General features: G+C 52.9%; 8 protein-coding genes across 18 annotated transcripts; 1 reads left to right on the top strand and 7 right to left on the bottom strand.

The window, feature by feature from the left end:
- Positions 1-54,021: 54,021 nt before the first annotated feature.
- On the bottom strand, positions 54,022-55,316 carry TCIM (transcriptional and immune response regulator). The gene has a single exon (XM_056321733.1). It carries the CDS (start codon positions 55,248-55,250, stop codon positions 54,930-54,932), a length of 321 nt encoding a protein of 106 aa, XP_056177708.1. The 5' UTR covers positions 55,251-55,316; the 3' UTR covers positions 54,022-54,929.
- An 18,253-nt stretch (positions 55,317-73,569) lies between these two features.
- On the bottom strand, positions 73,570-81,717 carry LOC130141025 (indoleamine 2,3-dioxygenase 2-like). 3 transcript variants are annotated; one of them, XM_056321643.1, is made up of 11 exons: positions 81,478-81,717; positions 79,918-80,013; positions 79,194-79,313; positions 78,879-78,997; positions 78,518-78,532; positions 77,963-78,062; positions 77,635-77,752; positions 77,111-77,162; positions 75,115-75,263; positions 74,562-74,609; positions 73,570-74,432 (listed from the first exon to the last, which is right to left on the bottom strand). In XM_056321643.1, exons 1-11 carry the CDS (start codon positions 81,574-81,576, stop codon positions 74,062-74,064), a joined length of 1,287 nt encoding a protein of 428 aa, XP_056177618.1. In that variant the 5' UTR covers positions 81,577-81,717; the 3' UTR covers positions 73,570-74,061. The 3 variants fall into 3 exon arrangements, with proteins under 3 accessions (XP_056177618.1, XP_056177619.1, XP_056177620.1); XM_056321644.1 differs by lacking the exon at positions 74,562-74,609; XM_056321645.1 differs by lacking the exon at positions 81,478-81,717 and having other exon boundaries at positions 79,194-79,327; positions 79,918-80,014.
- A 4,830-nt stretch (positions 81,718-86,547) lies between these two features.
- LOC130160540 (disintegrin and metalloproteinase domain-containing protein 32-like) lies at positions 86,548-95,023 on the bottom strand. The gene is made up of 18 exons (XM_056363144.1): positions 94,777-95,023; positions 94,305-94,383; positions 94,080-94,156; positions 93,717-93,909; positions 93,269-93,334; positions 92,934-93,005; positions 92,526-92,692; positions 91,977-92,058; positions 91,679-91,815; positions 90,959-91,145; positions 90,569-90,658; positions 90,037-90,235; positions 89,127-89,235; positions 88,624-88,807; positions 88,216-88,296; positions 87,419-87,536; positions 87,184-87,310; positions 86,548-86,802 (listed from the first exon to the last, which is right to left on the bottom strand). Exons 1-18 carry the CDS (start codon positions 94,845-94,847, stop codon positions 86,565-86,567), a joined length of 2,277 nt encoding a protein of 758 aa, XP_056219119.1. The 5' UTR covers positions 94,848-95,023; the 3' UTR covers positions 86,548-86,564.
- Positions 95,024-95,383: 360 nt separating this feature from the next.
- LOC130160456 (disintegrin and metalloproteinase domain-containing protein 9-like) lies at positions 95,384-125,551 on the bottom strand. Its single transcript, XM_056362919.1, has 22 exons — positions 125,220-125,551; positions 115,433-115,530; positions 113,957-114,021; positions 112,761-112,839; positions 110,746-110,822; positions 109,956-110,145; positions 108,920-108,985; positions 108,428-108,499; positions 107,505-107,674; positions 106,196-106,277; positions 105,304-105,437; positions 104,910-105,081; positions 104,696-104,788; positions 104,269-104,464; positions 103,682-103,787; positions 102,745-102,928; positions 101,991-102,071; positions 100,932-101,037; positions 99,636-99,768; positions 99,049-99,151; positions 98,312-98,439; positions 95,384-97,543 (listed from the first exon to the last, which is right to left on the bottom strand). The coding sequence occupies exons 1-22, from the start codon at positions 125,317-125,319 to the stop codon at positions 97,432-97,434; spliced, it is 2,547 nt and encodes an 848-aa protein (XP_056218894.1). The 5' UTR covers positions 125,320-125,551; the 3' UTR covers positions 95,384-97,431.
- A 5,160-nt stretch (positions 125,552-130,711) lies between these two features.
- Positions 130,712-132,087, top strand: TM2D2 (TM2 domain containing 2). Its single transcript, XM_056362920.1, has 4 exons — positions 130,712-130,958; positions 131,064-131,151; positions 131,250-131,365; positions 131,551-132,087. Exons 1-4 carry the CDS (start codon positions 130,759-130,761, stop codon positions 131,762-131,764), a joined length of 618 nt encoding a protein of 205 aa, XP_056218895.1. The 5' UTR covers positions 130,712-130,758; the 3' UTR covers positions 131,765-132,087.
- Positions 132,088-134,008: 1,921 nt separating this feature from the next.
- PLEKHA2 (pleckstrin homology domain containing A2) lies at positions 134,009-158,124 on the bottom strand. Of its 5 annotated transcripts, none has more exons than XM_056363040.1 (13): positions 156,245-156,395; positions 155,457-155,576; positions 151,503-151,666; positions 150,504-150,560; positions 148,385-148,433; positions 147,244-147,341; positions 143,435-143,581; positions 140,278-140,424; positions 140,084-140,152; positions 139,863-139,933; positions 138,830-138,893; positions 137,880-137,957; positions 134,009-137,451 (listed from the first exon to the last, which is right to left on the bottom strand). In XM_056363040.1, exons 3-13 carry the CDS (start codon positions 151,641-151,643, stop codon positions 137,107-137,109), a joined length of 1,266 nt encoding a protein of 421 aa, XP_056219015.1. In that variant the 5' UTR covers positions 151,644-151,666; positions 155,457-155,576; positions 156,245-156,395; the 3' UTR covers positions 134,009-137,106. The 5 variants fall into 5 exon arrangements, with proteins under 5 accessions (XP_056219015.1, XP_056219016.1, XP_056219019.1 ...); XM_056363041.1 differs by lacking the exon at positions 156,245-156,395 and adding an exon at positions 155,855-156,131; XM_056363044.1 differs by lacking the exons at positions 155,457-155,576; positions 156,245-156,395 and adding an exon at positions 157,919-158,124.
- Positions 158,125-162,075: 3,951 nt separating this feature from the next.
- LOC130160404 (CD59 glycoprotein-like) lies at positions 162,076-165,129 on the bottom strand. The gene is made up of 3 exons (XM_056362790.1): positions 164,998-165,129; positions 163,150-163,263; positions 162,076-162,432 (listed from the first exon to the last, which is right to left on the bottom strand). The coding sequence occupies exons 1-3, from the start codon at positions 165,053-165,055 to the stop codon at positions 162,230-162,232; spliced, it is 375 nt and encodes a 124-aa protein (XP_056218765.1). The 5' UTR covers positions 165,056-165,129; the 3' UTR covers positions 162,076-162,229.
- An 839-nt stretch (positions 165,130-165,968) lies between these two features.
- TACC1 (transforming acidic coiled-coil containing protein 1) lies at positions 165,969-201,864 on the bottom strand. Of its 5 annotated transcripts, XM_056362893.1 has the most exons (14): positions 191,896-192,109; positions 191,124-191,239; positions 182,536-183,613; positions 180,908-180,943; positions 177,986-178,046; positions 177,229-177,427; positions 175,564-175,619; positions 173,197-173,331; positions 172,909-172,985; positions 172,452-172,495; positions 172,190-172,350; positions 171,525-171,631; positions 170,805-170,925; positions 165,969-170,186 (listed from the first exon to the last, which is right to left on the bottom strand). In XM_056362893.1, the coding sequence occupies exons 1-14, from the start codon at positions 192,039-192,041 to the stop codon at positions 170,118-170,120; spliced, it is 2,406 nt and encodes an 801-aa protein (XP_056218868.1). In that variant the 5' UTR covers positions 192,042-192,109; the 3' UTR covers positions 165,969-170,117. The 5 variants fall into 5 exon arrangements, with proteins under 5 accessions (XP_056218868.1, XP_056218866.1, XP_056218870.1 ...); XM_056362891.1 differs by lacking the exons at positions 191,124-191,239; positions 191,896-192,109 and adding an exon at positions 201,474-201,864; XM_056362895.1 differs by lacking the exon at positions 180,908-180,943 and having other exon boundaries at positions 191,896-192,107.
- Between the last annotated feature and the right edge of the window lie 309 nt (positions 201,865-202,173).

Genomic DNA, 202,173 nt, shown 5'->3' with positions numbered 1-202,173 from the left:
TGCAAAGGGAGGAAAAGCAAAGAGGAAAGAGTCCCTGTTAGGACAGTAAAGCTGAAAAGAGACACGGAGCAAAAGGGCAAGGCTTTAGAACAAAAAAAGCCTGGGGGGTGGGAAGGGCTCTGCACGATCCCAGTGCAGCAGGCACAAATGCAGGAGCTGCTGAGTGCAGCACCAGGACAGCAGCAGCCAGAAGGAAAAGCGAGGGGGGCAAGGGGGATGAGGGGCATGTGGGGGGTGGGGGGGTGGGGTGCCATCTGGCACCTACCCCGGGCAGAGCAGGGACTGAGCCCTGGATTTTGTTGAGAGGTAGCAGCAACCCTGCATCTGAGGCACACCCAGGTCAGCTAGGCTTTTTCACGTCAAAACCACCTGGCTGAAATTTTTGCAAGGGTTGAAGAGGGTGGCTACGCTTCTCAGCACAAGCCAAGGCTCCTCTGCAGCTGTCGGAGCTCTTGCACTCTGGGGCCGTGAGCTTTTGCTGGCTGCCCCGTGAACTGACTGCCTTGCAACACGGTGCTGCCTCCCCATGCTCCCTGTGCGCTGCGAGGGGCTGCCCCGGGGCAGGAACACCAGCCAGGTCCGGGCCCCAGCCACTCCAGCGGCTGGTGTCCTGCCTGTGGCCTTTCCACCCAGCCCGGCTGTCCCGGCACCACTGGGACCATCGGCTGCAAGAAACGGGTGGCTAGATGGGAAAAAACCACGCGGTTTCAGCATCCGGTTTTCTACAACATCACCTTAAAATGTGAGGGGCTGGTGGGGCTGTGGGAAGCCATCAGGCAGCGCTGCTTGCGGGTGGAGAAGATGCCGACCTCCCTGAGGCAGCAGGGCTGGCTGCTGAGCCTGCACGCTGCACGCCTTGCCATGCACGTTGCCACGCAACTCGCCGTGCACGCTGCCACACACCGCGCCATGCACCTCGCTGTGTGCCATCTCAGATGCACCAGCTCCCATTGCTTTTATTTTCGATGTTGTTTGATCATTGGCAATATCCACAGCTGGAACAGTGCAGTGGAAATAGTTTTCCAAGGTGTATTGCCACATCTTCACAGCATTTGTGCTGTTGCAAGGCAAGGTATGATGGATCTCAGCTCTCATGTACACTGCTTGTTTTCAGAAACAGCTTTGACAGCAGCCAAAGAGCTGGTACAGAGAATGACCCGAGACTTAAGTCATTTGGCCTCTTTGGAAAGATTTATTCCTGTGACAGAGTGCACATGATGGACCTCGGTCTGTGTCATGGACAAAACCCCAAACCCTGGCATGACATCTCTGTGGGCTGGACGTGCTATTATTTCTGATGCTGTTTCAGACAGTCAGTCTGGGCCATTAAATATCTCCTGGCTCTTCTTCCCTAAAACTTCACCTCATTTTTCTTGGCCAGGTAATTCCTTCTGCAGTATCTGTCTTTCCTTTCTTGTTTCCTCACAGAGCAGCAAATGGCCACACATCAGAATCTGCTGCAAACCCCGGCAGGCAGGGGAGGTGGCTTTGTAATGAAAGGCTCTGTGGAAATTCAGTGTATTGTTGCTAGTGCTTTCACATAGGAAACATGGATGCTGGAGGTCACAGTCCCTGAAACTTCAGGGCAGAATAGCACCACACAAGGTACCAATGAATGTGCCTGGCTAATGGGATGGCTCTTTGCTAGATCTGCTGCAGAACTGTTTAACTCATTGCTAGCCTGCAGTGTTGCAGTCATTGCTCTTGCTTCTCCTCAGCAATATGTACCCAGTGTGTCCTTGGCTATTGCAAAACCATTTGTTAATCAGTAAAGCAAAATTAGTTCTTTTATGCTCCCTACATGTTAGCTTGAGTGACTTCTCGAAAAAAAAACAACCATTGGCCATAAAAAGAATCCACAGCGCAAAAAGTGCTGTTTTTTACTGTTTGTCTGTGCTAGTGTTTATCCATGCCTCAACCAAAAATAGCAGACTTTGTAGATGTTTAGTATTTTCTTCTTCAACAGCTGGTAACATTAATGTTCCTGGCTGTCTAGCAGAGATTGATCTGCAGAACAGTTTCTACTCCCCTTGGCAGCTGTGCTTAGTTTTCATTTTGCACGATGATGACTGCATGTTGTTGCTCACAAGCAAAACCTGGCTTCTGCTTGTTAGGTGGTCCCTGAGGAGGGATTGCCCACACCTTTGAGCTCAGCTGGCCCCTGATGAGCCAGGCTCAGTACCACCAGTGCTGAGCATCCCATAAAGCTGCTGGGCAGGCACCTACTACTCAGGGCTGGCTGGCGGGGGCTCTGGCTGCCGGCAGGGCTGTTTGCAGGAGGGGAGCCTGGCGGCAGTGCGGTAGGTAATGCAGAGTGGCTTGGCAGCGTGCAGGGGCAGCAGTGACGTGCTGTGGGCACAGTCCTGGCACCAGCAGAGCCAGCTGCCCCGGAGCATCAGGAGCTTTGCCTTGGGCTCCTCTGCTGGGAGGATGCATCCAGCCCTGGGGCTGCCAAGAGCAACTGGTGCCTTCCTGGGAGGAGAGCTGTGTGTAGCTGGGGTGGGTGAGCAAGACCCTGCAGAAAGGACGGTCAGAGCCTGTGATGCAAGGAGGTGTGACAGACTGTGCTTGGAGCCACCAAGCATGGAGAGTCCTAAAGCTGTGGCCTTGGCAGCTCCTTCCTGCCTGCAGCTCTGGGGTATAGCGCTCTGGGAAGAGCGGGTGACCAACAAGCTCTGCCTCCAGAGCTTGCTAAGCCTGAGTGGAGCGTGCCCCTGGGAGGAGGCAGTGGCTAAAGACCCCCTCCTACAGAGATGGGACCCCTGCCTGGGGAGCTGGCAGAGGGACCATGTAGTCGAGCCCTGCGGCAGCCCCTGGCTTCTCACCCTTGTGAGCACCAGCCATGCTGCTGGGGGACCTGGCTCACGCCAAGGGAGACCCCAGGGCTCTGGGTGAGGATGCCAGCCAAGAACGCCCAGGTAGTGTTTGATCTGCTGGGACTGGGGAGACTGCTGGGCAGAAGAGGACCCAGACAGACTATTTTCTTAAAAGTATGTTTGCCCTCGCCGCTGTCAGTGTGGGCAGATGGTACCACGGGACCCCATGGGGCACTGGCCCAGGTCCAGTTCACGCTGCTGCACCTTATGGGATGGATGCACTGTTTCTGTCAGCATGGACTGTTGAGCTGCCAGCGGTGGCCTTGGCGCTGAGCTAAACAAGCTGGCATTGCCATTTTAGGGGTTTATTAATAAGCCAGAGGTACGTAACTTTGTTGTGAGACCTGCAATCATTGCACACTCGGTACAAGTTGAGCTCTAAATAGCTCCGAGTGGTGACTCCTGGGTCTGTGTATTAAATTCCAGGTGCTGCAAGCCAAATGCTTTTAGGGCTGGAAGCATTGCTTAACCTGGACCTGAGCAACTGGGGCTGTGTGTTGCTATGGCTTGGCATGTACCTGACCGGAATGTGCTGGTGGAGCTGGAGATGGGACCGGTGCATCAGTGAGGTGGGTGGTGAGAGGCACTGGAGACCTGCTGGGGAGACCAGGGGGACAGAACCCTGGAGGTCCTGGGCAGATACAGACATGAGGTCTGTGACTGTACTTGAGCAGATGAGGCCTGGTGAGTTATTGAAAAGTGGGGTTTTTTTCCCCTGTTGCTGTTTCTGTTGTTCTTCAACAACAAGTTGAAGTTAACGTCCACAAACAACTTGTGCTTGAGCTGGCTTACTCACAATTCAGGATTTCTCAGCAATGTTCACTATTAAGTTTATTCAGGGGCTTGCTGTGCAAAAGTTGCTGTTGTTTGCTCTGTGCTGTTAGGATTTTAGCAGTGAGACAGCAGAATATTTTGTATCCTTCAGAACAAGGTATTTGCTGGAGGGGCAAGTGCTGGGCAGGGCATAAGGTAGCTCTGCAGGGCATCAGGTGAGAGCGGCTGCAAGTGCTGGCCAGTCCAGGGCTGCGGGAAGCACTGGCCATGTCAAGTAGCATCCTCCTTGTCTGGTAACTTCAGTGTAGTGATGCTGAAATAAAAACCATGTGTGAGGAAAGCTGGTGCTGGTTGCAGACAGGACATGGTGAGGGTGGTGGCCTTGGCTCTGTAGTGTGGATGGGACACTAGGTCATGTGAAGAAAAAAGCAAACAAAAATGCCTGAAGGCCTGGGGAGGTGCTATGGGTGCTTGCCCAGGTGCCTGGGCAGCCTTTGGTTTGTGTGTTGGTGCCTGGGGTAGATGTACAGGCAGAACAGAGGTCCTCTGTGTTCCTCAAGAGGGGCTTTTCCTGGTCCTTGTGTGTCCTGGTTTCAGCTGGGAAAGAGTTAATTTTCTTCTCGGTAGCTGGTGCGGTGCTGCGCTTTGGGTTTGGTGTGAGCGCAACGCTGAGAGCACACTGATGGGTTTGGTCCTTGCTGGGCGATGTCAATACTAAGTCAAGGGCTTTCTAGTTTCTTGGACCCCGTCAGTGAGAGGGCTGGAGGGACATGGGGAATCGGGAGGGGACACGGCTGGGACAGCTGACCTGAACTAGCCAAAGGGATATTCCATACCACAGACCCTCACGCTCAGCGTATAAAGTGGGAGAAGAAGGAAGAGGGGATGTTGGGTGTTACACTGTTTGTCTTCCCAAGTCACTGTTACGTGGGATAGAGCCCTGCTTTACCTGGAGATGGCCGAACACCTGCCTGCCGATGGGAAGTAGTAAATGAATTCCTTGTTTTGCTTTGCTTGTGTGCGTGGCTTTTGCTTTACCTATTAAACTGTCTTTATTTCAGCCCATGAGTTTTCTAGCTTTTACCCTTCTGATTCTCTGTCCCATCCCACCACGAGGGAGTGAGTGAGCGGCTGTGGGGCTTAGTCACCAGCCAGAGTTAAACCACAGCAGTGTGCTAGCTTGCTGTACCATTTCTGTGACCACTGTAGATTGCCCAAGATTCAGCCAGTGTCATTGCAAAGAATGAACCAGGCAGGCACATGCTTTCCAAGCTGCAAGCCACCTCAGAAGCTTTTGCTTTAAAACTGTAAAAAATTGTTTTGCATGTTTAACACTGCTATAATAGTTGCAATGGTGTTTACAATCCCAATCAGCCAAAATCTTTGCCAGAAATGTTGTAAGTAGCAGCTTTATAAAGTCAGTTTCTGATTTCATTACAGAAGAGAGAAATACAGGGTTCACAAGGGATTGCTGCAATGGTCATAGCTGTGAGAAGAAATGCTCATTAACTTGCTTATCTCCTGTGAGTGTGCAGAACAGATTGTCTGCCAGGCGCTTGTAGGCACTAGTTGGCACAGGCAATTCTGCTGGGCTTTGGCTGGAAAGACACAGAATAAGCCCTTTGGAAACTCCTGTATGGAGCATTTATTAATTTGTCTGTCTTCACCATCAGTAAATGTGCTGCAGAACCTCAGACAGGCACAACGACTCAGTCAGGAGAGTGCAGTTGATGGCACCATGAGTTAATTAAGGAAGAATTAACAGAATGGCTAGGGAAATCCTATTGCAAGTGGCAGAATACCTTATTACTCCTCCCCTCTCCCAGCTCCTGCAGGTTAGTCTCTTCAGTGGGTGGCTCCTGCTGTAGCCTGTGTAGTGAGCTGGGCTGCTGGGCTCCTGCTCTTTACTGGGAGCAATGCCTGCCTGATCGCTACACCGCAGTAACGCACTTGAGCCTCCTGATGCCTGCAATTGCCTCTCAAGAGGGAGTGTGTCAAGGTGGAGTGAGCTTGCACTGAAGGTTGGAAAAACTGGACTCTCTTCTCTGCATCTGACCAGCTTAGTGTGTAGGTGATGTGAGAAGTAGAAAGGAGTTTCACGTGTGCAGTTGGTGTGAGAGGAGATGGTGCAGATGGCTGAGCTGAAATTGCAAAGTCCTTGGAGTGGAAACAGGGTGTTTGGCCTCAGGCAGGCAGCAGGACAAGCAGAGATCCCATCTCAGCAAGCACAGGTAGAGAAATGCCTGGGAGCAACAGGAAAATTACACCAGAGCGGCTTAGCCTGATTATCCTGCCCTAGGGTGCAGCTTATCCCTCCCTGTAACAACTGGGAATAATGTCTATGTGGTAGAACTGATGTCTTGGAAATACTCCAGGTTTCTGTCCCACAGTCTGAAGCAGCGACCTTGCAACAGCTTTAGCCTTGGCCAAATAAAATCAAATACCTCTTTTGATTGAGAGATACAGGACTGCTTAGCTGGAGCTATCTGTGCTGCCTGGCAGCCAGGTTCCCCAGTATTAATGACTTCCTGCAATAATTTAAACCGGTGGTATTTGTGTAACAAGTCAGGTGAGAGCAATGCAGCAAGTTGATAAAGGCTGCAGTGGCAGCCCTGGGAGGTTCAGGCAGGCACAGGGATGCAGCGGGGCTGTGCGGAGCTCTGGGCATGGCTGTCCTGCAGTGGGGACGTGGGGCAGAGGTGTGGGGCAGCACCATGCTGGGCAGGCATGATCTGAAAGGCTGGGGCTTGCAGGGCTGCAGGGTCATCAAGTAAGTGTCCCTTAATGCATGTTATCTGAAATACCCTTAAATTTATAGTAACAGAAAGTACTCAACCTTTCCAAGGAGCCTGTTACATGGCTGCTTTGTTCTTTCCCTTAAAATACTGTTTTCCCTGTGTCTAACCTGTGCTGTCTTTGCTGCAAATGGAACCTGTACTCTCTCAAAGGTGCATGCGGAGGGTGGGTGGTTTTTTTGCTTCAGCCCTTTTATGTATTTGAGTATTTAGCATGTCTCTCTCTTGTGTCTTCCCTTCTCCAGACTGAAGTTGCCATGCAGTACAAGACAACCTGTGTAATCAGATGGGTGCAGGTCCACGGGGTGGGACTCCGTCAGTCTGAATGTATTGCTCTGCTCCCTGGGGTGACAGGCAGGTGATATGATGAGCTGAAAAGGTCCAGTGCTGCATCCCTCTGATGTGTCTGCACATGCAGTTTGCAGGGAAAATAAGTGTCTGAAATGGTAAGCGTGCAGGTTTCAGATATCCTCCCTGCAGTTAGTTTTCTGTGCCTGTGTTGTCTTCTGGCCTCTCCTCTGTAATCACATGTGCTTTGCTGACATCTTTAATGTTTGCTAAATTACCTTGTTTGTTTTCCTTCTGAAATGGATGTGTTTGCTAACACACACTGCGCTCTTGGTTTTCATACATTTTTTCCAATGATGCTTGGGGTTTTTATACAAATGGATTTCTCGCAGTATTTCCTGCATATGTATAGTGCCTCCGATGCTGTATGAACTCAGAATGTGTATTCGATTAGATGCATGAACTGAAAGTTGCTGGCTGCTTTTTCATTTGGGCTGAGCTGGGGTGTGAGAAAACTATGTTAATACTTGCTGCTTTCTAGGCATCAAAGTTTGCAAATCTACTGTCTAAAACTTGTCCATGCAGCAAAATGAGTTTCTGCAGCCCAGTTTGGTCGGTGCCCATGCAATCCATTAAAACTAATGCTCCCGGCCTGCCCCCACCCCTGAACTTCCAAATGTGTTTGTCCTGCTGTGCAGAAAGCTGCTGCCTTTTGTTTTACTCTTTCCAAGCCTGGTGCCTCCTTTACAGACAAGTGGTCTGAAACTAAGCCCATCTGGGTGCTGGCAGCGAAGCTGCCCCCCTGGGCAGGGAGGCTGGGGTGGAGGAAAAGTGTGTGTTTAACAAATGCTTCACATCACAACCAGGAATAGAATGAGTTTGTCTTAAGAAGCTCCTTGTGGCTTAAGCACGTATTAATGGTAGCAAAAAAAACCCCCTCAACCAACCCTGAGATCTCGGTTACAGGAGTGCAAGTCCCAGTGATGCTTCCCAGGGTGCCTGTGCTGCAGTGCCTGCTGTGCCCCCACCTTCCCAGCCCCCTAGGAGCTCCTGGGCTGCTGAGCCCCCCAGCCTGGTCCACCACCAGAGCCCCAGCCTGGGGGCCGTGCCAGCATCGCACACTGTCCCCAGCAGGGAAACAGCTGCCGAATGCAGACAGCTGCCTTTGGAGAAGGAGCAAAGGACAAACGCAGAGTTTGAGGAAAAGAGAGGGATGTTATTGTATTAGGGAATTGTAAGAATATGGGGAAGCAGCAAGAGAAGGGGAGAGGCAGCATGGAAAGCTAATGGCGATAAACTGAATAATGGGCCATATACGATTTATTTAAAGAAAGGTGTGCTCGTGTTTATCTGAGGAGACCCTTATTGTTGACTTGAGGATGTACTAAATCCTTAAATGGGTGACATAGGGAGTGTGCTAATTGTCCAGGCACAAGATATATTCAAGTTGTTAACTTGAAGGTATACTAGGCCCTTGAATGGGAATGTGGTAGTTGTCCAGGTGTGAGATATGTTAATGAGAAAGTTAATGAATAGACATTATTAGACTGATTCTTTAAATCAAACCACTTCTGGTGAAATGTAATAATAACACTTTGCAGTTATCTGGTGTCTTTCACCTCAGGCTCTCAGAGCTCCTTAGAAATATTGGCTAATTAAACCTCCTTTGTTAATGATTTAAAGAATCAGTCACCAATATTCAAGTGAGTGGAGGTTATCTTTATTCGGCAGCGCTGGGTGCGTGGGGGATCGCTCCACCGAAGTCATGCACACCGAGGGGATTTTTCAGTCCCCTCTTTATACAAGTCACTCAGACCTATTCATTAACTTTCTAGGAAATCGTTTACATATTCATTACAATTCCAGGAACTCACTTACATATCTCCCTAAACTAGTGACCATGATTTAAGTCCTTGTCTTTGCCACGCTGTATAAACAACAGGAACTTGGGACCAGATAGCCTTTTTAAAGATGACAAATCCAAGGACTTGGCAATTAGTACATCCATCATGTTAGCAATAAGGGCCCTTGGACGTTTCCCAACTTTTAGATAAACATAAGTACATCATCCTATAGATAAGTGGTACATCATTCATCATTTATTAATTAACCACACTTTGCTAGATGAGAACCCAGTTTGGAGAGCAGCTGTCTGTTCTCCAGTCATTGCCGATGTCCTCATCGTGCTTTCTTGCTGCGAGGAAGACCCGGATGGGAGGATGTGGCCATATCCTGGTGCAGTGATGCAGTGATGCCTCCTGTTCCCACCTCGCAAGCACCAGGGCAGTGGTGCTGGGGCTTGGTTGCCTGGTCAGCCTCTTTCTGTCTGGATGGAGCAGATCCCGAACTGCCTATCTGCATTTCCTGGGTTCCTCCTGTCTGGCCCCTCTGCAGCTCTGTTAATGCAGGGAAAACATGAAAAATAGGCAAAGGACATGTTCAGCATGAGCTTGTTGACAGCAGTATAAATTGAAAGTGGAGCAGATCCCTGAAGGCTGGGGTGGAGCTGGGATAGTGTCTGGCTCTGGGCGGTGGAGATGAGCTGCAGAGCCGGTGGTGTGGCACTGCGGGGGAAAACCTCAAGGACAAATCAAGGGTGACAGAAGGAAGCAGCTGTTTAAGGAATGCTGGTGCTGCCTCCAGAGGGGTCCCTGCCCCTTATGCCCCCATCCCACAGTCCTTATTCTGGGAGGTTTGGGACCTCTGAGCCTTTCCTTTGCTGTTGACACCTTGTCCTGGAGAATCCAGGGGCATCCCATTTGGCTCAGCCCAGGGGGAGCCTGAGAAGAGCTCTGTGGTCAGATGGGAGCATCCCTCCAGGGGATTGCTTCATGGGGGTGGAGAAGTCCCAGGTTTGTGCTCTTGAAGGTACTTAATGAGAACACAACTGGATACAGAGCAAGGGACTGGAGAGGGTGATTAGAAGGTCATTTGTTTGAAAGTATTCTGAATCTGTGTGCTGTGACTTAATTCTCTCTGCAAGGTCTAGGTTTGAGATGATATATATTATTCATATAGTGAGAATGGGTGTCTTTCCTCCTGGTTTTCTTATGAAAATATCTTCTATTCGTAGCTCTGCAGAAAGCCTGATATAATTTATCTGAAGGTACAATCAGAATGTTTTAAATATTCCAGAGCTGTAGCAAGTGTGGACTGTGGTGGTTAATATTCAGGGCCACAAGCCTCCCAGATTTTGGGTCACAATCATTTCTTCAAGTGTGAGGCAAGAGCCATAGCCCTGACAAGGGTACCTGGACACGCAGGCAGAGCTCGCTGCCATCACTCAGGGCAGCCAGCCTGGCTGGAAGGTGTCCTTCGGCCCTGGCTTCCTGATGGAGAGGTGATGGGATTTCACCAGAAGCCTCTTCGTACTCTGCCAGGAACTGCTGCCTTGCAAAGTGTGTGGGAAAAGGGCTGTTTATTTATGCGGGGTGTGCCCAGGACAGCAGCAGGAAGACATGGGAAAAGCAAATGCTGCTCATCAGAAATCAATCTCTCGCCAAGCAAGGCAGTAGGAAGTAACTGGAGACAACCTGGAGTAAGAAGTATTTGGTGTTTTACATTAGAGCTCTCTCTAGGTTTATTTTTCTACTGTAGAAATTTGAGGCAAGAATGAGAGGCAAAGATCCCTTGAGAAATATCAGGTTATTTATTCAAAGTTGGTATTTGTTAATTATCTGTCATGAAAGGTGTTCACTTCTGTAGCCTGGAAATCTACTCCTTTCTCTTGGCCACTAATGAACTCCAGTAGGTACCTGTGGCTTCCTACCCAACCGGGATGTGTGGTGCTGCTATGCATGTTCTTGCAACAGCCAGTGAAGGCTGCTTGCTGTGCTGCTAGAGCTGCAGAACCCCTTGGCAGGCACAAGCTTGCTCATCGCAGCTGCTCTCTGCAGAGCCTTCCTCACACCTCCTCTTCCTGGAGACTGGGGAGGCGCAGGGGTGAACATCTCCTTGCTGCCCCTCAGACCCCCATGCGTGGAGCCCCGCGATGCTCAGCTCACTCCAAGGGCCCAGGGCTGAGCAGCAGCCAGGAGAAGCTGCTCCGGGGGGGCTTCCCTTCTCCAGTATCACTGCAGTCATGGAGCAGGATTCCAGGGCCAGTACCCTAAAATCATTAATGTGAATTCTTCCCAGCTCATGGTTTTCACCACTGCATCTCAATTTCAGGTAACAAAGCGATCCATGCGCTCTGCAATGATCTACAGTTTTCATTTTGCCTCCAGTGATGGCACGACCTCATTTTGAAAGGTCTGAATAACGTTTGGCCCTTGGATATGACACAGAATGATACTCCTTTCCTTTTTATTACATCTTTGGCAATAATTATTCTTCCTCTCCAAACAGCATTTTCTTTATGAGAATTTCTTCTCATTCCATTCTGAAAGTGCTGTTTTCTATTTTATTTTTAATTGAAAGGCTGGAGGGCAAATGCAATTAAACTGTGGTGCATGAACTGTAACTTGTAATGTGTTTTTTAAAAAACAAAATCACCTTGCCATTCACAAATGACTTGCTTTCTAATCTGGACTTGATCGTAAATCCAAGTTTCAGTTCTCGTGATCGGGCCAAATGAGACTCAGTCACAGAGGATGGGAAGGTGGGGTGGAGGGGATGGGTGGACTGGGTGTATTTGCATTATTGAAGGGAAATGAAGCTCTGTGGTGCAGCGATACAGCTCAGATCTGCAGGTTGTGGCAGTGGTGTGATGCTCCTGGGATAGGTGCCTGCAGGAGCATCCAGGTGGGTCCCTGCCCAGCCTGGGCTCTGCAGGGCTGAAATGTGCTGCGACTGCAACTGGGGCCAGGTCCTGCATGTGGCAGAGCTGCTTGGGGCAGGGGGAGGGAGCTCTGGGCTCCGGTTTAACCAGTAAGGCAGCATTCCTCTTCACAGTGTGTTTTGAGAGGGGAGCCCAGCTGTGCGTGAGCATGGGACTGCTCCTCTTGCATGTGGCACCAGGGGTTATAAAGATGAATGTACTATCGCCACCTCTGCTAAGGGCCTGTGCTCTGTGCTGTTGCCTAAGTGCATTGATTAAGTGTTCTAGAAGTTACTCTGAGTAACTTACATTGGTTTTGAAATGGTAAAAGGATTTCAATGAAAGTTGAGAGACCTTGGAGGTTCCCCCACTGGGCCAGCTCTGGCAGCTTCCACATTAATTATCAAATCATTATAATTATAGATTTGGAAGATATTTAACCCTTGAGCCCCAGCTGCAGGGACCAAGACCCTTTGGCTGATGCTGTCCCCTGTCCTGGTTGGTCTGGGGAGAAATCGCTCCTGACCAGCAGTGAGAAACCTGTTGGAGTAATGCTCTGCGTACAAAAAGTGATGGCAGTGGTCTGCTTGGAGTCAGCCTGTGCAGCCACTCTTTGTGCCTTCTTGCAACAGGGGAAGGCCCATTGCTTCTCAGAGGGAGTCACAAGCCACCTTAAATGTCCACACTGGCCACAGGTGAGGCCCTTGGAATGAACCTCTCCGAGGCCGCCTGTCCTCTGCTGCGCAGACAGTGCACGCTCGTGCAGTGGGAGAGGGAGGCAGCTGGGGAGGATGGAGTGACCTGCTGCTATTGCTAATAGATAGGATCAATAATATGAAACGCATCATCCTTCTTCATTTTCTCATCATGTTGAAATCAATACCCTGCCTTGTGCAGAGGCCGCTGCTGAAGGCTGAGCTCGTTTGTTATTGCACACCTCCTAGATTAACACCAAATGTTACATTTTTCTCATGTGAAAAACGGGCTGCATGTCAGTGTTGCTGATAGCATCTTGGGCTTGGTAACCTCGGAGCAATGGCACCAAAATTATTCTATAAGAGCATCTGCATGCATTAGTGATTTATCCAAGAAATTGCATGCTCTCCTGTGATGACTCAGTCTGGTTGTCACTGCAGAAAGTGAGAAAAGTAGGGCTGCTTCACTGAAATCGTGCATTTCCATGAAAAAACTGTGAAAGGGGGAGACACATTTAAATGATGGTTACTGAGGAATAAAAGTTCAGTAAGGGCTGGGGTAAGTGTATCCATTTAAGTTATTGCACCAAAGTCTTGCTCCGCAGAATACGAGATCTAGCGGGGAAGCCTCTCATGGGAATTGGGGCTGTGTGTATCTGCATCTGTCAGGGGCTAAAATGAGAGATCCCACTTGCTTAGCATCTTATCTGGCGTTACAGAGGCTCATCAGTAAGGTGCAAGACTTGAAAACGGGCAAAGTCTGGGCACATACAGAATGGAAAGTATAAATCAGCTGTGCCCTTTCCATAGTACCTTCGAGCTTTGTGGGAATACTCTCCTGGCGTCCTTGCGGCTGCCTGAGCCCTCATCACCTTCCGTTTAACTGAATTTAGCCTCTTCATAGGTTACTAATGGGAAAAGTGTATTTGTTAAAGTCGATATACTTTAAAGCAGGAAAGCAAATTTGTCCTTTTAAATGAAGAGAATGAAAACTGCTTGTCACTTGGCTGGATCATTATGGGACTTGTGTCACTGGAAGCTTTAGCTCTTTTATTAGCAGCAACTTTTCCCACTGCTTTAATTACTCTCCAGATGCAATGCTTCTGCAGGAGCAGACTCCTGCATTCCTGTCTGTCTTCCCATCGCTCTCTCATCTGCTTGCAAATGAGTTTATTCCCTGGATGGATGTCTCTGGGCTATGGATGAGGCACAAAACAGGGAGACAAAGAAATGTCTTGTCCATCACTTGTCTGTCCTGCTCGTGCTTTGTGTGAGAGGAGGCAGAGACGTGCATTTCCAATGAGCACATCCCAGGGCTGATCTCAGGAGGGTTCATTCTGAATGGTTCCCAGAGTCTCCTGTGTGTAAAGGTGCAGTGCTGGCTGGTCAAGTTGTGACACGTTTAGACAAAGTTAATTACCAGTTCTATAAAACTGTCCACATCAAAGGTTTAAGCATTGTACTTATTTGATAAGGAGTCACTTGTAATACCTTGTTACTTTCCCAGTTCTAATTATGCTTATCGGTCCATACTGATAATTAGCATTGTGTGCAAGGCGAGCACTGGTGTGGTGCCCAGTGAGCAGATGGAAATCTCTCACTATTAAGGCTGGAGAGACATGCCAGAGACAGCATGGTGACAGCCAGGTGATAGCACAGGCACATGCTGGAGATGCTTTCCAGCCTGTCCCCATCACGGTCTTGCAGGACGATTGCTGGGGTAGGTCACACTTCTACCCAGAGCCCCGAGGCAGTGCGGAGGTGCAGCCTCACCAGCACGCTGCATCTGCTCCGTGTCCGAGGTCCCTGGCAGGCAGGCATGGGGCGAGCTGCCCATTGGCCTGTTAATTGTGCAGAAGGAGCAGTCGTCCAAGGGCTCGTTACTGCTCAAAGCTAAATGTCAGTCTCTCACATTAACACAGCCTTTTTCTAGTTCCATTAAGCTACGAAAAGGTTTAAGGCAAGCTCTCAAGAGCTGTTATAGCAATAAGATCTTGAAGACCGTTCAAGCCATCATCCAGTGTAACTGCTTATAAGGGTGTCCCCCTTTCTCCTGGGGGGATGCTCAAGAGAACATCTGTACGTGCAGGTATAGGAGATCTTACGCTACGGCAGATGTGCTGCTTTGCTGCAGTCTGCAGAAGGGCGGTGCAGGTGAAAGGCAAAATTGCAGGAAGCTCATAAACTGCACCATTTACCAACCTATTAAACATATTTTTAAAGCATGACTGGGCTACCCAACCAGCAGAAAACAAGGTACAAGGAAATACAGCCTGAAATAACTGCCCTACGGCCATTCTAGGTATATCTATTATAAAGCTGAGGTGCTATTAATTGCCAGTCTATGGTTTTTTCTTCCTGGGAATATGCTTTTTGCAAGTTTTTCTAATTTTTATTAGATGTCCTTTTTTTACTCAGTTCACAGCGCTTAAAAAGTTTTTAAGTCGATTAAAAATAACACCAAATGCCACCTGTCTCCAGGCTGTGGGAAAGACTTCAGTTAAGAGGAAAACTTCCCTGTCCATCTTGCTGATGCCAGACTTTCCTCCTGCTGTAGTTCATGCCATTTTGGGGTTTTTTTAATTAATGGCTTATTGAAATTGAAATACTGTGTTTGCATGCGCTATTGCTATCAGTTTAGTGGCTCACCTTTCAGAATTCTAGTTCTCCATGGGGCAAACAGAAGTAAATTTCAAATAATAGGTGTATGAAAAGGACACTCTTGCAACTCTATACAGAATTCCTTCCAAGAAAACTGCTTTAGAGGTAAAAGCTTTTAAGAAGTCATCTAGGAAAACCAGGGTAGCTCCCCAGGGCAGTTTACATTTGTGTGGTAAATTATAATCTCAAAAGAGATGTTTTTAAAATTGGAAGAACACATTCTTCCCTGTGGTAGTTTCTTTAGTATTTGAAAGAAAACCTTAAAAGTCTACATGGAGACCTACAGTTAGCCTGCAAAGTAGTGATAGAAAAGATACATATTCATTTAACAGGCAGTGTAGTTTCTCCTGTCATTTCTAATAAATGACTTCTCATTTTGGGCTACCAGTCTGTTGTTTGGCATTAGGAAAATATGTATATATTCTATATTCATAGCGTTTATTGTGCTGTCCTCCTAAACACACAAAAGGGGTTGTTAAAAATAAATGCTTCCAGCTTTGTGCTCTACAGCATCCTTACATTACTGACAAAGCACGTGGTGTTACCAGCAGGGTTTGTATCTGTTTTAAGTAGGGAAGTTATTACAAAAAACCTTAAACAGAAAAGCCAGTCAGAGGCAAAGAACTCTTTGGAGTATTATCCTATTATGTCTAATACCAGAAAAGATCAAAATTTCCCAGCAAGGAGGAGTACAGTGATCTGCTGTAACTCATGTTTTCTCTTGCAAGTGCAGTCTCAGCTCTGGCTCCCCCCACTTGGCTGTGCTCCAGAGGGTCACTTTTTGGGTGGGAGTGGGATGCTGGGTGCCACGGGCTGCGGGAGGGGGCTTGCAGGGGCTAGGGGCATGCAAGGCTTGGGAAGCAAAGAGCCTTTTCTGCAGAAGCGAACCCCAGCTGCTAAAACGCTGCTGGGGCTAGAGGTGTGCCTGGCAGCACTGGATCCGCATCCAGCTCCCCACAAAGGCAGCTCCTTCTGTGTCCATGCTCCTGTGCACCAGAAGCAGCATGCTCGGAGCAGCTTCTGTGCCAAAACCCCAGCATCAGTCAAAGAACATCCTCCTTCCCAGCCCTGCCTGGCTTGGGCTGCTGCGGAGCCTCCCTCTGTGCCCAGGGTTGGTGCTGGATGCTGGCGCTGGGCTTGGCAGAGCCCAGGCCTTGTGGTGTCAGCACAAGTTTTAGCAGAAAATAAATAGAAAGCATTGTGTTGAGATGGTCTGCACGTGGCAGATGTGTCCTGGTGTAGGAACTGGGGATTAGTCATTCCTAATTGTGAATTGGTATCCCTACTACTTCATCATTTATATGCAATTGATGGGGTTTCATGCTGCAAAATTACTCCAAGTATACCAGCACCTGTGCTTTGTTAGCTGTGAAATACTGCTTTATATTTCTGGATGGCATCTACTTATTCAAGTTTGTATTCAATAAATGCCTGACACATACGTGAAGGGAAACAAAACATTAATAACGCTCTGGTTTGTCCTTACAGAAATGAATTATGTGAATACTTATTGTTAACAAACTACAGGAAAATGATAGGTGTGTGAGCCAGGGAGAGGCAAATTGTACAAGCAGAACTGTGTTCACTTGCATTCGATAGATGTCTCCAGCATTGTTGTCACGGGGCCTGACCAGAATATAAATTGACGAATGAGCCGCTGCTCTAAATTCAGTTTTAAGCTGCATGGCGTACCGTACCTTTGAGGCTGTTTTTGGATGGGTGGGTGCTTGCCGCTGGGAGCCCCAGGCACAGCATGTGCGGCTGCCTCGGCGCTCCTGCCCTTGTATGCATACTCAGTTGTTCATAGCACAAACCTAAAAATAAGAATCAGCCAGTGGCTGAAAGGATGGAGAATTTCTCCTGGGTCTCCAGAGCATGGCTGGAGCAATCCCCTACCTGGCCCGGCTCATGCTGTGGCCACCAAGCCCAGCAGCTCCTGAGCGCCTGGGTTGTGCTCTCTGAACACCTCCGTACCGCAGGTTTTATATGATTCACAACAAACAACAGGGGTCCTTAGGATGGACCATCCACCCTGCTGCCCATGGCTCCTGAGAATATGCTAATTTGTCACTTTATATCTGTGAATGCTAATGCACCCTAACCAGCCAGGCTCCTGCTTCTGTCATAGCAGTCAAGTTCAGCACAGAGGCAAAAATAAAGTGATCTACCAGCTGCGTCTCAAGAGAACTGCTGTAGTAAATTCAGTTACACTTTCTTGTCCAGATTAAATGCAAATAACCTTCCTAGTGCTGCAGATCTCGATTATAAACTTCTCTTGCAACGCCTTTTGGTTGAACTGTGTTTTACTGCCCCCAAATCTGGAATGTAGCACTTTTTTTCCAAACCTCTTGCTGCTGTGTTTACATCAGTAACATCACCCTTACAGAGCTAAGTGCTAGATGCTGAAGGTAACAGATTTTGATTATCGCCACCAAAGATTTTAACAGCCTCAGCTTGTTATATATGCAGCTCTGCAGCTAGACGTAAACTGGGAAGAACCTGTTGAGACCCAAATGATTTTTAAATGCGTTACTGGGTTAAGTGCCTGTTTGTTTCTGCCAGGACGTGACACCTTGTTGCAGAACTGAGTAGCACAAGAGTGCAAATGTCAGGTCTTTGGCTTCCTGGGTGACAGAGCACTACACACGCTTGGGGTGCAGTTGCTGTGTCCTGCATTCTGGAGACCCCCGCTAGCAATGTGCCAAGGAGGGGGTTAATTAGCAAAGTGATGGGCACAGAATGACAAGTGAGATGGGGAAAGGAGATCCTTTTCCAGGCTCAGCATCTCTGCAGAGTCTTGTGGGGCAAAGCCAGCTGATCTCTGGTTGATCCCGCCCTGGGTTTGGTCTGGCTTTGCAGGCAGTGTGTGTGCGCTTTGCTGGCATTGTGTTGCTGGTGTGTGGTGGTGTCACTGGTGTTGCCGCTACGGCTGTAGAGGCTGCTGTGCTTGGTGCGTTGCGGTGCCTCTGCTGTGCCCTGTGTGGTGCCCCGTGAGTGGCCCTGGTTGCTGTTGCCAAACTGGTGCGGCAAGTAGCACATGGATGATCGGTTGTCTTTTTCACTGCTAAACTTTTGCCTCTGATATCCTGACCATTTTGGAAACTGCTTGTTGATGACTACACAGCAAAGGCTAGCTGCCACAGGAAAGCATTGCATCCCAGCTTATTGCACGGTTTTCAAGTGCGTGGCTTTCCAGAGGTATTGAAGCTTTTTACTGTGTTGCTGGCACTAGGACATTATACCCCTTCCAGTTAACCTGCAAGCATTGTGGTTTCAAAAAAGCAGCTTTCAAAAACCTCAGCTGAAAAAAAAAAATTCCCACTGCAATGGTGGCAACTAAGCATAAAAGGAGAAGCAGAGACAATGGAATCCAGACTGTAAAGACTCCGTGATGCTTCATCGCAGAGTTGCTGAGTGGAGTAGGAAATGGGCTGAAATAAATATGTGGAAGATGGAAGAGTTATAAAATGCAAGTAAGAGAGGAGCTGTGCACCACCTGGGCTCCTGCCAGAGCACAGGAAGCAAGTATGAGCTGCATGAGCTCAGTACCCACAAACGCAGCCAAGCTCCTGAGTTCGCCAGGCTCCTACTCGCAGTCAGTGACTCGGCAGAGCAGAGATCAGCTGGGCCGAGGGCTCTGGCAAAGGCGGGCACTCGCTCTCCCTTGGGCACCTTGTGTGGTGCCTGTCAGCAGCCCTGCTCTGCTCCGCGTCGCCGTCCTGCCCCTTGAGGCCGGGCAGCGCTGGTAGCGACGGGGCTGCCAGCGCAGGTGCCTGGGTACTGCAGCATGGGCCAGCCCCAGGATCCCTCCCCACCCCTGCGGCCCTTGCTGTCGCTGCATGCACTGGAGCCATGTCGGTGCTGCTCGCTTGATGCTGCCCCTGGCTGGGGACCAGCAGAGTCCCTGGGGACAGGAGCTGTGTGCTGTCCCATGCCCTGAGCAAGCAGCTGGGAACTAAACTCATTTATTCCTGAATAAAGGCCATTTCTGGCGGAGCCAAATGTCTATGGAGGGGAGTACTGCTGACCTAGTGCATGGTGCTAATTTTTGAGCCAATTCAGTCTCGTTAATATATTTCTTCCCTTGTTATTAGCCTTTCCTGTTGTGACTCAGGGCAGATGCACTATCAACAAACAGCGAATCCCCTGTAGTGCCTGTGGGCTGAAAGCGGTGTTTTCCCGCTGGCAATGCAGCTCTGCTGCAGCAGGGTCTGCGGGGCGGGGGGGTCTCCTCGGGGTCGGGAGCTGCCTGAGCTCAGCTGCAGCTGTCGGGGAGCAGGGCTTGGAGGGAAGGATGTACTGGAAAGCAACTCACACTGTCAGGTTTGGAGTCAAACAGAATAAAACTGATAGCTTTTAAAAATTCATGGTTGTGTTAACACACTCAGTCAAGTGTAATTAAATGTAGAGAGACTCAACAGTTTCATATAAATACTTTGTAGGAGCCTGTCAATCTTCCAGGGAAACGAACGCACACACAACCACACCCCCCAACAAACGAACAAATCTTTAAAATCTTCAGCTTTGCCTCTTTCAAGAGCAGAGATGGAGGCTGTGGAGAAGCACCTGGGGGTCTGTTTGCACCTGCCACAGAGGTATTTCCAGACGAGACGCGCGTTAGCTATTGCTGCAGATGGCTGAGGGAAAACTTTACATCTTCTGTCATACGTACCTTTGTGCTACAGCACAGACTGGCAGATTAGGGGCTGTAAAAAGCAGAATTAATGATCTGAGCATGTCCTGGGCTTCAAACGCCGGCAGATGCTGTACCTGGAAGTCTGCTTCACCCACCAAGAATTTCTCCTGCACCTGCTTTGTCCTTCAGGTGCTGCTGGAGGTACAGGACCAGGAGAGCTGCTGGCTTGTGCTTCACTGTGCCTGGACCTCTCTGCTCCAGGGTCCATTGTCTATCTAAATAGAGGCTGCCTAAGTGAAAACAGTTGTCCCAGTTTTAAAATCTGGAGAAAAAACCCAAAACCAAAACCAAAAAAGCTGCACGCACAACTAAATGACGGATGGCTGTGTCTTGAAAAATGAGTATCTTTGCCACGGACGTTTTCTCCTACAAATTGCACTGAATTACTAGTAAGTAGTGGAAACCAGGTGTGAGCAAAGGGTACTGAGATCCAGAGGAACCCCTCCTGAGGCCCTGGCCTGCTGCCCGCGCTGTGGTGTGGGTCAGGCAGTGTTTGGTTTCTGGCAGCTCATGGGGGCAGGACGCTGCCCTGTCCGCCCTGTGTCTCTGTACCGTGCATGCCAAGGGTTCGGTCCATCCTCATGTTCCTGCAGATTGGCTCGGACGTCTTGAGGTGTTCACTCAACAGATGTGTTTCTGTGGAAAATCAGTCCAGGACCAGAAGGATGCCACCCTGAGCGCCTTCATGTGGCTCTGTCCCCAGCAGCATGCTTCTGAAGGGATTTCTCCTAAGTTTCTTCCTAGGAGCTCTTTGGTGGTCAGCAGCAGAATTGGGAAAACCATCTAAAGCAGAGCCAGAAAGGGAGAATCAGACAGTACTGGTATCTGATAGAGCTCATTTTTTTTTTTCCCATTTGTGGTCTTCTCTTTCATTTGCTCAATTGAATTCTAACCTTCTCAGAACAGGTGTTGAATATCACTGTAAACTTAATTCATTCCTTTTGTGAAGTTGAAGTAAATATGACTGAAAGGAAAATTCACGCTGTACTTGATGTAAAACTAATGACATGTCCCCCAATTAGCTTCAGTAGTGATATAGCTATAATCAAATTTAGAGAGCAGCTGTGTTGCTCAGTGCCGTTGACAAGGATGCAGTGAATTAGAATTTATGCCTGCCTTTTACATTAATTTAGCAACAGTCCGCTGGCCCCAGCAGTGCTGTGCTCACACCGCCTCAGCACAAGGCTCATTAACACTTCTGAAGCAGCATCAGGCACTGCCAGAACCTGCTCTGCCCCTCACCTTGGAAATGTCCAGTTGTTAATCCTTTGCCCCTGGTGCTGCTGCTCCCAGTTGGTCCTGTAAATTCCTAAAAGTGGTGGCAAGTGGGACCTTCCCTTGCTGAGCCGTCATGTTCCACCTGGGGGAGATGTCTGTGCCTGACAGCTCCTGGGAAGCAGAGAAGTTCTTATGTCAGTCTTCAAAGCCGGTAAAGCACCTGCGGTTGTTTTTATTTTTTGGTCTTTTTTAACTTCAGCACAGATGGGTGTTTGTGCTTCAGGTGTCAGTTTTCTCAAAAAAATTCTCACCACCTTCCCGTTGTCCTGGCTTCAGCAGGACTCAGACCGATGTGACACGCTGCAGCAGGGAGATGTTATTCAGGAACAGTGAGGGAACCTGGTATTTCGATATGGCTGGTACCTTATGTGATGCTATTGGGTTTTCACAGTCAATCTAATAGCAGCATTCAAAATAATTGCTATAGAGGAAAAATGTGCTTTATCACAAAGAGCAACACTTCAACAACGAAAGTGTTTTAGAGCATATTTTTAGGACTGAAAAAAAATTGATCTAAATCTTACACTTTTTTCATCATATGCCTTGAGCAGTGAAAGAGGGGAAAAGGGATCAGCGTTTTTGTGGTACTTCTCCATCACCAACCAGTCTTTAGCAGGGAAACGAACTCAGCGGACAGCCAGATTTGGTGGGCTCCCCCTAAAACAAAAGGCAGGTCCTGCATTGAAAAATAGCTGCAGGCATCTGCAGCCCGTTCGGGCTGGCCATCGGGTGAGGTTCACCATGCTGGGAAAAACAGGAGACATGGATGTGCAGCCTCGTGTTTCAGGCACAGTTCTACTCGTTACTAGCAAAAAGTTGGTCAGCCTGTACTTAACGACCTGCCTACCTCTTCTGCCTCCCCTTAGCTCAAAAGAGGGATTGTTAATGCTTTAAAAAGTTGATCAGATGGCAGCGAGGTCCATGTGCTCCCTGAGTGCTGCTGTGATGCGGCACAGCAGAGTTTTGCCTCTCCTTGGTGCCTGTTTGGGAAAGTCAGACATGTATCACCTAAAAGAAAAGACATTCTGCTAGTGTGAGCTATTTGGTAATAAAACGCAGAAAGGCACTGCAGCCAATAAAAGTAAATTAATAACTAGAGACAACAAAACTCTGCTTCACTGACTGGCATAAAGCAATCCTTTGCTGAAGGAGGGAAAATGTGACAGTTTGAGGAGACAGGTCAAGTCTGAGAGGAACAGGCCACAGCATTCTGTGGGATATTTGTGACCACGATCTCTTTTCCCTGTGTGGTTTATTCCCTCTGTGCCGCAGGCAGAGCTGTAGAGCAGCATCCTGCTGCAACAGGGCACACCAGGACTAGGAAAAGGGACTTTGGAGGCTGTCGATCCAAGCTTTGGGAGACAGTCCTTAGGATTTGCAGCCCGGTATGCCCCTGCTTCTCCCCTGAGCACTGATGTCTCTCAGAGCGTGAGAAACCACCCCAAGATGCTGATCTGGAGCTGCTCGGGCGATGCTGACGGTGCCCGCGGTCCTGCTGCCCATGGCGCGGTGCCCGTGCTGGGTGCAGGGGTCCATGCCAGGAGCTGCCCTTGTCTCTGGCCAAACCCTTGGTGCACGCCAAGCAGCAGCACCGCAGAGCGGAGGGAGAGCTGCCGTGAGCAGTGCCAAAGCCCGTGGCAGGAGGGAGCACCTCGGTGTGGTCCGGTGCCTCCTGCCCGCTGCCCGCACGGGGCTGGCTCACACCTGCCCCTTCAGTTGTGCTGCTCGTGTAGCACAGATTAGGAGGCTTAATTATTTCAATAGAGGTTAATTACATCAGTAACTGCAGCAAATCTCCAGGTCACGCCATACTTTCTACTTCATTTAATTCATTACTCCCTATGAAATTCAGTAGATTTCTGCATAGAATTGCTCATTTATGTCACATATGTCCCTTCCAACAGCAGTCCTCCACACCTGCACCTTCGCTTTCTTTTCTGTTTGTTTCTGTTCCTCTAAGTGTTCATGGCCAGCAGTGACAAAGCAGTTTGGTGGGAGCAGGCCAGAGCAGCCTGGGACACCCTCTGCTCCCCATTAAGGCGGGGGGTAACACAGGGCTGAACCCCACTTGCCCACAGACTCCTGCCCGCCGGCGCCATAGGGACCAGGGCTTGCAGGCAGGTGCCCTCTCCCTGCTTGCGAGGCGAGGGGGGCCGTGCCCGCAGGTCCTCCTCCACGAGCCTGCTCTCTCCTGACTCCGTCATCTACAAGAAGGCAGTCCATCATGGGAAAAATTAGTCAGTTGTGTACCCCTTGTAATGATTCTTAAAGAGCTGTTCCTCACAGTTTAATGTATTTCTGTAATATTAATAAATGGTAGTGCTAAAGCTCTTGGATGTTATTTAATTAGTATTACTGTGCCTTGTGCCTTCCGTACTTGCCAGAGATATATCTTAATAGCTGAAGGATTAATACAAAAGCACGCTTTAAATGGAAATTCAAACTCAAAATAATACAGGACAACAAAGATCTGAAAATAAACATATTTAAAAAATAGCCCAGATGAAATTGCAGTGCAACAGGCATGCAGTGCTCCTGTTAAAAGTAAGCTGATGAATTGCTGCCGTTGGCCAGAAGCCTCATTTCTGACCTGGCTAGTGCTGGATTGCACCTCTAACCTTCTGCAGACACACTGACTTTGGGAAGGGTATTTGCCAAGCTGCACCAAAGGCTCAAAATGTCTGTGCAATGCTTATCCCTGAATTATTGTCAAATTGGTGCACACTATCATTTATTCAAGCATATTTATCATACCCTGTGCTGAGCACAGATTGTAATATTTTACCAGTGTCAGAGTGCTCATAACAAACCTATTTTGGATGTATGAAAAAAAGGAAAGTGAAAAGGGCACTGGAAAAGGCATGTTTGCCTTTGGAAGGGTTGCCAAAATCCAGGGAACAGAAGCTCTCTGTGTTACAGCCTGGCTCTTTTTCTCCTATTTCTTTTTTGTTTTTAACCTTAGTTCATTCCTTTATCATTGCACCTGGGCGAGGTTCATCATTCCTGTGTCTCCAGATCCTCCAGCATCCCTGCACGCAGCATGTCAATGGCAGTCCTGCCAAACACGGCCACGCACAGGTTTCCTTGCAAGAATGGCTGCGTCAGGCAGGGCTCCTGGTAATGCTGCAAACACCAGACAACTGAACCCCTTCGTACAGCAATCAGTCCTGCCAAGGGGTGGGAATAATTGGGCAGGAGCAGCTACTTTCTGCTGGGTTGCCTGTGTGTGTCCACGCAGCCAGTGCTCCAGTGGGGGGCTATAAGAGCTCATGAATAAATGCTCTTTCTAACTCCCCATCTTGTACAGGAGAGGGAAATCAGCTCAGAGCTGGGATGAGACCCCCATTATCATCCCCGAATCTCAAGTCCAGAAAAAGGACATGGTGACTTCCACTCCCCTGGAGGGAGGTTGGGAATCTGGGAAACAGGTCCCTGCCCTGGGAATGCCCACTGCGGGAAGGGCAGCAGCATCCCCCATAGTCTGTCAGCTGAAGCTGCATTTTACCTCCCTCCTCTAACAGGACTGTTAACAGACTGGAACACTGAAACCCAACGCGGTTCATTACTGCTACGTTCTATCCTTCAGCATTGATCTACCTTATTTGTTTGTCTCTTCAGTTGTTAGCACGGATGGTTGTTTGCATAACTATGCAAAACGATGTCTGTTCTTTCAAGAAGCCACAAGAGTGAAATGCAATTGCCTGCACTAGCAGCATCATCAGACCCACGTAGTCTAGGACTGCCTCTGCTTCCCGGCCGGTGGAAGCTGTCAGCCTGGATGCTAGAGCGGTGGCTGGGTGAGATTCTTCAGCAATTCCAGCTCTGAAGGACCGGAGGGAAGAGGTGCAGGGTCTGTCCTGCAGTGTTTTGCCTCTTGCTTGCTTGTGCACAGCCCTGCTTCAGCAGCGCAGCTGCGAGCACCTCCTGGCCTGAGCAGCGGTGACGTCCCCGGTGGGCAGGGAAGCTGCCTGCGTTGGGCTGTGCATCTGCTGCTCCTCAGGTACACGGGGGAGTTACGGTCAGGTGTGGGAATGAAACACCAGGCTCCTGAGGAGCTCCTGGGGACAGTAATTATTCTTCTGAGCCCCAGTGGCCTCTCTCTGTTTCAATCTGATGCCACCCAATAGTTGGACATGAATGATGTTGTTGTTGCTAATTATTGACAGGGGGAGGTTTATGCAGTCATGTAACCCAAGTGTCCAAATCAAGTCTGCTGACATGTGCAAGGGGGAGGTGAGACATTTTCCACCTGTTCATCTATTTTGCAGCCTGGTGGGATATTCCCTATTTTTAACTGCAGCTGCAGTTAAAGGAATAAACTTGTAAAGTCAAACATAAGGTAACAACCAAAGGAAGTACTTTTTAGATGCCGATCTGTCTGACTTTGATTTAGTACGTGGTGAAGATTTTCTTCAGCATAATGATACTTCTTAGGGTGCATGATAAAAACCTGTACTAATGGACAGACGCTTCTCAGTTATCAGTCTCATCATTAGCATTTTGCTAACATTAACCTTCACAGGATAAATTGCCTACTTATAAAAAAGAGATTTCTTTGCTGGGCATTAGCAGGTCTAGTTCTGGATAGGGATGTGGAAATCGATCCACAGAGTCTTGCAGACATGAACATGAACTATGTGTGGTTCTGAGACTGGCAGTCAGGCCAGTGTAAACTGGGGAAATTGTTCCAGATTTTGATCTGAATTGGGGTTAGGGATTTAAAGACACACACAGGTGTTCACTTCGGCTGGGAAACAATCAACCTCATCATCTACAGGTGGAGGGACTACTCCATGAGCCTGACCCACAGTCATTGCAACCAGAGGCTCCTATCAGCTGCTGTGAGGGTGGGAAGAAACTCCTGCTGTTTGCAGGTAAGGGTCTGACCTCTCTCCTCTCCTTTCTTGCATTTTAACACTTTTCCTCTGGCCAGGGCTTTAGAGATGCTGCTTGTGCATGTTTTGTCCATGCCTGCATCTGCTGCTGCTACAGATGTCTTGCTTGACTGGTGCAGGAGCTCAGTGGGGGTGCTTGCCGGGATCCCAGCCTTGGCTGGGAGCACTGGAGGGGCACACAAAACACTTCAGCTGCCAGAAAATGAGATATGCATTTATTTGGGAATCTGTAGTACACAAAGCACTTTAATAAGCATGTTCATCTAAAGGCTGCATCAGTAGAAATAGTACTGCCTGTTCCCTGTTGAATGCCAGTTAGTGGGGAATGCTGTTATTAACATTTAGCAGGAGCTCCAGGTCACCTTGATATAATCGAGCTAACACACATTTTAATGGCTGTTTAATTAGATTTACCATAGGGAAGACGCCATGTAAGAGGGCTGCATTTCTGCTTTCAACACTTGAGATGGTGGCTGGATTAAATAAAAATGCAGATAAAAGACTGCAAGTAATAGACAAAGGTGAGCTTGTTTTTCCCCTGTTCAGTGTAATTTTTCAGTCTGGTTTGAGTGGATGTGTCTGCTGCTGCCCTGCACGAGTGCGGCCCCTCCTCGCTGGGCTGGAAAGCTGCTCACACTCCCACGGGACAATGCTGTTTTCTGACTGCAACAAAATCTAGGGTACTCCTCAAGGGGCGATTTGCTTTTAGGCGACCTGATCTTTTAGCACCTTGCTGTGAGGCTCTTATTAAATCACTCATCGGGAGCCTGCCCCTGTGCTATAAACGGGATTGAAGCAGAAGGGAAGGAATCCATCTCGTTTCCAGCGGCAATTTCCAAACGTTATGGCAAACTGGTCCCTGCATTAGAGAACAAATAGCTCATGTCCATCTCCCATCAATTTTGATACCTTTGTAAGGCCATGGGAGACTCCGAGGAGCATTTTGTAAAACTGTCAGTTGCTCCTTCATAGAAAATAAAACACTGAAACATATTGCTGTGAAAGATATGATACTTCTCTCAATGGATTTATTAAGAAAACCCCTAGAGCAGAGGGTTATAAAATGTGATCAAGTCAGCAGTTCCAGCTGTGTAATTGATATCCATTATTTCCTATTGACTGCTGTGCAGGACTTCATTTTCTGTAGCATCAACAAATTCCTCTTCTGCCTACTACAGAACTACCAGGGGGTTCAGCAGAAAACAAAGCTGATCAGCAAATGCAAAGCACAAATCCCAGGAGAGCACCAAGGCAGTTTTCCTCAATTGCTTCCCATAAATACACACCTTTATCCTAATCTGCACTGTTTCACAAATTATTCCATTTGCATAGGGCAGTTTTACAGGTATGTTGTGGCTTTGCTGAAGAGCAGAGACTGGGCGACGGTTCCGTTTCCCAGATGACACAATTACTTCTCATCTGCTTCATTTTATGGCAATTTTATATGTTTTACCAAAGTAGGATTATTATAGCAGCAATTTTACTGAAAGAAAACAGGCAGAAAAAGGCTGTCCCCGCAAAATGCCACTCGTCGGTTTGGTTTTGTACCAATTCTCATGCCAGCAGCACTGGGTTTATCGTACGTCGGGTTTATCATACGTCAGGGCAGCCCCGGGTCGTTACGGGGCTGCGGCACATCCCTGTGCCCGTCTGTCTGCAGCGCTTCTCTGTCACCTGGCAGGGCAAGGAGGGCAGATCACCTCGCAACGCTTTCACAGGTGATTTAGGTATTTGATTTCTTTTTGGTGGATGTTAGAGCAATGGAAAATAACTGAGAGACTGATAGTAACTGTCCTAACATTGTCAAATATTTGTAATAAGTAGCTGCATATTCCAGGTCTAAAAGCATATTTGTCTTCCCTCCTCAGCCGAGCAGGATTTGTTGCTGGTAATTGCTCATCTCGTGGGAGAGAGCAAGATAAAATAGTATGGGAAGAAGAGAAACAGCATTCTCTGTGTGGTCTGGAGTCATTAAGACACAGAGACTGGGGTGTAGCTACCACTGCAGGGCGCGCTGCTGGCAGCCCAAGCTTTCCGGGGGGCTGGGGTCCTGGCGGTGTTGGCTGTCCTGGGGGGCTGGTGCCCGCTGCTGGCTTCTTCCCTGCTGGCATGGCTCCTGGGGGGCTGAATGCAAGGAGGGTCTTGCAGACTGTTCCGGCACGGGGGTCTTTGGGCCATTTGTTGCTCAATCCGTTCGCGTGAAGTGGCAGCATGACAGGGCCCTGAGTCGCAGGGTGCAGCTTATCCTGCCTTTCCAAGTCCTGTTCCTCGGTAGGAAGGAGATTTGTGGCACGGGACAGAAATGCCACCAGTGGGGAGCAGGGGTGTGCACTGCCCCGCGTGGCTCAGGGACCCCGACAGTGGCCCTCCTCCGCATGCCCGTGCCGCCCCTCCTGCCTTCTCCCCTTTGCAGGACAGTGTTAGACAAATCAGTCATTTGTCTCTCTCATTATTTAAAGCTTTTCTATGCCATTGACCTCCTGCCCCTTCCTCCTGCAAATCATTTGCTTTTCCAGATGCTTCAGTATTAACTTGTACCGTTTTGTTACTTTTTTTTTTTTTTCTCCTCCTTATCTCACCTCAAGAAGGAGAGGGATTACCTCATTCCCACCGCCTGAGAAATAAATCCTCATTACGGATTTGTACCTGGAGAGGAAGAAACTGATTTCCACTCCCAGCCAGTTCTGAACAGATATTTGAAGGTAATTGTTCAGTCCAGGGACATTTCACTTGTCTAATAGCCATAAAGAGCGCTTTTATTAGCGCTGTGTTTGAGGTTGGGACTATTTAGAAGATATTTATGGGGAAGATATTATTGCAGAAAACTCGAACATGGACATCAGATTAATGTTTTTACATTGAGGTGGAGCAAAGGGGAAGAACCTAACATCCATTACATGTTTGAGTGCTGGTATGGGGCTCATCCCCGGTTTGGGCAAGCGCGGTGGTGGGCACTGCTGCTGGCTCGCAGGGCTCACTGATGCTCCTGTGCCCTCGGCGAGGTGTGCTGGGGCTCGGCAGCGTGGCTCCTGCCATGGAGCTGGAGGGGGCCCAGGGGGGGATTCTGCTATTTGGGAGCAGGAGACAGCACAGGACAGGGGGTCTCTGTTCATGTTCACATGGAGGATCTAATAACAGGCAGTAAAAAGCCTGGAAGTGGGAAATTCCAGTTTTGTTAGCTGTCTTCTGGGATGCAGGCTCAAATCAGGATCAGAAGCAATTGCTCGTTCTGCAGTGGGCTTAGCGCAGTAGAGTGCTCGTGTACTGTCAGGACAGCTTGATCCCTTGTACAAAACCCTTCTGCATATCCTCCCCCTCCCAGCGCATGCACGTTTTTGGGATTGCCTCGGATTTGTCAAAAGTCATCTCCTGAGATGACTAAAACCCAGCAGGGATGAGTAGCTGTTATCTCATGCTGTAGTTGTGAAAACTGATGTGTGCTAGCAGACATTAATAGCGTTTTTATTTGGGATCCAGAAAGCACCTACCTCTAGGTTCTGTCTCCCTAAACATGCTGGAATAGATAAGGCTGAAATGATGGTGTGATGAAGCCCTTTTTTTTTTCTTGGCTAATTGCTGCAGGATGAAATAAGGGCCAGAATAAATTGTGGTCATCTGCTAAATGGCTGCTGTGCCTGACTGTAGGACTCTTTACTGCAGCTGACAATATATTGACTGTCATGGCTTTTGAATCTCCAGCTTGGGTGAAAATCGTGCAGTGACTTCTCTGGGCTTTTACAGACCTGGATCAAAGCTTGTCTCGCATAGCTGGCAGTGGTTGACTACACGGAAATAAATAAAGAACAACCAATGTGAACTTTCTAGAAGAGCAAGTGGTCCAGTTTTGCAAATGTACCCTGAGATACATCCAGGTGTTTTCACTTCTGCAGACGAGCAGAGATGCTCGACAGAAGTCAGCAAGTACTGAGGCTCTGGGACATGGGGACTCCTGAGCCTGTGCCTTTTTCTTTCTGTTTGTGCCATGTTCTGCTTTTCTGCCAGCTTTGGGAGGTAGCAAGGTGCCCTCGCCCACCTGTTTAGTATCCAGCTCCTGGTAAGCTTTTTAGGAAAAGTCCTTAATTTTTCATGAAAAATGGCATCTCTGTTATACAGCTCATCTCATGGATGGACTACAATCGTTTAGTACTTGATACTCCAGGGTAATAATGTTTCTTCTCATGCTCTGAGCCTTCTTCCCAGCACTCTGATCTCACCCGTAGAAGAAGATGGGGGGATTTGTTTGTGCAGATTGCCATACAGACAAGTCCAGAGGCATCCAGCTGAGCGGATGCTCCTGGCTCAAACCTGACTAACCCAGAGGTACCCTAGACTCCCTTGGGAGACGGCATTCGGGGTGGATGTGGGGAGCTCTGGCACCCCAGCTCACTTTCCAAAGGGCTGGTGGTCAGCAGCCATCTCCTGTGCTGGTCTGTCCTACCCAGCCAGGATTTAATGCTCCTCCCTGCCCACCCTCTGTGCTCGCAGCCATCCCACTCACAGGAGGATGCAGCAGCTCTCTAACGCAGCCTGGCTGCATTTAGGATCCTCGCTGTTAATCCTGGGGGTGGAGATGTAGCAGCCAGTTTACGTTACATGGGTCTCCCGTGATCCTAGTGAAACTGGGAAAATGTGAATCAGAATAAAGTGCCAAAAACGAACACGGCAGAGGAGCGTGGGCAGTGCTGGAAGCCCACAGCAGCCTGTTGACTCAGGTGCTCGAGCCACTGAAAAACTCTTTCCGTGTCTGCAACCCCTGGGGACTTGGGAGCCGGGATTGAGAAGTGCACCGTATGCTTGTGTGGTAATTAGCTGCTCCGTCTCACATGGATTGATTTCAGGAGCTCGCATCTTGTGCAACCAGTCTTGTTGAACATTTTCTGTTGCTGCCTGATACGCTCCTCGAACGGGCCCTGGGCAGGGAGGGTGATTAAATGAATGTTGCAGCTGTCGGTGAGATATGCATTTCTGCTGCTCTCACAGGTGGATCTCCGGACACCACGTGTGTCCTGGGGCTGATCATTAAAGGTGAACATCAGTCCACTGCTGAACTGGGGCAAAGGAGCTGGAGCCACGGGAAGAGCATTCCCCATTTAATGTCTTAACTCTAAAGCTCCTTGACTGCATCCACACCATGCATGTCTGCAACACTTGGCCAATGCTGGGCTCGGCTGTCCTTCATCAGTGTTCACCCTGAGAAAGCTCAGGACCCTCGTTGGTCCACTTGAGCCATTTCTGTAAGTGGCAGGCAGGGCTGCCCTGTCCTGTGCTGTGCCAGCCTCGGGATGGGGCTGCCAGGGTCTTCCAGCGGGACCAGCACAGGGATGTGACAGTCACATCCCTCAGTGCCCCAGTGCTGAATCTAAGGCAAGGAGGCACTCTGCTCACCCTATGATTTCGGCAGGCTTTACAAAACGCCAGTGCAGCAAACGCATTCTCCCATCAGCTCCTGTCACTGGCAGGCAGGATGATGAAAGCAGTCTCTGCTCACAGCTTCCAGTGCAGCACGCATGGTCCACAGAGACGCATCTGCAGGAGAGCAGCAGCTCAGACATCAGCTGCACTTCAGCCCTGAGCCACAGCCTCCGGTAAGTCCACGGGCTGCCTGAGACAGAGCAGGAAAGGTAATAAAGAGAAGCAGTTACCGTCAGTATGTTTAATTCCCTGGACCTATTTTAGAAGGTCCAGAAATGGAAAAAGAGTAGAGAAGCACTGCCCCACAGGTCCAATACAGTCCATGTGCTGCAGCGATGGCACTGTGGATTGGGCTCTTAAAAGCCTGTGCAGTCGTCTCTGGACCTAAACAGTTGTGACTTTGTGTTGTCCAAAGTCTGTATAACTTTGTCATTTTCTACTAGCCTGTGCATAAGAAAAGCAAGCACTAGAAATCTGTAAAGCTGGATGTTTTAAAGGTAAACTGAGTCCCTATCATGGTTTCCTTCCCATGGAGCAGTTTTGGATATAAGAAGATGATAGATTAAATTATGTTTGACTGACAGATTTAAATTGGGACTTCTTTCTGCAGCCTCTACATCCATGATCTAAATAGCAGGCTTGGGATTAGGCCATTAAATTAGTTTATTGGAAAAATAAAATATCAGGAACAGATGAAGATGAAAAGAGAGGGAAATCCAAACTGAAAGAGTGTTAAAAAATGATTAAGGTAAGGTAGCAAATGAAACAGAATAGTACTAAAACCAGATGACACATAAGAAATTCTCTCAAAGTGGCAGTGCCGAGGAGTCACTTAGCCTGTTAAAATACAGAGCTGTGAAGTTAAAGACAGATGAGCTTGATATTGCCAAGAGCCTGAAATAGTTTTCCAGCCACCGGGGGTGCTGAAGGTCAATGCCCTGGGGCAGGGTGCAATTTAAAAAAGGGAGAAACAAACTGCTTTGGAGCATTAGAAGTGTCACAAGTTACATAGCTTTTACAAATGCAGAGCACAAAGAGACGCCTTGCAAGGCAGCTGCAGAAGCAGCCCGCCTTGCTGGGTGGCTGTCCATCAGGAGAGCCTGCTGCAGCATCGTCCGCGTAGCCCGGCTGCCTCCGGTCACTACAGGCAGACTTGTTTCACTGCTGATGAACGTGCCTTCAAGAAGGAACTAAAAAGTGTTTTGAAAATTATCTTAATGCCAGGGTAGTTATACCAGAAGGATGCTGCAGGACTAGGTCCATTCCACTTCACTTCCTGACGACCCCTTGGTGGTCTTGTCTGTGGGATGCTCTGGGCATCAGCGCTCTTCTGAGGAGGGTCTCTGTGCCAGGGCTGCAGCTTGCTGGAGCGTTGCACGCTGCTTCACGCACACACGCTCCCCGCGCCAGACCAGCCCTCTGCCAGTGGGAGGGTTGCAGGACGGGCTGTGGATGGAGTTGAACCTCTGGCCGTCGTCATTGCAGTTTGAAGGCAGTAATTGCTCCTTCTTTCTAGATCCGTGCACCAATCCAGGGAATGTGCCCCCAGCAACTGGAGTTTGCAAGGTTGTTGTTACTGGCCCTGGTCCTGCCTCCTTGCTTAGCAGTTCCTTCACGCCTCCCCCAAATCCAAGCAGAGGTAGGTTTCCGTCTGCTGCCTTTGAATAACTTCTTTTAACCTGTCTGAGTCTTTGCATCTGTATTGCCTCCCACACTCTCCAGTAATTACATACAAGGCCATGGAAAGAGATCAAATTCTGCCGTCTCCTTTGAATCCTGGAAACTGCCTCTTATGGTACCCTCGAGTGTCTTTAAAGGAAACAAATTAAAGTGCTGCAGCCCAGATGATTGCAGGTAAAGCTGTACACCAGAGGACCTTGCGTTTTCCAGATAGCCCTCTGTATGGCTAGTGAAACATTTCCAGGAGATTGATTTCATATCGGGTCTGGGGAAATTCCACAGCTCCACAGATAATCTATCACTGCCTGCCCACAGAGGAGTGATAAATTCTTCATCTTCCTCTCCAGCATCCGTCGTGATTGCAGGAGCAGCAGCAGTGCAAACTGTTTTCCCTGCAATTGAAAAAAACCTAGACTTGGGTCAAAGGAGCAGCTTTCAGGCTCTCCTTTCCTCCTGTCATTGTTCATTTGAGTCAGGCGGCTGCCCCATCAGCTACTTTCCCATTGCACGCTTACAGCTGCGATGTTGGCAGAAATTATTGCTTGTTTTCTTTTCAGCCTTTGCTTTAGATTCATTGTTATGATGGGTTGTTAATTCTATAGAATAGCAGCATGTGTCCACTTGAATGATACTTTATGTCCTTGCTGACACATGCAGCTTGACTTGATGAACATCACTGTCCTCATAAGCAAAATGTCTTTGGGTAACCCAAAGGCTTGTGCATCCTCCCAGGGTGATGCTTCCCAGGGTAGATGCCCTCCTCCTCCTCCTCCTCCCAGCAGGGCAGGCATCCAGGAGGGGCAGGGACTCTGCAAGGTGCAAGGTGGCACTTTTAGGGAGCAGGTAAGTGCCACGAGATGACAGCATTGGTCTGCAGGTGTGTGGCAGAGAGACAGCTCCTCTGCCTGAGGAGGTGCAGGATGCAGGTCCAGCCTTTGGACTTGGTTTAAAGTCGTTTGATGAAATCTCGGCGCAAAGGGGAGAGTTTGGATAAATGGTGTAAGAGAACATATTCTCTTATGTTACATCACCACCCTGGGTCCTGTTGCCATTGGCAGCCTGAGGGTATTTTGCATAGATGCTAAAACACATTGTAAATTAGGAAAACAAAACAGAAACCAAACCAAAACACCATATTGCGCTAAAATCATTTCTCTTGATACCAGAAAAGCTTCCCAGAATGAACCACCTCATTCGTGTTTACCCTTGTTGTTGTTGGGTTTTTTTTTACTCTGAAGAAATGACCTAATTTCTGCTTTTCTATAAATATAGTTATTGTCATTAATATAATCTTTGCAGTCTTTCCTTGCTGCCTGCAGAGGTCAGTCGTCCCAGGCAGAGCCCTGGCAGGATGTAGACAGCCCTGCCTCCGGGAGAAGATGCTGGTCCCAGGCGAGGAAGAGCAGAAAGCACCGAGCTGGGGTGGGTGAGCCATGCTGAGGCTGTGGGGAGTGGGCAGCGCACTGGCCCACGCAGGTTTGACTTGCTCAGACCTCCCTGCCAGTGAAACCATGGGCGGGGAAGGTGCATCTTCTGTGTGCCCAGACATCACCAGAGATGCGCAAGGGCCTCCTGATGGGACACTGGGATGCATCCCGCACCCGGGCTCCTCACCCGGGCTCTCCCGCCAGGGCCGAGCAGGCTGCAGCAGTGGAGCATGGCTTGGAGGAGCCTCCTGAGCTGCCACACACAGCTCCCGCTTGTGTTACAGTTCAGCACCAGCACCAACGTCACGGCTAAGCACCGTGTTCGGTGCCAGAGCAGAAGCAGGCAGGGAGGGCATGAGCAGGTCTAGTGGGTGGCGTAGAAGAACCCAGCAGTGAGCAGCCACGGCAGCATCCCACCAAGAAGAGCTGTCTAATACTGAAGGTTATTGATCCTTTTGCCAGGTTTCAGAGCAGCTTTTCAGTCTCAGTTAGTGCAGGTGTTCCAGTAATTGTGGCAAACTGGCAAAGAAAAGAAACACCATTTCTTGATCCTTACACCTGTTAAATTCCTAACTTGAAAAGGCTCGCACAGAAACCTCAGCAACCCAGGGTAAGTTTTTTTTCTGCCAGCTTTATTATTTCTCTACAGAGAAAGCAAGCTTCAGGAGGGATGAATCCAGTCCATAACTACTTAATTCCAGTCCATAATTACTTAAGTAAACTGCAACAGTTACCTAGAGAGAGCATTCTGGCTTGCGCTAGAAGGAGAAAATTGCAGTGTTTTGCCCTTTTTGATCTGTTATGTGAGTATAGAGGGGCCTGAAAAAGAGCAGGCGAGGGCTCGCTGCAGCGGCTGCCTGGGCTGGAGGGTGGCAGCAACCAGAGGTTTGGTGTCATGGTGCTGTCACCAAGGAGTGCAGGAGCTGGGTCCCACACGGGACAGATTTGTTCAGCAGCTAGTGCTAAAATGGCTCTAACTTCAGAGACTACTGCTGCTGGGAAAGGAAGCCCTCCCTGACTGTTCAGCACCTTCACAGTTCCAATATTTTTTTGCTGTTTTTAATGCAACTGGTCTAAAGTTTCCAAAAGACCTGTAGGAAAGACAGGGGAGATCAGATGTGCCATTCTGGACTTCTTATATGAAAAGCAAGGGGTGGAGGGAATAGATGGAAATAAAGGATGACAGAGGCTTCTGCTTATACTGCACACATTTAAAGGAGAATAAACAGGCACAAAATCACATGCAGGTCAGTTTTATACAAAACATCAGGGAGGAGCGCCTGCTCACAGAGATTGCTGGCACACGGGAGCAGCAGCCTGGGAGTGATTTCCAGGTGCAGCCACCCAGAGAGCCCAACAAAACTACTGGGGGTCTTTGTATGAGGAGTGTCCGCTTGCTCACGCACGAGTAAGAAACCCATGCAGTGTCAGGGGAGCAGCTCTGATCTCTGGGAGCCATTGTTGTAGCAGTGGGAACCCACCAGGCAGCCCCCAGGCTCTGCCTGGCCGCAGCGTGGGCAGCACAAGCCATTGTGAGCCCCGTATGTGACAAATACTGAGCTCCTGTAGCTAGCAACTATAAGCCTTTGTAATGGCCTGGTCACAAGCCTGATGGACGTGTGCCACAAGAGGCAACTGTTTTGTAAAATAATACAAAAGTAAAATAATAAACCTTTCGTACTGCTAAATCTCTGAAATTTTCCTAATTTCAGGCTGGGTTTTAGGGTGAACCACAGAAAAATCCAACCATGAGGCAAACCAGGGACTTGAGTCTGGCTTCCCACATGGTAAGTGAATTATTTTGTACCAAGGCACTGTTATGCTGAAGTGTGGTTCATGACCACACTCATTTTTTTGAATGAAGAACAATAAAGGGTCTGATTTTCCCTGTCACAGAGAACAAAACCAACTCCTGAAGTGCTCAAACTTGCCTAATTTTCCTACTAGCCCTATTCCATAAGTATGTGAAGGTTTTACTTTTATTTTTCTTATACTAATTTTTATTATTATGTGTATTTTTCCTGATTTTTTGGGGAGGAAGATGGTTAAAATTTAACTGAGAGGAGAGACGTTAATGCAATGGATGTTTCCTTCACGGTTTCTTTCTTTCAGAAGTTCTCACTAGGGTGTAATACCAGTCCAGCCTTGAAGTCCCTATGTAGTCGGCTCCATCTGGGGGCAGATTGGCAAAAGGCTCAGGTGTCCTCCAGCTGCACGCGTGGCCGGAGCTCGGAGAGGGATGCTGCGGGCAGCCCGGGGTTGGGGCTGGGGTGTGCAGGGGGCTGAGCAGGCTTGCTGTCCGTAACGATGCGCTCAGAGTTTTACTCTTTGTGAAAAAACCAGGCTGGCTGCAGAGGAGGCTTCTCGTACGCTGAGATTGCTGCCGAGGCTGAGCAGGAGGACTTGCAGGTACGTGTCTGCCGGAGGCACCCCAGCGTGATCTCGCTTTGTTCTGCTGGGAGACATCTCCAGCTGCTTTGCTGACGGTAGTCTCCTGCCCTGGGCGTGGGTGGCAGCCCACCAGCACGGGACCCGGCTGCAATGGTGGGTGCCGCAGGAAGGGAAGGACCAACCAAAACACACATAGGCATCACAGCCCACCTGTGGGTCCCTGGCCACCGCTCTCCGTGGCCGCGCCAGCAGCTCTGCAGTTAAAGGCCACCTCCTGCTGAGAGCTTCTTAATGGTGGATGGTTGAGGTAAATTATAAAATTAAAAGAACTAGGGTGAGCATACAGTTAAAAGCAGTGTCTCTGAACTGGAACCACTTTGCCATGAATTGAACATGCCTAAACCTAGTCATGGTTGAGTGGAGCTATTCCACTCAGCATTGGATTAACTCATCAGCAGAGAGCCCAGAATCTGATTTAATTTGAAAGACTACAAAATTATATTTCTCTGCTGATTTTCCAGGTGGCAGGATTAGATGTGGAGCTTTTAGTTTTCTGCTATTTCCTTTTAACTTAATTTGACAGAAATGGCTTTCAGTACAAGACAATGTTTGATGGGTACTACATAGGGGATAATGAAAACGTCAGACAAATGGCAAAGTGTAATTGGGGGAGCTTGTTTTCCTCTATCTGGAAATGTGCTGGATTTGATAAACCACAAAGAATGAGTTTCTTGGAAGAGCATAAACCAGGGAAATTCGCAGCTTTCATGGGGCAGTTAGTGCTCCACCGGAGCAGCACCTCTTTCTGGGGAAAAAAGGGAGGCCAAGAGCTGCAGCAGCGCCTGGCAGGTTTGGTGTGTGCCGGCCCTCGTCGGGGCATGGGGAAGGTTTTTTACATGGTTGGCACAGGTACGGTCACAGGCACCGCGGCTGCAGGGGAAGGAAGGGTGGTGGCCCGGGAGAGGGGTGGCCGCAGGGACACCCTGCCGCGGCATGTGGGAACGGGAGCTGCCCTTCCTCCCCGCTTTGCTGATGAAGGAGCTCCTTTTTTTGGCAGTTTGAGGTGGAACTAAAATATTGCTGGGAGGGAGACCCGGGGGCAGGCAAACAGCTTGTTCCCAGCTGGCTCAGCACTTTCCTGTTTGCAATTCCACCTACCAGAGCTCAAAACAGGCTCTCCCGAAGGCGGCCGGCTGTGGGGCTGGCAGCCTCCGACGGCCCCGACACCCCCTCCGCCGGAGCGGTGAGGGTGGGCAGCGGGGGGGAGGCAGGAGAAGGCTGCGCCCGGGCTGATTTGGAAGCAGTTGTCTGAGCACTGAAGCAAATGGGCTTTTTTAGCAAATTGCTTTCCCTTCTCTGTTTTGTTCTCTGTGGTATTTTAAGCACCTGCGTGTGCAGAGGGGAATGCTAATGCAATACACGCTCTGTGCAGGTATTCACAGTAAACCTGGTCAGGGGATGGAAACGAGCCACCAGCCCTGTTTTCTTACCTCCAGACAGCTCTTACCTTGCCTCCAGAACGCAACGTGCAGGCAGAGTAAAAGGCAATGCTTGTGGCATCTACTCTCTTTTAGGAAGCCGTTCCTCCTGTCCCTTCCAAGCCTTTCCCAAAGGCATAGGTCTCACAGGGATGCACAGCCCCAGCAAAGGCATCTGCAAATGCTCACGTGCTGCGGCATGAGCACTGCTGTGCGGACTCGAAGTTGTGCCCATCAGGGGACTGATGCCGACGCCAGCAGGTGCAGGCAGTGATGGAGGGCCAGGATCCATCTGGGGCTCCAGAACCCAGCAAGGCCAGTCATGCTTTGACTCTCTCTACGAGCCCGTTGAGAGCTCCAGGATTTGGATGAAGCCCTACAGGGACTTTCAGGCAACCTATTTGAATAGGACTCTGCCCTGTTCACTGTAGAGCTGATTTCCCAAAGCCCTTTGGAAGGGAGGTTGTCCCTGCATAGGGACAAGGTGCCTGCAGGAGCCAGGGGCTGCCCAGCACTTGCCGTGCAGAGATGGTTTGTGATACAGCTTGCAGACAGTGGGGACGCAAGGTACCAGAGCCCCCCCAGCACAGCCTGAACCAACCCAGCCTTTTCCAGAGCTGCCAGTCCCTCCGGGAGGGGACAGGGGTGTGGATTAAGGGTGTCACTGCAGGGCTCTCTACCTGCTGGGGTGGAAGAAAGGCTGGGAGCGGGTTGTTGGAGACCAACTCCTTGCAAGACACCAGCTTCCCGCAAGGAGCAGGAGGCTCTTGCCCTTTGTAAGGGGGAAGCTGGAGCAGTAAAAGGTTTGGCAGAGTCTTGGAAGAAGCGAGGAGGTGAGGGAGCTCTGGAGCTCTCTTCTGTCCCTAAAACATCTGGGGTTGCTTTGGTCCCTTTGGGTAGAGGCTGCCTGGCTCAGAGCCCATGTTGTTCTGGCTGGGTGCTTATGGGGTCCTGGAGGCTTCCAGGGCTTCTTCCCTTCTCTGGGGAAGAAAGGGGATTTTCAACCTGACCTCCAAGCTACAGGAGCCTGGGGGAAGTGTCTGCCGCAGAGGAGGACCAGGGCCATGCTAGATGGTTTAAAGGCCAAGTTATTTGACTGCTCTTGTTAGCCTTCTTCCCAAGTCATGCACCCCTCTGACTGCTGGAATGATGAAGCTCCTCTTTGCTCTGGAAGAAGAAGGGACAGACCCAGGTGAATTGACCCCTGTGCACAGCTCCCATTGCTCTCCTCTTGGTCTTTGCTGCCAGGCCCAAGCGAAACGGTTTGGCTGGGAAATGATCTGTAAATTTGCAAGCAATGTGCTTATGAGAGGCAGGTTTTTAATGACTCCGAACACCAAGATTTTCTCCCTGTAAATGCAACTAGGTCTCAGTGTCCCTGATTAGCTTCTTGTGATAAATTCCATCTGCCTGCCTGGGATCAACAAAAACCTAAAAAAACTGAGCACCAGACATGCAGCCTACTGTTTTCATGCTGAGCTTTGTTCATTATAGGAAATCAGTTACAAAACAGGAAGCTCTTCCTTGTTCCACTCAATTTCTTGGGCTTACTTGCCATGAAATGTCACCTTCTCAGATAAAAGGATGGGATTTATCACCATTAAAGGAGGCTTTGACGTGTCCCTTTAAGTGAATCAAGGGTGCTTTTAATTCTGAATCTGTGCAGGATTTTGTTGATGCAACATGAGTCCCTGGCAATTTATAATACTCATAAAACATGCACATTCTTGGGGAGTGGTTGCATAATTTTTGTTGCTTCCAGCAGTGCTCACTGCAGAGAGTCAGCTAGCCTTCAGCCTGTGGAAGCTAATGAAGCATGTTTACGATGAGTGACTGTGCACATGCTGATGGAGCGCTGCACGGGGTTGGTTGCTGGGTATCAGTGTGGCATAATTGCTGGAAAGGCTCCGCAATAAACCAGGGCAATCACAGACAAACAAGTGCCTGACGGGGTAAGTGCTGAATGAGTTAACCTCTGCTGCAGAGAATAAAGTGTGTTGCAATGTGCAAGGTAGCTGGGTGGTCCCTGTTCCTCTGTGGTGCTCCCAGAGAAACCCCAGTGCAGGTTAGCTTGCTGCTCCCTGTGCAGCACCCACCCCTGACACCCCCGAGACACCCCCAATGCATGAGCCCTGACAGCGGCGTGCTACTGCGAAACCAGTCCCCAAAAATGTTCCAGGCTGGGGAGTGCGACCGAGCAAAGAGCCCACTGAGGACCTCAGGGAGACATTCTCTACTGAGGGGGGCTTTAGCTGAATGCTACCACAGGTTTTACTGCTGCTTGCTGTCATTTGATGTGTGCACCCGAGGGAGAAGATGGAGGTGGGAGAAACTGGTGTTGGTTGAGCAGGGAAAGCTGAGGAAGAGGTTAATAAAAGCGCTGGCGTCACTTTTAAAAAATAACTAGGGTTACAGCTGGCTGGGGGGGCTATATGGCCAGCATTGCAGGCAGCAGTGGGGGTGCTGGTGGGCTCCACCTGCCCAGGGCAGGGCTGGGCTCCCGGGGTAGTGCTGGCACTGCTGGCCGTTGGGTCATCATCGCTCTCCTTGGCTCATGCCAAGTGCTGTGGTAGCTCACGTGCTTATGACTTGCTTCCCAGTCTTTGTGCTAGCTGTTCTGGTAGATGTTGTTTCTCAAAGTGTAACTCCCTTGAACCACTGGGGAGAGCACCGTTGGGAGCCAGCACTGTGAAGCACCCAGGGCTTGGCTCCGCGTTCCCTCTCGCACTCTGCATCAGGAAACAAACCTCGGTTGTGCTGCACCTTGGCAAGGATGTGGTGGGTGAAGCTGTCGAAAGGGCATAGGGATGCATTCCTGGGCTGTCGGCTGCCTTTAGATATGTGTTGTTGGTTTATAGTTGCATTGATATAGTATGCATTTTGGAAAAAATCAAAAGGGTTATTAGGAAAGAAAAGGTGTGTGTCTCCTTCCTTAGGAATGCAATGAGAGAACTCCTGGGCTGGGTTGTTGATTGATTGAGCATTTTCCTGTATATTTTGGTGTTTTACATTCACAATGTACAAACCACCGCATCTGTACCACCGGCCTCATCAGTCACCCGCTTTGCCAGAGAGCTTTCGTGGGCTGTTAGTGAGAGGCAGAGGAGGTGAATCTGTGAAACACAGGTTCTGCTCCCAGGACACTGATGTCAGCAATTGCAGTGCTTAGGGCAGGCAGTGGAGCAGGGCTCCCATGTTCCATGTCCGCGCAGCCCTCTCCCTGCCCATGACCAGTGTGGCTTGCTCACCAGCTCTGCCCCTCGCCTCTGGCAGGTCTCCTGTGGCCGAGAGCTGCCTCACCGGTGCCACAGCCCTGGATCAATGTCCAAGGTGTGGCAGCACCATTTGTACCGGCATCTTGCCAGCTTCTTTGGAAAATGTTTGCTGTGGCTATACGTTATTCCACAACCCTGTCTGGAGCTGTGTGGGTGGCTGCCTCTCGCTGGGGTGCTGGCTGTGGTGCTTTTTCTAAGGCGTGCCTGGACTCTGGCAACTTGAGTTGCTTCAGCAAAAGCTTAGTGTATGAAACACCCTACAAAAATGTGTTGCATTTGCTGTTGCCATAGCACAAGTAGGAAACCCAGAAGGTGTTGTGGAAGCTGGTGAGTCACTGGGGTGAAACATTTGTCCCAGATCCCCCTCTCCTGCAAACCTTTTGGCATGTATGAACTTTATAGAGCCAGTAGCTCTTGGTGGGAGTTTGTGGGACCAGTAAGCATGTGCAGGGTAGTCATGCCCACCTCACTGTGGTGTCATCTAGCCTGAAGTAATTTGGAAATCATCAGCGCTACTAGCAGATACGTTTTTTGACAAAGTCAGTGTAACAGCCTGCGATTAATGGTGGACCAGATGCTCGCTTGCTGCTGAGCCTGGCTGGGTCCGCCACCTCGCCAGGTGAAGGGCTCCGCAGCAGCAGGTTTTAATGAACTGACAGTAACTGCTTCTACTCAGCTCTGGAGGCAAACTGTTACTCCAGCACTGAGTACAGATATCTCAGAGCTTTCCTCCTGAGGACATGGCTGTGTTCTTCAAATATTGGCTGCAACTGCAGCCAGTGCCTTTGAAGGCAGACGCTCTGCAGCAGGGAGCAGAGGAGTTTCGCTCGCCCCTCTATCTGCCCACGCCTCTGGTGCAAGCCCCGATGGTCGGAGGAGGGTTTCCCTGTGGGGAGATGCTCCTCCAGGCTGTGCATATATGTGGAGAGCTGAGGGAGTGGGGAGGGTGCTCAGCCCTGCCTGGTACATAGTGCACAATAAGGAGACCAGCATCTGCTGCATCCAGCCCTGCAAACCCCTGCTGTGTCCCCAGAAGGGACCTGGAGGCAGTCACTGGGGTGCGGAGTGAGGAGTACAGGGCAGTGCTGGGAGCACAGCTGTGCAGCTTGTCTCCAGGTTTTCCTTTACATAAGTTATATGATTTATATTTTCTTCCATCCTGGCCAGCAAATGAGCTGCGTCTGTGCTTGGGTTGCTAGTGTTCCTTGCAAGTCTTCAGGCACCTCCCCGGTGGGTGAGCCACCCCGCCTGGCAGCACAGCGCCGGGCTCGGCCACGAGGTTTTGCTGGGACCCCTCCGCTGGGACCCCCGTTCGGTGGGACACGGCGGGCAGCGCCTGTGCGAGGCTGAGACCTTGCACTTGGCAGCGCAACGGCCACAGTCTGAATCGAACGCCACCTGGCAAAACGCTGTTCGCAGGACTTTGTAAATTAAGGTTTGTTTCTACTCGAGCATAAATTCTACTGTGGTAGTAAATACAGAAGCACAGCAGCGAGCAGAACCCCCGGGATGGGGAGTGTCGGCAGCAGAGCAGCGCATCCCAGCAGCGTACCCTTTCCAGCCTCTGCAGCAGCATCACGATGCTGAGCTAAAAGATAATGATAACTGAGGATAAAACCCCATCGGCTTGTAAGCTGCTTTCTCACATTACTGCTGAGTTGCTCTGGCTTCAGATGCCAAGCTGAAGTATTTAGCGTTGCCAGACCAAAGGGAAGGCCGTTAACTGTAGGGTTTAGTTACTTGGTTATGTTACATCAGATTTTTAAGCTGTTTTTATTCCAACTCGAGCAATTTTCAAGCCACAGGAGGGCGGCACCGCCGCAAGCTGTAAAAATGCTATTTCCAGCTTGGTTTTGATAGAAAATCCAACTGCTTAACGGAAGGAAAGGAGGAGTCCTCAAACACCATCCACAGTCCTCAGGATATACATGTGGGGTGCTGTACACAGGTCCCACTCGTGCAAACCATTGCCCAGCCCAGCTTGTGCCTTTTGGCCCCACTCCCCAGCTTTTTGCTGCCGCATTTGGGGTGTGTCCGGAGAGTTTCACAGCACTGGCATGAGCCACTGAGCCCAGTGCCATTGCCAGGCAGGCAGCGGAGAGGACGGAATTAACCGGTTCTTAAATGAACCGAACATGCTCAGCTGCCTTTGGGCTAAGGAAAGTGGCCAGGTGCAGCTCCTGCAGAGGGGCACGCCAGAGCCGGGGTGTTGGCGTGCCGGCAGCATGCAGGAGGTTGTGCAAGGGCTGCAGTGCAGGGCACACTGCTGTGCTGGGACCGGTCCCCCCGACCCCCCAAGCTGCAGGGCACCCTGCTGCAGCCCTCCAGAGCTGCTGCAGGGGCTGTGGGTGTCACAGTACCCAGAGGCTGGCCCCACTGGGCCAGATGCCACACAGGTGTTTGGAGGCGAATGCCTTCACGCTCCCTCCTGTCCTGCCCATGGGAGTCTGCTGCACGCAGAGCATTAGCTACCTCCCTTGGCCTTGCTTCCAGGGACGCAGGGCTCCCTCCAGTCTTATGAAGGAATGTGGGACTAGTCATGCTCAAGGATTAAAATCTGAAATTGCTATTATTAGGAATTTTTTATGGAAGGACCAGCACAAACTCATGGTCCTGGATTTAGATTTGGTCCCGTGCCCAAAACTCAAGCTACAAACTCAAGCGGGAGGGTACGAGGCAGGTAGAGCTGTAGATGTTCCCCCAAAGTGCAATGGAGGGGACCTCTGAAAAATCCAAGCATCCACTTCGGGCAGCCCCAAAAGCACGTGCCCTGTGGGACAGCGATGGCATTCACGGACTGATAATAAGTGTGTGAACAGCAAGTTGCCTGTATTAGCCCCTATGGCTTGTAACAGCAGAGCATCCACAGCTCAGGAGGTTGCTCTCCTGTTACAATATTAAAATTTCCCTGCAGGGCCTCTGGGAAGCAGTGATAAGCCCGATGCAGAGGTTTACTGGAGCATCCCAAGGTGACTTAAGTTTACTGGGGGAGCAGTCCCCAGCAGCAAGCCAGGAGATGCTTGCAGCCTTTCCCCTCTTCAGCAGGCTGCCCTGGGCTGTGTTAGAAGTATGAATGCAGGGGAAAATGTTAATTAGTTTTCAAACCAAGATTTATCCCACTGAATCGGTTTTTGAGTACCAAAGGAAGGTCAAAACCCCATGAGGTGATCTAGCAGAAGAAAGAGCTGTTTCCTCTGAAGGCTGAAGGGGCTGGAAAGCCAATGGGATTTAGGGGCAGCTATTTCTGGGACCTTTCCATGATCAAAGTTTGCTGCAGGGAACGTGGGACACAGACTTAATGCACTATTCATATGCAAAAAGTATTTTCAGTTTTAAATATCTCTTGTGGAGGGGGAAAGATTTAAATTGCTGGCTGTTTTGGTTGTGTGTTTATAGCAGCTTGAAAAATAATTGGAAGAGAAAACTAGTGCAGTGTGGGTGTGGAGATCCTGGGGGTCTGAGAAGCTCAGACTTGCTCCCTGACAGTGGATTGCTGCGTGGTGCAGCTGTCGTGGTGGTGGCAGGGGCTCAAGGATGCCCCAGCAGCAGCAGAGGAGCCCGCAGGGATGGGCTTAAAGGCATTCATGCGCTTGCTTTATGTAAATAGTGTAAACGATATGAAAATGTGGAATTGCTGGGCAGGTGCTGTCGTGCTCTGTAGCTCAGTACTCGGCTGATGTTTAACCTGAATTCCTGCTCGGGTTAATGGGACTTTGCCTGTGCAAGGGGTGTGTAGGGGTAGGTCCAGGCCAGTACAGATTCAGTGATGTTTTTCTCAGCTAAAGATAATTTTGGTTTGCTTAGTCAAAGCTCAGTCAGCAACAGAGCAAAGGCATTATCTTCCAGGAAAGCTTGTTTGGTTAATTTAAATGAGATTTTTTTTTCTGAGAAAGATCCCTGCAACAGCTCAGTCACGAGGGCTACAGCGGGGAGGTGGGTGCCCGTGCCCGTGGAAGCGTGGCTGGTGCGGGAGGAAAGCAGCAGAGCTCCAGCTGCCAGCCCTGCCTCTCCTGGGGTCTGGGGCTCACCTGGGGACAGCCAGGAGAGGGGGGGGCGTCTGCGGGGCACAGGGGCTCCAGCCCATCCCCCTCCGCCCTCCAGAGCAACGGTTCAAGCTTTAACTAAGAATTGGCATAAAGCAACAAGGGGGCAGCATCTGGAACTCAATAAACCAAACTAGCTGAACCCTGAAAAAACAAGTACAAAATGGGAATTAACTCATTAGCTTCCCCCTGACATCGATACCCGGGGACTTTTATCTGGAGCTGCGTGGGAAGAGAGCACGCTGCAAATGTAATTCCCATAGGATGGGGCTTTGAGCAGCCAGTTTAGAGGGCTGTGTTTGAACTGTTTCTGAAGCAGGACCCAAACATGCCGATTACACAATGGATTGCAGAGAACAGTGTTGCGACAGAGATTAACATAGTTAGAGAACGGACAGGGGCACTTGAGCTAAAATAGTACACAAAAGGATGAAATTTTTAATTTTGTAGGCACAAAACCAGCTATCCACAGCTGAAAGCAGAAGGGAGGTTAAACCTAGCCTGTCAGCCGGCCTTCACAGGTATGCAACGTGGTTCAGCACTGGCAAGCTACTAAAATACATCAGGACGCTGTTTCAAGTTCAAGTACTTGACCTAGCTTTAATATCTTACAAAAACCAGTTCGCATTATTCAAAACGAAAGGGTCTCAAAAGTAGTGGCAAAGCTAATTTCAGTCTGTAACAGCTGACCTCAGACTGTCCCTGGGTTTTGTGCCAAAACAGCCCAGGGTTTCTGCGAGGGGACTCCGGACTCTGCCCTGTGGCGGGGTGGGTGCATGTGGCTCTGTGCATTAATTACAGGCAAAGAGCAATAATTCCCTCCTTAAATTCCCCCCAGGAAGAGTGACTCTCTCGTCCCCCACACAAGGGGGCTGGGATCTGGAGGTGGTGGGTTTTCCAAGCCGGTTCTGCTGCATGCTGCCTGCCACAGCCAGCACCGGAGCTGCTCCGCAGTGTCGGGAATTAATGGGGCTCTTCATTTAGCTCAATTACTGGGCATCCACCTGAGAAGCTGTAAAGAATAGAACAGTAAATCTTACAATCAAATATTAAATTATACCTAATTTATTTACTTATGGCAAACTGTAAGCCCTGCAATCAAGCATGTAGAGGTTTATAACACAAGCACTCCTGGGAGCGAGGGGACGTGCCTGGCAGCACGCTGGGAGGGGGGTTACTGTGGCTTGGTCCGAGGGGGGGCACAGGCAGAGATACAGACAGGGATCAACCGCTGTGAATCTGGGGTCTCCCAGCTGCAGAGACCGAAAGGGCGCAGCTGCCCCTCCGTGCAGCCTGGCAGATGAGCAGCGGGCAGCTCCTGCGTGCTGCAGAGTCCTGCTACCTTAGGCTTGCCTGCTCCTGCCTGTGGGGGGGGGGGGAGGGAGGGGGGGGAAGGTGCTGGTCAAGCCTGCCCTCAGCCCTCCGCAGCCGTCCCCATGCTCGTGCCTGGCTGCTAGTGGCCTGCTGAAAAGTGGGAGGCAGTGGCTGTCTCCGATGGGTGACTGGTGGCCAGTGACACCGGTGGTGAACACCAGGAGCCGAGCGCAGGGCTGCGTGGTGCGTGCCCACGCGGTGCCCGGCTGCAGGCATGGCCTCTCTCAAGCCGAACAGACTGCATCCCACCGCGCGGGCTGTCACGGCTGCGCTGCGGCTGCCGAGCACCTGAAGGGCAGCGTGGTCTGGAGTTCTGCTTCATGGGTGCTTGCTCTTCTTCATTGCCTACGTGGCTTTGCAGGGCATGTCATCTGGCTGAGTACATGGCTGATAGGAATTGCTGTGAGAAAAATATAGTGGGGGGAAATGTAAAAGGCTTAGCTTTAATGGACAGGAAATACCCATTTATCAGTTCATGCAGGCAGACAGAAACCAGCTGTTATAATGTCCCGATCTCAGTGTTCATTGCTTAGATAGATGTTGCTTCGTGAGGACACTCTTTCCAGCAGGGATCAAGCTAGCAGTGACTCTTGCTGTGAGCAAACATGCTTGGGAAGGGCTCTGGATGGGTGGTACGCTGCAAAAAATAGGAACAGGGAGGGGGCCTGCAATGCTGCAATGAGCAGAAATGGACGTTGTGGTTTTGCCTGCAAGGATGATGCGGGAGTTAGTTCAAGGTAACACCAGTCCTTCCTTTCTACCTCACCTTCCCTGCAGATAATTAATTTCAGAAGAATTTAAAAAACTTTCCTAAAAAAAAATTTAAAAAAAAAATTATTTTTTGGCCAGTTGAGCAGGGAAAACCTGGTCCTTGACTTTGATAAATGTCTCTCCACCATCATAATGCATTTTTGCATACTTTTTATTGCAGCTAAACCAATCCATATGTAGGAAGAGGCTTATTGTTTGAATTGGGGCAAAACCAGCACGTTTGGCAGCACTTTCTGCAGAATATATTCAAGGTTTTTACTTCTGCCCAAAATCCTTCAAGTTGCCTGGATTTTTTCCATGGACTTCACTCGGGTCAAGATTTCAATATGTCTTTGAATTGTAGTTTTGTCCTTGAACTCTCTGGCAGCCCTGTGCAGTCATTCTGCAAATGGGCTCAGAAAATGACACTCAGGCGAGGGTGGCTGGATGTACATCAGAGCCTCCCAAAAAGTTTGGCAGAGGCAAAGGGTCTGACGGCTCACGAGCATATTTGCAAAATGATTAATTGTGTCTTGTACTTTACAGTTCAGAGAGAGGGAGAGAAAAAACTGTGCCTGGATTAGAACTTTTTTTTGCCATTCAGGATGGCAGGTGAATTTTAAATAGAAACCCAGTTGGAGAATACGTCCAATCTGGGAAGCATAATTTGACAATTTTCTCATTCCTTTTAATTATGCAATGTCAAAGCAGAAACAGTAGCAGGTGGAGAAAGTACCTTGAGCTGTGTCAAGGTTCTGTGAGATGTTTGTATGCTGGTTTTTGCCTGCTTCCTTGAGGCGTGAAAGCACCTTTACTTTGCAAAGACAGTGGAAACGCACTTTCTTTTGCATGGGCGTTTAAAAAAGGGAATCGTTCTCTGGTGTTGTTGGAGAGCAGCAGGAACGGAGCAGGATGGTGTAGCCACCTGGTTGGGTCATTTCCCAGGAGGGTGCCATGCACCACGGGTGGCTGGAGCCTTGCCCAGCCCCTGGTGCCGTGAATGCCGGCCCGTGAGCCGCAGTGCCGGGACCTGCTCCTGCTTAGGGCTGGTGCTGCAAAAGGGACATCGAGAGGCAGGTGCACCTCTGTTGCCCCAGGCATGTGGGACATCTGGCTGCTGGGATCAGGGCCAATGGGTCAGTGTGGGCTGGGGCAGCCGAGAGACCCCAAGCACTGCTGAACCCCCACCCTCGGGCAGCTCCTGAGGAGGGCTCTGCCTTGGGGTTGGCACCTAGGGCGCCTTTCAGGCCCCACATTCCCTCTGAAAAGCTTCACTGCTGCATCCTCTCAGCCCGTTCTGAGCGCTCACATAGCTTCTTGATATTGTGGGGAACATCTTCCCCCGTGGAGCGCCGGGGTCCTGGCAGCTCCCCGTGGGAGGGCGGCAGGGCTCAGCTGGACCAGCACAGCTGCCTGTTGTGCAGGCAGCTCCAAGGAACTGCTCCCCGTTGTTTCCACACGGGGTGTTTTGGGAGCCAGTTGCTTTAGCATGAGTCAGCAAGCCCCCCTGCACCCCCCCCCCCCCCCAGCCCTGGGCCTGTGCTCGGTCATTCAGAGGGAGCGGGTTTTCCACGGGGGAGGATGCGGTGCTGAGTCCCAACTGTTGCTCGGTTACTGGAGCCTCCACTTACAGGGATGATGTGCCCTGTGCGTGGGCGCCCAGAGGGGCTGGACTCCAGGAGGTGAAGGCTGGATGGCTCAGCTCTGATTCACTGCTCAGACCTCCCGGGGGAGGCAGCATGACAGAAACCTCCTGGCATGTGAGGGAGCCCACGGGCTACCACTGTGCCAGCCCTCCTGGCTTTGAGCCCCTCTGTGCCCTCCTGGAGAGGCCTCATGAGCCCTCTGTGCAGAGCAGAAGTGCAGATAAACAGCGTGAAGTGGCTAATCCTGTAAGAGATGGCATTTAGGTGCTGATGTGTTAGAAACATCTCAGTACCTTGACATCCCTTGTAAGCGGTGGCTTCTGAGGTGCTGCCTGTTGGATGGGGATGACTTCACTGCTTACCACAGCAGAGAGCATCCTCGTGCCATGCCATGTGCACCAACTTGGTGTACAGCTCCACGGAAATGTGGGGTTTTTTTTAAGGGCCATGTATTAAGATGCTTATCATAGCCTGAGTTTTATTTTTTAGCAAAGATATATGACAACTGTGCCATCTCCTGTTGGCTGTGGTATTTTGGAGGCTTTTCCTCTCATAAATAGCCTTGTCTATCACTTCAAAGCGACGCTGTGGCATCATCTTGCTGCATGTGAGGCATTTGCACTTTGAAACTCCAGACCAGCTCTTTTCTGTGATAACCATACTAACCCAATTGTAAATCTCACCACTTTGTAGGTCTTCACTCACGTTTAACACGCTTTATAGCAGATATTTTCCTTTTACAGTCACAGATGAAATATGCTTCATCTGTGCCTCTGTTTTACAGGCGCTTGGCACTGCCCCACGCTGGTGCTGAGCTGGATGTGCCTGCCTGGGCACCGCTGCGCTCCCACTCCGTGCCTGGGGGAGGCTGGAGGGGGCCACCTTCATCCCAGCTGCTGTCTATCCCTGTGCCTTTCCAGGCTCCTGTGGGAGCGAGGGGTTTCCCCGAGCGCTCCCTGGGCAGGCAGTGTGCTGTTGTACTGTGCCAAAGCCGGTTGGGTCTGGCCCCGGCTACGTGTTGCTCCTGATGAAGATAATCCGTGCAAGGTGAAAAGTCTTTTTGTCCTCCTGGTCCCCGCCAGTTGCTCCAGAGCGGAGCTGCTGCCAGCCGATGGTTTCTCCCCTTGTGCTGCCCAGGGTGGGGTGGGGGTGGCTTTGCCTTGCCCTGGGGTGCCTGCCCGTGAGTGCCAGCTGTCCGCAGGGTGCTGAACCTCCCGTTCGCAAAGGAGAGCGTCTGCATGCGGGCAAAACAGATGTGCGGTTCAGCTGAACAGTCAATTTTTAACTTCCCCATTGCTCAATGACATGGAAGGGAAACTTGTCTGGGAGGTGTTGCTGTTGTCAAACACTGCCATGTGAGGACTGGCCCAGCTCTGATTTGGACTCTGATCGTGTTGTGTGTATTTGATTTCACCAGAAATTAAAAGGTCACGGTACTGGATGTTCAGATGCTGGGGAACATCCCCATATCACTCTGAACACAGTGGACCGGCTGAGTTGGGCTGTTGACTTGTTCCAGCCCCATCTTCTCGTCATCAGGATGGTTGCAAGAGCAGTTTTTTGGAGAGATGGGGATGGGTGTTTCATGGGGGGACATATTGTGGGGTCTCTGTGCTGCCTGCTGTAACTGACCCCCTCCCTTTGCTCTGGCCTGTTTCTTTCTGACACACTCCAGGCTGTCCCCCGCCTTCCCCAGCCTGCAAAACAAGCCAGAGCTTGCTTCTTCCAGCTGCCTGTGGTGGGGAGCCCACCGGCACACTCCTGGGCACAGCCACTGGAGCTGGGGAGGCACAGCCACCCCCTCCACTGTGCGCCTCTCTATGACAGAGCATTAGAAAAGCTAGATAAAATTAGCTATTCAGACGCATGTTCCTCAGGATGCCGGGACAGAGGGACACCCAGTACAGCCAGTTTGACTCAGGGAGAAGAATAAATGGAAACGCCCGGCTCCTGGAGGCAGGAAATGCCTTGCACAGCCTTTTCCTCTGTTTGTTGCGTGGGGAGGCTGACAATGGGCTGCGCGTCTGGCTGGGGCGCTGCAGGGCTGCCCCGTGAATGCAGCGTGTGCGCACCGACAGACACCGCGTCTGCAGCACCGGGCGCACAGGAAGGGCCTGGCACAGCCGGGTGACCTGCCTCCTGCACCCTGTATGCACGGATCATGTCTGGACGTGAAACAAAGCACAGTGTGGGCACCACTACCAGCGGTGCTTTGCTCGACTGTGCCCCTGCGAGCGCACAGGCTGCCCGGTGCCGGATCACGGGGGTTGGGTCTGGGTGCTCTGAGCCGTCACCTGCAGCCCTGGGGAGCGGCAGCAGAAAGGGCAGTGCCGTGAGTGTGAGGGGACTGCAACAGCTGCATGTTTGCCCCTCAAATTCTCATTGACAAATGTTTCATAACAACTAATTGCAATTTTTCCTGAGCTCACTGTGAGATGCGCTGCTGTTCAGGAAGCGCAAACCTGCCAAAATGGCATGCAGGCTGTGACCAAGGAGAATTGCCTTTTTCTACTGTAAAAATCCTATAAATGCATAACTTCTTTTATAAGCAGCCTTTGTTTATCAGGAATGCTACTTGGGCCAATAACTTAAATGTAATGAGACAAGAGCGACCATAAAGTCCCAAAGTCACAGGATCTTATCGATCATCTTATACAAAAGTTTGTGAGCAGGAATGTCTGGGCAACGGCAGGATGTGCCTGCAGCAGCTGCTGCAATCTGTGTTGCCTTCAGTTTGCTGCAATTGTGACTTCCTTCAGATTTGCTTCCTACAAGGAAAGAAAGTTGGCAGGTGATGCATTGGGCTCCCCTGAGTGTTGGTAGCATTGGGCTGGATGTAGCTGTTGGCAGTCGGAGGGTCTGCAGCACGAGTCCGGGTGCTGCTGGCCAGGCACAGGGGCATCTCCATCCAGGGGAAACAGGCAGCTGCAGCCCTGAGCAAGACCATCATCCCTGGTAGAGCTGTGCCTCAGGTGGGCAGGTTCTGGATGCGTGCTTTAATTGTGCTTGTGTGTGATGGGTCCATTCGGAGCTGTGGTTTGGTATTGGGGGCCAAGATGTGGCGAAGCTATGACAAACCCACAGCTGGCCCTGGCACAGGAGGTGTGTTGTGAAAAGCCTGTCGATGGTCTGAGGCAAGGCAGGGGGTGAGCAGAGCCCCAGCAGCAGAGCCTGGGAAGTGGAAGGCAGTAGGACAGCACAAAGCTCATTTGGTACCCAGGGGCAGCAGGGAGGTCCCTGAGAGCATCCTCTTTCCACAGGGTTTTCGCTGGGGTCCCATTGTATAGCACACCACAGAGGCAGATGGATTGGATGGCTGCATCGCCCCGCTGGTTTCTGGTTTAAACGTTTGTCACACAAGAAATGGATCTGATGGGAAAACCTATTGGAGCGGGAGGAAAGACGCTGTGTCCCAACTGCCTGGAGTGGCTGGCGCAGGCAGCGGGAGGGGCGGCACGGTGTGTGCGGGGCTGTGGATGGCCTCTGCATGGCTCCGTTTGGCCTTTCTTGGGAACAGCCTGTTTGAGGCAGTTTGTGTCACTGGGGATGGCGTGTGGGGATGTGTCAGGAGTGGGTGAGACAGCTGTGTCTGAGTGTGGGACGCTGCACTGGAACAGGTTGAATGCTGGAAAACTGGCAACTGCTTCTGGAGCAAACCCCACTCTGAGGCAGGTTTTTCTGGGCAAGGGCAGCTCTGGAAAGCCTTTGGAGGCTCTTTCAAAAAGGTCCATCCCAAACCAGGTGTGACCCCAGCTCTCTCTAGTCTTCCCAGGCAGAGGGACCACCATGTGTCACCCCTCCCCTGCCCCAGTGAGGATGCAGAGCGCGGGGGGCAGCAATGCTTGGCTGCGTGCTCCTGCTGCGGTCCCTGCCTTTCGCCCTCCAGGCTGCAGTGAAGGCTGCGGCACTTCTTCTGCCTCCTACTTTTGGGAGGCTGGTGCTGTGCCGCGTGGCCCTGGGGATGCTCAGGGGAGCCAGTGCTGCTCTGCACACTGCACGCTGCGGTCCCCAACCCGGTGCTCTCAGGGAATGCTTGGACATGCTTCACCATGCTATAAATAATTACAATTATCCATTCTATTAAGTAATTTAAAGGATTATATCTAGTCTCCCTGACTTAAAGGCAATTTGGAGTTTACTGCAGGCAAAAAACCTAGTTGGTCTTTCATTCTTCTGAATTGTTTTATCTTTGTTGCTCTAAGCAGAGTCATGGGAATGTTTTTTTCCTAAACCAGCAGGTTATTAGAGGACATACTTATAAATAACTAGTCTTGTCTATTTTTAAGTATTTTCAGCAAAGTCTATCATGATAGCATGGCATAACCTGCAAAAAGCTGAGTCCGATTCCACTGCCAAAGTGTTTATAACTCACTTCTGTTTCTTTGGATGCTGGGGAGCCAAGTGTGGGTTCTCAGTCTGCTTTGAGGAATGCCAAGAGCCTGAAGAACCGCCCTGCTCACTGTGGCTCAGAACCGGTCATTTTCTAAACCAATTTTTTTGTTATGCTATTGCAAATGATGTAATTCTCCCTTATTACATAGGGGAAACTAGCAGCTGAGTTTGATTTACAGCTAAATTTGGTGAGGTCTTTCTGGAAATGCTGGAGTCACCACAGCAACCATGGGTCGAACTGGTGCTGCTGGAGTGTGTGGCAGGACTGCAGGGAAGCCAAGGGCTGCTGCAGGCTCTGAGAACAGGCTGCCAAATCAACATTTGGGGAATTAAGGAGAGTTGCAGGTAGTCTGCACTTAGAACAGAATCTATATGAAATGACCAAAAAAGCATAACCCCACTTCTCCAGGAGAACTGAGCATTTCAGACAAGAGAATTTATATTTACTTCATAATTTATTAATTTTCAGATTGTCATATGCAATAAATTATAGTTGATATTATAATATTGTCATAAAATATTGCCATGAAGTACTCATCTAATAGCTATTGTAATCTATACAAATAAGAAATATAGTTATGATATTTAGATTTTTAGTGTTAATGGGAAGTGAACAAAATATTAGGGGTTTTCACAGTAAATTCAGGGAAATACATCATTATTATTGCTTCTGTGCAAACAATTTATACTGCACACATACAGCTCGAGAAAGAAAAGGCGCAGTGTGTCTCTAGAGCAAATGCATTCCCTGCAGGATGAACTTACTGCACCCATACGGTGCGCTTACATGCATTTTAACAAATGCAAAGTGATCCATGATCAGTAGCTGATCAGTCTCTAGAACCTCCCTCCTGGCCCTAGACAGCGAGGCTCAGCAGGGGCACAGACTTTAAGGAAAATGTTTGGAAAGGCAACACACACAGGTGAAGTCAGTGAACCCCTAGTCCATCAGAAGGTCTCAGGTCGCTCCCAGGCGTGCGGCTTCCCCCACGGCTCAGTCCCACGGCCGCCCAGAGGAGCCTGGCTGCCTCCTGCGGGGGTCTGCCCTCCCTCTGGGAGCCTCTGGCCGCTGCGCTGCTGGCCGTGCCGATGCTGCCGTGTGCACCAATGCTGCCAGCTGCGCCGATGCTGCCATCCATGCCGATGCTGCTGTTTGCACCGACACTGCTGTCCACGCGGATGCTGCCATCGGCGCTGCAGTTTGCTGCGTGCATGGTGGGGCTGAAGCCCTGCGGGAGGTCCAACAAGACCCTCGCCAGGCCCTGGAGCGCGCCGTGTGTGGCAAGAGGTCACAAACAGTCCCATCCTGAAATGTTCTCCTCCATTTCTGCTCCTTCCATCAGTTCAGTGAACTTTAATGGAGTATTTCCGAAATGTCAGGAACTGAAGCAGCTTGTCTTTTCTCCTCTGCTTTAGTGCCATTAGCGCTCTCGTTTTCTCCTCCAAGTCCTGATCGGTGGCGAGGATTATCTTGGCTCTTTCCTCTGCCTTCTTGTCTCCGGAGTTTTTGAAGAGTTTCTGTAGGGACTCTTCATTGATGCTTTCGAAGATGTTGGCCACGGCTTTCTTGCGCAGGGCTGTGTCGAAGCGGTAGCCGTGGACCGAGGGGCTCACTCGCAGGGATGTGGACATGGCTGGAATTTTGTAGCTTCTCTTTGCTTTCATCTACTTGGGGTGCTGCCGGGTGCGCCCTGGGTGCAAGTAGAGGGCTGGGTGCTGCGCTGGCTCCCAGGGCTGGTATTTAAAGGCAGCCTGGAGAAAAAGCCGGAGGGCTCCGGTTACAGCGATGAGATCACGCTGATGTCAACACTGAATAGTCATAAGCGAGTTTAACAGTTAAGTTGCCAACTTTCCTCTGTTGTGCAGCAGAGGCGAAAAGATTTCTGTGTTTCTGCGGTGGGGGTGGGTTTTCTTTCACCCGCTGCAGGACAGGTTTCACACAACTTCAAACATCACTGTGGGACTTCGAGCTAGTACGGCTCAAACTTTGTTCAGGATATATAATGCATATAATAAGCAGTTAAAACTCCAGGTGAGAAGTATTGTATTACTCGTAGGAGGTGTTAGGTGCGAGCCTGTGCATGCGAGTGAGCCCTTGTCTGTGTCTTGGTCAGACAGAAGTACAGCAACCCAGCACAACCTGCTCAGGTCTGGGCATGGGAGGCTTCCTGCTGCTCCCCGGATGAGCAGCTCACATTTAGCGCTCCTGAAGCTGTATGTTCTACTTGGCAAGTGCTTTACCAAAGGCAGATGATCCGTAGTGTCCTCTGGGGTAACTTCCCCAGGACGTCACACCCCATGGCTGCACGTGGCAGTGCTCCCACCGGGGCAGCAGGTAAAATCTCTCTGCCCCACCATGCACGCTGCACTGCAGCAAAGCACCGAGTGGTTTGCTGCCCTGCTTCTGCCTCAAGCATTCTTTTTCTTGAATTTTCAGCTCACCAGTGCAGTTCCTCTGCTCCAAAAGTCTGTGCTGTCCCCACCACCCTTGGCCAGTGCCAAGCCCTTGGGCTGGGAGGACTTGCTCTTAGTCATAGGAATTGGTTTTAGGTAGTCCTATGAGGAGCAGGGAGTTGGAATTGATGATCCTTATGGGTCCCTTCCAGCCCAAGATATTCTGTGGTTCTGAGACTCCCTCTCACTGAGGACGTGGACTGGGCACGGCTGCCTGCAAGGGGCTGGCTCTGACCACTGGAGTTCCTGCTGGGCTTAGAAATGTGGTATTACTGAGCACAACTAAATCTGGCCCAGAATGGCAGTGGGCTTAAAGTCATTTGAGGCCAGGAAGCCAGAGATAAGTGTATTTTGGTTAATGGCTTAAAAGTGGCCGGATGCTGCGGAGGCACTGTTTGGAAAATTAGCTGCTTGTTTACTGGTTTTGTTGATGACCCCTGTTACTCATACTTACTGAAAAACTCCAGAAACAGCCTCTGTCCCCATGATGGTTTGACCAACGGCCCCAGGGGTTTCCCTTATTTACTGGAGAGATGTGGAGGTGGATCTCTGACCACCGTGATGAGCAGATCCAAAGTCACATGGCCCACTCACTCGCTGGTCATTCCACATTCCCTTTAAAATTTCTGTTCCTTTGGAACAGAGAGAGGGGATGTGCCTGAGCACAATCCTGGCAACCCCCCTGTCCCGTGGCCAGCGGCAGCCACGGGGGAGGTAAAGAGCCCCTGAAGCCCACATGGCAGGCGCTTGCACTGGCACAGGGCAGAGAACAGGGTGAATGGTGAGCGGGGCAGGTTGCTACCTGGCCCCCAGAATGGCTGCAGTCCCACCTCCGTCCAGGCTCCCAGGAGCATCCAGCCAGCCAGGGTTTGCCAGGGTTTGGTCTTTAGGAGAGGGAGTGGGCTGCGTTTCAGTGTTTGACCACTTTCCCACCTGGGACTTAGGGACTGATCCATAGGTGCTGGGTACGTCCTGGCAGACAGCCCTGTGCCCTGCATTCACCCGCGTTCTGCCAGAGGATGGGCTTTCCCTGCAGCTGCCAGGACTTTGCTCCATGCCGTCGTTACTGGCACAAGCTCCCCCTGCACATGCCTGCCATTTTTTCCGCCGGTTCTGCATCGCTGTCATTGTGCGGGTTACTTTTTACAAGTTTGTCTGAATTTCTTTGGTATGTGCTAGCTGTTATGTGCTTTAGCGTATAAACAACTACTTTGCAAAACCCTGTGATTCTCCTTCTGCCAGAAAGACTTAAAAGCCTCTCGCCTTGCTGTAGTCTTGCTGAATTTGTGAGAATTACACATCAGCCACTGTTTGCTCAACATTTGCAGGGCTGGTAAATCAAACCTGAAAATAGGATCTTTTTGATGTGGTTGGCCTCTGGGTCTCTGCCTGTGGAAAAGCCTCATGTTTTATAGGCTCCTGTTAACATGGCATGCGAGGGGGGAGCAGCAGAAAGCAGGGCCACGCTCATTGCAGGTCCCCTCCCGCTTGGATGCAAGGTGCTGCCTGGGGCACTGTGTGAGGAGAAAACTCACCTGTAAAAAGTGTCTGGCTGAAATGCTAAATGAGCGTTGCTTCACTGGGTGGATAGTACAGTTTCAGAGTACTTAGGGCAAAAAGTAGTGCCAGAAGATCGGCCATGATCTTGTGGCTGTAGAAAATGAGCCTTTCTTTTGTTTCCTCTGGTCAAAAACAGGAGCTGAGGCATGTTAACATATGCCTGGTTTTCACCACTCTTACTGCACGTGGAATCATTCTGCAGGTATTTCCAGAGACATGGCTGAGAGAATAAATTAGCAATATTTGTGGAAGATACAAGCTCAGAAAAGTATCTGCCATGGAAACCGAGAATAAAGCTGATGCCTGAGGAGTAAGACATCACAAAGCTGCCATAATGAAGCATGCGTTTTCGTGTAAGCTCATCTTGCACTGAGCAGTAACAAATGTCTTTGCCCCTTCAAGCTTCTCTGCCCACTTTGTATAAATTTAGTTGTGTTCAACTCTGACTGAGAGATGAAGCATGCCTCATCTGTTTTTTCCGGTAATTTTTGTTTATATCAGTCTTTTAATACTGCTTTCCCAGTAATGCCTAGGAAGAATTACTCATGTGTTGGATTGGAGCTAAACTTCAGACAAGATGTGATTTCTACCGTGGCTCTCCTGCTATTATTGTATAATTGCTTTGTGAAACGCAAATGCTCCATTTCACACGTTAATGGGAGGATTCATTCCTATCCCCACCATCTCTGTGGAGCAGCTCAGCCACATCCCTAATCGCACTCTGCTTCTCATGGCATGATGGGCTCAGAGCACTCCAGCCGCGGGGGCTTCTCTGTTGGGGGGTCGGGCAGGTCTGTGCTGAGCTTTAGGGCGTGGGGGCCCTTCAGGGGCATCTGGCAGCGCCACTTGCCGAGCACCCACAGGCACCTCATCCCAGGTCGTGTCCGGGAAGGTTTTGAAGCTGAATTGCTAATTATTTATTGTAGGCTAAAGCGAGCCTCTGGGTCTCGCAGTCAGAGCGAGCAGTTGCCGGAGGGAAAGGTTCAGGAAGGATGGTGAGTCAGCGGCCAGCTCTGTGCTCCGCTGGCCATGCAAAGCCTGTTCAAACAGACCCAGAGGCATCTCCAGCTCAGAGCCAGAGGATCCTGCCTGCCCCGGCTGCACTGTTGTAGGAGAGGCAGGTAAAGCAGGGTGCCCACCGGGTCAAAAGCCACTGTAGGGGCTTCTGGAAAGCCCCCAGTCCCTGCAAGGAGCCGGCAGCCCTGCGCGCAGCAGGTGGAGGGAAGGCCAGGGCTGCCCTGGGCAGCAGGAGCAGCCAGTGCCTTTCCTGCAAACTCGTGCAGAAAACCTAGTCTGCATTTATGTAGCCATCCAAAATCACTCCAAAGAAGGTCATCTGGGATGCCTTTGCATTTTGCTAGGGCATGTTTTGCATAGCTTTCCTTCACTAGCCTGCCTAAGCCTGCACATAAGCTTGTAATACCACATTGGCACTGAAAGATGCAGCAGTCCCCTCGGAGAGCATCCGTGCTGCAGAGACTCAGAAACTGAGTCTCAGGCAGGCATCTAGAAGGCTTTGGAACAGGAGAGAAAAGTTAAATGATTGTCTTAAAATACATATACGTGCTTTGTCTTTAGCTCATTCAGTGGAAAACCTAAGAATCTGGAGTGCCCAGGAGCCTCAAGCCATCTCTTCTCTTCCCACCCTTCCCTCGCACAAGAGCTCGCTCGGGCTCGCTCACAGCCTTCGCTCCCGCCGCTGCCCGTGCAGGCTGGAGAACCCCTGCCCTTCTCAGAGGCCAGAAATGCTGCTCCTGGTGTTTGCTCGCTGCTGGGAAGCAAATCGGAGATGGAGGGCTCTGCAGCAGTCACAGCTGCGGGATGGCTGTCAGGTCACAGAGGAACTGGTTCATCGTGTTCCTCAAGGAATCCAGATTCCTGGGAATTTGTCAGACATCCAGGTCGTGCAAATGGCAGGGCCTTCGCTGGCTCTCCAGCCTGCCTACAGCTACTCACCGTGGCTCCTGTGCCTCTTTCTCTACAGCACAGAGTCCACTTTTGTGTTTGTTTGGGTTGGGTTTTCCTGTGGTTGCTGGTTTTTTTAATAGAGCATCTGGGAACACTTGTCCCACGTCTCACACAGGACACCATGCCCTTTGCTTACAAAGCCTGAGAACTTAACTTTGCCATGTGTGTTCCCTGTGACTTTTCCTGTGATCCCCAATCCAGATGTGCGGTGCAGTGAGGTGTATTTTAAGGGCATCTCTGCTGCAGCTCAGTTGCTGGAAAGTAAAAGCATTTCTTAGACAATCCTGCTCATGCAGCTACCTGCCTAAAAAACAGAAAAAAAGCTGTTGGTTTTCAGACAACAGAAGAGACCATTAAACTGGTTAAATTGCATCGGAAAAACTTTCAATAGGGAAAAAAATTTGCACTGCATCTATTTAATACTTTTCTTTATCCTAGCTATGAAAAATAAATTAGATGCTGGCTTCTGGGCTGCTAAGACAGGTGGTGGCGTTGTGTCAGGTGTAGCCTGCATGGCATTAATTCTGTGCTCCAGCCTCCTGCAACCAAGGTGAGCAAGATTTAGTATTAGTATAATTAATTTTTTATTAGTGGTGGCTCTTGGCATCTCCCCACAGGGCTCCCTCGGCCCCGTGGCTCGTCTCCTTCACCAGCAACCCCTGCGCCATCCTGCTGCCACATGGCAGAGCCAGCAGCGGCCAGTCGGACCCGAAGCTGGTGTGATGCGGGTGTCTGCTGCGCTGTCCCTGTTTTAAGGGCAGCACAGGCTGCTGAGAAGTTGGAGAAAATAACAGATTTTCATGGCGTTGATGCAGTAAGAGGAGTTGTCGGGAGTGCAGAGTGAGAACATAGTCCTGCCCCTCACTGGTCCTTCTGCGGCTTTCTGGCAACGGTGTCCCTGCAGGCAGGTCCGTCCCGGGACGGTGGCACCGAGGCTGCAGGTCAGACTGGCTTGAGCGAGGGGGACCGTGGTCCTGGAGCTTTGCAGCACATCCCCGTCCTGCCCAGGCGCAAGGAACGCGCTGACGCTGCCAGGCTGTGTGAACACGGCTGCAAGGAGCCGAGCAGTGCGCTGTGCAGGGAGACCATATAAGAGTAAAGTTTGTGGTATTACTGGTAATGAATGTCTCCTCATTTCTCATAAATTCTCTGCTAAATGTGCGATCACCGAGTTAATAATGCAGTGCAGGACATAATGAATAGCCAGTTACAGTAAGTAAATCATGCCTGTTAAGAAACAGAACAGAAACAGAAACTTCTGGCACTTTTAAAAAGCAAAACCCTTTTGAAAAACAAGCCCTGTGTTCAGCAAAGCTGAGCTGAGGACACATCGACTTCTGGCATGAAATGCTGACTGGCACAGGGGGCTGGAGAGGCTGGGGATGGGGGGGAGGTTGGCTGCTTAAAGAAGCCATGGGTGGCTTCTGTTGCTTGAGGCTTCCCAAAGTCATCTTGCAGAGGGGAACTCTAGCTGTGGGTGCTCCCCACTTGCAGTGGCAGATAATTACTAGAGAGTCTGGTGGCAGATTGCCAGCCAGAGCATGTGGTACGGCTGAAAGCCTTGTTAAGAAAAGCCGTGTCTAGAGGGGATGCAGGCAGTAGCAGGCGAACGATGCATTCAGAGCATGCGGGCAGGGTAGAAGTTAGTGGGTTTGCCGAGGAGCCCCGCATCTGGGCAGCTTCTGTGGTGGGCAGCTGGGCTGCTCTGTCAGGTGGGTGCCATACGCTGCTGGACCAGCACCCTGCAGTGGCACCTACCCACCGTGTTTGCAGACCGGCTCAGCATGTCCTGCTGTTTCCACTGCAGCCAGGGAAAGTATTTTAATGTCCTGACTTCAGCACCTTCCTCTTGGGTCAGCAAGAAATGGTACGGCAATGAAAGTTTAGACTTTCAAGCACGAACAACCTTTTTCTTTCTCTGCTGAGTTTCCTGTTTGATCTTCCTGAAGGTCCCCGAGTACCCCTCGCTAGAGAAGGGTGAAGGCAGAGCTGTCTCCAGTTGTCAGACGGCTCATTGTCTGGTGCCGTGGGGATGGGCTCACGGGAAATCCTGCCTTGGGGCTGGGACGCGCGGCTGGCTCGGGTTATTGTCACAGCCCAGCCCACGGGCGACAGTACCAGACACACGTACCGGCGCTCAAGTGTCCCCCTCATCAGGGCTCTAATCTCTGCCGAGCCGCTTCCTCTGCTGGAAAATGGGTGACAGACAGGATGCGTGCCTTTGTGCTGCTCTGGCTCGTGGGGGCCCCCGGTGCCCCACATCGCTCCCGGAGCCTTGGTGGCTGCAGCCCAGGGCTGTGTACAGGGGTCGGCGCTGGATCGGGAACCAGATGTGCAAAATGGCATGGCACGGCTTCCCGCGGGGCTGGTGGGGCGGGATGCTGCAGCGGTCGGGGTGAAGGCAGAGCAGCGGCAATGCGCAGCAATGAGGCAATGTAGGGGACTAGGGGGGCAGTAAGCTGCTGGTCTGTGGTACCTGGTAAGGGCAGTGATGGTGCAGAGGAGATTCTGGCCTTGGCAGTGGATCACCAAAGGCTCAGGGCTGGTGGGTCTGCCTGGGACCACGACACAGGGGAAAACCTGGGTGACGTCTGTGCAATGCTGTGACTCTGCGAGTGGTACAGTCTGGTGGGGAAACAAACAGCAGGACCGTGCCAGGGTGCAAGAGAGTTAGTTAAAATGGCAAGCTCAGCCTGGAATCTGGTTTTGATCTGCGTCTGCTGCTTATTTGCCTACTTTGAGTGAGTTGCTGGGCAGCAATAAGGCTATTGCCCAGCTCTGGGGCTTTTGAGGCAATTTTTGTTCTGACAGACAGTTCTGATTTGCAAAATGCTTTGCTGGTTTGTGATCCATCCAGAAGCAAACTAAAGAGCATGTCCCCTGGTGAGGAAAGATGCACCTGCTTTGTGCAGAGGAAGCTGAGCCAGGTCCTGGTCCAAAGGGACAGGCTTTGCTAGCAAAAAACCTGCAGATTTAGTTTTCAGTTCCTTAATCTTGTGGCAAAGCAAACAGGCACGTGGCAGGGGTAGCTCCTGTCCTGGCAGTGCTCTGGGGAAGAGCAGCGTGCCTTCGGCAGCAGCGTGCAGTTGAGGCTTGGGGACGTGTAGCTGGGTAACTCCGGGAGGAGAAAACTGATAATCAGAGCTGAGGGAAACACCTAGCCTGCGCCTACAGAGATCTATCAGGAAATCAACCAATATCTAAATTGTGTGGGATGAGCTTGAAATTGTGGTGTTATCAGCCTTGTACTTCATTTCTCCAGTAACAAAAGGGTTCCTTGGAGACAACAGATGGTGTTTGCCTCCCATCACCCTCTCTCATGGCCCAACAGCTTTTGCTTTGTAGCTGCTAGAAAAGCAATTTCTGTGATCCTCCTCCTGTCACCACTGCCGTCACCGGGGCGGCACTGGAGCCCGAACCCCCTGCAGGGCCCTGCCTTCAATCTGCCTACAGCAGCAGCAGTGGCAGCCGAGTCGCAGGGGCTGGTGGTTGCATATGTTTTTTGGGGGTGTTTTTTGCATGCTGAGGCCCTGCTGCAGATCCCCTCAGCGTGCAGCTGGCCGTGCCCTGGCCGCTTTTGGGGGGTGGGAGCTGTGCTGCACAGGTGTCGCATTGTATGTATGGCTGTTGTATGGGTTTGCATGGCTGAGCACTGGGCAGCTGCCAGGGCCAGGCTCGGGCTGTTCCCCAGCTGTTCGTGGGGTTACAGCAGGTTACTGAACCTCTCCCGTGGTTGTTTTCCCCAGAAAGCTGCAACAGGCAGCGCGCGTCAGCTCCGGCTCCGAAGAGCAATAGCAGGGCTGTAAAGCCTGTCTCCAGGACAGGGGTGAGGCAGTTGCGGGTGCCGTGCCAGCATCACCTGCCCCAGCTGGGGTCTGTGCCGGGCAGAGCCAGGGCCAGCGAGCCTCCCGCCGACCCTGAATCATCGAGTGCAACGGGGCACAGACCTGCTCCACACAGCCAGGGTGGGAACCCCCCCAAGGCTTTACGAGCAGCAGCCCGCTGCCAGCCCCTGCTCTCGGGCTTGTTTAGCTCTTGCAGTGATGCTTTCTAGATGTTTCCCAACAATCATGTTGCCTAATTGTTATAATCTAAGTGACTGATGCCTTGTTTACAAGTGAGCCTTGTCTTTGTTCTTGAGATCTGCCCTTGAATCCCTGTCAAGTGTCAGCGCTGGTTTATGGGTATTTCAGTCTGTCTGCGTTGGGCTATTTATGCAAGCATTTCAAACAAAAAGGAAGATTTCTAGAACTGCAAGTTTATTTCAGCTCTGTGTAGGAGGGGAGGAAAGGGGAGAGAGATGATGCTGTGTGGATGTGTACAGGTAAAAAGTGCTTTGCAGCTCCTCTGACAGAGACCTGGCTGATCAGCTAACTGCTAATTGAGAGTATGAGCTGTGGCTGCTCCCGCTGCAGCTCTGATCTGTCAGAGGTTCGGTGGCAAACTAGAAACCAGCCCAGTTTGCAGTTTGTGCTCTGAAGTTGTCGGCATCTGCCTGGGAGAAATAAATCAGATTTGTCTTAATGCCTGCCTTCGGGAGAGAAATGTGTCCATCACGAGGGTCTGTCCGAGACTCGTGGAGCAAAGCGGGAGCTGGCATGAGAAGACGTCTGGGGAGAGAAAGGTCTCCAGGCTGTGTATTGGATCTTACAAGCCTGACCGCTTAGCTACAAATCTTCATGTAGGTTGTGCTCTATATTTAATAGATGACGTTGTACATACACTGCAGGGTCCTTACTGCAGGTCATGGGGCTGCCCAAATCACGCAGACAAGCGTGGCGACAGGTTCCTTGCTGGGGCCGCTTGTGCGACGGTGCGGGGCTCAGCCGGGGGCTGTTAACTGCTCTTGCGTTCAGTCGCTGCTTTGTGGCCTCGGCGTGGGCCGGATCAGCACGCTGAGCAGGCTGCTCGGTACACAAGGTGTTCTGGAGGCAGGTGGGAGAGCCCCGATGCTGCTTCCAGCCGTGTCTTTTCTTTCTTACATAAAAAACCCTGGAAGCCATCAGAACAGGGCCGGAGCAGGCATTGTCAATCTTGCTGATATCTTGCCTGGTGTGACGTCAGAGCTGTGTGTGACATGACCTTCCATGGCCCCTGCCACAGCAGCCGATGGCTGCAGCCGTGTAATTCATGTGCTGAAACGCCAGCCCAGAGCCGCGTGCTTTTTCCATAATACATGAAAGAGCCATTTAGATGGAGAACACTGGGTAGAACAGCTCTCATGTGGGTTTTCTGCTGCTGATCTGAATGCACTTGAGTTGCCTGGATTGCTCCGAGCAGCTTGCTTTTGCTCTGCGAAAGCATCAAGGAGCAAAAGCTGAGCAATGCCCTGTGTTCTCAGGAGCAGCCCAGGTGAAGGCTGGAAGGACAGTGCAGGTTCTGTCCCTGCAGTGGGCAGGGAAAAAGGGAAAGGGAAATGCAAAGTTTCAAGGTCTGGGTATAGTCACGTGTGGGGGTGGTCGCTGGTGCTCCCTAAATGACAAGTTGCTGTTGGAATGGTGCCTGCTGCCCCACAAGCAGCCGTGCTTTAGGCAGGATTGTGCAGTAGAGATGTGCTGGGGGAGCCGGGGATGCTGTGGGGCTGGCGGGGATGCATCGGGAGCACAAATGAAAATAAGATATGTTACCGACGAGTAAACAGTGTTGAGCATGATGTCAAGTTAGCGAGGCCGGTGAGCTCGCCTTCAGAACCCTCTCCGAGCAGAAAGCTGAGTCAGTTCCGGCCATGATGAGGTTCATGGAAAGTGTTTCCCAACACTGTTTAGGGAAACCTTATGGAGAAAGTAAACAAAATCCAACAGATATCTGACCCCAAAACCCTGCCCCTCCACAGACCTCTCTCATGTTGGCAGAGGATGCTGGCGTGGCAGAGGGGATGGCGCTTGCCCCCATCGCAGGCAGGGCTGCACCCACAAACCTCGGGGCAGCCACATGCGGGGGACGGGGTGGGACAGGTGGGATCCAAGGAAGGATGCTCGGGGGGAGGCCTGTGCTCTTGCCTTCATGCACATCACTGCCCCTCACCCATGGGCCACTGTCCACCCTCCCGGAGCTCCTGGCTTGCGTCCCCTTGAGCAAATGCACCCAGCCCCGGCATTGCCGCTGCCTGCACACGGCAGCAATGGCCTCGAGATGCTCTCAGTGCAAACACTGCAGGTTTGCACTGCCAGCACACAGGTAAACACCAAGTCTCTTGTTCAGCAAATTAATTGGGAAGAAAAAGGATTAATAGCCTTGCTAACCGCTCCTGGCCTTGCAGCGATCGTGTCCTGACTCGCCCAGTCTGTTTGCAGGGCATCCCACTGTGAGCGAGCTGTGCCCTGCGTCTTCTCAGTGAAATAGTTTCCTCTGGGAATTCTTCTCCCCCCAGGGCCATGGGGCCTCCTTTCTGTTGAGGAAATGTCTTTGATCAGTAGAAATTAAACCAGGAAAATATTTTCCATTTCTGTCAGGATAAAAATGGCTCAAGCCAGGCATGATTGATTGCTGAAAAAAATCAGAGCAACCCCGGTGCCATTTCAGAAGGCTTCCTACTGTTCTTGCATACAGTAAACACAGAATATATTTAGCAGCGGAGCCCAGCATGAGACAGCCTCTTACTGCAATAATAGCAGTGCCTTGTCTTTTTTTCCATTTTTTTATTTTCTCTAAGAAATCGGTTTGACAAGCTCTTGGGAAGCTGGGTAGGGATTGCCTCATGGGCTCACCGTGCCTGCCTGGAACGCCAGTGTCTTTGTTTGCCCTTGTTTACCGGGTCTAGCAACCACGGGCTGCAGTGACTAACTCTGCAAATAGGCGTTGAGGCAGACACGGCGCTTCCTCCGCGTGGCACCGGCGACATGCCACCACGCAGGCACTGGTTAAAGCCTGGCTCCTGGTGTGAACCGCCACTCCAAGCATTAGAGAAATTGTTCCCAGCCGTTCACCCGCTTTCCTCTTGTTAGACCGAGCACGCATCCTGTGGCTGGGGCTCAGGTCAGACCCTTGGGGGTGGCACCTCTGCACCCTGGGTCCGTGTGGCAAATGTGGCACAGCTTTGCAGGCAAGGAAGGGCTTGCAGAAATGGGGTCTGCCCCAACAGCATCAACCCCCCGAGTCCTAAAATGCAAACCCAGTGGAGCTGGAGTAAGAGGTGAGCTAAAGGGGGATGTTGGGTTATTGCAGATCTTGTCAGACACTCCAGCCAGCACCAGCTGTCCCAGATACACTCTCTTGGTATTATACATGCAAATAATGGCCATGACTTATTTATTGGAAAACCCCATATTTCATAATAATGCACTTTCTTCATGGTATTTATTATTCAAATTACTCTAATGCAGCATCATAAACCAGGAACCTGCTGTGCTCGTCTCTGAGTAAATACAGAAAAAGGCAGCCCCAGCCTCAGATAGCTTACACTCAAAACCTAGGGGTTTTATCACCTCCCCTCTTGGCTGTACCCAGCCTGGAGCTGCTCCAGCAGCGGGTGTGTGCCGCCAGGATGGGGGAGCCGGGGAGCCCTCCGGGGAGCCCCTTGCTGCCCCAGGGTGCGTGGGGAAACCCTCCCCTGCTTCGCTGCAGGTGAAAGGATGCCCCGAAGGGGAATTAAAGGAAATTCTGGTTTCTTGTCCCCAAACACACAAGACATTTCCAGGCCATAGTCATGATGTATTTTTAATGCTCCCCCAGTCTGTGGAGGAGGGGAAGGTGCATGGCATACCCCTCTCATCCAGGGGCCTAAAGATGAGCCTGCTCACCCAGGCCCTCACCCTGCCGCGCACTCGATTTCTGCTGTACGTTTTATGAACAGGGAGGTGGTGTTTGCTGTGTCCCAGAAAACCATAAACCCCCGGCTGCTGGCTGAGGCACCCCAGCTGCTAGCGGAGAGCTCGGTGCGGGGCTGCGGGCGAGGGGGGTGCAGCAGCATGCATTTACTGCAATGCTCGTCATCCTGAAAGGAGGTCAAGGACCTTGGCCAGGGCCTGTCTTTGGCTTGTTTCCAAGCTGTGTTTGCCCCATGCGAAGTTATTTTTGTTCTAATTGTAACATTTTGGTCTCTGGTTCCTTTTCTTTCCAAATGGCATTAACAGTGCAATGGTTTATAAGTACTGGTCATACACTGAGGACTTTAGGGCTTGAAGCAAAACCCTTTCCCAAAGGGCCCTCTGGGTACCCTTCCACCTAGTGACTTGCTTTACACCAATGCCATTTTCCAGCACTGACCATCTATGGGAAAACATGGCCAGCGTTTGTCTGACACTGGCCGTGCCGTCCTTTTGGCTTCCCAGCGGGCACAAGCTTAAGGTGCTGGGAGCTGCAGCCGAGCAAGCGTGCGGCTGTGTACGCATCCCTTGTCACTTCATCCCAGCGCCACTGCGGTGCTGACACTGCGTCTGTACAGATCACAGCCTGCAGTGACGAGCGAGCAAAAAAGAGGAAAGCATTAGGCTTCAGCAAGTGGAGGCAGCTACGGGAGGTGATGGAGAGTGTGAATCCGCCGCACGGGCAGAGCGTATCAGGAGAGGGATCCTCACGCCATTAGCAGAAGGAGTAGAGACTCTTGCCCACCTAGGGAGGCTGGGAAGCTAAAGCCCAGCAGAAACCCAGAGATTTACTGGAGGTCACAGAGGGAGCAAAACCAAACCCGTTCCTTTCCTTCCCTGGCAGAGGGTTTCTCCCAGGCTTGTTCACTGGCTGCTGTTGGGCTTGGGGTGGCAGGTCGCAGGGACGCTTGGGCAAAGAGCGTGCCAGGTAGAACAGGATGATGCAAACTGCAGAACAAAAACAAGAGGTTGGCAAGAGGTCTGTGGCTGCCTTGGGGCACCGTGTCTGGCATGTCCCCAGCACGGCAGTGTCATTCATCACCTCTCTAGTGATGGCTTTTCAATCTGTTCCTAACTCCCCTTCCATATTAGGTATAATTTAGCAGCTCTTCTCTCCTCCTCCTTCTGTGCCATAATTAGTACTTTTTGGCTTGAGTCATGTCCTTTAATCATATCTAGACTGCATTCACTCCTGCCAAGGTGAGTAATCCCCCAGGCAGAGATAAAGCCCTCTGCGTTTTTTGTGCCTTTGCCAGGTTGAGAGGCATCAGAGGGATACAGTGCTCGGGGCATGCACCCGATGCAACATCAGGTCTCAGGCAAGCAGCAGCGTCAGAAAGAAGGTGAAGGCAATTATTTTCTGCGCCGTCCCAGCCCTCCCAAGGGGGAATTGCAAAGCAAACTTGGTTGTTACTAATAAATTGCTTTGAGACCTGTGGCTGAGCTGTGCAGGAGAGGAGAGCCCGACTAGGAGACGAGTACTTGTCTATAGAGATGTTGTCACCCGTGGGTATGCATCCATGCCAGGCGTGCTACCAGGGCACGTGCACTGCTTGCCCTACCCAGCGTGCCGTAATGTCCATGCCCAGAGCAACGTGCTGAGCTGGGACAGTCAGTGGCTGCTGCCACAGAGACCTGCTGGTGGGCTCTGGGTGGTTTGAGCTTGGGCATGAGGGGCAGCATCACTGGCCGCCCCAGCCAGTCTTCCCAGAAGAGCCCCAGGACAGCCCCTGACTGTGGTGCGGGGACAGCCAGCACTGCAGGTGTGACAGCTTTGGGGGCTCGCTGTTTTTCCAGGGGACAGTGGGCGGTCGTGTGGCAGGGCAAAATTCAGGATGTGACTGACTGGAGCCTGACAGCCTGCAGGTTCTCCCAGGAATGCACCAGCCCTGTGACCTGAGCGGGAGCTGGGGAGGGCGGGTCGCTCTGAGATAAGCTTGCCAGCGGATAAAGACAGGGATAAAAATGAGCAATCTTGGCACAGAGTTGGAATGTGTAGAGAGGAATGCAGACACGCTTGGGGCTGGAGCAGGCTGTGCTTTCAATAGGACCTTCAGGGTTGTAACGGCAGCCAGGGGATCCTGAGACAGGGATGCAGACCTCCCGGGCACTTAAGGAAGGTTGATGATGAAATGTTTTATAGCTTATGAGGCCCTCATAAGGCAGCCAGGACCCAAATAATGGGGGATTTTAATTACTTGGATATTGATGAACATAATAAGTGTGCAGCAAACCACAAAGGGAAACCTGCGGCTAGAGGAGAGAGCAAGACTGATCTATGCACAGCATGTTAAATAACTTAAATCGTTCAGAGTCTCCTCTGGCCCCGGTTCCAGGAGCAGAGCCAAGTAATAAAGAAGGTCGGGGTTGGGAAGTGTCTAGAATCCAAATGTTTGTATTCTTATTCGATTTCAAATATTCACAGGGACAAAAGTGGTAGCAGGAGTCACGGCAAAGCACTCGGTTGTATGTGCTGGGAGGCTGTGAGATGCCCTCGGCAGAGGGGCAGGCAGCCTGGCCCTTGGGAAAGTGGCTGTCAATGCCCAGAGGAACTTTTGCACAGATCTGCCGCAGTGGAAGGTGACCTGGGTGAGACCTGGGCAAGGCGAGGAGGCCGAAGTCTGAGCAAGCAGGTGGGTGGGATGGCGGCTGCTAGGCTGGGCATAGCACAGTGGGTGGGGGGGCAGGGCTGCTGTGCTGTGGGCAGGTCCCGTGGTTTGGTGGCATCAAAGGTGCACCCAGGCGAGGTGTCCTCCTGACACCTTGGGTGCGCACCCAGCTTCCTTCTCCGTCACACGGGTCCGACCGTCAGACTTCGTGGGGGAAACTCTGCTTTATGGAAGGGGGTAGCAAGGCACCAGCAGCAGGCGGACCCCCCCCGGAGCAGGGCTGGGAGTGCCGTGCTGCAGATTCGCAATGGAAATGTGCGCCTCAAGCTGCAGGGGCAGGGCCCCTGTTTGCAGTGACAAGATGGTTTTCTGTGTGGGTGGTGCTAATTTGAGTCTGTAGCTGCTGTTCTGGTTGTGGCCAAGGGCGATTCTATGATTCGATCCCTGTTGGTTTTGCATCAGCTCCCTGGCAGCGCCTGTCCTGGCTGACCTGGCAGATGCTGCTGGGTTCGGGGCAGTGGTGCAAAATCCCGTTATGGTTCGTGTGGAGCCTGGGCAGGTCGTGCTGTCCCAGCCTGAGTGCAGAGAAGTTCCTCTGGGAGCTGCGGTCTGGGGGACAGCACCTCTGAAAGGGAGGTCTGCCCTTCTGCTGCCTTCCCGTGGTGACAAAAACATGCACTTTACTTAAGAGCTGCAGAAATAGGCTTTCTGTGGCAGAAGGGCAGTGGTACCCATGAGGTACCCCATGAGGTGCTGGCTGGGGAAAGGCTGTGGGCTTGAAACAGGGTGCAGCAAGCCAGAGCAGCAGAGACTGAACATTGCTGCTACACCTGTGGCTCTGTAAAGGTGATGGAGACCCACGCTCTGACACAAACCCTTCAGGGCAGAGCAGGACCTCAAGGCCACAGCCGCGTCTTGCTGTGTGGATGTGGACAGTGTGGTTCCTGGTGGCAAAATGAGTGCCAAGCACCATGTTATTCTCAAAGGTATTGTGGCATTTTTAGGTGCAGATGTAAATTATTGAAATGGAGTGTGCTTACAGTCATAATGCACCTGAGACCTTAGATGCCTGCATCTTGTGATCAATATTAGACAGCAGTGGTTTGGAAACAGAGAGATCAAAGCTCTCGTGAAGCAGCTGTCCCAGCCTGCCGGGAGAGAAGATGGGAAGGGTCTGTGCATCACTGTGCATCACTGTCTGGGTGCTGTGAGTGTGGCAGGATCCTCCCCGACTCTGACTTTAAAGGAGGTGAATCTGCTTAATGTGTGTGCTGTTGTTGGATGCATCTCTGACAAAGCATTTGGAAAAGTGAACTCAAATGTGGTGAGCTCTTGCTGTGTCGTTTGCTGACCTGGAAACACCGTGGTCTGACTCTCTTTCTGTGCAGCTTTTAGGTACCTTCCTCATCCCTCAAAAGTGATGTGTTGAAGGTGTCCACTGGTGCGGGGTACCCCCTTGGCTCTCCAGAGCCCTCTGGCATCTCCCCTCTGCTTTCCCAGCTCCCCTTTTCTCTTCCAAGGTGGCATGAAGCCACCTGCCTCCCCCCTGTGTTGGAGTGGTCCAGGGCAGGGGTGGCGTGTGCGGGGAAGGGCCCTGGGGCTTCGTGAGGGTTTGCAACAGGAACAAAAAAAACCAAGGGCCCTTTGCCCCTTCCTGGCACTGGCACCGCTGCTGCCCAGCGTGGGTTTGGGCACTTCACTGCATGCATGGAGCCCATGTCTCCCCTGCAGTGCCAGCCTGCACCAGCTGCCTGTGGCTCCTTATTGTATTTTTCATTTAGCTGGAGTGATTGTTTTTTTCCTCTGTAAGTTTGCTGTTTTCCTGAAATGGTCTGAAATGTAATAGACCAAGACAATCATCAGAATGAAATATTTCCTACATAAAATATGCAGCGGCTATTCAGAAATGAAGATTGAGTGGAATGAGGGCTGCCAGGCAAAGATTTAAAGGTGCTGACGTGTTCCCATAGGTTGTTTACCGAAGTTATCGTCTCCTAAGCCCCAGTTTTAAGACTGCGTTTCAAAAGAGGGCACAAAATAAAATTTAGCAAGGAGCTTTAATAATTCAAGCTGCCATGTGCTGAGCTTTTTGTTGCCCTTATGGGAACGAAGCCTCATTTCAAAGGACCTTGACTCTCTTCTGATAGTGCAGGAGAAGTGGCACTGCCAGAGCTATTTTTGCACCAAGACACTGATTGGGTGTGAAACCTGTCTCTGGTGGCCATGCCAGCAAAACCTGGGCGGGCAAAACACAAAGGCATATGGCCTGATTTCCCTAAAGATGCCAATTCCAAGGAATTTAGGGGTGCTGTCTTGCTGCAAAAGGGCAACCTAGGCACCTGGCATTATGAAAAAGCTTCAGCACTGCTCTGAGTGCAGAGATCTGCTCACCCGCCCCAGCACGGTGGGGTGCGGTGAGCCCAGTCCCACAGGCTCACACCAGGGAGCGATGCACAGGGGAGCAGGTGGGAGCCTGGCGGCTGTGCTGAGCTGCAGGGTTTGCTGGTCTTGCTTCTGCTGTGGTGTCTGTATCACAGGAACCGGCATGGCGTGTCCTGGGATGAACCCAGCATCAGACCATCGGTCTACTGCAGATACCTGGTGAGGACCATGGGTTTGTCTGAAGCGTTTTTCTCTTGCCGGCCCCTCGAGGAAACCGCATGTCCCTGCATCCCCTGCCACAGCACAGTATTGATCATTGAGAGTTAAGAAAGTGAAGGCTGTGTGTGCCCAAATGTTGCGGCTTTGCTCCTGTGACGTCCTAAGCCCTTAATAAATCAGGAGCTGCGATGAAGTTGGCAATGGAGAGTAAAACCTTATGCCTTAATGCAGCATCTCTGTGAACACCAGCTTCCTTGACACCCCACATGCTCTGCTCACTTCTCTTGTCCACTTTCCCCTCTCGCCTGGGTTTGAGTGACTTCAGCATCGTTCTCGTGCCTGGGGAGTTGGTTTCTCAGCAGACTTCCCCTGGAGTAACTGTGGCCCTGCTGCAGACGCACGGGCTATGAGATCTCTGCCTGTTACTCAGACTAGCAGCAGGCATTTCAGCAAACAAAACCGTCTTTTACAGAAACAAGTAATTGTGAAAGGCTGGGCAAACAAGAGTCCGAGTTTCCAACCGGACTGCTTGGCATTACCAGCCCAAGCATCTGAATTAGGCAGCGAGGTGTGATGAGAATTGCTGACTCGAGCCTGCCGTGGTGGTTTGGGACCCGCAGGGGCCTGGCAGCCCCGGGCACGGCAGGATGGCACCATGTCAGTGTTAGCACAGTTAGCACGGCAGGGCTGGCCAGTGTCGGGGACAGGAGCCGTGTCGGGGAGCCAAAGGCTGTGGGTCGCAGTGGGAAGCCCTGGCTTGGCACCTGCTGCACCCCGCAGCCCCCAGCCCCCACCCCAGCCCTCCCAAATCCTCACCCCCGTGCTTCGCTCTACCTGCCCGCTCCATGCCTCGGCTGCGGGGAGCCCGGCTGCGGCGGAGCCAAAAGCAGGTTTGTGCCGCCACCTCGCGATGGAGAAGCGCTGGATGTCGCGATGGGCTGGCCGGGGACGCAGCTTCGCGACGGACACAGGGCCCGGCAGCACGACTGGGTTTGGGAATCGCTGCTTTATTAGCCCGTGTCGCCCCCAGCGGAGTGGCAGCCCCCACCCGCGGGGAATGAGCGTGGTGGGGCACAGCAGGCAGGGCTGGGACGGATACCGCTCTTCCCAGTGCCGTGGAAGGTTGCTGTGCACATCCCAGTGCCGTGGAAGGATGCTGCACCCATCCTACTGCTGTGGAAGGTTGTCGTTGCCATTCCAGTGCCATGGAAGGATGCTGTGCCCATCCCAGTGCGATGGCAGGATGCTGCACTCACTGCATGCCTTTTGGGGGTTACCAGCAACAGTGCTCTCCTCCTTTGACAACCCAGAGCACGTTCCACATCCCAGACATGCACGAGCAGGAAGGGTGCTGCGGAGAGGAGAATTTTGGTGCAGGTCGCTGCAGTTGGACTTTGGCTCGTGTGCTGCAGCATGCACCGGAGCCGTTTGGCCTCCTGCACCCGCCTTGAGCAGTGCCTTGCAAACCCTTGGGGCAAGTCAGGCACTTATCATCCCTTCCCTGGTGGTGTCCCTGACACTTTTCAGGAAGCTGAAGATGTGGGACCCTCCGGTCCCTTTGGCCTCCAGTGCAGATGGGAGCTTCCCCGCAGAGGGGCCAACCCTGTCACACAGCTCTGCCTGTCTGGCCTTGGCTTTGGCTGCTGCAACAGTGATGTACTTGGTGACAATGGTGATGTGGTAGGACCTGAAGTCTGCTAGCTCAGAGATGCACTGGTTGAAAGCTGCACGGAGCTGTGTGTCTCCGGAGGAGAGCACATGTTGCTTCAGGGATGGGGCACGGCGGATCTCCTCCACGAAGGCTCTGTGGGGTGGGGGCATGTAGTCCCTCATCCTGTGGAGGAAGGTGGCTGGAAGACACAAGCAAAGGAAGAAATAAGTTGTGGGTGAGTGGGTTAAAGCACCCCGACGCTCTCAGAGGGCAGCCAGACTGGAGCACTGGTGCTGTGGTCTGCAGGGACCACTGTGCTGGGTGGTACCTGACAGCCTGCACAGCCTCCTGGCCCCCTCCTTTCTGCCTTGATTAACTGAGGAAGAAAACCCATCTTAGGTCAATGCTCCATTAGGGTTGTTCTTAACCCTAAAGGCAGGTTTTAGCCCTTGCTCTCAGCCTTTTCTGCTACTAGAGTGGTTTTGCTAAGTTCTGATAAATATATTCTGTTGGGGGCTGGACTAACGTGGAGCTATGTGAATGGGTGAGCTAAATTACTGGCAGGATGCTGGCACACTCTGTTCCCTCATCTCTGTACCCATATATAATCTCAGTAAAAAGTTAAAATGCAAAAAGCAAAGTCTATCCATCTGGGAATTTATAGCAGCAAGGAAGTGCCTGCCAGAGCCTCGTTTATAGACTGCCTCCCTAATGAACTGGGCAGAACCTCGTCCCAGCCGGGCTCTGCGAGGGTTTTGCAAAGGTGAGATGGGTGGGTGTCCTGTCAGCTGGCAGAGCTGGGCACAGCCCTGGGAATCACTCTGGCTCGGTTCTTCCCTCACCCCCTTGTTTGCTTAGAAAGAAGGAAAAGTGTGTCTTACTGCTCTCCTCGCTGTGGCGAATCCCCAGGAGCTCATCAAAAGCGTGAAGGACAGCGCTCTGCGCTGCGCTCCCTCCCGAGTACGCCATGGGCTCGTCAGCTACACCTTCGTATATCAGCCCCTCCGGCATGGCAGGGTTATCCTTCCAGCTGAGCGGGAAGACAGGGCAGTCAGGCAGGGAGTGGCCGTGGAGCAGCTGATAATGATGGGGGCTGCGAGAAGGGACCCTAGGCTGGCACAACTGACCAAAACCTTCCTGGCCTGGCCCGTGGATCTCCCCCTCCTCGCTCAGCCTTGCCAGCTGTCCTCAAATGGGAGATAAACTTGGACACCAAACACCGTGTCAAGGTGCACAACAAGGTCATGGGTGTGGAGAGAAATCCTTCATTATCCCTCGCTGAGGAGCGAGGGATGGTTCTACAGGATCGTTGCACACTGGTGAGCACCCCATGGCATGGTCCCAGGACGAGCTGCCCTCCGCCTGGCTGCACCTCCAGCTCATGTCCTGGTCCAGAGCTGCTTTGGGCGTGCAAGAAGGGAGAGGGAACTTGCCTGGGCAAGTGACTTAATTAACATTAATTCCTTGAAGTCCCAGCAGCCGTTTGAAGCTGGGTTGCCTCTGCAGCAGGTAGTTGCCCAAACGCTGTTCCAAGCCCTTGAAGTTTGTGCTTTGGATTTTTCTCTGTTCTTGTTACTCTTGAGATGATGTCTTTAAGGACAGCGCAGGACAGCCTGCCTTTATTTATTTCAGCAGAGAACAAGCCTGTAATGTGATTTCCTCCCCCTCATAAAGCTGCTCGTCCTCAGCAAGCCCAGGAACCGGGCAGCATCGGTGCCTCCCCCCATACACCATTAACTCACAGTCCCTGTCATGCAGTTTTATGCGCCTGTTGTGCAAAAATGGATATATTCTCGCTCACAAATGGAAAGAGGAGTTGTTACAATTTCAGAGAGATAATGTGCCTGGCACAAAAATATCTCTTGACCTTCTGAAGAATGCACCATTTCAGGAAGCTTTTGGTGCTGTCTGCTAAGGCTGCTCGACTGCTGGAGCAGATTTTGCACAAACTGCAGAGAAAATAGATTCATTATCAAATACCATAATATTTTTAGCTCTCCCAAGAATGTATTTATAGTAACCTTTACTAGTGGGAAGTTCTTATAAGCAGAAGGGAATTTAAAAGGCATGTTTTTCCAGGCTGATGACCATCAAGACGAGGTCGGCTTGGATAAAAAATGAGAGAAACCTAATCAGGATGCATGGAGCCTTTTGACTTAGGAATGCTGAGATATGCTAAAGAGAAATAAAAATAGAAACCCCCTGAGAAGCCCAGGAGTGGAGCAGCTGGGGATGCTCACAGCCCCGCAGGGAAGATGAGGGATAGCAAACCCCCAGCACTGGGCTCTCATGGGAGTGTTTCTGCCTTGCCCAAGTGACTTTCTCTTCCCCAGTATTTGGCAGGGATATTTTTTTGTTAATTAACAGATTTGTAGTGGAGCAACAGCAATAGGCTTGTTATTGATATTTCTTTAACACACAGGAGGAAGGGACCCCACTCAGCTTTGTAGCTTTGTGTGTACAGCATGCAACGGAAAGAGAAATTAGTCTTTTCCTGTCAAAACTGTTTGGGCCAAGAGCAGGAATGATTTGTTTCTGCACAGTTATGGCTGTTGCAGTGCAGAGACAATGCCGGGGCTAAGCTGAAGTGCAGGATGGAGAGAAGTGGGTAGGGAGGCAGACCCCAGCCCTCTGCTGCAGTCCTTACCCGGCTCTGGCTCCGCACAGGCAGCTCAAGTGCCTGGGAACTCCCTCCCTTGAGAGGGACGGGACTGCATTGCCCTTGGGGCCACCACTGCTGGACACAATGCTGGTTCCTACCCTGCCTTGGGGACCCCATGCCCTGTCTGGGCTGCCCCTTCCCAGCTCATCCCCTGCTCCCCCCAGCCCTGACAGCTATCAACACGGTGGCTTTGGTGGGAAATGTGCTGCACTTACCCAGAGAGAAAGATCCGGATCACAGTGTAAAATACTGTTGGATCCACATAGTCTAGGAGGAAATCAGATCATAGCTGTCACCATGGGCAAAAGGCAATTAGTTTCCTCTGCATTGGCATTTCCCGTGTGGCAGTGCTCCCCCCCGCCCAATGCCACTGAGGTGACCCAAATCTGTACCCTGAGAAGGACCTGGCAGGAGGGGCCAGTGCATTGCCCCCTCCCCACCGTGGGCTTCCCCTGTCTGGGCTCCTTGGGGCACTGCTGTGTGCAGTGCAGCATCACCGCTCAGAGCTGCTCAGCCCAAAACCACCCTACGCTTTTACCCCTCATGGTGCTCAAACACCTTGCGTCACCCTGGGAGCGCTGAGCTGCCCCTGCATTGCTCCTGCCTCCTCCCACTCCATCCCTCCAGAGATGCTGCAGGGGCCAAGTGTGAGCGCATTTACACTAATGCATCTGATGAGCTAAAGCGTGCACAGCGATGTGAGGGTGTGAGCCGCCCTCCAGCTGAAGGCTGCTGTTACCGTGCATCTGTTTCAAAGCCTTGCTCATGTCCCTGATGGCTTCTGCCAGTGCCTGCAGGGCTTTGCACAGAGTCTCCTCATCCAGCTGCAGGATGGCACGAATGGCCTGAACGACTGCCTGCGAGAGGAGAGGAGGGAGAGCACGAAATGAGGAGGGGGCTGGGATGTCCGTGTACAGTGGCTCCAGCTACCCGCTGCCACCCACGCCAGCCTTGCCCCTTCCCCCAGGCCACAAGCAAGCATGCAGGGGACGGGTGCACCTCGTGGGCGCGTGCTTGCAGGTGCTTTCTGGGTGAGCAAAGAGCTATGGGGCACGACGGTACCCTACCTTAATCCCAGGCACAGCAGCCTTCTCAACCAGGAGGGTGACAAGGATGAAGCCTCGCAGGCTCTCACCCCCAGGCAGCGAGATGATGGTGTCCAGGTTCCTGCAAAGGTGACCAGTGGAGCGCCAGGTGTGTGTGGGTTAGAAGGGTGCTTGCTCAGGCTTTCCCCGCACACCCCAGGACCCACTGAGCCCTTGGAGCAAAACCCTCCTGGCTGCAGAGCCTCTCATTTGCACCCTGGGCAGAGAGGAGCTGGCACAGAGCAAACGGGGAGAGGGGCCTCTCTGGTTTTGAGGGATCCATGACCCACCCCGTGCACTCGTTAGACCATGACAGCCAGGCTCTGTGTGGACTAGACAGCCTACGGTTCAGCTGTGGTCATGGCACTTTGCTCTTGTTGCAGTGGCATTTCTCTGCCAAAGGCTGAGCTGTTTTTGTTGTGCTCATATATCAGGAGGTAGGTTCAACCTAAGCAGAGCCCTGCAGTGTTGGAGTGCTAAGCCAATTCAAACAAAACTAATACCGTTAGAAAATAAATCAGCATCTTAAATACTTACTCAATTTCCAGAGGCCTGTGGGCATTTCAGTTATTGCCAACAAATGCACAAGAAAAGGAGAGAGAGAGAGATGTTATAAATTGCTTCAGCAACAGACTGTGCTCTGTAGGAGACAAATGAGCTCGCTGGCCCAGTCCCGGGGGGATGCTCCCAGAGGCACCCAGTTCCCCACTGGGCACCCGCATCTGCCCCCATGAGACAGGCCCCCAATGACAGTGGGTTTTCAATGTTTTTTGGCAGAACAGGAGCAGTTTGGGAACTGTTTGTCCCCGTTGTGCTAGACAGGACCTGCTCAGGCTCATCACTGTTGCCCCGATGGCGGGACAAGCCATGCTCGCTCCGCTAGTGTTTGCCTGTTTACCCGTTGGGGTTCTTTCTCCTCCAGTTGGCCAACACAAAGTCCGCATGGCCGAGGATGGGTGGGAGGCCGAGGGCCTGCGAGACCTCCCAGAAGGGGACAGCGAGATTTCGGGGCAGGACCTGAATGGCACAAAGCACAGGAAGGATCAGGGACACTGTCAGGCTGGTGAAAGGTGCCTGTCCATGGGCACCCAGCCAGGCAGGAGGGTGCTGCAGCCTCAGGAAAGGGGCTTTGCTCCCATGGGATAAGTCCCAGGGGAGCAGCATCAGCCCCCAGATCCCAAGGAGAGGTGGACTTGCTCCGTGTTGCTTTTACCTTCACGGTGCCCTCCTCGCCCTCCTGCCAGAGGTAGCCCATCGTGATGAAGCTGAGAACCAGGTGCGCCAAGTGCAGCTCCTCATGCCCTCGGAGGTGCTGGGTGCTCAGCTGCGGCATCTGCCAGGGAAACCCTTGGGAGCAAGGGGCACCACAGGTGATGCCAAGGGCCCCCGGCAGCGGGGGGCTGCCCCACCAGCAGGGGAGAGACCCTCCTAGTGCCTCTCCCTGCCTCTGCTGTCTCCCTGCAAGCTTCCATTCCCTCCCACGCTGCAGGATTTGCTACTGATGCGCTGTTGCTGGTTTGTAAGCACGGACAGTAAACCAGAGGATTTTACTCCAAGAGGCGTTCCTCTCCCTTGTGCTGGGGTGTGCACGAGAGCATCTGATCCCTCTGTGTGCCAGAGGGGTCCAGCCGGGCCAGGTGTTCATGGAGCACCTGGGGGCTCAGGGGCAGGGAGCGCGGCCGGGATGAGCCGCAGCTGTCATGCCATCCACTCCAGCCTCGCCGCCTCGGGGGGCCGGTGCGCCCTGGGGTCTGCCATAGGAGTTACTTCTGTGTTGACGTTGGCTTTGCCCTTGCACGGTATTAGTCCTGTCTGCGTGAGTCCTTGCTGAGGACATGGCTTTGCTGTTGGTTTGGTTTTCCATGCGTTTTGCAGACACTGCTGTGTCAGACCAAGGTTTGAGAGAGCACCAGAGACAGGAAAGATAACACAGGTACCTGGTGAACTCGTGAGCGGAGCTGATGGCTTGTGATCAGCTGAGGCAGGTCATGGGCAATCTCCATCCAGGGACCGTAGGGTGCCGGCAGCTCTGTCTTGAAAGAGACAAGAGGAGGGCGGTTAATGCAGAGTCTGACTGTTGCAAGGCTGCATCTCTTCTCTCCCCGTAGTTTCTGAGCAGTTCGGGACTGAGACAGGAGATGTGTCCAAGAGGTTAAATCTGGCATCAGCAGAGCTGGCTGTGGGGCTGTGCATGAAGCAGGGAGGGGCTCAGGGGAGAGTGCAGCCCCCTTCCCTAAAGAGGAGTCTTCAGGGCTGTGCCGGGCTTGGGGACGCGCTGCCACCATCATCCTTCATGAAACACCAAGAGGATGGAGCATCCTGGAGCATCCCGCTGTGGGCAGGTGGCAGCTGAGGAGGGACAGGTCACAGCAAACACGGCACTGCCAGCACCAAGCTTGGGAAGAAGTCACTGGGCTCAGTGGTGATGGGTCGGTTGAGAGAGACGGGCTGGCTGCCCTGGCCCCTGGGCTCTGGGGGGGCTTTTGGGGGAGCACATCCCCTGCACACCCATGAGTTGAGGGTCTCATGCCAACCATGGGACAGTCAAAACAGTCCTGCACCAGTGCAGCTCTAGGCACTGGCATGCCCCTCGGGGAGTCACTGCAAAGCGGAAGGAGCCTGTCTGTCCCAGTGTGGGGACAGCAGCGTGCTGGGACAGGAGCAGGAGGGGACAGAAGGCTTGGAGATAAGGCCAGCCCTAGGCAAACTCTTTGGAGTTGAGGCTAGCTGAGAGACAACACCCAAACTCTCCTGCTGCGGTCCCTGCTCTGGCTGCAATGCAGAAGAGCCATAGGGTTTGGGGAGAAAAGGGGATGGGGGCTGCGATGGTGGCCAGGGGATGCATGGGGCAGCCAGAGCAGGGCTGTGACACACCAGCCCTGGGGATGGCTGCTCCGGACACTGCCCAGCTGGGGGTGTGTGGGGACCCTTCACCGTCCCGCTCCGTTCCATTTGCAGAGGTTTTCCTGGAACTGGCAGGGCTATGTTCGCGCCTGCAGGGAAGGGAGGGCAGCCTGGGCTCCCACGTGTCACATCGCAGCTAATGGCTTGTGTCTGGTTCCCCCTCTTGTAATACCAGCCTGCGTGGTTGCGAATTAATGGATGATAAATAAGCATCTGCCTGTCCCTGAGCACTCCCACTGTGAAGTAAGCCCAGTGATAAATGGCACCACTTTCAGCATGGGAGATCTGCAGTCTGACTGCTCTCCTCATGCTCCCTGAAATCCTGTAAAGCCAAGGCTGATGCATGATTTGCAAAGCTCCTTCTCCTCTCCCCTGTGGCGCTTGCTGCAGCCACTTACTCATTTTTAAAGTGAAGGGTTTGTCCTACGAAACTGCCTGAGCAAAAATATCATGTGCCTTCCTCACTGCTGTTTTAACCTCTTATGGAGTAGCGTTCAATCGAAACCCAACCAGAAAGCTGCTCGCCAACCCCTCTATCTTTCTGTTCTCTGTCTCCTGTAGCACACAACTGCAGTGGCACAGCCATCTCCTACCAGAGGATCAGGAAGAAGGAAGCCGTACTCCTCGGAGAGCTGAAACCTTGTCAGCGCCAGAGGCAGCAGGGTCTCCTCTGTGCTGTCGTCGGCCTCCATCACCAGGTGCTGGCTGCAGGATCAAGATGTGCTCTGGCTCGACCGAGACAGTGCAGGCTGCCCTGCTCCCGGTATGTGCTGAGCCAGCGCCGCGTGCCCCAGCCCCGGGAGGGGAACGTACCTTGTCCTGGGGGGGCTAGGGCCCGGCCACCCAATGGCCGGAGGGTCTGAGCAAACATGGTTAAAGGTTGCCGATAAGGTACTGTCATGGAGCAAACATTAATCTCCATCCCGTGGGCATCCACCTACGGGTAAGGCTGCAGGAAGCTCCCTTGCTGCGGGTAGGGGCTGTGAGCTGCCTCCCCCCAGCACCTCCCCTTGGAGCTGCAGGGATGCTCCAGGCTCCCATGGGAGGCTGCACAGAAGCAGCCTGGGGTGCTTTACGCTGGCCATGGACCATTTCCCCACAGTGCTGCCTTTGTCACCCTGGCAGATTGGTCCCCTCCCTGCAGCGGGTGCTGCTGCCATTGCAGCAGGGGAAAGCACAGGGCTGCGGCAACACTGTGCCTGTGCCGTTTGCTCGCTGTGCCTTGGGGACCAAGGGGCCCTGAGGAGGGGGCACACCTGTGGCAGCTCTTTCTCGTGGGAAGGCTGGAGGGATTTTGTGTGCCAGAGTGTGCTGGCGCTGGGCAGGGCACCCCCCAAGCCCACCCAGGCATGAAGGTGAGTGCCACGGTTTGCCTATCCAGGGGATGTGGGCTGCAGCCAGAGCAGGGAAGGGGCCGCCCAGCACAGGGGGATTTCCTGGCACGACGCCTGCTCTGATGAGTCAGGCTTCCTCTGCCACCACCGCCACAGCCCACCCTCCGGCCAGCCCCACGCCAGCGGGAAGGAGCCTGCAGCCACGGCGGGGACCACACGTCCGCCCCGCGCCCTTCCTGTGCCTTGGCCGCAATGGCCTGAGCGCCCCGGTGCTGCCAAGAGCCGCCCCAGCCTGGCGCCTGGCAGGGCAGGGTCCCACGGCTGAGGGACACTGGGGCAGCCCGGTGGGTCCCTCGATCCAGGGGCACTTGGCAGGAGGCTCTGAGCAGGGCCTGCTGAAATAGTGGTTTCCTGGGGGAAAATCAACACTATGAGCCCTGCCTGCACAGAAAGCGTCCTGTGCCGGGGGCCGGGGCTGGAGGTGCCGTGGGTGCGTGGGAAGGGCTGAGGGGGGGCATGGACAGCGGGACAGGCATCACTATGGGTCCTCTGAAGTGCGGGACTGCATTACCTGTCTGTACGACTAATATTCTCCCTGTAGCCTCAGCCTAGAAAGTGCTTCGCTCCTCAAGTGGAGGTATGTTCTGTCCCAGGCAAATTTGGCACGGCTGCATCACCCCACAGGGGCAAATCCGTTGCCAGTCCTCGTACCTCTGAATGCACCAACCAAAGCCGTGGTCCCAGAGCAGATGCGCTGGGTGGAAAATGTCGCCCAGCCAGTGCCGTTGCCCCACACCTCAACTGTAGCTGCTGCTCCAGCAGGGACCCGAGGAAGCAGCCTGTGCCACTGTCGCCACCACAGCAAGCAGCATAAGGGTGTGGGTTTGCAGCGTGGGGGCTCCTTGGGCAGAGAAGGTGGCACAGGCCTCGAGGTGTGCCAGTTCGGATTTCACAAGCCCCCCTCTGCCACCGGTATAGATCTGCAAATCCTCTGGCAAAAACGCTCTATGGAGAGATGACACCCCTGCAGTCGGCATGTGGCCACCCTGGTCCCCAGCCATGACCCTGCACAGCCCCGGGGGCTGCAGAGGGGCCGGGGGCCGCGCCACTCACCCGCTGTGCCCCACTCACTGCTGCCACCGCCACATGGTGCGGGGGGTCCCCTCGGTGGGGACGATGTAGGCCCAGGCGCGCTGCCCATGGGGAGAGCAGCACTGGGGGCTGCGGGGTCCAGGGGCTGCACCTACCTGCGGGGGGCTGCTCGCCACCACCAGCCATACCACCGACACTGGCCAGCCGAGAGCCCAGTGCAGCCAGCAGCCCCACCACCCCCTGCATCGCCCCACTGGTACCAGCCCTGCAGCCCCCGCACAGAGACACAGACACGCGGCTGCACCCAACAGCTTTACCGGTGCCTGTGGCACGGCCCTGGCTCCGTGTCCATGTCCCGGCTGTCGCTGCCCTCCTGGGTGGCGGGGCTGTGCGGAGACCCAGAGCGGTGCCTCAGCCCCCCCCAGGCTCCCCCCAGTCGCAGCGAGCCACCACTCCCCGCTCTTACTGGGACCTGCAGCCTCTCCTGCATCCTACCTCTCCCCTTTTACAGCTAGCTTTCCCCAGGAATTAGCAAATGGAAAACCTATTTCCTCCAGCTCTTGCACACAGGCAGCGTGCTTGGTGCCAAGAAAGCCGCCCTTCATTTTGCTTCTACGCTTGTACATTTTAGACACCTGTTTGCTAGTTTCTTCCCTTGGTGGCCAACAAACAATTCCCAATTTATCAACAAATAGTTGCTGTTTTCCAAACAACTTTCACTGCTCTGCCCAAGCTGTAAATCCCACTTGCCAGCTTTTCCGGTCACTACAAATGCTCGCTGCCCATCTCCCACACCCAGAATGGAGGATTTGAATTAAGTAACACCAACTTACCTGTCTGTTCGCGATCCCCTCCTTGCACAGGATCTTTTCAGCTGGCTCCATTTTGTAATCACGACAGTGTCACAGACCAGAGCGAGGAGGACGGTGCCAAAGCTGAGCAGCAGCCAGTTCTTGAGCGCGGCCAGGGCAGAGGGTTCTGCAATACGATCTAGGGAGAGAAGCAAAGGTATGGAAGGTATGGCTCTGGCTAAGGGCCAGGCGATGCCACGGCCGGCTGTTCAGCTCCAAGCCTGACAAGGCCGTTTGTGGGGCCACGGGAGATGCCGCTGCACCCAGTAAAACCCAGGGCACCCCGAGCACGGCTGCAGCACCCACCGGGACCCAGCATGCTGTCAACGCTGCTGCCGACGGAGGATCCTCGAGCCTTGCACTGTGGGGGTTCCAGCCTGCCCACCTTGGGCAGATCTCACTTTATATTTGCAATACCTCACTGCATCCTTACTTAATTTTTATTAGAGGCACCATGCTCATAGCAAAGTATGTTATTCAAAAGTGCATGCATTCAGCAGGTTGTTGCTGTCTGCTCTTAAATAATGATCATGATTTATTCTTACAGGAGCAGAAATGGCACTTCGTGGGGCTGCAAAACAGGGCTGATCTGCTTCCACTCCAACAGCTGTGCCAGCACCTCTTCACCGTGCCCCATTGTCTTAAATGTACTGTTATCCATCCAGACCCCCATGGAGGACGGCATAACTGTTAGATTAAGGGACTTGAACATCTGAAAGTTTAACAAGAGAAGTGGCTGCTCCTATATTTTTAATTTAAGTGCTGTTTAAATGTTTGTACTTATTAGCAACCATGCTGCTTCAGGAAAACAGATGGGAGCAGCTGGCAAATGATGGGCTGCTTTGTATGTATGTCATGAAAAAGGTGTAGAAAATATAAAACGGAAAGACACAGAAGTGTGTCCAAAAGAGCAAAAAAAATCAGTTCAGTAAGCAGGATCTGATAAACCCAAAGGCAACCTAAACTTGAATATATTAAATAATGAAACATACAGAATACACAAACTTGTCCTTGTCTGCATCTTTTAGGTTTCCAGGAGGAGACGCTATATTCCCTGTGATTTCAAGTCAAATGCTCATCCAACTGTGCATGCTGTGTACTATACAGGCAGGAAAAACATAAAATCACTTCCCTAAGACAGCCAGATGGAAACAAGCAGCAGTGGCTGCTGGCACCTGGGATGCCTTGGTGGAGCACATGCTGTGGGACAGCATGTTATCTCAGGGGGGTTAGGAATCCTGGACTCCAGAGCAGCACTGATTTAAAGCATGTGTTTGTGTTGGATGGATGGGATAAAATCCCCTCCACAGCTCCTGCCCCAGTCTGGACAACTGCTAGGCAAACTTGGAGGCTCTGACAGACTAAACCAAAAAGTCAAAAGCTAAAAAGCAGAGATTCCGTATTTCCAGAAAGCACATTTAATTATCTTCTCCAAAATGAGACAAATCCTACCAATACCTATCCATTAGTAGGCTGAAATAAGCCGTCAACGTTTCCATCTCAGTACGCGTAAATCAGCGAAAACTTACACTGCTGAGCGAGCTGGAGACCTGAACTATCTTCTGTGTCACAGCATACTCGTCTGCACCCAGGTACTCGTACTGAAAAATAACACCAGAATATAACTAGGTTATTTGCCACGCTGAAGCACATGTAGTTATCGTGATCTTTCCCAGAGAGGCTTCAGCCCGATGACATGCGGCCACAAGGTATAGACCATACGGAGCCAGGCAGGACCATGGAGATGACCATGGTGAAGCTTTACTGGAGCTCGAGCAACGGCAAAGAAAACACACAGAACAGGAACCGACACAGACTTACCAAAGCCCTTCCCAAAACCACGTGGAGTGCCATCTCTCTCTCGTATTTGGGCACCAACTGGAAAAAACAAATTCTTTACTATTAATAATTCATGTCGCCAATGTAGAGATAAGGCACAAGAAATGCTGACTTGTCTGAGACACTAAACCCTCCACAAAGCATTGCCATCTGCTCCTTCTGTTTTCAGAGCAGAAAGCAAAAGCCGTGTGTTAACACCTAGGACAACACTGAAGTCTTCTGCTAATAACGTTGGCTCCCAGCTAAGATGAACACCGGGGCCCTGGGACTCTCATCGCGTGAACCCTGAGGCCAGAGCAGCTAGCACATCGCCACCAATCATCTGCAGACTGGAGGGAGATACACCCCCATTTTTACAATCTATCAGTAAATCTTGCAGCCCCTGGTATTGCCTCTCATTAGACACTAGATGAGTAACAACCCACGAGACACCCCGGTCACCCCACCATAAGCACTGGCACTCCCGAACAGCCAGGCACAGCCCCATCCTGCCCGGCCGGTACCCAAACGGCCCTGCCGCCCCCACACAGAGACACAGACACGGGGCTGCGCCCAACGGCTTTATTAGCACCCGCGGTGCAGCCCTGGGTCCGGATCTGGGTCTGGTTCTGTGTCCGGGTCTGGCTCCGTGTCCGGGTCTGGCTCCGTGTCCGGGTCCGGCTCCGTGTCTGGGTCCGGGTCCGGCTCCGTGTCCAGGTCTGGGTCCGTGTCTGTGTCCGGGTCTGGCTCCGTGTCCGTGTCCATGTCCGGGTCTGGCTCCGTGTCCGGGTCTTGGCCGTTGCTGCCCTCCTCGACTGCAGGGCTGCACGGAGACCCAGAGGGTCGCCTCAGCCCCCCAGGTAATCACCTCATGTCCCCCCTCCAAGGGAACCGCCTCAGCCCTGGGGACCACCTCAGCCCTGGGGAATCGTCCCCCACCTTGAGGGCATCAGCTCAGCCCTTAGGAATTTCCTCCCCACCCCTGGAAGATCACCTCGGCCCTGGGGATCAGGTGATCTGCCCAAGGGAATCTCCCTGCCCTCCCCAGGGAATCACCGCAGCCCAGGGGATCCCCTCAACCTGGAGAATCTTCCAACCCTGCAGAAGTCGCCCCAGCCCGTGCCTCCCTGGTGATCATCTCCACCCTTCTGGGGAGCACCATGGCCCCATCCCACAGCCCGTCCCCCCCAGGGATCCTGCTCACCCCTCTGTGCCAGGGGGCTGCTGGCCCTGCCAGTGGAGGCCCAGGCAGATGGCCGTGGCGAGGACAAGCAGGAGGAGGCAGATGCCCAGCACCAGCGGGTTCTCCAGCAGCCACTGAGGGGAGAGGCCTGGCAGGAGGCAGCCCAGTGGGCAGTGGGCAGGGGGCACGGACCCCCCGCCCTCCCCACCCTGCCAGGGACCCCCACGCCTGTCCCCCCTCGGCTGGGGGTACTAACCACGGTCCACCACCTGGAGCCTGCTGTGAACGCTTCCCCCAAAGCGGGACCCCTTCTCTAGGCAGTCGGGGGGCTTCCAGCCGGCGTGGCAGTGGCAATGCCCCCTGTTGTTGCACACCTGAAAAGCCCGGGGGGGTGTTAAAAGACCGGCCATGGGTTCATGCAAGGGACCCGCCACCCAGACCGGTGTTGTGCCGCTGCCGCTGGCCGGGCGGGCGCCGCGGGGGCTGCACGCCCTTCGCCGCTCTGGCAATTCAGGGACCGTGTCAGGCACGAAACACACCGCGAGCACAGGCTCTGGTAGCCTTGAGACATCAAACGAGTCAAACGTCACCCTCCCGCAAAACCCACGCGCGTCTCCGCCTGACCAGCAGAGAAGAGGGCGGCTCGCCCCGGCCGTCAGCACCCAGGGCCAGGCGGGGGGCCGGGGAGCCAGGGACCCCTCCAAGCATCACACTGCAGTGCTCCCACTCCCTACAGCCACACAACACTTTCTAGCTCCACTGGCTCCAACTGCCCTCAATTCCATGTTCCTTCAATTTTGCTTCCGATTTCCCCCCCCTCCATAAACCAAACGACCAAATTCTCTATTTTAGTGAACAAAATTTGCCATATTTTGATATTGCTTTAGGACCCAGAGTTTTAAATGGTTTTACTCCCTGTGTTAGCCAACAGGGTCATGATTTTGTAGTCAGCCTGAAATGGGTCTTTGACCAATTCCCGTACAAGCCACAGCAAATCCTCATGCCAAAGCCACTCACCCTCGGCAGCAGCCCCCGTGCCCTCCAGTGACTTACGCCGTGGCCGTGGCACTGCACTGCGCTGTCACAGCCATATCCCAGGACTGAAAGCGGGTGACAAGTGTTGTTTATACACACCTAGGAAAAACCACAACAATTCCTGCTCCGCATTGCCTTACCATCGCAGCGCTCAGCCTTTCGGTCTTATGTTCCAAAAGAGAGTGAAAATACACTGCTTCTAAAAAAACAACAGTGCTTTTAAAAAGCTACAGTTACTGTCTTGGGGTTGGGTTACGTCTACATACGCTTACACCATGCCAAACCTTTCACGTAATGTTTGCATATTTTACAGGGTTTGTAAATATCAAGTACACTTACGCTGCAAAGGAGCAAGTATTTCTAAAACCTTGTTAATATTTACAGTTTATATCTGGCATTTTAGATAATTATAAAATGTTTTCTCACCTTTCCAGAACCACACTTTGTACCTGGCGGAACCAGAAGAGGATCCAGCCTTGCTGATACCTTCAGATAATCCAAAGACACACATAAGTGCTCACGCACTTGGACGTAAAGAACAGCAGCATCATCTGATGGAAATGGCATGCTGTACGGGTACGTGCAGATTAACTTTCCACATCTGAGATCCCTGTAAAATCAATTTGCATAGGATGTATATCTCACACACACATATATATGTGTGCTACCTGATGAACTAGCAACATTAAACAGCGCAACACAAATCTGGGGCACTGCATGGTAAGAAAAAATAAGCAGGACTGGGAAGTTCAAGAGATGATCTGCACAAAAGGAGACATCACACTACCAACAAGGAGAATACACACTTAACTCTATATATTGCTCCACAAATCTTACTGTCAACTGGAGTCTGGACACTTCCCTTGACTGTAAAGTTCCAATTAAAATACACATTTTTAGCAGAGCAAGTGCCTTTTCCTAGAGCATACCTCCAAGCGCAGGGCTTATAGCCTTGTCTGGGCTGGAACCCACAGTGTCCGAATCTGTCCCGCTGACTATTGAGTTCCTCGTAACAAGCTATAGGAGCATTTTTTGAACCTACAAGTTTAGCAATAATATTTATTATAATTTAAAGGAACACAGAGGGAGATATTACAGTATCTATTAACTTCTGAATTTTTCATCCTGTTCACAGCAAAACACAGATGCTGTCCACTAATTAGAGAAAAGATACCTGTCTCTGAACTGCCAAACCCCCAGCAGTCCTGAACCCCAGAAGTTAGCAGGGGATTAGCAAATAGTAGGTTGGTTCACTGATTAAGTTTGCTCACAGATCACAATTTACTTTTTTTGTTGTTTTCATCGTTATCTCTGAAGAACTGGGAGCACAACACGCTACTGAAGTGTATATTAACTAGAGTCAAAACTGAGCTTGAAATGCTTTCCTACAGCTGTGTCCTTCCCTCCTGGGGTGCTCTGCTTCACAGCTCTGCCCCCCTTGGGGTACTGCACCCACCCTTCTCAGGCACCGCGGTCACTGCTGTCCCTCCTGCCTCCTGCACAAGGAGAAGCCAGGCCACAAGGCACAAATCTTGCACAGAGTGCTATGCCCCATCGCTCATGTCAGATATGTGCAAGTGCAGTCCCAAACCCCCCTCCTGCTTCAACAGGTGCTTGGAATTGGGTTTGGGCTCACAGGGGAAGTACCAGAAACAAGTTACCAACGAACCACAAACCCTCATTCCCACCAAAACCAAGCTAAAAAGGCATGATGAGACTGACCTGAGATCGGGGCATTAAAGAGCAAAGACACAAACTGAGCATCATTACTACTTGTGGCCACCTCCTGCACCCGGGCAGTCCCCGCAGCACCAGTGCAACCACAGCAGCCTCTGTTACCTCTCCCGTAGAGCTGCTGGCACTGCAGGTCCGGAGACTGGCAGCGTCCCTTGTAGCAGTAGCCGGTGCCATGCTCACAGTCATGCCCATCCTGCACGTACAGGTTGGGGGGGCAGGACGCAGAGGACCCATTGCAGAACTCGGCCAGGTCACACTGCGCATCGGCGGCAGGGCGGCATTGTGAGTTCTTCTGCTTGAACTGGCAGAGGAGGCAGAAAGGACTCTTCTCTCCATCCTTATGTGCCCATCGGTGGGGTCCCCCATCAGGCCCCTCCCGACGCTGTCCTGACTGCATCCCCAGTCCCTTGGGGCCACCTCTGAGGCAGTCGGGTCCCCACATGCATGTTCCACTCTCCAAAATAGTCTTCCCCCAGTAATATTCCTCCCAGAAGTTTCAGGGAGCTGAGCTGAAAGCCTTACCTTGGGAACCTCTCTGCACAGCAGGAGTTTGTCTCCATCTGACAGCATGGGAACATACTATTTCTCCAAAACCAAACAATGATCTTGTGATAATTGTGAAAATGTTCTTTACCTGACATTCATGACAACATAATCCAGAGGTACATTGCACTCCCGGCTTAAACCGACATGTTTTAGTACAGCATTTATCCTTCAAGCATGCCTGGGGACACAACACAAAACCACATTATTCTACTTTTTTGTTCCCCCAGAAGTTTTTACTGTAAGAGGTTCTGCTCTCCCATCATTTCCCCAAAAAGCTACACTTGGGCAATATCTATCAGAAGAAAGTGGGCAAAGCTGCTGTCAGATGAATGCCATCATAGAAAAATGATCTAAAAATACATCATCCTTCTTGGGCTGGTCTCTACCTCAGCTGTGCCCTTCGTCTCAAGGGTTCATTATTCTAAACGTACAAACAGTACAAATGTGCACACTTGGCCACAATTCCCTCAGCATGCACCTTCGCTGCCCCGCAGTCGCACTGCTCGCCAGGCTCCACAACGCCGTTGCCGCAGACGGCCGCTCTCCGGTACGACAGTCCAGTCAAGTGAGGTCCACTGAAAAGGCACGCACCTCCATCGTGCTTCAGGAAGGTTTCAAAGTCTCTGATGCTGCAGTTGCTAAAGGCTTTTGCCCCACTGAAGTGTCTAAAATAAATCAATTATCCACACTGGGGTTTGTTAACGCATCTACTGCCATGCAGCCTCTCAAAATCTCTGCAATTCAAGAACTTGCTCAGTTGCTGGCACAAGGTGCAACGATCCCCTGTGTGCCTTTAGTTCACTTGTCAAACCCAACTTTACAATGCATTATTAATAGAAACTGAGAAGCCTTCAGAAATATCTTGCTTTGGGAGAGAAAATGTCTCTTTTTTTCAAATTAAGCACTGAATCACTAATGACTATTTTTTTCCTTCTTAAAAGAATAAAAGCAGATATTTCTGACTTGTATTTTCTGCAACAGAATGACATTTGTCAAGGACACCCTGCGACCACCCCCACCATGCAACTGTGGCACAGCGCATACTCGGCCAGGGTGCAGGAGACACACGGCTGCATGTGCCGCATGGCGCTGGCTGTGGCACTGACCTGGCAGCTGCCAGGGACCCCGCTCTCCCCCAGCACGTCCTGCCCACCCGCCTCTGCTGCCCCCGGGCGGGACGTGGACGCCACCAACTCACAGCGCCTCTGGGCTCATGAGGCAGACGTGCCCAGGGCAGTGGCACTCTCGGGGGTCGTCGTAGCCGATGCCCAGGCTGTGTCCCAGCAGCTGTGCCAGGAGGATGGAGAAGGACTCCAGTGTCACAGCCGCTTGGTACTAGAGGGATGAGAGAGCGGGGCTGCGGCGGCTCTGCTTTGCCTGCCGAGACCCTGGCAGGTCCCAGCTCCGGTTGTGTCCCACCCGCCTGTCCCTGCCGCCCATGGGCGAGCTCCAGCTTCACGGACACGTGTGCTGGTGGGGCCTGGGTGGCACCGTACCACGGCCACTGCGCCAGCAGCATCTCTCTGACACGCCTTTCCCAGAGCCGTCATGCCCACAAATGCTGCTCGGTCCCTGTACCTGGAACACACACAAAGTCACCAGCCATCCAGCCCGGGATGCCCCATGGCTGCAGGTAAGCGGGCGATCCCGGGTCTGTACAGCCTGAGTCCCCCTGGGTGCCCCCGGGTGCTCCGCTGCCCCCGTGCCCCCTGCCAGCCCCAGGGGAGCTGCTGGCAGGGTCTGCAGCTGCCAGGTGGGGACGGGGCTGCAGCCGAGCCCTGGCCGGGGCAGCAGCAGAGCCCCTCCTCAGCCACGGGCTGCTGGGACCAGCAGCACACTCGTGCGTGCTGCATCGCCACTGAAATGCCAGCTGGAAGGTATGTCTTGAAAGAAATAATTTCCTAATTCCTTAATATTATGAAATACATAAGAAATATGTTTCTTTTAAAAAACTGTTTTTCATGGGAACTTTATAGTTCAAACTGCATTGGCTTAACTGATTTCTACCCTGTAACCTTTACTGAATAAGGAAACCTTTGTCTTACACTAGTAGATAAGCTACATCATACAACTGCAGAGTGAGATACAACTGTTGCCACCGTGAAAATCGTTGTAGAAGGTCATCTGCTTCCCCTGCTGTCGATATTTTATTCTCCTCTGTCCACAGCTCCAGGGAGGACAGCACAACAGTAACATTAAGAGGATTAAACATCTGAAAGCATAACAGAGGAAACGCCTGCTCACATAGCTTCCTTTCTGAGCAGAACGGCAGCTCTAGACACCTCCTGCCAGGCCATGCCCAGCCATCACAGCTGCAGCATCATGAGCCAAGAACTGGAATTTTTTGCATAACCTCCTCCTAAAACCAAGAGCAGCTAGGATATAGGTGGCCATTACTAACATCTACCCCACCATCATTCTTACTACAATACTAACAAGACTTTTAAACTTACATTGTTGACTAAATTGAAGACCTGGATTATCTTCTGTGTTGCAGTATTCGTGTCTGAACCCATGTAGTTGTACTGAAAAACAACCCAAGAGGACACAAGTGGACAAGGAATTTGCCAGGATGAAGCAGAACAAAGCTGAAATGCTGAAATGATTGCCAACATCCAATCGTGTAAATTCAACTATCAATTTTCATTCTTTCTTTCTTACAATGTCTGTAGTACATATAACTTTTCAAAAGGGAAAACAAATACAGATAAAAGCTGGGAAATGGCACCATTTCTACGCTCATAGAAGTCAGGCAAACACAAGGAGAAGATGAATGGTGTGGACTTACCAAAGCCTTGTCCAGAACTACGTACACTTTGAAGTATTTGGGAAGGAGTGCTGCAGCTGACAGTGGCTGAAAAGGAAAATGGTCTCCAAGGCTACTTATTTCTACATTCTATAGTCACCTTACTCCTGAGGTTTGCTAGACTACTCAAGGTTCCATTCAAAAGTAATGTTACAATGCTGTCTTTAAATTAGCATAAGATAAGGAACGCATGCCAACTTTGCCATTTCTGACTTTTTTCAAAGCCATTCTACCATGGTAACGCCTCTCATTAGGCACTAGATGAGTAACAGCCCATGCGACACCCCACCACAAGCACTGCCACTCCTGAACACCCTCCCCCATCAGTCTGTCCAGACAACACCAGCCAAAGCTTCTTGTGGGATTGGAGCCCTCCCCTCCTTGCATGACGGGGACATCAGCCCCACCGCGAGAGCAGACATCCACTCACTTCATTGTCTCCACGTGCTTTGTTCAACATCTCCTCTGCGGTCAGCCCACCTGGCCCTGTCTTGGGGTGGCTGCTGGAAAGGAGGGACCCTGCCATCTTCTCGCCACTCACGCGATACACAAAGTGCTCGAACGCAGGAGAATAACCCAGGGGCTCGATCCCGTAGCTGATGTTCTCAAACTGCAGCAAGCCCCTGCCAGGTGACGGCACCAGCCGTTTGCAGCCACACCGGGGAGGCTGCCCCAGTCCCGGTGCCTTTAGGCGAGGCTGCTGGGGCACCCCTGGGCTCCCCTGCAGCAAAGGCCCAGCAGCACCCATGGGCACTGATGGGCAGGGCAGCGTGGGGAGGTGGCGGTTCGTTACCTGAGCCCTGAGCAGGTGCTGAGGGTCACTGCTGAGGTGGGGAAGCCATCAATGTACCCCTGGTAGTGGCAGCCTCCCTATGGCACAACAGAGGACAAGGCGCCCCTTCCGTGGCTGCGAGGGCAATTCCCTCACCCGCCACCAAACAGCTGAATGCACATACTGGGCAGAAGCTCTACGCTGCAACACTTATGGAACAAAAACCCCAAAGCAATCCAAGGTTACCTTGACATGGGTTGAATCAGAGCGCAAAGATCCCTTCTCATTGTATGTGTAAATCCTGAAATCACCAGGTAAAAAGACACTACAAAAGAAAGGTGTAAAGTGAAGGACTTAAATCTCTCTTACACAGTTTCTCAAGCCTATTCCAGGTCCTGCAGCCTGTGCTGTTGCACTGGCAGATCCAGAACCCGCTGGCATCAGGGCTCACAGGCACAAACATCCCTCAAACCCCCCTCCAGCCTTCTGCCACCCCTCGGCACACACGCACGCATCTCTCCTGTGGGCTTTGGGATATGCCTGCAGCAGGGCATGGTGCTGGAAAGAGCCAGAGGGAGCAGCAGCAGCACAAATGCCTGCAGGCAGGGATCACCGCACAGCCTGGCACTGTCCTGTGGGGGGGCAGAGCCCCCAGCCCAGCAGCTGCCAGGGAACAGGATGGCAGGCGTCAAACAAGGCAAGACTGGGGCCAACTTACTGCTGCTGCAGGTGAATGGTGTATGGTCTGCCCTCTATCCTGAGGATGTAGGACACCATGTCCTTGCGCATACGGAAGAGCAGAGAAAGGGAGAATTAGGAACACTGACTCCGGAAAAGCATGCTCCGAGGGCAACTACAAACGCTGAGGCCAGCGCACGAGCTCAGTGCCTCAAGGAGCCGGCACAGCCTTTGCTGCGCTGGCAGCAGTGGTATGGTGCCTCCGTTACAGCTGCTAACACATCTGCCCCCTCCGCGCAGCTGAAGCCCGTGCCCCTCCGCCCCGCCCCCCCCCCCCCCAAGACCCCTGCCTCAACGTGCCTGCTGAGGCCCCGCAGCGCCCGTCTCCTTCCACAGCAGCCGCCGCAGGGCTGTGACCTGGGCCAGCGCCTGCCAGCCCGGGGAGAGACCCCCGCGGGGTGCCGAGCCGGGCCCCAGCCCAGCCGGGCGGCGGGGGGCGCCCAGCCCAGCCCCCCGCAGCAACAGCAGCAACAGCAGCACCCAGCGCGTCGCCATCTGCCCCGGCAACGGCCCCGCCCACCGGCAACGGCCCCGCCCACCGGCAACGGCCCCGCCCGCCCCGGAAAGCAGAGGCAGAGGAGAGCGCCTTGTACAAAACCGGCGTCTTTATTGCTCGTTTGTTTCTTACAAAGGGGGTCGGTAACAGCCCTTTGGTCAGGCCCCGAGAGCATGGCAGCGACCGACGAGCAGAGGTTTCACCGCGTGTGGGGACGGACATCGCCCCCCGCTTTCTCCAGAGCGACTCGGGGGACAGGGATATGCGTACACTTTAAAAAAGAAAGTCAGTAGTCATCTGCAATATTCAACACATGTAAAATCTGAGCTATTTCCTTTCCATAGGATCGCTTCTAAAAACCGCACGTTCACTGCCCTACACCACCACCCTGCAAATACTGCTAACGTGCATGCCGGAAGTATAAAAACTTTATCTATTAAAAGGCACCATTTTCATCATAGTTTTAGTTCACACATACAGCTTCAAATACAATTCCGTACGTCTCTCAGAGGTGATTCCTGTTGCCTGGATTCCCTCGTCCCCATGGTCCGGAGCAGACCCACCAGAGAGGCTCCCGCACCACCTGCCTCATTGTGCCGCAAAGCCCATTGCTACAGCCAGCCCAAACTGAGTAAACACAACAAACGTCAGGAAGCGATTATCTTGGAACAAACAGAAGACCCCCACAAATACATCTGGTGATACTCTAGGAGACATTTTACGTATTTTAATAGTGTTATAAATCTTAGTCTAAGTTTATGGGAAACCACAGGAGTTCAAGTATTTTATTACTGCAAATGCAAACACTATATATATATATATATATTTATATATGTATATACAGAGGAAAAAATTTTTTTTTGGCAATATTATGGGGGATTTTACAGATAGAGTTTGTGCTCTGTGGCTAGCACAAAGTGAAAAAGCCAAGCACTCTTTTCAGTACTTATTTCACTTTTAGCAAGTTGGTGCAACAGATTTCTATTTGTGACCACCAGCGTCCAGTTTCTACCCGCAGCCAGACAGCATCACACTAACGGAGCTCCCCTCCTCGGCCAGCACACCACACACTGCCGTTCAGAAGCAGGTTTCAGATATTGTTGTCAGTGGTGTAGAAACAGATGGCAGTCCCACCTAATGCAAGTTAGCCTGTTTAAGCATCCTGACTGACACTAAAAAGGTTTGAGGATTGGGTGAAAGGGCTGCATTAGTCAACAAATTCCTGTTTAAAGTGCTCAAAGAAGCTCAGGTGACTTAGGCAGACACATTTTTCACATCTCAGTTTTCTGCAGTGACTGCTACTGAGTCTTTAGACCCAAATTAAAACATAAGAGCACCCTGTTTTTTAAAACCAAAGTATGGCTGCGTCTTTTCGTACCTTTGCTTTCATTGCCTATTCCTGGTATTAGTGGAAATTAGTGCAGGATTCACATTTAGCAACTCACAATTACTAATTTAAAATCATTAAACTTGGTGCTTGTATAGCACAGCTTAGTGTCAGTCAGCATGAAAGTAAGAATTTAAGTGCATTATTACACATCAATAAACATATATACATGCATAAACATGTTTACAATATATTTATCTTCCTCTGAAGTAGTACACTGATACCTTATTTCACTTGTGCCATTAATGTGTAAATGGGTAACGTTTTCCAGTCCATGCGAAATTATTTCAAATTAATTGGCTGGATTTCCTTGTTTTGAAAACAGTATGGGTTGCTTCCATTCTTCACTGTACGTTTAAGAAAGACGACAACAAATCAGACAATTTTGTTATTAGGGCTCATCGCAGAAATGGGGAAACTAAAAGCAACTCCCAAGTGCTGTACTTTAAAGATTATTTAGCTGCAGGCTGCTCCACTTCCAGCTGGACAGCCTGCTGCAGTTTACAAAGCCACAACACTCAGACAGATCTAAGAATGGGTTAGATGTTTTCAGTTCCTGTAGCTTTGGTAGAGGTATTTAGTTTAAAGTTTTACATTCCTTGTTTCAATATCTCATTTGCCTTATCACAGGCTGCAGAAGGAAGGCTTTCCGGGATTACCTTGGGCCACTCAATGCAAGAAAGGTAACTGCAATTTCAGCTCTGTCTCAGTGAACGGGTCAGGTCACGTGAAGGCCCCGAAGAAGCCAAAAGCTACTTGGGAGGCAAAGGTGCCGGTCGAGAAGGAAAATACTGTCCCTGAGGTAATTTCTGCTGTGGTGGAGGAGGTCCCTGAGGTACACATTTCTGTTGCGGAGGTGGCGGCCTACAAGAGGACATCGAAGCCGTTGTCAGCCCAGGTGATGACATCCAGAACGTACATCCCTCTCCCCCTTGCCTGGCACCAGCACCCCGGTGACTCCCCCCGGCCAGCTATGCCACTTTGTGCCATCTCAGCTTCCACACTGAAGACTCATTTCAAACATGCCATGGTCAGACTCTGTTTTCCATTGCCTGGAACCCTCAGGGAACCCCAGTTCATTAACACACCACTTTTCCCCAGACAAAGACCCCCACAAGTTTCCCACCAACGCAAGCTATTGTAAAGCTCTCCCTCTCAGTACCTTGCACTTTCCGGATGCGCAGTTTACGGCATAGGCATCATATCTTAGAAATACAATTTAAAAGCAAAACAAAAAAAGGAAAACTTTCTGTTCAAAGTTGATGAGAAATGATCCTGTACTTGAAAATAATGTTCATGAATCAGCAAAATGACAGATTTTTGAGTAATTTCTTTTTAACCTGCTTATTTTGAGAGGCATGTTATTCGCCTCTATGCAGGGCTAATATGGCTCTGCAAAAGCATTCCAAAACTTCTTAATCAAAATGTAGTCATGACAGTGTATAAAATGAATGCTACGGGCAATAGCACTTTAGTTCCGCAGTGTGAAGGAGAAACTTTTTTCAACAAAAGGTCAGTCCTGCTTGCACATAATACGTGATGAAATACCCTAATGCCTACAGAGATGAAGGCAATGACCATAAATATACCTCAGTGCAACTGCCAATAGTTATTTGCAATAACTCAACTGACCTTGTCGGCAGCTTCTGCGTCTGTGGTGGCCGGTATTGCGGAGATGGGTAGTAAGACTGGTGGTAAGCCTGCTGAGAATGCTGGTTACCTGGGTAAGATGGAACAGGAAAGGTATTCGGTTCCATATCCTGCGAAGAAAACGTTAACAAGAACGTTCACAAATTTGCATATAGGGAACGGAAATATTTGTTTCGTTAGTTAACTGACATTTAAGACCACTTGCAAACAAACTGGAAATGTCCGAGTTGCTCTTTCCTTCTGAGAAACTCAGCAGAAAGAAACAGCAGCAGTCTGGAAAGTACTATTATTTCGGAAAAAACAGAAAGGCTGATCACAAGTGTTTGATTTGCTCGGCAAGTGTGCTTTGGCTAGTTAGGGCACTCAGACAGGTAACTGGTCTGAAAAGGAGTGGGGCTAGGGAGCTGGCAAGGATTGCTTCCCTCCTCAGGTGGGGCAGGGGGTTCCAGTGTATGATAAAGGGGGTAGCAGAGCAGGTAAACTGCTTGTCAAGCCAAGCACAACTCATAAAAAGCTTAAACAGCAGGAAACTGAGGAGTTCGCACACACCCACCTCGGGAAATAGTTATTCTCTTTGCCTTAGCAAAGAGAAAACTCAGTTTGCAGAAATAGAAGAATAAAGTCACTCTGAAGCTTTTATTAGGGCAAAAGCCTGCCTTTATCTGTTGCTTTAGAGTAACAGACGACAAATAAAGTGATGAAAAGCAGATCATTCCTACCATGGGTGCACCTCTTGGAGCATAAGGCATGCCATGTGAAAAGCCTCTGTGGTGGTAGTCTCTTGGTTCGGTTTCTGTCCTAGGAGGTGGTGACTGAAGGGACCTGAAATGCAGTTGATAAGGACCGTGTGAGCACATAACCTTGACAGAATGGCTATGCAGGCTACAAATCCAAGCACTTTGAACCTGCTAGATGCCTTTGTACTAGCTTAGCCCATATTAAATGTCAGGAATATAATATTTGCCACAAATCTAATAAACAACATAACCATTTCTCTGTTTTGGACTCTGACAGCTTCATTTTGCCACTTTATACCAAAGATGGGTCCTAAAAATATAAAACCAATCACCAATGCACGATGACAAACACAGTAAGAAGAAAGTTCTCTGCTCCCTCAATTTAAGGTGAATTTACCTCTTCTGTCATTGCCTAGGAAAAGCTACATGTGTCATTTGATGCAGGGGCCTTCGCCTGACATCTTAGGACTGGAGCATGCCTCCCTACTTTGGCATTGGCTTGCATAAATAAATGCCTATGGACTACTTCCAAAGGGCAGAGGAGAAGGTACTAAGGAAAATGTACTTACGAATGGCAGCGTGACATTAATCTTCGACAGCACCGCTTCAGCCTGTCTCTTTTTGCAAATGCCACAGCAGCAGCTATAAGGAGTGGGAGGACCAGGAAAAAAAATACCAGCAGCCCATTTCTCAATGAGGTGTCTTTGATGGGAACAAAACAATGGAGAAGGAAAAAAAAAAGTATTATATGGCATTACCACCACCTGACTCACTGTAGTGGTGCATATTTTGTAGGACTGGTTCTACAACTATTTTCCATTTTCCATAGAAGAAAAAACTGAAGAATCTAGTAAGACTGAAAGATATATACCCAAAGATACTCTTTTCTGATTATCTTTTCATAGGATTGTCTGGTCAAAGAACTGTAGGTGCTGTGACACCCTGGGCTGTAAGGCTATAACAGCATATTGAATATCTAGATGTAATTTTTTTTCCACTACATTACTGTGAACATCTTATGAGCTCAACTGAATGAGAGGAAAACAGAGCTTCTGGATGCTGCGGGCATTTCGAGCGAGCGGGAGTCAGATACGAATACTCACGGAGTTCAAGATCTGATCCGTTTATTGTACAAACCAGGTAAACTTTTATAAGGCATTCTATAAACGTGCGATAATGTGATTGGCTATCTTACAAGCGTATAATAATATGATTGGTTAACAATTGTTTACTGGGAAGATTTCTGTTTCTGCTTGTTCTGGCACGTAGGTTCCTTTCTGCGGTCTCCTAGTTCTTCTTATTGCGTCCTGTCGGCCTTGGTTTTGTGCAAACATCTGCAATTTGCTCCTTTTTCTTCATCCCACTGTTCTGGCCGTGACCTCGTCTTATTTCTTCAGTATTTTTCCACTTGCTTCAGAGTTCAGTATAATTATTCAATACAGCAAGAGCCCCAACATCTGTACTTCCCCATTTCTTTGTCACATACCTCTCTTCTATGCCCTTAGTTCTTTGGGGCAGGGACTACCTTTGTATTTACTACCAAATGAAGCATGCTGTCTGCACTCAAATAATAAATATTAATAAAACAGTGACTGGTCAACACACCTTGCTCTAGCTCGCCTGGGCCAAGTGTTAGTCCTGACTGTGCCGAGAGGGAAATGCATCTACCCGCAGATACCAGAACAGGGCAGCTACTCATCCCTGCCACCACTGCTAGAAGCAGCATGGCCTTATGGACATAAAAATTCACATCTATGGATTTGAACCCACATCCTCAGCCAAATTCCGTGGCTTATTTCGATCTAAGAATGGAAGTTGTCAAGGTGGCGCAGCAACTTGTGCCCAGTTGCCTTACAACTACTTACCATTGTAAGGATGTCCGCCGTCCAGACTTCCTCCATAGCCTTTAGTGTCACAGAAAGGAGGGGCCCAGCCTGCTTCACAGTGACAGTTCCTGTTGTTATTGCACACCTGTATTTAAACAACACAAACACCACCATAAGGTTTACTTAGTAACTTAAGTTCCCATATATTTAAAAGCAGCATGTGGTAGCCATGACCATCTATTCCGCCCCTTCTGCGTCACTCAGCCTGAAGAACTTTAACCAGTAACTCTCACATCAATTCTAAATAGTCCTTGGCCAGGCATCTCAAGATTTCACATGACTGAGCAAGCAGCACAGCATTGTTCAGGATGAGCTTCCAAAGATTAGCTATCCCATCCGCTTAAAGACTGTGGCTTTTTTTTTATTATTATTATTATTTTTTGAGCAGGGGAGTTTCAAATTACATTAGTAATACTGGAACTGGGAATTCTTCTTGCCTGGCAAAAAAATATCATCTTAAGAGCTTTCATCAAAGATTATTTTTGATAATGTTATAGGCTCTCTTGTCCAGAGACATTTTTATAGAGTTTTACAGTTAAATAAAGAAAAATTAAGTTACTATCCACCACTTTAAAACTTGCTCAACTTACATAACCTTGGTCCAATTTTTGCTGAATGTTAGAGGCACTTTTCTCATTAACAGTACCAAAAAGCAGCTTTTTATAGCAAAACCCATTCTCAAGAACCCCTCAGAATTTTTTCAATCACTGCATCTAGCATCATGATTACTTTATTCCACATTAGTTACAGCCTTAAACAGAGAAGGGCAGAAGACTTCCTAAGTACAAAAAAAGACTAGTATATAGACACTGTTGATTAAGCACAATTACAGCATACCTAGCTCAATCTGGGACCTTCCAAAAAAACCGAGTCTGTTTATATATTTGCATGGCCACTGGCTCTAAGAATCCAGTGCTCTCGTAACAAAGATGTCTGCAGACCTCACTTAGAAATACAGCCCGTTATAGCAGAACTCATAGACGTAGCCTTCATTTTAAGTGGACTATCAGCAGGAGTGGAGGCTCTCACTCTGCTTACCCCATGTCCGTGACACTGCCTCTCCACATCACAGTCATAGTTCAGAACAGAAGCGCTCACACACTGGAAGTGCCTGCAGACCTAGAGGAACAGAGATGTGCACAAAGGAAGCAAGATGGCATTCCTCTGACCTACCCCTCCTTCCCCATCCCGCGTTCCCCCAGCTGCCAGCTCCATGGCACACGGCTCCGCAGCCACTCTGCGCTCACTGACCGCAAAGCGAGTCTCATACTCTTATGCCATAAACCCCAACACTACAGAAACACGTCTGTTCTACAAAAGGCTTCTCAGTATGGGGTCTGAACTGTCACTGGAAGTCTTTTGTCTCTAGCCTGCATGTAAAGGAATAGCAATTAAATTGTGCACAATAAGGATAAGTGGAATGCACATTCCTCTGCCGGGGCTAAGCTTCTAGGCTTTCTTGTTTAGTTGGATTTTAATTGAAAGTTGTCTTAAAGGCATTTGTGTGTGCCTGGCTCTTCCTGCTCATTGAGAGAGCAAAGATTCTGGCTCTCAGCAAACTTAATTTCTTGTGCTTCATCTGTAAATGAAAGGCTTGTTGCATTTTTTTATGCACACGCAGTGCAGTACTAGGCCGTGTGGGGAACCAATGGACTCGCTCAGTTTGGCATTAACTACAGACATCAAAAAATTAATGGCCATAAATATTCATGAAACAGTGTGGCTGAAAATTTTATTCACATGAAACCCCCAAATTATTGCTTTAAGAAATCACTTCCTAATTGTTAATTACCTTTCCGGTACCACATTTGGTACCTTCATTCACCATCCCTGGGTCCGTGACATCAGAGCCTAGCTGGAAATCTACACCCCAGCATGTGGTGCTTCCAATGGGAGTTCGGATAATAGCAGGCTTAATTCCAAAAACAGGCATCGTTTTCACATTTTCACATTGCAGCTTCCCACACATGGCATTCCTACAACATCAGCATATGAATACTGTAGTGACACTTGAATTTACTCTGAGAAAAGTGTGCCATGCATTTGACACGATCTTTTCTTTCTACTGGAAGACACTACTTGAAAATAAAACTGAGGCAGTTTGCCAAACAACACCGAGCTGAGCCTCATTTCAGGGCTGCAAGAGTACAGATTTATCCCTTCTTTCTGTAAGCTGTTGGGACCTTTACATTAAAGAACACATGAAAGTTTGCTACTCATTTTCCTGTACACAAACACCTTAGGATAAGATCATCAATGATGGGAGACGTGGAACACCCTCTCCTTGCCATGGCCTCATGTCTGAATGCGTGACACACAGATCCCCTGAGCCCACAGAACACTGCATGCACAGGAAACTGTGGCATGAGTCCGAAAGCTTCAAACCCAGCTACGGAAGAACTGTCTGAAGATTCAAACTCATTTCAACTATTATGTGCAAGACTTCAAGCCAGGCAATCTAACCCAAAAGTCAACAGAACTTAGAAACGTGTGAGCATGGAGGCTTTAAGCGCTAAGAACAGCCTCGGAAATTAGGATAAAACACATCTTTTCTAATCTGTCTCACTGGGGTTTCAGAATGATGCATACATGCCAGTAAGGTTAGATTATGGGATGACATGTTTCTCCCCAGTGCACCTGCTAGAACACCCCAAACTAATACTAGAGCACCTGAGTAAAGTTTCTCGATGATACATTTAGGAACCTTGTGATGCATGGGCTCAACTCACCAGCTGGAACATTTCTTGTAGTCATGGCCATGGAAACCACAGTTGCCAAATCTGTCACCCTTGGAATTCACTTCAGTAAAACAAATGCTGGGGGCTGCTTTGGCTTCTGCAAACAACAGCCCACCCCCCAGACAAAGGAACCAAGTTAAATAGGGACAGAAACACCTCGTATCTTCCATGCAGCACAGACAGCTTAAGAATGCAATCAAAACAATGAAGAGCTGAAAATGTCAGCACTACAAGGTTCCAAGTTTAAAAAGAAAGAGAGAAAAGCAGTCCCTTAACACTGAGGCAATTGTACTGTTTGATATTTCTTCATGGCTTCTTTACAGTCCTATAAACTGGAAGCCCCACTGTAACAGGAATGATCAGTACAACAAAATTACTGCTTGAATCGCCAGCAGAGCATTAACCGTAACAAAGGAAGAACATGTGAAGGCTAAGCCATTAATACCACAATTCCAACTCCTTTGCCAAAGCCAGCTGGTCTTTGTTATAGGAAAAGTAGTAAATATATTATAAATAAACTTAGCGTATTCTTTTAGCTACATCTCCTAGAAAAATTGTAACGCTGTGCTCTTCCTTACTTGGGCCAAAGATATCCTGACACTGTGCATCATAGTACTGGCAAACGCCGTTGTAACAGTAGGCTTCGTCATTGTGGCATGGGTGACCATTCTGAACGGTGAAGTCCGGCTGGCAGAACTGGGACGTGCCGTTGCAGTACTCTGGAAGGTCACACTCATTGTTACTTGCCCGACACTCAGTTCCTCCAGGAAGGAGCTAAAGGGAGAGAAGAGGGGGGGAAATTGCATCAGAAAACAGAAGCCTTAGAGCAGAGATGAACCCTGCACCCAACCCACAATATGCCCCAAAAAAGGGCATTGACCTGAAGCACTCAGTGCATGCTGTGTACATGCACAACTCCCTCTCACAGACGCACTGGCCAGGCCAACGCTCTCCTTTTTTCAGCCACTGAAGAACACTTCTAAATAATACATTTGAGTCCCTTACCTGGCAGTTTTTACAGCAGTCACCATAAGCACATTCAGCACCATAGCGGAGTTTGCAAGTACCTGGTTCACAGCAAGGATCACTTTCACACTCCTGAAAACAGAAGTGCCGTGAATGTCAAGAAATTGCACCCTCCACCGTGCACAGTCCTCTCTCCACCAAGGGGCATGCAAGACTACCCTGGCAGCATTTGTAAAATATACAAGCTACTAACCTTTGGTGAGCCACAGTCACAATCCTCCCCAGCATCTACCAGCTTGTTCCCGCAGTATGGGACGCTATAGGTTTCATCAGGCTTGGGAACGTTGAGCAGGCAGCTTCCACCTTTGTTGAGAGTCAACTTCTCAAAGTCTTCAGCACTGCAGCTGCTGAAGTTCCTCGATCCTCTGCAACAGAGAGCTTGAGCTTATCTTTACACTAAGCCAACCCACAAGCATTCCCTCAGTTTGCAGAACAATGGTAACGCTTGTTTTCCCCATGAGCTGCAAGTGTGACATGACTCTCTGCAAGAGCACTTTGAAGATGAAAGCAATCATCCACAAAAACAAAGCGCATGGGTAGGGTCCTTTGACCCTCAGACAATGCCTTCCCTTCTGTCAGTTACTCACGATGCTCCAGAGCTCATAATGCAACTGCTTGCTCCACAGTGACAGACACGTTCATCGTCATGGTTCATCCCCAGGTTATGGCCCAGTTCATGAGCCATAATTGAAGCAAACATCTGTATACTGATTCTTCCAAACTGCACAAGAGCAAACCAGAAGAAAATTAGCAGACAGCTTATATTGAGACAGTCAGTGTTTACTATGTGCCAATAAGACATTTCTGTCATTCTGTCTCTACTTTAAAAGGATTCTCAGACCAACTGTGCCTGCTTTCTAACCAGTGTGTGTCATCTGCTTAGTAATAACAGCCCTTGGATAAACATATTTGGGACACTACTGAACCGCCTCTACTTTCCAGTGCAGCTGCAACATTAACACAAAAGACTGAGTTCTCCACACCAGCCCAAATCTCTTAAAACATGCAAACGCTGATTCCAGTACTTCTGTCCAAGAAAACAAGATTGCTAGGATTGCCAGTTATCTGAGATCAGCAATTCAGTTCATTAACACTCCGCAATTTCACATAAAAAGGGCAGTCAACTAGCACCGCTCGAGGAGTCGGGTGTTGGTTTTGCAGGTCAAGCAGACACCAGAGGACAAATCTGAGAACTACATACTTCTAAGGCAGAGGTGCTTCAAATGTCAGCAGAGAAATCCTGTCCCTTTTTCATGAGTGCTGCACACATGAAGGGAAGCTGAGCAGAGGACGCAGAAGACCACAGAAAAGTTGTGATCCGGATATCATGGAAGTGCCAGAAACAGTTGGAGACCACATAAAAGCTCCCACTAAGCCACTTCAGCTTTGTTATTACAGATTCCACACTTCCAGGAAGACTTCTGGAGTGCAAAACTCTTATCTTGATCGCATTCACACTTATCACTAAAGATATCTCACCACATTAATGCCTCCTGCGTGGCTCTTGGAGCACACTGTTCCAACATAGGCCATTCCAGCTGTGCCACCAAACCCCTTCTTCCTACGGGGAATTCATGGGGAGAAAAAGGAAAGACAATCAACTAGACACACAACACTGCCAACAGTACAGCCCATCCGTACAGCTACTCAATACACCACTTCTGCTTCTGGGGCATAAAATACTGCTTTTCCAGCTTTCCAATCCTAACAAAGCAGCACTGCTAGGAATGCTACTATTGACTGTGGGTATGAATGTACCAGTTCGGCTTTATCTTTCTGTTCATGGTTCTTTATTCTTAAAGACAAGGGTTTGCAGAGAAAGTCAGCCTCTTCCACATCTTCCCTCTAAATATAAATAATTTAAATGGCTGTTAGCTGCCCTTCTACTGTTGTCAAACTCCATAGATTTCTTTCCTTGTCAACTTCCTTCTCGTTACTCTCTTATTTTGTTTCTACACAGTTCTTAAAGCTTAAGTGCAACAGCACGACACACCACTTTTTCTTCAGATACAAGAATTTTTTAAAAGAACATTTTTTCAGCCATTTCATCCTCATCACCTGAGCGGTGCTGTTCTGCCTTGGAGAAGAGGCTCCCACAGCTCCTGTGGGAAGGGGAGCTGCTACTTTGCCCAAGGGCAGGCTGGGCTGCTGCCCCAGGCAGAGCACACTCTCGCTGCTGCCCTTTCGCTGCTTTGGGCAGTGACTTCCTAAGGGCTGCGCTATCTGCGGGAGCGGGAAGTGCACAGGGGCACGCGTCCTGGAAGTGGGGCAGAGATGACAACTCAGGAAGCTCTGAGCTAGCTTAAGGCAGTAGGGATGGACAGATTAACGTCACATGTCAAAGCTCAAAGCACGTAGCTAGCTTCTGGATACCAACTGCAGAAACAACTTTTTCTCCGTTAAAATGCAATACTCTGCACCAGGTTTATGCTCATTTTCAAGTGGAAAAATCCCTAGATTACAAGTCTAACCAGTGTGCAACCTGACAAAGGATTATCTGAACAGAAGCTTTATACAATAGAACATGGAACAGTACAGGACATGTGGGACAAGAAAAAAAAAATTATTTAGCAATATACCTGTCAGAGAGGACACTGAATTCAACGACCACAGAAACCTTAAAAATGCTTAAATTGACTTGGACTGTTTTCACAAGTACATAAACCACAGCAGATTGCACTGGATTCTCTGCTGAAATACGCTGGCTACTTTTGATACCACAGTACGGCTGAGCAGAGAGTAATAGAATGAGCTTCTTAAAAGTCAAAGGGAAGAGACTGCAACTCACAGAACAAACTGGGCACTGTCATGTCTCCGGCGTAAAACAAGATTCTTCTCTCGCCACTGTACAAAATTTGCCAGCACATCACCAGCACCTCCGTCTGTGCTAATTATGTTTTCATACTTCCAAATCTCCAGACCAACCAGCACAATGCGGATGTTCAACATGATGTACATCTGGGAAAGAAAAGAAAAAAGAAAAAAAAAAAGAAATATTTCTGAAGACCTTCAGATAAGATCAAGTGGTCTAGTATTATATATCTTATTGCAAGAATCTACTTTTTCTGTTTGGGTTTGTTAGTTTTTTAAACGTTAGCACACAATTCAAATCACCCAAAATGCATTTTCGCTGTGATTTAAATCTTCATTAGCTAAAGGATCAATGCTTAAATGCCACACAAGCAATATTGTAAGAAAACTGAGAACAGATATAAAAAAAAGAGTCTCAAATCTAACAAATAGTGTCATCTGAAATAGTCAAGTTGAAAAACATGCCTTTTCTCTAACCTTTACATAAACACAAGAATTGCAGTAACTGCAACAGCCTGTCTTGTCACTCACTGTACGTAGCACAGGTTGGAAGAGTTCCCTAAATTAATTCTCAAGTATTATGATTGCAGATGAATGTAGAGGTGGAAAAGCCTTCACAGCAATGCATTCACCAAAGCCCTCTGTCAATAAATACTGCCACCGCTTTGCAGCCCCCGCTACTCTGGCACTCCTTCAGCACAACGCTCAGGTACGACTCTTCAACATCACAACTGAGGGAACAGGTTTAGCTCCTGGCTTGATAAAAAAACCCCTTTATTTCATTCTCACTAAAGCGGTAACAGAAGAGACGCCAAGGTAGAGGTTTACAAAAGTAAACAGCTGCAGGGCTGCTGCACACAATGTCATTCCACTTACACACTCAGCGTAGCTTTAACTTACACTGTCAAGGAAGTTTGCCAGTTGCACCATGTGTTCTCTTACTTCTGTTTCACTCTTCCCAAAATCTTCAAACTGCAAGACAAAGAAACTAGTCATTGAAGGGAAGACAAAGACAAGAGCTAGAAAAAGGAACACAACATTTTAAGACTAGCAACATGAAAAACATTCTTGCCTGGCTCCAAAGCTCCTGTCAAGGTGATGCTAATCAAGACAGCAGCACCTTCACTGCCATTGTACAACATCTCAATATTCAAAAACAGTACAGCAAAGACAGTTTTTGCCAAGTGTTTTCTTTACATTTGTCTGCCAGTTTACTCTTTTCCTGAAGAGTACTGCATACAACACATTTGTTCTGTTTTAGGTTAGCATATTTGCGTAACCTTGGCTGAATTGTCAGTGTCTTTCAACAGCCCATTTGGGAGTAAGGAAAACTGAGGGCTTTCCAAGCCACCTCCTGGGGAGAAGGAAGGGAAAGCAACACACAGTCCCTACCTTTTCTTTATCCACAACTATGAACAGCTCCACATATCTTGTTTGATGTAGGACTGCTCTCTTTCTCTGTGAAAAAAAGTTTTAGATTACACTTGAATTAATAAAATTGAAGTAAACAAAACAAAATCATGTCAATGTCGTATTTCACTTGCTACAACTGGTGGTTTGAGAAACACACCCAAAGCACACTGTGCCAAGACAGCAACAAGCCAAAACCAAGAAGTGTGATCCAATGCAATGACAATTCTATACGTGTTCTACACTAAAATTTAGCTGCACAAAGATTTCCTGTGTTTCAAAAGCAAAAGACCTCTTTACTTTTCACAAAGGTTTCTTTGGGAAGACAGAATACACTCCTATAAAGGAGCAGAAAGACACTAACTAACAAACAAACATCAACAACCTTGAAATGAAATTCAGTGTTTCTCATACCACTGCTTTTACTGCAATCTTGTTCCTGTATAGCCAGTCTTCAAACAACAAGGGGGGACACCTTCACACCAAACTGTTATTCTGACGTTTAGGAGCATGGAACAAACAACACAATATTCTCCTGGCTTCTGATGCAATACTTTGCTAATGAGCCCCTCCAATAAGGGTTGTGCTCCTACCCCTACCAGCCCCAAAATCTCTGCCCATGAATAATCTAATTAGCCACTTAGCCCTCACAGAAAAAATTGGGTTGAAGGGACCTTAAAAAATCATCTAGCTACAGGCTGTAGCTAGACGTTGCCACACGCAGGGACACTCTCCGCTTCCAAGGATGGGGCATCCACAGCTGCTCTGGGCAACTTGTTCCAGTGTCTCACCACCCTCGCAGTGAAGGGAGAGCTCCTCTTCTGCTACAAGCAGAAGCAAACTGCAACTGCTTTGTTGAAGCAACTGAGTTTTTCAGCAGCACACAAAGCCCTCTGAATCAGAAACCTTTAGGTATGTGCTAAGCTCCAGGAAATCTGATAAGCAGCTTCGATATTCTTAGCTGAACACTTACAAGACCCATTATAGGGGACTGTGGAGAAAACAGTGGAGTACTTACCCGCAGCAGCTGAGTCATACTGGGATGGTGATTTTCCTCTGTATGTTCTCTTTCATGGTCTTCAGTGGTTACTCCGCACATTGTGGGCTCCTTCTTCACATTATCCAATCGATATAGAATGTGTTTAGAGCCAGAAGAGGAATCCATGGGCTCAATCCCATAGGTGATGTTCCCTATTGTCACCAAACCTCTAAAATATGGTAGTGTGTGAGAAATTCTTGCATTAAGCACAGAGGATAGTTACCCAGCTTTTTTTACAGTAAAACAAACAGTTATTCTTTGATAATTAAAGGCATGTCTCTAGCTCAGTCCTTGCAAAACAGCATGCCGCATTTCAAGCGTGAAAGCAGCCTTTCACTGGACAGGGCTTTCAGAAATACAGTAAATTAAACTTTTTTGGAAGAGTTTGCAATGCCCCAGAAATTAAATCACAAGTCTTAAGCAGAAATGCTTTAATTCAAATACACTATTGCCACTCTCGTGTCAGACATGGCCCTAAAAAAATAATAATAATAAAAAAAAAATCAATGTCCCAAAATAACTTACTGTACACTGATAACAAACTGCATTAATCAACTTATTTAATGGTATTTCAAGGATCTGTTAACTATGTGAATAAAAGACACCACAGAAAGACTGCACAAAGGCATACACTATTGCAGCTTGGCCCCGGACAATGAATCCCCACCTGGCTGAACAGTAGTTAAAAGCAGAGCAAGAATTTTGTTTCAGGTTCACTGAGCCATGAGACTCACGTGACAGCTAGGACACAAAAGATGAGTTGTGCTACCTGAGCCCCAAGCAAGTGCTGACAGCAACCACAGAATCCAGGGTCCCCTCCACATATCCCTGATAATGGCAGTGATCCTGTGCAGGAAAACAAGAGTGCATTACACACATACTCCATGCACATCTGCACACCCAGCCCGATCTCTCATCATGTAATTGCTATGCCTGCCACTGACCGGCAGTAGTTACAACTTGAGAAACATTAATATGCTTTAGGTTAAATTTACCACATGCCTTTTAACTACAGTCTGTAGGTTCTAACACACTTGTAGCTCTACCACAATATAACAGCATTTCTTTTGCTAACATGCACCTAAAAATTTCCTCACCTGTCTTAATACCACAAGGACTTAGATATAGGAAGCTAATCAAGATGCCAGGGGTACAGGACTCCAGCTGCATCCCTACTTCCCTATCCTGTAAAGCAAATGTTCTTCACAACTCCACGGCACCAGCAGCTCATTAGAGATTTCAGTTTCAGATCCCAATCGCCCACTCAGCCATTCTACCTGAAGCCGAATTCAGAGCTGGCGCTGCCAACAAGCTATAAATACCAGGCAAGCAGGGCTCAGAAGCATATCTAGCAACTGGATTTCTTAACTTGACCGTAAGCCATCCTGCTCTAAGTTCTGTCCTCCACCCTGCCTCAAATATTTCAAGGCCAGCCCCTCCCTACAGATTTGGGCCAAATCACCAGTCTTCTAGCAAACAGCCCTGCAGAATGTTTGACTTGTACGTAACCTCTCTCCAGCAAGAAGAGGGCCAGCACCTGCTATTCTTGCCAACAGGCGCTTGCTGAACTTTTTGGTTGCACAGTACGTCCCCTCATCAGCCCTGATGAGACTGAATACTTCCATTTTGTCCTCCGTAAATACCTATTTTGGAAACTAGACAAGGGGATAGTATGGGGCAAATACGCTCCATTTCCTCTGGTAAGTGCATTTTTGAACATTATTATAGGGGTCAGGTAGAAACAACAGCCTGTTGTTTCAGCAATGAATGCAGAAAGCACTGAAGGCATGTGTTAATCCTTCAGGGCCACTGTGACTTTCATGACATCATACATAAAAAGCATTTTTCCTCTTAGTCAATCACTTTTACCTAGGAAGTAAATACTCCATTGACTAAGGTGCTCTATTTCAAAAAGCAAGATCCTATGAATCATGTATGACCAACACTTCCTTTTCAAAAGAACAATACTGATACATTAGAAGAGTGATGCCCTTAGAAATACTCTCATGGTTTTTGTATTGCACAAGCTGCTTTTTATTCTTATGTCACTGAAGCAATTACATTTTCAAAGGCAACCTATCAGGCAGCCTGCTTGTGCATAAAAAGAGGGCTGCAAATGTGTTCTTAGTGGAGTAACTCCATTGCTACACAGATAACATCCCTGTCAAAGGTCCTCCAGTTTTTATCTCATTCATCCCTTCTAGTAGTCCAGAAATTTGGGAACTAACTGATAGCCTGTCAACCCTCAAAAAATTCTTAAAAGTCACTAACAGACAGCTTCACACAACTGAAAAGATGGGTCAGCAGCTGACCATTCATTTGACTTCAATCTGGAAGACTGTTGTGCGTAAATGTAAAAGCTGCACACTCAGTCACTAGACCACCCCAGCCCTGCTCCGTGCGCTCTGGTCCCCCTCAGAAGCAAGGTCTGTGTCTGGAGGCGACACCAACACTGCACCGTGCTGTAGGACAAGGACAGCACCACTCTCAGATAACGATATACCTGACAGCTAAGAAAAGCATTTCCTTTTTAGAGAAGAGTAGCTTTCAGTTAGACAGCAATCACCTCCGTTTTAGAAAACAGGCATCTATTACCAGCTGCAGGCTAGATCCTCATCCAAAAATCAAGGATTCTCTCCACAAAGAGCACAGCACGTGAACAGGGTTAGAAGGTGGCCCAGCAAAAAATACAACTATCACTTTGTAATACGTGACTCCCTCACTCTGTAGATGCTTAGCGTTCGTGTCACCTTCAGGAAGCGTATAAAAAGAAAAAAATCCTACCTGGACATCTGGATATTCAGATTGCAACTTTCCCTCCTTATTATAGGTGTAAACGGTGAAATCTTTGGGCAGCAGTTCTCTGTAAGGAAAGGGGAGAAGGAATACAGAGAAATTTCATGAAATGACTATGATACTGTAGCAGGGCAGTAGGATGATCCTAATCAAAAGTGTCACAAATACATAAATTGCAATTAAATAAGGAAATATTCAGAAGGAAAATCCTTCAAAATTAAAAAAGGAAATTGTGCATTTCCACAGCAAAAGCAAAGATACCAAAATGGCGGAACATTAATGAATGAAATCAGATCAACCACCTCACCCCAGATAAGTAAAACAAGCATCAAAACCCATTAAATTGTGCTAAAAGCTTGCTTCCGTGCAAAAAAAATTTAAAAAATAATTAAAATCATAGCACTTAGTCTGCTGCATATGACTTCTCTTTGCCAGTTTTGGAAGGAAGTGCATTGCAGAAGTCTCCCACGATTAAGACTGCTGACCCATACTGGTAAATCCACTGATGCAGTGTAGCTGAATTCCCATGTTTCTGAGGGTCAGGGGCTTGGCAAGTGGCAGCTAGAGATCCCCAGATCCTCAGAGGCTTGTACATTTAAATAATTATCTCTTTTGCCTATTATGAGGGCAGCTGTAAGAACCCATAGCCTTATAAACCTGCTGCTGCTACAAGTAGCCCTTTAGAAAACGAACTCAAGACAGCCAACATCCATACTGTCTGTGAATTACGGGTGTTAAGGCACTGGATATAAATAAAGTCAGTTTCCTGGTTTATTAGTATTCTTGTGCTATGAGAAGGGGAAAAAAACCCACCCTGAAACAATAAACAAAACCCAGAAGAAAGCAAAAATATTTACTTGAAATACAGTTCAGTTTGTTTATTTTTAGATGTGAATGGACAGAGTCATTTCAACCATTCCCCAAACCCCATTTGAGCAAACTACTGCTTCCTTTACTGAAAGGGGATCACCAGGGTTGCAGGAGTTCAACAAAATTTCTGGCTGACAGCCAAGACTGTGTGACTCAATCCACTCTCACTGCCTTTCTCTGCCGGTTTCACAGCGCTAGCACGGAACTGTACTTCTCATAGAGAACCTCAAGAGTAGAGTCCACACGCTACCTGCCAGCTTGGTGTTCAGACAAAACAGATGGAATTTAATAAGCTGAAGAAATTCATCACTCACTTGTTCTTCTCTAGATGAATCGTGTATTCTTTTCCTTCTATTTCAATAGCATATGACACCTTGTCCTGAATAGAAAAAAAAAGTTGCATTTTACTCATATTAATGAATAAAACATTCTCTGAAATCAACAGAAGTTTGGCAGAAAAGAGCCTCTACAAACTCCATTACTGCTACAACTCTAGCATTCAAAGCACTACTGTCACCTTCCATAGCTCAGGACTAGTCTGTACTGTTAGCATTTTTAGATACAACAGGAGTCACTGGAGATGCAGACGATACCAATGAAATTTTAACCACCCACCAGGGGGATGCAGAACTCTGTCAATCTGAGCTGCCTCTCCTGTCACACTTCTTGCTGGCACCCCAACACTGGCCAGGGGAGCGGGTGTTCCTTGTGCTCCCAAGCCAGCTCTGCTGAGCGCACAAGACCTGGCAATGACAAGCTGACCACAGCCATCAGGATTTGCTCTGGTTCCCTGACATCCAGCAGACAAAATGACTGCCATGTCCACACATTGGAACTGCCAGGCACTAAGTTAACAAACTTTCCTTCTTAAATCTTCCTAGTTGTACCAGACCAGGAATAACCACATGTGAGTGAACCTGAACTTATTTTATAATTATCCCTACCTCTGGAACCTGGCATCCCTTTCTGTGTAACTAGGGAAAAGTTACATCAAGAAAGCTATTTCAAAATAGCTTTGTGGTTTTCTTATTCCTTGTTTCTAAGACTTCCACTGAAAACCTCTTAGTTACAGCTGGAAAAGGACAACACAGTTTTATTACTGAACATTCACAGTGAGCCAGTACCTCCACAGCCTTGCATTAGCCAAGTGCTACACACAGCAACTGGGGTCCTTAAATATTAAGTGGATAAGCTGAATCGCCTGGCCACTACATTAAATATCACAGCAGGAGTATTAATCAACGTCTGCAATAAACTGCAAGGCATTTTTGTTAATATTAAATTCTGCCAATGCTTGTAAAATTTGTGACTAAACACAGTTGGTTAATCCAAATACTTTGAAGTGTGCGGTCTTTAGTTACGTGGCTACAGCAGAATAATACAGTCTGGAAAGTACTGCTGGAGGTTCTGTAATCCAACCCCATGCTCAAAGCAGGGCCAGCTACAGAGCTGGCCCAAGCTGCTCATGGCGTCCTCCAGACAGATTTTGAGCATCTCCCAGGATAACAATCCCACTACCTCTCTAAAACTCTTTCCACTGCTGAACAACGCTCATTATGCAATCTTTACACCCAGATCCATTATGGCAACTTGTAACCTCTGAAGCAGGGAGGTATTTACTGTAACTCAGCTAAAGGCAATGCTAGATGTAATACCTTTTGTAAGGATGGCTACTTGCTCGCTGCTGGATGGGCCTGGTAGAGTTTTCTGAGAATTTCAAGTCCGTTTTGGGTGTACCTCATTAGGAAGTAAGATACTAAACTGAAGGCATTTTTAAGATTGCCCAGTACCTGTACTGAGGAGACATTGGAAGCCTCTCGCCGTTCTCTTCCTAACCTCTGTGGGATTACAACCTCATAGGAAGACAGGAGAGAAACCGGCTGGAAACCTAGAAAGCAGAACAGAAACACCGGCTAAAGAAACAAAGCAATCAGAAGGATAAGGCACAAGGAAGAGAACTCTTATTTCAGGTAAAGCCCCTTCAGCAGGAAGGAGGCAGCCTGTGACGCCAATTTAGGTCTCCAGCTTATCACAGACCCCTGAAACTGGGCTGCTCAGTAGGGGTCTGCAGCACTTCATGGGGCAGATCCCTCTGCTACTAGACTGGCATCGTTTCTTATCGCATTCTGTCAATCTCTACTTTTAAGAAAGGACACAGCACCACTCGCCAAGGCACCACTTGCATTTAGAGAGCTGTAATCCAAAGAGAAAAAGCCAAAGGCCCTGATGCACGCAGGAGAGCACAGAGCAAATCTCTAGAGCAAAGCACACTTGGATTGCCTTGTAAAAGGCCAGAAAAAACAACATACAAATGGCTGAGAAGACACCCAATTTTCAAGGTTTCAAATCGAAAGTGTTGCACCCCCAATTACTGTCTTACAAGTATCTATCTCATACACCATCACTTTTCATCAGCAGGAATCAGAGCATTTAACAAAGCAGGTCAGCACAGAGAACTTGCTCAAGGACGCAGACGGTGCCAAAGCCAGGCGTCCTGTGCTGCAAAGCTGCAGAACCGCACCAGCTCAACCATGCAGCCTCTAGATTAGCTCCCGGGGGCTCCAGCAATTCCTGCGCTTCCCAACAGCAGGGCCACACAAAGCTGGCCCAGCAGAGCTCAGCCTTACACCCTCCCCCTGCATGTCACAGCCAACCTTCTGACACAAGGCCAGTACTACTCATGATGTTCTTGGAGAGCTCTTAAGGACCTTATAAAAACAAGCAAGGTGAAACAAATGCATGCAACAAAGTAGCCTTTTGCAAATCACTTTACAAATGATTTGCATATGCAACATCAGACAGATCCTCTGAGCCAAACAAAAGCCTATGGTCCAAGTTTCTTTTATAAGGCATCAGTTTTTACAAGCAACCGTTCTATATCAACTGTGTAAACAATAATAAATTGCACATGTAAATCACTTTTCCCATCAATGGTCACTGTCTGCCTGTGCCTGGCTCAGGAGCTGCTCCCCGGGGAAGCAGTAGGTTGGTCACGGAGGGATTGCAGGCAGCATTAAGAGCAACAGTTTTACTAGCTCACGGCAATGGAATCAGTGAGCTCATCAGAGGAGCCTGAGCTTCCCCAACCCAAAGGTAGGGGGAAGGGAACAGTTATCCTCCTTGTCACCGTTTGCCTCCAGGAATAATCACCACACATCTGGGGGGGGGGGCAATGAGGGGCTGTTTAGTTTCTAAGATCCTCCAAAAACTCTCAGAGTGGGACTGAGACACTGCATTCATTTAAAAACCAGCCACTCTGAGCACGCCAAAGCTCACCCTGCAGCTCCGAAGGCTGTGGCTTCTCAAGTCATACGAAGGTGCTGAGCGCTCAAAGCCTCCGTCAGAGGCCTGCTCCATCATTTCAGAAATGAGCAGGAGCCCTCCCAGAGGCTCTAAAGGCCAGGGGCTGCCCAGAAGCCTCCCCCGAGCTGGCAGTGCCAAGCTGCAGTGATGCTGAGGCTCCTGCAGCCTCTCTAGCAGGCTGCCACACAACCCCAATGCTACAACCACCACCTCAGGTTAGCGTTTCATGTGGGCATCCCGGTAAGCGACTGCCCAAGTGAAAGGCACGTCCACTTCTGCACTCTTTCCACCGATATCCCCAAGGAGCAAACAAAACCAGTTAGACTGCTTTCAACTTCTCTCCCATTACAGCACGGATGTGCATCCATTTGGAGCATGGAGTCGCACTGCAGTGCACCTAGTCATGACACAGCGTTTCTGTCACACAAGCATAGGCAGAGCTATGTTGTTTCTCAGGAAATAACAGTACACATACTAAAGCAGAAATTACATTAATTACAGTGATTGTTGGAAAAAATGTATTAAAAAAGCAGAGACAGACTTCCTGAAAAGAAGCCCTTATGTTCACAGGCTATAGAAAATAGTGTCAATACCTCCTTGGCCTGAAAACAGGGGAGGGAAGGGCTGCTTCCTTCCGTGGGATGAACCACCAAAAGTACATACTCCGGCAAATCACTTCTCTACATTTGTCATTTCCAACCGCAGATTTCGCTCATATCCGACCCCGAGCTCCTGCACGTCGCTGCTGTGTGCCTGGTACTTCCCCCCTGCCGTCCAGAAGTACCTTTATTGCAGGGGATGTGATGCTGACATTCGGACAGCATTCTGGAGACTCTTAGGACACACGCTACAGAAACAGCAGGGCTCAGTAGTCTTTGCAGTGCTCAGAAAGGAGCATGCCTCCCCAAAAGCAGCTTGTACACACAAGACAAAGGAGTGAATCATCCTACGAAGCTAGCAAAACTGGGAGGGATTTCTGGGAAGAGTGCAACTCCGAGAGGCCTCCTCTTAGAGGAACGGCACTAAGAGTACAATTCTCAACTCTGAATACTCTGACAGTTCTCCAGCCTTCTGCGCTCTTTCCCTCCCTTCACCACCCCCAATTCGGGAAGCGATTGCAGGTACCACGCCTTATTTTTCCTCCCTTTATTGTGTGCACAGTTCATCAGTGGAGAAGGGCACATCTGTCTTAATTAACAGAGTGCTTCCTATTAAAACAAGCTAAAATGTAAGGCTAGGAAGGCACTACCTTGCTTTCTAGTAGAACTAAAAAAGAGAAAAGCAGCTTTCACATTAAAAGTTAAAGCCTAATGCAAACAGCTTTCCCTTTAACTTTCAGTTCTCTTTTCTCTTCTGGCAAAAGCATCCTTTCTCTTCCCATGTTTCAGTACCAATCAAATTGACAACAAGCCTGCTGATGTACCAAAGAGAAGAGTTTGTTTCATGGGATTCCCCCCGGGACAAAACCACTCTGCAGCAGGTGAAAGCGCAGCACATCCCTTCACTGGACAAAAGCATCCGTTCCAGCAGGTATCTCCATGGCACTGACCCTTGCTTTATAAAAAGTCGATTTCCATGCCAGCTGCCCCATGCAACATTTCACACATCACTAGCGACTCCCAAAGAGGGTACTAGGCTAGTTAATCAAAAATCCAATGAAACGGACAAGTGCAACAAAGCAGAAATTAGCACATGCAAGAGACAACCCTGCTCCTAAATCTTCCTCCTAAAAAAGCCAGCTACTAGTACTTATTCCTCCTCCCTTTATTGTGGGCACAGTTCACCAGTGGAGAAGGGCACATTTGTCTTAATTAACGGAGTGCTTCCTATCAAAAAAAGCTAAAATGTAAGGCTAAAAGTTTTCTCACTAAGAAGCACAAATTTTGAGAGATCTGTCCTTAATCCAACAATACATTGGCCACTTCAAGTCCCACCTAGCACTCAATGCTCCTCCTACCGACTGACACATTCAGACCTTATCTCACCCAGGGAAGAAAAACATACTCAGTCCAACCTAATTAGCATAAGGCAAATTTCTAGGACAAGGCAGTTTGCAGCTATCGCAGCAGTGTCGATAAACGCTAGGTTCCGGTATGCTGCCAAGGCATCATCAGATGCATTCCTGCAACCACATCAGTATTAAGATGCTACCCTCCAGTCAAGACTGTTACTACCCATGAGAATTCACCCACACGTTTCAGTATAAAGTAAAGGTGGTTTAATTCATAGCAATTAAGAAAAGACAAAAGTGACAGCAAAAAACCCAGCCCAGACATTCAGCTGGTTTCCACATAAGGTGTTTGAAGATACCTACATTCTGTTTTTCTAAGACAGGCTATTTTTTGTAGCTTCTTCTCTGCCCCTTTTTGACAAACTTCAATGCAATATAGTAAGTACGGTTCTCGAGCACAGTAGTTTGCAGTAAATTTTTTGGTAATTTACGGGACTTCTTGTACTCAGGTGCTTCCTGCCACTGGCCAAGGCTGCTGTCTGAATTGTCCTACACGTCACCGCTGAGAATATGCTAGTTATCATTCATTCTTGGGTGTAACACTAGTTGAGATTGCATTTCCAAGGACAAAAGCACAATTGCTTCCACTATATTTATCTTGTCTCATTAAAGACTGCCTTTAATTACCAAGCATTGAAAGCAACTAGGAAGATGTGAATCATTTTCTCATCCCCACCCCAAATCCACAGCAGGAATTTTGTGCACGTTCTGTGGCATGCAGGAGCTTGAAAGCCATCAAAACATGTCATAGCCATTACGGCTCTCCAGACACTGAGGTAAGCTCTTGGGGTATTCACTCCCTGACAGTTAAGATGTATATTAACAGAAGTCAAGCTGCATCTCCTGTCTTCATAGACCTTGGCATGCCTGCAGATCGCTGCCTCAGTTACAGAAATACAGCACACAGCTACATCCACCTACACCGAACAGTTCAGCTCAGTTACCACCCGCCCTTTACCGTAACTCTTTCCCAAGCCTACTAAAGTGAGGTCAAAGATATGCTCTTCAATAGAAGCCAAAAAACCCACCCAAAACCAAGAAAACCAAACAAACGAAGACAGTTTAGACTGTAGCTTATTACACCACAAAAGAAACTAATTTCATATAAACAAGCTCATCAGCACATGACCAGCACAGCAGCTCAGGCTGCAGGCAGGCTAACAGGAAGGTGCCATCGGCACAGCAAGCTGCAGGGCTGGCCGGCAGGGACAAGGCGCAGACCCCCCAGCCACGGCTTTGCGGGGCCCAGCATTGCTGGGGGTGCCAGCAACGGCTCCGGGGCGCACCTGCTCTGACCACCCCTTTCGGAACCCTCACTGCTTTCAGCATCACAAGCGATACTGAAGACCATCCTTCTGTACAGTGAACAAGACACCAGCGTTCCTCTGATACTGCCTCTATTTGTTCACAGCTGCCCATCAGTGAAACTCAGAGAGAAGACACCCAGTATGACCATTTACTTGTATTTGCCTACTTCAACTTACTCAGCCCCTAAGTGAGAGTGGAAATGGAGCCAGGGAAAGCCTCAGGACCACACAGGAGTAAGGCACTGCTAATGCCCTCTCTGGATTTATCCTGTGTCTACATCCACCCTGGCAACTTTTAGCCATTTTACTCTAAATGTAAAGGCTTGACCAAAACAGTGTCAAACCTAGAGCATCAGCTGGCAGCAATGAGTGTCAACCTATTAGCTGTGCACATGTAGAGTCAAAAGACGCACACTGTTAAAGCATTAAATACACAAACCCATTAAATTAACTATTGTTATAATTGTTTACAATTAACAGATGAGGTCAGCTGCACTGGTCATTCGACACTTCAGCAGCAGACTGCTCACTAGAAGAGGTGCCAGGAGCTTTATGCAGCCATCTCCAAAACACCCTCAGGTCCCGGGGTAGGGTCAGTCCCACACAAAGCATCTCCAACAAGCACCCCTGACGTCCAATGGATTTCCCTTGTGGTGTTTTAAGTTGTATCTCTAATACCCAAAGGAGGCTCACAGCTTACACCCCTTCTGTCTGGCTGCAGATTTTTAGAAGTATGCTGTCACACCTCCACTTTCCTTCAACTAACTAAGAGCTAACATTCAGTGTTTCTTTGTAGAACCTGTTTCTTAGATCTCTGATGATTCGTATTAGGCTCTACTGGCTCTACTCTCCAGTTAGACCGTACCTGTCCTGAAAAAGGACCCAAAGCAGGACACAACAGTCCAGTGAGGCCTTGCAAGTATCAAGGTTCACAAGCTTTATGTGTTTAATATCTCCACAGGTTAATCTCTCTTCCGTAACAGACGGCATGGCTGATACACTTGTCACAACCTACTCCAACACTCATTTCCTTTCCCATCAACATGCTCCTTCCTGCACCCCATTTTTCATCCTCTCATACCTGTGCAATTATTTCCACCTCAGCAGAACACTTTGCGTTCATCCTTTCAAAGTCGCGTCTTTCTGCCAGAGATTTCTCTTGTGTGTCCACATTACTGGGGTTGGTAACTCTCTCATTAAGGGGCCTGAATCCTATCTAACTGGAAGGGTATCGACTGCAAACTCAACATGCATTCTCTGTGTCCCATACTCAAAATCACAGAGGACTTCACCAAGCGGTATCTCTTTGGGGAGAAACTTCTGTGAACTGCCTTACAGATGTCCTTCCAGAATAACATGTAACCACTGATTACATCGTCAGTGTATTTCATCAATTGATTAAACACTACAGAAAGCATTTTTAGGTGCAGCTGACCTTTCCTCGAAGATGACAGCTGTAGCAAGATTTATGCTTTGGATTACTGAAAGCAAAAACCTCCTTCACTTTCACTATGTAAATATTACCCAAGTCCACTTAAAAAATATTTAGAGATTTATACAAAACATCAAGCTAACAAATCTTCTGCTACAGTTAGGAACATTTCCTGTGAAGCCAGCAGTTTCAGTTCCTCCCATACCTCAAGGGCTAAAGAGTGTGCCTTGGTGATGCTCCATCTCCAAAGCACCCAGGCACATTTAGCCAGCTGTTCCTCTACAGAGCACTCCTCCTTGTGACTTTTCTTTCTGTCTCCTCCCTCCCTTGCTCTAAATCTTCAGACCAAGTGGGTCTCCTTGTGTCATGGTGCCTTTTTAAAAGGAAAAGATGACCAGTTATCATGGCAAGAGAAGCAAATTCATCTACTTGATCCGTTGCTCACCTGGAATATTTGTTTCACATTAAAGCTGGCAAGAACAGCTAATAATAACATCTCTTAGTATTTTACTGGGTGCGCTGGATGTTAATGAGGATACTGAGCTCTTCTACAGCAATATTTCCTAGAAAATTCTTACCTCTCTCTTGCCGAAATCCTGACCTATGCTGTAAGTGTTTCCTGTCTAGACTCTTACCATTCCTTCTGCCCTTTCTAAAGCCACACTAATTTGTCTGCAGGAGAACAGCTACTCTTTTTCCACAAAAAGGACTGTCACTCTTGTTCTCTAGTACTGTCAAAACACCCTCTCCACCTTGGAACCTTCTTACAAGGAGAAAGAGAGCAAAGCCACACTATACTCCGGTGCAAGATGATTAACCTCACCAGGACAGCCTTCCTCCTGGGTCAATGGCCCTGGAGTCTTTGCCCTTCCATCCGTGTCAGTCTTGCCCATGGAGAGAAGCTCCTCGCACACAGAGCCCACTCACTTCCTCCACATCTCATCAGCTGTGTAGTGTCAGCTCGACTCACACAGTGGAGGTTCGTGGGAACGTTTCTCTTTGGAGATGTCACTATCTTTAAATTTGGCCACCAAAGGAAACCACGTAATACAAATTCAATCACAGAACTCGGTACAGTTGAGCAAATAAACTTTTTTTTTTTTAATTTTAGCTTGAGAAATGAGAATGATTGAGACATGCAAAAACTACAGTCATGTTTCAAACTTCCTTTTTCTGAAAACAAAGCACTACAGAAGTCAACATTAGTTACACTGAAATTTCTTTCCTCTTTTTATTCTTCACATGGAGGAAATAACCACAAAAACCCTCTTTACTCTGCTGAATGATTGTCCCAGATTTGTTGAAATATGGGTGAGGCAGTGCTGTGTTTTTCATGATCTGAACAAAGGAATTATCTTAACCAAACACTGCATCTCCCCAGAAGTTCAAACCAAAGCATTTAGACACTTTAAGAATCCCTTTAAAGACTGGTAAAGTACGGCCAGAACATCCTGGTATGTGTATGACACCAAGCAGCAAGGAAGAGACCAAGTAGCAAAAAAACCAGTCCCTGCCGACAGCAATGCCAGATGGTTTCTCTGTGAATTTACATGGCCAAAAGCTAAAGCCGCCTACGGACACAAATAGGAGGGGAAAATCTACACAAATCCCTTAAGGCTACACATCACTATATGATTATGCTCATTCAGGAATTTTCAATTAGTAGTTTCCGGTAACACCCCATTTCTGCCTCATATCCCTATTTACTGGGGAGCGTCCAAAGCACTTACATTCCAATCCAAAAGCTGGAAGTTCCTGGATAAAATGAAACAGGCGACTCGTTTCTCCCCTCTCCTTCGTGCTCAGACATGAGACAAAGGAGGTACGTTATCTTTCATTGCAGATTTAGCACTATTGGCTGGGACAGAGACTTCGGAAAGCAGAGAGAAACACTGCCATCCACCATCAGGAACTACGGTGACCCATGTTTCCTCCCGCCCACAGGTGGGAACTACAATACTACTCCTCAAAACACCAACCAGTCCACTGGAAGCACCAGCATCCAAAACCCTGGAGAGGCATCCTTTAACACTTCACTCCTTGGTGCACTGGCAAGGCAGTTGCCAACACACTGTGCTACCTCAACCACAAGCCAACAGCCACCTTTCAAAAGCTTGGCTTTCGTCTAGCACACAGCTCACAACTGCCAGCACCACCACGCCAAGTGAGAGGCAAGAGATTTGCAGCACAGAAACCCTCGAGGAGAGTTACCCACCACAAGAGCACTGTTTCTCAGCATGCAGCATCACTATTAGTCTTAGAGAAGACTCCTCAATTAGGAAGCCCTGACTATAAAACTATGCATTAATGACAAACACAGAAGTTTAACACAGCGAATATATCCCTTCAGGAGGAGGAAAATGGTGACAGAGGAGGCATTTCTGACTATCATGCATCATAACATCAGAATCAGCATCATAAAAGCCTGTAAACAGAACAGTTTCAATCCATAAACAATCCATGAAGACAGCACAGCGTCGACTCATTAAAAGCCCATACAGAGAGCATGGTGTCCGTTCATTGCCATCAGCGATGGCACTGTGCTGTGCCTGGGTTCTAGCCACCGTCCTCCTCGGGGGAGAGCAGCCTGCCGGGGGTCCTGCCTCATGCCTGGCTCTGCCGGAGCAGGTGATGCCCTGGCTCCATGCTGGTGAAGGCCACCCAGACAGAGAGGGGGAGGACACAGGTCCCTGCACGTGTCCCCTGAAACACAGTGGAACTGATACGGGTGTTCTGTCACCTCCACAGTGAAGCCCAGCATCCACTGGGCTGGGTAAAGGACGCTGATCTACCCAGGACCTGCTCACACCAACATTTCTGGGAGACCTGTGCCCAGGCTGCCCACCCCACCCCCTGCTTTCCAGGCTTTCTTGCGGCTGGATCGCCACCTGCGCTGTAGGAGTGTGGAAGAGCTTGTGGAGAGCAGAACGCCCATCCTGGCACGGAGCGGGAGAGCACAGCGGCGTGCTGCCCGGCCGCGGGCGAACCCAACCAGGTGTATGGGGCCGCCACCAGCTCACCGGCCGGTGTCAGGGTCGAGACGAAGGCCCGGCTGTCCCCCTGCTGTCCCCTCGGCAGCGTCGCCGGCCAGGCCCAGCATCTGCCCGGAGCGTCCCGGCAGCGACGGACCCGGACCGGGCCCAGGCTGCGTGGCCCCGCGGCGCCCTGCTGCCGGCCGGGCCTTCAGACACCTGTGACCCCTGCGCCACCATCGGGGCCCAGGGCGACATCCCCCGGGGCACCGGGCGGCAGCCCCCCCGCCCGGCAAATGGGGATCCCCACCCCGCCCGCCAGCCCCCGGGGCCAGCCCGGGCCCCGGCAGCCCCGAGGAAGGGGAGGGGCGGCCGGACGCCCCCAAAGCCGGGCCGGGCCCCGGCAGCGCGGGGAGCAGCGAGGAGGGGGCCCGACCCCGCGGAGGGAGCGGGGAGGAGGCCCGGCCGCGCCGCCCGGGGAGGGAAGGGGGGGCCGGCGGCGGGCCGGGAGCGGGGAGGGCCGGCGGCAGGCCCCGGCCCCGGCGCACTCACCCGCGCGGCCCGGCTGCCCGGGCGCGGCCAGCAGCAGGAGGCAGAGGCAGCTGCGCGCCGCCCGGGCCCGGGCCCAGGCCATGGCGCTCCCCGTCCGCATCGCCCCTCCCGGCTGGGGCGCTGGGTCCGGCCGGCGGCCCGCGGCCTTATGGAGCCGGGCCGGGGCCTGCGCCGCGCCGCCCTCCGCCGCTCCGGGGCGGGGCCGCTCCGCCCGCAGCACCGCGGACAAGGGGCGGCCCCGGCCCGGCTGGCGACGAGGCTCAGGTCCTCCTGCCGCCCACCCGGGCCGGGGGTTGAGCCCCGCTGTGCCCAGGGAGGCACCCCGCCGGCCGCCCCCCCCCCCCCCGGACGAAGCCAGCGTTCACCTTCCCGGCGCTTCTGTAGAGAAAAAAACAGCAGGGCCTGAGGGCGAGCAGTTGCCGAGGGCCAGCGGGCTGAGGGGAGCTGGGGCCAGCACAAAGCGCAGGCACCGCGGCCCTGCTGGCCGCCCCTTCCCCAGCGCCGCCACGCACGGAGCACACGGCACATGGAGCACACGGCAGCGGGGCCGCCACGCACGGAGCACACGGCACCGCCACGCACGCCGGACACACGGCAGCAGAGCCACAGGCCAGCGCAGGAGCCCCCGCCAGCACCACATGCCCTCAGAGGCCTCACGTGTGGCCTCTGACCTGCCTCTGGAAAACAACCCGCGCAACACCCTCCCCAGGCACTCCATGTAGCGCGGCATCCTTCTTCCAGAGGAGGAGGAATAAACAACATGTGACACATCAGTCACGTTACTGACTGTGATGGAGAAGCACCCTTGTACTACAGTGATAAGCAGCACAAGAGCCTATACAAGTAAAACCCAGTTTTACTGATGACTTCTCACATACCGATAACCTTTCTTGGTTTTCTGAGTGTGGCACTTCACAGGTTTTTTTGAGCATCCAAGTTCTTTTCCCTAGCAGGTCGCTGCTCTTGAACAAAACAGACTCAGCAAAATACCCCTCCGTTGATTCAGAGCCAGATCTACACCAAAGGCCACACACATCCCATCAGCACAAAGAACAGACAACTAGACATGAGCGTCCTTTGAGTGCTATCAGCCAGAAACATCCATCAAGTTTTCACTCCCAGGGGTCTGACCAATATCTATGATGTTTTAGAAATTGCTTTTGAATGCACATGATGCAAAAGTTGCCATCAATAAATACATAACAGGCTGAGCAATTGGCACAAGTCTTCCCTGTCTTCTTAAGTATAAGATTTTCTACAAACTCATAAGAGGTTTATGCTGCTGTCACTACAGTGAACAATTAAAGAGAAAAGAGTAATTTGGCCTTTTGCATCCCAAAAGCCTGCATCCATTTTTGCAGGAGTTACAGGAAGACAACCTGTGACTCACAGGTTTCCCCCTCGCAGCCTCCAGCAACCCGATGCTGGAATAAGGCAACAACCCGACTCTACGAAGCCAATTTTATGAATCCTAACAGACCAAACCACAAAGCTATGCAGGAAGCCGGGTGTTAAATTGTATAATACCACAAGGTGAGACAGAGGATTTTATTCCCACCTGATGTTAGAAACACCACAGAGGTTATGTATCTCCAACCCTTATGGAAGCTGCACATAGCTTATGAGTCAGGTAATACATTGTGCTTCCTGTAAGCTGGGCATTCCCCAAGACACAGGAGGCTTCCCATGGATTATGGTAATAACACGGATCAAATACAGATACCACTGTGCACTGTACAAATAATGCACAAACACGAATGATCCCACAGTTCCTGCCTGAGGGGCATGAGATTCCCAGGTCCACATTTAGCAAGAGCCATATCAATCTCCCTTGACTTCTCATGTCACTCACCACCACTATCACAACCTTGCAATACAAGGAACTGAAGACAACACACCTCAAAACTCCAGAAACAAGGCCAGAAAGCTAGGACAGCTTCTGAACACACATTTTGGGTCAAATGTAAACCTGCCAACTTTGGCAACAGAAAAAATCTGGAGAACTGCTCATCTGATCAACCAGTTCAAGCACATCTGAAATGCCTGCATCAGAGGAGCTATTGCTCAGACATGGTGGAAGATGCTCTTGGAGAAGAACCAGGTGAAGCAAAACCAATAAATCCTGGAGCTCTGCAATCTCTTAAGTCACAACTGAAACATCAAAAGTAAGCACTGGGATCCAGGTCATAAGCTGTCTTCAGCACAGACTTCATTACTAGAATAAGGCAATGCGAGAAAATCCACTGTAGACAAAAGCCTTAGAGATTACTTGATATTAAAATTAGGATGCTTCATTCTTTCAAAGGCTTAAATAGGAGCAGTACTCTCTTAAATAGGCATAAAAGGCAGAAACGGGAAATACCTCAAAGAAGTTAAGTTACTAAGAAAAAACTTACACAAGTGGAAACCAAATATGCGAGCTAGACCTCTCATTTCCACAGAACATTGGCAGTACAAGAGTAAGCCATGCAATACAGCAGCCAGTCCAGCTGAAATCACTCGCACTGATGTGGCTGCTGAGCCAAAAAGATGCAAACCCAACTATTTACACCAAAGGCAAAGTATCCAGTGCAATAAGAAAGCTCACGTGGTAGGTGCTGAAAAGAATCTCACTCGATGCCTGGGGAGGGCAAGGGAATTTGGTGTTTTTCAAGCAAAAGCAATCCAACATCCTTTGACAGAGCAGGGACACAGTTTCTTGCCTGTTGTTGACAGTGGGACCACAAGACAGCAGCCCCTAAGGAATGCAGCGAAGGGGATGGCACAAGGCCAGAAGTTTATCAACCAGCAAATAACCAGGACCTTTGCCTGCCCTCTGCAGCAGTAAGGAAGGCCCAAGGAAAGAGGCATTTCCTCTGTGATTTGCCTCTGCCAATCCCCTTCGGAGGCTTTAAAAGATTTTTAGGCTGGTTTCTAAAGGAAGAAAGGCTAATGTACAACATGAGCAGCAGTACTATCCAGTGTATCAGGGTGGAAATCTTGCACACGTGAGTACCGGTGGAGCTTACAGACACTTTGTGATCTGGATTACAGACATTGCCAGGCTGTGGTTTAGTAAGCCATATTGTGCTCAAGCAGATAGCAAGGGCAGGGGAGAGGACATGGAATGAATTCCCTAAATGACACCTGCCATTTGTCAGTTATGTTCACAGTTCTTTGTAACAAAGCTGTACAATCAGCAAGAAGTCTCCCAGAAATCCTCATGCTGGTGCTGGCCATTACACGCATGTACCTTTGCCAGACTGAAGGGTATAAGGACTCCAACTCAACTGGCTAAGCATGTAACAGTAGTTTTAAATAGCAAAGTCAGATGTGTCATGTTCTCTCTCCAACCTCAATCCTGCTGGCTCCCACATCCTCTCCACATACCATGTACATGGCATTTGCTTACAAGCACTGTAAATAAGACAGATTAAGGATTTTGGATGCAGTCAGGACTTCACTGACATCACCAGCAACAGTCCAAATGGCTTAGGAAGCACACTCGTTAACACCGCACCAGAGATCGCTGGCTGACGGGCACCCCTGAATCCTGGTAACGGCTCTTTCCCAAATGCATTCTTGTCAAATTACGTGTTTTGCCTGGCTTCCAGATGGAGTTAATGAATGCCACGTACCTGTCTCAAACTGTGCTTGGCATTTCCAATCTAATGACCTCAAGACACTGTGGGAGGGATTAAATGAGGTAGAAGAAATCGAGGCAAAGAAAATTGGTGGAAATAGGCAGCAGCTTGTCCAGATGTAGTCAATAGCAGGATCTCAGTCTCTAACCCTCTACTTTTAAATACCTAAGTGCACCATTCTCTTCAATTAACCACAGAGACTCACGCAGAAAGCACTCAGGTAGTCTCTACAGCTCTCCAAGCGTAACAAAGGGCCAGGACTAGGCAAGAGTGTCTCCCAATCGCTTTGTACAAGGGGTAGGGCAGTTAGGGCAAAAAAACATTCTGCTGCTTGACCATCTGAGCTGGACTAGCTCCTCCTCTGGGCAGGAAGATGGTCTAGACAACTCCTGAAATCCCTGTTTTCCCTTTGACAGGAAGTTTGCTCAAGGGGTTGAGTCCCACTTATTTTCAAAAAACTTCCAGATCACTCTTTGGTAAGTTCAAGGGAACAGAGACATGGCTTCACCCCTCCTGGATCTAAGGCTTCTCCAAGCAGCAGTTGGCTATACAGCTCCTTCTGGACCGCAACCTGACACTGCCCTAGCTGGTATTTCCTTGCTGCCTCAACTGATTGCATTCCCAGCCCCTTTGGACATGACCTTTCCCCCAGTAATTAACACGGTAAGGTCTGAAAACATCAGGCCCTACAGTGTGAGTTTCATTTACACCCACTTCAAAGATGCTTTATATTGACAGAACGGTGTAAGACCTGAGTAAAACACACACTCAACACGATCTTTCCCCTGCCTTCCTTAGTGCTGCCAATGAAATCCACGGCTGCCCAGCCCACATGCTATGCAATCCTTAAGGTATTTCTAAAGCCACTTGGAAGCCTCTTAATCATTAAGGAAGGGCTTAATGAGACAGCTGGCCATCACATCCAACAGAAAAACCAGTTACTGCGCAGGTCAGAGGAAAGCCTGCTCCAGAAGCACCGCACGCAGCTCCCCAGGCCCACAGCCACCGTTAACCATCAGCGACCAGGCCGAGGCCGTGGTGCCTGCGGGAAGGCGGCACTGCCTGGCACCGGGGGGCTTCGTGTGCCTGCGGCCCCCCTCCCAGCGAGAGCACGGGGACGAGCAGCTCTCCGTGCCTGCCCGAGCCACACCGGGCTCCGGGCCGCTGCCTCGGTGCTGAGCCCGGGCTCGGGGGAAGCTGCGAGCCACAGCACAGCCCGGGGAGCCCCGTTCCCGCCGCTGCCTCAGCAGAGGCGGGCGGGCCCTGCCTGTCACCGTGACACACTGACGTGGGGAGCGGGGCCCGAGGCGAGGCCTTCCCCCGTGCCGAGAGAAGGCGGCGGCGGCACCCCCGGGGCGGCTCTGCCGGGGCGGGGGACGGCGGCTGCGCCCGCCTGCAGGGCAGTGTCTCCGAGCGCCGGGCCGGGCATCGCGGCGCCTCCGCCGGGCGCAGGGGGAGCGCCTGGGCGGCCGGGGGCGGCCGGGGGCGGCGAGGCCCGGCGGCGGACCGCCCCCTCCCGCACCAGACGGCTCCCGACCGCGCCCCAGCAACTCACACCGAGCGGGGCAGCGCGTCTGGAGCCCCGTTCCTGCCGCAGCCCCGTCACAGCCAGAGGCCTGCGCGGCAGGCGCCCCGGGGCCGACACTCACGACCGCCCCGAAGCGCGAGCGCCCGCGCCCGCCCCTGTGCCCCGCCCCCACCCTCCGCCCATAGGCCGGCGGGCCCCCCGGCAGCCAATCGCCTCCTCGGCTGCCGCGCACTTCCGCGCAGCCTCCCGCCGCGTCTTCTTCCGCCCTCACCCTGACTGGCTGTGAGCAGCTATTCCCCGCCCCCAAACGTCGACGGCGGGCTTCTATTGGCTGGCGGCGGCGCGGCGGCCGGGGCGGGCGCGGCGTCTCCTAGCAGCGGCCGCCGCCATGGCGCCGCGGCGCGGCGGGCCGGTGGGCTACGTGCTGCTATGCGGGCAGGCCGCGCTGCTGCTCGGCAACCTGCTGCTGCTGCAGGGCGCCTCCCGCGGCCTCCCCCACAACGGCACCGAAGCTGAGGCGCCGGGGCCGCCCGCCGCCAGCTGGGCCTACACCGACCCGCGGGCACCGCTCGTCCTCTGCACCTACCTGTAAGAGGAGGGCCGCGCCGGGCAGGGGGCGGGTGGAGGGGGCGGCCGCCTCGTCCTCCCTCACCGCTCCCCTCCTTCCCTCACCGCTCCCCTCCTTCCCCGCAGCCCCGAGGAGTTCGTGGAGTGCGAGGAGCCGGTGGACCACGGCGGGAATGCCACGGCGCAGCAGGAGCTGGGCCACGGCTGCGTGAAGGTGAGGGCCGGGTGAGCGGGGCGGGGGGCTCGGCCGGGGCTCGCTGCCGGCCGCCCCCGGGCCCTGCCCGCGGCTGAGGTCGCCCGCGCTGCCCGCAGTTCGGCGGACAGGCCTACGGCGAGGTGGACCACACGCGGGTGCAGTGCCGAGCGCTGGACGGCATCGAGTGCGCCGAGCCGCGGAGCTTCCTGCGGGGCAGCAAGCCCTGCGTCAAGTAGGACGCGTTCCCGGGGGCGGGAGGGCCCCGCACTGGGAGGGCCCCTCGCCCGGGCCCTGCACCTCGCCCGGCCCCCGCGGGAGGGAGCCCCGCCGCCAGGCACGGGCCCAGCCGGCGGGAAGGCCCGGGGGGGCGGGGGCCGCTGCCCCACCGCCGCTGACCTCTGACCGTTCCCCTTGCAGGTACACTGGACATTACTTTATAACCACTCTGCTCTACTCGTTTTTCCTGGGTTGCTTTGGAGTGGATCGCTTCTGCCTGGGCCATACCGGGACCGCCGTGGGGAAGCTGCTGACGCTCGGAGGACTGGGGATATGGTGGTTCGTGGATCTGATCCTGCTCATCACTGGTGGGCTGATGCCCAGTGACGGCAGCAACTGGTGCACCGTGTACTGAGGGGAGCAGAGCTGACCCCGGGAGAGGCTAACGGCGCCTCTGCAGGACTGGAGACAGACTCCTCCGCTTGTTCCGCAGCTTCAGAACAGGCTTATGCCTTGCACAAACAGGGATTTACAAAGCTGTAACTTAACGTGCAAATCAACTGTTCTTGTTGGCGCCTCTGTACAAACCTTGGATACAAAATTGTTTAGTATATATTTTGCTTGTTTAAAATAATCTGGATTCCTACCACCACCACCCCAAGCGGTGACAGTTTGAGAAATCAGGCCTTGCAAACACAGGTGGTCAAACAAGTCTTAATAAATTATGGAAGGAGCTGATTCCACATACTTTCGGTATTAGAGTACATAGGCATGCAGGCCGCTAGCGTGTGGTTTTGTGTTACTAGACTTTGCAAACCTTTAAGGTTTAGTAACCCATCACAAGGTTATAGACACTGTGGCAAAGCGATGAAGTCTTAATTCTACGCTATTTGTTTAAAACCTTGTTCACTGGCTGCAGGGGAAGCTGAGTTAGATTTAGTAGAAACTGCACCCTTTGGAGAAAATTACTTCCCACTCTCTTGCAGGCGGGGAAAGCCACAGTGCCACAAATAAAGTTGCTATTCAGGCCTCTCAAAATCAGCACTTGTGTCTATCGATGTAATTCTCCCTGCCATGCTCATATTGACAGAAACATCATCTGTAGGACACTGCAGCCACTCTAAAAGAGTACATGTGTTATTTTAGAACTGCCTGTTTCTCCTCCTGTCCCCTGCCCTTCATAAGTAAGTATGCTTTTCAAAATGTGTTCCATCATACTGCCCATGGCAGCAGGTTACATTCCCTTTCCCTGCTGCTCCAGTTGTGTTCCTTAAAACCCGTGACTGTTGAGTGGCCACCGTTTGTGTTTTACAAAACTGTTAACTGCCGGCTTTGCCTCATTAGTGACAGAGGGCTCATTTGCACCCAGAGCTGCAGGGAACAGCTGGGAGCCATCACAGAGCTGGGAAGGGGCTGGAGCTGCCAAGGGGTAGCTCCCATCTGCATGCCGGTCACCGCTCTGGCTCCAGCCCACAGCACAGGGCACATGCAGTACCGAAATGAGCGGGAGCTTCAAGCAACCTCACACTCAAAAGAGGAAGCCCCACCAGATGCAGTCTGAAAACTTACCAAGCTGAATAAGAACGGGAAAAGGAAGCTGCAGTTAAGTCACAGCCAGAACCAGACACAAAAATCCGTATATGCAAAAGTCCAGTCACATTTGATGTAAAATATAGCAAACAACCATTCTCCATTCTCACACAGTTCTGCAAACTGAGGACCCTCCAGCCATTTGCATTTGGCTAATTTCTGCCTGTGTTACTTCTACTTCTGCCTCCAAGGGAGCTGCAATGGGGTTCAGTTTGGCCGGGAATTCTGCCTATTCTAGTTTTGGTTTGTGGTTTATTGCAACAACTCCTCCTCTCTGGGGAATGGGATTTATATCCCATTTAGGTCACAAGTAATCTGAATTTGGCAGCTTTGAATAGGTCTCAGGGCACTGGGGTGGGGAGAGGCTTCATCATGAAACTACCACATTCTTCGGACCAGTGAAACAACAGGGCTGAAAAGCCCACGGTAGGGAAAAAATTATGCAGCGAGCCAGAAAGAAAAAAAATTTCCATGTGCAAAAGCCCACGGTCATTAACATCTCCCCATGTCCTTAGCCCAGGAGCTGCCAGCTAACAGCAGGACCTCAGATTCCTTCCGTGTACAAGGCTGTCATGGACTATGCTGAGGAATACCAGGGGTATTGGTCTGACAGCTTTCCTCCTGCCTGCGTATTCAGAAAGGCAAAGATAAACCAAGAGTTTTATTGGGCCACACTTACCCCTGGAAGGGCTCAAGATGAGCAATAGATGGAGCTGTCTTAGCATCACCAGCCATAAAATTAAACTTGCACCTCAGGCCGGGAGGATGCGCACCGCTTGGAGACAGGATGGTTTCTGCTCCAGCCTCATGTCCTTTACCAAACACATGCTCTGGCAACAAGGGATGCTTCTCGCGTGGTTAGTCATTGTCCCCTTATTTTCTAGCAGTGACAAACTAGATCAAAAACTTTTTCAAAGCAGAGGCCATGGTGGCCCTTTGCCCTCCCTTCCCTGCGGTCCCCCCCCAGCTGCTGCACCCCGTCCCCTCACCCTGGCAGGGATGGTGTTCGATGCCCCCAGCAATAATTACCCAAAATACACAATGCAAACAGACAGCCTGGGAAAGCAACTGGGATTTCCTTTTTTTTATTTAAAAACACAGAAAAAAGGGCATTCCATCTCCTGCAGACAGCATTTACAGGCAAGGGGCGGGAGGTGAGTAACCGACACCATGGGAGTCACGGAGCATCGCCCACATGAGGCACCCCAGCCCTAAGAGCACTTGAAATCCACAGCCAGTACTTGCACAAACGGCTGAAACCGCTTGGGAGTTTCCATAGAAAAGAGCAAACCCATCTCTCTCACCACTCTTTCCGCACAAGACACCTCGAACCTGCATGTACCTCTAGGAAAGCGGGGAAAACTCACAGCACACGCTTCATCTTCAAAAAGGAGCAGCTACTGGGGGATGCGTTCATCCACACACAGGACAGCTAGGAAGCAAATGCAGAGATGAGGGGATAACAAGTTTGCTTTAAAAATCACTGCAAAGCTCCACTGAGGTCTGGCTGCATCTGCCTGGTCCTTTGGGGTGGGAGAGAAATTCCTCCCCACCACACCACCTGCATGATGGACGGGTATGGAGCCCGGCTCAACTCTCAACATGCTTGTTTCAGTCTCACATTCAGCCTTCAAGCTGTCCTGGGGATGCGGGAGGGTGGGAATGAGAAACAGGAATGTTGCAATAGCTGGAGCCACTGGTAGTTTCTCCTCCTGGATAATTAACCCCGATTGTGCAACAAGCTTCTGCTTTACCATCCCAGGCCCGAAGAAACTTTCCAATTAGCAAGCAACAAAAACACTTGGTACTCCATGGTTTTGAAGCCTTGCACCAAGTAACCATCATCTCTCTGCATTTGATGTTCTCCAGAAATGAGGTCAGTGTGCTATCACCAAATGCTGTGACTCTGTGATTGATAGGCTTACTGAATTACCAAGACATTTCTGAAACACCATGTTACGAGCCAAACACCAAGTCAGCCTAAAAAAAAAATAATGATTTCAAACACTAGTGCAAATAAAGCAAAAAGGAGAAGAAAAAGGAACAGCATGATCTAGGTTTCTACAATTAAATAACAAATACGAACACTCACCCTGTACCATTATAGCATCGATTCTCACTCATTTTCATAGTTTCAGTGTTCTCCAGCACCTCCACACAACCCCCTTTGAGCCACCCTTACCCCAAATCTGCGAGGCCCTGTCGCTGGAGGCACAGCCCCTCCAACACAGAAGGGGATCAACGAAGGAAGATGCAGTTTTAACCTTGTTAAGATCAGTCGGGCTAATCAGCGCTTGGAGCTCAACCGATAAAGCCCCGCTCAATCCCAGGCTGAGCCCAAGCTAGGCTGAAGCACAGCTGTCAAACAGCTGGAGACTGGGAAAGGGCAGGGACAAAACAGATTTCTTTGCTCCTGGGGAGCACACTGGCTGATTTTGCAGAGCAGAGAACGTGTAATGACAAGAAAAAAAAGCAAAGACGGAAAACAAAAATAAAAGAACAGATAACTAGCCCACAGAGAGGAGAAGCCTTGTTAACTCCAGACCACTCCAGGCGCTGCCAAGCTGGCCACGCCACTGCCACACTGGCCACCCAGATTCCTCAGCAGGAGTAGATCTAAGACGGCAAAAAACGTGCCTGTGTCTGACGTGGGACGTGGCAGTGCGACTGGGCCAAGGCCAGCACATTTAAAACCCCTGTGCCCATCAGCAGGGCCCCGCACAACCCCTGGCACCCCCTGCAGTCCGTCCCCCTCCCCCGCCCCGAGCTCCGGTGCCAGTCCCCCTGCAGCTGGGATGCCCACAGAGTGCAGCAGCCCCATGCAGGGATGCCTTCACTTCCTCTGCTTAACACAACTCCGGGCTAAAGCTTTCCCACCCAGACGTGTGCTGCTCTCCACAGGGCACAGACAGAGCCCCAACCATCCTCCTCACTCCGCCACCCCAGGTCCAGGCAAAAGCCCTCAAACAAGGTGCTGCAGCACCTACGCCTGCATGGGCTTGCTGCAGCTCTCAGTCACAGCAACGCAACCTGCTGCTGGCAGCAAGGACAAGGACGCGCATCCTCGCTCGGTGCCAAAGGACTACACACACCTTTTGGGGTGAAGGTATCAGACGATCTCGCTGCCCAGGGAATACCTGAAATTTCTACACGCTATCTATCACACCTTCTACGGCAGCTTATTTAGTTATGGAAATGATGAGTTTGTGTTGCTCTCAAAACTTCCACTCATTTCCATTTCAAGGCAGGCAGCAGGTGAGTTGGCTGGACAAGCCCTCCCAGTTTCATTAAACACTTGGCTTTTGTTGCTTTTTTGCTAAAAGCACTTCACCACCTGGGCAAGACTTTCTGGTGCCCAGATGCATGCAGTGCAAAACCACCACCGTACCTGAGGAACCTCCCGTTGCCGGCAGCCGCTGTTGCACCAGCTGCCTGCCCAAGAAGCATCAACGAGCCTTCCAGAGGGGCTGGGCGGGCAGCCTGCAGCACTGGGTTTCAACGTGGCCACCGGTGTAAAGAGGTATAACTAAAAGCCAACAGACCTGTTGATACAGCACTAGTCAGGCAGTGCACAGAGCAGGTCTCCTAGGGAAAAAGCCGCCAAAACGGGCAGTTGCAGTGTGTCCCTTGTGCAGGCAGCTGCGGGCTGGTGTCTCCACAGCTCTGCCCAGCTGCCCAGGGAAGGCTGAGCAGCATGAAAAGGGTGAAAAATGTTTTTCTGAACACAAGAAAGGCCACTCTCCCCTTCATAACTCCGAGACCCCCTGTTGCTTCCTCCAGGCTTGAATTTTGGGGTAAATTATGCGGTTGCGGAAGATGATGCCCCCTCCTCTGCGCCGTGCTGGGGACCAGCGCTTCTCGCCCCGCAAAGCCAGAACACGGAGCCACCCGGGGCAAAGCGCAGGCAGGAACCCCGTCCCCGGCAGGGCAGGGCACCAGGACATGGGTGCGGTGGAGCCTGTACCGGAGGGAAGAGCAGCAGTGGAGGGAAGGGGCCACTTCACCCCTGCTGAGAAGATGGGGTGAGCTTGGTCCAAGACACTGAGCGGACGCGTGGAGCCCAGCCGGCCTGGGCACGGCGTGGCTGCACACCCCAAGCTACCCCACGGGGACCCCCGGCAGCCAGGGAGGCGGTGCACAGAGCCGGGGGGGTGGCTCAGCGCCTGGTCAGACATCGGATGTCCGGATGCTTTCATCGTCCAGGTCAAAGGCGAACGGCTTCTCCTTGAGATGCTGCGGCTCTGACTTGTGCCGCAAGCGCTTGCCTGGCGCAGCTCCAGCATCGCGCTCTGTGAAGGCTGGCATGAACACCGAGTCTCTCAGCAGCGTGGGCATCTCCTCCGGCACCGGCTGCTTCCCCTCTGCCTGTGGCACCGGGGTCCAGGGCTGCCAGGACGAGGTGGAGGGGGCTTTGCACAGTGCTCTCCTCTCCTCCGTCACCTGCCTCTGCTGGGAGGGGGCCATGGAGCCCCCAGGCTTGACCATGGAGGTGGATCTCATGAAGGACATTTCCTGCAAGGACAGATGCAGAGTGAGCGCTGGGCTGGGGCTGGGGTTTGTGCATGCAATGCTGTGAGCAATTTGCAAAGCTCTGGGGACCAGAACCAGGCTCTTTACAAGCTCTGTAGAAAGGAAAAAAACCCAACCCTAAGCAAACTGGAAGTCTGAATTAAATGGCCCTTTGCCATCTATCGGGCTCTCGCTTGTGCCTTGGAGCAGAGAGGGGTTCACGCAGGTCCAGTTCGAGGGCTGAATCTCCCTTTTCCATGTTTTTCAGGGAAACTTCTCCAGTGACTGGCAAACCACCCCAGAGAGGTCAGGGATCTCACGTCCTGGAAATGGGCTAACCCAGCACTTACACAAGCCACTAAATAATTATCTTACACATTGGCATAGTCTTCATTTAACACTAAACTTTAAGCAGAAAGGACATGACCTACCCTCGGGCGGTTTTTCAGGGCCTGGACCGCCCCTGTGATTACTCGGATCCAGCTGTGCATGTCCTCAGGGCTGTCTGCCTGCAACACACACCAGCAAGGATGAGACCCTGCCTTCTGCAAGCCCCCAGCGCAGCCAGAGCTGATCCCCGCCGCGCCGAAGCATGGGCACGCAGGCGGACAGGCTACCAGGGTTCCCGGTATATTTGCTAATAATTCATCCTTGCTTAAAAACCACCACATCACCCTATTTTCCCCTGCAGTAGGGGAACCACTCTTCACAGTGCAGCATTTTTGTATCAGGAATAGATAAAGCATTTAAGGAAAAAAAGCCCCAAACCATTGTCGGGGTGTTAGCAGTCCCTGCAGCAGCAGAGGCTCAGGGTCTGCACCCTGCCAGGAGCCCCCCCGGACTGTGCTCTCTGGGCAGCACGGTTTGGGGCTTTGCCTGTGCGTGTGGGGATGTGCATCCACGGCACGGAACGTCACGCCACGCCAGTGCTCTTCAGGGACTCACCAGTGCCAAGAGCCCTGTGTACATCATCCCCTGCCTGCTGCCGCCTCCTGCCCAGCTCAGCCCAGCAAGAGGGAGACCAACAAGTGCCCCTGCAGAGGGCAGAGGGGGCTGCTCAAATCTGCAGCACAGGCGAGGGGCAGACGCAGCCCGCGCACCCGGGATGCTCATCAGATCGCCCCGTGCTTCTGTCTCTGCTTTTTCCTGCTCACACAAATAGCCGCTATTATAAATAAGCCCAAGGGGAGAAGTGAAACCTCCCGGCAGTTCTCCCCTGCTGCCCATGCCCCGGCGCCAGGCGAAGCTGTTACACACTCATCTGCTTGTGCTTGCTGGCCAGAGGCTGCAGGGGAACAGCCCGTTTGCAGGGACGGGGCTTGCACAAGCTGTCGAGAGCTGAAGTGCTGCCGAAAACACAAACCAGACTCGGCTGCCTCACCTGGATGTAGAAGGTCCTGGAGCTCGTTATGATTTCAAAGAGGTTGTCCCGCATCAGGAGGTCACTAGAAGCAGCGAGAAAGAGATGGTCACTACCCAGAAGTCACCATGGTTGGGGAACAAAATAAAAATAAAAATCTGTGTTTATCCTCATCTCTAGAGTGTGCTGTGGGAAAACATGCTGAAGGCAAACCTTGGATCCCATCAGGACTTGGAGAAGACTCCAGCTCCCCAGAGACCTTCAGCTACACACACACACACCAGCTTCTGCTGTCTGCATGCAAACCCCTGCCCCTCCCCAGAACTGTAACCCATCTCATTTACAGTTTGTTTTAAATGTGAGCCTTCTCTGACTTATTAAGAAGAAACAATTCAAGGATACATTAATAAATTACATTTTACTGTAGCTACAGAGGGGTTTTTTCTCAGTTAATTTTTCATTGCAAGTCTTGAAGTTACTTTAATTTTCTCAGTATTCACTGCAATAAATTGTTCCCAAGACATTGTGTAGCCACCTGTGCTAGTTTAAGGAAAACACCCATATGTGGCTTTCGGCTGCTTTATGAACACCTCTGTTCCTCCACCGCACGATGCTATTTACTGCGCAGGGCCCCCACTCCTTAATCTATGGAGATAAGGGAGCTGCAGGAGAACCCCTGCCCAACAGAGGCGGCTACTGGCAGGAGGAGGGAGGACAGACAATATCCTGCATCCCGCCACATTTCCCCGATCCACTCGGGGGAGCTGAAGGGGAAGAAATTTCTTAAAAGCAAAATGAAGAGGCAATGTTTAGGTTACAGTGAAACAAGTGAGCGGCCGCACAGCTCAGCCCGGCACCGTCTCGCAGCAGCAGCTGCTGTTGGGGGCCCTCTGGGCTCCCCGAAGGAGGGAGACGAGTTCCCTCCCTGCCTTCCTCGGGCTCAGCCCCTCAGGGAGCTGCTGCCCCAGCACCTGGAGCACTCGGGGCTCCCCTGGGCTGCTCCAGCCTGGAACAACCTGGGGCTACCGCGGGCAAACACAGGCAGGAGCGTTACCCGGACTTGACCAGGCACTCGTGGGTCTTGCAAATGTCCTTCAGGAGAATCGAACGCAAGGGCTCCTTGTCCTGCGGAGGTGAGAGGAGACAGTGATGGGCTTGGCTGGCTCCTGGGCGGGCAGCGCCAGGCTGCGCCTCCCACAGAGCCCCCTGCGCCAGCAGGGCAGCGGCCCCAGACTTCGGCTCGGGAGCAGCTGCTGCCATGCCGGGGCTGCTCACCTGCTCGCACTTGTAGTAACTGATGGAAAATTCATCCAGAACAAAGTACCGGCGCTTCCAGCTCTTCCTCTGGAAAAGAGGAGGAAACCACTTGGTGCTGGCTCTGGTGCTCTCCCCAGAGCATCCCCAACCTGGGGGAAGCAGGCAGCCCAGGGCCACCCCCCAGCTCGGTACCAGGGACCCGCAGCACTCACCACGTTCCCCTGCTTCACGCAGTAGCCGCTCTTGAGGACGGGCGGCCCAGTGGGCGGCTTGGCGGCCGAGGTGGGGATGTAGCTCTGTGAGCGCCGCAGCAGCGGGTGGGCAGCCACGTCGCTGCCCTCCCCTCCATCGCCGCCGTTCTGCAACCAGAGAGCAGAGTCACCGGGGAGCCAGGAGAAAGCCGGGAGGGCTAGAAGGCAGAACACCTCAGCTGGAGGGAAAAGAGGCCAAAGCAAGCCCCGAGCACAGCGCTGCAAGCCAAGGGCTAATCGCAGTGCCTGCGCACGAGCAGGGGAGCAAACCAGTCGAAAGCTGATTTTATCTCATTACATGCAGCTTTTCAGACTGCTGCCCGAGTACTACTCACTATTGTGGTGCCCACATATCAAAAACAACATTAAGAAATTGGAAAGGCTACAGAAAAGTAATTTGAGGGCTGAAGAAAATCCCTTGCAGCAGGGAAGTTCAAGGACCTCATCTGCCTCACTTATCAAACACTGAGAGGGGACTCGACTGCACCGCAGACCCCCTCGGGGGGGAAACGCAAGGAGCTCTTTCATCTGGCAGAGGGAGGCAGAGCAAAACCCACCAACTGGAAGCTGGAGCCAGACAAACCCAAGTTAGAAAGTAGGGATGCTTTCCAGCTGGAGGAGACAATCTATCATGGGAATAAACTGCTCAGGAAAGCCGTGAATTCTCCGCTCCACATTTGCACAGCCAAATTCTCCCAAAAGGAACTGTGATGTTCTCAGATCAGGTGGAAACAACTAACCCTGCTTCCTCTGCCCCAAGCTGTCTCTTGCCAAGTGCAATGCTCGCTGCGATGAGCACAGGCGGGCTGCGCACATAGCTGTGTGCCCAGCACCCATCCCCTGGATCACGTCAAGCACTTCCCAGTGCATCCCAGGGGCCAGATTCCTGCCCTGCTGCCAGAATCACCCTCTTGCGCTGCCCCATCCCCCAGCAGTGCCCTCCCTTCCCCCTCGGCAGCACAGAGGATGGTTGAGATGAAACATCTGTGCTCATGTCCTTCCCCCATCCCTCCAACCCCTTCCTCCAGCTCTGTGCTGAGGTTTGAGAATTGCCATAGCAGCCGGGGCGGCTCTCGCTACCACCAGCCTTATATGGCCCCCGCGCCGGTGCGGTTAACCAGCGACCTGCCCGCGCTGCTCCTTCCAGCACCTTCGAGAGGCTGCCTTGGTTTCTCCGGGACAGACACAAGCAGCCATTTGGCTGGCCCCAAACTGCTGCCCAGCACCTCCGGAGAGCAGCGGAGCAGAGCTCCAGCCCAGCCGGGATGGGGAAGCCACCCGCTCCCCTCGCCTGGGGTGGCACCAGCTCTGCTGAGCATTGCACATGTACGTGTCCAAACCCAGGGATGGGGATGCTGCTGCGACAGGGAGCACCATGCCTGGGAGCCAGCTGATGCTGCCAGCCAGTCTGCAGGCGCAGCCAGAGCAGAGGGCTCCCAGCTGCAGCCCCCGAGCTGTGGCAGGGCAGCGGCGGCCGGGGCAGAGCCAGGAAACCACAGACGCACCCAGGAAGCTGCAGCAGGGGAATAGCCATTTCACGTGGGGCAAGCAGCAAGAGCACGGAAAATATTCCGGCAGCTGATGCACCACCTCTAAAAAAACCCTCAGTGAAAGGAAGAAATCGTGCGAGGGCTGAGGATAGAGCTCGTGGCTCTCAGGAGGTGGTGGCATGGGGGGAGAGGGAGGCAGAGTCAAGGGTCAGAAGGAAAAAGGAGCTTTAACTCACTGAAACAAGAGAAGAAAAGTTGCAAGTTTGGCTGCTGCCACTTGTTTGCAAACTTGCACGGCTCCCAGGGACACGGAGGGAGGCACAGCCTTCTCTGCCCTTCCCCACCTCACACACCGGGCTGAGGGTCCAGCAGCATCCCACTGGGCAGTGGCACCAGGAAGGGATGGCTGCTAGCCCAACCCTGGGAGCAGCACCAACCCCACACACCTCTGCACCCTGCTCCTGACAAACCCTGCAGCCAGGAGAGTATTAAAAGCACCTGCCAGAAAAAAAAACACTGCAATGAACTAATTCTCTGCTCTATTTTGAGTGCTGCCACTGTTAAGAGGTGAAGCGAGACCCAGAGCCAGACAAGTGCCCAAAGGTGGGAGATGGGGAGAGCCACATGCACACCCGGCCACGTGCCGAGGGAAGGGGGTGCAGAGCCACGGCAAGAGGTACCAGCCACCATCTGCAGGATGGGTCAGTCCCTCTGGCTGCTTTGGTGGGGGCAGTGACATGGGGCCCCTCTGCCCCAGGCACCCTAATAGGGGATTTGGACCCACGACGTGCAGGTTGATGGTGTGGGACAGCCAGGAAGCCAAACAGATCCATAGCCTCCTGTCCTCCTCCTCCTCCTCCTCACACTCCCTACTCTCATCACATTTCAGAGCAAGACAAAGGAGAGGTGCTACAGGGTGCTAAGTGCAGCTATTTATACACCCCTGAGTGGGAAGGGTTTGCAGGCACCGAACTGGTTTCCAGAAATGAAAGTGCAAACCAGCCTCCCCAACAGCCCAAACCAGCAACTGCCGCCAGCCCCAAGGCTGGACCCTCCCAGACCCCAGCCCAGCGCCACGCTGCAGGACCCATGCCCACAAGCTCTACTGCTCTGACACGTGGTTAGAGAATGGCAGCGCCCATCGCTGCTGCATAGGAACAGTATTTCTTCATCTGCTGCGCTGTTTAATACTGGTGGGGCACAGCAGGATGCTAAAGCGGTAACAACGCCCCGACAGGCGCTTTCCCTGTGCTCTCCCTCCCCAAAGCAGCAGTCCAAGCAGCATTTGCAACAAGTGATTTGCAGACCCAGCCACCCTCGCCCTGCTCGCCTCGGAAGGCAGCACACCCGTGCTGGCAGGACAGCGACAACAGGAGCCTGACACAACACCCCGCAGGCAGGGACCCTTCCAAGCCCGGCTCAAATGCCAAGGGCCCCGGCAGCGAAGTGCAGGAACATCAAAGCAGGGTGTGGTGGGAATGCCCTGGAGAAAGGTGCCACCTCTTCTGCTTATCCCCATTAGGAGCGGCTCTTAAAACGCCGGGAACAGAGAGACCAAAGCGGAGTGCTGATGTCACAGGGATTTTACCCCCAGGACCTGGGATGGTGCACGGATCCTGCCAGCTCACCTGGTTGATGGAGATGGGTGTGTGGACCACCACCCCCCCGATGATCTCGGTTTTGTAGGCCACCTGGGGCTTCCTCTCCTGGGCCTGGGGCACCACTGGAGGCTTCGCAATCTCCGTGGCCAGTGGGACGCTGCCACCCTTTGGCACCTACAGGAAAGAAAGTGGTGAAGGGCACAGGTGTGACCGAGCTGGGCAGCCCCACACCTGCACCAGCCACCATCCTCTCTGTCCTCCCAACCTAAATGCAGCAATGTCCCTTTAAAAAATAATAAATGAACAAGCCACCCCAATTAAGGAGGGTGTGGGCCACACCTGGGCGGTTTGCAGGAGGCACTGAGATGGGAGATGAGAGGTGGTGAATAATTAAGCATCACCTCACAGGAGTCTGTGATTCACCTCTGCAGCTCGATGTGTTTGTGGGACACCGGCTCCTTTAATTGTCCCCACTCTACGGACAGCTAGGTTTAATGATGAGCTTTCGTCTGCCTAACGAGGCTGAGCAGCAGCACGTCCGCAGGGGTGCAGCAGACAGCCGGGCACTATTTTACACACCAAACCACCCATGTGTCCTGCCAACGCACAGCCGGGCAGGTTGTGTCTCAGCTGCGAGCAGCCCCGCACCCCTGGGCAGCGGGGAGCCGGCTCCCAGTGCTGGCACCCTCACTCACCCTTCCCAGCTCCCCCCTCCAGCACCTGGCCCTGGATACAAAGGTGGGTTTCCAAGATGTCCTTCCTGACTCTGCCTGCACTTCCACTTCCCTAATGCCATTAATCGGGGTCTCTGGCTCTGACCCACCCTCCTGCCTTCCACCCTGAAGCGCACAGGGACAGACACTCGGCCCTCCCCGTGCGAGCCACACCGTGCATCGGCCGCCGGCCGAGCAGAGCTGGCAGCTGCCCTGAGTCCCCCCAGGCGGACGGCTGGACTCGCATTTAGGCTGAGACCTGGGTTAAGTCTTGGGGGGCAGAGGGCTGCGCTGAGACCTCACAAACCCACAGGCAGGAGAGGAGGAAGGACCAAGGACAAGATCCCCATCACCCCCTGGACACGCTGCCCACGCAGGGCCCCAGGTGCTCTCCAACAGCCAGGCAGCGGCGGGCAGAGGGCAGGCGGCAGCGGCACCTTCGCGTGCCATCGCTAGTGCTTCGCAAACGCCGCTGCCATCAGAGCAAGGGGCCAGACGACAGTGGGCTCCCACACGCCTGCACTGCACAGCCCCGTGCAGACCACCAGCATGCACCGGCCACTTGCCCCAGCAACGTGGGCAAGCAGGAGGCTGGAGCCGGCACAGGCTGCCCAGCCGGAGGAAACTGTTTCATAACGCAGATGCAGAGACATTGTGGGCAGAGGCAGAGGGAAGGAGCTGCATCTCTGCAGGCAGCGGCACCAGGGGGAAGGTGCTGCTCGGCACTCAACGTGGGGCAGCGCTGCCACCAGCTTGAGCCTCCTCGTGCAGAACTGAGCAGAGCCCCTTGTCACGGTCACACCAGCCCACTGCATGCCTCACACCTTCAGCCACCAGCGCTGTGGCTACAAAGGCAGCACATGGTGAGGAAACACAGGAACCGATTTGCCAAGAGCAGAGGAGAACTCTCCGTGAGAAGCGGAAGCTGAACCTGGATCTCTGCACCAGGAGCAACGCCCGAATTGCTGCCCCATCCTTCCCGTCCCACCGCGGCAAGTGGCTCAGACAGCAGCAGCGTGCACCCAACGTACAGCGCACACGGGTGTGCTCGGTGTGATGCACACCCCCCCAGCAGAGCCCCGGGAAGAGGGAGACCACTTAAAGCCCAGAGGCTGGTAAGGGTTAGAACACTGCTGAAAGCCAGAACGTCTCCCATGCCCTTCCGTCCCCCTCCACCCACGCCAAGGTGACGAAGCCACTGCAACTGGGAGCAGCCCAAGAAAACCCAGGCGCAAACGGAGACGGATGGGAAGCTGCAGAGCAGGGAGAGGAATTTCCCACGCAGGGCAGAGTGGCAGCGTCACCCGCATCCTGGTAGCCCTGTGTTTCCTAGCCAGCCTGCGAGAACTCCTCCCTGCAGGGCTGGACGAGCCGGTCGGCCAGCTGGGACACAGCCAGATGAGAAGAGCTGGCCAACAGCAGGGTCTGAAAGCCACAGCGCTTTTTTGCAGAAAGAGAAGATGCCTCTCTTGCTACCATCACACCAGCTCCCACCTCAGCAACACGGGCTGCCTGCAAGCAATTACCCTGGAGGAAAGTACTCCGGTAGCACACCTAGACAAACATCTCTGGTTACAACTCCTACCCAGTTTTGGAGGAGGGCTTTTATCACCTGAATAAAAGAGAAGGTACAAGCCAGAGCCCGTGTAGTCGTCACATTTAATGTATTTGCAGATAAAAAAAGAAAATACAAGCCAGGTCTGGCATTGTAGATGAGTTTCCCACAGGGACTACAACACAGCACTCCAGTGATTTTAAAAAAACCTCAGAAGCTATTTGATAGGCCCCAATCCTAAACTGTTTGCCATGATTCTTCCTTATATTTAATTTGCAAACCACAAACAACAGGCATCAGTGCATGATCTAGTAAAACTGTGCTAGCATTAAACATTGGCAATGCTTCTAATTGTGGTTATGCTGAAGCCTGCTATGCCCTTGACCCTTTTGCAGGATCCCACACACCCCAGGCTGGGAAGGATCCATCCTGCAAACACCCAGCCCAGGAGCCCCAGCACAGACTGTACTCCTGCTCTCACTGCGTGGGAGAGGGAGCACAGCAGCATCCCTCATCGCCAGCAGCACCGGGCAGCTGAGGAGCACAGACTCTGTGAGTTACTGGGTCAGTGACCATTAGTTTACGGTTATATGGACACAAGAGCGAACGAGAGGAGATGGCAGAAAAAATCCTTCAGATCCAGGCACAATCCGCCCTGCAGTGCCCTACAGTGCAGGGCATTTGCTACATTTCATCACAAGACCTTGTGTTCCAGGAAGAATAAAAACTGAGTAAATAAATTACTGAGGCACAAGAAAGATGCCCTTTGACAGCCACAGCAAGGAGTCGTTACGCACAACCCCAGCCAGCAAGAGCAACAGGAGGGAAACGGCCCCAGAGCAGCGGGGATGGGAACGGCTCCAGCAGGACCTTCCCTGGGTGCAGCTGCCGCACCCCCCCGCAGCTGGACAGGGAGGGCAGAGATGGGCAAGCAAATGACAGCAAAGTAGATCCCAAGCAGGAGGATCCCTGGGGATGCTGAACTTCCTCAGTCTGGAGCCAGACCCCTGAGAGGGGTCACCGTGTAGCTCTGGTCTTGCAAAGGGCGACAGCAAAGCCGTCCATCCCTGCGTGCTGAAAGGCTGTGTCCCCAGCACATCCCTCCTCCGCTCGCAGCATCCCTCCCGCAGATCCAAACCAGCACACAGCCTGTGTCAGAGCTCTCTGCTCTCGCAGGGCTGGCTGGGGCACCAGGGCACGCTGCCCTGGGAATGAGGGGGTTTTGGGAGCTACAGGCCCCTGTTACAGCAAAGCAAGGGGTGCACCAGAAGCAGAGCCAGCTCCAGAGGAGGACAAGATGCTGCAGCCATTAGCTGAGAGCTGTGCTCCCCTCCCTCCCCAGCGTGCCTCGGCTCTAGGCCAGAAGAGAACCTGGGAAGTCTGACGCAGACCTGCTCCTGGGCCAGGGGCAGCCTGGCCGCCGCCACAGCTGCTCCCCGCGTGGGACCGGGAGGCGATGCAGGAGGAGAGCACTGCAAGAAGGAAGAGCGCAGCTCTTCCAGGCGCTTATCGAGTGGGCCATCAGGGCAGGACACAGCAACACCAGAGATGAGCGTAACGCAACCTACCGTGATCTTACTGGCCCGGTTCAGCGCCTCCACCCAGTCCTGCAGGTCCTTCTGATCGCTGGCTTGTAAGAAATAGCGCTGAGATAAAGCATTGATAACTATCAAAGAAGGGAACAAGAAGAAGAGTTAGGGAACCCCATTCAGTGCTCAGCATTAATCAAACAAACAATAAATCAACAATACAGCACCTCTCAACGCCCAGACCAAGTGATTTGCAGATACTGGTCTCGTAACCTCTTGCATGGAACAGCGGCTGAGGGGCCAGCGCTGGGGCATGGAGCAGGGATGCAGCAGCTGGACGCGCCCTTGCACCAGAGCTTGGGGAGGGCAGGGCTGAAGCCAAGGCTGTGGCATAGCCAGACTAGGGCTTAATTTGGTGCTGAAGTTTGCCCCTTGCACAGGGCGTTTGAGGGCCCCCTGGGACTCGCTTCACTCAGCTCTCAGGTTTTAACTCCCATCCAAACCGTTGGTGGGAACACCCACAGGGGGATGTGCCATGCGCTCTGGTCTTTGTCTTGGGCTACATCCCTTGTCATAAAGTATTGCAAAGGCAACCTCGTTCCCTTGGGACAAGTATGTGCTTGTGCCATCATTTTTGTTGCTTTAAACACGAGTTCATAGCTCATACACGAGGCACTGAGGCAGCGTGGGTAGGGCTGAGGCTGTTGGGGGGGGGGGGGGCAGTTGGATACCAAACATCCCTTCCTTGCACCACAGCAGCAGAAGCTTCTGCAGGTATTAAAATGGAAAAAAAAACAACCTGTATTGCACAAGGTAGTGCAGCACAATGGGGCACACGGAAAGGATTCAGAAGCACAGCAAAACTGAGGGACCGTCACGGAGGGAACCCACAGGGCCTTGCCTCCCTCACCAAGCTCTGTCTGTGCATCTCACGTGGGCAGTCCCAGTGACAGGGCCACCACATGGGCCTGTGGCTCGCACTAGCCCTGCACTGGCCCTCTGGCACAACGTGCCAGGCACTGCCAGCAACCCCTTCCCTCCCTGACTGCCAGGACACTGCAGGCAGGTCCAGGGGGTCTGGACAGCAGCAGCCTGGAGGGCTCACGGGGGAGACACCCAAGCTGCAGCCTCCTGTGGGGTTCCTCCCTGGCACAGCCTCGCGGGGGTCCCCCTCACTCACCAAAGCAGAATGGAGTTTTCGGCTTCTGTTTCGGGGTGGCGATGCTAACCTGCAACAGAGGAAATTAAAGAAAAACTTAAAAGATAATAGCACAGGCTAATGGCACACGTGAGAGCTGAAAGTTCCCACACACACGGCCACGATGGAGGAGAACTGGTGCTGCCCAAGCTCCCAACTCAGTCCATGCTCCCGGTTCCTCCAAGCCCCCAGCCCAGCACCAGTGCTGCAGTGTCAGTGCAGGGGCGAGCGCCCAGCTGCCGGCACACCACCAGTGGCAGCCTCACCATGCCCTGGCCAGCAGCCGCTCCAGCACGGGGGGAGGCACCGCCTGCCCTCCCCAGCCCCCCGATCACCCCCGTCTGCAGATGGGGAAGAGAGCCAGCCAGCCCGCATCAGGGGACAATGAATGCGGCCGGTGAGCAGGACCCAGTTAGTACACCTTCCCTGCGCACCTCCCGGTCGGAGCCCGGCTGCGTGCCACTGTGGGAGCCCACAGACCACCGCTCCCACCCCAGGCTCCGCCACCCCGGGAATGCCAGGCAGGACCCCCCGCAGCACGGATGCCAGGCTGATGCTCAGCACCACCCTCGGGGTGCCGGCATGTCCCGTGCCCATGAGGACAACATGCATGGCATGAGCCCAGGAGCTGCAGCACAGCTGCGCGAGCTCTCAGGAACTGGCCCGTATCAGACATAACGCAGACCACATGTGGCAACGAACGCGTGGTCCCAGGGGAAGGTCAGCGCAGAGACGGGGCTTTCATCTCCCGCTGTCCCCCCCCGGCACTGGCTGCACTGTAAAGCAAAGGACAGAAAGCTTTCAAAGGCCTTGAAAATGCGAGTTTCTGCTGGACTAACACAGTCGCTCTTGTCAGCAATTAAGAAAATTGAGGGAAAATAGCAGTGGTTTCTCCCTAAAGAGTAGGAATCATTTATATAAGAATAATATTCCCCGGGGCTCCAAGCACAGCATTCATGGAGTATTTATTCTGACAGGCTTCCTCCTTCAGAGCCAGTCTATAATGCTTTAAATATGTTTTCTCAAGCAAACCTCCATTTTTCTGGCATATTTACCGTTGGTAGTTAGAGCTGCTGGCATAACCCAGTCCTGCAGTTTGTGACCAAATGCTGTCCTACAGCAATTTTCATTTAGGCTAAAACATATATAATTTATAAGTGAGGCTCCTTCTGAAATGGGGAAGGCTCAACCTCCCGGCGTTGCTTCATCTGCGCTTAATTTATAAATCATGATTCAGCAGGAACAGAGAGACCCGTCCAATTCTTTATCCGGCTCCAGCACGGAGCTGAGCCTGGCACAGTGGCCGCAAGCCCCCCACTTCCCCCGGCAGCAGCCGAGGGGCAGCTCACGGGAGGAGGATGGTGGCAGCTCTGCTTTCCATGGCCGCGGCTCAACGCGGTCCAGTCACCAGCCCTGCAACAGTTGTCCCTGACTGCGCTACTTTTGCCTTCCCGTGGAAGCCAGATAATGCCACTAAGACACACACAAGACTAAGTTTCCAGAGGTTTCATCCCTCAGGGTGCCGCTCTCGATGCACTGGTGCTCCTAAACCCACTGCAAGGGGGATCCTGGCACCATCTCTACCTCCCTGTCTTCACTGGGCTGGAGGAGCCGCCTGCTGCGGACCTGGGGCTCCAGCAGGACCAGCGGCGGGCAGCCCCGCACCGGCGTTACCGGGACTGAGTGCCGAGGGGCTCCGCAGTACGCGCAAACCCTGGCCCGGGCCGGTGCCAGAGCAGCAGCGCCAAGCCATCACCAGCTCCGCGTCCAGCTGTACCGACACCGCACGCCTGGCCCCACTCAGCCTCGTTCCTTGCAGCAGAGCAGTTCCTCTTTGCCCGGCACCCCGACCTCGCAGCCATCCCATGCCGCTCGGCAGCTGAGGCCGAACACCAGTCCCAGCGCTAGGATCAGCCGTGCCACAGCAATGCTCCCCGCTCCCCGCCCAGGCTCCTGTCCCAGGGAGGAGGGCACAGGCTTGGGCAGGATGAGACCTTGCCTCAGGCGCTGCCAGGGTGAGCCATCACCTCTCCTGGGAAAGCTGCACAGACACAGGGACAACAGGGAGCATTCATTTTCCCTCGCCCCACCCCGACATTACCTTGGAAATATAGGTCAGCTGCAGAGATCCGACAGCACCCGCACCGATGGCCAGGTTCTGCAAAACATTTAATGAGCAATGGGAGTTAAATGACAGGCAGAATGCAGAAGAGGCGAGCCAGGCTGTCATTCAGCATCACTGGGGTCAGGCAGCAAAAGCAACAGCCACGCTGCCGGCCTCGGCTGCTTCCCTTCTGCGTGCTCCTGGTTCATCTCACACCCTACGAGCAGCCGGCGCCAAGCACCATGCCCTCCCCGGTCCTGCTCACAGCCCCGGGCAGCCCCACCTCAGGTGCAAGCTGGGCTCCAACTCCCCAGTGCGGCACTGGGAGCCGGAGCCTGGGCCACCACCGGCCCAGAGGCTGCAGCTGAGCAGCTGAGTGCTTCCCCTTGCAACAAGGCAATGAAGAATCTGCCACAAGATGCTCTTCAGGAAGGCAGGTGCCTCCCCAGCCTACAAGCAGCACTTGAGCACCGTGGGGTTTCCAGGAGGGTCTTCCTAGAGCTCAGCTCTGGCTCTTGCTCTTTTGAACTTGACTGCAAGCACTGGGGCAGCTCCCAGAGACACTGGGCACAACAGGCACAGACTCCATCTCCCCCAGCTACCCAGCTCCTGGTCTAAGAGCTTTTGCTGCATGATACCACTTCCAAGATGACAACTATTTCTAAGATAACCTCTCCTCTTTCTTGTCATCACTGTCTCTACACTAAGACACAAGGAGATGTAACGCCTCACGTTGGCACAGCATCTCTATAGGCTCCTCCAAGGTGTCAGTGGCAGGGCAGCCCTGGAACCCACAACAGTCACCGGGGGGCTGCTCTGCTGGAGTTTGGTCGGGGCCACATCAGCTGCAGGAGACCCTGACAGACAGCATCGTCCTTCGGGGAGCCGGAGGAGATGCCTCCACCACGGCAGCCCAGCAGGGAGGCTGGGATGTGTCTACACACTCCTCAACAATTTCCACAGACGTGCCCATGGCCAAGCAGCATGGGACCCTACCTGAGGGTTGTCCATGTACCACAGGAGGCAGTTGGCCTGGGTGTCCAGGATGAAATACCTCCGCAGAAACTTGCCACAGGTCTCATTTTCTTCAATGTCCAGGAACCCGCAGATACGGTTCTGTCGATCCAAGTACGGCATGCCGGGCTCCTTCTCGCATCACCCTGCGGAGGAGGGACAGGCAGGGAGAGGTGGGTGCTCTGCTCCCACAGCCCCAGCTCCCCAAGAGGCTGCTCCTGCACCCACGGCCACCTCAACCTGTTGGTGCCAGACGTGCTGCGATGCCAGTGCACTCGCCCAGCCTGCATCTGAGCTCACAAGAGGGAAGGGGCAACCTGCCAGGGCTGGTCCAAATGAGCACGTTAGCTGCCTCCCCTCACTGAAAAATGAGGCTTTTTCATAAATGCGTCCCTCCCCACAGAGGTGCACATGGCCCCCTGGCCCCGAGAGCTGCCAACCCCCCTGCGGCCAGCGAGCTCGAAAGGCGTGAAAGCCTGCACGAGGCTCAAAGGTGGGGCTGGGGCTTCGCTCCTCACCCAGCCCCCTCCTCTGCATTGAGTCCCACGGCCGCTGGCCAAGTTACCTGCAGGTCCAACTTCCCAACCTGCCCAAACCTCCTGCTGCAGCTGCCAGGCCTCCACAGCCCTTAACACACACAAAGTCAAATGGCTATCGCCAGGCGCTCGCGCTGCGGGGAAGCTGCCAAACATGAACGTCACCCCACACGCCCTGGTGACAAGAAGGGGTGCCAGCGTGCCGGCCCCGGGTGCAGGCAGGAGCAGGGTAGATCACACCAGCAAGGTGGACCAAAATAGCTCAGCAAGGAACTGCAGGACTCTGGAAACCCGGGAGCTGCAGATGGAGTCAGTCGCTGCACGGTGCTGAACAAACGCAGTGACAGACTGATTCCAAGTGACGGTCCTGGGCCCCCAGCCACTCCATCACAGTGATGGTCGCATCCCAGCGGCTGCCCCCCAGAGAGCTCAGCAACGTGGGGTGGCAGCCCACTTACAGAGGACAAAGTAGCCACAAAGGATCTGGTGGGAGATACCGGGTCCCTGGGAACTGCAACAAAAAATAATCCCAACGCAGACTGTGCACTAGAGAGAGCCTGAGCACACTCCCAGGAAATGGAAAACAATCTGCAACTCCAGCAGAAAATCTGTGCAGCCAGGATGCAGAGTCAGCAGGGAAAACAATGACCCATCGCCGCGGGGCCAAGCCGTGTCACCAGGTCTGCCAGGGGCACGGACCCTCCCCAGCGCTGCCCCCAGCCAAGGCGAGCCCGGAGGTCACCTCAGAGCCCAGCCCGGCCGCTGTGGAGGAGCGGAGCTGGGCTGCAAGGACAACCTCGTGGGCAGCCGCTGCACAAACCTCCTCTGCCAAAGCAGGGAAAACGCCACGCCAAGCCTGCCGCGGGACGGGACGGGGCACGACGGCCCCGAGCAGCCAGACCAGGGAGCGTGGCAGCCGTGTGCCCACGAAACAGGCTTTGCTCGTGTCCCCTGTGGGCACCAGACGCGGGGAGCCCAGCGTCGCCCTCAGCCACCCCGCAGCAGCCACTGAGTCAGCAGCAGTGGGTGCACATTGCCACCGCTTGAATTTGGCAGCGGCTCCCGCCCACCGCGCACGGCAGAGCTAGAGCCACGGTGAGGGGAGCCCCCCAGCACCCCTGCAGTGGGGCTGCCCCAGCCACTGCGCCATCGCTCCCAGCCATGCGCTGGCAGCGAAGGCAGCGCCGAGAGCCACGGGCACATCCCTCCGCCCGGGCAGAGCCCCCTCGCCGCGGCTCAGGCTGGGCAGGCAGCGATGGAGGTGGCCGTTACCGAAAGGATGCGAGCTGAACCCAGTGTGGTTTGTCCGGTAGAAGAGGGGTGATTTGCACAGGTGCCACGAGCCGAGGCTGAACAAATAAAAGATCTCATGCAGAAAAGGAGGAAATACTATTTTTGAACCGAATGGCTGCAGTGGAGTGGGGCCCTGAGAGGCAAGCATTGTGCAAGAGTTGTGGTGCAGCTGCAAAGGTAGAGGTGGCAGAAAACAAGTCAACCTGTTGTGAGGATCTCAGAGTTTATCATCAGCGTTTCAGAGATGGGTATCACTGCTTTGCTGAGAGGGAAATCATACTGCTTCAGTAGAAGAGATTGTTTTAAAACAACACGTTTGCCCTGATGCAAAGGTTATGTGGGCACTTTGCATTTTTTTTGTGGGCGGGGGTAAGCACACAGAAAGCAGATTCCCAAGTGCCCTCAACCGTACCAACACGTTCAGACCAGGCCTCATAAATTATCTCTTCCTCCTGCTGCTAATAAAAGTCCAGAGACTTCTGCTTATGAGAGGAATGAGAAAGAGCTGAGGTGTGCCACAGGGAGCAGAGGGATGAGCCCCCAGCCCCTCAGGGCTGCGGTGCCAGACCCATGGGACGCCTCCTGGGACCCCCTATGCTCCCCCTGCCATCCTTAATTAACACGGGCTGGGCTGAAAGCCCACAAACCAGCTCAACTTTTCTGCTCCAGCTGACCTCAGACTGCACTTGGATATGCAAAAATCTTTGGGCAGAGGAGATTGCAATTGCTCCAGACTCTGCCCTCCAGACCACACTCCCCTGAGCCAGCCAGGCTCCCTGTCCCCTCACACCCCACTGCCTGCAGGACATGAACTGTCTGTCTCCTTGCAGCCACTGAGAACTGCACTTTTCCATAGGAAAAGGATAAAAGTAGCATCTCCAGCTCCACCAGCATGTGGGTATTTGTTCCCTCTCCTCAGGAACCCCGGGAGGGCTGGAAAATCCTCAGTTTGCAATAACCTTTGCTATTTATACAGCACTTTGTAAACTCCCCGTCACAAATATTTCTATGTGAGACTCAAACTTGTGCTTTCTGTAGGAAGGACACAAGACTAAACCCTGAGGGGGAGAGTAAGAGGGACTTCACAGAAAATCAGCATCATTTAAAGGTGCGGATGAGTCCCTGACGGCCTCGCTGTGAGGAGGTGCTCCAGGGGGCAGCCTTTACGGAAAGACAATGGACACCACACTGGCACTGGGCACAGGAAGGTTTACCGATGATGCACATGCCCGACTCATGGAGGCTAATCCACCATCCAGTGACTTGAACTTCCTGAGCATGCCACCGAATCAGGCCCTCAGGGTCTCACGACCAGATCCCATTTATGAATTTACACCATTTTGTAATAAGCACATTGGAGACTTCCAGGGCTCTTCCCCACCTCTGAAGCAAATGACTTCCCAGCTTTTTGAGAGTCATAATATCCCACCAAAAAGGACAACCCTTTTCTGGCTCAGTTAACAAGATGACTAGAGCAATTAGGCTACAGAAGGTTTACAGCAAAAAATACCCTCTCGCCTGCCTCCCGAGATCCAGGTAAGCGCTTCCCACGAAGAGCAGAAGGTGCAGGGCACCGTCCAAACGGCTCCCGAGCCCCGCTCTGCAGTCACTGCTGGCTCCAAGGCCTCGTGTGCAGCCACACAGCCAGACTTTCCAGGAAGCACCCCCAGGACGCACCCCCAGGACGCCAGCGCTTCACTGCACCGTCACGGCTGCCCATGCCCTCTCTGCCCAGCTCCTGGCACTCACAGCACAGCTACAGCCACAGGAGCGTGACCCAGGGACGCCCCGCAGCAGAAAAAGCCAAGGCAATGAGACCTGGCATTCCAAGCATCGCAGCAGCACTGGCCAGAGGCATCTCCCCGCCACCTCGCCCCAAAGCACAGCCCATTGCACCTGCAGGCAGCCCCAGCAAGCAGCCTCAGCATCATCATCCTCCTCCCCTCTCACCCACCCATCTGAGCTGCCCTGGTGCTGGCTGGGGCACAGGACGGGTACCCCCGTTTCACAGGGGCTGCAAGCTGCGATGCCCACTGCCCCCATGCAGCTCCGCGAGATCGGGGTGATGGCTGCGAGCCGCAGCGGTTGCAGCACTACTTCCTTTTACCTGGTCTTGCAAAGGAGTTTCCAGCGCTCACCCCGCCGCCGTCGATCCGCAGGCTGACACACGAGGCAGACGGTGTAGGCAGAGCCCAGCAACTAACTCATGCTAATTCCAGACGTTTGCCTTAATTAAATAATTAACCTGTTGAAAGGCAGGCTGGGAGCAGCAAGGATGCGTTTCTCCAACTCCCCACAGACAAACAGCCAGGAGAACGCTCGGAATCGCTGCAGATCCCGACGCTCCCCGTGCGTTTGCTGCCGACCCCACAGACCCCAGCAGAGAGCAGTGCGTGCAGCACCCCCGGGCCTCCCGCAGGGACCCCGTCCCCCAAATCAGGGGCTACCAGCAGGAGCAGGCCCCGCTGCCCCCAGCCCCCCCACGCCCACGCTGCCAGCACTAACGTGCAGGAGCGACGGGCACCGCCGCCAACGCCGCGCGGCCTCTTCCCTCCAGATGCTTCCAGCTGCGGAGCCTGGAGTTCCTGCCGCATCCCGGGACCGGCGGAGCAGCCCCGCTTCCCAGCTCCACCCCGGGGCCGGGCCCCCCCGGACCCCCGGCACGGCAGCCACCCAGCGCCGGGCGGGGCGGGGGGCGCTCCAGCGCCTGCAGCCGCCCCGAGCCCGCGGAAGCCCCTTCGCCGGGGGAGGGCTGAGAGGCAGCGCCGGAGGGAGGAGGGGGCAGCGAGGCCCCCCTGCCCACCCCGCGGGGTCCTCCAAGAAGCGCCCGAGAGGGGAGCGCTGCGCACGGGCGGGACGGCGGCTCCGCGGCCACGCGCAGCGCCCCGCACTCACCCCGCGCTGTCCGTGGGCTGCGCCCCCCGCGCATGGCCGGCGGGGCGGGCCGGGGGCTGCGGCGCGGCGCGCACGCCGAGCGGGGGGGGGGCGGGCGGAGGGGGTGTGCCCCTGGCTCCGCCGCCGCTTTTTTCCGGGTTAATTACGTCTGCCATTAGCAAACCCGGCCCCGGATGTGAGTGCGGGGCGCGGGGGGGCGGCCCGTGGGGCGGGGGGAGCTGCGCGCCCCTGCACCCCGCGCACCTGCAGCGGCCCCGGCGCCGGGCTGGGTGCGCCCCCACGGGCAGCCGCCGCGGGGGTCCCGATTGGGGCCAGCCCGGTCCCGCTGCCCGCCCGGAGCGCTGCACCTTCGCCGCGGGGTGGGCGAGCCCCTCCGAGAGCCCCTGCCCAGCCCCAGGGCCATCCAGGCAGACCCCCACCCCCCCCCCGCAAACTCGGCAGAAAGCTGCTCGGTACATCTGTGCCCTCCGAGAGCTCCTGCTCCGACACCGGGACGCTCGGGCAAAATGCTTCCCAGGCCCCCCACGAGCTGCCCCGTGAGGAACGGCTGCATCCCCACCACGTGAAACTGCCCACCACCACCACCACCCGGGACCCACCACCCCAACCGAGACCCCACCTGGGCAAGGGCCAGCCCGCAGCGGGGCGAGCAGCGCCTGCGCCACCAGCAAGATGCTCAAAATAGCAAGTGGCTTCGCATGCAAGGGAAGTCAAGGGTGGGCACGCTCCGGTGGTCCTGCCATACAGTTAGGCCTCACGCTGACACAGAATCCCAGGGCTTCCAAACCACACAGGGCTTCACTGCTGCTTTACAGAACCTTGCTCTACTCCCACGGCCTTATTATGGGGTGCAATGTCAGATACAGCAGCATCAGGGCAGATAACAGGCACGTGACCGAGAGCGGCATGCGTCTCGGGTGAACTGCCCCAGCCTCTGCATCAAACCAGAGCAATCCCCGCTGGTTTTGTTTGTGGTTCAGATCCAGGCTCCACCAAGCCGACTGCCCCATGCGTTCCCCCCTCCCCAAGCAGCAGTTAGAGCACTCACACGCTTTCACACCAGCCCAAGGATGCACACGCATCTCTGTGGGCACATGCACGTGGAGTGGCAGAGCTCAGAGCTGGCACCGCAGGAAGGGGGGGAGGCTGGAGAGGATGAGCCCCCATCCGGACCCTGCAAAAACACCACAGCACTGCGGGACAGAGCAAGCGCCCGATGGGGTTGGCACACCAGCCTCGCAGGGGGAGAGGGGCAAACCCTGCCAGGTAACACAGAGGTTATGCTGGGTGTCCAAACTGAATTGCACCGCTCACCAAAACACCGCAGACACCCTTGCAGCAGGTGAGGTCTCTGGGGAGCCAGCAGTTAACCCTGCAAACAGTTATTCGTGTGCTCGTGGAGCCCTGGGGTTCCTCCTCACCTGAGGAAGCTGCAAAAACGAAGCCTGGAGTTAATAATTGATGTTTTCCAAGAGCAGCCACTGCTCCCCTTTGTGATGTGGTCTCAGGGTCCTTGCCATCTTCATGAACCTCCTCCTTTGAAGCCCAGGGCAATCAGGCATGTGCTGGGCTTGCAGGCACTGCCTGGTCACCCAGAAAACTTCACAGTTGCATCAACCAGTCATTTGTTTGTCAGTCATCTGAGCCCATTACCCACACCCCAGAGGTGCCTACCTGGCTCAGCCGATGTAGCCCAGACAGTCAGTGGTGCTCACACCCAGCCCGGGGGATCAACTCTGCAGAGCTCTGCACCAGCTCTACTCGCCTCCAAGCAATGCCAGTGACCCCAGCCTCCAGCTCCATGCCCCTCACTCATGCTGTATCGTCAGGGTCTTTCCTTTATTTAATTTTAAGTGCTGAGGATCCAGTGCTACACATTTGCAGATTTTCTTCCCAGAGCAATTGCACCCTGTTCAGTGCTTGCTGTACACAGTGTTGTTAAGTAAACACATTGCCTCAGCCCCCAGCATTTCCTATGGCCTGGGTCATTTTTAGAACAAAGAGGTTCTCCTCCCCCCCCCCCCCCCCCTTTCCATGTTGCAGAAGATTGCCCAAATGCTGTTACTGAAACCATGTGTGTTCATTTCTGTGTGACTCTGCTCCAGGCCCATGTCACCGCCCCAGGAGCAGATGAAACCACAGTCTGTCACAGCAGAGCAGCCTCCAGCCCGCTGCAGAAACAACGCGCTGGAGCGGGGCAGGCGAGGGCCCGGGGGGGCTGTGCTCACCCGGCTCTTGGGCTGTGCCGGAGCGTGGCACTGACCGGACATGAGCCGCCGTTCCTGCAGGAGCATCACTTAGGAAAGCTGCTGCTTCAGTGCAGGGTGGATTTGGGGAGCAGGAAACACTCGCCTCCCCCCCACCCCATGCCACCCAGAACAGCGTGGGGTCCCTGCAGCTGCACCCTCAAAAAGTCCCTGCTTTCTCCCCGGAGCTGCATCTGGCCCTGAAGCGCTTTCTCCCCGTGTGGGTGAACCTGATCCTGGTGCTGCTGGCACTGCAGAGGGTGCGCAGGGAGCCTTGCTGTCACAGACAGGCACCATGCAAGTGGTGCTTTCCTAGCACTTTGCACAAGAGGTTATTTTTCTCTAGAAATTTCCTGTTGGACCCCGACAGGGCTGTTGGCCCCATCTACCCTCACTCAAAGCTCAGCGTTCAGCACCATTAAATAAATGCACCGTCCAGCTCCGCAGTCGCAGCTGCTCTCCTCGCCGTTGCCAGCCGACCATGGCCACCTGTGGGAGAAGCATCTTCCCTCCCCACTCTTCATCCCTCCCATTTCCCCGCTGGGGGACGGTCCAGCCCCACACCCTGCCAGAAGCTGCAGCCCAAACTGCATCATTTATTAATTACATCAGGAGAAAAGCAGCAATGACCTCCCTCCGCATCCCTCCTGCCAGCGCTCCCAAGAGCCCCGAGGGAGCATGTACAGCTGCAAGCCGATACACCCAGGGTGACCCTAGCCTGGGTGCCCATTTTGCTGTGCATGACAGAGGAGGATTTTGGCACTGCTCCTCATGTACTTTTTCAGGGAAGAATCATCCCTCAATGCAGCTGGTGAGTAATTCTTCGCACTGCCTGGCTCCCCCATGCACACAAACCCTACAGCCTGCCCTTGCCCAGCTGCAAGACAGTCTGATGGAGCCAGAGTCTGAACGTGCCGAGCACTCACTATGGGGCTTTTGAAGGTGCTATAAGGGAACCAAAACCTGAAGCATGAAAAACGCACCAGTTATGGAAATGCAGGCCACAGCAACTGGGTTATACCGAGAATTAAAAATAATAATAATAAAAAAAGACAAACAAAAAGAAAATGAAGAAGTTGGAAAAGCAACTTTCCTGCCTCAAAGCAGGGCTGGCCACTCCATCGGGTGAGGACAGGGCTGTGTCCAGGCAAGCTCTGGAAGCTCAGTGGTGGATGCCCACCAGCCTGCTGCAGCACAGGCCCCTTTAAACCAGTGTCTGCACCTGCATGGAACAGGTCACCACACACAGGGAGCAGCACACACTCACTGAGGTGTGGGCGAGAGGCAGAGCTTCAGTGCCAGGATTTCAGCACAGCCTCACCCACAACCCTTGTCCATCCCACACGTGTCCTCTCCTTCCCACTGCTCGCTGCACTGCCTGCCTACCAGCCCTTCTTGCTGGAGTTCTCTACCCTCACTCTGCCAACCACTGTCTTTCCCCCCCCTCCTCATCCCTCTCTGCTTTGCAAAGACTAAACTGTTCCATGGAGTATTTTTATACTGGGGCATCTCCTGCAGACCTTGTGACTTGCGCCAGAGCCTGGATCTGAAGCAGCTCTGTTTTCTATGGGCACAGTCACATGGCAGCTAGTCACACTGCTGCTCTTCCTTTATTCCCAGAGCCTTTCAGTTCTCCTCCTACATGTTTCAATATATTTTGCTGCTGTAGCCTGCCTGGGGGTGTGAGCAACCCTTTGAACTTGCAGAGACACCCTATTAGCAGACACAGGGTCACAAGGGGATCCCCAGGGCAGGGCACCCTCTGTCCCAGGGCCTTTGGATGTCCTACAGCAACTAGGGTCCCCTGCAGGAAAACATCCACATGTACTCCAGGGAAGGAGCAGAGCCCACAGCAGACACAGAATAATCTGTTTTCTAGAGGCCTTCCCTCCAGTGGCAGCAGCCAAGCATCCTTCTTGGCTGGTTTTAATCCTCAGAAGACTCAATATCCATCTTCTCCAGAACTTTTGACCCTCTCATCCTCCAGCACTCACCGAGGCCTCTTTCAGCAGCCTCTTGTAGCAGGGAGCTCCACAGCTGGATCCAAGCATGCTGCATTATTTATTTTCTTCTGTTTGAACTTGCCCTTTTCGATTTCAGTACCTGTTCCCTTTTTTCTTGCGTTATGACTGAGGGAAACTCCCAGCAGATTGCTTTGCTAGAGGAGCAGCAGCTGGGCTTCCAGTCAGCAGTCTGCTGGCTTGCCCCACATTGTTTCCTGCAGTCAGTTTCCCACTCTCCTCCCCATGCTCCCAGTCATCCTTCTCTTTCCTCCCCTCATCATCCTCCTGTCTTCCCTGCTCGTTCCTGTTCACTCGCTTTTACCGTTCTCCCTTACAAAACAAAGCAGCACCGAGCGCTCCTGGGGGGTCTTTCGAGCAAAGCTTTGAGCTGTGTGAGCGCCAGCCATCCCAGACCACCAAGCAAGCCCCACATCAGCACTCCCCCCTGCAAACCACGCACTGGCAGGAGTCACCCAGGAGCTCAGCGAGCGCTGAGCTGCGCAGGGGGGAGCAGCCTCCCCATGCCTGGCCGATCGCTCCTTGGATGACTTTCCCCCAGCTGCTCTCAGCCACTGCAGCAAGCGGAGCACTGGCGTTTGCTTGGCTCAGTGGGGACGCTTTCACATCCATAAGCATCATGCATTGAAAAAAACAGGAAAGTGGTTTGCTTGCCTGCTGCCCGGCTCTGCGTCCCACAGTGCCATTGCTCCTTGCGAGCCTCAGGAGCCTTGCTCTTACCCCAGCGTGCAGCTGACTTTCCCACAGGGCAGCTCAGCAGCTCTGCTGAAGCCCCCCATGTCTTGCATTCTCCCCAGCCACCCCACACATCACATCTCATCTCCTCCTTACCTCAGCCCAGTACTGTTTTTCTCCTCCTTAGACTGCAAAATCCCCAGGGCCAGGTGCCCATGCCTGCATCGGACCAGCCCTAGGAGGTTTCTGGGCTTCAGGAGGACTTTACATAAAATCACTCATTAGCAGGTAGAGACAATGGGCACCTGTGGGACACTCCCTGTCATGAGGGGTTCAAAGGGAAAGCCTGGTGGAAAGAGGAAAAGCAAGATCTCCCAGAGGTGGCAGTGACCACCAGGGGATGAAAGTCACCCCAAAGTTTCATCTCCTTGCAACTGCAGACATGCAGCACCGCTTGTCTGGGGATACCCACCCCCACCCCATGCAGGGTGGCCGGGGCTCACTGCAGAGGCAACGGGGTCCCAGTGGATGGTTTCCTCCCACAGAGCAGCACCAAGAGCTGCACCAAACAGGCTCGGCCAATATTTCATGCCAAATGTATTTATAGTCTGTCCAGACTTGCATATTTGTAGCCACAGGAGGGAAAAAACGTCTCCCCGCAGCCATGATTCTCAAGTTAGCAGAAAGCAGCCCAAAAGCATCTCTGTCAGGGCAGCACGCTGGGAGCGGGGCTCTGCCCTGGGTCCCCCCAGGCTCTGCCTGACGAAACCTCCCAGGGTGGCTGCACTCAGGTGAGCTCCCATCCCCACAGGGAGCCAAATCAGTTCGGTTTGAGCCGTTTTCCTCCGAGGTTATGGTTTTCCTGTCAATGAGGAGCAGCGGCTGCGAACACAGTTTTCAGCTGCAGCGTTTATTTGAGTGATGGTGGCTCAGCCTCCCCCACGCTTTAAGCAGCAAGCAAACCCACCGGTGTGCGTAGCGCGTACCCCTAGGCTATTGCAGCAAGCAGCTACGCCGGGCCAGCCGCCCCTTGCCTGGGACCCTCATGGCCAGCTCAGCAGCAGCTTCCCCACCAATGCAGCAGCCAGCAGGCTGGGGAGGGGCAGCGGCGTGGCCCCCCCACTGTTCCTGGAGCCCCGGGGTGGTCCGTTGCAGTTGTCGCTGAAGCAGCATTTCAGTGTGGCCCCACCAGAGCTACCACGCTGGTCACAGAAGGACTTGTAGGAGCAAGACTTAATGACGCTGTCTGCAAGGAAAGGCACATACAACACGCGGTGTCAGGCACCCCCGGGTGTCGGGGGCTTCACTCCTGCCCTGCTAAGCAGGGGGAGGAAAGGGAGCAAGCAGAGCCATGTCCCAGCATATTGCGTTACAGATGTGGAATAAAACGGTCTCTGTCCTGCCCACAGAGCTGCCAGGAGAGCCGAGCAGCGGTCCGGTGGCCAAGGGATGCCCCATGGTCACACCACCCCAAGTCAACGTGGAGCACATCACACAGCCCTGCTGTGGAATAGTGACCACATATTTATAACCGCACGTGAAAGTACATATAGCCCAGGCTACGAGAGAACCTGGGGCAGGAGCGGGGCTGGTTTTGGGAACCATCTCTCCCCATCTCACTGGTCATGCTGCTGCCTCGCACTGAGGGTGGTGAAGCATTGCTGGAGGGTGGGAGCAGCATGCCACTAAAAAGGACTTTCCTTACGCCAGCAAAGGGCTGTGAGCTACCCCAGACCAAAAGCATGTTTTTGAGGTCTAAAAACTCAGAAAAAAACCAAGTGGCTCACCCCTGCTTCATGTGGACAAGAGGAAGCCAGTTCCTGGTCTTGCCTGGTTGGCCCTTTGCTTGTTCTCGCCCTCTGGTCCCCAGGAACCCCCAGTGTGTGTCCCCTAGCCCCTCCAGTAGCCTTCAGCCCCTCCAGTGCCCCCCAGAACCCCCGGCCCCCCCAGCCAAGGGACTTACTGGGTGCAGTGATGGTGAGGCAGGCGTCGGCGTACTGGGGGCAGCTGTGGGAACCTTGCTTGTTGCAGTCGTTCTCGTTGGACGCAATGCATTTGTGGCATTTCAGTGCTTTACCTGAGCGAAGATGGGGAGGAGGAGGAGTGAGAGTGGCAGTGGTGTGCCATCTGGTGACCCCCAGCACTGGGACGGGGAGTCACAGGCAAGGGTTAGCACTGGTCAGAGCCGAGCCGCTCTGCTGGCTGGGAATCGGCAAGGCCACGGCACGCAGCAGGCTTTGGGATGCGGGGTCTCTCCTGTCCGTGACATTCATGAAAAACTCTTCCAAGTGTGAATCAAAATGATGAGTGCTAAACTGGGCAGGCTAGCTCCCCTGAGTCCGTGCTCTGCAAAAACTTCCTGAAACTGAGTGTCCTGTAATTAATTCGCTTTACAATAAAAATAGGTAGATGTAATATTTAAAAAAACACCCTAGATCTTTGTTTTCTTGTGCCCAATTTCATTTTAATGAGCATTTTGGGGAGACAAGGGAAGACTCATCTAACCTGTGGAAGCAGGTTTTGTGCATTTGTGTGCCTGAACTGCAGCAGCTCCCCCATGCAACGCTCAGAGTGCACAGCCCGGGGGCACTGCCCAGGGGGACAGGCGCAGTGACAGGCAGCGAAGTGCTGGGCAGACGTGTGTGTCAGCAAGGACAAGTCATCTCCAAATGGTTCTCAAAGGTGGCCACGGGCACGTTAGATCACAACCAGCCCATCACCTCCGCCGGCACTCTGTGCGTCAGAGCCGATAATAGGTGCAAGAGCTGACTGACCCTTTAGGAGAGGAAAATGCTCAGCTGCCAGAGGTCCCTGCTTGGTTTAGGAACCAGCTGAGCAAATGTGAAAGCATTATTATCATTTTATAACAGGAAAAGACTTTAAATAACAGTGCTGTTTTAAATATCTGCAGATGAAGCACCCTCCCCCCGAAAAAAGGAAAAAGAACAAATCTGAGGTTCCTGCTCTTGCCTGAAATTATGAATACTTGATTTTGATGGTGATGGTTAAATTACCACCGATGTCGGGAGTAAAATTTGTCTCTGCTTTGCTGGCGGAGCAGAGCCCTCTCGTGGCCCAGCTCCGGGTCCGCAGGGTGGCTCCTGCACGGAGCTCCCAGTTTCATCTCATGGGAAAGGAGGAAACCCATGTCTCAGGAAAACTGGGATTTCATGGGGTCAAACGCCAGTAAACGCCTGCCATTAACCCACACTGACCCTGACTTCCACAGTGGGATTGCTTGTCTCCTGCTTCTCCTTTGCGGTTCTTTGCAGCATGGCACAGCCTTCATTTACCCGTAGCTAAAAACGCAGTCATGGTTCGTCTCGTCTCGGTCCAAAGGTCCTGAAACCATCCTGAGGTGACCACAGCAGCATTGCTCAGAGCAGTGCAACCACTCTCCCGCCTTTTAAGATGGCTTTTTGTGATTCTGCCTTTGAGGAGCCAAGTTTTAGCTAGGAAACACGGCTCCGGCAATGAGAAGCTGCTGTTCGCCGGCTCAGGTGCCTCCTCAGCTCCATCAGCCAGAGACCGGAGGCTCTGCAGTCCCGGCTGGGCACCTCACACCTGTGCTTTGTGCAAGTGGCAGAGAGTAGGCGAGGGGCTGGGTGCTTCTCTGGGTGCCTCTAAGAGGAGAAAGCCACCATCCCGCCAAAACACCATTTTTCTGCAGGGAAGGGAGCAGCAGCAGGCAGGGGCGCAATGGGCGCACACAAGCCGGCAGGCAGGCAGCAGGGCCGGGGCAGCAGCAAGCAGGAAAGCAGCTACAGCGATTTACCCCACCTTGCCCTGCCCTGAGCTATAGGACACTTACTTTCTCCGGCCAGGGATGTGATGACAGCCAGGGCCAGGAGGGTCTTCAGGGCGAACATTTTCAGCAGTGTGCAGCACAGGGCACGTATCCTCTGTTTTGTCTTAAGGTCTTACAGCTAATCTGCTTGGGTGATTGGATCACTGGGCTGGGGATAACACACTTACTGCAGCCCCTGCTAATGCCATCTTAGCTGGGGAGGACAGGATGCAGGTCCCCAAGGGCATGGGCCAGTCTGGGGCATGGGATCAGGGCAGAGCAGTGGTCCGGTGCCTGTGGAGTTGGCCAGACCTGCCCACACTTGCTGGGCTGGGCTCTGCACTGCATCTCACTGGCGCCTGCTATGGGAACCCTCTCCATCTCCAGAGTACCTTGTGGTGGCTTTCAAAGATCCTGATCAAGCCCATCTGCTCCATCCAAAGAATAATCCCTTCCTTGCCATTTGCAGCAGCCAAGTTGGGGAAAGACCCTCCAAAGTTTCCAATCCACCCAAAGAGAAGTGCAAGAGAACAACTGAAAACCCATAAAGGGCTGGGAGTCCAGTGGAGCCGCCCCTGTGCTCACCCAGCCCTTGGCTGGGCAGGGCAGTCTCCGTCCTTACAGAGGGGTTTACCCAAGGCCACGGAAGGTTATCGGGGTCAGCCCAGGGATGAAGCAGAGTCCCACTGCCCAATGTCCTGCCGCAGCCCTCAGCTCTTCCTCCTGGCCAAGCTCACTGGCGCACAGTTCAGCAAAACCTGCCGGGAGCATCATTGCGGCATGGTAGGAGTCAAGGGGGCATCAAAGTCGTCTCAGGTCTGAATTTCAGAGCTGATGAACACACCCCTCAGGAACAGATGATAACAATGATTATTTGAAACCAACTGCATTGTAAACCACATTAAAAAGAGGCAGAATAGGGCCCATCCTGGAAGATAAAGCCAGCTTCTCCAAAAGCCCTTCACTGACCTTACAAACACCAAGGAAGCTTTCAAGAGTGATAAACACAATTTTTATTCAGGCAATGAAACATGGAAAAAATATATTAGTAATCATTATAATAATCTCATTTGTGTGAGTATAACTCTTACAAATATTTACCTGACATATAAAAGGGAAATTATTGTACATATAAAATTGATGGCGATGGCAGTTACATACATGGTCTGGAGCGATGGGGATAGTAGTCAATGCAGAGAAAGTTCCTGCCTGGGGTGGGGGCACACCGGAGGGATGGGTGGGAGGGATTTGCAGTCGGGGTGGTTACTTCTTGGCACTTCACTGCAGACAGAGATCTGCTGGCAGATGCACACTTGCAAACAGCAACACTAGCGGCTTACAGGCAGGCACCCACCACTGTCAGAAAGGGGTATTTAAATTCTACTGCAAGAAAAAAGACAACACACACAACCAGGCTGCGGTCCCGACGCGCAGGTACCTGCAGATTTCCCCGCGCTGGTTACACATCTTGGCTGGAGCAGCCGGGCAGTGTTTGAATGCCGTGCACTGCTCCTGCTGCCAGCTCCCAGCTTGGCCCAGTGCTGCCGGTGAGCCGGTGCCGGCATCATGCCTCTGCGGCATTGCCGAGCGGGAGCTCCAGGGCCAAGCCAGCCCCAGTGCCACCAGCTCCGCACGCGGAGAGTGGCACACAGGGGGCAATGGCCCTGCCCGTTGACAGTTACGAACACACGCCTTCTATTATATGTAACTATAACCATTATATATATATATTTATATATGTAACTATAACCATATTATAGTTAATAAATCATTCCTTAGGAATCTTCTTTGCCCAGACTGGAAGTGCATGCTGACAGGCACAGGAACGCGACAGCACTGGGGTGAGAGAGGCAGCGAAAGCGGGAGCAGGAGACACCAGGAGCAGAGACGGGGCGCATGCTGCCCGCGGGGAGTATGGACGTGGAAGCTGCTCCCCGCAGGCAGCCTGGCCTTCCCGGTGGCTTCGCTTTGCCAGAGGGGCAAGACTGCAGCACGGATTGCACTGTACGCAGGTTGGGGTTCTGGGGAAGTGCCGAGTGGTGAAAACCAAACTTCTGCAATCATCTGCCACCTCCGAGGGCCAGAACACCCCTGACTAGAGACTGACCACCAGACACACTCGGGTCAGGCTCCCAGCGAGCCCAATGCCCCGAGCCGGTTGCTGTGCTCGGTGCTGACCCTCCGGCTGAGCAAACCTGGCCCTGGCTGGCCACGGCGCACACAGAACCTGAATTATCCCTTGCGCTAGGGCGGCAAGTACACACTGCCGCAGAGGGGCTGGGGCATCACACGGTGCATAAAGCCAGCACGTGGTGCAGCATGCCCCCACGCAGAGCCCAGGGCTGAGGGGCTGCCACCGTCCCTGCCCAGGGGCTGCCACCTGCTCTGGCTCCATCAGCCTCATGCTGGGACCTCAAGCGCAGCTACGGGCACGATGGCAAACCCATGTGCCAAACCAGAAGAAGCCCTGAGAGCCTGCACAGCGCCCTGCTCTGCAGTGACCTGGTCCCTTCGGTTTCTGAAGGGCTGCAAAGAGAAAAACCCAACTCCCAAACAAATCCCTGGGTCTCAAGGGCTTTAATTTACCTGCACAGACCCTCAGAAGGTCCAGAGGGGCAGCACCTTCCTGGGGTCACTCCCTGCTGTCACCACCACCCTGCTGAAGCCTGGCAGCCAGGAAAGGGACACTTGCATCCAGGCAGGAATGCTGCCTTGGAGCTGGACACAGGAGAAGTGAGCAGTCCTATGGTCTGCAGACCCCCAAACACTGATGAAATTGGAGGGGAGCCACACTCCAGTGGGCTGGGGCTGGCATCTTTGACTCCCCAGAGTCTTCGTAGATCATCTGACAGATGCTTTTGTACCAGCTTATTAGAGGGAAGTGTGGGGAGGACAAAGGGGGGGCGCAAAAAAAAAAGAAAAAGGAAAAAAAATGGGGAAAAAAGGTTTTTCCTTTCAGCCAGCATAAAGCCACAGGGGCACAGCTCTGAGCGGGGTCAGCCATCAGCTTTCCCACCACCCAGCTACTAGCCTGTTCACTGGGATAACTGGGAACACGGTGAACAGTCCTGGTCTGTGTACTAGGACAGGCTACCAGCTTCTTTGTCTGCTTAAGTGTATAATAAATTCTCTCTATACATAATATAACTAATAAAATATATACCAATTGTATGGCTCTGATTTAAACAGATGTTTGCACTGCATGCTCAACACAGGGAATTAGAAAACAGGAGGAAAACAGCTGGATTCTTTTACAAAAAGGTAGCAGCAAAAAAGTTTGTGAAAGTCTTAGAAAGGCTGGGTAGGAAACAGTCCAAACAGCAAATACTTCCCTTATTTGATGCTTTATGACTATCAAGGCGACAGCAGAGAATCCTCCACCACTGCAGCTATTGCCTGGTCCCATTGATCCGCCCTTCTGCAGGACAGGACGGTCCTGCACTGACCCCAAGGGGCATCACCCACAGCCCCCAGCACCCCCAATACATTAGCCACAGGTGCCTGCTGGCAGGCACCATGGCCAGGAAGATGTGGCACTGCACAGCGTGCACAGCAGCAAAACTCACCAGGCAAGGCTGGCTCGTGCAATGGCGCTACTGCGAAGGCGCGCACAGGACCCACGCAGGGATTTAAACACGATGCATCACTCCAGAGCCCCCTGGTCCTCAGCACAGTGCAAAGGCAACCTCAGCAATTCTGCTGGAGCTTGGTGTGTCCAGAAAAGTAAACACCTCTGAAACAGAGCAGGCAGCCTGCTGGCGGGGAAACTCAGACTTTGGGCTGCATCCAGACAGATTTCAAAGTGTCTTTTACTGCTGTCTGGATCTGCCTTTGCCTGTAAAGATGGCTTTTGTTTAGTTCTCTTAACATTCAGTGCTGTAAGGGCATTTTTGACAGCAGTGCAAGACCGCGGGCAGTACTGCACTCCTCCTTGCCTTTCTGTACCAACTGGCGAAAGGACCCTGAAGTCAGCAGAATCGTGAAGCAGTTCAGGGTTTGCTTCCTTCCTCCTGCACCATCCAAAGTGGGGAACTAACCTCACTAGGTGTGGGGAGCCAACAGCAAGGGGCTGGGCTCTGCACATTTCAAAGCAGACTAGAAACTCTACCCTAACAAGCCTCAGGAGGTGCCAGGGCTGCGGGCAGGGTGGGGAAGGTGGACGGACAAGTCCCAGCTCTCCAGAACCAGCATTTTCCCCTGTTTCTCCAATACCTCCTGGGGCAGAAGCCTCCTGTCCTCCCCTTGGCTAGGCTCTCCTTTGAGAGGATTTGAGTTACTACTGGTTAAGTGGCCATATCCATGCTCCCGAGGAAATGAGACATGTAGCAGGACCCTGCCCGACGGGAAGAAGTGAGAAGAGAGCCCAAGTGCTCATAAATGCTAATAAAGTGCACGAATGCAGAGACATTGGCTTCCTTCCTCCAAGGCTGGCACAGCCAGGGATGAGGATGTGCTGTGCTGTTTCACCCATGTACCAGAGACCAGGACCAGCTCCGGCAACACCACCGCCTCTCCCAACACCACTCCATCTACCAGGAGGCTGCTTCAGCCCAGGGATCCAGGCTGGTGGCCCCAGACCACCTGTAGCAGGTGCCTGGGGTCCCCAAGCCCCTTCACTGCCTCCCCAGCCGTGCACGCACGGGCCAGTTCCTCTTCCCAGTGCAAGGGCCAGTGGCTCCAACCCTGGCATCATCCGCATCCCGGGGCAGGACCTGCTAGGCAGGGCTGGACTTGTGCAGTTGAGCACGTGAGGACAGTAAGTGACAGCATGTGTAGGGGCACCACTAGACCCAGCCCAGCTGAGGGGGACAGAGCCCAGGGTGTCACCTCCCAGCTGAGAGCTGGCATCCGTGCAGATGGACGGCACGGCAGCCACTTGCTACGGACACCAGGAGGGACATGCATGCCCAGCCTGACGACAGGGAACACAGCCCCAGAGCCCTTGGGAGACACAGACAGGGACAGCGCAGGGACTGGCTCTGCACGGGGGCCGCAGGGTCCGGCAGCCGAGCGGAGCAGGCAGCTGGACGTGTGTGCTTCTCTGCTGGGGGGGGGGGGGGGGTGGTCCTGGGCAATAAGGCAAGGTGCTTGACGTTACAAGAAAAGCAGCCAAGTGCAGAGTGCTGGACGAGGGGCGGTGAGACTCAGTCTGTCTTTCCCAGCTTCGCTATCAGCTCGTCACAGATCTTGGTCAGCTCCTCAATCTCCTGGTTCTGGAAGAAAAGCAGAGCTTGAGGACCCCTGCAGCATCACAGATGGAGGATAACACTCGGGACCATCTGCCACCGAGCCAGCGCGGGAAGGGGCAGCTGGCTCCTGCACCTGCCCCTGCAACAGCTCTCTGGTGCATCATCCAGATGCTACGGGGAGCCCTGGGCTCAGCCCTCCTCACCCTCAACACACCCCAGAGCTGCACAGACACCCGTCGCTGCCCAGCTGCAGCCCACCCTGCTCCGCACAGCCCACCCTGCTCGGCTCAGCCCATATGTCTGGTAGTGGGCACCTGTGAGCAAGCTCTGCCTGTGCCCCAGGACAGCCAAACACATGCCAGCCCTGAACCAGCAGCCACAACACTGCACACAGCCATGCCTACGCCTGGTCCTTGCGAGAGGACACAGTTGTACATTTTATAAAAAGAAAAAAATAAATCAACCCACAAAACACGAACAAAACAAGCAAAGAAATACCCCCAAAACCAAAACCACAGACACTTTCTGGGCCAAAATCCTGGAGGACCCCTCCAGCACCCACAGGATGCTCAGGGCAGCAAAATGGAAATGCAGAGCACAGCCAGCACGGCTGGCAGAGAGGAGGCAGGGCAGGCGCGTTACCTTCTGCTGGAGGGCTCGCTCCAGGGACTCCACCTTCATCTGCTCCTTGCGAAGCCCAGCGTGCAGCGCCGCGCTCTCTGCCTTGGCCTTGGTGCGCACCTGGGCGATCTCCTCGTTGGCTCTGCGGTGGCGTTTGGAGAGAAGGGGACAGGGATCACACCCAGGTGCAGGCAGGAGCAGCACCGCGGCACGTCAGAGCACGTGGTGTCAGCAGAGCCCAGCTCCTGCTTGCCTGGATGCATCAGAGGTGGTTTTCCCATAGGGAAAACCTGCATGAAACTGGATTAATTCGGCCCCCCCAGACTCCTGTATGGAAACTCTGCTTTCTCAGAGTGAAGCTAAACCAGTTCCTCACCGACTTCCCTGGGGGCTACCATGTGTTGGCGAGCTACTGTCAGCTGAGCCTTGGTAGCTGCACATCCCCTACACCACAAACGTGAGCCCTCAAACATGGACCTTGCTAAGTGACTGTAAATAGACCATGAACCTCAGTTTCTCCATTAAAAAAAAAAAAAAGTAAGCAGAGATCAGAGAATCCATTCAGGGATTTGTGCTGGCTTACTTACAGCCATTTAAAGTCACTTGAGCCTGAGGTTGTAAAAGGCAGCTTTTCACATCAATAAGCTCCTGCCTTCCAGCCTCAGGAAAGCCAAATGAAAACACTGCCCTACAAGGTCTTTAAGCACCCAGCAACCTCATGAACCTCATGCATGCCCTTACTTGTCTAATTTTTCTTCTGCATGGACTTTCAGGGCCTGATACCGCTGCTCTTCTTGCTTGACCCGGGTTAAATAATCTTGAGCACACTTCTTCAGAGCTTCTTCATTCTGGGAGAAAAAAAAAAAAAGTACATCCATCTGCATGGGGACTGAGCACAGAGATGCTGCCCTGATGAGATGATACAGCCTGAGTATCAAAGGAAAAGGCTTTAAATAGAATCAGCTTCTCCCTTATGCTGGAGCCCCTTATCCACCTTGGCAGCATGGAAAAACAGTGTGTAGATGGAGGCAGAGTTTCTTGGGGCACTTTGCCCTGGCACCTGCCTTCCCTTGGCCGCAGCTCTGCCCAGGGCAGGATGCTCCAGGGCCAGCAGCTCAGCAGGAGGGTGCCAGGGAGGAGCGCAGGAACAGCCAGCTCCCCGTGAGCCCAGCTCCCCACACTCTCCCTGTGGCATTTGAAAGACTCTTTGCTCATTTTATCAGAAAGTGCACAGATGAAAGCAAGCAAGAAGCCCTCCAAGCAAGGGCTGGGGCATCTGAAGCAGCACCGCATGGGGCGGGAGGGCCACAGTGCTGCAGTGTGGGGCAAAGTGGGGCAATGCTGCACGGGAACCCTGTGTCTCAGGACCAAGACTACAGGGAGAAAGAGGAAACCAAGGTAAGGACCTTCTTAAAGCCTTCTAGGACGCTCTTCAGGTTCTCATATCTCCTGAAGAGATCTGACAAGGACCTCTCCACCGAGTTTAGGTCTGCCAGAGCCTGCTCCTTTTCCATCGTGAGCTGCTGCATGTTCTTCTGAGATGTCATGTTTGTCCTCTGCTCATCCTCTGTGACAGAGAATAAACAGTGGGGACATGGTGAGTGAGGGGGGACAGCTGTGGCAGCCAGCTCCTGGCCCCGCACGCCCGGCCAGGCGACGGCACCTTACCTATCATCTGGGCAATGGTCTTCTCATACTCAGCCACGATTTTCCTAGAAGAAAAGGAGAAAAAAACCCAACCACAGGTAAGAGGCAGCAGTTTTTTGCAGACATGCACCTACAGCTCTGTTGCCAGCAAGCCGCCCCCTCCCCCAGCCACACAGGCAGCCCAAGCAGCAGCCTGTCTGCACAGCCCCAGCTGCAGTGCCCATCATCGCTGCTCCATGCTAAGCTCCATCTCGAACCAGCACAGCTAATGGGATTTTATTCCTGCAACAAAGAAACCGGCAGGCTTGACACGGCACAAGCACAAAGAGTACATGTCTCCTAACACATCCCACCCTGCCGATGCCAAGCCGTATCATCCCATTACGGCCCCGCTAACCCACCTCCGGATGGGGAACAGAGCACAGCGCTGCACCGCACAGGGGGCTGGCAGGCGAATGTGCGAGGAGAAAACTTTTACCTCATCTCTAAGACTTCCTGGCGGCTCTCTTCATATTTCTTCTTCCACTCGCTCGCTTCAATCTCCTTTGTGATTATCTAGGTCGCAGCAGACACAGGACCCTTGGGATGTGCTCTGGGTGGTCTCTCTCCTGCCCCACGCCTGCGATGCGCAGGGGACCTCCCCGGGGCAGAGCAGAGCTGCCCCTGCTCCCCCCAGCAGCAGCCAGAACGGGGTCCAGCGAGGGGCAGCCCTGGGGGGCTGCCACATTGGGGTGCACCCGGGGAGGACAGGGTTCCCAGCAGTTACCTCCTCTCTGATAAGCGTGAGCACGGCTGTCTTCTCGGATTCACTGAGGCAGATGCTGTCCAGGGGACTCTCACTCCTGTTCATGCTGGTGATGGCTGCAGGGGACTTGTCCAAGGAGCACAGCCCGGCATTGCCCTGAGGGGGAATCACCCAGCTGGGATGCTGTGTGCATTTTCTTTTCACACCACCTGCCCTGTTTGGTGTGTTCTCCCCCATTTTATCAGCCTCTGTTCAGGCACCAAACCTCTCTACCTGCACACACCGACAGCTCAGTTTTAGTTTTAGTGCACTTTAGTGCCCAGTCACTTGTTGGGAGCTGGAGTCAGGCTGTGGGACACCCACAGGCTACCCTCAGAAAGCAGCATCCTGAAGGCAAGACCCAGTAAGAGCCCATTTCGGAAGGAGGAGACCCAGCTCTGAGCAGAGATGTGCTCACATCTGACACCCCTTCACCTTCCCCGTGGTTGGTTTAAAAATATCTCCAGCCTGGAGGATCTTTGCTGACTGTGAGCCACACACAGGGGGGCTGCACGGGGTCGCCAGTCTCCATCACCTCCAAGTCAGGTGGAGACATCACTGCAGCTGACGCATCCACATTGCTGCCAGCAGCTGCAAGGACATTTGCTGGGCCTTGCTGATTGCCCCGAACGCACAAGGGAGCTGGCAGGGGGAGCAGGCTTCACCTCCCTGCAAAGCAAGTGTCCGGCTGACCCAGCTGTGAGGCTGTTCCCACTCCTTCCCGAGGGACAGCCCCGCTCATCCCATGCTCTGGAAGAGCTGCAAAATTGGAGATGGTCACACAGGGCTCCCGGCATCCTCGTTTCCATTATGGGTACTCCTACAAGGGTAGAGGTGGTTGCACCCCCATCACTCACGGCTTTCTCCCCCAGAGCCCAGCTCCTTTGCACTAGCGCTGCAGCTGCAGGAACCAAGCTGTGGGAAGAGCTGCCTGGATGCTGGCCGCATCCCTTCCCTCGGGGGGTCCTGCGGCCTGAAAGGCCTCCAGAAAAGCATTCCTTCAAACCGAGGCTTACACCACCGCCTGTTCCTCCTTTTATCATGCAAGCCGAAGTGACAGCCCCATGCAGCCATCTCCTTGGGAACCAGCTGCCAGGCCATAAATAGAGAAGTGCTTTGCAGGAGGCAGTCTGCTTTTGGAAACGAGAGCACTAAAGCATTTCTTGCCCTCCCCTCCTCCCCTGTGCTTTGCTGCTCAGGTTCAAGCACAACCAAGCCCTTCACGGCTCTCCCAGCTCTGCTGCCTGCAGTGGGCGAGTGATGGCCAGTGGCAAGGGCCACCCCCAGCGTCACCCCCAGCTGCAGGTTTGGGTCCGGGCAGCTCAGCACTGGGGAGGTTCAGCCCTGTGTGGTTTTGGCCACAGCCTCCCACCACATCTCCCAAAAGCAGGTGTGCACCTGGAGACCTGCAAGTACCTCTGCCCACTGCCTGTCCCACCGCAAATCCTCCCATGCTGGGAGTTTTTGGGATGACCTCAGCTCATCTGCAGGAGCAGAGCCTGCCCACGCTCTCCCCAGCACCAAACAAAAGGTTCACTTTGCCTAATGTCCTTGTGGGGCTTAGCACGGTTAAATCTGTCTCAGAGAAGCTAATTTTGCTGATGTTGCTAATCTCACTGTCATCTGCTTGTCACTTCCAGCAGCTTTGGCCAGGGGCGGCTAAGCTGGTACGGGGTCCCCCCTACAGTGGAGGAGTCTTGGGGCTACACCAACAGCTCCCATGTGCCACTGCCAGGGTGCCAGGGTCACCGGTGGCGGCAGAACCAGGGGTTTTTTTTATTCATCCCCCCCATCTCCGCTGTCAGCTGCCCTCCTGAAAGGCAGAGTTTGAGGATGCCTTGCAGAATGCACAGGCACCAGCTGGCCGTCAGAGCCAGCCCTGGATTCCTCCACGTGAGGCACAGCCCCTGTCCTGCAGCTGAGCTGTCTTTTCACTGTCATTCATCCACTTCCAAACGCCACATTTGCTCTCGTTGCCCTCCCACAGCTACAACCCTGGCTCCTCACCAGCCTGGCTCCCTGCCCAGCATCTCTCTCACAAGCAGCAGTGCCCACCCGGGAGGGAGCCATCCTCTGCCAGGCTCGTCCTGGCCTGCTGGGAAATCACCACTATTTTTACCAAGTCCCTGCATGGACTTTTCAATAATTTTAGTTCTCACAGAAACTCATTTCAAAGAGGTTTTGGTAGCACTTCTAGGCTGAGCAGCAACGCGTGCCGCAGCTTCCCACCACCGCCAGGCACGGCGGGGCAGGCAGCAGCTGGGGTGCAGGGGGATCAGCCCTCCCACAGCCCCACCGCCCTGCCCAGCATCCCTGCAGGAGCGGGAGAGGGAAGCAAGAGGCACTTACAGGGAAGATGCCAGGCCCATCCTTTTCCGCCTGCTTGGAGATCTCCTTTTCAAAGCCTAGAGACAAGGAAATACAACCTTTTAGCTACCTGGAAACAAGATCCTGGCAGCACACACAGATTTGCTGGGGTGCAGGCGGATACCCCTGAGCCCCTACATCCCCTGAGCTTCCCCTCCCAAAAGGTTTCTTTGCCCCCAGCTCTTGCCCTTGCTGGGAGGATGCATCCTGCACCCCTGCCAGCCTCTCCTCCTGCACTCCCTGGAGTGGGAGCCAACACTCCCCTCTGGTGGCAGTTCAGCCGGTCCCTGTGTCCCCACAGCTGCCACCCATGCCAGCCATCCTGGAGCCTGTGGGGGAACGAGGAGGATGGAGGAAGATGCACGGGACATTCTGCACTTTGCTGGCCAGCATGGGCAGGATGCATCCCTGGAGTGAAGCCCAGCTGCTCGGGCCACTCTGGATACCACAAGCCTCAGCCCACGCCAGCTGGGCCCGGCACCCAAAGGAGATGCCACATGGCCCCTGCTATTCTCACCAGCAGCAGAGAGAAGAAAAAATCTGTCTCCTCCCTTCTGCAATGCGCAGGACACCATGCCGTCTCACATAGCACGGGAGGTAATTTATGGACCTCACTCAAACAACTGCAGACACGACTGGCTATGCACATGTTAACTGGGCACAGAAAAGTGTGTCGCAAGAGCCCAGCTAGGAAAGGAAGAGGCAAAGTAATGCTGGTGTCTGCACACCTCCTGCTGTCTCCCCCCATTCATCCCTGTGCCTGGTCAGGGGCTGCACGCCACAGCTCACAGCACCAGCCCTGCAGCCGGCCCACCCCTGCCTGGCCCTCTGAGGCCAGCAGCAATAAATAAAACCTCCCAGCCTCTCTGCTGACTGTCAGATTTTTCCTCCCTGGAGAGATAAAGGACTGTTTCCCTCTCCTGAGAGCCTACAGCTCTGCACAGCATTCAGGAGAAATGATTAATAGGTCCTTGCGCAGGGGAGAGCTGCAAACCTTCCATGCGGCCATTTCTCCTGCTTGCACCTATAACTTTGCTATTGATTAAATGTCATGTTGCTTGGCTTTTAATTATTTTTTAATGGATTGGTCAGAGAGGCTAATTACATAGGAGACGGACAGAAAAATACTGCCAGGAGCATTAGTGGAGATTTTCTGCAGCCACACTGAGATCTCCATCCAGCATAGCCCTTGTGCTGGGACGCAGAGTCCTGGCAGCTCTGCTCCTGGCACAGGCTTTGTGCAGGGCACGAAGCTGGAACACCCCAGCCAAGTGGCGTGATTGCTCAGCCCAGCCCTCATCCTGGCTCACTGGTCAGCACTGGTTTCAGGAGGGCACCCACAGCACGGCTGCATGGCAGCCTGCACCACGGGGAGGGAGCCTTGCCGGCCGAGCCACGTCCTACCGTGGGAAGGGTGCTCTGCATAAACACAGCCTACACCGTGATTTTTCCATAATGCAAATACTGCAGATAATAAACCATTGGCAGTTTCATTATAATTTATGGTAGCCTTTAGCTCTGTCAGTGTAAATAGTGACGAAGCTGCGTCGCCTCAACAGCACCAATTCACTGCCAGAGGCTGCAGAGGTGGCCTGGGTGCATGCATGGTGCATCCCCAGAGCCAGAGGCAGTGGGAATGCTCCTCACCTGCCTCCGTGCCGTGCTTCGCTACCAGCACAGGAACATTCGAGCACTCGAAGTACTCCAGGTCATCTTCTGGCTCGCCCTTCTTCTCCAGCCCGGCCGGTTTCTGCGCAGAGGTGGTGGAGGCCAGCTTCTCCTCATCAGTGGCGTGTCCATCCCGATTTGCAATATCTGGGATTTCTGAGATCAATACTCCTTCATCCTGCAGGATCAAGGCATGCAGTTAAGTAGGACGGAGCTAATCTGTGGGGATCAGGCACCCAGGTTGCTGGACAGTCTGTAGAAGGCATGGGAGGCTTAGCATCAACCAACAAGCTGCTCCCCACCAGCTCCTCAGCAGTTTTTGGCAGAAGGAAACACATGGTGCCAGGGACAGAAGCAATCAACACACAAAATCTATTAACCTGACCACAGAGCTCAGTGTTTTGCTCACACTGGGGACAGCTCACACAAGGTCCCTAATGAACCATATGGAACAGAGAGCATTTACTGGGCATGAACAGGAACCCCACTGGGACGGGCTCATCCTGATTCAAGCACAGTCTCCCTCCCTCCCCACCAGGAACCACCCACGGGGAAGATGCTCTCCCCCCGCTGGGAGCTGCTCCTTCCAGGGAACTGGCCCTTTGGCCAGGCACGGCTGCAGGCACACAGCAGCCCAAAGCTCAGCCAGCCCAGCTCTCCCCGTGCACGCCGCTGCCCAGGCCGTCGGAGCATCCCCACGCCCAGCCAGCAGCTCCTGCGGCCAGACCCCACATACCTGAGCGCAAACATCCAGGACCAGGGGCTGTGTTTCGTATTGCTTCACCTTGCAGCCGCTCCTGCAGGGGAGACAGAAGCAGCCAGCTGAGGTGTGGGCTCACGGGGGCTGTGTGGGAGGGAAGCAGGGGCACGTGTAAGACAGCCCAAGCAAGGGGAAGCAGCCCCAGCGCTAGCATTGCACCCCGCCGCGTGCCAGCAACCCCGCTCACCAGTGAAATATCGAGGCAGAGCAAGTTTGGAATGAACGGGAGGAACAAGCAAGTAAAACACACGACTACAGAGCAAATTGGGTTTGTCTTTGAGGTGTTTATTCCTGTTGAAGGTGAAGATCTGACAAAGGACCCCGAGGTGCTGAGACGGCGAGAGACGCAATTGCCAAGAAGCTGGCAAAGACAGCTTTCCCTTGCTGCACCCTCACCCTGTGCATCCAGCATGATGGCATCCTGAGGCCTCAGTGCACACTGATTTTCTACAGGAAGGAACCATTTCCAGGCTGTCTCTGCAGCTGGCGGTTTGTCTGGGACATGTCTTCCGTGTGAGTCGGACCTGCGCGGCTGGGGCAGATGGCTGCTGGGCAGAGAGCTCTGCTTTGCTTGCAGGACAGCCCCAGGGCAATCCACTCTGCCTCCAACGCTCCATCTGCCAGGTGCAAACGCTGTCCCAGGGAGAAGGGCCTGCAGGGGGGAGAAGGTTCTTGCAGGGGGGAGAAGGTTCTTGCAGGGGGGAGAAGGTTCTTGCAGGGGGGAGAAGGTTTAGCTCAGGTTGATCTTGCCAGTGGTCCTGTGGCTGGATGCTCTCCAGTGAGGAAGCTCTCCCTGGAACTTTGTTCCTCATTCCTCAAAACGTGCCATCCTGGAGTCCATCTGCGCAGGGCTGCAGGCACAGCCGCATCCTGACACACCAGGCATCAGCATCCTGGATCAGCTCTGGCAGCGGAGGGACGGTCCCGGTGGGAATGGCCATGTGTGGCACAGGGTCTGTGCCATTGAAGCCCATGGGGGCTGAGGGAGTCAGCGATGAGACGACACGCACCCCGGCATGCGAAAGAGAGCACGAGTTCTCCTCCCGCATCTCTGCACCCTCTCCCTCCACGTTTAGCAATCTCCCACAGCCCACCGCCATGCCCGAACCCCCCAGGAGACAATATTTGCTGAGCTGGAGGCAGCTCGTGTGACACTGCAGATACTCCTGGGGAGGGATCTCTGCCCAGGGACACGAGCAGAAGCTTGAGCAGGATTGCAGTGAGCTCCTCCTAGGTTTGAAGAATCCCCCCACTCACTTCACTCTCCAGTCTCCCCATCCCATTGCACATGTGTACCAGCACAGCATGATGACCAGCATGGCACAGCACATGGAAATTTTGTTTGTACACTGACACACACACCTGGGTCGCACTGAAAAATCACTCTTGACTTTTTCTCCATCATGCCCTAACGCGAGCAGCTAAACCGCAGCTCACCGCATCCTTCTCCACCTCTGCTCTGCCCCATCTCCTGGGGCCGGTGTTACCACACCAACTGGTAGCTGGTTTGCTCTCCCCCCACAACACCAAGACAACAGCTCTGTAGTTCAAGGGGACGGGGAAATGGGAAGAAGACAGCCAAGGCTGACAGCCCCAGCTCCGCGCCGCAGCCCCCGAGGACGCACAGAGCCACCCATGCAGGGGCCACCAGTGTTTACAGCTGGACAAACCCGAAGGCAGGCAGCACTGCCTGGTGCACGCATGGACCCGCCGGGCTGCAGGTCCCGTGTTAAGAGACAGCATCCACTGTTGAACATCGCGCTGTACAAAGGCGGATCCATTCTCGGCCGAGACACAGATGTCAGTGCTTGAGCCCAGCTCTAATTCTGCTCGTGCACATGGCAGGCGGCACTAAGCGGACAAGAAGAGCATTGGGATGGACAGTGTAAGATCAGGAACTAAGCCCAGCACGCTTCTTCCTCCAACTCTCCTTGCACAAGAGCAGAGCCCAGATGAGGCCAGAGGGTCTGACAATCTGCAAGGGACACCGAGCATCACCGGGAGACTAAATGGGGGTAACCCCAGCCCCTCCTGCGTGCCCTCCCCACGGGATGGAAGTGCAGGCCAGCAGCAAGCCTGGGATGGCACAGCACGGGGCACTCGATATTTCACTGGCGTCCCACCGCAGGGCTGCTCATGCTGGAGGTACAGCATGGCCCTGCTGCAGCAGTGCAGGTCGCGGGGCAGCGAGCAAAGGCTGCTTTACTCAAGCCGTGCTTTCTAACCCATCCATGATCTTACAGATCAGCTCTGCCACCCCAGCTCTGGGCACAGGAGGGATGCTTCAGAGGAGAGCCTTAAGCAAATCAGCTCTGGCAGCCATCAAAGATCTAACAGAGAGCCCTGCTCGGAGCCGGCTGTGAGGGCAGAGCTCCAAGTATCTGGCACATCCCAGAGCTGGAGGAGATAGCCCCCCTGACTCTCTTGCCTCCCAGCTGATGCTTTCCACCCTACCCCTCTAGAGCAGCTGCCTCCCTGGTGGTTTTGCGTGGGAGGGGGTAAAAGACACTCTCATCTCCAGGACTAAAATCTACCCATCTTCACAGGGACCTGGACTGTACAGAAACCTGCTCCCCCTCCTTCAGCTGACGCGCTGGTTTCGAGGACTTGTGCATCATCAAAAGGTGTTGCGAGCCGGCATGCTGCAGGAGCAAGCACAGGCGCACGCCTCCGGTGCAGCTCTCCTCTCCTCCCTCGCTCCCAGGCACTCGCCAGGCTCAGCTGCCCCGGGGGCCTGGCCTGGGAGGTGCTGGGCACAAATCGGACAGCGGAGAGCACGAGTCAAAGGGCAAGAAGGAGCCTGCCTGCCATGGAGACGAGTGGGGCCAGCACACACCCAGAGAAAGGACAAAAACCAGCAAAGGAAAAGAAGAAAGAAATACAGAAGAGAGTACTTACAACAGAAAACAGAGAAATTTCACTTGTTCAGTAGTCCTGATGCACCAAAGCACGGACAGGGAGAGAGACAGACAGATGGAGAGAAGAAGAGTGTGTGAAAAGACCTGGATATTAACTCTCATCTGGAGAAGCACAGCGAGTTGCCCAGCTCTGCCTTTTTGGAAGGAACACACAGATAAAGGATGCTCTGATTCTGCATTTGCTATTCGCAGCAGTGGGGTGAGATTCAACCCCAAATACCGCTGCCAGGGAGGTGACCACCCGGAGCAGCCCAGGTGACAGAGAAGGAGTCTGAAAATTCCCCCCTGCTCCCCCTCACCGCCAGCTCTTGCTCGGCTGCGGTCACACACGGGAATGCCGACTCTTAACAAACCCATCAACCCTCTGCAAAGTATTTCTAGGAGAAAAACACCCAACATGCCCCTACTTTTGCCTGCCAGGCTTTATCTGCTCTCTCTGTAAAAACCCATTCTAGTCTTCCCACCAGAGAACCCATTAGCAGAGCGATGGCTTGTTTCGGTTTTACTGCCAAATCAGCCACAAGCTCTGTGCTCCTAAAATTTCCCTTTTTAACCTTACTTCTTGCTTTTGCTTTCAACTGGCTCCAATTACCCATGTTAAGTGTAATCACAAATTATAGTGGAAAGACCCAAAATTGACTGGGCAATTATTCCCTCGTGCTACTGCTTTTATCCCCTCTGCTTTGCTTCCCTTGCCTGCGGAGGGGGGCAGGTGGAGCCAAGCCCAGCTGCTATCTCAAAGTCAGGCTGAGACCTCAGCACTGCCCAGGCGCAGGTTGGAGGGCGTTTGTGATACAACAGGTGAAATACCAAGAAAACAGCAAGGTTTAGCCGTTGAACCTGTTCCCAGAGGAGGGGAGTAATGCTGTGTACATTCCCAGGAGGCACTGTGAAATGTCACCATCTGCACAGGGGTTTTAAATAGCACAGTTCAGGAAGTAAAAAAGTACCTAAATAGTTCAGCAAGGCACAACAGGCTCCCTACCCCCTGTGCCGGTATGACAAAAGCAGTAACAACCTGCCTGCTCAGCCTCTCTTCTCTTCCCTGGTTACAAAAAGAGAAATTCAGTGGCAGCTCACAGAATGTCCCAGCAGCATCTGATTAACCCGACCTGCACCCACAAGCCCCAGAAGACCTACAGACCCCCAGGGGCACTCAGCAAACCCCACAGGCTCAAGCCCCCATTACAGGTTTGCTCTGGCTCCATGACCCCACAGCAACTGCACCTCAACCCCACGAGCTGGAGCCCCGAGGGTTCCCCAGAGAGGTGATCCTGCGAAGCCAGTCCCGGGATCTAGCCCACCCCACTCTGTCTGGGACCCGGGACACCAGTGCTGCTCTGGGACACCCACCCCTCCCATCCGCTCCTGAGTGACCGGGGTGCCGGCAGAGAGGGGAGCAGCCCCTCCGCCCGGGACGAGGGGCAGATAAAACTGTGGTGGCAGCAGAACCTGAGGTGCACGCCGGTATTTCAGGCTCGCTCAGAAGGCACAGGGACAGGAGCACCATCGCCACCGCCATCGCCACCGCTGCTCTGCCCGCGCGGGGGAACAGAGGGGGCTGCCAGCCCCTAGCTGCCCGCCCGCTCCGCGCCCACCGGCACTCACGTTATCAGGCGCGACTTGGGCTTCTTCGGGGAGTCTCTGCCTTTCACGAGATCATCCTGCACCTCCAGCGTCTGAGACTCGAGGATTTCGTTGAGGCTGTTATCAGCAGTGGGGCAGGAGTCAGCGGCGGTGCTGGTGAGGGTCTTGGTGGGCTTAAATGGATCCACGGAGTCAAAGTTATCAGGGTCAAACTGGTAAGAGCCCTTGGGGAGAGTCGGCAGGTTTGAGCTGCCACCAAAGGGGCTGAGCCCTGGGCTGTCCCAGAGCGCGGGGCTCAGCCGGGGGGAGCCCCGGGGGGGCAGTGGCTCTGTGGGACCCCTCTCCGCATCCTCGCCTGGTTTTTGGGGGGGCTCCCGGTGTCTCTTCGGCGTCAGCTTGCTGGCCGGGATCTTGCTGCCCTTCCTGGGCGTCGCTCTCCTGGCCTCCGTGCTCTCTCCCCCCTCTGTAAAATCGACCTCGGGTTTCAGGACCTGCCCTTGGGGCTCCGGGGCCAGGTCCCCCCCCAGCTCGCTGGTGCTGCCGCCAGGATGGGGGAAGCGGTGCAGGGCCGCCGGGGGGGAGCTCTGCAGCCGGCAGCCCCCTGCCACAAAGGGGTTTACGCTCTCATCGTACTGCTCAGGGTCAAACCGGTAGGATGCTGGGGGCACCGGGGTCTCCTCTGTGGATTCTTCTGTTTTCTTCCCCAGTGATTTTCCTTTCCCGAGCTGGCCCCGGCTGGGCGAGGACTCCTGGGCTACGGCATCTGCCTTCAGCTCCACCAGCCCCGTGCTGGCATCCACCACATCCTCTCCTGACATGACCCGTTCCCGGGTGGCTCTGCCCGCATGGGGCACCGGGGCCAGCTCTGCAGCAGGCACAGCGGCACAGCCAGCGTCAGCCCTGCTTCCCAGCACAGCTGGAGCCTGGGTTTCAGCTGGCGGCTGTGTCAGGGAAGAGTCTTCGGAGTCGGTTTCCCCTTTAATATCCAAGCTGGCTTTAGGGGCTCCAATCTCTGGTTGAGCCTCATCTTTGGGGTGCTTCCCAGGCAAGCTGTCCCGGATGGCTTCCCCTACCAGCAGGTCACCATGGCCACTTGGCTCTGAAAAGATAAAAGGAGCTGGTTAAACCCCCACCTGCCATGCACGCCCTTCCAGAGGGGCTTCTCTCCCCTCCTCACAGCTGCTCCAGGGTCAGATTTTACAAGAGACTCACTGACCCAAAGTTCAGCTTCCCCACCTGCCAGGATGACTGCGTAACTCCAGCTTCAAGCACCTTCTGTAAAATTTGAAGCCCATGAATGCAGGGGAGGGAACGTACATAAGTTGCATGCCAAGGGCATTTTCTGCACCACACCAGCAGACCAACCAACATCTCCATTTATGCCTTTCCTCTCCCTGCCGCTTGCTCCTACGCAGGATGGCAGCAGTGCTGGGGGGCTTTGCAAAGCCCAGCGAGGCTCCTGAGGGCCAGATGCCGGCCAGGACCAACCCTGGGGTGGCTGCTCCCAGGGCAGAAACATGCACATCCGAGCGGGAGTGGCAGTGACAGGGAGTCACTGCTCACCTGGGTGGAGAGTTAAAAATCACTGAGAGGAATTCAGGGAAGCACAACATGAGAAAAACACTGCAAGATGTGAACAAGCAGGCCCTGGGGTGAAAGGGAATGGGATGCTATGCTGAATTAATAAGCATGTCATGGGCTGCAGAGGGGATGTGGGGATCAGCCGCGGTGCCATGGTGCAGGGCTGCGGAGCTGGATGTACACCAGGCAGAGGGAAGCTGCCCAACGCAAACCGCTCCCCAGGGCTCAGCTGCCGCACCGCCAGGTGCAGGAACGGGTTTGACAGCACTGCTGCTCTCCCCTGACACCCCAGCCCTCACCCTGGGAGGGAAGGGGGGCACAGCAGAGCCATCAGACCCCCAAAGAGCAACAAGCCCAGAGGAAAGGGCCTGCCAGCAGCAGGGTGCAGGTGCTCGGAGCTGTGCGGCTCAGCACCACAGCTACCCGTGATTCACATCCTGCCCACCAGAACTCAGCCACATGCTGCCTGCATCTCTGCCTGCAGAAATCCTGCCTGCACATTTACAGCTCACCACACTGCTGTCAGAGTTCCTTAATCACAAATCCTGATCCATGACTTAATCACTATTACTCCAATCCCTTCCCCTAAATCCTTTTACTGTTTAATCTTTTCTTTGCTGTCAGAGGATGGGGAAGCTCCTTAACTACAGAGGCATCCTGAAAGCTACACCCACCAAGCACCTACAGCCAGGACCTCAGCACAGGTGTGCAAAAGGCACAAGAGGAAAACACCTGGTGTCACCTCCGCCGAGCTCATCTGCAGCTCTTCTTCCACATCTCAACCAGGGATGCTTGCACAGACTCCCAGCATAAGGCAGAACGAGATGCTGGGGTGCTCAGCACCCATCAGGGAGTGCACAGGATCCCAGCTCTTGCTGGTACCTTGCTGGGGAGGCGCAGCCCAGCCAGTTCCTCCAAGGGCAGAATGAAACCAGTGCTCACCTGAGGATCAAACTGGTTTGAAAACCTGGCTGGGAACAGCAGCACGGGTGATGCAGAGCTTGTGCAGGGGAAACCGGCCTGTCCCCCTCCACTGCTGCAACACTGCCCTGGCACATGGGTGACAGCCCTGGAGGGGGACCATGTCAAGCGTGCCCGTGTTTTGCAGGAAGGAGGTCTGGCCAGCGGATGCCAACAAGCAGCTCCCACAGCCCCACATGCACCCACAGCCCTGAGCGCATCTCCCTGGAAAGGCTGTTCCTGTCACGGGGCATCTGCAACCAGCTCACGTTTGCTTGTGATCAAGCCAGTCACAGGCTGGCAAAAGAAGAAAAGTGAATCAGGCAAATATCTGGTCCCAGGGCTAATCCAGGACACTGAGCCAACCACCCTGACTCAGCTGATGGCTCGTGGTTTGCATAATTGATCTCCAGGATGCTAAAAGCCACGGAAATGAATCATGAGGGGCTGTGTGCTCCCTGAGATGGCAAAAAAGCTCCCTCCAAATAGATGTGGTCTTGCTGCCCCAGAAAATGCATCAGTAAACACAAATCCAGTGGATACGTACTTGGAGTGCAGCCAGAAAACAGTCCAAGGCAGCGCCTGCCAGGTCTTTCCATAATTAGGAACCAGGAAAACCTCCTTAACAGACTCAAAAAAATTGTTTATTACACTTGCTGTGCTGCTCAGATGTTTTAAACCTCACTGAGACAGCCCTGAGTAGAACAGACTTCAAAGTCAGGGCAAAAGGCACCTTTTAAATGCATTTTACATTCCCACCAGAAGGTTTTGCAGCTGCCGTTCTCACAGACATAAGCCCATCCTGGTTTCTAACCCAGGCAAAGAGCAATTACTTCTTGAATAACAAGCAGCCCGCACGCAAACCACCTCTCCTTGCTGTGGATGCCTGCAGGGCCGGCAGAGAAGACGGGCCGGCGCATGTGATCATCACCCAGAACAATCATTGCTTCACAAAAATTAGAAGAACCACCCGCCCAGGTCTTCCAATTTTGTGATTCACTCATTTTCTGCACCCAAGTCAGCTCTGCTGCTCCACTCCCTCTGCCTGCAGCACAGCCCGCTCAGCCAGTCTGAGACCTGAGGAACTGGAATATACTGGGAGACAGAAGGTGCGGGGGAAGGACAGCTGAGGAGTGCACCTGCAATTCCGGCAATCTTCTGAAGTAGGACTGTCCCTCCCCCAGGCTTGGTGGGGTTTTTCCCCTTGTCTGGAGAGGTCCCAGGTATGAGACAGGTATTAATCCCTTGTGCGAGTTAACAGCCACGCTCAGTGCGACAGCCCGAGGGAACCAAGAGGAAGGAATAGGGGTGGCGAGGAGACTGCCACCTCTGCCAGAAGAACCCTATTCCTGCCCTCCCCGCACACTCATGTAATGCCCCCGAGTCCCATTTTCAGCCCTGCTTGGGCTGAGGTATTCACCTCCCTGGGGGACCACAGCCTCAGGGGCTGAGGCCACCCCGGGATGGGCTCGCACTGGGACAGAGATGGCTCCGTACAGAGCAGAAAGGCTGGCAAAGCTTCAAGGTCAATGGGTTCTCTGGAGAGCACTGCCAGGATGAAGACTGTGCCGGTTTGCAGGGCAGAGCCCTTGCTGTTGGACCTGCCCAGACCACGGGTGCTCCTGGGGCACCACCCAGCACTTCAGCTGCCTCTCGCAGGAACGGAGAGCCTTGTCTTGCTGATGAGAACGGGACAAAACCCCCTCCTGGAATGGTGATGGCATCCCAGGCAAACCCACCCTACATGGGTCCTTCAGCCCAAAAAGGGCTGGGGGGACAGCCTGGCCCCAAGCCCCCCAGCCCCAGCCACGGCTCCTCCTCCTGTGTGTTTCCTCTGCCTCCAACACAGCCTCCCATCACCTGCCAAAACAACCCAAGCGTGTGTTCCTGCAGGAACAATTACACAGGATGCAGAAACTAGCGACCCGAAGGGCCTCAGGGTGCTTGAGAAGAGCCAAGGTCTGCCCTCCAGACCCGCAGCTGCCCAACTCTGCTGGGCACGAGCATGGTGATAACCTCGGTGCAGCACTGCCTATTCCCAGGGAGTCCTTCCCAACCGCTGTGAGCTGAGCTGCACGCGGCTCTCCCTGTTCCTCCACAGCCTCTGCATGCATTTACATCCCAGAGTGAGCGCAGCTCCCCACCACCCCCGTGCAGTCATGCTGGAGAGCCGTCGCGCCAGCTCAGCACACGCTCCCTCTGCTCACGTCTCCTGCCAGGGAACCCAGCCTGCAGAAAGAGCCAACGCCTGCCCATCCCGGCCGCCTCGCTGCCCTAACCCTCCTCCGGGACCAAACCGTGCTGCACGCCCCTGGGTACCCTGGGAGAAGGCAGCCAGGCTGCCATGCATGCCGACCCACCGCACGCAGCTATCCCCTCAGACCAGCCCTTCTCGCAGGCATCCCAGCGAGTGCCTCTCCGACGCATCCCGAGCTCTCCAAGGTGACCCTGAGCTCTCCCGTTTCACCTTGGGCACTGTGCCCTGCAGGTGGGGACATTCTACTCCCGACATGAAAACGGGCACTGCCAGCAGCACGGCAAGCTCGGTGACTCCAGGATCCATCCCAAATAGATCTGCGAAACAGCACTCTGGATCCCTGAAAACAGCGGTTGTACCGGCAGTGCGCAGAGTGCAAACCTGCTTCTGGTCCAGCCAGCGTATGTGGAGGGATAGTACAAAGTGAAAATGGAGATTTTATACTCTCTAAAGAAAAACATACAGACAAGACAGTCTGGCACTGCAGTAATAGGCGTGTTGTGCGTGTACATTATAGTTGTTATTATGCTTGTCTTCCTTGGGCTGAAATTAAACACAAACACCAACTAACTAAACAGCTTTCCTAGATGCCACCCCTTGCTCCCTTAAATGAATCAGAAAAGCCTGGCAGCAGCAGCGCTGCGATGCAAAGGCTCCGCGCCCTTTTCATCCCACATACAGCAACCAAGTGAAGCAGCAATGATCCTCTGCACAGCCCTGAATGCCAAACGCCGGCGAGAACAACCCCTCCACTATCTGCAGCCTTTGGTTCGGCTCATGCTTTGTGCACAGCCTGAGTCACACATTTCTCCCTTTCCTGGCTCGCTCGCACACGCAGGCTGAGCACAGGATATCTGGCTGGTGCATTCAGCTTCGGCTTACGTAGCTAACGACTTTTTTCCTCTTTTGGCTTTCCGCTTTTGTTTAACAGACGTTGGTCTATTTTTAAATCTATTCTGTTAAGAATTAGCATACCGGCAAACGATGCTGCCACTAACGCACCGGAAAACACGTGCCCTGCATCAGAGTAACAGAAGTAAAAGCTGATGAGCCTGCTCTGTCACTGATGGTTCCATATTTGTTGCTGCTGGTTTCCTTGCACAGAATATCTTCTTCTCACAGGTGACTGAAGATAACTTTAGCCTGAATGGGACAGAATTACAGCTTCCACCATCCGAGGTGGCAAGAGGAAAACTGTTTGAGTGATCCTGAGTGGGCATAAAGCCTCACTCCAGCCCCCTCCCCAGGGCGATGGGACTGGCTGAATTTTTGTCCCCGAGAACACGGCTTAATGCATCCAGGACACCTCTCAGTTGCACGCTGAGCGGCCAGCCCCTGGAGTCACAGCTTCTGTCATACAAATTTCCTAACCCTGTTTACTCCCAAGTAAGGGCGAGACTGCAGCTATAAAACAGATGTGTGCTTGTTCCTCCCGGTTGCTCTGAGCCCGGGAGATGCTGTGCCTGCCCACAGGTCAGGGCTCCTGCAGCTGCCCCGCTGTGCTGCCCCAGCTGCACGTAAGCACTGGCAGCAGCGATTCCCCAAGGACTGCAGGGCAGCAGCTCCCACCTTAGGCGACAGCTCGGCTGTCTCAGTGCTGACAAGCAGCCATTACACTGGATCGCCTCCGATCACAGCGTTTGTTACCGCTGCAGCTTCCGAGCCGCAGCCAGACAAAAGGGCACATGCTGCTGCAGAACAGCGTTGCAAAGATGAGGCCTTAACACAGTGATTACCTAAGGTACAGTGATTTCACATGCCAGCACACAGCAGACTCACAGCTGCACCCGGGTAATCCCTTCCCTCCACCATTTCAGAGGTGCTGAAGAGATGCAGCCGGAGCCCCGGGCAGGGATGGCATGAAGCTGGGCACAGTGGCACTGTGGGTTTGGCTCTGCTGTCTCCAACATCCCGCTCTCCACCAGCCAGCATGGAAAAAACAGCTTTTGCCAGAGATCATCCCCTCGGCCCCACAACACTGCGACCTTTGTGTGCCGGGAGCAGCCGGCTCCCTCGCTGCTGTGTCAGGCTGGCCTCGAGGAACTGCTCGACCCAGGATGCAGGGGCACAGGCACGCTTCGGGGATGGTGACACCCTGATGTCTGAGGCAACATGCTCTCCTGAGCAGGAGCTTTGGCAGAAAGGAGCCTCATACCTACTAGGAAATCCTTTATCTCCCCTCTCCCCAGGCATTATCTGCCAAAGTAATGTCTCTATCATCCCTTCTTAAAAGGAAGGATTACTCCAAGAGCTGGGAATGTCAGAAGTGTGAATCGAGTGCTCTCTCGATTAAGGCAAACAAACCTGTGTCTTCCACAGGGATGGATGGTCGGGCACCCAGAGCTATCTCAACAGGGAAACAACACTGCAGATGGGGAGCCACAGCACCTCGATAGTACCAAGGTCAGGCAGTGCTTGGGCTCCTGCATGGGGAGGCCCCAGGCTCTGGTTCAAGCTAGCACCTGAAACCAGCTAAGCAGTAAGCTACCAGCCTGCTGCTGTGGGCATTCAAGAAAAGCCCAATATTGCAAATCGTGTACCAGGGGCCCTGCAGCAGCGGGAGGCAGTCAGGCAAGAGAGGGCAGAAGATGCTCAGGATGGCGCAGCTGGGACCTCCCGGCCCCCCACGTGCTGCCCCATGCCCTGATGCCCTCCTGCAGACACCCCGAGGGTTCACAGATGTCCTGACATTGCACAGCCACCCTGCTCTGCTGAGAGAGCAGAGGAAAGCGGAGCTGTCCCCCCTGCGCTGCCCTGATAACCTCCAGCACTTAATGCAGAGGTGCCAGAGCTTCAAAGCCGCCTCCCAGCAGCATGAAAACAGACATAAACACCAAGACACAGACCACAACCCCAATTCCCCCTGGAGAGAAGGGTACAACAACGGCAGGAGCTGCTCCCCAAAAGGCCAAGGGTTAATGGGGAGCCGCGTTCAGGGAAGCAGCAGCTGGCGAGAAACACAAGGACAAACCAGCAACAGCACGGGACCTGCCAGCCAAGGAAACTCCCTGAGTTTTCAGCAGGTCCCTCGCAGTTTCTCAAGAAACGGGGTTTAGCAGCATCAAGCTTTTGCGTCTTTAACAGCAGCTACATAGCAAAGACACCTGGCCACTAACGCCAGGGAAAAGAGACACGCAACGAAACCTCCACCACCGACCTGCCCGGGGGGAGGACAAACCCTGCACCGCGTCAGCTCCTGCGCAAGAGCCAAGGGCGAGTGGCATGCAAGGCACGAGTGGGGCAGTGCCCACCAGCCAGCAGCCCACTCCCCGCAGCTGGGGAAGTGGCAGAGGGCAATTTAACTGACAAAAATGATTTGACAACATCCCTGGTTCCTCTCAATCAATCCATCGCAGCGGTCCCGGCTCCAGTCTCTGCATCCCTGGACACAGCCTCAGCCCTGCTCGGCAGCTCACAGAGCCTGATGTGCAGAGCTCTGCCTCCTGCAGTCCTTTGCTTTCCTGGCTCGAGCGCAGCAGGAGGGTGCAACTGGTGGTGCAGGAGAGCACAATGATAATTTTGCACTGCACAGGCATGAGCCAAGGGGGGCAAACTGACTTTTCTGAGCCTGCAGTGCAGTCCCCTCCCTCCAAAGTGATTCAATAAAATCAACGTTTCACGCAAGTGAGAGAATAGCCCTTCACAGAGCACACAGCCCGGAGTACTGGCATTTGAACTATCCAGGCCTTTAACCACAAAAAATGTGGCAGGCATTATTCAAAACAAGCGACTTCTCCTCCTTGACCCCACCCTGCCTTTCCGCATCCGGAGCGGAGTGCCGAAGAGCAGAAGGTGCACGCTGGCTCTTTACCTTGGGTCCTGGCCTCGGGCTCCGGCAATCCGGGCAGTGGCTCGCAGAACTCCTTTAGTGACGAGCGGGTCGGTGTTTCTGCTTCAGGGGTCTCAAAATTACCTTTGGAGTCCGAGCTGCCGAAGGGGGGGAAAAGAGTGAGGAATTACCACTTTCAAGGCTAGCTCTGACATCCTCCACACTGCCTACATATTCAGCCAGGCCGGCTCCCAGGCCGGCTGGCCGCAGGCATCCTGCAGCAGCCGCTCTCCTGTCCAGCGGCACACGCTAGCAAACGGAAAAGGGAGAGCAGGTGAAACAACATCATGAGCATCCCCCCGCACGCCCCCAACCCTCCTCTCGGCCCAGCCACCGGGCTTGCTTCTGCCAGGTCCTTCCCGAGCTGAGCATCCACCACGGACCGCTGAGGGCACGGCAGCCCTGCCGGCATCTTCCCAAAGGGGAGGCTTCGGGGGGCGCTGCCGCCCTGTGCCCGCCAGCACCTCCCCGGGCGAGCAGCGCCCAGTTCCAGCCAGCCCCCCCCCGTGCCCCGCACCCGCGGCGCAGGCGGCGGCCCCCCTGGGCAGCCAGGCGGGTGGCAGAGACCCCCCGGGCAGCCAAGCGGGTTGCAGGGCCCCCCCCCCCCCGAGCAGCCAGGCGGGTGGCAGGCAGCGAGCAGGCAGCACGAGGGCCGGGGGGGGGGGGGGCGGGGAGCACACAGGGGCGCAGCCCCACACGCCGCGCGTGTCCGTCCCCGTCCGTGGGAGCCGGGCAGGGAGCGCGGGTCACTTGCCTGAAGCCGGGGGCCGTGCCCTCCGCCGGCGCGTCCTCCGCCGCACCGCCGTCCTCCCCCTCGGGGCCGCCCCCTCCCCGCACCGCCGACCAGGTCCAGCGCGCCCACTGCACCGGCGAGAGCAGCTGCCAGGCGCTGAACGCCATCGGCCCGCTCCGCTCCCGCCGCTCCCGCCGGGCTCACTGCGGCCGCGCCGCCCCCGCCGCCGCCAAGGGCCTCCCCCGGACCGTACTACTCGCCGGCAGGGAGAGCGCCCGCCCCCGCCGCCCCCCGGCACCGCCCGGCCGGGAGGGACCGGCCCGCGGGACGCCCCTGGCCCCGCCGCCGCCCGCCCGCTGGCGCAGGGGGTGCGGGCAGGGATGCGGGGGGCGCCCCCGAGCCCCCCCCCGGGCGATGCTGCCGGGCCGCTGCGCCGCCCCCCCCGTTCCCCTCCCTTCCCAGCAAACTCCCAAATCCACCGATTTCTGCTCAAACGCGGGGCTCAGGCGCATCGCCCCCAGTGCCCCGCCCGGCGCCAGCCCCCAGCCCCTCCCGGGGTGCTGCGATCTGCCCTGCCCCCTCCCCCCCGCGCCAGGGAAGCCCCAACGCGAGAGGGCGGTGGGCTGCAACACCAGTAACACCCCCCGCGACACCAGCAGCACCCCCGCCCCGGTCTGTCCCACGCTCGTTCCTCGGGGCTGCACCTGTGCTGTAACGCAGCCGGTGGGACCGCGGGGTCCTTCCACTCGGGACGTGCCAGCAAACGCCCCGTGCTGGCCGGGGAATGCCCACCCGGGCGAGGGGCCCCCCAGGGCAGCCCCCCCGCCCAGAACCAGGCAGAGCGGATCGCTCCCGAGGGGTTGGCAGCGACGGGAGAGGGGCAGAGGGCAGGGAAACACCTGCCCCTTCCATTTTCCAAGGAAATACCGACTTCAACAGCCCCGGCTGATGCTATATCCTTCCGTGGCAGCAAGTTTATTTATTTATTAAACTATTGTTATTTAAAAATAACAGCCAGCAGTCCCTGCAGAAATAAACACTGCCATGCTGGCCTCTCTCAGGAATCTTCCCCTTGATGAAGGCTCCCACTCCCAAATCCATTACCTCCCACACGCTTGCTGGAGAGAGGAGCATAACGTTACTGATGCTGCACAGCATCCGAAGCGCTGCAAGGAGTGGCCGGGGCTTTGGCAGCAGTGGCATTACCGGCTCCGGACAGTTGCTGCCGCAGAGCTGGCGGCTCCCCGAGCCCCAGGCTGGCTCACCCCACTGCCAGCGGCACATCCCAGGGATGACCTGGGAAAGGGCAGACAACTGTCCTGCTGCAAAACCAGGCCGGCCCATTGCAAAGAAGAGCTATTGGCCCTCAATAACCACGCAAAGTGCTTACGTGGCAGGCTGAGACCACAGCCCGATGCTTTCCTGTGAATCATCAGCCAGCTCGAGCACAAGGAATGCCTTCTCATGGGCAGAGAGGCCTCTGGGTCAGACCAGACCCGTCCATCTGGTCTGGCTGCCTCCAACACCGGCCTCTGTCAGAGGCTTCAAAGGGCTCATTCCTCACTGCGGAGCATCTCAAATAACCTCCCTGCAGGGATCCTTTCTTCCAAGCCTCCATCTGTTGATGTCCTTATTAAATATATGTGTCATTGCTGCGTGCTTTTACCGTCCGGCCTCTGTCAAAGACAACCTCTTACCCCCTTACACAATGCTTCCAAATGTCCCCAGAGATACCTCTGATTCAGCTAAAGCAAAGGTGCTGCCGCCAGTTCCCACTGCAAGTCAGTGGCAGAAGCAGCTCACATGTCCTGACCCCAGGGAACGCCTTGGCCGCAGCACAGCGCTGCCCTCCACATGCCCAGGGTCCAGGGGACAAGGAGCCCTGCAAACCTCCATGCTGCTGCATGGAGGACACTGAGCAAGTGGGGACTAAGTGACGCTTATCAAAGCTGAGCCAAAAAACCAACAGCAAAAGCAGAAACTCAGCATCCTGTTGCCTATGTCTGCTGTGAACGGAAACGAGCAGCCTACCTCCCACCATCTGAAGTGGCAGAGCTGATTTCTGCAGATGAATTTTATATAAGGAAAGCTCCAGCGTGAGCTGCTCTGCAGCACCGCTCGCTGCAGCCTGAATGCCTCCTGCCTCTCCTGCTTCCCACCCGCTGCTGCTCAGATCCCCGCTGACCCAGAAGCCAGGGTGATGGCATCACCACGTTTCAGAATGGCTGGTGGCTGCCAGGGACCACACAGGGAAAGCAGAAAGGTGAACGATGTGGGAGCAGCAGCTGGCGTGAGTGCCAGTGGCAGGAGCAAGCTGCCGCTGCTGCTGAGGGGAAGGAGCTGCACTGGATGAAAGACAACGCACGGGCTGACTTCTGTAGCCCCCCCCCCCCCCTTGTTGGACAAGGGGAACTGGGGCATGTGAGCAGAGGAAATCAGCATCTTTCCATTGTGAAGGCTGCACACACACAAAGTGCGCACAGCAAGGACCCCCCTGCTCTCACCCACCGCCCAGGGGAAGGAGACCGGCAGGCAGGAACAGCATCAACAGAACTGAACCACATCAGCACCAGCACCAGCTGCAACGCTCCTGACCTGCAGGGCCCTGGGGTAGGAAGATACCAGAGCAGTACAAGAGCAGAGCCTGCTTCCATTTGCTGTTTACGATGAGCAATTAAGAAAATGCCTCGAGTGGCACTTTCCAGCTTGGCACCCAACCCGGCCTGGCAACAACACTGGCTGCAAATCAAACACTGAGGAGATAACCTGACTTTGTCAGTCACACCGGTGCCTCTGGCTGCCAAGTGCTGCTTGGCATAGTCAGCAGACACATTTTCTGCAGAGAAGAGAGGACGCTGACCTGGTCAAAAAAAGACCTGCCAGCAGTTTGCATCCGCATGGTGGGCTGCAGCCTGCACACGCAGCAGCTGGGTGAGCTGTCCTTTGCACTGCACTCACCTCCCACCCTGGCCCAGGACTTCACTGTGCTAAGCACCACACAAACACAGTGGCTCAGGGCTAGACAGCAATGTACAGCCTACCGAGGTACAGCCAATGTACCCATGTACCACCTGTGTACCAATGTACAGCTGATGTGCTGACGTACAGCCTACGTACCGATCAATGTACAGCCACCCTGCCCAGGCACCCAGCCTCTCCCAGTTAGGGTCCATAAAAGGGCTGACCTGTGGGTGAAGGAGGAGGGGTTGATGTGGCAGCACAGTGGTCCCCAGCCCCAGGAGGCTCTAAACATGGGCACTTGACCTTGCATAGGAACTATTTTTCCTGGCTTTGCCTCTTTTTTAAACAAAGACTGTGGGTTGCATAAGTTACCCTCCACCTGCTCTGCAAGCACACGAGCAGCAGATACCACGAGAAGGGATTGTTTGGCTCCTGCAGCCCTTTCCCTGCAGATCACCAGTCTGGGTGGCCAAGGGCTGTCCTAGTTGCTCCAGGAAGGAGAGCTGGGAGCAAGGCAGCACAGCACAGCGCCTCTGGCAGTGGCAGCACTGAATGACCTAGAAACCACCCACAGCTCACAGCCTGATTTGGCTTTCCAGGGAACAGGGGAGCAGCAGCACTCCGCTGCAGAGCAAACAGGTGGAGCCCCAAGGATTTTGGAGCTAGAAGAGCCCTGGCGTCACAGGGGCTGCAAAAAGATGTAAACCCTTGCTCACACTTCTTATGCTGACCCTTGCAGGAAGCCAGCTGCATGCAGGGATAACAGCTCTGCATCCAGATGCACCTCCTCCTGGCTGGCTGGCAGTGCCTCTGCCCGGCCTCATGTCCCAAAACACACCATGACCCCATTCTTCTCGCAGTTACCACACCTCAGGCCCCGGGAAGGGTGAGGGAAATACACTGTATTTCGGTATCACACAGCCACCCGTGCCGTGTTCGAAGCTGCAGCGCTCCAGCTCAGAGGAAGACACGCACCTGGAGTTTCCATTCTTGGCCCTTTCGTTAGTCAGGAGAACATCTATTTCTGGCTGTGGAGCTTTTCTGGGCATGGCGCAGCAAGCCAGCACTTCCATTTCTAGCTCAGAAACAGATCTTTTGTGGGTTTTCATTTTTCTTCTCGATTCCTGCCACTTTGCTCCTCCACGGCGGGGCCTTTCACTCCCCCCACGGGGACAAGCGTCCCCGCAGCCAGCCCTGGGATGGGGCACGAGGATGGCACCAGCTGTGCCCCGGTGAGAGGAGCCTCTCAGCAGGGGATCATGGAGACAGCCTGGAGATCAGCCCATGGGTAAAACATGAATACATATTTCACTGCTATATAAGTCTCCTTAAGAGCTTGTAATAAGCACTTTATCCACAGATCATTTACCTCCTCCAGAAAAGAAGGTGCAAGGTGTTCCATGAGAATATTTTTCTCTTGTTGTCTTTTACACCACCCTATTATATTTATCATGTTTTCCTTAGTTTAAAACAGGCCTATGCATCAGTAAAAAGGTAAATTGCTCTGTCATTGCATTGTGAAAAATGCAAACTTTGGGAGTTAAGGGAACTATTCACACCACAGCTTATGTGCACCAGTGACGATGTGCAGTGAATGCTGGGGAGAGAGATGACTTCATAATGTTTCCTGACCTTTGCAGTGACACTGAAAAGATTAATGCTGGTGACTCCAGTCTGCGACTCACCTGCTCAGGCCACAGACCACATCTGAGGAGAGGCTTAACCTCTTTCCCAGCAGCCCAGGTTGGAAAGGGAACCGGGCCCTAGGAAAGGGCAAGCAGAAAACCAAGGCCACGGAAGGAGTGGCAGCACCCGACGAGGGCCTTGGGGTCCGACCCTGTCATGGGCAGCAGCAGCAGCAAACCCCGGGCACGGCAGCATCCTGGAGCACCCCCCGGGTGTGGCAGTATCCCAGAGCAACCCCCGGGCATGGGAGCATCCCAGAGCATGCCCCAGTTGTGGCAGCATCCAGGAGCAACCTCCGGGCACAGCAGCATCCCGGAGTATCCCCCGGGCACGACAGCATCCCAGAGTATCCCCCGGGCACGGCAGCATCCCAGAGCATCCCCCGGGCACGGCAGCAACCCGGAGCATACCCCGGGTGTGGCAGCATCCCAGAGCAACTCCCGAGCACGGCAGCATCCCAGAGCATCCCCAGAGCATCCCCCGAGCACGGCAGCATCCCAGAGCGCCTCCCGGCAGCTCGGCGGGGCCGGGCGGGCGCTGCTCGCGCTAGAGGGCACTCCAGGATGGGATTTGCAAGGGCTGCGGAGCCTCTCCGGCCCCTCGGCAGGCGGAGGGTCAGGGCCCCGCGGCTTCCCCGGGCCCGCCGCGCCCCTCGGCCCGCCTTGCGCCCCGTCCCCGGCCGTGGATGCGGGAGCCGGGTGGGCGACCTGCGGGAGCGACCCCCGTGGATGCAGCGCGGGACGCTGCCGGGCAGAGCCCGAGCCCCTGCCCGTGCTGTGCTGCCCTGCAGCTCCCCAGCCCAAACCTCCTCCGCAGCATCCCGCAGCATCCCTGCGTGCCAGCGGGCCCAGCGCAGCCTCATACACGGAGTTTTGCAGCTGCCACAGCCACCTAACGCTTTGCAGTTGCTGCAGCTGTGTGGTGGAAAGCAGCAGCTGGCCAGACCCAACCCTGCTGGCATTTTGGGGCATGTCCCCACCATGGCGAGAAGACTCCTGCCAAGCGACAAGACAGGGTGGCAGGAGAGCAAATCCACAACAGCAAAGTCCCCGCATTGCTTTTGCTTCTCCTGACCTTGGCGGAGCCGCAGCCTCCGTACAGGTCACACGACTGAGCAGCACAATACTGAATGCTCTGGAATTCAAGACAGACAAAATGTGATTTCCTCCCACCTCGGGCTCTGCCACTGCCATCTGCTTGCCAGGGCACAGCGGGAACCTGGGCATCACAGGCTGCAGTAGCACCTGGGGGCAGCAGAGCAATGCCCAGCATGGGACAGTGCTGCTGAGCAGCTCAGCTCCCCCAGGACCCTTCACAGCCCTTCGATGTGACAGTTCCCATCGCTATACATTCCATCAAAATAGCTGTACAAAAATAGAACACAACTGTCACACATGAGCCCAGAGACCACCAACCAGCCCCTGGGCTCCAGCTGTCTTTTCCCTACTATACTGCCATGAAATTAATAAATACAAATATTTGCGGCTGCATGAAAAAGGACTGATGCAAAAATGAATGCCCTGCTATTCCTGCATTTTAACAATGACAACCACAGCTTAATCTCACTGACGCTACCCATGTGAATGCGAGCTTGTGCAAAGCAATTCAATAGAAACAGGCTCAAGATACACAAGTTCTAGCCTGATTTTCACACTGATGCTTTATGAACACAAGCATCTGCTTTCATCTTGCTGCTTCTTTACTCCCCTATCAACTCCTTTGTTCTGTTTGCTAAAAATATCAGTGCTGCATGGCGGGAATGTTCTTATCAGGTGTTTGCCAGGCCTTGGCTCCCTGATTTTAGTCGGGACTCAGTGATATTGGGAAATGCAGGAAGCATCGCAGCCACATAACGTGGGGTGCTGGCAGGGACGGTGGACGGGCAGTGGGGAGCGAGGAAGGTAGCTGGTGCTTGGAGCAGCGCCAGGGAAATTATATAGGGTTGGAGGGGAACAAAACAAAATTTGCTGAAGGTGATGCAAACAGGTGGGAAGGAGAAGCAGCCAAGTCCAATGGGGCAGAAAGGAGTGGCTCCAATCCACACAGTAAACAATAGAATGTTTTTTCTGCCTGGGAACACCTCTAATTTGTATTTAGGAGACCTTTGCAGGGAAATAAAGGCAGGACTCAGCAGTTACAAGGGGGATAATGCAGTTGTTTCCCTTGTTTGAACCCAGCATTTGCCAACAGAGGGATGTTTATGAGCATTTAGAAAAGCAGCAGCCTGGCTGCAGGTCACCCACCCGGTAAAGCCTGGCAAAGACTCCAGGACAAACGCAGCACCCAGTCGGGCACCAGGTCCCAACGCAGGGCCGGTGTCCCTGCAGCACGGCACAGCGTTGGTTAGAAAAAGCAGCAGCAAAGCTCCCGAGTACGGCTATCTCTGCATCACAAGGTGGCTCACTTGAAATATTTCTACGTTCCAGAAAGTGTTTTGGTTGATTTACAGATAAGATGCCTCCAGTTTCCCCTTTGATCACAGCTAGCATGCTTTCCCTTTTGTTTATGGTGTCCAAGCCGGCCTGGGAGCAGCAGCTCCCCCAGCCCCAACTCTGGCTTTCACCAGCCACGAAACCTCAGCCAGCTCCCACCTCAGCACCTGGTTTTCTAACGGCACCGCAGAGAATCACACTGCTGGGTCCCCGCTTCTTGCACCCGGGTTTATGCTGTCAAACGAAGGGGTGCCTGCGCTGCCCCGACTTCCCACCACAGCCGGGTGTGAGCTGCAGCCTGGGAAATCCCATCTGCTGGGAACGGGGATGGTGTGCTTGGCTGTAAAGCTGAGTGTGGCTGAAGGAGGAGAGGGGAGGGAGAGGGGTAGGAGGAGAGGAGAGGTGGAGAAGCAGAGAGGAGGAGAGGGAGAGGAGAAGAGGAGAGGAGAACAAGAGGAGCAGTGGGAGAAGAGGGGGAGAGAAGAACAAGAGGAGAGGGAGAGGAGAAGAAGGGGGGAGAGAAGGAGAGGGAGAGGAGCAGAGGAGAGGAAAGGGAGAAGAGAGGGAGAGGAGGGGAGGGAGAGGAGCAGAGGAGGAGAGGAGAGGGAGAAGAAGGAGAAGAGGGGAAGAAGAAAAGGAGAGGCAAGGGAGAGGAGAAGGAGACGGAGAGGGAGAAAGAGAGGAAAGAAACTTTTCCCCCCAGTTTAACCAGTTAAGGCTCCGTTTTTCTCCTCCACCACCGCGGCGAGCCCCGGGCCAGCCCCGCGCGCCGCGACCCCCGCCCGCACTCACCGGCGCTGCGGGGCCGGGCCCCCCCGCGGCTCCGAGCCCCCCCGCGGCTCCCGGCTCCGGGCCGCCCCCATGGCCGGGCCGCGCTGCCGCCGCCGCCGCCGCCGCCCCGGCCGCGTCCCCGCCTCTGCAGGAGGGCGGGGGGCCCCGGACAGCGGCTCCCCCCGCCCCGCGCCCACGCACCGCCCCGCGGGACGCCGGCCGCACGGCGGGGACCCCCCGGGCAGGGCGCAGGCAGCTGCCTGCCGGGCAGCTCGGCAATGCCACCGGGGAACCGACGGGCATCCCCCCGGTTCGGCCGCGGCAGCGCCCCGTTAGAGCCGCCGCCGAGCCGCGGCAGAGCCGCGTTAGAGCCGCCGCCGAGCCCCGTTAGAGCCGCCGCCGAGCCGCGGCAGAGCCCCGTTGCAGCCGTCGCGCCACCCCGCAGCCCGGCTCTGCGTTTCGGCCCGACGCCTGTCCTGGCTGCAGCCGCTCGCTGCCTTCATCAGCTGCCCCCGGCTCTCAGCGGCTTCTCCCACACTGGGCCCGGCTCCAGCTGGGCACAAATCAGTGTGACCCCCGGGCTGAAATCTCCAGCTCTCAGCAGGGCTCCCCTGGGCTGCTCCAGGTGCCCATCACCGAGGCATCTGACCACCTATTCACCAGGACTCCCAGTCACGCTCCCCACTCCGGAGTGCAATGCCAAGGCTGTGGTTTCAGCAGCAAGGACGCCAGAGCCCTGTCCCACCACAGCGACGGAGCTGCCGGGATGTAGCTCTGCTGCCAGGTTATTTAATAACAGGTCAGCGCATGGCCTGGTGTCACGGCACCAGCACCCCACACATGTTCACATCAGCTCTGTTGGACTTTGTCTCCTTCCCTCCCTTCGTTCACCCAGTGATTTTGAGACTGCACAGATTTTAATGATGCAAATTCGCTCTAGTCCTGAGACCAGAGTGCTTCATGCTGCACCCCAAAACTGCTTGCAGGGGCTGAATTTCCTCACCTCACGGGGGTCTCACCAGACCCCAGCCACCAACACAGCCTCTCATGCTGCACATTCAATGAGAGAATGGGGTCCGAGCCCTTTATCTGGGGCACTCAACCTCGGTCAAGCAGCCCTGATAAAGCACCGATGATGCTGTCTCTCCCCTTAAAACAGCCTCTCCCCAAATCATCCCTTGAAGGGGAAGCCAGACAAACAGCGAGCCCCGATGTCAGGCAGCAGCCAGACCCCTTAAGGAAAAGATTTAACACAGCATTTTGGAAGCACAGAGGTGACCCTGCTAAGGAAACGTCCTTGTTGGATTTATTTTAATTAAAGTGCCTGAGAGAACATAGCCATTTCTGACACCATTTGAGCTTTTTACTTCTGAGAAACTGAAAACTCAAGTATTAATCTTTTCTTTGTCGGTCAGGCTGTTCTGGCTTGGGTTGCATTATTTTTTGGCAAGAAAAGTGTTGACACCCTTGAAAGCTTTCACCTTCCTGAAAAAAACCACCACACATGCACAAAAACCAACCCAAACCAACCAAACCTTCCTTGGATGAAAACATATCCTGACAGGCTCAACTGCCCCCTTGCCTGTGCAAGTGCTCAGTGTGCCCGCAGCCACGCACACCGACGCGGGCCCCGGAGGGGACCCCCCTGCTTGCATGGGGGGTCCCCCAATGGCCACAGTCATCTGATGGTCCCCACTGCCCCGAGCTACCCAGAGCCCACCAGATGCATCTGATAGAAGGGAGCATTACCTCTGCTGCCGGTGTGCCGGGACAGGAGCTGGAGGCTGCGGTCGGTCACCCTGTCCGAGTCAGGTGACAACCGTGTGGGACATGGCGTGGGGCCCTGCCTGCTGCGTGTGGCTGCATAATCCCTGGCAGCGGTGCAGGCAGCACTCCTGAGCCCTCTGGGAGGTGCTGGCAGCTGCCAGATACCTCCCCTGGCGTGTCTGCAGCCTGCCAGCACCGCACCACGGCCCCACGGGCGAAGGAAAACCCAGCCCAGCCGCAAATGGCTCTGGGCATGGCCCCGGAGGAGGTCAGCTCCAAATCCTTCCCTCACAGCCTGGCAGCCCGCTCCAGCCCCTCTGCTTTCCCCTGCCAACTGCTGCAGGGGGAACCTGGCCATGCCGGGAGCGCATGGGGGCTCTCAGTCTGGAGCACAGAAGCCCAGAGCTTGTGGCAGGTAGGTGAGGGAGGTGATGAGATGATCTTTTGCATTCCCAGGCTCAAGATGCAGAATTCAGAGGGGCCTTTTGGCTGTTCTGATGTTCTGCAAGTGTTTGAAAGACCAAACGCCACAGATGTGATGTTCTGTGTCTTGTGTCGCTGCCCATCTTCCCCCCCCTCACAGCAGAGGGCAAGCCCTGCCTCTGCCAGCCCTGGCATCAGCAGTGACCTCCGTGCAAGGCTGTGCGGTCCCGAGAGCTGCAGTCCCCTGCGCAGCATCCAT

The sequence above is a fragment of the Falco biarmicus genome, chromosome 18, assembly GCF_023638135.1.
Source record: "Falco biarmicus isolate bFalBia1 chromosome 18, bFalBia1.pri, whole genome shotgun sequence".
Taxonomy (NCBI): Eukaryota; Metazoa; Chordata; class Aves; order Falconiformes; family Falconidae; genus Falco; species Falco biarmicus.
The sequence above is the reverse complement of the archived record's forward strand: the minus strand, read 5'-3'. Positions and strand labels throughout refer to the sequence as shown.

Coding starts and splice junctions, on each gene's coding strand:
- TCIM (XM_056321733.1), bottom strand. CDS start 55,250: ATGAAAGCAAAGAGAAGCTACAAAATTCCAGCCATGTCCACATCCCTG.
- LOC130141025 (XM_056321643.1), bottom strand. CDS start 81,576: ATGGAGGCCGACGACAGCACAGAGGAGACCCTGCTGCCTCTGGCGCTG. Junction 80,014..81,477: donor TCCTTCTTCCTGATCCTCTG/GTAGGAGATGGC, acceptor GTCTCTTTCAAG/ACAGAGCTGCCGGCACCCTA. Junction 78,998..79,193: donor GCGAGGAGGGCACCGTGAAG/GTAAAAGCAACA, acceptor TGTGCCATTCAG/GTCCTGCCCCGAAATCTCGC.
- LOC130160540 (XM_056363144.1), bottom strand. CDS start 94,847: ATGCGCAAGGACATGGTGTCCTACATCCTCAGGATAGAGGGCAGACCA. Junction 93,335..93,716: donor AAGCACGTGGAGACAATGAA/GTGAGTGGATGT, acceptor TTTCCTTTTCAG/CCACTGTCAGCTGCAGCACT. Junction 88,808..89,126: donor TATAAGCCCTGCGCTTGGAG/GTATGCTCTAGG, acceptor TTGATTTTACAG/GGATCTCAGATGTGGAAAGT.
- LOC130160456 (XM_056362919.1), bottom strand. CDS start 125,319: ATGCGGACGGGGAGCGCCATGGCCTGGGCCCGGGCCCGGGCGGCGCGC. Junction 115,531..125,219: donor CGGGCAGCCGGGCCGCGCGG/GTGAGTGCGCCG, acceptor TCTGCTTTCTAG/GTTTCCAGCCGGTTTCTCTC. Junction 102,929..103,681: donor TACAAGAAATGTTCCAGCTG/GTGAGTTGAGCC, acceptor CTGATGTTGTAG/GAATGCCATGTGTGGGAAGC.
- TM2D2 (XM_056362920.1), top strand. CDS start 130,759: ATGGCGCCGCGGCGCGGCGGGCCGGTGGGCTACGTGCTGCTATGCGGG. Junction 131,152..131,249: donor TGGGCCACGGCTGCGTGAAG/GTGAGGGCCGGG, acceptor CGCTGCCCGCAG/TTCGGCGGACAGGCCTACGG. Junction 131,366..131,550: donor GGCAGCAAGCCCTGCGTCAA/GTAGGACGCGTT, acceptor TTCCCCTTGCAG/GTACACTGGACATTACTTTA.
- PLEKHA2 (XM_056363044.1), bottom strand. CDS start 151,643: ATGCCGTACTTGGATCGACAGAACCGTATCTGCGGGTTCCTGGACATT. Junction 147,342..148,384: donor GAAAACTCCATTCTGCTTTG/GTGAGTGAGGGG, acceptor CTTCTTTGATAG/TTATCAATGCTTTATCTCAG. Junction 137,958..138,829: donor CCAGGACCTTCTACATCCAG/GTGAGGCAGCCG, acceptor TGTGTGTTGCAG/GCAGACAGCCCTGAGGACAT.
- LOC130160404 (XM_056362790.1), bottom strand. CDS start 165,055: ATGTTCGCCCTGAAGACCCTCCTGGCCCTGGCTGTCATCACATCCCTG. Junction 163,264..164,997: donor CACATCCCTGGCCGGAGAAA/GTAAGTGTCCTA, acceptor ATCTTCGCTCAG/GTAAAGCACTGAAATGCCAC. Junction 162,433..163,149: donor CCTCACCATCACTGCACCCA/GTAAGTCCCTTG, acceptor CTTTCCTTGCAG/ACAGCGTCATTAAGTCTTGC.
- TACC1 (XM_056362891.1), bottom strand. CDS start 201,849: ATGGCCAGGTTCCCCCTGCAGCAGTTGGCAGGGGAAAGCAGAGGGGCT. Junction 172,986..173,196: donor TCACGCTTATCAGAGAGGAG/GTAACTGCTGGG, acceptor GCTGCGACCTAG/ATAATCACAAAGGAGATTGA. Junction 172,351..172,451: donor GACCATTGCCCAGATGATAG/GTAAGGTGCCGT, acceptor TCTCTGTCACAG/AGGATGAGCAGAGGACAAAC.